Source organism: Thunnus maccoyii, chromosome 16 (assembly GCF_910596095.1).
Source record: "Thunnus maccoyii chromosome 16, fThuMac1.1, whole genome shotgun sequence".
NCBI classification, from domain to species: domain Eukaryota; kingdom Metazoa; phylum Chordata; class Actinopteri; order Scombriformes; family Scombridae; genus Thunnus; species Thunnus maccoyii.
This window is the reverse complement of record NC_056548.1, coordinates 22,424,320-22,712,677: the sequence shown is the minus strand read 5'-3', so window position 1 is coordinate 22,712,677 and position 288,358 is coordinate 22,424,320. Positions and strand designations below refer to the sequence as shown.

At 38.5% G+C, this 288,358-nt stretch overlaps 1 protein-coding gene and 4 long non-coding RNA genes across 11 annotated transcripts; 2 read left to right on the top strand and 3 right to left on the bottom strand.

Annotated features, from left to right (window-relative positions):
• The first annotated feature begins 25,008 nt into the window (after positions 1–25,008).
• Positions 25,009–26,088, top strand: LOC121880979. The gene is made up of 2 exons (XR_006091663.1): positions 25,009–25,237; positions 25,605–26,088. It is a non-coding gene; the product is annotated as an uncharacterized LOC121880979 (long non-coding RNA).
• Positions 26,089–68,060: 41,972 nt separating this feature from the next.
• lrfn5a (leucine rich repeat and fibronectin type III domain containing 5a) lies at positions 68,061–234,848 on the top strand. Of its 7 annotated transcripts, none has more exons than XM_042388543.1 (12): positions 68,061–68,989; positions 70,217–70,276; positions 134,023–134,078; positions 167,336–167,445; positions 210,617–210,840; positions 213,253–213,381; positions 213,517–213,697; positions 214,331–214,486; positions 214,727–214,986; positions 216,903–217,370; positions 232,072–232,345; positions 233,237–234,848. In XM_042388543.1, exons 5-12 carry the CDS (start codon positions 210,644–210,646, stop codon positions 234,188–234,190), a joined length of 2,619 nt encoding a protein of 872 aa, XP_042244477.1. In that variant the 5' UTR covers positions 68,061–68,989; positions 70,217–70,276; positions 134,023–134,078; positions 167,336–167,445; positions 210,617–210,643; the 3' UTR covers positions 234,191–234,848. The 7 variants fall into 7 exon arrangements, with proteins under 7 accessions (XP_042244477.1, XP_042244479.1, XP_042244476.1 ...); XM_042388545.1 differs by lacking the exons at positions 68,061–68,989; positions 70,217–70,276 and adding exons at positions 110,014–110,375; positions 129,110–129,184; XM_042388542.1 differs by lacking the exons at positions 68,061–68,989; positions 70,217–70,276 and adding an exon at positions 110,014–110,375.
• Positions 234,849–244,242: 9,394 nt separating this feature from the next.
• LOC121881395 lies at positions 244,243–252,046 on the bottom strand. The gene is made up of 3 exons (XR_006091776.1): positions 248,155–252,046; positions 247,740–247,798; positions 244,243–244,622 (listed from the first exon to the last, which is right to left on the bottom strand). It is a non-coding gene; the product is annotated as an uncharacterized LOC121881395 (long non-coding RNA).
• Positions 252,047–252,151: 105 nt separating this feature from the next.
• Positions 252,152–254,031, bottom strand: LOC121881397. Its single transcript, XR_006091778.1, has 3 exons — positions 253,906–254,031; positions 253,690–253,813; positions 252,152–253,513 (listed from the first exon to the last, which is right to left on the bottom strand). It is a non-coding gene; the product is annotated as an uncharacterized LOC121881397 (long non-coding RNA).
• Positions 254,032–261,269: 7,238 nt separating this feature from the next.
• LOC121881396 lies at positions 261,270–267,742 on the bottom strand. Its single transcript, XR_006091777.1, has 3 exons — positions 267,675–267,742; positions 264,319–264,446; positions 261,270–263,160 (listed from the first exon to the last, which is right to left on the bottom strand). It is a non-coding gene; the product is annotated as an uncharacterized LOC121881396 (long non-coding RNA).
• Between the last annotated feature and the right edge of the window lie 20,616 nt (positions 267,743–288,358).

Below are 288,358 nucleotides of genomic sequence, written 5' to 3'. Positions count from 1 at the left end.
AATAAACATACTACATACATACTACAGCAGTAATGTGATTATTCTGAGGTGTGCTATTATTTGAGATACTGTGAGTTAATAAGACTTGTCTTTTCAGTGTTACAATTGCCCCCAACCACTATTACAATTGCCAGGCAATTGTAACACTCTGACTTCTTGCATTAAATTTAATATTGTAGTCTTGTTCTTGTTAGTGAAAATATATATATCACTAACAAGATATCAATTGTATGATTAATTAATGCACATGTATCAAAAGATGACTAGTGTAATTCAAGTAGTCTGTGAGTTATGAATGAAAATGTAAAAAAGTTACAATTGCCCCTAGTCTCCCCCACTGTTTTGATATTTTAAAAAGTTAGCAAGGATGACGTCTTTTGCTGTTCAAAAATTTTGCTGCTCCAATAATGAAAAGTTAAATTTGCACAGTAATGTAGCTATTTTCATTAAATTTGAACTACAATAAAATGGTCTGGTTTCCTTGATACAGATGATTTTTGAAGTTCTTTTGAGTTGACTTCAAGCAAAACACAAATTACAATATTTGTTAGTGGCACAGTTTTGGTGAATCAAACGGGTGTGTTCTCCATCACCCTATTTTTGATCCATATGATTTTATAATTTCCTAAAACTTTTTTTGGTGTAATCCAGATGGTAGATTGGTTATGTACTGTATGTCTAATATCAATTGTCATATAATTATTTTGTAGCACACACTGAGTATACAGTTTTCAGTTACTCAGTAATATTTTTTGTGCCTCTTGGAAAGCAGCGACCTCCAAAATACTGAGTCCATTTGACCCCCTCATAGACAATCTTGGCTGAGTAGGGAAATGCTGTGTAAAGACTCAAATCATTTATATCTGATGGAAACAAAAATCCATAAATGTACAATTATGTTCTTGTAAAATAATCAAGAAACATACTTTTATTAGACACTTAATTAAAAGAAATTAGACACATCAATACTTTCTTCTTTTAATGATGTTTATTGAGGCAGATTATAAACTAAGACAACCACATATTTGTTTATTTTGGTGGTTAAATGGGTCTTAAATATCTTTCCAAATAGCATCACCAAGATCACAGAAAGTTTTTCCAAAAAGCCTTTCTAAAACCATCTGATTACCCTGACACTGAGAAATATAAATAGAAAGAAATATAGTTAAAAAAGCTGAAGAACACAGCCATTCTAATATGCTCCCCAAGCAGCAGTAGTGGGGTATCTGCATGTGTCCTCGGGTGTGAAATTCAGGTATAAATCTCCTCACTTATTCATGGAAAAGTGGGTTTTGATAGAGACCTGCTGATTGAAATTCAGGTCTGGCAGGAGGATTTTCACTGTTTTTATTTTCTCCCCCCTTTCACCGTTTCTTGCCATTCTGCTCTCATCATAGTGGAGTCAGCTTTAAAACTCACTGATTTATATTTCTGTTCAACAGGAGGACTCTTGTGTGTGGATTTGTTGTGCATAGCTCCTTTGTTTCCATTTAGTCCTTATTTCCTTCAAAGCTTCCACTCTGCTCTTCCTATACTTTAAGAAGTGCTTTAAAAAGTTTATCCTTCTATAGCAACTCGTGTTTTTGATGGTATTTAACTGAGGCATTTTTCTATGGTTTATAGGATGAATGCTAAAAGTCTATATTTTTAACTTTTCTGTGATGTGATCAGCTGCTTGACTCATGGAAGTGAGGTGGATTTTGTAGGTAGATACTACAGATATTTGACAGAGACTATTTTGTATTCACACTGGGACAAAGAACTGTATCTATTCTTCCAGCATGATTTAGGCTCCTTTATGTCCATGCCTAATTATATATGTGGGAAAAAGACTTCATGGATAAGACTTAACCTATATTACATTTGAAATAGATTTTTGAACAACTTAAAGACATTAGGATTGAAAAAGGTGGTGTTTTGGGGGGAGATTCGTGTCTCCCACTGGCTTAAATGAGGATTTCTACCTTACACAATGTCTCCAGTTGTTTTTCTAATTAATTAACTCAAGGCGATTTTATATTTAAGATAACTTTAGCTGAGCTGGTGGAGACTACATATATATTGTGTATAGATTATACTACCTGTATGAGTCCAATTGGCTCCAAGGGCTCTACTTTTCTTTCTTTCTTCTTTCTGTGATTGAACTGATGAACTGAATACACCTGTGGGAGGATATACATGCTGAGAATCCCATAGTGCCATACACAGATAAAGGACTGAAATGTATGAGCACTTATCCCCAGCTGCTATTAAGACAGAAGTAAAATAAAGTGAAGGACAGCAAGGTCCAGACCTTTATATTATTTTTCTAAGTAGATATTGAAAATAATTGTAATTATATTTATCATATGTTGAGTACCCTGGACGTTTGTACTATTCAAACTGCTAGTTGTAGTACCTGTGTTGTAACTAGTACGTATCAGGGTTTGCTGCAGTGTTTAATAGTGGAAGTGCCCTGCCACGGCCCAAATAAAGAGCACCTCTACTAATGTCAGAAGAAATTATTACACTTTCATTAAATATAATAGGCTAATAAAGCTTTGGGAAAAGAGAGCAGTGGCACTACATCACATAGCAAAGGAAACATATTTAATGAGTAAGGTGATTATTTCAACTGTCATCTAGTGACTGATGATGAGATGAGACTTGTCAGGATTTGTCTGATCTGTCAATCACATCATATGTTCGTTAAACATTATTAATTAATTAAGCAATTAATCAAAGCAGCACATCACATTCATTTTTATCTCTATCATTTATTTTTAAAGAGAGTAAAAATGAAAGCTGAAGGCTGAATCGAATAGTATCGATTTGGCTTTGAATCACAGTGCATCTTATATGTATATATTATATGATGTACTGTGTATATTTTCTTTGCATCAGTTGCTCAGTGCACTCCAGTATACTCCCACATGTGAAATATGCCATGTGTATGGACATGAAAAGTGACTTTACAAACACTCAAATCCCTCACTTGCAGTATCATTACCTGTTTCTGTCGTTCTTTTCATTCTTGTTTTCTTCAATGCAGCCTTCCACATAACCTGTTGACACGATTAAACCAGAAGCACAGGTCTGGGAGATGGTGTTCAAGGTTAGAAACTTCATTTTCTTGCTATTGTAACAAATGTTACATTTGTACAATGTCTGCATTTAAGAGATTTATTTAATTCAAAGTGAATCATATATGTTTTGGAGCATGGGTCACATGCTGCTTTAATTTCATTTGAACAGAGTGGATTTGACCTTTCCCTCAGTTTTATAGATGGCACTGGCGGTAAGTATTGCGCGTATACAGTATAATATCTTACAATGTAATGTACAAGGTCACTTAACTAAGTAGAAATACACATTCATGAATGAAAAAGATGTTACATCAGCTGTTCCTGAAAGATCTGATGCTTATTGCATTGCCACTCTTTTGGACTGGAGGAAAAGTGGCAGATTTATCCTGACTGTAGCATACTATCTGTGTTTTTGTCTCTGCCTTTCTCTCCTCTCTGCATTCCTCCATCTCTTTATCTCTTCCCTCGACAGCCCAGATACCTGTTAAACACACACGTAAAGTAAGACATCAGCAGTGGTGATTGAAGCCCACGTAGTGGCCGTCTCCCTGCCTGTTCGCATTTGTTTGAGACTACTGCTGATTAGTGCTTCAGGGGTTTTGATGTCAGCAAGGATTCAGATGATATATCTCTAACTCTCCTGAAAATCTGCTTCAAACACACCTGGGGTGATGAAAGATATTTATACACACAGACAAGCGCACCCACGTGCACAGATGTGCATGCACAAATATGAACACATGTACAACCCACACAAGTCAGGACAATTACATGTACATGTACAGTATGTTCTCCTGCATTAAATATCAACTCACTGAAGCACACGTAACTGTACCAACAGTTCTATCTATCAGTTCACTTTTTGAAAACAGGCTTGTTTTCTTTTCAAGGTTGGTAATTATTTCATTTTTGTAAAAAACAAGGAAGAGGAAGAAAGAGATGAAAAATAAAAAAATCTGAAATTAATGTTTGGAAGATTTCCAGACTTTAAAACACATCTTTGTGACTGATATAATAGTGTGGCAGAACAGCATTTCCGTCACAAGAATCCATTTGTCATTTCCATACTGAGTGGAAGAGATCATTGGCAGTGGTGAACTTTGCCAAAGACTGTCCTCACTGGAAAAACAACAGCATTGGTTGAGACAGTAGTGTGTGTCCCATCTCTTATGGACAGTCAGTATTGGTTTACCATCAAGGTAATCTTTCTACAACCATACTCAATCCATTCTAGTTGTCTAAACATAATCATATAAGAGCTGCAGGTCACAAAATGCTCACGAGCAAGATGACCAATTCAAGTCACATCTATGCATCAAAGCTATTCGTTCACCAGTGTCTTTCAAATCCACCGGATGATTTGTTTTGGAAGGCAATGACAGACGAACATTTTTGTCATCAGTCAGTAGCACTCAGTGGGTATATCCACCGCTTCCATTTTTTTGTGGCACTTTTACACTTTGTTCTCCTTCAGAAAAACATAAATTACTTTTTACCAAATATGACAGAAGAAAAGTGAAGATAAAAGAAGGAACTGGAAATTAGATGAAAGGACTGTAAATGTTAGCGGGGACAAGGAGACTTACTTTGATACACATTTTTGTACTTCAAAAACAAAGGTACTCAGGAAACAATATTGCTATTACATTAATAATCTGGAGGGTGATATACCTGTTTTCTGCCTGTCATTAGAGAGATACCTGATGTTTCATCTTTAATGATTCGGTTTGATTTGATGTTCTGAATTTCAGTGTTTTCTATATTACATTTAGTAATGATGTGGTTTTGATCTGTTACTGACTAATAAATATGAAAGGAAATATTAACAATATCAACTATATAAATATATCTAAACACTAGCTGACAACTGATATAAATGACTTCCTTTGTGGCCCTGAGGTGGAATCAACACAGACACAGAGGAACATCAATATGTAATTAGTCGTCCAACACTTGGATTCAATTCAAGGCAGAAGGCGCCACTAAGGGCAACCGAGCCTGTGAGTAAAACCCAAAACAATATTATGATATTCAGCCTCAGCTCACCATATGCTCCACAAGGCTCCTTTCAAAAGGCTCAGATGGGTCCATGTTTTTAACGTGTACCATGTGCTGTGAAGCCTTTCTGCTGAGGCCAAATGCAACTTTCCATTTGATGAGGGCAGTTCATACCGAGCATCATCTGAGTGCTTTGAATCATGTGTTTAGTCCTTCAGTTTGGATTCTTTGAAAAGGTAAGTATGGCGCAATTTGAACTCAAGTGGCACAAAATGACTGCACTAACAAGCCTGAAAATACAACTATCCGTCCTTCTCCAGAGACAGTCAGTGAAAGCAGAGACAGGTCCTTCTAAATTAGGGGGACTGAAATCTGATTTTGTTTTGACATAAACACTACTCTTACTGCTGCTGCAAAATGTTACCTTGTGTTTTACAGATTATAAATATCCATTTTTGCATGAAGCAGTGTTGATTTGACAAAAGCAACATTTTAAAAATTGTGTTGTTGCAAACATGATTAAAGTGGGACTAATGGATTTGTTTTAACTTTTTAATTTAATGTGATTTTTTTCCCTTCACATCATCACCTTATAAAGTTGCCATGGTAACCATAGTAGCAGTAAGAGTTGCATATTAACACATCCTGCCAGGTGTATTTCTCTGCACTTCTTTTTGGTATCATGCTCATGTAAAGCACTTTGTGACGACTGTCTGTGAAAAGCGCTATATTAATACATTTAACTTACTTACTCTGTTCAGTTAGTGGCCAACTTTGTCTGTCTGTCGTTTGTTGCTGGACAGTTAGCATACAGTGGGTTTATTGGAGGTTTCCTGAGGAAAACAGCTTCCTGCTGCTGGATAAAGAAAAGCTTTGTAAGAGCAGTGAAATGGAACCAAGAGTAAAGCTGTGAGCCATTAAACCAAAATGAGCTGAAAGACACTAAAATGTTTCATAGAGCTGTGGCTGGTGATAATTATCTGAGTTTGTCACTGTATATGCTGCAAGAGAACATTATGTATGCCTACAACATAACTTCGACCTGGATGGGAACAAAGTATTCCTCACTCACTGATGGACTCTGTTGAGTATCTGCTTTAAAATCAATTAAAACTTGCTTTGACTGTTTAATTAAGCACAAATGGGATAGCCAACCATGCTCTTACTGTGAAAGAATAAAACTCATCAGTAAAGGTCAACAGCAAAAAACAGAGCCAAAGGTACAGCACCCTGCAGATTTCAGCCTCCGCAGCCTTCAGCAGCCACTGTGAAAGTTCCACACAGATTGTTGAGTAAGTTTAAAAACCTTTATGTTGGAAGTTTGGAAATTTGTCAAAGACTGATGGAATGATCACAAAACAGTGAAAAAAAATAAATCAGCAAAAGAACCAAGCTTACATGTGCAGAACTGCTGATGGATAAAGCTCAAAATATACCAAGAAAATCCCTTTAAAAATGTGTGGACTAACAAATGAAGTCACAATAGAGTAAATCACAAGAGCAGATGTTTTTCTTTCGTCATTCTACTGGGAATAAATGACAGCTATCAAGTGTCTGCCTTCATACCTGACAATCAAAATAGTTTGGCTTCACACATGTAGGAATATAAGATGATGAGGCTTATGGCAATGACTTTATCAAATGACAGAAAGGTAGAGACAGAAGAGAGTTGGTGGTACGCGGGTAGAAAACCAACACGTCTTGATGATCTGTAACCTGAGGGCATGGAGGTGTGTGTGAGGATGCTGGGAGAGAGAGTACAGAAAGATAAAAACTGATAAAGTGCATGCCAGATTTATGCTAATGTGTGTCCCCTTTTTCAGAGGAGTCGAGTGTTGTGTTGTTACAAATGGTTCAAATTCGAATGGGCATGGAGAGCGAGGGAGAGGCAGGCAAAGCCAGGGATGCTTAAGTGAAGTGCTGTCAAAGCTAGAATTGCGAGTAATGTTAGTCCACAGATGGGCCACAACAGTCAGTTAGCAGCGGCCAATTAAAGGCAGCCAATCAACCATCTGCCAGTTAACAGGCTGTCAGGTTTCAAGCAGCCATTTTACAGTTTGCCCATAAACATGCAGCAAGGTAAGAGTAAAGCAGAAAACAAAGTTGATGTATCAGGAGATTTACTAACTATAGATATTTTACTATTCCACTAGTTTAGTATCCATAATTTCATGTCTCAGTGTGTGTCAACATTTTTAAGTTACTTTAGAGATAAATTTGAATGCAGCACTTAGCCTCGCATTTCCAAACCCTTTTTTTTCTGCATGCTAGCTGGCTAACATGACACATGATTTTCCAGTGAGAAATGGCAGCTACCAGCAGTAATAACTCCAACATAATTCACAAAATTAGAGGTAATCAGAAACTAACTATGAGTGGGTCCCAGACCATCAGTGTGCATAGGTTAATAATAATACATTTTATTTGTATAGCACCTTTCATACATGAAATGCAGCTCAAAGTGCTTTACAACAAAAGAAATAAGATGCACCGAGTGCTTCACAAAGAGCACAGCAGCCCCCTCACACAAGCTGAAATGGCATTTTAGCATGTATCACCAAACTCAGATTCCTGCTGTATTTACAGGTAAACATTCCCTGCACATCTATTGGTGTTTTTTGTTGCTAATGCTGTGAGCCATTAACACACAGTAACGCATGTCTTACCTGAAAACTGGCATTTCTTGCTTATGAGTATCTGTGCAAAACTATCCGCCACTTTATTAAAATCCAGAGTTCTAACCAGGACCTCCTTTAATAACGATCGACCTTCCTAAGAGTGTTTCAGCAAACGCTCTTAAATTTTTACATAAGATTCCCAAAGCAGCACTCTGAGCCAGCACATGCACATGCTGTTAAGAGCTTCTTAATGTAGGTGTCCGTAGTGCTTAAATTGATGATGAATACATTTTAAAGTAACTTATTTAACTGTCTCTAGGCTGTGCTATATAATGAAAATAGCCTACACAAATCACAAAGTGTAAGTGTTGTAAACTACACAAATACATGTTTATACATGAAATTCAGTTTTCAGTATGAAAACGAAGCCTCATGTGCAGCAAACAGTCTACAGTCTTTATAATTCATGTTCCCGGGTGGAAGCCGTTTTGAAAACTGATTGATTTAGCTGCTGCTGGGGACAGATGTTACTCTGAAGATCATATTAAAAGTAAAACAAGGCAGTGGAGGTACCTATAAGTTTCATGAATATGCATCATTCTGTCATCATTTGTATTAGACTTGCTGTATGTAAGTGTGAGACAAACAACATACACACCACAAATAGAAAGAAAGAAAAGAGAAGATATGGAAACAGAAAATATACCACCAGGGAAGTGACATTTCAGCCAGAAGAGATGAAGATATGATAGAAATAGAAGATGGAGAAGACAATGACCACACAAACTGGCGGATCAGTTGTTGAATTCATTTTCGCATGGATTGTTCTAGTTTCAATCATTAAAACATCAACATCACTCATTTTACATCCAACGTCACTTAACAAAGAACATCAATGTTCATGAAAAAGTATGCACTGATAAACATACAAAAACATTGAAAACTTAAATAAAACATGTAGTTTTTGGTTCCTCCTGCAAGTTGCAGAGCTTCTTAAGATACTCTCAGCCTCCTACGAGTGGCCAGGAGTCACTTTTCAATCTATAATCATTTCTAATGGTGTCTTCAGTTACAATGCTTTTGGGAAACACCTCTTAAGCTTAAGGAGGTTCGTAAGATGGATTTTACGATCATCTTCGCCTTAAGATGCTTTTGGGAAACGAGGCCCAGATCTCTCTGTAAAAGCTAACTATGTACTTTGAGCTAACAGGGAGGTTTCCATCTTCTATTAAAATGACAATTTTAATAGTAATAGTAGTGCTACTTTTGCAATCTTTGCAGTTTCACACACAGAAACAAGTTCTCATGTTGATTTCCTCTTAAGCTCTCAGTCATTCTCCTTTATTTTTTACCCGCCACGTGCATGCACACCTCACAACGATGTTACTCGAAAATCTATCTATAGAATATTTTGTAAAAGGCCTCCATGTTACGTTAAAAGCCTCTGGCACATTTACCCTTGTGTTTAAATGTGGTCTGAACATGTGTCTGGATGAAATCTGCACAGAGTACATTGGCAGTTTCCAGCAAATTAGTTCTGATGACACCATCCTGTCTCTGCTACAGAGTCCATTGACTGTGGACTGTTGAGCGCAGGGCTCAGTGTTCTGCAGAGGGAAAAGATTCTCAGCCGTCCTGAGTGAATGTATTTTCTAAAGCTGTTTTTTCTTTTCTTTACTCTTTTGGGGGGTATTCAATCTTTTGATTTTAATCTTGCAGCTGATTTGAATGTGACCTCCAATGTGTTAGCAGTAATAAATGTGTCAGGTTTTGCATTTTGGGAAGAGATGGCTGCGGGAACACTGTGACATTTAGAAATCACATCATGCGTGATGAAAGGTTATTAAAAGGATTTTCTAATGTACTCAACACAGTCTGCATAAACACCATGGTGATCTTACCAAAGATGGAAGATGAATGTGTTGAGCAAAACACTCAGACCCTTTGTCTCTGTATAATAACCTGACTCGGGTAATTCTGGTAAAAGCAATTGTTCTTTATTGATTTCTCTTGTCCTGATCTGTTAAGATGTAAATAGACACTTGGAGGTTGATGACATCGATAGGATAGCCAAGAGATATGTGCTGTGTAAAGGTTGAGCACCTCAGTATAGGCAAGGCAAACATGTGATGAGCTCTTCTTTCTGTTCTTCTTGCCATCCACTTTCAGCTTTGTTACCAAAGGTGAGATTGTTGTTTTGACTCCTATGAAGCAAAAAGTGTCTGTTTGTGTGTGCATGGGTGTAAAATGTCAGTAAGGATATTATTTGAATGCTCTGTGATCCTGAGGTGTTAACATGACCATGGAAAAAGAAAAGAAATACACAAACATTTTCTCACAGTAGAATCTGGAAGGGGAAGAGAGAATGCTCAGATTCTATTAAATCAAAACTGAACAGTGAGAGTGAAATTGCTAAACAGAAAACGAGCACCACAAGTGTGATGGAAACTATGCATATGTAATGTCATGGATATATGATTTGACAGTAGAATTGTATTTACTGCATATACAGTACAATATGAAGCTGCCATTAAGCAGAGTAATTGTAACATCATTAAAGGATAGGTTCACAATTTCTGAAATCTGTCCTAAAACAACAGTCAGGTGCCCATATGAACACTGAAATGTTTTTCTTGCTGTAACCTTTCCCCCTGTTCATACTGGCCATCAAGAGATCTCTTCATAGTGTACATACAATGTAACCCCTTGGCTACACTGGGCACGTAATGTAAGCAGACCGCTTGCAGAGTGGATGCTGCAACCATATGCTTCCATTATGATCAATGGAAGTGGCTACACCAGGCACGAAAGCAGTGCGTAAGTCGTGTGTATGCGCCACAGAGTTCAGGCATACAAGCCTAAAAATAGATCCATCTTATAATTATATTTTTTACTTGAGCTATATGTGGCTATAATACACTATAAATGGTCTTTATTTTTAAATAATTAAACTAAACATGATAAATGACTCTAGCTTTTGACAGATTAGTTGTGAGATTTTCTATTATTTTTCCTGTTTTGTGATGTTTCATGTCCCTTGCTTTCTTTGAGAACAGTTGCCAACAGAGACTGAAATAGCAGACTGGCTGAAATGAAATAATAAAATTAAGAAAAGAATGAAAAGATGGGTGATCAAAGTTTATTGACATGACTCCTTGATGACTCTGGTTACCATGGAGATGAAAGATGTGTGGGTTCGGTCATAATTAATTTGCCAAATTCATCTTATATTTATGGTATAATGCCTTACAATCGAAACTGTCTTCTCTGTGGGATGTGTGGAGGAATTCTAAATGTAAGAAAACTATGCAGGCTGTAGATGTTGCTGCAGACGTAACTTATATTTACATTATATTTATAAATATAATACTATATATACATATATATATACATATATATATATATATATATGACCATCTATCTATCATCAATCTAGTAGCCTTGGCAAAAACTGTTTGGCCCCCATATACTCTAATTTATTCAGACCCACTCTGACTTGATATTAACTCAGTAATAGGTAGCTCCTGTAACGGTTTGCTTAGTGACATTTCATATGCTTGTTTATTTTCTCCTAATGAGGAAGAACAGTGTTTGGGGTTGAAAATGAAAAGAGTTTCTTTGGAAACAATTGAGAAGGCTTTAATATTTAAAAACATATTTCAGCAGACACATTGTTTGTTAGTGTTTCAGACTTTATAAATGTAAGCACAGGCTTATATTAAACTGCTACAAACTATTTATAAAACTATGAGTGCTTCTTATCATTAATAATTATTATATAATATCATTATTAAGACTTTTAATTAAGACTATTATTAAGCTATTTACACTTTGCAAAGTGACATACAGACATACATTCATACAACATTTGGCCCATATTTGATATTGGCAATACACTGGTGTCCATATGGCCATTATTCTGTCTTGCCATGAGACATTTCCTTCAGGAGAGTTGAAGAATTCACAGAACTCTCACACATCAAATGCCTCCCTGGATTCTTGGTTACCCCCCATGTTCCTCACATTTTGTAGCTGTCTCCCTATGTGCTCTCCTTCTTCAATGTCTCACCTCTGACTGCCTGCTGGGCTGAGGAGGTAATTATGAACGACAAATGCTGCCATCACTACTATATCTACATGACAGGGCAACATCCTAATCCTGGTGTAGAATACCCTCCACTATGCTGCAAGAATTTGAAGTGCACTTTTTAGCCATCCTTGCCCTTGACTACCAGTAATTGAAAATCTTCCTGGTTCTGGGTCTCATCAGGTACTATTTTAAAGGAAATGCAGCATCCCCCACCGTTGTGAATGGCATATCACCATGTTGGCCTGACTCAGGAAGAGGTCCATTCTCTGGTCCATGCAGTGTTTTGGCCTCTATCCTCCTCCCCAATGCTGAGTTTTCACACATGCCACCATCACTGGTTCAGCCAAAATCCCCAACTTGAACCACTCTGAAGCAGTAATCTGCATCAACAAGTGCTAACAAAAGAAGTGAAAATGTTTTTGTCTTCCTGAGTGACCTGCTGCTTGTATTGTGATATGTTGGCGTCGATGGCTCCAATGCAGATTGGAAAATTCCACTTTTCCCAAAAAACGTGCTGCTATCTCTCTCCATGCCTCCTCTGTTGGCTTTGGGATGCGTCTCCATCATGAGCCTCATAACTGCTCTACAAGTCATGTAAACCGAGTCTGCCACAGTTTTCCTTATGAGCTGAAAGGCAAAAGCCAGGATTCTGATGGACTTTCCAGATGGTCGGAACCTGTTGGAAAAAAATATAAATTGTTAACTGATATATACTGTACATGTAAGTGATTTGTGTTTATACTGATCTTTTTAAAAAAAAAATCTCAACAGCTCAGGACTGCCAAAAACACTGGAAATATTTAAGAGATCAGTTAGTGAGGAACAAAAAAACAAAACCAAAGAGTGGATCAGCAGGAGAATCCCAAAGGGAGTGGAAATACTCTCAAATAATGTCATTCCTGCTACCTTATCTACAGCTGGATAGGTTTGCAACATCAGGCAAAGTTGAGTTTGCCTGACCAAGACCTTACTGGTCAAAAAGTTGTACAAATACATACTGTAGGAACTTTGATTTTCAGTACGCGGACATTGTTCTCCTTCCATTAAGTTATGATTTCGTCCTGCACCTTTACCACATATGGGTTGGATGTGCACACTAATTTACATCTTATTAAAGTTCACAAATACTGAAATTATTCTAGTTTTTCATGTTTTACTTCTTGTGAATCAATGTACATTTCCATTGAATAAAATAGATTTATTGACCCAACATCTGCTTTTAAATTTAATTCACTGTATAATATTTATGTTATTGTTCTATTAACTCAAGACGCAGCCTAGATCCTGTCTGTGGCACAAATGACTCCTGGGAAGCTATGGATCTGAGTCGTGACATGGACTCAGAGGATGTAGGAGAGGGAACTTATTATATGTACACCCACATCACTCCCTTGGCATTTACAAGAGGACGTTCAGTATCAACAGTCCATACCTGGAACATCCTGCAGTGGGAGACATGGCCAGCAGAGACAGATCACTACCGGCTTTGAGGGACACGAACGCACCAATACAGCTAAAAGAGAGCCTTGGTCCACTATATGTGCCAGGGGGAGAGGATGAAATATACTACTTTGCCTCAGCCTGGAGCCTGCACTTAAAAAATTAAGTATGAGGGGAAAGATACGAGCAAGATATGCCTTGCTGGAAGCACTACAGAGTGTTTCAGATTAGGAACAAGTACATCCACAAACAACCTTCCTCAACTACTCAGAGCCAGGGTCCAATCAGCAGCAGTACCATCCACACCCGAGACTTTCAGCACATACATTAATCTCCATCCATCTGGTCTCAGTATATGCACAGAGCAAGAGGTGAGGAGCCTTGGGGGGAACATGGTGAGAGCACTCAGTTCTCAGCTGCTTCTCACTTCACTGACATGTAGAATACTTTGGATTTACTTTGTAAATTTAGATTTTATTTTGTTGTTGTTTATGGTTATTTATTAATTTACTTATTTTGTATGCCAAATATAAGATCCATTTTATCTAAAATACATATTACATCTTGTAGGCATAAACTACACATATTTGAAAAGCAAGTGAAATGAGTAAGTTACCTCAGTGCTAGAGAAAGCCGTTGTTTGTGTTCAGTGGATTCCCTGAAATTAGTGCTTTGCCTCTGAAGTTCAGTGCCTATAATTGAGAGGGCATGGTCCATTTACTCTGGTGTCGTCCAGAAGTATCTGTGGTGAAGATAAAAAGCACCTTGTTGTTTCCGGTGTTGGTTGATGTGGTGCACCCAAAATTCACCTCCTACTCCTGTTGATTTTCTGAAGTTAAAGAAGTAGGGTGAAAGCCTTCCTCCTAAAAACAATTTATATAGAAAGAAAATGCATAGGCTATATGAAATATGCATGTAACATTAGCCGAAATTCAGTTACCTCTGAATGATGGGAAACCAGTGGGAAACCAGTTTGTTTGCAACTGTGCTCAGGCTGTGCCTTGTTCCCTCAAGTATTAAGACCTACAAGTAATGAAATAAATTTAAATCCATATTCCAAGTCAATATCTTTCAAAGTTACTGTGTTTTTAGTGCCAAAGTCCCTCTTTTTGTTTTGATCTTTCCACTGCAATTAAACAGGAAAACACTGTCTGTCAAGACACAAAGAGGGACATTTTTACTAAAAAGACTGTAACTATGGAAGATATCCACTTTGTTTGACTAACTCAGACAGCTGAGGACGTCTGATAAACTTTTGAGTGCATTTTTGTTCAAAATGAGAACTGGATTTAATCCCCATCTCTTACACTGAAAGTGCATTTGAAGGGGATCTTCTAATGGTCGCTATGAACATGAGGAAGGATTACAGTGTGCAAAACCTCTTTCAGTGTTCATTTGGGTACCTGACTGTTATTTTAAGTATGACTTGATTTTTTTTTCCTGACAAAAGAAAAAAACACATATGCAATATATCTTACGGTAATTCATTGTTGTATGTGATTTGTGTCCGTTAGTTTTGATTGTTAAATGGTCAGTCTAATTCTAATGAAGTACATGAGTTACCTACTATCAGGCAATATATTGTCCACCTTACATGATACCTACTGACATTCTTGAGACATAAGAGGAGAGTGTTCCTTGTTTGAAAAAGCTCAAACTTTCAGCAGGATCCAGGCAGAGCCGGCCTTGACTAATTTGTAGCCCAAGGCAAGATTTTAGCTGGTGCCTTTGCATCGCAGCCAGTTCTACCACCAATGTTAATATACTCACACAGAAATTGCATAGCTTTATGTCTTTGAGATTTTCTTTATTTTAGAAACATAAAAAACCCACAAAATAAAAACTATTAAAGAATCTAATACTTCATCACCGGAAGGTGCTGAGGTGGAGAAGGTGTCTGCAGGTGACCCAGGAGTTGCAGGGGTGGGATCAAAATACTTCAAATGTGCATCTGAAGAGAGTAGAGGAGTATATGTAACCATTGGGTGCTACATTATATTAATAAAAAAGCTGTTGATGGTGAAACTAGGCCAATAATAGCTCCTAAGCCCCATTATAGCCCATATATTCTAAACACAAACAGCCAGAGTAGACCGGGGGGCAATTGCAACATCTCAAATTACACCAATCAGAAACAAGACAGAACCATGAAACTCATTATGCACATGGTCTGTGTTGATCCCTCTCTGCCTGCCAAAGGACAAACTGATGTCTCCAACTATATCTAAATATTGATGAAGGGAAAACTTGTTTTATTGTGTGATCCTGTTTCTGTTGCTCATTCATTAGAAACTGTTTTTATATTTGTATAATTTTGATTAATTATACTGCTTTAGTTAAGAAGTTAGAATTAACTGTTCAATGGATATTGAAGTGTTTTAACCATATCTATATTCTTGGAGTTTATTGTGGTCCTTGGTATTTATATGTAGGTATTATATGTGTTGTTACAGTTTCCTACGCATGCTGTTACAATTGCTGCTGCATGTGGGGGGCAGATGTAACATTTGACTTCTAGTGTTTAATCAATATTGTGACTCTAATATTGCTTGTAAAAACATTTGATGACTGTTAACCGGTCTCCCCTACACCAAGCATTCATGCACCAAACCATATATTCAATGAGCACTTCTCCCACATGATGCATGCTGTTTGCTATGCATATAAGACTAATCAATAATAATAATAAAAAAAAGACTTACAACTATTAATTAAAAAAGAGGATGGAAAAGTATGAAAACCTGGTTATGAAACTGCATGTAAATGCACTGGGTGAAACATGTAATATGTCTATTTAGCCATGCTTTAAGTGTTTAGAAGTTAAGATACTTTTCCCCATCAAGGCATCTTGTTACATTGGAAGTGGCATGGATTAAACTGTTCTTTAAAGCCATATTTCAGGGCAACAGAGGGCAGATGATGAATGACATCTATAAAAAACTTGTGCTGTCCAAATTCTCCATAGAAATGGACATGTAAATGTTACAGTGAGTTGGCACTTAAATCAACAATATGGTTCATTTGCATCACAATGTGTCCAATGTTTGATAATGGCACATAATTTTGAAAGACTTTTGCTCTCTGTTCAAGGCACAAGGCTGTTACCACTTTTATTTTCTGCTTTGATACACTTTATACACTAAACTTGATCCCACATCACTTTCAGTTCCAGTATAAATTTTACTTTCTGGACATATTATCAGAAACATGTGAGGCATTTGTCATAGAAACTCCAGTTCATACACACATTACTGACTATCAGTGACTAGGGGCAAACGTGTTTGTGTTAGGTCAGTGGAAAACTGGCCAGCGACACACAGAGAAGTGAGCAGGAGGGATCGAGATACAGAGAGATGGAGAGAGAGAGCTGTTACCATAGCAACTAAATGAGAGAGAAGGTATGCTAGACAGGATGCATGAGCTGTGGCGTTCAAAAGTGTTGGTGCATTTGTAGAGTTTAACACTCACTGAAAAATAATGTTACCACTTTTCATGGCACATTTATATATTTATTAACAGCAACTTTGTGTCACCATGTGTTGCTGCTTGCACGTGTCCTAATCTTCAGCTGTAATTCTGGATTTTGTGCTTTGATCTCAGCCACAACCAACTGTCCTGTTTTTTTTATGCATATAAATATATGCAAATGTATGCTTTTGTCAATTGTCACAATCAACCACTATCATTAGATGATGAATTTTGTAATTTTTTGACGATTTTTTCCAAGTGCTCCAGTTTCCTCTCAAAGTCCAAAGACAAGCAGGTCAGGTGGACTGAATACAATTAACTTCTAGTAGGGGTGACTGTGAGCATAAATGTGTTTGTCTATATAAATCAACCCTGTGATGGACTGGTGCAGTTGGCCTCTCGCCCACTAGAACCAACACATCTTGAATAGGATAACCATGTTAAAGCATGGATGAACGCAAGATGGAAATTTCATATCTCCTTCACACTAAAGGCCAGGATATCTTGAAACAAAATAGTTTGTACAGTGTGTCGTCTAACCAACTCTAAAGACAAAGGGTTGAATTCACAGAGAATGGATTGCGGCTGCTGACAGCACCATGGCTTGTGCATCATTTGCGACCGCTATCTGCCCTGTGATATCACAAAATATTTTACTTTAATGATATGCTGGCGCAAACACAACCATAAAGTTTTGCAGCTCAGTGCAATTTGCCCTTTGTTTTGCGTCTGTTTGAGTGAGCGGAGCAGTTTCCAGTGTCTTTAGACAGCAGAGGTGTACACACAGAGCTCTCCACAATAACAAACCAACCATGTATTTTGCTTCTTTTACTTCTCTAGTATATGTCCATCAAAATAGGCTGCAACTATTAATGTGACTCAGGCAGGTCTGAAACATGTTAGATTAATGTCTGAACCTACATTAATGTTGTTCAGGTGTCACTGAATGTATCTGGGATTTTGCAGAAACATCAGTACTGATGTTCTGTTTGTTGCCCACAGCTGGCTGCATGTCACAGCTGGCTGCAGCATCACACAACAGCTGAAACGATAAGTGCATCTCCAAACTGAGAAAGAGGCTGTGCGCATTTACGCACGTGGCACAGCAGCAGTAACTTCATTAACACCTGATCGGTCAGGATCTGACAGTAATTAATGTTCTGTGATCTGCTACAAATCCACACCATTGACTGTATATAAAGAGATCAGCTGGGACACACGGATTGGGGTTTAGATGGTGGAATTGTTTGTAATAAAGCAGCCGTTATGGATGAAACCTGAGCTCCATCAGCGCTGTCAGGACATTTATATCTTTAAGTAGCTGAAAGTCCGAGTCCACCACCCCATACCCACCTGACCCCCCCCCCTCTCCAATGTCTGACTGACAATATTGCCCTTGATATCATTCAATATCAATTCAATATCATTCAATGCCTCACAAGCTTGAAGATTTGAAGAGACAGAGAATGAGTGAGTGTACTTCAGTTACCACCAACTCTCTGAAGATGCAAATAATTTTCACTGTAGCTGCGTGTGGCTATTAGTGCTGGTCTTTGTGAATTGGACTGTTTTGCAATAAGGCTCATTTGCATAGAAAGGGGCCAGTTTTGTGCCAAATATATGCATACTATCTAATTTTGCGAGTGCTTTGTGAATTACACGATTTCTTTTTGTCTCGTTTGGGCAAGTTTAGTGGCTGCAAAAGCCGCACAATCCTTTTGTGAATTCACCCCAAAGTGTTTAGAGCTTTTCCAAACAGCCACACTTGAGGGAGAGGTTGCAATAATCAAATGTCAAATGGGGATGAGGGTACACACTTCCAGATTGTCACTCCTTGCACTTGTTTGTACAGAGAAGTGACAGAAGTAGTTTTGTGAAAAATGAAGAGAGCTTAGGATAGAATTTATACCCTGCATGCTTTTTCACCTCCTCACATCAGGTCAATAGTTCCATGAAGTGGGTGTGTGACTCCGACACAGATCAGGCCTGAATTGACAAATGGGGTTGAACACGGGTCTTTATTGCTGTAAAAGGTGTCACCTAACAGAATTATGTATTTATGTGTGGAGAATACCAACCCAGTTCAATGCACATGAATGTAGTCAAATACAGAACAGCAAATGTATTGAAAATGAGACAGTGTTTGAGCTCCTTTGCTTTAAGATTGGGGCAAATGATTTGCAGCACATTGGCAGTTTTCGGGCTTGTATTTGTCTCACACACACACACGCACACAAACACACACACACACGCACACACACACCAGATTGAAGCGATAAACAGCTAAGAGCTGCAGCAGCAGCAGCAGCAGCTGGTGTGGGTTTGGTTCGAGCTGTGGGACCTCCCTCCAGGCCCCTGACAGTCACTAATGCTGAACAAGCAGGGAGTGAGATGGAGGTGCGGTCATGCAGACACACACACACACACACACACATTAGAAAATGCACACACACTCCTGCACACATACACACAGAGTCAATGGAGTGTGTCTATAGTCAGTTTTAGCCTGATGAGATCCAGCACTTGTGAGATGCAGAGAGGTTTTGCTCGACTGACCAGGTGGGTGTGTTGTTTGTGTCCAATGGGTGTGAATGTAGCTTTCGCTGTGTGTGGGTGTGTGTGTGTTTGTCTATTCCCACAAGGTAGAAAACCAGTTTCTTTGTTGTCAGTTGCATTTAGCGCAACTGGCGGTGATCTCATTAGACGCCAGCTTACTAGCTGGGGGGCTGGCTAATAAAATCAATCTGAGGTCAAAGGGCAACTGCCGTTTTCATTGGGAGAACAAAAGCATCTGAGGGAGGGGAGGTAAAGAGAGGTTAACGAGAAAGTAGGAAAGACGGAAAGAGATTAGAGGGAGCTTTAGAATAAATGGTCAAATTGGGAAACTAAGTGCAATTTGCTGTTTTATTGTTATTATTTTTTCATCGTAAATGCCTTCGTAAAGAGATAAGAGGGAATATTAGGTTCTGATTATAGCTACTGGTAATTTATGGTGATAAATTTCATGCTGAAAAGTTAAAAAACATACAGTGTCATACAGTCTGTCATACAGTTTCAGAAGATTCAAACTGTATCACATCCATCATATCAGAGGTGGATGACTCTGATTGGTTAATGTAAGAACCACTTAAACAAACAGATTTGTTCTCATGTAGCACGTACGAGTTATTTGAGAGAATTTGTGGCATTCACCAGTTTTCATGTATTTCAAATTTTTGAAATTTACAAATGAACCAGGCCTGCCATGTGAGTCATGTACAGATAATCTGCCTGTCTCCACAGAGAGAAACACGCTTGTTTGACTCAATAATTGTAATGCCTTAATCTGAATTAATTTATAGTTATTCTGTGTATATAATGAATGTGTATGAAATCAACTAAAATAAAACGTAAAAAAAACTAAATTAATATTATAATATTAATATATTATTATAATATTATAACATTCTGTTAACAGTAACAGTGATGATCATTATGGCTTACCAATTCCCTGAGCAAATATATTTTTAAAAATGTTTTTGACATGACAACTTCTACATCTTCATCTACTATCTACATTTCTTTATATGTAAAAATTGTGACGCAACAATATATTCAGTACCTCATCTTGTTTCTGAGCGTAGCTGACAGAGAATTTATATTAGTATATGTTAGTGTTAATAACAAGCTAAAAGACATGATACACTTAAGAAATATGACAAAATTGAGGATTTTTTTCTCCCCTCTGTAACAAGCAGCCAATGAGGTGTGTCCAATGTTAGCTAAATTAATCTGAGTTTCTAGCGTCAAATTGATCTGCATTAACTATAGTCAGTAGTGATGTTGTCACTATGTTTGTGTTAAGAATGTCAGACATCAAAGTAACACCTATTGTAAGATTATATGTACACTAAGCATACATATTTCCTTTCTTCATATTTTATGATATGTTTGCCCAACAGGTGAATATGTGTATAAATACAGTGAATGGAGCAACATTTACATGAATTTTGCATGTTAACTGTTTACTAAATGCCTGTTTGCCTGTTATTACTGAAGCAATTATGTCTTCTATGGAGAGGTGGTAAGAGACAAATATGGAGGTGAGAGAAGCAGCCAGAGGAAGTGCATCTTTGTCAGCAGTATTAAACTGAGCTTGTGTGAGTGAGGATGTCAGTCAGAGGGCTACAGTAGGTAAGAGTCGGGCTGGTTAACATGTGAGAAGAATTTACTGAAATACACTTCATTTCTTTGCATGTATCATTAATTAACTGTCATGTAGCAGTGTTTGAACCAACCTCAGACATGGGTTTGTTTTAAATGTATACATTTTAATATCCCTTTAACAATGTTGCAAAAGTAGTCATTCCAGGCATATATTTATTTAGTTATTTGCAAAAATCAGCTTTTATGAATCTGGGCCCCTGCCACTCTAACATCCTCTGCACGTCCCTGGTGACATCACCTGTAATTGAATATACGCTTGTCATCTCTGTGATGTCATGGTTTACTTGACCGCCTCCCATCTTAACCAGGAACGCTTTGCTTTAACACGATGTATTTTGACTTCTAGTCATATCAGAATTTTCCTTGACACTGTAAAATGTGTCAGACTATATTTTGTCTACGTTTTTCTGTCAGCAGAAATTCAAGCTCCACACAGTGAAATTCTCCCATTTATTCTTTTACACTATGACATTTTTGTGAATGAAACATGTAAACCTGTTTTTTCTTTTTTTGTAATTTATGGGCATTGATTATACTAATCATCACATCCCATGAACCTACTCACTTACTCATGAACAGGTGGCATTCATCAAGTTGAAACTAGCAATTTACGCCAGGTTTGTGCAGTTAAACTTGCAGAGAGGGAAAGAGTTTCATAAATCCGACTTGCAGCACCTCAACTTGATGGAAAAAAAAATAGAGGAAGCCAGTTGTGTGTGTGTGTGTGTGTGTGTGTGTGTGTTTTCATAGAACCTGCTTGGCTCAGTATATTTTTTCTAATAACCAACCAACTTGCAAGACCCTTTCACAAATAATTCATGATAGCTTATAATTTCATCTGGGACTTGTTATAGTGATGCATTCATGCTAAAGTACTGTGGTTGAGAATGTCAGCTAATCAGCCTATAATGAAAATGATAGAGGACATATATGTACAGAGAGAGCGAGCGATGTGTCATTTATAATATGGGATTTACACCTGGACGTAAAGCTGTAGACAACAGGAGAGTGACAGAGGTTGCTTCAGATTTCCTGCAGAGTTTATGAGCTCAGATTAGAGACTCTGTGATGTGATCATAAATCTCTGCTGCTGCTGCTCAAAGTGATGGATGGATAGAGGTGTGAATGGACCATTGGGGCACATAGTTTTTTTTTGGAGACTGGATTTTGGCATGACACTGATGCTATAAATGGTGTAGAAGTATGAACGCATGGTATCCTGTTATCTCATGTTAGCTGTATGTCAATGTTATCTCCTCTGCTTTCATCCCACGGGCAAACACGTCTATATGATGGAAATGTCAGCTGACAAGAAAAGGTTTCTGCAGCATAGTCTTCACGTGTACAGACTTTGATTGGAATACATGTTCTTATCTTCAAGTAAATAAGACTTAATATTTAATTTATCTCCTATACTAGAGCTTTATTTTGTGGCCACAGGGAAAATCTGTTACCCAAGTACACCTCTCGTGGCTTGTAATGTTGATAATCCAGGAGCTAAATCTCACTTAAACGTCACTCTAACAACAAGAGCATCCGATTAATGTTTAAAATGTAAATGCAATGATTGACTGTAAGAATATGCGTGAGCACTTCTCCGCTGTCTGCTCCGTTGTTTATCCAATGGCGAGATAAGAGGGCTCTAATTATCTTGTCATGCGATGAGTGGTGTTTACTTCAGAGGTTAGATGTTTCTCAACACTTCTTGGATTGTTTGGCACCGAAGTATCAATGGGTGGTTTAAAGCCATATTAATAGAAAAATGTTTTTTCATGTCTTACAAAAACACTGTCATAATATGTGGAGGTTAGTCATGTTAGTTTCATCTTCATCACTTCTTTTTTTTAATTTTTTTTTTTATTCTTGCTTTGAAGGAAATGCAAAATGGAAATATTGTAGATGATAGTGAGAGCATTGTTTGTGATTAATAAGCTGTCAGCTATGTGATGGTAACTATTTATATCTAAATGTCTGAATTATAAGTGTTTTCGTGTTATTTTTATAAGCCACGCTAGCAGTGTGGCTTTAGGGATGGCGATGTTGGCCATCACTCTGTCCACCGCTTTGGTCCATACAGAAATATCTCAACAACTGCTGGATGGATTGCCATGAAATTTTGTACAGACATTCATGGTTCCCAGATAATAAAGCCTGCTGATTCTGGTGACGCTCAGATTTTCTCTCCAGTGTCACCATGAGTTTTGTTTTGTAATAAAATATTTGAACAACTATTGGATTGATTGTCATGAAATATGAGAGAGATGTTGAGGAAAAAAATGTAATGTGATCCCTTAACTTTCCATATAGAGAAATTTTCAGGTCAAAATGTTTATTTGTCCAACACTTTTGTTTATGACCTGCAAAACTAATAACATTTCCATTGGCCTGAGCTGTGCAGTACTGTGTGTTCAATGCTTATTAGAAAATGTTAGCATGTTAACATGCTAAACTAAGATGGTGCACATGGTAAATTTTCTATCTGACAAACATCACAGAGCTGCTTAGCTTGGCTGTAGACATTTGATCTTTTTTGTAGTTTAGTATAGATGCAAGCTGGGAGAAAGTATTGGCAGACAGTGCTTCAAACATTATTTTAAGCATATTTACAGAAAGTATGTATTTTTCTATGTAATCCCAAAAGCTGGAGCACAAAAAAAGTGAAAAAATACAAGAATAAACAAAAAACAGTGGACCAGGTATTTAACACTTCAAACCACAGCTAGAGGCAGAGTACATTAGTCTAATATTCATCCTAAAATCCCATTAGGGCATAATGAATGGGCCTGATATAATAAGAGTATGTGAGCTGAAAACTCACTCTGGTAGTAAAAGCTTGAGTATGACAAAATCATTAATGTTCCCCAAAAATGTGGAGAAAAGTATTTTTTCCCCTCAGACCTCCTCTGTGAAATGCAGAACATAAAGAATCTGAATCAGACCACATTCTGTCAGAGTCAAAGATATTCAAAACAGCAAAAAACAAACAAACAAACAAAAAACAATAGGAGTGGATATTCCAATACCTTTTTCATGCTATTTTTTTCTGTGTAATTTGTTGAAATTTCTATGAACAGATGATATCCTGGAGGTTAAATGGCACTGTCAATATGCACTTTCATATTCCGCTCAGCTTGCTGCATAGTATACTATTAGAAATCATCCTCTCCATTACAGTAATTAATGTGGGAAGACAACAACAACACCAACACATTCTGTATTGATGTTACACTGGATCAGGAAAGGGAGTTCTGGTTTGTCACACTTAAAGTTCACTGAAGAGCATCGAATTACTGAACACAATTAAATTACTGAAAACACCTGACTGAATCCGTAGGAATCAATATTGAATTTATTGTCAATACAGAATTCTTCACTATCCAGGAAGGCCAGAGGTTTACCATTGTGACTTAACCAACATTGTTTTGTTGTCTCTCCATTTAACCACTTTACTCTATTATCATAGCAACATAGTCATTTTTTCAGGATTGCATCTAAATATGAATTAAAGGAGTTATGAAGTTAGCTAATCTAACCTGGTTATTTCGTCATTTAGTCTAATGTTATTGGCAAAGTGTTTTGTAATTTGAGGTATATGTGTATTTTGAATGTAACCCCCCATAAATTTAACAGACTCTAAACTCTACTGTTTAACTCCACTTGTTTATAGTTATAGTGGCATAAGAAAGTTACATTTAAACCTTCATTGATTGTTGTATACACACTGATTCATATGTAACGTTAACCCTCATTTATCTAGATTTAACAGATATTCAGTCAAATTCAATGCTAGAGTTATTGTTGTAGTTTGACTAAAAGTCCAGAGGGTGGCGGTAAGCGCCTTCAGAATGAGCTGTTGTCAGTAACGACGCGCAAGAGAAAGAAGGTAGGGGAGGGGGAGTAAGAGAGGCAGAGAAAAAGCCAACGGAGTCTAGCGTGTGTCCAACATGGATGTATAATTAGAGCTGGATCGTGGATGTATAAAGAGAAAAAAAATCCATGACGTCATCGCAATGTAAAGTCTATGGGCCGAGCGGAGGACACACTACTGCGCACATTCAGTGGGCCGCACAACGCGGAAACAAACCCGGAAGCTAGAAACTTTTTTTTAGCGTATGCGCCAGGCGAGCAACTCCTATAGGACTGAATGGGCGCCATTTTTAGTCCGGTATCCAGCTCTTATAATACATCAGTGGTGTACAAGCGAGCGAGTAAAAGAGAGGAAAAGTTGTTTATATTTGTTGGAGTCAGTGTTAAAGTTGTCCAGAAGAGATTTACCTTGTTCCGAGATATTATTGATTAAGAGAGAATGAAGGAGGATCGCTATTAGACGTTTTTTTGATGTCAGTGCTCCGGTGAGTGTGTTTACCTTTCACTGCTAGCTTAAAAATCGATGTTAGCTCATGCTGACGTTATGACGGTGGATGAGAAAAACAATCGCAGAAACGTGTTGTTTGTAACTTAAACAGAAGCACTGTAAAAAAATGTGATGTGTGCATTTTCTGAGAAATGATGTGAGATATGAGATATCATTGCTGGCAGAAATTGTTGCCTTATGAATTTTATTTTCAATTTATGGGCATGTTTTATGTTCGTTTTGTAAACATTTAAGGCAGCAATAAGCTGATAAAAGGTTTGAAAATAACCGTAAGATCTTGATATTAATCTGCATACTAAAAAGAGAATTTGACATTAACTGAATTTAACTTGTACGGTATGCAGGTTGGTTTTTTTTACGATCGATTTTCTGAGAGAGGACTCCAGTGAGCGGGAGCTATATCAACGACCACTGCTGTCGCGTGAGGGAGTGTCAGAGCCAAGACGCTGCTGGATTTGGAGGATCCAGACCTCCGTCGGGAATACAGATAAGCTTAAATAAAATACCGAAAATAAATAAAAGGGGCCCCTGAACTTAACTGAACTGAACAAAACTTTCAAGGATCCTAAGCTATTCGCATCTGAGGAGGAAATAAAGAAGGACTATAAAATTGAACTGAATGTTGATACCACCTGGGTATTAACAAAAGGACTGAAGGGTGGACAATTTAATTTAATTAATTAATTAAATAATTTTTGATTTAATACTTGAACAGCTTTAAAAAAAAAATATTATTGGCCAAATCTAAGAAATATGTGAAAGGGTAAATCTTGGTTTGTATTTTTTTTTCCTTGTGTGGAATAAATTCCATCTTTCTATTGTCACTAAGTTGAATTTGTGTTTCACTTATCATCCTCCTTAAAGGGCCTATACATAAGATATTGGTGTGACTATTCATTTGGCTCTTAGCCCAATTCATAACAAGTAGTGGTTACAAAAAAAATGTAATTTCAAGTCTTCCTTGTTTAGATACGTTTTTAAAGAGCATTTTAATCAACCATATTCCATATTACTGCTTTTACTCTTCAGTCCAAACGGGACATATATTACCAAGCTAATGTTAGTTCTGTCAACTAGCAGCTAGTTAGTGTAAACTAGCTAATCTTATGTAAGAATTAGTTTGTGTGATGAAACTCATTTTGATTTAGTGATCAGCGAATTTACACTTAGTAGAAAATGTATGTATGAACTTAAGAGCAGCTGTTTTAGTCGGCTCCAGCAGGGACACAGATGGAGGGATGGTTTCTGTATTCTATGCTTTGGAATGAGTAAACTGTCCATACTTAAGATGTCTGAATTTGCTGTCATGCATGTCCCTTTAAGGGCCGATGTGATAAGAAATTCAGTTTATGCACAATATAACCCTTGACAATCTCAGTTTTATCTCTGTGTCTTGATAGACATGCTACTGTCTTAACACCACCATATTACAGACACTATAAGCTCTGCTTAAGGGCGTCTGTGTGTGCGCATGCTAAATTGATATCAGACTAAGGGTAGGAGGGATGTGTCATTAACGTAGGCCACATTATTGGCTGCTGTGGTAAAGCAGATTAAAGGTGACAGTCATCAGCCATCTATCAAGTCTTTTTACTGCTTTGTCGGTATAATGATGGCTTTAAACTGCTTTCTGTGATATTTCATGTCAACGTAGGAGGATAAGTACACGTGATTTTTCACATGTTCCGCTTAGAGAGAAACACACCAACATAACCAAGGTTTGAGGTTCAGTACCCTCTGGAGCACAGGGGGCACTTGCATCACCACAGTGCAGTCTGTTTCTCTCTGTGGCTGCACGCTAAAAATACACCATTATAACACTGCAAGGCATTGGAGATAGGTATCCACTTTATGGAATTTATTGATAGTGAAGTAATGATGTAGTTGACATAGAAGTAGAAGAAAAACTCACGATATTCCTCAGAAAAAATCTAAAATGTTTCATTTTTATGATCCTGTTTGGAGAGGCTCAGGTGATGCAACCTGAGTAAATTGACTGCAGTATTTTACATTGTCCAATAGTACTTTAAACACTGCCTTGTGCTCATTAAACAGCAACACATTCACACACCTCTAAAGCTAACATATAGTCCACTGACAGTGGGTACGTCCTTTCATCCATTAGTTTTTAGACAGAGTAGGAAGCCCGTTTCAGACTCCCATGGCAAATTGTCTCATTCTGGCAATAGAATAAATAAGCACAGTAAACACAACAAAACAGACAGTACCTGCAACCTGAAGGCAAAATCCTAGAAACTTGCTTCGCTCAAGCTCTGAAACTACACATTTATAAGGCCGAAAACATTAAAACAGATAAACCTGAATTTTGCTCTTCAAAGGAATAGCACACAGTTTTCTGAGTCTCTTTACCTCCAGGATATATTTATAAGATTTAGGGTATTTAGGTTTAAATGATTCATTTCCTCTCTCTGTAATCCAACACCGGATCACACTGCACATCACAGAGTATATTGAAGCTCTACTAAGGATCACATTACTGTTTGCAAACAATAAAATCTTAATTCTCAATCCCAGCCAAAGGGCTTTGGCAGCTGAGATATACATATTAATCTAACTTTTCATAATAGATAACGTGAACTTCATCATAAAGACCTTAAAGCACTTGATACCTCAGAGTAATAACAATCAGTCCAGAAAATGATGATACATAAATCACGTTTATATGCCTTCCGGTGTGATCTGATCTAATGCATCTAACCTCTCACTGTCTATTGTGTGTGAGATTAGTTTAAACACACCGTAAGCACTGAAGGAATAATTCACAGGTGTCACAGATAAAAACAGCTTTTAGCTGGTTACCTTTGCTTCATTTGCAAGTTTTTTTTTTTCTTCTCTCAAAATGACATATATGTATAAAAGATTTGTATACCTGAGGCGGTTTAGTGACAGCTAGGCTACATGGAAGAAGAATGGCATAACAATAAAACAGAAGAGGATGCCTGCTCATCATGCTTGACCCAAGCCTTGGCTCCCATTCCATTTATTTTTTGATGTCCCAGTGCAGACAGAGTGTGGGTGTTGTTATTGTAAGGGATATGCAAAATCATGCGGATAAACATGTCTGTAGCGGTCTCTTGATTCATTTAATAGCATTTGCTCATAGAGGAACATATATCTCAATTTAGCTGTTTGTGCTGTCAAGTGTATTTGATATTCAGGGCACAGTTTATGCGATTGCATGTGTACTGTATGTTAACAACATATTGCCAATGGCTGCTGTTCGTTTGAAGCTCTGCTTGTAATATTAGTCACATGGGTTTCCTAGTTTATACAAGGACGGACCGTGTTGACTCTGTAACAGTGACCATTCAAATTCTGCGGCTCTTACATTGCTCCTGTCTGTATTTGCAGTATACACTGTTGTTCTTATCTTATGATATGGGGGTTTTGAGTCTTTTGGAACACCTCTGTTTTTAAAAATGTGTCTTAAAGCATAAGGCTGTTTTTTTTTAAAGGCTGAATCATTTCATTCACTGTATTTTTTCCACCAGTGCTACTCAAACAGGACTAATCGGGGAATTGTCAGGGACTATTTTCACCCACGTTTGGTGCTCGAGTGAGTATCTGAATAACACTCAACCCTCGACGGACAGGAAAGGTGTCTCTGAAAAGTTTGTAGTTTGCTCCCTCGCTGAGGATGGCAGCTGTTGTCAGTTTAGATTCACAAGAGTTACAATGAATTCCAACAGTGACCCAGTTTTACAGCTAAGAAATGTCCATATAAACTTATCAAAGCAGTCCTGCAGTATAATTCACCTCTCATCTGATGATATACTACACGCTCAGCATATTTTAAACACCTATATTATGGACAAAATATGCATAAATATGACTAAATATACAGGTTCCTTTTTATAGCTGTGTAGCCAACACGAGAGGCGAGAGGCAGACAAAAACAACCAGCCATGCTAGTGAAAACAGAAGCTGTGTATTTACTTTGGTGAAAAGCATTTCCAAAGTATATAATTTTGATCTTGACTTTTATTTCCCCTTGAAATGTGAGTGTTTGGTTTCGGGTGGAATATTCCTTTCAGGTTTATGGACTTCGGTCATCATCATTGTGGAGACTTTTGTTGGTCACATTTCACTTGCTCCTCTATATGTGAAATATAACTTGTAACTGTAAACCTACCTATTAACAAGATTTAGATTTAGTGATCATCCTGCTTTTGTCAGGACATCTGGACCTCAAAGAGGTCAGCTAAAATCTAGCACACACACAAACACAGAGATATTCCATTCTGCGGATGACAATTAACTAACAATACCATGCTGTCCCAAAGCCCCAATTATTCCTAAAACTATTTTTCTCCCTGACAAAGGCCATAAATTGGTACTTCAAAGACACACACAGAGGGGTACTGTAGATGTGTGTGTGCGCTTTTGTGCATGTGTGTCTTTGTAAGCTGGTTGGTAACATAAACTGTTTGTGTAGAGCGCGGGTCATCAGTCTTCAAGGGGATTAAGGTTGCTGTCCCAATTATAACCTGCTACCACACACACACAAACACACACACACACACTAGACAAGCATACTAGCTGAAGCACATACATACACACACACACACACATACACACACACACACACAACCCCACAGTGCTGACAACCTTGGTCTTGGTCAGTACTGCTTCTCTAGCCTTGGGCTCTTTGAAATTATCCAAGCCTTAAACACTGAAACTGAGCTATGTGTGTACGAACATATATGTGTGTGTGTGTGTGTGTGTGTGTGTGTGTGTGTGTGTGTGTGTGTGTATGTATAGGGTGGTAAGTGACATACACCGTTTGTTTGCAGGATTAATGCTCTGTCTCCTTAGGTCACTATTCTTTTGCTCAGCCTGAGAGGTTTGTATATGTGTTCCAGCCCTTACATGTTTATATGTGCTTTCAAGGACATCTTTACTTAAACACATATAAACACACACCAGTTTCACCACAATTTTAAATTTTCAAATATAAGACACAATAAATACTTCTAATGTTGGACTTTTTGTTCCAAAAAGCCATTGAAGTGAGGTATTTTTCTGGTCATCATATACCTGGTATTATTCATTAACTGAATTTACACAGACACGAATTAAGACTGAAACTGTACTGTATGGCAGAGTGCAAATATAAGCAGAAAAAATTAAAGCACTGCATAACATACTGAATAATAGTGTTGAATAAATCAAAGCAGGGTTTTTTCTGCAAAGAGAGTTTTAATAGTTTTATATGTGGGGAAACAGGCTTATGTGCTTTCATGGCAAGAGTTAGATGAGAAGATTGCTACCACTTTCTTATCTGTCTATTAAATATGAAACTACATCCAGAAGCTGCTTAGCTTAGCATTATCACCGGAAACAGGGAAAGGTAAGGTAAAGTATAAAAACAACAATTTCATGTGTGTTTATGTGTGGGACTATTTCTTCAGTGATTTTTGTGGAGTCACTAGGTAAGGTAAGTCACAGCGCCCAGCCAAGAAACAGTCCAGCACATGTCACCCCGTAAAACAACAAATTGTCATTTTTACACTTCCGTTTTTGTACAGATTCAACAAACAAGATGAAATCATTTATTAGTGAGCTCAAGATGTGCTGGTAGTCAGATTTTGTTACCTTTGGACTAAGCCAGGCTAGCTGTTTCCAGGCTTTATGCTCTGCTAAGCTAATTGGTTGCTGGATTTAGCGTCATATTTAGCATGCAGACATGAGACTGGTATCAATCTTCTCATTTAACTCTGTGAAAGTGAAAAGCTTCTTTCACAAAATGTCGATTTCAAGGCAAAATAATCAAATAAAGATTGCAAGTGTGCTGCTAAGCAACCTCTACTGTAGAGTCACATATATGTTTCATCCTGAGAAACTTTCACAAGCACCCCAAATTTCCCTCTTTATTATCCTTGTCTAATAAAACAGTCCTCTAAATACATAACACCACAGTCCACCACTAGATTAAAAAAAATGCTATTTCCAAGTTTTCCAAACCATCAATCACTGCTTCATCTGCTGCTTTACAGTCACAGTGCCCTTGTGCTGTACAACCTCTGTAGTTGAAGTGTTGTCTCTGCATTCACAGTGAATTTATATTTTCACTGAGCTTCCCTGCTGCAGGCTGTGGATCAGTAAAATCAGAGCGTCTGTTTACCAAAGCAGTTACAGCTGACCGCAGACTCTCTGCATGCTTCTTTGCCCTGGAGGTTGTTCAAGGCTCTCAGTGGAAAGAAAATGAAACTCACTGGCTTTGTTTCTATTAAAGTGTCAAATTGTCATCATTTGGTATGATTCAGTTGAGTTCAAGCAAACATATCTGATATCCAACAGCTACTTTGTACCACTCTTTCATTGGCTATTCAAAAAATGTTTATTTGCTTGTTAAAGGTACAAAGAGTTATCTTGTATTTCTAACAGCCTGAGTGGACCAGGTAAAGTTGTATCATTACCTGTCTAACTGTAAGAAATGAAATGTCAGCCCATTTTTGCCAGCTGTAAAATGCTGTTTGCCTAAAGCATTATGTGATAGGATAGGCAGGAAAGACGGCATGACGCTCTGCCATTTTTATGGATCCATTCAGCAGGGTTTCCTGGGTCCTTCTAGAAATGAGCCCTAAATCATTCTCGCCCCAATAGGAGATCCAACTTCATGCGGCCACTTACCATCATTTTCCATAAAACAGGTATTTGAAAAAGTCATGGTGCTTAAGATGCATTTTGAGATCTGCCCAACGCCTATGGCAATGATTAACCTGCCCAGAGCCATGAAACATGCGAAAGGTGCTACACAGTACTGTCTTTATGTTATTCTAGTGTAAGGGTATACTTGCATGTGCAGATACATAGATCAAATGGTGGTGCGCCAGCAGGAGCCTGAAATCTTTATCACCACAGAGCTGGTTATGTTTGTAAGCATCACAAATCGGAATCATCTTATAAAGGTCAGATTGCTACTAAATCACAAGGCTGTAAAAATGGACATCTGTCATAATAAAAAACAAACAAACAAAAAAAAACTATCATATCAACAGTGTTTAATGCTACCGAACCATAAACAGAAAAGAAAAACAATTTGTTATCCTCTTAGCTGGCTTATGACTATCTCCCAAATCAGAGAATACTGTAAATTCACAAGTAGCGGCTGCTGATCTTATCTGTCTTTATTTCCCAGGGAGAAACGGGCCTTTTTGTGAAACAGTCTTATATAAGACACAAGCTTGTATTCCTCATTTCTCGTGTTGCCTGGTTAATACGAACTCAAATCCTACTCCATGTTTACCTGTTGTGTTGAGAAAATCACTATAATGTGCACTTTCACAATACCTTTTTCATCAATACAAAAGAGTCACATCACACTAAACACTGTGTTGCTCTCCTCACTAAAGGCCAGGTTACGCTAGAATGGAAAATGGCAAAATTTATCTGTGAAATCGGTTCATTCCAGTGGAATCACTGTAATTACCAGATTCACTCATTGCAATGAAATAAATCCCTGCAAATTTTTCATGTGGAGTTCCAGTTTGAACTTTGATCTGCAAATAAGCTATGCTAACCATACAGTTGCGAAGTGGGAGGGGTGCCGCTGGTTCTGGAAGTGTTTTTCCCCATTCTCTATTCCCATCTCAAAATTTTCTTTAAATGATCTTGTTACTGAACTTATCTCCTGGATAACGTAATGATCCTATAAAATTATATTATGACCACCAGTTTCAATTATTTCAACTTCATATCTGAGAACTCACGTTTTGTCTGTGATTTTGGCATGGTGGGTGGCTAAGAATACTACAATACTCATGAGCCTCAAAGCCATTGGTGCAAATGAGAGCATAATGAATTCAAAACGCTTTGTTGCTGATACTGTAAACAAAAGCCATATTTGCTCACTCAAAAGTGACCTAGAAAGTAACTGATTTACTCTGAAGGTTTTAAAATCAGTTTTCTCAATACCACTATCTTTACCTTCTGGCCACCATTAGCTGCGCACGTGACAGAATTTTAAGCTCAGTGATTGGCTATTTCTTGCTAAAATGCACCCTGAAAGTGCTCAAACTGTGATTAACATAATGTTGTCTATGGGAAAAATTAATGGGATTTTTCCAGAAACCAGGGGTGCCCAAAATAGCTCCTCCCACTTTGCAACTCTATTAGCAGGCTGTCTTTAGAGTGTTGACTTTTGAGGAAGCTATAGTCGCTTATTACCAGTGTTGCACCACTAAGCTATATTTACTGTATTCTGTCTGAGTATAAACTGCTCCACAAAAGAACAATGGTTTGCAGATAGTTATGAGTAATAATAATAATAATGGTATGATAATAATAGTAATAAACTGTATTAATGAACTTTCCCATTAGCGACGAGTTAAAGAGCTTGCTAACTGACTAGCAAGCTTGTTAGCTTTTATTTCATCTTTAGTAAAACTTGTTATTGAATGAAATGATGTATAATCCAGAGAATAAATGCCTGCAGGAGTAAACGGCATAGCACAGAGAAAAAAGAAAGAAGCTCAAGGAACTACTGTGTTCCTGGCTGGCTAGCATGTTAGCGGTTAGCTTGCCAGCTACAATAGTTCGCCAACTAGCCCTGGGAGTAGTCCTTTCCTTGCCTTTTGAAGAAAGAGCTAAAACAACAAATGTATTAGTTTTATAAGTTGATCAACAGAAAATTGATCTGCAATAAATTTGGTGATCAATTAAATGTTTAAGTCAAAAGCATTTTATTTCTCAGGTTTTAGCTTCTCTAATGGGGGGACTTACTGCCTTTCTCAATTTTATATAACTGTAAATTGAATATCTTATACTGGGCATTTTTAGCTTTTAACTAACTAATTAATAGTTCGTATGTAACTATTTTATGGGCTAAATGTTTAACTGCTTATAAAAAAAAAAGATTAATTGAGCATCTTTAGCATTCCTAACATAGTTAAATACTAGTTTATAAAGTACATTACAGTCCTGCACTACTCAGACATGCATTATGTTTTGAATAATTTCTGAAGGTCAGTGTGCTATCAAGCAATCAGCTAAAATGTCATCTCATGCCACAGTAAATTGTTCATACTTCCTGCTAATAAAGACTACTGTTTCAAAACATAAGCCATCTCCAGTGTGTTCAGAATTTCAAAGACAGCAGGGAAGCTTTACACAGGAGTTAGAATACAAATGATTACTGGCTATTTTTAGTGCTCTGTATCTCGCCACGTGCTAAAGCACCCAAATACATGCACATGACTGCACAAGCACACACACACTGTTACACACACACACACGCACAGACAGCACAATCTGGCATGCCCTAACAATGAGAAATGGCTACAAGGTCTGTGCGTGTGTGTGTGTGTGTGTGTGTGTGAGAGAGAGAGAAAGGATGCAGAGAACAAGAGCAAGGGAGGGAGAAGAGACGATCGAGCTGAAGAGAAAAGAATAGGGAGACCATGCAAGATGCAAAACATGTTGCTTGTAATTTGAATAGCAAAGGACCGCACATATTGACTTTGTAATAGAAATGTCATCTGTTGCTATTTGAAGTCAAGTCAAGTCAATTTTATTCATATAGCACCAAATCACAACAGAAGATTTCTCAGGGCACTTTTCATACAGAGCAGGTCTAGACCATACTCTTTAATTTATGGAGACCGAACATTCCCCCATGGGCAAGCACTTGGCAACAGCGGCAAGGAAAAGCTCCCTTTTAATGGGAAGAAACCTCGAACAAAACGGGGCTCTAGGTGGACTCGTTTGGTTGAGAGAAGAGAAGGGGGGGAAGGGGAGAGAGAAAGAGAACGAGAAAGACACGCAGATGCACAGCAACAACAACAATGATAATAACAATAGTAGAAATATGACTAAAAATAATAGTAGTAGCAGTGGGCGTCAAGCAGGACCATAGCTCCACAGACACCTGCAAGATGAGAAAGCACAAGACTACGAGGAAGATGCCAAGTTAGTGACATGCGTCACTGGGACATGAATCGGACATGAATCATGGGAACTCCCCCAGCAGACTAGACCTATAGCAGCATAACTAGGGGCTGGTCCAAGGCAAGCCTGGCCGTCACTAACTATAAGCTTTATCAAAAAGGAAAGTTTTAAGCCTACTTTTAAACGTAGAGAGGGAAGATGGTTCCACAGCAGAGGAACCTGATAGCTGAGGGCTCTGCCTCCCATTCTACTTGAAGACTCTAGGAACCACCAGTAAGCCTGCATTCTGGGAGCTCAGTGTTCTAGTGGGATAATACGGTACTATGAGCTCTTTAAAATATGATGGTGCCTGACCATTAAGGGCTTTGTTTGCTGTTTCGATTCAATGTTGTTTTAACGTGGAATGGGCAGCAACCCATGTTCAAATAAATTTACACTGGTTTCAATTTTGATGGCAAATATCAAGTAGAACAGTTAGATACTGTGTAAATGTCATTTGTCACTGGTGACTGATTGGAGCACCAACACAGAGTCTGCAGGTACTGCCTTCATTCCTCTCCTACTGTACAGAGAGATGGATAAAGCTGCTGCATAATTACAGACAATCATAAAGGAAAGCTCATCATTCTCTATATACATCTGGACACCAACACCCTAGTTGCAATTAAGGACAATTTCTTTAAATGTTATTTAGTATTCCCATGATATTGTTAGACTGCACACTGTGAAACTAATTCACGGGTGGTTTCATTTAATGTCAAAATCACTTAGTTTACTGGTGAACATTTGACACAAATTTGAGTAGTTGACCGTGCTGACATTTGAGAGAACAGAGAGCCAGAGTCCAAATTAGAGGATACTATATATTAGCTCTGTAACCCTATCCACTTTCAAATAACACTGATCTATATAGACCTCTCCAAAAAATAGGTATTTTCTTAAATAAATTAAGTTAACTTATTTTCTGGTGAGTACCCAAGCTATACCCAAGCAATATTGCTGAACATAGAAACTCTCCTGGACTCTCCCGTAATGATAATGTAATGATCGTTTAGGTTTTTGTTATGACAACCAGTTTAAATTATTTCAACTTCATTTCTGAGAAATCACATTTTGTCTGTGATTTTGGCATGGCAGACGACTAAGAATACCACAACACCCATGAGCCTTGGCTGCTGTTGCAATAGAGAAGAAGCCATGGACGTAAATCAGAGTGTAATGAATTCAAAACACTTTGTTGCTGAAGTTGTAAACAATAACTATAGTTGCTGAATTCATTTAAAAGTGACCCAGTAATTAAAAGTAAACTGATTCATGCTGCAGATTGTAAAATCAGTTTTCTCAACACCAGAAACTTTAGCATCTGCTCGCCGTTAGTGGGCAGAAGCTCAGCGATTGGCTGTGAGCTCAAACTGTGAGTTACGTTACATTGTCCATGAGAAAAATGAATCGGATTGTTTCTTCTGGAACCAGGGGCACCGGCTATAGCTCCTCCCACCTCACAACTATATTGTGTCTCACTAAAGCTAGTATTTTTTCTGGCTACATGTTTCAGTTAGCTCACCAGCTACAGTACTTTGTCAACTTACCCTGCAAATAGTCACTATTTCACCAAACTTATAGCCCCTCCTATTTTGTGAAGATGTACAAATGAATTTCATTAAGCCACTTTTTGTTGTGACTAGGTCTTTATTATATAACTGGAAGTTTTCCCTCTTCAGAGATCACACATTCCACTACATACTGGACCTGGATAAAGCCGGTCTGAATGCACATGGTGGCCATAGTTTGTATTAGCTATGTGGCTAATGAGCAGTGAACATGGGAAAAATGGAAACATCTAGTCCTCACACAAACTTTGGTCACTCTGTTTCATATTGATTTTTTTGTGAGGAATAAAATGCTTTTCATGCCACTCAAGATGGATTTGTGTAGGCTATACTGTCACTATTTCAATGTAAAATATATTACTAGATTGTGAATCACATAGAAGCACTGCCTGCAAACTGAAAGTTAACCAAGGCTTTCTTAAAGGCAGTTTGTGTGCATATACTTTTTTATACTTTGGTATTTCTGAGAAAAAGAGAGAGAAATTCCAGTATCTTATGTATTAATCATTGACCTACACTTATCTTATACTCGTGGGAAATAGCATCTTTAGCTGACACCAGAGTTGTGTTGTCAGACAGCTTTCTAAAAACAAGGTAACACTTCAGTTCATCTTTCCACAGAGTACAGTAATTAATTAAAGTCGTTCAGCCATGACCTTTCAGGTCTACGTCAAGATTTTTTATTTTCTTTTTTGATGATCAAGAGACTTATAGAGAATGAAAAGTACAGTATATTATGGCATATTCAAACAGAAATGGAGTATATCCAAGTTATGTAGTGATGATTTTGTATTCCCTTAAACATGTCATGATGCATGATTGCTGTCAGTAATGCACTGAAAGTGGAAAGAACACAGAATTATGATGATAATCAACTGATACAAATACCATATGAAAACACTGATGCCCTATTTTCTATTGTTGCGTTTCTGAAACGCTGCCTTAATATTTTACATTTGTTTATCTCAGTGTTCTATTAACACTTTCCATTGAACACTTACTATTAAATCAGTTTGCATTTTAAACAAAATTGATAACGATCCCATATTGTTCTTTTTAGATATGGTCACTGTAGATCCTATCCCTCCTAAAACTAAAGTGATCTTTCACAAACATCTCTGCCTTCACAACAAAAATACTTTTGAGCTAAAGCACACACATTAGCAGGCTGGTTAATGTTAAAAACTGAATGTTAGCAACATAATTCACCAATTTACCAATATCATATACTCAAAACACTGCTTACATCAAAGATACATCAGAGAAACAGTACCCAAAATTCAAGGTTCAGTACACACCTTGTACCAATCATGGTTTTGATACCTGATACCTAGGTTTAGTGGCCATGTTTTGGTACATTCTTTTTGATACGAAGAAAATAATGTTCTTGGTGGTGAGAGCAGCTGCTGGTGCTGCAGTGGATAATTTACACATATACATATCTACATCACAGCAGTTTATGCAAAGATGAAGAATCCAGGTGACCTGTCATGTGACGCCAGAGAAATACATTTGCATACAAAGAGGATTATAGGAGGGAGATTACCATTGCATCAGTGGCAAATGATTTAGATTAAAGATTCTTTTTTTTTTATCATAATACAACTTCATCTTCACTAATTACATATAAATCCTTGGGTCCAGTTGTGCTGTCTAAATTAGAAGCACCTCGTCATGCAGCTGTGTTAAAAAAATACATTTTACTGTGGTTTAATTTGCTTCAAGGCTGTTGAGGAAAAATACAAATACTGTAATAATCCTCTGGAAAATTGCATTACTGGATTCAGCCTCGCATTTCTAGTATTAATCAATACAATTGTGTTGACCTCTGTATGTGTATGCATGTGTGTTTCTGACCGTGAGCATATACATGTACTATATAATTCCATGTATACACTATGTGCAGCATGTGAATGTATCTGTGCTCCATCTTTTCCCAGGTATTTTATATCTAATCGCCATTTTCATTGTGAGTCTCAAAAGGGATTGTACTGTCTGCAGGTGTGTGTGTGTGTGTGTGTGTGTGTGTGTACAGAAATAGGTTGAAGAACAGTCAGAAGGAAGCTGATGTAACCCATCATGAATTCTTATGGTCCTGCCTGTATATTATTATAAGCTTAGTGTGTGAGTGCAGATACAGTGTGAATCCGTGTGAGAGAATGAGAAGAGGGAAAAAAAAAGATAAAGGAGGATCTTCTGTAACGGCGTGGAGACTGAGAGAACAAGAATTATACAGAGCATACATCTAAAGAGATAAAGTATGTTGAAGGTGGCTGATTTCATACCTTTATGTATATGTGGGTGAGTGCAAATATGACATCTTTAAGGTATTCACACTTTCTATCCCCTATTTTGCTACCATCAACCTTCACCTGATGGTGGCTCTAGATGAAACACTTGGGGAATACCAAAGTCATTAGAATTTATCTTCTAGGGACCTTGAATATATGTTGAAAATTTCATTGCAATCTATGCAGTAGTTAAAGTTTTCATCTAACAGCCATTGATGTTAAATCATCCACCAATCCATTCATCCATCAGTGCTTCCAACATGCTTCAAATACATCTGATGCCTCCTTTGCTTATGATTTCTTTACTTTGACAACGCTTTATGCAATGCTGATGAATACCAAAGCTTGGAACTCGTCTTTCAATACTATTTGTTCTATTGATGCTCTGTCTGCCTCTGCTATAGGCAATAGTTTTATGAGAGATAAGCCTTGTGGCTTCCACTGCAAGACGAAAGGAAATGAGGAGGAAATATCACATGGCTCCCAAGGGACCTGCTGTCCTCCCAAAAGACTGTGGAAATTGATGAAATTTAGCGTCAAAGAGCTGGAAGAACAGGCGATACATGTCTTACACAGTTTGACATGGAAGTAGATGATAATAGTGAGGTAGAGGGAGGAGGAGGAGGACAAAGAAAAGAAGAAGGAGACAGCAGAGGAAAACATGTTGAGGACACTATGTTATGTGGTTGAGCAGCAATGCCTGAAATTATAGTGAGGCTGTTTGGCTGAGGCTCCAGGAGCTCAGGGGATTTCTACACTGCACCTCCAGTGTTAAAACAATGCTGCCAGCAGCAGCAGCAGCACACAGATAAGTGATTCTCAGTGTTGTTGTTGTTTACTGGATGCTATGAGGATGGATAAACATTAAAATTCATAACAATATCACAAGGTGGAGGTGATGTATATGAGTGGGATTGTGTTTACAGAGCCACCATGCAGAACATAACCTAAACTCCCACAAAGGCGTTGGATTTATATTTAATGGAAGAGCAAAATCAGATTTCAGATGTGTGTGTGATGTTGTATCGACCAGAAAACTAGAAAAACTGGCTTTGAGGAATCCATGAAGAACGTGGGAATCATAGCTCTCTATATGTTTGTGTGTGTACGTGTGGAGTGGTGACATGGGTTTCTGGGTCCTGAAATCCTCCAGTTTCACAGGTTTCACTCCCATCTGGAGACATTTATTTTTTATTTATTTATTTTTTATATTTATTCACTAAACCCCTCCTGCAAAAAGTGATTATCCAGTCATAGATTAGCAACAGTAAGCAGGCATGGCAGGTCTTTCACACATGTTGGAGTGGAGCGTGCATGGGGCTCTAGGAGGACTTGGCATCTAAAGAGTTTGGAGTTACAACTTTGCAGAACCAAAACCAGATGGTAAAAGTGTAAGGAATGAATTAAACAGTGTGTTTATCTGCTGTAATGTAAGCTGAAATCGTTAGCATATCCAGCGAAGTAGCTTGTTCCTGCAGTAGAAACCAAGCTTTTCTTCCAAGGCCAAGGAACACATAATTAGTTCATTACATTAGCTGATGAGGTTACAGGTAAGAAAATGCCCCAGCAATGGAACATCCACTGCATATTTCCCCATTATGTGGTTGCTGGTCATGGACGCTATCAAAGTTTAGGTTAACTTTATGACCTGTGTCCTGAGATAGCGTTACGTTGGCCAAACAGTCCTTATCCTAAAAGTTTTTCTTTTTTTTGGTAACATTCAAAGGAAAAACATTGATTAACAATATGAATAAGTACGTTTATGTTAGTAAAGCAGCCAAAAAAGGTTGTAACGGTCATGTATTTTTCACCGTTTGATTATAAAATACAAGAGTTAACTAGCTCTACTCTGCAGTGCAAAAACAAAGCTGTCTCTTTATTTCCTTGTGTTCTACATGAATTATCCGCTGTATTTTAAACACTCATACAACACTCAACAAACTCATAGTTAATGTTAGCTTAGTTAGCTAGACAGTTGTAAGTAATAAAATCTATAGCAACAGCTATATAAAATAAAAATTTACAGTCACTGGCTAGAAATGAGAAGCCTAGTTTTGTCTGAAATGTGTTCTATACAAGCCAGAGGTCAGAAAGTAAGTAAGTAAACAATCTTCATTTTGAGAGTTTTACTCATTTAACACCATTCAAAACTTCTGTGATGTCAGAACATCTGCTTCTCGGTGAAGTCGAGGTTTCCTAGTCAGAACTCTGACTTCGAGAGCCATCTCATCATACTTTTTCATGTAGGAGGTTGGAAATTTTTGTGTCCCGAGTTGTCTGGAACACAGCATTACAGGCATAGCAAGAGTAACTATTAGGGGCGGGTCTTATGAATATCAATTGTAAGAAATGACTACACTGTACTGTAATCACATTAGTGTGATCCCATGATATGTAATCATTAAACCTGATCATTTAGTTAGATACACGATCCATCTTCTCTATCCTAACATTCATACATCTCTTAAACGTTCTTTATCCATCCTTCTATAATCCACCCGCGCCTTGTCGTCTATGTATCCTTTTATTTACCCACCGATCCTTTAATCCATCCACACACACACACACACACACACGCCCCTCCCTCCATCCTTTATGCAATCCCCTCTGTGCACATAGGCAGAAGTCCTGGGATCATCTCACATGAATACATCACCACATCGTGTTGGTACTTTCTTAAATGTATTTGTGCAAGTGTGTGCGCATGTGTTTGCGTGTGACAGAGAAAGAAACCGTGCATTTAGGTGCACATGGGAACGTTTGCTTGGTTATGCTTGGATGTACCACATGTACAGTATGTGCTCCAGAGAGAGAGAGAGAGAGAGAGAGAGAAAGAGAGAGAGGCAGGCATGTATGCGTAGGCGGAGGGCACAAACAGTTGAAGATTAATGAAAGAGAAAAAATAAAGTCTTTATCCCGGACAAATAAATAACTGTAAACAAACAAAGAATGATCATTTCCTGTAAGGCAGACATAAAATGGCCCTGGAGGACAGTAGCGCTGCTCTAGTAAACACGATAATCTGTTCTTTCTTTCTTAATGTTTTCTCTCCTGCTGTCCTCTCTTTGCTCATTCCCTGAACAAAGTCTCTGCATCTGAGCCGTTGCATTCATGTAAATCACTCAGGGTGTCATTTGATGCTGCTGAGGAAACCAGCGAAACCAGTGTGACGTTCTCAGCAGAGTTAAACAAACACAGAAAATGGAGACAGATCTAAGAAAAACACTTATATACTACGTATGATCATATATATGTGTGTTAATCTCTCACACAGACATGGTTGAGTATTTCCACATAGCATATTTTTCAGTTTCTGTCATCGGATCACACAAGTGTATTATAAGAATTTGATCAATGACCTCAGTTGTACCAGTCCAGGAATTACTGCAGCCTTAGTTCACAGTCAGCATTTATGACCCCTCCTCCATCAAATCACTATTTACTGCCTTTTATAGTTGCATGACAACAGCTAATATGTCCATGACAACACCTTTTAGAAAAACATATCAGAAATTTCGATCTGTCTTTCTGTCTATTCAACACAAATTGGTGGTGAGTTATGAACCTTTTTGTTGTTTACCAGCTGCGTTTAAGAGTAAGAGGAAGAACAGATTTAAGTGTTTGTGTTGGTGTACAGTGTAGACAGAATTCTGTGAGAAAAACATACCTAAAGGAGTGTTCAGGCCAGATCAGAAAGAGAATATCTAAAATAATACATTTGGATAAAATAAAAGAAAGAAAGCTGTCACTCAGTCTGTGTTCTGTGCAAAAACAGCTTGATTCCCTCTGTTTGCCGCACTGATCCTCTAAGGCACTCAGGATAAAAACAAAGGTCACACAAAACTGTTACACTTTATCTTCATTAAAACATTATCATGCAAGACTTCATGTGACATTTCCACACAGCGAGCAACACATTGTGCTTTGGGTATTTCAGATGTTCTTAAGTATCAACAGTTACACTGCAAAAGGCCCATTTCTGAGTTCTATATCCAGTATTTTATGTAGTTTGATTCTAATACTGATGCATTCATGTGAAAGTAGATTTTTATATCGTAGCCGGTTGAGCTGGAGATGATTATAGCTGCTTTAGACACCGTCGGATGTTTTAATCTATAATAATGCATCTGATTTTATAATATGATCATTTATTTTGAATGTGAAATCAGAATCTGCGTCACCAGTTACCATGACAACCCCTGTCTCTAATTTGCAAGTATGTTTTAAAAGGAACGTAACTCCAACCAGACATAATGATGATAATATTCATACTGAATTGTAAAAAAAAAAAAAAAAAAAAAAGATACAATTTGTCTTCCCTTCAATATCCACTTGTGGGAACTAATGCACTTAGGCATAGTGTTCAGACTGACTTCAGCCCTGCATGAAAAAAAAAAAAAGAAACAGCCCACTCATTTATTTGAATGGGGGCAGTGCTCCGGCACCCCCGCTGCGTCAATGCACTGCTCCAAATTCAAATGAGAGGGCCGTTTCTTTTTTTCTTTCTTTGTCAGAAGGCTCTGGCTAAACAACACAGGCTTGTCCAGCAAAAAAAAAGTCAATCCTGGTTCAACTTTTGCCGCAATGCAACGTGACATCATCCGGCAAGACGCTGCATTGGCCGGTCACATACATACAAGTGCGCGTTCTTGGTGGATTACTTTGTTATGTGAACGCTATGTTCCTGCTGATTGTAGCGACGTAAGATGAAACAGTCACTGCAAACTGCAATCTAGAATACTAAAATCCTGTCTGGGAGTATTACAAACTGCTGTGTAATGTTTTGGCGTCTGATAAGCCTTTAAACACATAGCTCCAAGTCCACTTCCTGTATCTTATTTAATTGTCTCACTGGTACCTTAATCAACACGCCCCCGCCAACACAGCCTCTTGCATTGTTTTAACACTGCTGAGGTTAGGGAGAGATTGTGGTCTTGCTTTAATATTGAAAAAGTAAACATTGACTTGAAACATTAGAAAGAACATGTTTACTTTTTCAGTATTTCACTGAAACCTTTCCCTGACCTTTTGGCAAAGTGTTTTGTTGTGTAAAATTAATCGCCAGTGCTCATAAAACAGCAATCAGGTTTAATTTGGATAAATTATTTAGCGGCATATAAACATAATTTTTTAGCTGAGAGGGTTGGAAATGTAGCACAGAGGAAGTTAAAAATAGTATAACAAGACAGGACAATTTGAAGTACTGTTGATGAAAGCCATGAGAGGTGGATGAAAGCCTTGAAAAATTTCCAGTAAGTGAATGTTGTGCTAATTATTTTTTTGTCAAACTCCTGTTTTCAACTAAACCCTCAAGCTTAAAGTACAATTACTTGGCATTTGTGCTTAAGCATAGAACATGAATAATTGACTTTGGTATGTGTTCTCTGTTGAGACGGTACAGTACATGTAGCAGTGTGGGTAGCAGTATGCAGCATGTGTAAAGCTCAGATCCAACTAAACAAAAAGACATCCGGATGTTGCTTTAGCCATGCTCTGGTTACTGTTTGCAGGATGAAATGGAACCTCTAACCAGAACAGAAATGTGTGGTTTTGTTTTTTCACACTCAGCGATGATTCTCTACACTCAGACGATGATGCAGGAATTTATGCTGGTATTCAACAATATCAAACAACGTTGGACTTGTGTATCCTGTACAACTTGCTTCTAAAACTGTGAAACAGACACTTTGGTAACCAACGATAAGCAATTATCTATCTGTGTTTAAAAACATGCTCTCTTTTTATATTTCTCTGGCTCGGTGTGTTCGGTGTGTGTTCAGGTCCCTCAAGCAGAAGATTAAAAAAATACAAACACAGCTTCTTCATTCATGCCTGTAAAGCCCTGTGTTCTTCTGTGAATAAACAAAACTCTGAAAACACACACACAGACCTCCCTGTCCTTAAAAGTTATCACTTTGTTGGATTTTCAGCTCCTGTTGGGTATACCACACACACACACACACACACACACACACACACACACACACACACACACACACACACACACACACACGCACACAGTGTCCTTTCCCTGGCTGTGTGACTGATTTGAGGACCACAGCATAAATAAGAAACCATTTCATTACACATGTATGAATGAGGGAAGCCTGCTGAGATCATGGAAGATTACTGCCTCATGAACAACACAGTAACATGAAAAGTTTATCGGGAAATAACTTTCATGCATTACTTTGTGTTCCATGCCAGTGCACATGACTTACAATGTGGGTCTAGTGACTTGTGCTTCCAAAAGATATTCTGCTTGAGTGGTGTGTGTGTGTGTGTGTGTGTGTGCTTCTGTTTGTCTTAACCTGAACTTTTTGTTTGAATGTTGTTGAGCTTCCCTGATGTAATTGTGCTTTATTTGTGCTTCTGTTTTGTATCCAATTTTGTTCCTCTGCTGGATCGCCTCTGTATGTGTATGTGTGTTTGTGTGTGTGTGTGTGTGTGTGTGTGCGTGCGGGTGTGTTTGCCTGAGCGCTCAGTGCCAGGACAAGCAGCGGAGTCCGCTCCCATGCTTCATATTCAATTCAACAACTTTTATGTAAAACGCTCATATGAAAGTCAAAATGTGGTGTTTATGTAAGAGTCAGCAAGCTCTAAGGGGCTACAGTGTGTTGTGGCGGGCACTGAGACATGGCACGGTTTGGCATTTGGCATTTCCTCGTGCTTTATGTGGTGATTTTGTTTGTTGTTTGTGTGCCTGAGACACCCTCTTTTCTTTGCTACTGTTTATTGTGCACGTCACTTCCTTTGTTGGGACCAAGCCAGGGCGATGATAGTAAATGGGAATATTTGCATTGATTTCAAATGCTGCTTTTTTGAAGGTTTTTGAGGTGTGGAATAAACACAAGCTCAGTATGTGAGCCTTAAAATTTGATTTAAGCTTTATTTTACCAGACTGAACAGGAGACCCAGTTGTACAAATACATCTGGAAACAAGGGAATAAACTGTATTAAAAAAAAAAAGTGAAATTCTGGAAGTGAAAACGCAGGTATTCCCACAAGTGAAAACAGAAACAAAAAAAATGTTGTTTTTTTTTTTCAAATTAACGTGAAAACAACAATATTAAAGTACCTAGTGGTGGGCTTTTAGTGCTGTGAATTTTCAAGCGGTGCCTGGCTTGTATCTGTTTTATCTTGGGAGGCTGTGGATCTGCAGGGAGTAATGGTAAGAGCAAACATCAGAGAGAAGGGTGTAATCAAAGAAGGAAAGTGTAAATAGCTAGAGAAAATCAATGAGGAGTGATGGAGGATTAGCGTGCCTTTACAACCGAACATTTTCTGAAAAGTCTAGCTCACTCGCTGGTGAACTAAAGTACAAAATTACCACACAAGCACTTCAGGGTTTAGAAAGTAGTAAGAAAGACAGTGCAACATAATCTCTGGTGACACTGTGGTAACTGTAGATAAATAGATGGAATAGCTTCTTCACTGAGAGTTGAAACAAAGCCCAGTTCATATAATACCAAGTAAGAAACATACATTAACAATTCCAATACAAACCTTTGTTCTATACTCAGCAGACAAATAAAACTCACAAAGTTGATCACATTATTGTATTAAATAATATTGCGTGTAAATGAGGGTAAAGTGGTGGTTTGATGAATTGGGATTGGGTACAGAGGGATGAGAGGTGGAGGTTTGGGATGAAACTTATGTTTACACACTGCACTATACACATTTCCTCTGGACAGACCACAAATCTGATTGCAATCTTTCTTGGTTTTCCTGAGATACATGGAAAATTAGGGTTGGACCTACACCAGTCCACAAGGTGGTGGTAATGCACCTTTGGTAACTGCCAAAAACAACAGAAGAAGAATTGTTTCTGCGCAGTTTGGTTTCAACAATAACAGTTTAGTAATCATCTAACAACTAAAAACTAACAACACAAAAGCCTCTCAAATACGTGTACACTTTTTTTTTTGAGTTTGGGTAGTTCAATCCACTCAAGATGCATTAAGTGTCTAAGTGTAGGCTAGACTTGATAGCTCCATCAGACTCCCTCTGGTTTTTATATTAAGAGAGATGGAGGCGGTGAATCTGACAAGAGGTTTGGAGTCAGGGCCATGAGAACTAAGACAAACTGGAGCAAAAGTGGTTAATAAGTGGTTAAACGTGGTTAAATGCAATAAAAAGTTAATAGTGAGGCGTGGTCTTCGTTATGTTGACTTCATTTTGAGATGTAAAGATATGCAGTGACAAACCATCATGAATGTGAGTTGCTGCTCCACCCTTCTACCTGACCAGAACCTTCACGATCCATCGCCAGAAGCACAGGTAACCTGCTCATTTAAAAGTAGAAAAGTGTAAAAAAAATAAATAAAAAACATGTACATTATGTATCAGATCTCTGGTAATACGCTCCAGGAGGTTCTTGTTGCTGTTCTCTTTCTTTTGTGGGCTGAACTTAAAACCAGGATAACAAGCAGTTCACAAACTGTACCCAAAGTTGCCCAAATCACAGGGATCATATTTTATTTAAAACCATTATCAGCTGCATTTTCTGTAGGATAATCAATTACTGATTAATAGCAATTCAACCTACAATTCATTCATATTTGCTGTTGTAAAGGACACGACGTTTGATGATCTTCCCTGGAAAACATCTTAAGCACTATGCATTTGTGGAAAAAACAAAGAAACTTAGGAGTGATTATGAATAAGTGCTTTACCCTGTTTTGTTTGGATTTTTTGATTCATCCTAACTTTGCCTGCTCAATCTTTTAAATGGCTGTGCTGTGTTTTGAAGTGATTCCACAATAGAAGACACAGTAAAAGGGGTAGCTGTGCTGTATCAGTTGTGCTGATGTGACCATTCTGCTTTCTTGACTGCACATATCGACCTCATGGGCAAAGAACAGATGCTCTGCTGGTCAATCTGACCTCTGCAGATGCAGAGCTGTTCCCCTCCAGGTTTAATAAAAGAGCAAGCTTGAAGAGTTCCGTTCCCAAACGGGATATCCACCAGATGAAAAACCCCTTAAGTTCTGCCTGCTGCTGGAAAATTTAACTCTCCGTGGGTTATAAGTTCCACCACAACATATGTACATAGCATTGAGTAAATTGTTGGAGTAATGTTTACCACTGCTTACAATCACCACTCTTGGTATATACACACAAATGTTGCATCTGGTCTTAAAAGGTTAAGTAAGATAATTAAAAAAAGATGCTCTTTTGTGTACCGATTCTCCAATAACATGCTCCACTGAGATCATTAGCAATCATTCCGCTTTCATGCCTGCTCTTATCGACCCACCAAACAAAGAATAAGTAGTTTAATTCTATTGAGAAAACAGTAAGCTGTGTGTGTGTTTGTGTGTTTTTCTGGGCTTGTGTGTGTCTCATATGGAGGGGAGTGACTTGTGACCGGGAGTGTTAGCCAGACCATCAGCCATGCATCAAACATCTCCATCAATATCTAATGAAGGCTCTGAATGGACAACACACACTGAATCAATACAGATGCATCAAAGTTTTTATTCTTAGCTCCAAAAAAACTTTTAAACATATTTTTTTAAAAGTATCAAGACTGACTTGTTGTTTGTTTTATATTTTTAGTTTCAAAACTGTAGAGCTATAGAGTATTACACAGCCAGCTCATAACACCCATTAAATATCTGTGGTGTCAAAACATTCATCATAGCCTATAACACAAATGTAACTTATAATACAGTCATTCTCTTCAATCTGCTTTGTGGGAACTCGCAGGCGGGGCCAGCGGGAGAAACACTACTGTGCATATTCAGTGGGCCACACAATGCAGAAGCAAATCCAGAAGCCAGAAACTTTTTTTGGTGTGTGCACCAGCCGAGCAAGTCTTATTGAACTGAATGGGCGCCATTTTCAGTCCAGTATCCAGCTCTTATAATACATGAAAATTAGCACTGAACGCAAAGTCCAGATTTGGCTGATGGGAATGTTTTGCAGGTATTTGATCATAAATCAAAGTATTGGACATGTTAGAATTTTGACCAGACCAGTACTAGTTTTTACAAGTGAAGGAATTACAATTTATATGAATGTACCAAGTTTAGCAGAAATCCATCCAATATCCATCAATACCATCATCAACATCCAATATTTCCAATATTTGAGATATTTCACTCAAAACCATAAATGTCAACTTCATGGTGGTGCTGAGGAAACCTCATTAGTCTTCGTCCTCTGGGGACCATGAATGTATGTACCAAAGTTCATGGCAATCCATCCATTAGGTGTTGAGACATCACCATTGCTATGGTGCTACAGTACTAGCATGCAAACTAAAAGGTAAAAAGTAAGGAGACTTTTTTTCAAAACCTAAATATAAGTAAACTCCAACATAGGTGATGTTGTAGTGCATGTTGTGTCTGCAAGTTGCAGTTTTCAACAGGTCAGTCAAAGTATTTAACTTTGACAGTTATATCAATTCATGAGCTCACACAAAATGTGAATTAACATCTTTGTAGATGGAAAAAAAAAAAGAAAAATTAAAAATTAATTGAAAAAAGGAGAGATGGAAAAACTCCAGTATTCAACTGCCAAATGGAAGATTAGTTCTTCATAATGTAAATTACTCTGGACAGATGATGACACATATTATTCACAAATAATCTAATACCTTGTTAGAGCAAGAAGGCAGCATTGTGATGGGTTAATGTTCAGCTGTCAGGGTATAATTAAAAAAGTAAGCCCTAACAGGTGAATCAAGACCCCATTCATATTGTTTTAATTACACAATTCCATCAACGGATTATTCCTGATGGTGAAGTGACATGACTACGAGAGAAACAGTTATTGAGAAGGAAGAAGCCTCAGAGTGCATTTACTGGCATCCGTCACTCATCAAAGCTGTCTAATAAGTTTGGTTATCACATAAGCACTATGTGTTATTGAGCATTTTCTTCTGGTTCATGTAATATTGTAAAATCATTCTATAGCTTTTTGTTTTTTTACCCTAAAGACATATACAATTCCAAATTTTGCAAGTCTGACAGTGGATGTATGTATGTGGTGTTGGAGGAGTTGTAAAAAAAAATCTCTTCTTGATGTTTTAGTGCCTTTTGTCAAATGAATCTTCTGGATATACAGCTCCCTTTACAAAAACAAAAGTTTATTGACACACTCACTTAATTTCAGTTACTTATTTATTTATTTTTATCACATATGGATAATTAGTTTGCCAAACCTGACTTGAGAAGATTTCTGTCGAAATATGTGAGATTGCTACAATTTCAAGCTTTCAGTTTTATTTTAAAACATAAACAGATAAAAATATTAGTATATATCAGTATTAAATATTAGTATATTTCTTGGTTTCAGTAGGCACAGTTCAGAGATGACAGAGAGGGGCATCTAGAGGGGTTGTCTACTATTCAACAAGTCCTCCAAATAAAACAACCAAATACGATTATAGTTATGGTTAAAAAAAAAAAACTCTCCCGACTCACAGTTGGAAACAGGAAATAAACAGCGGTCTTCTGTCGCAACGTCCACTGTTGGGTTATAGCGTCCCACCACCCATCCTTTTCTGAATGAGGAAATTTGTTGACTTTTATAACATCATATAATGTGACTGCTCCAGGTCATATTTACTATGGTCACTAGATGGCATCTGTCACTCAAACGTAACTACATGTCATTTTGGGTGTCTGACATTATGACCTATTGTGGGAAAAAAAAACATTGTGTCATTTTTCTTGGGAGGAGAGTCTCCTACTATTGTGATAGAAAACTGGTGCATAAACATCACTCTGTAAAACTGAAGCTGGGAGGAATTACAGAATACCGTTGTCAATTGTTAACCATGTAGGGTCCAAACTCTAAGCTTAAGAATGTTTGCTAATTAACTCTAATTATGTGGCTGTCATAGAACACATAGATCATGCATTTATCCATTATCTGTCCAAAGATGTTCAAAACTTGTTTAAAAAGGGATCAGAAAACATAAATTCAGATGAAAGCTGGAAGAAGTAACTTGCTTATGCCAAGTACAGATTAAAGGATCATTCCATTGTGTTATAACCAAATTCTTATTTTTGCAATTTTGGCCATCATTTATATTATTAAGATTAGATTGTACTCAACTAAGTAGTTGCTGTGATCTGGAGACATTGTGACATTGCTGCAAAAGTCTGACTTGGCGAAAAACAACAACAAACACTATCAGTCAGCTTTAAAACAAGCCAACAACTGAACAAGGACGTCGATCTGTAAATTGTAATGGATGGCATCTATTGGTCTTTTTTGCCCAGTCATACTTCTAATTAGTAAAACTGTTATACTTCAAGATCTCAGAAGTTAACTTTGTGAGTACAATGTTAGTCCTACCAATAGGGATGATTGCCAAAACTATAGAAATCCATTTTAAACTGAAATTGTTCTTTAGAGAATGTATCAAGTCACAGTGGCTTGGTTTTCCATCATCATCAGAACTGAACAGTCTTCTATTCTCCTTCTCAGGCATTAGGCGATCAAAACTAGACAGTTTGAAAGAGTGTGTATAACTCTGATAACCACTGTATGCGATGTTTTGAAGGAAGACGCCATCTTTAGCTGCGTGAAACTGCTCCTCAAATCTTCAGTGTGTCTCAAAAAAAGTCTTTATCTAGAGATATCCAAGTGTGCTCACCCATGCCTTTGTTCACAGATTACAAAGATGTCTCTCCTCTCAAGGATCATTCTGCATTTGTTTTCCCACACTTCTTAAAGCTAGGTCAACCACACACTGTGCCCTCTGTGTGTGCTGATTTTCAATGTTCTTTGAGTTCGTTTGATTTTTGCTTTGCTCAGACATGCCGTGCCTGCTCTGATGTCTAATAATCCTCCAGGGGTGACCTTTAAATTCAGATATAATAACACTGTTCTTTGTTTTATTTCACCCCTCCCACTCACTATCTCGAGAGGCCTTTCTGTCTTTTGTTGTGCTGTCATTGTCAATGAAGAATTTGTTTCCTCATTAATCGACTTATCTTGTTAATTGAATGCTTAATTAATAGGTCAAGTAAATAAATAATCAAAGGAATTTGTTTTTAACTGGTGAGCTGGTGCCTTTGTTTCTTAATCTGTTTAGTGAGTGACGTCTTAGCTGTCTACGAAAAAAGGAATCATGGATGAATAACTGTGTGATGGTGATGAGCAACACAGCCTTCATGTTCCAGTCAGTCAGACCTTTGCAGAATAAGAATGCGTCTCAGTTGTGTTTCCTCCACAGCTGGCAGAAGCTTATCAGGAATGTAGAAAAAGAAAAAAATTAACTTAATCATTACATTTTTACTTACACATAGACAGATAGACCCCGTGGTTCATACCTACCTGGTAGCTTGTTACAAGGGCTATCAAGTTACAAAATAATACAATTACTTTTTCTAGTACTATCACTGCTACTAATAGTTTAAACGTCCATTATGAAGAAGCAGGGTGTTCCCTTATAATCTGTGCTTATGTGTGTCCCAGTGTCTTAAATATTAATTAGAAGAAAGAAATACATGTCTTCTGTAGGCTCGTTCTACTATAGGTCATTAATATAGGCTATATTCTTTACTATCAGTGCATATAGCTTTCTAACATGCACACTGTAAATTTACATGTATAAACACGTCCAACCTTTTATGTGGAAACACATTTAGATACTCCCTCTGGAGCTTGAGAAGGCCATTTAGGATACCACTTATTCCTCCTCATGCCAGAGATTTTATCAAAATATTTCACTTATTTTCAATAACCAGGATCTTACCGGAGACACAATTCCCATCTAAAATGCCCTTTATTCCAATGAACATACTGAAAACATGTTTATCCTTTATTTCTTAGAATTCCTATGACACAGGAATTCAATAATCATGGAGACACTAAGAAAAAAAATGTAACCCTGAAATTAAATGGATGTTTTTCTGCCACAGATAAAATATCTCTCAAATCTGTGTCTATTTTTGTATGAAGGAAAAATGGAAGGACATTGGCACTTTGTACGCTTAAAAATGTACATGGAAATTGCTTGATGTATGGTTATTATGTTCTTCCTAGCTACCACATACCATTTTGGTCCTATGAAAATTACCAAAATTTGCTATCACACCTTGTTTTATTCATAATATCTTCATGTCCATTAGTGGTAGAGACCTCAAATATTAGCACAAAATTAATAAAAGATTGTAATGGCAGAAACCTAATGTTTCATATCGTATTGGTGCAAAAATGTGGGTTTGTAGCACCCTCAATATCACTCTTGTGTAGAATTTTTTCACTTTTTTCTAGGGCTTTATAAAAATAAAATGGTATGCAGTACAGGCTTTTAATTGTTTTGGTTGGTTTTGTCTTCCATCCTACAAAGTTTGGTGAGACTAGGAACAATACTTGTCAAGATATTAATGTCCAAACATGGCTTCCCAGATAAGTCGTTGAGTCTATAAAAATGAAATAACATTAAGGGCTGCAAAAATATGAAAACATCGTATTTGAACAGAAATATTTTACAGGCCTTGGTTTTGGGACCTATTTGGGACCCACTGAGATGGTGCTGCAGCAACCTTATCTGATTTGACACAGAATGACCAAATAGTTACATTATGTAGTTAAATTATGAAGTTAAGTTATATTGTTACATAAATAATAGGTACAGTTCAAACTATTTATAATTATGGTCAAAGAAAGCAAAAGAGGACAAAGTGCAATAGAAACAGACAGAATAAATCATGATGAACTGTACATGGAGCATATGATTTAAATGTCCACTGAAGGTTTGACCGGCACTTTTTTAATTACATCATGTTGTTGCACCAGCTTCTTCTACAACTGAAAAATTAGCACCACTAGCCGTTTATCTCAATGACCCAACACCTAATATTCACATAATGGTAATAGATGGAAATGCACATTAGTTATGTAGATTTTTCTGATAATTCTGTTCACAGTTGCAAACATTTGGATGGAAACCTAGCTATTGACTATCAATCTCTGGTAGGAAGTATGACCAAATTAATCACATGTGGGTGTGATGTCACCCTCTGCACCAAATACATTATGTGCTCTGCATACCAACACTCTCACCCACCTTCAACGCCATGGACAATGAATGGTTCCAGGTTTACTTTCATTCATTAAACTGTGAATATATGTGTAAACTTATAGTTGTGAATAACAGCAAGCTATAATTGTTTGGCGTCTACTGTCTACTCTGCCAAGAATTTATGACTCTATGATATAACAATATGGCACAGTGACCATCTCAAAAATAAAAAAAAATATTGTGTAGTCTGATCTCAGCATAGAGAAATTTTAGATTCAGATTTCCTTTTTTTTTGGCATGAGCTGACATATTTGACACCCTCTTCTACTCCCCACTCCAAACATTGAAATTCTATACTTCCCAGCAGGATAGGTAGATTTAATTTTGTTGAGTGCGTTGCCCTCTTCCTTCCAAGCTTCCTCTGACATACGGGCTGAATTAGCAACATGAACTGCCAACAATGAGCACACAACCACTACCTAGTGCTCTTTTAAAATAAATAAGTAATATGGCAGCTCTAACTTTTTATTGCTTTTAGGGTTTTTGAGGAAATATTGAGAGTTTTCTGGGACAGACAACAAATAAGAGACAGCCTTCCAGCCAGTAGAAACCTGGGAAAAACAAGAGGTATGCTGAATGAACATGTGTTCAAAGTGGTTCATTTGTAATATGATGATGAAACTTGTCTTTGATTAATGGTGCTTGGAAACGTATTCAGGGGTCAGAGGCTGTCTTCTTCTGTAGCATCGTGCATCAACACCCCACCCCATCTCTACCAGTATGGCCAGAGGCTCGAGTTCTCATTTGCTTGAATATAAGACACAGAGACACAAAGCATGACCTGAAGGACTAAAACATGAAAGAAGACACGCACTCTGTCTCTTGCATCTTATTTATTCCATTGTTCTATCACTTTATTATTGCTGCTTCTCTGTAAAATGCTGTGAAAAATGTCTTGCTCATCTCCTTCTTCATCCTCTCCTATCTCGTTAAATTTGTTTTCTTCCCTCATTTCTCCTTCATCCTTTTCTCCCGCTCTCCCTATCCCCTAATTTGTCCTCCTCTCTCCTTTCCATACACCCCTCTCCCTTCCTTCGTTCTCTCCGTCCTTCCTTCTTTACATCAGCGCCTCTGCTCTCATCTTCCCTCCAATCCTCTGCCCTGATCTCCCTCGCTCTCACCACCTCCCCTCTGCACTTTCTTTTTCTCCGCCTCCAAAGGCTTGTGGTCCTGCTTAATAATTGATTCTGGCTGTCACAGTGTGCTGACAAAGACAACAGTAGGGCCATTAAAAGTTCCTCGCCTGTTCTTTCTTCCTGTTTTTTTTTTTTTTTTCCTGTCTTCACTTTACAGACACAGACACACACACGCTCTCTCTCTCTCTATCTCTTGTCTCTCTCCCCCTTCTGTTTTCTCACTCCATTCAGCCCCCCTCCCTCCCCTCTTCCTCTCCGCCTCCTCGCCGCCTTTCCTTCTGTTCGTTCAAAACAGGCAAAGTTGACTTCTCCATCTGATTTTCCTTTTCTTCTTTACCTCTCTTGCCCCTTTTTCATCCCTCCCTTCTCATCTTCCTCCTCCCGCTGGTTATATATCCTTTGTGGTCTTCACTCATGTTTTCAATCTCATCTGAGTGACACTTGATGTGCACTGTGATGCATTACAAGCAGATGATAATGTTAAGTCTGCAGAAAGATAGTCATTAATAAAGAATAGCATTAGTTTCATGTCATTATACATACAACTCCTCTAAACATTTTGTCGACAAATTAAGAGAAAAAACAACATTAAGTGTCTTGGTGATGTATTGGTTCCCCATGAGCCTCCAAAGCAGATTCAGTCCTCCTTGGTAAAGATTACCCCAAGTCTCTGGAGGGATGAACACAATTCCTCCAAAAGATATTCCCTCCTTTGTTGTTTTGATGATGGTGGTTGGGTGTATCCAAATTTATTTTCTCTACTTATTCATTCTTTTTTTCTGTCATTTCTCACAAAAATGATATAATTGGATAAACTTTTCCTAGTGAGAAAGTTTGATTTAACTATTACCTGTACTTGGATCTGAATAAACAAGATTAATAGTCTACAACCATGCTAGCTGATCTGTGACTTTTGGCACAGTGGTGCTTTGAGATAAATGCTATCATCCATAAGCTCACAATGACTGTGCTAATATACTGATGTTCAGCAAGTGTAGTGTTTACCATGTTTACCATATTAGTAAGCATGTTAAAATTAGCTAATTAGCACTAAGCATAAAGTGCATCTAAGGCTGATGTGAATGTCATTTCTGTTGCAGGCATTTGGTCATAAACCAAAGTATTGGACAAAGAGAAAATTTGATCTAATGATGGCGTTAGATGAAGAGTGATTAGATAACCAAAATTATTACAATTCATCCTGAGGGGAACATGATTGCCACTTAATGCAATAGTCATTTTAGTCTGGACCAAAGTGGTGGACGGACCAAAAGTCAGACCAACATGCTAGCTGCGTGGCTAAAAAATCTAAATCATACAGCTGAAAATATGTTGATCCAGTTGGTTCTGACTACCTTGGTCATAGCACAGGAAAAACTCTGATCGACACAGCAAATTGTTGGAGTGAGGGTGTTTTCACAGGTTCTTTCTACATATTTTCTTACTTAATCTTTAACGATGCTTCACCTGGTGACTTTGGCAGAGCCAAGAGATTCCAACACTTCACAAAGGTTCAACATCCCATAAAAAACACATCGTCATCTTTTCAAATCACAATGAAGAAGACACGTGATTTTATTTGGCAGAACAAACATGTAGAAAACGAAGAACGTGAAAAAACAACAGACAGGAAGCCTGTCGCAGTAAGAGATTGTTGATAAGTCATCAATCATGTAGAAAACAAATGTTGTGATCATTTAACAAAGCACTTTGCACCTGAAGAAGAATGTTGCTAATACCTGGTTTTTGGCAGTCATGCAAATACTCATGGATTCACAGTTTGCTTATTATGCACTTTAAGTGGGGGGGATCCATAGATTTAGTATTGTCTTCTCATAATATTTTGGGATGTTGGGGTACTTGTGAGAGACAGATTTTAAAAGAACGCTTAAAATCTAAGACGCAGAGATATCCTAAAGTCTCTAGTATGGGTCAAGCTCAAAAATCCCTAGATCCTACACTTCCCACAATGCAATCCACAAGATGAGTAGTACCTACCATGACCAGTAAACTGAACCTAGAGTTAAATTGGTATTTTCAAGAATTTCTAAGTTTTAGTTTTACAAAAATAACTTGAGCTTGAATGGAAACATACTCCTCCTGCTTTCCACTGTTGCTGTCACAGTCCTCCTTTCTCTTTTCTTTGTTGAGTTCAATTCTCTCGCTCATCTTCCTGCACTTCCTTCCCCCTCCCTGCCTTTTGTTCTTCTGCGTTCCCTCCTCCCCTAGTCTTCATTCCCTCCCCGTTGTTTTCCACATGTCAGAGCAGCACCATACGAGTGTACGAGTGTATACACACACACACACACACACACAAAAATGCACACATCAATAACCTTTCACATTGACATGCAGTCTAAGCACATGTACACATACCTGCAACATGTACTGGATTACACACACACGCACACGTCTCTCTTTTGCTGTCTCTTTCTCATCACCCCCGCATACCCTCCCCACACACACACAAACACACACATAGACAAATACTGTAATGCAGACACCGATACACAGACTACCATTTATACACACTCCCCCCACAGTTCAGGGAGAGACATAACAGCACTAATCTGTCACGCTCTGTCTCTCCCATTCATTACCCACACTATAATCCAGCACACCTTCGATGTGATCAGCCTCTAATTAGAAATCCATCAAGCCCAAGGTGCGTTTAATTGCCTTGTCGGAGCCGCACTTCCCAAGCCGACACCTTTCTCCCTCCCAACTCTTTGCTTCACCTCACTCTGTGGTGTACTCCTCTCCGGCAACAGGATGTAATTTCACATCGACACTGCCACGCTACTACTGACAATGCTGTTTATCCGTCAAATGTTTGTACTAACAGATTCGATATGGTGTTCCTCGCAGATGAGCTCATTGATTGAGGTAGTGCTGCACAGTAGTGTCATTTACTCTACAGCTGTCTGTCGATGTTTCAAAGCTAATATGAGCAACGTTTATGTCCCCTAAAAATGACAAGGAAGTATAAAACATTGCTGTACAATGTTTTGAAATTTGACCTGATATACAGTAGAGGTCTTATTGAGGTGATGTTGTTCTCTCATTGCCATGCAGAATACTGGACCAAATTCCTTATAAACCCATCTGCTTTCTGTCACGGGTGGGTTGTTCTGTTGCAGAGTAAGAACATAAATTGTTAAAGGCATGCTACTGTAAGAGGATGCGCTAAGCTAAAGTAAACTACACAGTTTGAAATATTGGGCCTGAGATTAAAAGGTACTGTTTGGAGTTTTTGGTCACTTATAGCGATATGGAGCAATGTTTTTATGTTGAATGTTTAAGCTCCTGCCTCAGGTTTCATGCCATTGCACTGATCAACATCTGCCAACAAAACGCAGCACTGGAAATAAACAAACGTGGATGTAAAAAAGGCAGAATTCAATATATTTTTAAAAAAAAAAGTTCTGTAGATGTTTTATGAGTAGGGAAATATGTTCTATATCCATTTCCTTTTTGTGCTGTAAAGCAAAAGCAGATTTCCTGACAATTCTGAACTCACTGGACAACAATGTGAAATGCAATTCAAAAGTGGTTATTATAGTATAGTATAGTTTAAATAAGCCATTCTATGGATGCTTTTATTCCTGGATCTATTAGTGCCCTAGTCTGCCCATTGTGCTATAGTAGCATATTTTAAATATAATAAATGAGTAAATCTATATTATACATTTGAGTATATTTTACATTTGAGTGTATGAGGAAACCAAAACATGGCTATCCATTCATTCCGATGAAAGCTGCTCATGCTCTGCAAAAGAAAAAAAAAGATTTAAGTATGTTCTGTATTGGACTCATGGCTCAAAGTATAATAATTCAAGAAGCAATTTTTGAATGTGGCACTCTTTTGCAATGGATGTGTATGGCCAAAAAAAACCCCAACATAATGTGCAATTTCAGCTGTGGCCACGGCAATGAAAAACCTCAGTACAGCAGAACTCCTGACAGGCTGAATGTGCCTAATCTAATCTCTAACCGTTTATCTGTTTGCTCTCTGCTGTGCTAATTCAGCTGTTAGAAAATGACAGTGCAGATGTCATGTTTAACTCTACTTTGAGTCTAAATGCATCTGTGAGATTGACAATCACATTACTATAACACTACCAGCTTGCAATGTACACAACAGTGTTGCTTTATGCTCTGTGAGATAAAGATACAGAGTTTCAGTCTAAACTAAAACAGTATTGACACAGTTAAAAATTGACTGTTGGCATGACTAAAGCATACTGTGCAATACTGAGGAATCTGCTCACAAAATACATACTGTTCTAATGATATTAGGGACAGAACAATGTTGCTGAAACCTTGCCTCTCAGATATCAGGACATGTCCATAATTTATGATTTTTATTTCTCTTGTGTTGCCTGTTCTGAGAACAGTTTCATCATGATGAATTAAAGTTGGTGAGTGGTATTTGACATGTGAAACACATAAACTGTGACAAATAGAAGTGTATCTGCTAGATGACTATGCCTGATTCCCACCATACCTGTCCACATTTACACTTGTTAACAAAGAAATCTGTCAGGTAGCCAGAATTTTGCCCTACCTTGATGGAGCAGCTTTCCAATCTTCCAGCCCTGTTATGATCATGGACAGTTCAGTCAATAGAAAAACATGAACAAGACATTCCCAAAGCTAGAAAACCCTTAATCTGCTCTAACATCAAACAATACGTTTTCTGCTCCATTGACAATGTACAGGAGGGTGAATTTATGGACTCATAAAATGTTTGCTTGAGGTTGTACACCCGAAGGAGCTTTAGATCACAGTAGCACTAACGGCTATGGTCTAGAAAATGTGCCTATATCCCCAGAAAATAACTCCAGTACAGTGTCCAGAGTTGTAGCTCCAGAAAGCATTGCTTGATTATATAACAGAGCCTCAATTTTTCATTTTTTTATCTTTAGTTTCCCCTTGTAGATGGTGCTTTAGAAGCTGTAAGCATATAACACTGACACACAGTACAAAACAGTAGTTCACCAACTGTGCAAGAGGTCACTTAAGCTTTCTGTAGTGATTTGTCTGTGTAATTAGCATAATTAATTCAAATACAATAGCATCAAGCATATACATCCCGTGATGGGCCTTTATAAAATGATCACTTTGATTAACTGTGTATTATCTCAAACACAGGAACAATACAAAAATTATGTACTGTATATCCAAGATTTTAACAAAAGTAGTTAAAGGGGTGTGACTCTCATTTAGTGAAAAAAAATACTTGGCAACATGGACAACAACATGTTACATGGTAAAAACAAGCATAGAAATAAGAATAGCATTTAAGATCCAAATAGATTTTAAAAACCGCTACTAAAATCTCAAATCTACATGAGAGTGCTTTACATAAAACATAAAAGGCATTAAGAAAATAATTACAATTCAATATAAAAGGATTATGTAAAAAAGACAGAAACATGGGATTTAAAGGGAGTAAAATAAAAAAGAAGATTGGAAGTTTGGATTGGATTGGAAGACTGGATTAGAAGTTGAGTCAGAACAGACTTCAAGTTTCTGGGAGTTTGTTCCAGATATGTGGTGGATAAAAACTGTTTTTCCGAAAGCATAGAGGTCTTTATAACATAGCAGCAGATCAACATTTTGCAGCTGTTGTTTGCAGATTTTCAGTCACTGAAAATGTGTTCTTATTATGTTGATTAAAAAATGTCATATGGGTGGCATTACATCTTTTACAAAACCTATTAGCTGTAGAATAATTAGTAGTATATAAATGTAATTTATAGAAGACAGGGTTGCAAGACTGAAGAGATAAGTCTATTATGGAATGTTAAGCCACCAAAATTGTCTGATTACTATTTTATGTCCTCTTTTAATGGAGCTCCTGTGTTCTATGGCTTTTATACTGTACGTGACTGTACTGTACATGACAGTGACACCAGGGAGCTGTTTAACAAAGGGCTTGATGTGAAAAGCCTGACCTGAGTTAACCCAACAAATGGAACCGAAATGTCACGTAATCAAACCCACTCTGAACAATCGTGATGAACTACGAGTTCCTGGTTTCAAATACACACCCAAGATGTCAAGCATGGATCACACAAACTGAGAGAGCAGTCATATTACGTGACCACAGGACAGCAGATACCCATCAGGCTGTATGGTGACTGAAAAAACTACAGAAAGGTTACTGCTGCACCACTTTGAAAAGCACAGAGAAAAATGTGCTGCTGTCAGTCTGTGGAGTGGAGTGCACTGACTGACAGCAGCAGGGATAAAATGCCCCGAGGGGAAACACCTATTGGCTCAGCTGGCTAAAGTGTTTTCTGTTATTCCAACATTTTGGCGGGAGTTGTATTGGGATTGAGCCAAATACTCGATTGAAATGAGTATCTACTAAAATCTACCAAAGACCAATCGGCTGTGTGATCACTGAGTCTAACCTCCATCTATGGTCTTCTCATTAGCTCAGGTAGTCTTGCTTTTAATTTGAAAAGTTTACATTATTAATTTCTAATTGACATTGTGGGTGTATGTGATGTGCTGTTGTGTGTAGCTTGGTATTTTGTATGGTGTGTTCTGTGTGTGTTTTTTTTTTTTTTGCTTTGTACTGTTTGTTGTTGTGCTGTTGTATGTTTTGATTGTGGGGGACTAGGGATGCAAATTAGCTTCGAGCTAACTCCATTGCAGTGCATCTTTAATGTTTAAAACTGCACACTGTCCCAATCAATAAATCAAATCTACAAATCTGGTATGGATAATGTACTTTTTACAAGCATGAGTATCATCCGAGTAAAATGTATCAATATCTGTACTCATGATGAAGGAAAATCCTTATTGGGCAGCTGTGTCCACATCATTTTGTGATAGGCCAGCCATACACAGAGCTCCTCCCCTACACAGAGTCTATACAAAATTTACTGCTGCTATACTACACAACAAAATCTTGCCATTGACACAGCCACAACTTCTGTTAGGCTCCACCCACTTCTGCTTTAAGCCCCGCCCATTCCAAGTACAGATACAGATCATTTATTTGTTGGTTGAACAGATACAGATACAGATAATGGTGTACTAGCTCACCTCTACTTTGTATCTAGTTCTGAAAGCTGAATCATCTCTTACCACTGTCTTCTGAGTCTTTTACTCTGACCTATCTAATAAAACAGCAATGTCTGAGATTAATCTTTTAATAGCCACTTAGTTTCCGCTAAATTATATTAACATCTAGTTTAAACATCACAGGTTTAAAATGGAACACAATATATTTCACAACTTTAAAGCATTTCACATCATCAGATATATATCATGGTCTTGGCGAGACAATGGAAGTAGGATGACAGAGGAGAAGACCAGGTGCACAGTCCAGTTAAATCCATTACTGGAAGTGTAATACCTACTGGTCGAGCCCCAGTCAATCCTGTAATGGCTCCTTTAAGACACAATAAGCTCATTAGCGCTTAAAGCCTTAGTAATCTTGACACATTCTGGCTTTTAAGCACTGTACTAAAGCTCAGGAAATCATATACTGCATGTCTTTCCTTGGACTTGCAAGAACACAAACCCGTCTGCTTTGATTCACACAATAAAACAAAGCTCTTTATCGATGGGGAATTTCACCCTAGCATGAACAGCACATTCATACCTGACATTCATTCCTACTTCTTTCAAGGACAGTTTGTTGTTAATTAATGGGAAACAAAAGAACACCTTGCTTGTTTATGGCATCTTATCTTGTCAAAAGAAAAAGATAGTCAGACAGCATGAAGCCATTAATAAAGTATTGCTTATCAACTACATATCAAAACATTGACCCATATTGTTTTCCATGAATAGAAAAATGGTGAAAGAAATATCTTAAATCCATAAAGGAATTGAAAGAAAATGACTCAGTGACTGTGAGGCCTTTTCATAAAAATATACCAATACTGTCTTTAAAGTCAGCCTTGAGCATTCTTACTATATGAATACAAATACAATATTCAGATATCTCAGTCTCACTGAAACACCACACACACACACTGCTGCAACCAGTCCACTCTTTACTGTGGTGGCAGGATATCTGATGTCCATCAAAGGAAAACATCCATAAATCCTTCAGATCCTAGCTCATACTTATCAGATTCAGTCTGTTTAGTATTAACAGTAATCCAGGTCACTGCTGTCTGTACAGAGTAAACGGGAACAGCTAGAAGCCATGCTGTGAAACAGATCTTCAAAAACTGTAAACAAATAGGCTACAGATCATTGGAAGCCTGTGCTACATAGCAGGATTTGGGGTTAGCGAGGTAACTTCAGGTTTAACTCTGGGTATTCAGTCCTATGACGGTGGTTCACTTCTTACTGGGGTATATCGCCATTGTAACTTATGTTGAACAGCTAACCTGCTCTGAAGCAGGTTAACTTCAGAGGATAGGATCACAACCTGTCAACACCCCGACCACTGACCAATCAGATCACTGGGAAAAAAAGTGACAAGTAAAAAAGAGCAATATATGTTTTTATAGGTCAGTGGAAAAAATGTATTGTTCCAGGCTTTCTATTTACACTCTGGTTTTAAAACAGGGCTTCTAACAAACAGAGAGATTGTTTACTAAAGACAAAATGATGATTTTAGCTGCATTTTAATTGTACAAAGCTGATTTTATCCTCTGAGTGACAGCTGACAGTATGGATGATTTTACACTCTGATTCACTGAATCACTGCAGAATAACATGAGACATCTGTGTGATGATAACTGGAAATAAAAACGAAAGATTTTATTAGAAAAATAATCAACACACTGTTAATTGGCTCCCATGATTATAAATGCAACATTTCAGTCAGATAGATCTCATCAGTCATTAACTACTTTTCCACTCTGCTTGGGTAGCAGAAACAGTCTGACATTACTTTATTTTTTTATGTGACATATTCAGAATGGTTTATCATCCAACTAAATAACATAAAATTCTCACTCTGTACTTTAGTCATATAATAATTCCTACATGTATCTTAAACCTTTGCCTACTTTTAATACTTGGAAATTATTTCTAGTGTGTCTGCATCTTCTTATCCTGTTGTATGATTACAGGCTGTCATTTACATCTCACTTAGCTGAATATGACTTTTTGCTGTCCCTAAAGAATTGTTCCTCAGTTACTTTTCATCCCATATGATATGAAGTACTTCATTCATGGTTCTGATGATGTCGCTTGTAATTAACAACCCCTTGTAACTGGAAAAGCCAGAGTTGGCTGAGCTAGCTGATGGCCAGCTTCATAGTAGTGGTTATCTGGACGGCAAATGTTAGGCTCGGTGAAGCCAGATAATGAAAAGATATCTGGGGTATGTTGAACTTGCTTCATAGTACAAACCCCAGATTTGTTTGGCAGTGCAAGATTAAGCTTGATTAAAGTTACTCAGGTGTTGTTTTTACCTCATGATGTCACATGTAGCAGAGCAGGTGGACCCAAATGCAGAGACTGAGGCAAAATTACTGATTTAAGATCTTTACTTTGAGTTCAGCAGTCAGGTAACATAAGGCACAGATAACAGGCTGTCATGAAATAAGAACACTGGCAGCAATCTGATAAACAACTAAGAGAACAGACAGGTATATATACACAGGGGATTAATCACAAAACAAGGCACAGCTGGGGTTAGTAGGGACCAGATTATGGAGGGAACATGATGATTGGGTAACATGGTGATTAGGAGGGTGTGGCAGGCAAAACACAGGATAAGGCTGACAAGGCTAACACAGGACAGGTGAGCAGGGGAAAGCAGGCTGAGCAGGGCTACAGGAAAACATAGGAATAAAAGCTTAGAAACTGTCAAGAATAAAACTAAAGCAAGGCAGAGATAAAACTAAAGAAAACACATGACTTAGAGGAAAAAACAATACGAAGCTCAGGCACTACACATAGAATCACAACTGGTGGATGCAGTTATCACAAACAATTTGTAACCCAGAGCACATTCAAAACACACACAATCCTCTTTATCACTGAGACAGATTATGTGCTGTGCGAGTTCAGATCGGAATGAAAACAAAGACGGACCAACCAATATACGCAACCCAAATGATCACCATGCAAGATAGTCTTGTAAAGACACAACTCAAATCAGCTTTCTCTCACTTGGTACAGTCCAAACAAAAATGGAGAAAAGTCTGACGGCCTCTGGAGGACCGGTGGAGAATAGCAGCTAGAAACATAGAGTCAGACTGCGAACAGAACCATAACATATGATCCAATATTGAAGCTTGGCACCTTGAAAACCTTAGACGGAAAACTGACAAGATGATGTAAGGGACCATCTTAAAGGTTCATGCTTTGCCACTGGCCAAGAAAGATTTCAGATTTTCGTCTATAACTTTCTCACTTTTGAATCATAGATGCTTCAGACTAAGATCCATGTGAGCCCTCCCGGTTATATGCACAACTTCCCATTTTTAAGGACAAATCATGTAATATTGTTCAATTAGCTATTCTGACTTTTAATTTCTATTGTTAAAACCTCTCGTTCTATTCATTTCCTCCCAGACCATTAACAGTTACACAACACAGACTCAGTTTAGACATACCTTCTTTGTTTTTAAGTAGGGTTCACATACAAATCATCAAGGATAAGGCTGGTGATTTTCTATATTATAGTCAACAAATCTCATGTGCAAACCAATAAGGAACTTATCCTACTTACAAGCATTGTGTGTGTATCCAAAGCCTGATATGACTTTGTACTACATTGTAAATTTCTCAAGGATCTTCAGCACAAAGTCAACAAGTTGTGTTATGTAGCACAACAAGCTATGGAACTGTGTTCCCACGCATTCTCAGTGGTGTCTGCCTCACACAGAACTGCTCCCCGTAGACTGAAAACATAATCGCTGTCATTAGTCTTTGGATCTTTGGTGTGACTGAAATCTTCGGGGCTAAAGGAACATGTCACCCAGTGTAGCTGTGTGGTTCACTGATGTGTTTTTAATAGTTTTGGGACAACAACAGAGATCTACGACACAGAGGTATAAGATATATCAGGCTTTGGATACACACACAGTACTTGTCAATAGGATTACTTCATTTTTGGTTGAAATTCTCTGACAATAAGAAAAATACAGAAAATCACCAACCATATCCTTTAGTACATACAGTATGATGTTATTTTGTAAGCAGCTAAACAAACACATGTGTTTCTGAGGAGTAAAAATGGCAACAGAAAACAATAAAGCAGTCTTGATTACTTCTAGTGTAAACCCCTTCCACGGATATATTGTATATATTTTTTGTGAAATAATCAGATACAGATAGTTATTTACTTTGCATCACACTTCTAGCTCTCACATTTGTGTCGGTGGGGAGAGCTGCACACGAGAGCTCCCTGGCTGTTTAAATCCAATATTGCAAACAAAGACGTTGAGAAGAAAAGCAAAGGATACACAAAACAATCTCATTCAAAGCTGAACTGCTTTCAGAACCAAGGACACTTCTTTGTTACCTTTACTCTGCCTAGCAGCAGTGACGGCCTCCATTAGATTTGTATTTTTTGCTTCCTTTTGATTTTATGGTGAATGTCAGTATTTTAGCAATTTGGGTGTAAGACTAAAGAAGGACTTCCAACATATTTCACATATGGAAAGGTGAGCTTTTAAAACCTAACAATGAGGGGAAAAAAGGTGACTGGCTTTATTGACATATCCATTCAAAACACCAAAGGTTAAGCAATCAAAACCTCTGTCAACATCCAAGAATGATGTGTACACATGGCAGAGAGAACAGGGTCGTTCTGTTCTGCTTACCTCACCGTGGCATAAACTAGGAAGAAATAGATGGAAAAAAATCACAATATGTGTCAATCAAATTCTCAGCGAGACTTCTCCAGAGGTATTGAGAGGGATGAGAGAAAAAGGAGCTGGAGAGCAGACTAGAGGGACAGAAGGTGTAGGAGAGTGAAATCATAATTCTGCATTGTGTTCCAAAGAAATTTGTTGGAGATGGATCCTTCAGTTATGGGTCCTGACATCCCACTGGTTCTCTGTGGGATGCCAAATGCTAATCTAGGAAGTGCTGGAAGTAACTGAGGTAGAAGTACACATGGTTTTGGATGATAGATACACATGGATACAGTAGCAACAAAATTACACAAAAGAATCTAATAATCATTGCAATCAAAGAGAGCTGATATACATTTAGTAGCCAGTTTATTAAGTACTGTAATGAGGTACAGACGGTGTCAAAAAATTCAACTAATATTTAACATAACTTTAGAAGAGACAAGATGAGTAATTTAAGCAGTTTTGAACATGGTAGAAGTGTTGGTGGCAGAATAATTAGATTAGGTTAGAAACATCTGCCCAGTCTTCAGAATTTGCATATTTGCTCAAGCTAATGGGAAGGGCATAATGCACAAATAACAGCTCAGTGGGGATTCTCAAAGAGTACAGCCTCAACTGCGCTGGTTTGGTAGCTTAGTGCTCCACAGGGGGAGGAGAGGTGCAGTAGAGGGTGTGGAAATGCAAATACAGTAGCTCATTGCAATCTTGGTGCCAAGAAAGAGTGTGCCTTGCACCTTCTGCTGCTCACCTGCTCAGAGCAGGTCAAAGTATAATGTTCCATAACATTTTGTCATTTTATTTGGTCAGAGCAAATTCATATAAACCTCTTAAATCACACAAACCCCTTTATTCATTTTACTTGTCTTTCTACTTTCTTTCTTTGTTTTCTCAACTAGTTGACACAAGATCACACTATCTGATTATGGCATTAATGCTTGTGAGACTGAATAAAGATTAATGACTGACTCTAACCAGCATCTGTCATCCACAACAGCTAGTCTTCTGTACTGATGGCCTTCCTTTACTCTGGTGAATGCAATGATGTTGTACACTGTGAAAGCACAAATATACATGGCTGTTTCACTGGTTAAATTTTTCCGCAGAATGTTGCAAAATAACCACAGAAACCTCTGTGGCTTATGTGCACATGAAACTTGTCGGTTTTGATTTTCTGTACAGTTTCTTATGCAAATCAACTCTATATTTGTGAACCAAGCACTGCAGCGCAGATCACAGACCACGATCACAGTATTTTCATGTCCAGGTGCACCTGTGGTGCACTTGTGACGCACCTGGATACGGGATGCAATCAGAGAGAATACATTATCATACATTAGGGGTGGGCATGTTAGAAGCTGTGAGCATCAGGGCTAATCACATTCACTACTTTCATCCCCTTTAAACACAGGGCTGTCCCCGCCAGGACACACTGACAGTTTGAATCCTGCAGAGAATTTTCCTCACATAAATACAGCAGCTTAAATATACCACCAATGATGTCTCTTAAGTTGAATTCCCTTTTCTGGACATGATGAATATCTGACAGTCACAATGTTTTCAGTGCATAATAGTTCACGATTTAACTTGGCATCATAATGATCCATACATTAAGCATCTGCGGTTAAATACAGACAGGGAGAGGATGAGTAACTCCTGAGGGAGCTATTAGTGGAGAGAAAAAGTTCTAATTGGTCTGTGATTTTTTTTTTTTTTGAACACAAGCGTTCAACCTGCACTGAGCAGGCAGGTAACGGACCGGGCTCAAGATTTCAGTGCACTACTGGATTGGCAACAGCACACCTTCTACCACTCCTCCTTCCCCACTGGGACGCATGGCTTGTCACTAAGATACCAACCAGTGCAGGCAAAGAAATAACCTCAGTGTGCCCTAGAAAAATGCCAGCGATGTGAGCGCAACCAAGAAAGAGCCCTTTAGGTGAGTACAGAAAAACTTCCCCCTTTCAGCAGATGAATACAAAAACAGCCTTCAAACTTTGCACATACAAATGCTGCATCATTGTGAACACTGAAGAGAAAGTCAAACATCCAAGTGAAGTATAATTTAGCAAAACCCTTTCATGAGTGAAAGGAGACATTAAGTTAATTTCTGCACACTTTCCAGACTGCAGCCCTGTGAATGAGAGAACCAGATCACAGAAGAAATGCATCATTGAAACATCTGACTATAGAATTCTGTCAATTCAAAAGAGAGTATAGTGTATACCTTTTGTTTCCTTATGTGCTGCAGTTCTTCTGAGTTTTTCCTTGCTGTCTTGGAAGTCTTGGCCAGTTAAGCCTGATGTGTTTTTTGGATGACTATACAATTAAACTTGACTTGACATGTAATCTCAAGACAAAAAAGTCCCTAAATTGAAAGATAACCCACAGTTTAGCTTTCCGTTTATTCGCTTTATCATTTAACAGCATGGTTTGATAGATCTCTGCATGCATCTCATCAATGGCTAATCCAGTTAAATTTGATTAATTTACATTTTCATGATGTGCTGTGAGGAAACTGGCTTCCAACGGCCAAAGAGAATAAGATACTGTACAAGAGATAAAAGATACATAAGAGACTATTGGAAATGATAAAAAAATAATCACCACCAGTTATTAAATTCAACAATTCATTCAGTTGGAAATAGCAATACCAACTTGCTGTGTTTTAAAGTACATAATACACAACATTTAGAACCAAGGACATGTCAACATCACATAGGAGCTCTTTAATGTAAGATCCAATCACACAATGTGGCACAAGGCCATGTTCATTCAAAAACAAGAAAGATCTAGCAGAAAGTTTTCTTCTATACTGAAAACATAAAGGGGAAAAAAAAGATTGGATGTTTGTTGAATGCGCAAATATGCCCATTCCAGTCAGTGAATAGAGCAGGTAGTAAAAGCCGGATCAACACTGGTTTGTGATACCTGGCAACATCTTCATGCACAATTTTCACTTGCCGTATTTTCACATCCAAGTAAGATCTGGGTCACAGTCAAGACATTCATGCTGTCAAGCTAGAGAAAGGAGGCCTTCAGATGCAAAACCTTGTAGCCTTCACTGCTTTTCTTTCAGTTTTTTCCTCTCAGTGTCTCCTGTTTGCATTCTCCTCTTCTTTCAATTGCTTTTCACTTCTATGATTTTTCATTTTGTCATCTACAGTGAGAAAAAAGTGGAACACTGAGAAGCCGGTGTCCATGTCTTACAACAGGCGTTTTGAATGTGAGTGATGTGAATTTGATATGCAGACGTGTAGTATGTGACAGCTACCTATAAATATGCCTTAACATTTGCAGCAATTACTCTGACACATATGTTCGAAAGGACAGAATGTGTGTTGGAAGGACGGCAATAAAGCACATACAAAATAACCATTACCTGTATGTGCACTGCAGTATGTAACAAGCTCTACTATTACTTGTATATATATCTCTGAGAGAGCAGCTGTAATGTATTATATACCTCAGTAATTACACTAAATAACCCTCAGGTCATTAACATTGATATTCTTATTACACCTATTATTAGCTGGAGTGGTCGGCAATAGCAGTAGTTTTATTGTCCATGCTGAGCTGTTAGTCTAGTCATGGAGCTGGCTGGAGAGATTTGTACTCCTGAGACTCTCCTTGTCCTCTTTAAAATAACAATCTCGCCTAAGCATTAGCTAAAGAGACTAATTTTCCTATTTCCACAAAGAGTCTGAAACCAAAAGACCTGAATGTATTATATTTCTACCGTAAGGACTCTTCTATAGTTATGCCGCCCTGGTCTTCACTTCAATAAAATAGACAGAGTGATTATGTGAGACTGAACTGGGTTAATTGCTGGTGAATTGAATCAGAGTTAAATATAGTACCAGTCGAAAGTTTGGACACACAAATATATTCTTCATTTTGCTGCAGACCCACTCAAAGACCCTGGAGAGTTCCCAAACTCCAATTAGAGCAACACTAATCTACACAGAACACAACTGGTAATTTCAACACTGAAACATTGTATGGTTTGTACAACATACTTTTGAAAGAAGAAATCACACATTATTTATCTTACAAATGAACATTTGGAATTCATAAGCAATAAACACACCATCTGGTATGACCAGTTATTGGTGAAAATGTTTGCTACTTTCAGCAAATTTCAAATAGATATTGCTGCATAACAGATGTCACTGAGTTGGTTTAGTTTGGTTTAGTATCATTTAGCTGTAATTGTCACTGACATAACTACATAGTCTACATGAGTATACATACCAATATGCATTACAACCATACATAGAAAAATGCCAGATATATACAATAAGAAAATATATCACACATCTGGAATAGGTCAATATATACACACACACACACACACATATATATATATATATATATATATATATATATATATATATATATATATATATATATGTGTGTGTGTGTGTGTGTGTTACAGTTTGGCAAAAATGATCCACTTGCCAGCTCTTTTCAGAGCTTTCATCATCCATTCTAGCCTCCTTGATCTCACTCCGGACACTATATATAATATATTATACTTTTCTCTAAATGATTTTAAATGCACTGTGCAAACCCAGCTTTTTGGGTTAATAAAGTTTGATTAAAAGGAACGAAAGTCTACCATCACACCAGCTGCTCTGTGAAGCTGTGCTTAGATAAAGTGGTGCTTAGAGCCAAATGTCAGTGTCAGCAGATTAACATGCTAACATACAGATGTTTAGCAGGTATAATGATTACCCTGTTCACCGTCTCAGTTTAGCTTGTTAGCATGTTGACATCTCTTAATTACACTAAATACAAAATGCAGCTGAGGCTAATGGAAATGTCAAAGATTTTTCAGGTATTTGGTCATAAACCAAAATATTGGACACATTTAAATTTTGACCTCTGGCAGCACCAAAGTGATTACAATTCATCCTGACGGGGATATGGATATCTGCCAATCCAACCAGTAGTTGTTGAGAAATGTCACACAAAACCACAAATGTCAACCTCATGATGGCACTCCAGGAAAAGTCAGGGGATCACCAAAGTCATTGGAGACTGTCACGTGACTGTACAAAATTATGAGAGTCCATCCAAATACTCATTGATATATTTCAGTCAGTATTAACTAGGTTCTGCACTTGTAGATCATCAAAGGGAATGCAACTACTACTATAGACACAAACCACAGAAGACTTATTATATACTAATACATCTCTTAAAAATCTCTTTAAAATCCCTGGTCTAGAATATAAATTACGATTTATATTCTAGTTACTGTAATGTACAAAATGAATTTTCCCAACAGAGACTTGTAAGATGAAGGAAGATGAGAAAAGCTTTTCTACAACCGAATCTTTTGAGTTTCAAACACTAATCCACTGAATGCTTGCATGGTGGCAGTTCAAGGTTAGTATTTGGCATCTTCACAGAAAACAGCAGCTGTGGTCAGCTTGAAGTCTGCAAAGGATTGTAATGGTCACTAGTTTTTCATAGCAGAAATATGGCAACACTCCTTTACTATCCAGTTGCTGAGTATGTTGCACTACATCATTTTTTGTCATGATATGGATGCTGTGTCTTCAGTTGTATTTCAGTTTAACAATAACTGCTTTCATTTCTTCTGCCTTGATAACTTATTAATAGAGAATCAATGGCAACCATCCAATCCTAATTCAACTGTAGGTAGAGTATCACTTTAAGGTGGGTTACCCCTTGCTAACACCTTTTAATTACCAATACTGATTATTTCTGGGTTGATGGCACGTGCAGTGGTAAAGAAAGCCACGCATGCTAAATGCTGAACACAGATGGGAAACGGCTACCAGTTTTCTCACATGATGGCAAGTTGATCAAAAATCTGATTTGCTTAAATGTTGGTGTGTTCCTTCAAGTCTGCATCTCAAAGTTTTCTCTCTGTGCCACCTCACAGTTGGGCTGAGTGAAGCGGAACAGAAGCTAATTGACTTGTAGTTGTGTTGTAGCTCTCGGTGTGGAGACGGCTGATTGAGATGAGCTGTAAAGGCCTCCTGTGGCTGCACACAAACAAACACACACACACACACATACAGGCATACACAGAGATACAGGCAATTACACACGCTTAGAAAATCATGAGGTTTTAATTGTCTGGTGTGCGTGTGTGCATGCATGTATGTGTGATATTTTTTTCTTGCTTCAAGATCCTTGTATGCCAACACAGTCGCACCTGCCTCTATGGCTATACATGCATACATGCAGCTGCTCTCATTAGCAATCCAAACACAGATTAAAGCATGTAGACGTGCTGCAAATGAGTGTACATACACACCCACACACACCTGCACCATGTATTCAAACCTACCAGTGTTTCTATCAGCCAGTAATGAAAAATGACAGTGATTAGCCACCAGGGGATTAATCAGTCCTATTTCTTCAAACACAATATACATGATAATAACTATACTTCTGTGTTTAAATGTTGATGGTTCAGCGTAAAATAAAAGATGACATGTCTACATGGAGGGTTGGAGAGAGAATGTCAAAAATTACAACTCACACCACTTCTTAACCCTCTATTTCACTAACATGGTCAATGCATGTAGCGATTAGTTAGCCTAACCTAAGCTCGTCATTAGGTTCTTACAACCAACTGAATGCTTATTTGGGAAATTTAACTACTACTGAACACAAAGTGTTGGAAGTTAAATACCATCACATTTATAGAGCTGAAATATTTACTATGAAAACTATCTGAATTTTTCTGTTTGAAGTCCCTTCTAAGAGATTTCCAGCAGGTACTTTCAAGTCGTGCAAGTTTAAAAACATAACAATTTTTGGTTTGTTTGTTTGATTGATTTTAGGGTTTGCAAATTCAGAAAATTCAAGTGCCAAATAGTCAATAAAAAATATATTAAGGTTGTTCAAATTCAATTTGTCGAATTCTAATCTAAAAACATCTAGTCATGTTAAAAAGTTTGCTCAAAATTGGATCCAAAACACCATAAAATAAACAAAATTTAAGAACATCCTGGCTACCAATCAATTGAATCTGAAAAGAAGAAAGTGTCCTCCCCAGAAAAATGACAATCATAATTGCCATTGGCCCAAAATGACCTATATTTACATCAGTGGCCGTTGTAATTATAACTGGAACAAAGGAGGAAATCTGATGACTTGAATATATAGTGACAAAGTCAGCATAGGGAGGAGGTAGAGGTGGAAGGATGGGTCAACAAACAGGAGATCATCATTTGTTTCCCTTCTCCAACCACCAGTCAAGACTGTTTTTTAAAAACTGCAAGTACTATCATCTCCTAACCACATGGTTATTATTGTAACCATGACCTTAAGGAAGTAATGTTAACCATGTTTCCCTTACCTTAACACATTGATCATTTTACCACAACCCATGATCTTTTTCTAAATCTAATCAAGAGGTTTTTGTACCTAAACCTAACCAGATCTTAACCACAGTGTTGTCACATCATAAAACATTTTATTTTTCGATAGTGATTTGTAATGGTTTTGGAAGGCATAGATAAATGATGTCATCCTGCAGATTTAACATCTGTCCTATCAGATGATCCAGACCTCTAATCAGTCTAAAATACAAGAGGTAGAAGTTTTCTTGGTAGCTTGATGTTCAAGATTTTTAGATCAGAAATGGATTAATATTCATTTGTTAACTGAATGTTTTACTCTTGAATTCTATATCTGAGTCAGTGAAAACAATGTTCAAAGTCAAATTTTTGAAATTGTACTATTTAAAATGATGTACTGAGAATTCAATTCAAACATAAATTCAAATAGATGCTTTTCAAAGCAAAATATTGCAATGCAATAAATTCAATGTTATATATATTTCAACGTTAAGTATTCAGTAGTGGTCACATTTCACAATTAGTTATTCAGTTACTAATTAAATTCAAATTTTTACCACTATTATTTGATTCCACTTAAACCTTTTTATACGGTTTTGCTTGTTCCTCTTATGTTAATTGATGGAAGTTACACTCAATGACACTCAATCTCATGTCAATGTAATCAAGTTATTTTGTTTGTCTTTATATGTACAGAATGATGTTACATATAGAGGGATATGTCATGATTAAAGGCAAGCATGGATTTCTCTTATTCTTAACAGTAAATTGTAAGAATCTCATTTACAACATTTCACATTTCTTGTTTGGAAAGGCATTAGTAATAGTTTTTCAACAACTGACAGGTACAAGATAAAATTTCAGGTAAAATGTTAAAAATTAGTTTTTCTGATTTGTATTTTGCATTTCACAAAAAAGCTCCTCACATTTTCCATGCATGCTGTGACTTGAGATTTTGGGATGATGGGCAACATTAGAATCAGTAGATTTACCAACATCAGTGGTAAATCTAATGATGGTACAAAACAGCCAGCACCATTAATATTGATCAGACCAACCTTGTCTGTGGGTAGATGCAGGCACACATGTGGTTGACTCTGTTTTAGCCAATTGGACCTGAGAGGAATATGCTCCTAATTATTAGACACCACTTACCTGGCAGAGATTAAAGTGGTTTTAATTACATTTAAAAATCAGTACACTAATGCGGACACAGACAAAAACACACACTCACTCTGCTCCACATACAAATGCATCAGACCAGGTTTAATTTGACTTAAGGGCCTGAGGGAATAATTTAGAGTCAGGTTATTCAGCACACATCGCCTTTCATGTGTTCAAAATAATGAAGCTGATAATCTAAAACGAAATTCTTCTTTCTGCCCAGTGGTTATGAAAGGTTGTGTATGTATGACTTTCTGTGTTAGAGTTTGTATATGTGGAAGGGGTTGGAGATGGAGAGGGAAAAAACAAGATAATATTTCTTTCCCCAGATGCTCATTTATATACAGCATAGAAGCAGCTCGCATGCTGAGATACAGGTATTCGGGTAAACCCTGCATCTGTGAGTATCTTATAAAAATCTTACCATGTCCTGAGGGCAAAACAAGCCCGACAGAGGATCTCTGCCTACCTGACGACAATGTCAAAACACATGCATGCAAGCACAGTGCATTACCACTGTGCAACTATCTGTTAGTCTATGTTATCCAAAGGGAGACTTACAGTAAATCTTCCTACAGCAGTATAAACAGCTTTCATAAGCATTAATTGCTATGTAGCGATGCACTGCTACTTATACTTCAGGAGAACAGCTCCTGTAGTCCACCTGCTCATTGCCATGGTGATATTATGCATGGGAAAGCTCATGGGAGAGTCAAACCTTCACCACACATATCATTTGGTGGATGCTTTCAGCCAGTGGGCCTAATCCTAACACATGGTTTTGGATCTGTGTAGTGTAAGATGCAAAGTGGTTCTTTGGATCATAACTTTCTTTATGGAGCTGTAAACATTTTAGGAAACCACTTCACCATGGTCAAGTAGTTCCACACAGAACCTTTATGGTGCTGTAAAGACACAGATGTTTCACAATGAGATCTATATGAAGTTACTTAACCTTCTCTTTTTGAGATCCCATTAAGCCTTCTTCACTTTGATGTTTTCTCGGAGACCAATCAAACTATGTTGGAGATACTTTTTTTTAAATTTTACTGGTGCTCTTTTCTTTATTTGAAAAAAAACAAAAAACACTCATGTCATTGATGTACTCAGTATTTTGGAAAATATGCTAATTTGTCTTATTTCCAAGAGTTAGATGATGTAACCAATACCACTCTCATGCCAGTATGTTAAGTTTTGAGCTGGAGCCAGGAGACAGTTAGCCTAGCTTAGCATAAAGACTGGAAGCAGGGTGAAACAGCCAGCCTGGCTCTGTCCAAAGTTTAAAAAAAACATTTTCTAACAGTTCTAAAGCCCAGTGATCAACATGTTGTATCTTGTTTGTTTATTCTGGACATGAACCAAAACATTAAAATGTCATTTTATGTTTTTAGGTGCTTTGTTATGTGCTATAACAATTTCTTGGTGGAAGCCAGACATAAGCTGTAAATAAGCAAACTGGCAGCTGGCTGTGGCTTCATATTTTCCAAAATGTCAAACTATTCCTTTAACACAGAGAGATGGGAGAGGAGTTGATCTTTTTTATCTAACTCTTGTTAACAAAAGGGGAAAAACAGCATTTCCCAGAATCTTGAACTTCATGTTGACTGTGTGTACACATGAATGTCACAAAAACAATTAAGTGATTCTGTTGTACAAGACATTTGAATTTATATGGTGTGTAACACAAAGACTTATTTCAGATTGTTTGTGAAGTCATTTTGTTTATCTGAAAAAGCTTTGGGATAGTGGGTGTCATGTGACGTGCATTTCCAACTGTGGCCACCTTGCCAAAATCACTGTACAGCCCAGCTATGGGAGCATGACTCATGCTAACTGTCATCTTCTATTTTTTCTAAACAAATGAATAAGACAAAGTGCTTCCTGTGCACCAGAGGAGCCTCCCCAACAAAGTCCTCACATACACTGGGTGTTTATATGCACATCAGATAACTACCCTGAGAAGCCTTGAAATTCACTACTTGTCATCCCTCATCCGTCCTTCCAGGCTTTTTCCTCTACTTTTCCATGCTTGGTTTTCTGTTTCTCATATCTTTATTTTCCACATCCCCGTTCTTCTGTTTTCTCTCACCTCCATTTTTTTCCATCTGCATGGACAAACCAAGCCTGGAGAGTTATGCAAGCATGAATAATCTAGCGCAAGAGTGTTTTTGTCTTCTGTGTGCAGACACCTGCAGCTTCTAATCTGCACCCAAACACACACATACACACACATTCGCAAAATGGCCCCTGGAGCTAATACACACAATTATCAAGAGACAATGGAAACAAAGTCTTGAGCTGATTTATAAGCAGCTTTATTTGACAGGGACACATCTTTCTCTATACTTCCCCCTATTCTCCCCCCCTCTCTCCTGTCCTGGTTCATCCTCCAGAGACAGGGAGCTGGCTTTGAGTTGAAGTTGAGACAAAAAGAAAGAGAGAGAGATAGGAGACAAGAAAGGAGAGCTCGGGAGGGAAACCTGAGAAAGAGATAAGCAGAGACTCAAATATCTGGCTCTCCCTGTCTCTCTTCCCATGCAGTCTGTTGCAACATCTTGCAGTGGAGTCTATTATGATCCATTCATTTGAGCTATTTGGCACACCGATGCTAATTGCAGCACTGAATTCATTTACTTTTAGTTGGCACATAATTCTGCTTCTGCTTTGCCTCATCAGATCATATCACATCACAATGCTAAATTTGGGCAAAAAGAATCCTTTGCTTCTAAATTGAGTATTTATTCATGTTCCTAATAGGCTTCTTTAGTGTCACATGGGGGAGTGAGTTTACCTCAGCATTGAGCAGGATACAGTGAGACCCTATACACAGGTTGCCAGTCTAATTTTCTTAATCCCAAGGTGCTGAAACACATGCCAGTGGCTCTGTAGATGGCAATGTTGGTCTGTCAGTCGGTAAGTCCACTACTTTGGTCCAAACTAAAATATCTGAACAGTCACTGGATGGATGGTCATTGAAAATGAAGTGTTGCTGGAGTTATGATGTGAAACCAGAAATCCCTACATCCACCCCTATATCCCCTTTGCTATTATAACTTATTGAAGCAAATTATTGTTAATTTACAACACTTGTTTTGTAATTCAGGCAAACAAGAGGAACTGGCATCGATTTAGGTATGGAGTAGGTATGTAAAACAGGTCACACATTTCCAGTGCACTGTTGTTTCTCACATGTTGACAGGGAAATCTTTAAAACCGTTGGGTTTTTTTTTATTTTTTTTACAAATTTCCACTTGAAAATTTACAGATTATTTTAGAAGGAGCCACATTTCATGTAAAAAAAAAAATTAAAAAAAGGTTTCTGTTTCATGCTGAATGAGGCCAATGTTCATTATCACGTACAAAAAATGAGGCGATAAGCACAGCTCATAAATGGCTTTTAATGATAAGATAGGAAGATGTGTTTATTGTGTTTGACTCCCTAAAACAACAATGAAAAAAGAAAAAATTGCTCTGTAAATGGTATTTTTTAAATCCAATTTCAAACATTTTCTTGCACTGTTTGTTTTAAATCCAATTTTCACCTCTTTTATTTATTCAACAAATAGAAAAAAAGTTATTCACACAGACCAACCGTCATCCTCAGTTTGTGAATGTGTTTGAGCCTTAGCGAACTTTCAAACCTGAAAGTGCATGTTGAGCTTCAAAAACTCCCCATGTGGCCTCACTTTTTTTTTTTTCTTTCTCTTTACATTCTCAACAAAGCTGTAAACCCTGAAGTGAAAAGAGGAAAATGTATCACACAAGACTCAGTTGTCAAAGATCATACAATTTTTCTTGGTTTGGAGCATTCTCTTTTTTTTCTTTGGTCTCAAAATGAGACATCCGCTGTCTGAGACACCCGCCATTATGTTAAATTGACTGACAGCACAGAATGAAACTAGAGCAGTTTCATTTAAGGACGCTATGAAGTCAGAGAAGGTACTTTTTACCCACGATGTATCAAACAGTATCCATATAGTGTTCATATACACCCAAAGCAGGTTATTCATTTAAAGAGATATCACTAGAGTAACTATATTTATTTTGTGTTATTTAAGCTTTCTTTAACATTCAGCAGTCCACTGATTGAAGAAACTGTTTCCAACTGAAACAGGATTCTCTGCACATCTTCCAGCAAAATGCAGCTGAATCAGATCTGACTCTGATGAAGACACAGTAGTGTTGAAACATTAGTCTGTTTGCACAATTAAAGGCTGTGAATTAATCAGTGTGCTCCAGTCCCTTTTATTCTCTGAAGAAACTGTTGCTCTGTGTCTGAGAAACAAGTACAAGTAGAATAAGGAAGACAAGTCATTGTATCAGACACAGACAGACCTTGTCGTTGGCCTCAATAATTTGTGTGAAGTTTATTTCAGTGATCATTAAGCATTACCAAAGTAGGACAGTCATTCACCGAGATGGCATTGCTATTTTTGACGCCAATTCTACAAAAGCTCTGCCTTTCCACACAACTGGCAGTTTATATCGACAAGAAAGGTGGAGGAGAATGACATACATGGTATAATACAAATTTGTGTTGCCAATCCTTGGTTACATGACCTTAACATGGTGTGTCTCCTTGACACATTTAATCTAAATGTAACATGCTTTATGTTTGCTTAGTAAGGTTATATCAGAAAGAGGGAATGAACAGTGTGAAATTGGTTTAGTGATGATGGTATTTTGTTAAAATGTCAATCAAGGCAAAAAGTTGCATACTGTAGGTTTAGAAATAGCATTACAGAGTTGGTGAAAGGAGTGATTGCTGCATTGACCTGCCCAAGCCAGCTGCTTATAGCTCAGAGCCTGGAAGAGTCATTTGGGCTGAATTGATGACTGGCCCCTGGAATAGTAAAGATGAATCAGGTCGTGCCCACATCCTCCACAACTGTGGTCTACATGGCATATTTATTGGTTTTAAAGGTGGACCAAGGACATGGGAGTCCACTCTGTGACTCCTTCAACTCAGACTGGACAGAGGCTTCTCATTTTCTACCTCAGCTATCTCTTCTTGTAATGTGGGTCTCCTGAAAGAGAACAGTCCTCATCATCTCTACCTGTGTCAAATGATTACGATGAAGTAATGCGTGCAGTTGCCAATCAGTGGAAATTGGTGGTTCATGGGGCACTATCCAAGGTTCCCTTCCAAACCATCAACCGAATCTATCTCAGGATGTTGTTTATTGAGACAATTCAGGTGCTTGTCTTAAGATTGGCCAAGAAGGATGAGTGAGCTTTGCGCTCTCTCAGTCTGTTAAAGCTTCATGTTCATCAGAAGATTGAAGGTTTTAATACTGAGGCAGAACCTGTTCATTTTACCTAAGAGAATTGGGAGTTCTTTCACGTCCGGCACAGACCACGTGGATGCTTATAATCCTCCACCTCTCTGGGGAAAAAACACATTTGAGAAAGAGAGATACAAGTGTAAGCATGCATATTATTTCTTTCTTCCTTTATTTTATTGTTGAATAAAGAACACAACAGGAATGTCAATCTTAAATCCAGTCCCGCTGTGGAAAGCCCGAAGTGTTACAGCTCAATCGAAGATATTATGTACAATAGTCGAGGAAAAAAGAAATTGGTAGGGGGGCATAAGAGGAGGAAGGAACAGTGAAATCGAGATGAAAAGAGGAGAGAGACAGAACAGAGGGAAACTGAAAATCAGAAACAGGAGGACAAGCAGAGTGATGGAGTGAGTGGTTTGAAATGTGCCCCATGCAGAGTTTGTGATGGACTGTTACTGCATGGAGCACAGCGTATGCAGCAGGAGGACACTGAATCAAATCCTAAAAGCAATGCTTCGGGTTGTGGCTTCCACATCGCTGATGCTGTCTTTATCAACACGTTGATTTTTTCAAATCAGTGACCGACTTGAAAATGATTATTATTGGTAGTGATAGTATTCCTGAAATGTGTTTTCTTTTTCATCGCAATCAAGTAAATGAGTTAAGTGATAGAAGGTTAACCGAAACCCCACCATGACATTCCTAAAAACTGCCATTGTTTATGAGCCTTTAAAATTTGGTTTTGCATTTAATGTATCTAAAAGTTAGTAGTGTTGTAGGCATTAAGAATATTCACAGGTATTTAAAATATTTCATCACAACTTTACATTTGAGCTGGATCAAGTCCTGGCTGGCTTTGTAGGGGTCTTATTGGTGGATTTATGTGTGTCACTGATAGAATCAAAATTTAACCATGAAGAGAAAGAGAATTTCACCTTCCACAGTTTTCAACTGGAGATAGTGCCTGTTTCTTTACTCATTGCCCTCTTAATTAGTGACTGCAACATGTATTCCTGCTGACTTGACACTGCTGAAATGTGGGAAATGTTGAGAGATCTTTACTTAAAGGATAAGGCTGGTGATTTTCTGTATTTTTCAGATTGTACTACATTATACATTACATTATGAATAAATTTAGTATAAAGTCAAGAGGTTGTAATACTTAGAACAACAAGCTAGGGAAGCTGTAGACTGAAATCGTGGCTGTTATTAGTCTTTGGAGCTGTTTCTTAACAACCTGTCAGCCAGTGCAGCGGTGTGGCTCATTGATGTTTTTTTAATAGTTTTTGGACAACAACAAGTCTACAGCACAGATGAAGAAGATATATCAGGCTTTGGATACACACACAATACTTGTAAGCAGGATCAATTCTTTGTTGGTTTGGCTCTGCACATGAGATTTGCTGACAACAAGAAATATATAGAAAAGCCAGCCATACCCTTTAAATAGAAATGCATTAGGTAGGTTGAGAGCATGGATATACCAAAGGAATTCCACCATATGACAATCACAAAATAACTTTCGGAGTACACTTAATATTATACACTTATTTAAGTCTTTAACAGTGTGAAAATATAAGGCTTTTCCTTGTCTTGAAAGGGGTAATCAACAGTACATACTTGAGACACGATATGAGTTCCTCTACAGTACCAATTACTTGCTAACCTTTTTGAATAGTCCACAGCAATTCTCCACTTTATACTTGCACATGTAATCCTCTATACAGAGGTAACAAATCATGTGTTATTAACATGTATGCTATAATCTATTAAAACCAAAAATGCATATTTTTTAGCTTTGTTTGTGTTTTTTCAATAGCAAGGTGAAAATAAATTGTAAGGGTGTCTGCATGGTGTTGATTTTCTGTCATCACAATAATTCATGTTCACTTGCCAACTGACAGAAAGTTTTCTACTGTTTTTTTTTTTTCATTTTTATTTCATTTTCAGCAAAATGTTGCTGAAAATGAAACTACAAAGTCTGAGTTGAGCTTCTTATTCCAATAATTTAGACTTCTGACTGATCCCCCTGCTGTGTGGGACTGCACAGATCAGTAAGCTATTTTTTAATAATCCTGGTAGTGGAAGCTAGGGGGGCATGTATCAGTGTCATTGTAATAACATTGTGGTCTTATTAGCTGAAGTTGTGTGTGACAATGGGAGACATGGATTCATTTACATTTCGGCCCACTAACTTATTTAGTCTGAAACTTCTGTTCCGAGAATTCAAAAATGCCAAATTAAAGTAAAATTTCCTGTGAGTCCACATCAGTACACAAAATGTTGCCAACAGCTACAAAAGCTGCTTCAGCATCAATGTCAGAAGAATGAGCAAGAATCAAGTCAACTTTTTTGAATAGTACAATATCACATGCAGACATACAGCATCTCAATAGGCTTGTCAACAACAGTTCCAGACCTGACCCAAGTTCTCTAAGAATGGACTGTGTATATACTGTATTGGACTTCTCAATAGGACAAAGTGTTTTGCAATGTCTCTTTTTTATCCGTTCACATGCATTCTTTGGGTTTCAGCATCTTACTCAAGGACATTTGCTCAATCTTGCTTTTCTTCTTCAAGCTGAAGAAGAAAAGGGAAAAACTGAGGACAAAGTTCAGGGAAACACACAAAAAGTTTTAAAGTTAAACAGAAATACTTCATACAATGAAGTTATATCTTAACAATATGATTATGTTACTTCTATTGAAGTCAGTGCGAGGTCAGCAAATAAACACCACTTTCTTGCTTTTCAAGTGATGGATAATTCAGTTCATAACAACCCCCTTATATCCTCAGGATAAGGACTCACTCAAAAACAGACACTCTTGGAGCTGATATTATTTTTAATGATGTGTAGAACACCCTTGTTTAGGTAGAGTACCTCCCTCTTTTTCACTTATTTTCTGGCCTACTTTACTGTAAGTCACGACATGATGAAAGCTTTTCTCAGAAACACATGAATGAATGGTGAAAAGGGCAGAAAATTAGATGATGCATCGCACAATGTCAGAACTCCAATAATGACCCATTATTATAACAGAAAATCTGGTTGTCGGGGAGGCCTCATATTGAAATCTTTGGCTATCTTGGAGAACATTCTACACTGATTTACAGAATCAGTGTCTGGATTATGAAAGATCAATACATTGATATTTTTTAAAGTGACATCATTTGGAACTTTGAAAGCTGTTAGACTTTGTAGGTTGAAAGATGATTGTAGTGCCAAGCCAATGTGAGCAATCAATATGCAGGCTGCTTATAGAGATGAGCTGACCTTTACTGAGAAAAGGGTGAAGCCTGACAGCCTGTGATGACAGTGAAGGGTAGTAGAGGTAAAGAAAAGAAAGACGAATGTATCAAATGTATTCAAATAAACATTCTTTTCTCATTTTGGTTTGTTGTTTTGACATAACTGTATAATATCACATTCAATCTGTGGTTACTGTTGCTCTATCTATCCTGGCATTGCTAGGTTGTCCATGCAGATAATACTCATTTAGGATGTTTTTTAAGGTAAGATGCTTTTGCTGGTGCTTTATCTCTTGTTGGTATTAATTGCTTAATTAATCATTAATTAATTGACATTAATTATTGCTGTTGCTCATTGTAATACAGTTGTCAATAATGATACTGGTGTTGATTTTATGGTTGTTTTCTTTCGTCCGTATCCATGTGAAGTTGAATTTATGGTCCGCTAAGCCCCTCCCCCGAACAGTGATCTTCCAATCATAGCTTAGCAACCGTAACTGGGCACGGCAGACCTGTTAAGGTCTGGATGTCTCCGCATGCTGAAGTAGTGTCCTTGTGCCTGTTGTAGAAGAATAACACTCAGCATTTTCATGCAAATTTGACTGGACTGTTTGAGTAGACTCTATTTATTCACCCCATACCAGCCAATTTACCAATGTTCCCTGTTTGTATGTGTTTTTATGTTGGTTAGGCGACTGATCTCAGAACTCATCTGAAAATCCAGTTCTTACTGTTTTCTGTACTTCCTCATGTCTTTCTCCTTTCTCCTGTTTTCTCTACATCTGTATGAAACCAGTCTTACTTGGGGTTTGTGATTTGACAACATTTTCAACTTGCATGTTTGCGTCTTCGCCTCAATTCATGCTGCCCTGGATGAATTCACATCCACTCGCGTCTTTCCATTTTTCTTACAACCTTTATTTAGTCAGGGAAGATGTCTTTTGCATTCCTGTAAAAGAGAACTTCCCTGAATACACAGTCTAAAATTTGCTTTTGCATTCTGTCTGAACACACAGTAACGAATGAATTAAACTGTATGTTTAACAGCTCTAACATAAGCTGCAATCGATGGCATGTCAGGCTAAGCATAGCTTACTACCTACAATAGTAACAGTTACTTCAGAGGCGGAGGAGCACATCCTCAACTAACTAGCATACATTAGTTAGTGAGTTTGCCTTTTCTCTGATAAAAGTAAAAACATTCTGTTTGAAAATATGTAAAGATAAGCAGCTAAACAGGATTATGTTAGAATGAAACAACAATGTGCTCTTAGCTTTAGCCTCAGTGTTTCAGCACATCACATATGTAGCCATCAAGTACATATTTAAGACCCCTTTTACAAGATTCTGTTAAAAAAAAAGTCAGCCAGATTGCTTTAGCTTAATTAGCTAGCTAGCTGCCGCTAATAGAATTGAAAACTTGACAGCAACAGTAACAAAGGGGGGCAGGGCTTAGCGAACAGTTGATAATGTTGCAGGTTATGTTGTTAGATTAGCCATTAGTGTTGTTTCTGTGTGAAACGATACTAGCGGCACTGGTGAAACATCACATTAGTCATGTTGTTGTTGCTGACAGTTATGTATTGAAGCTTAAGGTGTTACACTTAGTGCTGTCATGGCTGATAATCCAGTTGTTGATGCGGATATCTGTCAATTATATTTTTATTAGCAGGTTTGTTGTTGTATCTGCACTCATGAGAATTTTTTCTTTGTCCTGTATTTGTCATTATCTCTTATTATTTTTCTTGTCATTTATTATTGCTTGACAATACTGATGTTGCTTGGGTTTTCACTGTTTTGCTGTTTCATGTGTGGTTGTGGTTATGTGAGTAAATATACTGCATCAAAATGGTGTTTGGATCAAAGATAATTGAAATTCGAAGAGCACATGGTGTGTGGGGGGGATTGCTGGCTCTATCAGTGTATCTCATTGTGCAGTCTGTAGCAGCATCTTGCAATGGAGTCTATTAGGAGTCATTTATTTGAGCTGTATGGCAGATTGATGTTAATTGTAGCTCTGAATCCATTTACTGTCAGAGAGAAAGACAGACAGAGAGAGACTGTGGGTGAGAGAGACTCTCCAATATCAACTTTTCAGGAAAAGCAGCCTCTTTTTTAGTGCTTATAATGTTTTCATTTTGGATTTTTTTCTGTGTTTGTCCCAAAAGGTGTAAATGTAATCTGTGTAAACCCCTTTCATATGCCATAATACTTGCATTCTGGAGTTTTCACCACATTTTTAACGGAGTAAACTTCGACAACTTCTTTTAACTCACATTACAACAGCATCTGAAAGCAATATGAAGGACATCAAAGATGCCAGGTTACATCCTGCCAATGCAAACCATTTTGTACAAAGGATTCCCTTTTAAACCTTTTCCTATTTGACCTTTAACAGCAGTGTAGCAAAGACAGTTGGGGCCAGGAGAGACTTTGTGAGTCATCGAACAAAATGGCATAACCCTAATATGTACTATCTCGCATGAAAAAAAAAGATGAAGAAAACAAGCTGATTTCATGGTTGTAGGGTATTAAAATACAAAAAGGTTTTGTATTGTGGTTGTTTATTGTAGTGTAATCAAGCTCACTGAAATGCAAAATTGCAGACAGACAGAAGACTAGAACAGACAGAGAAACTATTCTATCAGATTTGCATTTGAATAAGTACCGATGGTATTATTAGATGTCTGAACAGTGATTTATTCCCCCAAATATTTGCTATCAGTGAAAACTATAAAGGCCATGATGTGCTCCAAAATAGACACAGATGTGGACAGCTGACACCTGTGTGATTCTAAGATATTGGCACAACATGTTCACACGTGCAGTCAACACATATGGTCTGTGCATAGCATACATACTTGGTTGTTTGTATGATCCATGCATAGACTGAAGACTCACACGGACATAGGGAGATGACAGAATGTACATCACACAAACCATTTCAGCTATGCAGACACAAAGTATTTTAGCTGAGGGCATCCTTTTTCATTTACACTTGCATTTTCATGTACACACACTTACATCAAATATTCTCTGCTAGCCAGATCACACATCTGATTGCCATTCATCTTGGTTTTCTTGGGCTACTCACTATTCCAGTTGCTGCTGAAGCTGACTGGCAAAACTACCAGAGGGCATACGCAGTTTAGTTCCAACAATAACACTTAGCAAGCTAGCTGTCTCTAAAGTAGTACAAACACATGGAATAAGACAAACATTTTATTGTTTTCATGGGCTCTCACTCACACAGATCATCCAATGGTCAAACAGATGCGATTCAGCTGCCTTTATCACAGGCGATGCAGACCTCTTACTGATGTAGTTACTCTTCGGGGGAGTAAAGTTTACATAGGCGTCTCGGAGAGACAAATGCATTTACACCTTTTCAACATCTGACTAGAATGGAAACAATCTGTCTAGAATGTTTCTTGGATGTGCTTATAGTTTTTTGATTGTCTTATTATAAATGGATACTGTTTTCAGTTTTTAGTTACTATTATTTGCAAATACAAAATAGCATGTTTGTAATGCCAAAGGCATGGTCAGCTACAGGGTGCTGACTGAATGACCGATAAAATGACAGCATGGTAGCACCAAGGGATCACCCGTCTTCCCAAATTATGTGTGTAACATGACTGACAGCTGTCAGTAAAGCTGTGCTGCCTCTGGGGTTTGAAGGGCTTGCTGTCATTACTGGTGACCATCAGTGATAAAAGGGTTTATTCCAGTCACATACAATTCCCGTCATTTACAGTTGTTACTGAAGTCATCATATCAGTGTGTTTCATGGTACAGTTAATGCCTCTGGGAAATCCAAATTTTCTATCCAAACAGCAAGTGCATGATCTGATTGAAGACTATGTTTCTAGCATTCTATCAGTATTGTTGCAGTCTTTGGGAGTCATGTTCAGGTGCTAACACAAGACTATTCAGGTGCAGTCATGTTCAGGTGCAATCAAAACATTTCACAGTATCTGGCTCAGCTAACAATCACTGTCATGTAAACACACATGAGCTAACATGATAGTACAGTAGTTAGCCAAACGTGTAGCTATACTATAGAAGTTCTTTGGCTTTACCTCAGTTCAGTCTATGAGAGATGGCTTATACATACAGAGGTTCTTCTGAGAGTAGAGGTAGCCATGTTGATACAATCTGAGAAACAAACATCTGTTTTCCAAAATTGAAAAAAAAAAAAAGAAATATCTTTCTAACAAACTGAGTTGAAGCTTTATTGACATGAAAATTACATTTCTTTGGCCCCGGTTTTGTTTCTTCACTTTCCTGACACCTATGGACACCTGTAATAATGTAGAACAAGCACTTTGAACTGTACCTGCTTCAGCAGCCATTGGCGGATGGCATAGATCTGCGAATCAGTGTGCAGATGCATCAAATCATCAAAATGCTTGAGGCAAGAGTTTCCAAAAATGTGCTGGCAATGGAGATAAATGGTTCTTCTGACCTCTCCAAATCGCATCTCCCAGTTAAGGATTCGTCCCTAAAGTCGAGTATGTACACTGAGAGTCCATCCCTCTCCTGCAAAAAGGCACTCATGGGGTTCTAGTTGTAAGTGTGCATAAGTGTGCTCCTCCCGCTGTGCAGACATACTGTATGATGAGCACCTGTATGGAAACATGTGTGACAATCACTTCAAGTTTATCACATCCTTTATGCTACTTTATCCTAACCTGCCATCTCCCCTATTCATCCCCTAGTAACAGAGAGAGTGCGGGGGCAGAGTGGTTGTTTAGTTGAACATGTTAGTCTAGTCTGCCCGACTCATTGATCCTTTATCTGACTGAGGCTTATGCAAGTTAGAATCTATTTAGTGTCCCTGTTAAAAATTAACGAATCACCTACTGTATGTACCTGTAGTCACAGTGAAGGCTGACAGCTTCATCATGGGGACATGTGCTTTATCATTTCTCGGCAGGGGGGGATATTGTCAACACTGGTTTCACCTTGTTGTCAAGCGTGTGCTTTCATCATTTTCAGGCCAGCTGATAATTATTTTTAGAATCTCTACGTTGTCAACATCGCTGTCCTTGCCTAAATATCTTCTTATTTACAGTGATGGATAGGATGGGGCTGATTTTCAATATGTTTACACAATGCACAATTAGGCATTACTATTAATCTTTGCAAGGTTGTGGGAGGTTGTGAGGTCAGTAGCTTCACACTAGCTCACATGTTTAGCTTATATGTTTATGTGTAGATATATATATATATATATATATATATATATATACATTATAAAAAAAGTTACAGTGATAATTTACTGTTGAGATCTGCGCAAATAATTTGAAGCGAGGAGAAAATACTTTGGAAAACAAGCAACCATTGGAAAGGTGAAGGCTTAGATGGATCAGGGAATGAGGCTAATTTTATTAACAAGAAGTGAACCAATATATTTAACATTTATTTGCCTTTCAGTTTATAATTAACATGGCTGATAGACACAGGTACTACAGACCATTCAGTAATGCCCTGCAGTAATGTTCACTCTAGTTGTGGAGCAGGCTTTTCAAGTGGTTTTTGTTTATTTAGCTAATGCAGCAGAGTATGATTATTAGTATTTTGTCTGCAAAAGTGGTAAAATAAAATTAGTTTGAAGAGACCTCAAAAACATAGATTGGAGTGAACTGTATTTGGATTCTGTGTTGTTTACTGACCACTGCTGCAAATCAGGGGCGGTTCTACGTTTGGTGTATATCTGGGGCTTGCCCATAAACCTGTACTGAGAAGTTACATAGAAAGACTGGGAATGTTTTCTTTTTCTACACAAAAGTTAAGCATTTGATATTGATCTCAGAGAATGCTTAATATGAATGTCAAACTGTATCCGATTGACCTAAATATGAGTTACTAAATGTAACACTTTTCAAGATCTTTCTATCATTATTCTTTATGTACAAATGTCCCTAAGCCAGTCAGGTGATCCTTGTTTGCAATGCACACTGACATCATTTGTAATTCAATTAATAAAATGTATTTTCATAAGCTGAACTCTGAATGATCCACATCAGACATAAAAGGCAATGTTCCTTGACTGATGAACAAATGATCACACCTGATCTGAAACAGGCCATCAAAGTGACATTTAATGGTTATGCCAAACACAATGATAAGTTAGAGTTCAGGAACATAAAGACAGATGAATAAGATAATGATGGAAGATGAAAAGTCCTTCTCCTTTCTTCGCTGGCTCTCTGTCACATCATATTGCTGCGCATGTCAATGTCACATGTCTTTATCTCTGACTTTGCTTTCCTGTATCTGCTTTGATTATATGTCCACACTCTTGTTCTCTTACAGTGAAACCAGATTAATAGTTCTGTCTGAGGCATTGTTGTGACAGACATTTCTATCTTCCACACACAGTTATCAGTCATAGCATCCTTTGGTTCATTTCACATAAATAAAACAAGTTAAAACACAGCTTTAAAAAACAATACACTGTGTACGCAAGTCACTCTGGCTCCAAAGTCTCTACATCATCTGTATCCAACCAATCTGTCACTGTGTGGTTAGCTAGACTGCTGTTGCTGAACTACTGTACACTGACTGGTGATCTGTTTTAACAAAGTCTTGCCAGAGGCAAACTTTTCACACTTTTAGGTTTTTGTTTTCAAACAAAGAAGCAGAGGTACAGTGAAAATTTCTGCTACACGAATAATAAAAATAGTTTTTCTAAATAACTTGTGTCTGAGCTGGTCAGAAAGAGGAAGACAAACAACAAGCTATAGCTTAAATCATAACTTGATGTGTAACAGGCTTTGTTCCTCATGGCTTCATTAGCACAAAAGTCCAATTAGCACTTTCTACAACTTACTGAGACCTTGAAAGCATTAGAATATAGTATATTTTACATGCTAGAGAAAGAAGACAGAGAAGCTGTCATGGGTAGCTACTTTTACCTGTCTCTCTGCTCACTGCTCAGCTGCTGCTCTGCAATTGACAAGACAAGGTGCTCTGTCAGAGCAAACAACTGTAGACTAGTGGCTTTCTCTGCTTCCGCAATACTATAAATCTCTGACATCATTTTCTTCCAAAGCTGAGAATTGGGAGTATGTCATGAGTGCCTGTGATTAGAGCTCTTTGTGTGAGTCTTACACTCATTGCATAAAAGTTGGCAGCGCAGGAAATAAGACATTATAAGTGATGAACAGATAGTTATTAAAAAAGAAAATTCAAGATTTAAGCCCTGTAAGCCCAGCAGTGCCGTTACAAGTGGTGCAAATTTACAGGACTTTTCAATTTTAATGATAATAACAATGCCACTTCCTGAAGATCAGTGTGTGCCACAGTTATTGTTACAGATCTGACCAGGCCACAGCAAAACCTCACCTAGCCCTGCAGTGAAAATAAGTCTGCCCAACAGGCTTTCTCGACAATCAATCAATCAGCTTTTTGACACTGTGCCAGCCGGTCATGCAAAGTAATCACCTCTCCAACACTGTGAGCATAAGACAGAAAGAAGATGAAGACTAAGGGGAGGTAGGCTAACCCCTCCCTTCACTTCAGAGAAAAAAAAAAAGAGAGGAAAAGAAAATTTAAGAAAAAAATGTGAGCAAAAAAGAGATTAGAAGTACCTCTGGTTTAAATTACTATCTCCCCTCTCCTGTAATGACCCTGCTGTCAGTTCAGTTATAAATATAGACAGACCCTTAATCACTTCCATATGTGTTAAACAGCAGATAATATTCATCCACCTAGTGTAGTGTGAACAGTAGCAGAGGCTCTCACAAAAGACATTTATAACCTAAATGGTAATTTACACATTTACAGTGCAGTTTTGGTGTTTTTTTAGCACCCTATAGCATGGGCCTGGGTTTGAATCCCAGATGTGTGTGATGTTTTTTGTCTGTTTATATTTCAGCCTTGTGATGAGCTGGCAACATTTTGCCCAGTGCATGCTGGCATAAACTGTGACCTGTTTTCCAAAATGTGTGAATTGTACAGTTTCACTTTTGTGCACAAAACATCTTTAAAGCATTAATTTTCTAAAAAAAAAAAAAAGAAAACCCACACATTATTTACATTTAGAGATTATTCATTCTCCACTTTCTTAACACTCAAGATCCACTCATTCAATCTGGAATAATATGACATTATATTGATTTGGCAACCAAAGTCACCAAAGTACAATAAGTTCATTCAAACTCAAATGCACAAGAGATACATCTCATCAAAAATTGAAAATGCAACATGCTAAAAGCATGACAGAAAGCTACTAAGTGCTCAGTGCAGTATGAAAAGATGGCAGTGATTCTGTTGTTCAGACTTCAGTGGGAGGTTCCACCACTGTGAGGCCACAACAAAAAAGAGCCTTGACCGAGAAGAGCGGCCACAAGGTCCTTGAAGTGATGGGGAAGCCATTTGTCAAGAGTCGCAGAGCACAATGGTAACGCCAGAGTGTAAGATTTAACTGTGGCTTTGAGGTGGATCCCTGCAACAGGGAGCCAGTGTAGTGAATGGAGAGGAGTGATGGAGGAAAACCTTGAGAGTTTAAGAGCAGGCAGGCAGCAGCATTCTGAACTAACTGTGGAGGTCTGGTGGAAAACGCAGGGGCTCCAGGAATGAGGGAGTTGAACTAGTCCAGACGGGAGATAACAAGCGCCTGGTTGAGAACCCTTCTGCCCCTTCCTTCTGATGTTGTACAGGCACAGCCTGCCCTGACCAATTTCGTGCCCTAGGCAATGTTCATACACTCACACAGAAACTGCATAGCTTTATGTCTTTAGGTTTTTCTTTATTTTAGAAACAAAACAAAAAAACCTCACAAAATAAAAACAGTATTAAAGAACCTGATGCTGCATCACTGGGCTTGTCTGAGGTGGAGGGTACAGGAGAGCTTGATGCTGCATCGCTGGAAGGTGCTGAGGTGGAGAAGGTGTCTGCAGGTGACCAAGGAGTTGCAAGGGTGGGATTAAAATATTTCAAAAGTGCATCTGAAGAGAGAAGAGGAATATATGTAACCATTGGGTGCTACATTGTATTAATAAAAAAGCTGCTGATGGTGAAACTCGGCCAATAATAGCTCCTAAGCCCCATTATAGCCTATAACATTCTAAACAGCCAGAGTAGACCGGGGGGCAATTGTAACATCTCAAATTACACCAATCAGAAACAAGACAGAACCATGAAACTCATTATGCACACGGTCTGTGTTGATCCCTCTCTGCCTGCCAAAGAACAAACTGATGTCTCTAACTATATCTAAATGTTGATGAAGAGAAACCCTGTTTTATTGTGTGATCCTGTTTCTGTTGCTTATTCATTAGAAATTGTTCTTATATTTGTATAATTATGATTAATTATACTGTTTTAGTTTAACTGGCATTAATTGTTCAGTAGATATTAGTAGGTTAAATGGTTAAAACACTATCTACTAGTAGATAGTGTTTTAACCATATCTATATTCTTGGGCGTCTATTGTGGCCCTTGGTATTTATATGAAGGTATTATGTGTGTTGTTAAAATTGCCCCCATATGCTGTTTCAATTGCCCCTGCAGGTGGCTGGCTGATGTAACATTTGATTTCTAGTGCTTCAGTTAATATTGTGACTCTAACATTGCTTGTAAAAACATTTGATGACTGTTAACAAGTAGAACACAGATACAAGTTACCTACATAAAAATTGTATCCAAATAGTTCAAGAGGTTTTTGAGGATTGACATCAAAACCAAACATTGTTACAACTATTACTTCTACTTGTTACTACTACAAGCAGATCTAACATTGGCTAACTAGACTAAGATTTCAATAAAAATGTCTGCCTGGTTTCTTGAGGCAGACAGTGGATGGTTAGTGCAGCAGCAGCACAAAATTATTTCTCAAAATTATGTTGTAGGTTATTCACCAAATACCTGAATAGTCTCTCCAACTTTTCCTTATTAATTTAAGGTGGGAGTAACTGATGTTAACTCTAGCTATTTAATAAATTAGTGAACATTACCATTGTCCAAAGTAAGCTAGTAACACTTGCACTGGGCACTAGAGGGCTTTCGTCTTTTTGACATGATATATATATACATTTGAATTAAGCTACTGATGTTAATCATATCATGTTTCACAGTCGGTGTCACTCACTAGCTTGTGGAACAAAGCCTATTAAATAACGTCTATTTAATAGGCTATGCTATGTAGTTATGCTGTTGTGTTTTGTTTTTTTGGTATTATTTCAAAATAATAGTATTAAAATAGTATTAGTAAAAAATAGTTTCTCTTCTCTCATTCTAGCATTCGCCTATACCACCTGTGCCATGGGCCTGGTCTGTGTGCAGGAGGAAACTACAGGAGTGGGCTACTGCTGCAATATTTGGTTAGATTGACAGTTTGTCATCCAGAGTCACATTCTGGCTCTTTGTTGTCCAAGTTGGCACCACCACAGTATTGTCAGTGGTAATGGACAGGTTTTGACACAGGCATCCTTTCCCATGTCGAGACAAAAGCTTAGTCTTGTCCAGGTTGAGCTTAACATCCACTCTGTGATATCTGCCAGGCAAGAAGTGATGTGTGCCTCCACTTGAATGCCATAAGGAGGGAAAGAGATGAATAGCTGGGTGTCGTCAGCATAGTGATAGGGGAAGGAATGCAAGTCAACCCATGTAAGTCTATGACTGCACCTGCCTTATCTGCTACCATAAATGAGTACAAACTAAAAGAAATATTCTAAATGTTACCCTGTGAATTTTGATTTTTTTTTCTCTTCTATGACAACAAAAAGCCATGTCAAAAAACAGAAGCAACACTGGTCCACCCACTCTTCATTTGTAATTACGTGATAGTAACTGCACAGATTTTAACATGAAGTAAACCATCGAAACCATGACAAAGAGCATACTGAACCTTGTGACTACGTTTGCTCCTTTGTTTCAATAAAGAATGTTGTTTTCTTGGAGAGAAAAGAGCAAACTCAGAAGTCTCAGTGTCTGGTGAAGAATACACCGACTATACCTCAAAATGTCAACATATCCCTCTGCTGATATAGTCCTACATGCAAAGTGCCTTACCACTTTGAGTGGAATACATTACCAGTGTAAGTGGTAGTTCAGAAGGAGACAGAGATTAGATGAGAAATAAAAGGAGAACGAGGCAAAGAGAAATTGCTATCCACATCTTTGTCGTTAGCACTTATATGTTGCTGTGCACATGATTATTGCTGCTGCTATATGTCTGCTTCAGAAAGCAGAAATGTATTGAATTCTACAGAATGGAAATGATTTGAGATGAAGTGGGCAGCGACTAAAGCTGAGAGAAAACACACAGAGAGACAGTATTTTCCTTTGAAAGCGTATAGAGTTCTCATCATGCCAAAAAGACAAAATTTGCATATGCAATTATTATGTGCTTTACAATACTTCTCTTGCAAGTGCAGTGAAGTGCTTTGAAAATGTATACAATAAAAACATTCACTCTCAGTTATTGGTTTTATCGGAGAAGTACAGTATGATGTTTATTCTCTTTACAGCCATTCGGCAATTGTGGTGTACCCAACTTCATTTTGGAATAAAGAAATATTTTCTTGAAATGACTATATTTCTATGTTGTGCATTTTCTTTCCATTTATGCTTTTGCCTGTGCTCTCTCTTGCCCATGGCGACTGAAAAGCAGAGTAACACCCATTCTAACTCAATTACTGAAACAAGAGAACTCTCCCTGGGATTATTACCCTAGCCTGTCAAACAGATCTTAATATTATCTGCAAGGTTCTTGTTTTGCTGATTGTAACAGCAGCTTTGGACTAAAGACATCAGCGCGCTTTGGTAGCCCAAAGTATTGTAATGATAAAAATGCTCAGTGACACGGTGGCTCCTTGTATTTCTTTTACCTTTTCAGTATTCAGTCCAGACAAGTAGTGTTTTGGATTAGAACACTAAAATATAAAAGCTCTTATGAACTGACTCTAAAATGTGATGCCAAACAGCTAGAAAGAGTGGCAGAGAGAATGTATGAAAAAAGCAATAGAATTAGAAGTCATGCCTGGAACTGTCTTCAATGAAAAATCACAAATGAATGTATTCATATACAATAGAACTTGGTTTAGATTTGATTCAGTGTTTCTTATAGGTTTTGCTATACAACAGTCCACCATCTCAAACTGAAGCATAGTGAGCTGACTCACTGCATCCTGCTCTTCTCCCACTCGCTGCCTCCTCTGACTCTCTGACTGTCTCTGACTTTCTTTTCCTATGATGTCTAGTGAAGACATAGCAAACCAATGCCAAGATTGAAGCTTTCTGCAGAATCGTGATCACCATGCTTGGTTCCTTACCTTTTATTCCGCACTTAGTTAGTGATAACTTTAAGTATGTGCATGCCACCTGAACATAGTAGAAGTGAGGGACAAATTAACGTTTTCCTACCTCAGCAAGCCTCATCTGGTGCTGAAGGTCTCACACAGCAAGCACTTTACCACCAATACATAGCGCGCCGGAAAAGTTTAGACAAGTTGAACTTTTGCCGGATTGCATTGCAGGGGCATCAGGTAGTGAATCACCAATCGAGTTTGAAAATCAGCTGAAAAACATGCTGGATTTACAGAAATGTCACTCTACTGGGCTGAAAATCAGACACATTCCCAATGATGCAGACTTTCCATACAAATCTCAATTTCAGAACCCCATGAGCCATCAAAACATCTCCATTCATCTAATTTATTGGATTGCCAATGCAGTGCCAATAAATGTTTAAAGTATAAGACTGGCATTACTCTATATTACAGCACATTTGTACCTACTGAAGATGTAGATCTTTAAAAACAGGTAACAAACTCATAGTTCTATTTTTAAAAAGGCTTAGAAATTTACAAATATAACTGACCACCATGGTTCTTAGCCAACATTACTCATACATTTGTCGGGGAGTATTTTCAGCTGTGAATACACATTTGATGTGTATTCTGTTGATGAATACACATTTGGTTCATTAGTAGTGTTGACGGCAGCAGGACGGTGTGTGTGTGATGGACTCAAAATAAACTACCACCAGTTCTCATGGTAATGAAGGAACATGTGACTCTGTTTTACAGTGTGGCTCATTAATATGCTTTTGGACAACAACAGAGATCTATGGCAGTGAGGAATAAACAATTCAGGCTTTGACTAAGCAGGCAATACTTGTTAATAGGACCAATTCATTGTTGGTTTACATGTTGTCATTATATTAATTACTGGCTATTAAAAAATAAAGAACACCCAGCTTCATTTTTAAATGTGTTAGTGGTCATTTGACCCTTCTTTCAAACCAATTTTGCAAAGGCAACTATCATTTTACAATTTAGAAAGTGTTTCTTCTCAGGCAGCATGCATCGTGGCATTGAGTCATTGTTTGTAATGTGTAGGCATCAATAAAAGAGCTAAGTGACTCTCAGTTGTCAGACAATTTGGCAATTGATTCAAAATGAGAACCAGTTTTTGATTACCACCACTAATCACCGACCTCATTTTGGCAAATACAAAGTGTGATTCATCTTGTCGCTGTTTGCTTTTTTAAAATGACTCTAACTGACTTGATAAAAATGCAAACATTTAAAGAAACATACAGTATTATCTCATGCAATCTTGATGAAATGTAAAGTAATGACACATCTTGACCCAAGAGACATCTGCATTAGTGACAGTGCACACTATCTTTGCTTTGTTTCCATGTAGTATTTATTTGAAATGATTTAATGGTGTGTTACAATTTGTCTTTACGTTCTACAGGCCATGTTTTGCACAGTAATGGTCTATCACCCACCCTGCAAGGGGTCCTTTAGAGACTCAAACCAAATCTTTTTCTCTCTTTCTTTTACCTTTTCTCTCTTACCCTTGTTTCTCTCTTGCAATGTGAATGTTTTGGGGCTTACAATACATCTGCCTTGCCCATATGAGCCTTTTAGAAACTCTAAATTTGTTGCTCATATCAGAGTGTAGACGCTGAGTTTATTAGTAATGCCAGCCTTGTTGTTGTTCGGCTCTGAACAAATAAGAGGCTTGCAGGGGAGGCTTATCTGTCAGGGTGCACACACACACACACACGCACACACACACACACACAAAGCCATGTGAGCATGCATGTAACCCCAGATAGTAACACATCTTTTGACACACACATAACATGCATTAATGAAGGCAAACTCACAAACACATTCACACACAAACTCTCTTTGGCCATGCTGAAGTGCAAATAAGTAAAAGACGGTCTCAGAGTGATTGTGGCCTTGTCTTGTTAGGTGCTGCGTGAATAAGAGGCTTCCAAGGAAGGCTTATCTGTTTGGCAGTACACACACTCTCTTGCTCACACACACACACACACACACACATCTACACACTTTTAGAAGCCTTATCTGAGTCAGGGTAGATAACATTGCGAGGCAGAGAGTAAGGAGCAGATCTCACCATGAATGGAACATGTACCTGGCTTAGGAAAGTAGTCACACAGTCAAACACACACACATGCACGGTTCCCTAGGTTACGGAGCAGATGTTGTGACCTGAAGCACAGTCGCCCGACAAGGCGAACATGACTAACAACACTGTTTGCTTGGTGATATATATGCACCAAGAAAGGCATATGGCAGAGCTTGCTGATAACGAGACTAATGTTTGGGGAGAAATGCATCACGCTCAGATGATAGCAGTCTGTTGACAAAACAGTTAGAGCTCAATCTGTCAACTGCAATTGGTTAATATAAAAAAATAAAGTAGAATGATATTGATTAGTATCTAGGTTTGCTACATTTTGATAGTCAAAGTTGAACTGAAATTAACATTCTTTTTTTTTTGCTAAGAAAGAGTATCCTTGGTGTTTGTTTTGACTTGTGTACTTATGTCAAAGTTGTAATTACCAAAAAGACAGTCAGTACAGGCAATTCCAGTGGTGCTATATCTGTTCAAAATAAAAAATATTACTTCCAACAGCCAAACAGGATGTTAACTTACTGGAGAGCAGGCATCTTGAGCTGTTACTTAGTCCCATCTGTGATTTGAGCACTCCTTATTTTACTTCATGTCATGATTTAATACATGGTATAACATACTGGGTGCTAAGGTTACAGAACTATCTGTTTCAGGGACTTTTCAAAGTCTGGTAAAAGAGATGTTAATGCTAGCTAGACCTCCTCTTTTCTATAATACAAACACAACACTGAGTGTGCAGCAGCTGGCAACTTAGCAGGTCTTGACATGAGTGAAAGGTAATGTCAAGTGGTAACAGGTGTTAACATTAGCAGGCTAGGCTAAGCAGCTTCCATTCAGAGAGTGGACGATAGCTACAATGTAGTAAAGGAACACATGGCTTTCATCACTAAGAATGCATAACCTACACTATGTGGACTTGGAAAAAGGGCCGAAGACATTTTATGTTTCAGTAACAAGGAAATCTCCATTTCTGTAATTTTGTTTTTTAACTTCCCGTCTACACCGCAGGTGGGGATATGTTACATTGTGTACATTGACATCTGGTGCTTTTGATCACCTTGCACCTGCATTTTAGCAAATATCGGACAGTTTTTCACCATAGAAATAGTTACAGCCACACAAAGTAATGTAGACATGTGTTCCCAACTTTGAGATAATGTATTGTAGGCTGTGTGAACTGATCAGGACTAGAACTTTTTACTGTAGCCAGCAATAGCAACCAGAAGTTAAGAGAGAAAACAGACTGGAAAATGGGCAGGCTGCAAAAGGTCAATACATCATGACGTTCTCTAGTAAGTAGTGCACCACGGAAGTTTTCAGCTCATCTACTAGCAATGCTGGCCCTTAGATATCAGTCAACTGCTGTCAATGAGAAACACCCTCTCAGAGGCTTGAAGCTTAGTGACTGTTTCCACAAATACTTCAAAAAATGGTTTTATCGCCTTTTGAAAATTAAAAGGATATGCAAAATAACTGCAGTATCAGTGAGTGAAAGTGAGTGTTGCATGATGCAGGATTTTAGCTCTACTGTGCTGTTGCAAAGACAACTGCAAAGTTCTGCCTTATTCTCTCTCCCTCTCCCTCTGTGTGTGTGTGTACGTATGTGTCTGTGTGTGCGCACGCGCTTTAGTATGGAGAGAAAGTGTTTCTTAGCCTTATTATTCTAGAACAGAGCTGACTGTGTCAGAGCTGTCAGAACTTTGGCTGCAAATGAACCTCATACTTTAACTGTAGATGCTTCATGCACTATAGATGACTCAACCACATAAAAGGCCAACTTTAGTGTTAAGTGCTTCACCAGTGGAGGTATTTTTTTCATGTGGTTGCAGTTTAACAGATGATAGTTTTATTTTAATCCCTACAGTTGGAACATACTGATGTCTTTGCTATAGTCAGAAGTTCATACTGTCTGTTCTAAAGTAGGTTTTAACCTGCCTAAGTCGCTGGCTCCAACTGTCCAGACATCCATAAAAACAGCTTTAAGACACATACTGTTGTACCGACTAATACACCCAAGGTTTCAGAGGAATTATCAGCATTATAACTGCATATAATCTAAATCATTTACCATTTAGTTTTAGGGCTGTAACAAATATCTCTTTTTGTCCCTTTTGTAGTGAAACTAGTTCCCTATAACTCAACATATTGTCAGCAAAAATGTTATCTTAGAGCAACAGAGCAAATGGTCTACTGAGCACACAGTAGACTCATGTTAACAGTAAAGCAAGATACCTTTCCTGGACAGCTGTAGGGTCCAATTCAGTGCTACATCAATCATACTGGAGTGTCTAGGACTCCAGTGCCAGCTAAATAGGTGGCTGATCATTTGCAAACAAATCACACAATCTTTCCTTTAGGGTTCAAATAAGAGTTATATCATGAAATAAAATATTGTGTTCAAACAGATTACCTCTTAAAATAAACTAGGAATCTAAAGCACCCACTTTAGGTCTAGTTTTAATCAGTTAGTTTCAGTGTAGTACTAGTCTGGTTCATTTAATTATTTCTTGATCAGCACCAATGCAGTGTTCATGTGACTGCAGCGCTGTCTATGGTGCTGAAGTGCTGTTCACTGATCATCTAGCATACTAGATATTTTAACTGCAGATGTAAAACCTCACTCACTCTTTACACAGTAGGTCTGTCTGTCTGTGGTGGCAGCCTGTCCAAGATGCTTAAATTACCTCTAGTTTTAGCTGCTATGCTGAATTTAATGAGGGTGAACACTCATTAACTTGAGTTCCACAACAGGATCAAATGAGGCCAATGAGGGATTACTCATTAGTCTGGCTTCCGTGTTAATGATATTCACTTTTGCCTAAAAACATTGAAGTGTATTACTTTAGTATGTTGTCAGTTATTTGAATATGCAATAATGCAACAATTGCAAAAGGCTATTCCTAGTGGGATGAAAACATCATGGTTACAGATTAGAGTCAAATAATGTGGTCAGAAATACCCTAAAGAGAAACTTCTGAATAAAATCCTTGAATTGCAATGTTTCTTTTTCCATTTTCTCTCACCTTATACTGAGTCATTTGCTTGAAATGATATAATTACAATCCTATATATGTGGCCTGTAGTTATGAAAGTAATTAGGCACCTTCAAGTCTTGTAATTATATGTAACCTTGAGTCAATTTGGTGATATTCACGGGGCTACATTCACTTGATTAACTGTAGGTTATTGGTTATAGGCACAGTAATTGTTTAGTAAATGTTAATGTAACATTGGATGAAAAATAAATGACCTGACTTGGCCAGCATTTCTATTACTAAACTTGACTTTGACCAGACAAATCAACATTATGCATAATATAACATACTGTTGTTCACTAAAGAGAAGCGCTTTCACCTTTGTGTTCTTAGTATTTGAGACACAATGATGCTTTCAGTTGATGCAAATGGGTTACAATTAATAAATTTAATCTGTATTTCTTCAAGTTTCTTCAAGGTCTCTCTTTTGGCATTGTTTGCCACAAGCTTGTGTCTAATAAAAAAATGATGATAGGATGACATACCCAATAGACATATATATATACATATACCAATACCAATACCACCAATTTCACACATGAAGTTCAGTTTACTTGTCATACTATTCAGCCTGTAAAAATAAACCTAATGATGTCATCAGGGTTACAAATTGGGGGTGCGGGGTTTGAAAGATATGGGCAAACAGTATAGCCAGGCAGGCGAAGTCTAACAAAAGATCCTATTCTGTTAAATTATGGGAAATGTAAGATCCAGCATTTCATTTAGAGCTTGACCCATACTTAGGACTAAAAGCCAAGATATCATTTTTAAAATCTGACTCTCATGACTCCCTCTTTCATGGTTCTGTCCTAGTCTGGCTCTATGTCTCTCCACCAGTCCACCAGATGCCTTCAGAATTTTTCCAAATGTAAGGAGAAGGACGGATAAGATATGTTGCAGATAATATTAAAGGACCACTTGAAATATTGTTGCTTTTTGCATTGAACCTTTGTTCAGACATTTTACTGCCTAGTTCGTCATACATGTGCTCAATTGGAAGAGCATACAGAACTGAAGTGAAATCTGAAATACTTTTGCCTTCACCCGGTTAAGAATGGTTTGTTTTATGACCAATTGTTGTGAGAATGTATTTCAGGATGCTTTCTCTGAGCTGCTAAGTTTTGTGCTTATCATGCAATTCACACTCCAAGTGGTGATGTATCATTTTTTGGGTAATGGAACAGATCTATGTTTTGGACTTCTAGGGTTGCATGTCTCTCAGATTATCTTGCAACCCACTTAGCTCTGTAGCACAGAGTGTTTTTTGTTTGCATTTGGCCTTCTGGCATTTTAGGCCTTCTAGAGCCTACTTACTGTGTTTTTCTGGGTTTTTAGTTTCAGTTTGCCTTGTGTTTTTCCTCCTGTGTCCCCAGCCTGCTTTTCCCTCTACACTTCCCTCCACACCTGCCAAGCATCAGTCTTGTTAGCCCTGCCCTGCTCCCTGTGTCTTCCCCAGCTCCTTTCCTGTTTTTGTGTTCCACCTGCGCCTCATCCCTTCATCAGTTCAGTTTTTGTTGGATCCTTTGTTCTGCTCTGTTTGTTCTGTATAGTTCTGTTTCTGGTTTGCTCGGTACTGCCAGCTTTACTTTGCCTGCACAAACCGAGAATAAAAGTTATTCCCCAGCCTTCCTCTGCCTGCAGTCTCCGGCATTTGGGCCCACCTAATCCACTATTCCTAACACCCCCAACTTCATGGAGGTGCTGCAGTCAAAGTTTACTCTCTTAAACTTACAGTTTTTTCACCAGTAACATGACTTGTGTGTTTTGATTAACAAACAATAATATCAAGTATAAGTGAAAGAATAACATACAGTATGTGTTGCAGTCCAAAACAACAGTTGATCTCCACTGGCGTTTATTGGGTGAAGTGTTTAGCTCACTGATAGCTGGATGTAGCCATCTAGTGAGGCCATCAGCACTTCTGTGAACATATCAGAACAATTACGTGGTGTAAATGTTATTCCTGAGGCCATTACACCCCACTAAAGGAAAATGAATGCCTATTTGAACCACAGGTAAGAGATGCAATTGAACAATTCGGGTGAAGCTTTAAGACATTGCTGAGTGTGTACTTTCCTGACCACTCATGTGTGTGCAAAAGGATTTCAGCCAATATGACCTGCTGCTGTCTGCAATAGCCATAACAGCTAATCAATAGCTTGATCCATACTGACAGAAGGCTAAAGCTTCAGCAGCTTATGTTGATACTGACAGTACTTTTGTGCTCCCATCCACAGCTTTTGCCTCAATGGATAGAGTATGACACAAACACTACCAGGGTTGGGGATTTTATAGCTTTAGGGGCAGTCAATGATAAAAAAAAAAAAAAAAAAAATACTGCCTGACCAATCCAATTTTGGCTGGTAAAGGGAATTTAAAAGATAAGCTCTGAGGATTTCAGGCTGACGACTAGAAATAAATGGAAAACAATAATTAAATAACATGTACAGTCATTATCAGTAAAGCTGTATAAGATTCATCATAGTGTTAGGACAGGTTAAGAATATATTAGAAGGCTAATATGTTAAAGCAAATGTTTTGAAATGATAATAAAAACATCACAAGAATGTAGCTATCTTACACAACCTTACAGTACATCAGACCTTATCTTGAATTACTACATGTCTACCTTTCTGATCGCTGATCCAAGTCTCACTGAAGGGATTTCTATCCAGCCATCCAATTATTTCAGTCTTACCACTGTTACCAACATGGTCCCCAGATGATCAGACAATCAATGCACTGATCAGCACCACTGGAAGCCTACAGTTTTAGTGGTTTACGGTGTCAAGAGCATTGGCCAGTGACCAGTTGTGACACTGTGCTTGTTAAGAAAAGCCCTTGTTATACATTTTACAAACTGTGGGTTAGAATGATTTTTTTAGGGTTTATAAGGAATGAGGCTTTACTAGTGAGCTCTAGTAAATCTAATACCACAACACCACACCACCGAAATATAGGGCAAATTTTAGAAAGTGAAAGGGTTTGGGGCATTAAGTATGTGCTGAGTCTCTACTTTGAATTTAGTAATTATCTGCAGAGCAATCCTGTAAGCCAATAAGTCTATCCCATATAGTCCCCTATAAGATAACCTCCATATGTGTGAGCAGAATCCAAAGGGATAAGCTACTTCTGTATATTTTCCACAGATCTAGACTTATTCAATGCGGCTTTTAGAAGTACCATATGTTGTCTGATGGATTTTGTTTTACCTATCATCTTTAACTTGACTGACAACAGCCTCCAATATGAATAAATTAATGTACCAAAATGCGTGCTAATTCTTCAAGTAGATGTTCAGATATTTTACTAAAAACATTTGACTTGCATGTAGAGATAAAGCCAGGGGATGTCTTTTTTTGTTTGTTTTTTTTTTGATACAGGGAGGTGGAGCTAAACTGGCTAGCTCATTTGATCCTTTGCTATTAACCATCATGGAAACAGATGGAGCATCGTATTTTTGTGTTTGTGTGTTCTTCATTTATCCATCCAAAAGAAAACAATGCATTAACTGCCTTTTAAAATTGTTAAATTGTTTTCTGTCTTTAAATAATATTTGATAATCTTTTATTTTTTTTAATTTGCCGTTGGAATGCTAAGGTTTTGTTTTAAACCAAAATAGACAATTTCACTTGCAATAAACTTAACAGCTTTTTCATCTGTGTAATCTATTAAAGTTGGATACCTTAATATTTCAGTCCTTGTTGATGATTTGGCACTACCCATGGTTACCATGGTAACTGTGAATGCGTTTCATAGTATATCACTTGTTGAGCAGCCACTTTGTCAGAAATACAACTGGTGTATCTGTTAACAATGCAACCAAACAACCTCATGTTGTCTCAGTGAAGTTGGTCAAAAATAATTGCAACCACAATCTCATTTCATGCTCCACATGGCATCGGCGGTTTACCACACAACAGCAGGACACAGTAAAGTTGGTCGCCTTTCTGAGAAGTTGGAGGTGTGCAGCCTGTCGCCTGCTATACTTCATCTAACAGCTCACTGTGGCTGCTGCTTCTTTTTCCATTACCCCCTTACCTTTTTGATCAACAATAATGGTCAGCGCTAATTGCTGTTTCCTGTGGCTGCTCCACAATTAAAACCACCATGTGGTTCACCAGTTGAACACTTTTAAAGTGAAGCAGCAGCAGCAGCAGCTTGATGTTCCATGCCTGGTTTGCATTAGCAGTAACTTAATACTATTGAAACTGTGTAAAGAGAGCGAACAGTAGACAGTGAGGCAGATAGCAATTGCGCTGGATTACATTCGTGCTTTGTTTTCCTGTGAATCCCTTGTGCTTAGGTAGGCAATCTGAACACAATTCAAAAAGTGAGTTTGACTTCATCGCAAGGATTATAACTTTGAGATTGTTTTTATTCTAAGTAATTTATCATATTTTAACTGTGTGCAGATGAATGTAATACATTTTCACCACAAATTTGTTGAAAAACTGTATTCAGTGGACATTTTTTGTGGTCAGTAAAACCATAAAAAACTGCATTCATTGTGATCATAAAGCGTCTCTTAACTTTAACAAAGTGGTATTCCAGAACTGATTATATGACTGAATGGAGACGCAACTTGGAAAAAAATTAGGCTTTAAATGGTTAACCAATTGTTGATTGCCCACATTAATGAGAAATGAATAGTGATTTCAGTAGGGAGCTCTCCAATCAGCCGCCTGACAAAGTCTCAATGACTTGAACAGCTGTTAAGAGCTAATCAATAAACTGATTGACAGCAGCAGTTGCCTGGAGGTTAGATTATGCTGGTTTATTGTCATGACCAATCATTCTGTGGTGGTGAGGTAACACTGATCATATATTACAGGATTTCCAGCTGTGTTTTGTTCAAATAAGCCCACATTGCAGAGAGAAATGATAAAATAATAAATTAAGTCTAAGTTGCTGATCTAACTGACTACACCTATTTTTATAGTCCCCCATGTGGCACGCAAAGACCAAGAATCAAGGTTGAATGTAGCATGCATATGTCATTTGTGTTTCTGTGGAATATTTGCTCTCATTAAACACAAATCAAAATGAATCAAAACTAATCAAAATACCACTTATCACAACTTTAGGTCATGGGCTTCTGTAGAATAATAGATGTGTTTTATTATTATAGTTAGTTCTGAGTCACAGCAGAGGAATTTTGCAATTTAGCACCAGAAACTGTCCAACACATTTTATCCCATATGTGATACACAATTAAACTCCAATTCTTTTGTCCAACATGGATTCATCAAATCACTATGTGTAGGCCCAGCATTGTCCAACACAAATCTAACTTGGCTGTTATTAAAGAATGGCATGCAGTACATTTATGCCACTTGTTAGATTCCCTTTAGTCTTTTAAGGTATTTGAACCATCAAACCGCTAATGATTTATACAGTATCATCCAAACCCAATTTCTGAATTCATACATGATACTGCACATCATCTGTAACTTCAAATCATATGATGTCAAATTTTGCTTTCACATATATTGATTAACTGGTGATGAAGAGGCCTTACCGACACTTTAAAGGTTAACGCCAACAAGATGATGGAATTCACTGGTCAGTGATCCCCTGCAATTGACAAAAGAAAGGTTGACAGAAATATATTCTACTTATATGATTTTATCCCACTATGAGGGTTAGGGTTCGAGATTAGGGTGATTAGGGTGATACATAATACTAATACTTAGTAATAAGTGTTAGTATTGAAAAAAACATGCTCTTTGCACTTTGAGCATTGGTATTATATTTTCCTTGCTGGGAAATGGAAGGAGGGACATTTTTTGTTCACTTCTCCCTCCTTCCATATTCCCATCTGGTCCAGAGACCAGATGCAAACTGTTGACCTTTCAGTCTCTGCTTCAACAGACCACCACCAAGCTTATCAGTGCCCAGCAGAAACCCCATATCTCCAATTTTGTCTTTTATGGCACTGATAGTCACCCAGATGTTATGGCAGAGGCATCGGCTCAGTAAACCCTTGTGGACTCCTGCATCTGATGTCAGTTGCCACCTAAACTTAGAAAAAAAAATGCAAAGATGTGGATACAATGTGAAACAATGGGTGATGAGAGGCAGAATATTCATAGGTTATCAAAACTCTTGAAGGCATATTGATATATTGTTCCGTTCCCACACAGAATCAATCATCCATTTCTCCCAAAATCTAAATTCTCACACTGCATAGTTGTATTTCTTCCTCCCCACCTCTCTCACGTCTACCTTATATCATCCCCAACATATATTCTACGTGAGAGACAGATAAAGGGAGAGAGAGACAATAGCCCATACCACTCTCTCATCCTTTAGGACTTCATCCTCATTCCCACAGAGAAACGCCTTCTCAGGGAAGAGGACAGATGGTTGAGAGAATGTATTTTAGGAGGTGATATATACATCTGGTGTTACGGTATTATTTAGTTCCAGATGGGCCAGAAAAGAATGGCAATCGCACTTTCTCCTCAATTTCTTGCACGGTCTGGTTTTATCTGCGTCGCGCGGAATGATTGATGAGCAGGGATGGCGAGATGGACATTCAGAACACACAATCTGACAAATGATGGGATAATCAATATCTAAGAAATGATGTGTGTAAATCTAACGTGAGCCCATGTACCGTCCAGCTGAACACGCAGGGTGTCGGCCACTACAGTGCGCCATACAGGGAATAAAAGGGTTTTCACCAACTTCAACGCAGCAGGCTTTCTTAAACTGCATCAAGCAAGACAGGGTTATCAAGGCGTACTCCGGAAATCAGGCGATTATTACTTCAAAATAAAAGCATCTGTATTTTTCGAGTTTGTTAAAGTGATGATGCAGGTTTGGCTTTGGGGCGAGGTGGGGCAGAGCCACAACGCCAACCTACATCTTGCTCTTGTTTGTGTGTGTCTCTCTCTTCTTTTTATAGACTAGATAGGCCTATAGCAATAGACATGGAGTAGATAATGTAGTTTCACTTCTCACAAATTATCCCTGTAGTTGACTGTTACATATACTGCAGTCGCTTAAGCCTCAAAGTCATTGGCGGTTCATATCAACAGGCAAATTTGTTTTTTAGTCATTTTGATGTCATGACTACAAGATAGCCTACATGAACTATGACTTAGTTGTTCAGTTGTTTTATTTTATCCATTTAGTTTTTTCAGTTTTCTTTTCTTGAATTGCATCTGATGCACAATATAACCGTAAATGTTAAAAGGCTTAAAACTCATTTTTGACATTAGACTCTTGTGTGAGAGATGGTAGGTACTAAGATACAGTAAAAACGCAGGGTATGCTCCTTTGAGTTTCAGTTGATATTGCAATTTAGCAATGCATATTCCTAAACATATTCACAAGAGGTTTTACTGGAGGTGGGGCAGTTGATCACTTCACCCGCATGGTAATCCAGCCATGGCTAAATGTGGATCCTGTGATGTGTACATAGCTTACTTTCTGAGAAGCAAGGGTAAATCAAAAATGAGCACCCATAATGTCTGCACTAGTGTAAATTTTGGGGTTTGGTTCATTTGTTTAGCCCAACGGTCACACCACAACTGACCATACAGGAACTCAAGCAAACCAGAGCAGCATTTTGAAACTATTTGGGCTAGCTGATCCAGACAGATGCAGGGGGACTTGAGCCATTCACATACTACTCTGATTGGAAATGAGGCAAAAATAAAACACAGATCCATGTTTTTCCATGTTTTATTTTTCCCTAATTTCCCACCATAATCTATATATCAATTTACAGATTATGATTTAGGGCCTGATACAAGAGTCTTATTTTGAAAAGAGCACCAGGAAGTGATGTTCCTTTAAGGTTTCAAACTTGACTGTTGTCATAATCGCTGCGCTATCTGGATTAACTGCGCAGGAGAAGCGACCGGCGAGGAGGACCGAGGATCAGCGGGACTGTACCGTTAAGCTTTCGGTGTGAGTGACCGGACAGACAGTTAACTCGTCTTTATCTTATTATTTTTTAATTCTAATTTAGTCTATTCTACTTTCGACTGCAGAGGAGACGCACATAGTCGAATAAACAGAGGGTGAGCGACATAAAGACTCAGAGACAGAAAGAGAGAGAGAGAGAGAGAGAGAGAGAGAGAGAGAGAGAGAGCCAGAAGCTCGCGACTGTGAAGTGAAGATCCAAAAATCCGTTATTGAAAATGTTGGAAATTAATGGTCTCTATCAAACCAGGAAAACTATTATTTTTGAATTTTAGGAGTGTTCAATAACCAACAAACTCCACCTAACCCATGGGTAATTTTTAATGGAATAATTAAGACTTTTCCGCCCTTTTGCCTGGGATTTTTTTTTTTTCTTGTAGTGGAATTCTTCCTCTTTCACCTGCGCGAGGACAGCGACCGGCGGGAAAGAAAGAGGGAAGGAGGCACTGCTGGGAAGAAGAGGAGAAAAAGAGAAGAAAAAGAAGCGGTTGAAGGGGAGGGGGTTGGAAGGGGGGGGATCATTTCAGTTTCTCTCGGATGGGATTCTTCCCTTACCCCGCGGATGGAGGGATGAAACCGGGAGAAAAAGACAGGGAGAGAGAAAGAGAGAGGAGGGAGAAGAAGAGGATGTAGTCGTCGGGCGCTGTGAGAATGCAAAACGGACGCACCCCTCTGGAAGACAGGATTGAACTATAAACCTATACGGAATTTACAGCCACCCAAAGGATATCACACATATTTACCTCGATATATACACATATGGGGCATATACTACTATTTGGAGCCTATTTGTGTGGAGTTACAACTGTAATCACATTCTAATTATGGGATTTGGAAAGATACTAATTGCGCCCTGACACTCGGTGATCGAAGGAACCATAACCCCCGGAAAGAGGTAAAGTTTTAACTGTTATATTTCTTTTATACGTGCAAAATGACGGCTCAGTTCTTTCCTTCCCTTGTCTATCTGTTTCTACTTGTTCTTTCTTTCTGGCTGCGTCTGTTTGAGCAGAGGAATGGTGGTTGTTCAGGGGTGAAAACGGGGCAGTGGTAGAGTTATTTCTACATTTTCTTGTATAGACGTTTAGTCTGGATCCTGAAATGGGGCGGGAGGCAGGCAGTGAGGGTGTACTTGAATAGCGGAGTGGGCTGAGGTAGAGAGAAGGAAGGAAAACCAGCACTGAGTACATTGCAAGGTCAAGAAATGAGTCCGGTACAAGTTATATAGAGGCTCTGTGTGTGTATGTGTGTGTGTGCGCGCGTGTGCGCGCGTGTGCGTGTGTGGGCACCCTCGCACCGGAGACCGAGGTCGGTGGACCCAGACGTAGGCTAGTTTCAGTAGGCTAAATTTCAGCAGCTCTGCACCCAGCTGAGTACTGTGAATAAACGCTTGTGTGTGAGTGTGTGTCTGTGTATGTGTGTACGAGCGCGCACGCAGAAGCGCGAGGGAGCGCTGCCAGAGAGAAAGAGAACTTGTGTGTGTGTGTGTGTGTGTGTGTGTGTGTGCGCGCGCGCGTGTTGTGTGTCAGCAAGGCCCTTATATGTTCATGTAGGCTACAGGATAATTTGAGAAGCCTGGGAGGACAATTAGGGCTCAAACGCAGAAAGCACTGCGCCTCTGCCCTTTTCTGCGCGCCACTACTGCACCTGTGTGAAAAGAGAGAGAGAGAGACAGTGTTCTGTGTTTGTGTGTAAGTGTGTTGGTTATGTGATGAGGTTATACAGCCTACTTTACCTATGCTGCTGTGAAATTTAAAATAAAAAAAAACAGCACCAACAGTATAATATATGGATAGAAGATGCATGTGTTCGTGCGTTGTGTGTGCGCGTGCGCAACTGAACCCCAGCCCTATACCTTGTTGGAACAAAGCTAGATTATGATTGCTCGCGCATTGTCCGCCGTGTGTGCGTGTGTGTGTGTTTGTGTGTGTGTGTGTGTATGTATGTATGTGTACGCGCGCTCGTGTGTGTGTGCTTGACCGCATGTATAGTATCACGCCTCACTGGTCAGTTTCAAATGAAGATAGGTGTGTATGTATGCGTGCACGCGCGTGTCCTGACTGACAATACTGGATATGTGACACTAGTGATGGAATAGGAGAGAATCACACAATTGTTAAAGTCCAACACATTGCAGTTCATTTGGGTTCCACTTTAAACAAAACAAAACAAAATATGGCGCTTTCTTTCAGTCGATATTAGGCATTCAAGGTTCTCCTATGAACTGATCTTGAATAAATGTAAGGTAATAATATGTTTTATACTAACATGCTATAGTGAATTTATATTTAGAGCTCATCATGTTTTGTTAGCAGAAGCATTTTTTGAGCTGTTCTTGCAATAAGAGGTCTTTTAAACATGTCCTCTTGGAGCAGGAAACATGACAAATTTGGGATCTGGGAAAACACATCTAGGAGAATGACACCCATGTCTATAATACTTTAAGTAAAGTAATGACATTTCTGAGGTATAGGCAGATATAATACATTACAAGCTGCTTATAGGTCACGATAAGTGGTCATTGTTTGTTTTAAGTAAAGTGAAAAAAAACAAAACTGTGCAAGAACAGCACAAAACACTGTAAAATTAATTGATTTGTTTAACAGGTCATAACAGACAACGAACTGAGTGATGAATTGAATGATGGACATTTACATTTCACTAATGCAATGTTTCTAAACACTCAATTGACTCAATTTATAGATAATACCTGAGACAATTTCTACTTTACCTGTAGCTGTATATTTTACTTTTATGTAAACATTTGATCAACAAAAATGACTCCTTAAAAACAACTTGGTAAAAAAACAAAACTTGGAAAGTGATAAGTGATTATAAGGCATTATAAAATGATTAGAATGTATCATAAGTATGGGAATTATAACACACTATGATCCTTTCAAAGAATTGTCAGCAAATGACCATCAATTATGAAGTATTATGATACTTGACCTTACAAATCAATATAAAATTCTCTATAATGTGTTATGATTATTGTTATGAAGCATTATGGATATTTATGAGTAGAGTATATATGAGTATGAGTATAACACATTATAAGTATGTTTATAATGCATTATAGACGTGGGCGTCATAGAAAGTGTTACAAGAAAATCAATTGAAACTACTCTGTTCTTCGTCAACAATCTAAGTATTTTATGGGTGAAAATTGGTTTAAAAAAAAAAGAAAAAACACACTAAAATGAAGAGACTTACACATATTTAAACATGCCGCATGAACATTTGTTTGTTATTGTGCTGTTTCTTTGCTCTGACCTGCCAAAGGACCATAGATGTGAATTAGTTTGAAGCTATAATCTGTTTGAGCTGTACACTGCCCCTTTTAAATAAAATAAATAAACATTTGCATTGATGTATCGCTTATTTTATATGTTTTTCTCAATATTAGAGTTTGTACAGCCCACACAAATCATTTGAAGCCTTTCAGAAACACAGAAAATCATTGAATCCTTATTTGATATATTTGCATTTTGGGTCTAGAATCTTGCTTGGTCCTTTGACTTCGACTTCCTCTTGATGTGAATACTTGAAATATAGGAATTACTTAAGGAATGACTTAGGACACATGGCAGCATTAACACTTGCCCCAACTGAATGTTGCCGGCACCAACCAGGCTGAAACTGAAAGACTCATAAAAAAATAGTGAAATGAAAGCAACTGGCTATGCGAAGTCTCTTCAAGTTCCATAAGCATGATGTACATGACTTGAAATGGCATTTGGACATTAGCAACAATTGTATGCATTATTGTGGTCTTCTACCAAAGCTAATACCACCTGAAAACATGTTTTCCTGAACTGCACTTGCACTGAAAACAATATCCACTTTTTTTTTTTTTTACCACTGAATATCAGAGTGGGCTTTTTTGACACTGAAATCCTTGCAGAGGGTACTTTGGGGTCATCACCAAATGAGAAGTTATTTAATTTACTGTGATTATAATGTACGATGAGAATCACTAAAAATGATCTAAAATTACCATTTTAATCAAACATTTTCCCGTTGAGGCTCTGTGGAGTTTAATGTGTCTCTAATTTAGAGAGACTTTGACATGTCAGCGTTTGAAAATTGCCCTTTTTATTCTCTTTGCCATCCAACTTTTGCTGGATTGGAGTTTCACTGGTTTGTACCGGTACAGTAGCTTGCATTGATTGATCAAGGCAATAAATTTATGCACACGAGCCACTCATGCTGGTGCTAATGGCCCGTGGATATGGAGGCATTATGCAAATGCTTCTCTGGTTCTAGAAAAAGAGTGTGGGTGAATGAACGAGGGAGAGAAACTGGTGATTTTCTGTCCATTTTAGTTGTGTTTAGTCTCCTATTTACGTCTAAAAGGAATGGTTTGCCATTCCATTAGCTTCAGGATGAATGGCAATGCATTTGTGTTACAGATTGTGTTTTGAGTTTTTAGCGGGAAATGTAAGACAAGAAAGGAAGAGGTTGTAACTTAAAGCTACTTCTGACTGTCACTTCATTTATGAAAGTGAATTTCCTTTACTGGTTAGTGCCAAATAAATAACATATGAAGTTGTATGGAACTTAAGGATAAACATCAGGTGCACTTGTATGACTTGTTGTGTGCGTTGCCATGTTTATAATGAAAGATCTTGTCATATACAAATATATTCCACAATGGCAAGTATAGGGCAGGCTGAGGTGAGGCAGAAGCAACATATCTCTTATCCTCTACATCCCCCCTCTCATTATTTTTGTCTCTATTTCACCCTCACACCACCCAAAGAAAAGGAAAAATGTGTTGACTCTTGTCAGACTGTAGTAGAGGCGAGTAAAGAGGCTGTAAGGACTGTTCTTTATTCTTTATAGGGGCAAGGGGGGATTTTTACAATGCCCGTCTTTCTTCCTGCCCTCTGTTTATCTCTCTGCAGCTCTCTCTCTCTCTCTCTCTCTCTCTCTCTCTCTCTCTCTCTCTCTCTCTTTCTCTCTCTCTCTGTTTAGCTATCTGACAGAGGGCTGCAGGATCCTGTGGAGTGGGTGGTGGAGCTCTAATTCAATTTATTCTACTGCTCAGAGAAAGACAGAGAAAGCAGGAGAGAGAGAGAGAGAGAGAGAAAGAGGCAGTGAGAGAGAGATAGGGAGAGGGATAGAGACCACAGATGTTAGGGAACATTTCCTATTAGCAGTGGAGAGGCAGGCCTTATAAGAAGCTGGCTTGACGTTGTGACATCTGGATTGATTCTGCAGGTGACCGAAATGATGTGCGTGTGGCCATTACAGAAACAATGAAACAATATGTGTTTAAAAATGCCAGCAGTAAGTCTGAAGGTAGAAAACAAAGCCAGACCCTGTTTTATTTCTTCATTACTCACCTAACTATCAGCTGAAATACAGATGATTGACAGCTATTATTATGTTCACTCAACATGCAAAAGTAGTGATGAAAAGATCAGATATTGGTTGCTTACATTATCGTCATTGATTTTTTTTTTTTCCAAGCTACCATTCCTTTCCAAGGATTTAGAAAAAAAGATTGCATGAAAAAAAAACTTATGTGACTTTAACTGACAGTTTGATACCTGACAATCTGGTCACAAATAATATTTCATTAACAGTAGATGCAGGCAACACTTCAGTGATTCTTAGTGGGCTGGCATCTCTAAGTAGTGGATGGCACAAAAAGCTTTTTGCAACTGAATGAAATCGAGTCCAAAGTTGTTCTCATTGTTCCTCCTGAAGCTGAATTCCAGGAAGAACTCGGTGGGCTGCCATTGAATTTGAAGCCTTACACAGAATCATGGTGCTCTTTTTGATGTTAGTAGTGGTGGGTCAGGTAAAAGTGTTATCAATGATTTTTGTCAGCACTGTCTCATTCTCTTTTGTATCATCTGATATCCAGAATCAAATCTTTCTTATTCTCTTACACACCTAGCACAGGTCTGTTTTTATTTCACTTCATCTCTCAAAATGCAGCAGCCAGGCTTCTAAGTGCAGAGGAAAGGAGCTGTACTACCTCTATTTCAGCTTCCTTGCAGTGGTTTCCGTTTGAATTCAGTTAAACTTTACTTCATATCTTCAAGATCTGTGTTGAAATTCACATTATCTTGATACACTGAATAAATAAATATTCTGCCAAATCATACACAGAACAGTGATGAAAATATTTGCACATCCTTAAACACATTTACACCCTTAAATTCTAAAAAAAAAGTAACAGTAAGACGTTGCTTTGTTGACATACAGGAGTTAGTGTTACGTTGGCACCGTTGTTAAAACACAGTGACTCTAAATAAATAGCATGTCTTTGCCAAGGCAGGATTAGTCTTTGCAGGCTGGTAGCTGTAGTTAAGTTCCTGCTTAAAATCCATTACATAGTCTTAAGTACATTAGAATAGATGTGTATGTTGTTGTTGATGTTGTTGTTGTTAATGTTCAGTGTCATTTTCTTAGAAATTTAGCTCATCTGCTGTGTCTTTGTACCAACTGCGACAAGTCATCTTTGTTGTCGATTTTATGTGGTAAATGCTATTTGGGTGCTTTGAGTTTCTCAGTTGTAGACAGTCTACATCAATAAACTTTCTTTCTGTCTTTCTTGCTTTGCTATGTCAATTAAATTACTCTTTCACCCACATGACCCAACACCCACCCACCCACCTGCCCACCACCACCCCTTTCTCTTCACACAACTGCTGCTTCAAAACCACCTGTGACGTGTATGACACTGGATCTTACTTTAGGAGAGCAGTGGGAAGGATGTGTGTATGATAGAGTGAGGGTGAGGATTGGGTGACATGACAGATGTGAAACATGTTGGGTGATAATGAGCTGTTTTCAGGACAGATGACTGGGTAAATGTGGTACAATATAGACAGACTACTGGCTTAGTGCCTACGATTGAGTCATCGATCAAATAAAATATATTCAGATATATTCATAGCTGATAAACTAGAAATTCATGTTAACATCTGTCTCATGAACAATAAATAGGAAACAAAAAAAGGGAAAAACTTTATTTGTAGCACAAACAGCAGCTCCCAAACTTTTTGGCTTGTGACCCTTAAAAATGAAGCCACCATATGTCTGCTTGCTTGTGATCTTTCTTAACATGTTACATTATGTCTATTGATTTCAAAGGGTGCTTCTCAGATTGTTAAATTTCTTTAGAGGCAAAAGAACACAGTCATAAACAAGAAAAAAATCTACGATTAGAGGAAAGTCTGAAAAAATAAACCTAAGTTTATGTAGCAAAATTTGTTTTTTTCTACTTTTCTATCTGTTTATCCTCTTAATACCGCCTAGATTTATTTTTATTTATAACCAGGTTGGGAACCATTGCTTTAAATCATCGTACATACAGTATGTGTCTGTACAGTTAAGAATTCTAAATTTAAACTCAGGCAAATGGGAAAAAATGGTATTACTCTTTCTTCCTTGGCTCTTTATAAAACTCAGAATAACTGACTGTACTGTTTTATATATTCTGTCTAGAGAAAGGCTGTGGATGTCTCTGCACTCAGTAGGCTCAATAGAGTTTGTTGCACTTACTAAACATACCACAGACCGAGGAGTGGTTGCATCAAGTCATCGGCAATTTCACTGTATATGGGGTATGTCATAATGATTTGGTCCTTTCATGGTCAGCTGATGTTTATGTAACATGTTTACATTGGCATTCAGCCCTATGTTTGTATGTAACCAGAACAGCTACAACATGTTGCCTGTATAAACTCTATGTGTATCAACAGTGTTAGAGATACATTAGCCAATTTAAAATCTTGACTAATGAGTTGCACACACTTTGCATAAATTTACTTATTAACATAAGTCATCTTATATTAATAAGTAGTGCCAGAAAACAGATTACATTTAGAGGAACTTGGAATTTTTCACGTGTACAGTCTTTTAAGCCTACACGGGACCCAAATTCACTGTCATCATAAGACTAATTATACATATTATACACATTTCAACACCGAGGGATTCCATCAGATGTGGTACTCAATGTATGAAACTGGCCCACACTTCATATAAACACTGTTTTAAATGGCACCATCCAACAGTACAGTAGCTCTTCTGAAAAAATCCCAAGGGTGAAACATGTGAAAAATCAGTTCTGTGGAAAGCTTTTTATAAATTGAGAGGGATGCTTTGTAGTATTGCCATTTGAAAAAAGAAGTAAAATTCACTTTATAGACAGCCATAGCAAGATCAGACCAGGGCACGCGCATTAAAATACTCTCCTCTTACACATCTATGATAACATTATCTGAACTAGAGTGCATTGAATTATTGTTTATCTTCCTTGTGTAAATGCATTCAGATATTACCTGCACTCCATGGCCTCCCATTTACAGTTACCACTACTTAACATTTACAGTATGCACCCTTACCTTTCTACCGCCTACAAAACAGCTGACAGACTTGCTGAGTTTGTGCAACTCTAGATGCCTGTAAGTCCTCAGCCTCCGGTAGCAAAGCATGCTGACAATGTGTGTGGTCTGTGTTTTTTGCAGAACTGCATTTGTATGTTGTACCAAACCAACACGTTATGTCCTGTGTGAATGGTTTTTATTTCAGTGTCTTGCAAAAAAAAAAATCCCTTGAATGTTGTCACAATTTTATCTTTGAACTTGCTGTTAATTGCTTTATTACTCTAGGATGGCACTAAACCAGAGTATGCATCCAAAACACAGATCAGGGTGATAAGAAAATTTCTAAGCACCCGTATGGTTTTGTCTTTTGATTCCAGGCTTCTACACTACACCAACAAATTGCGTTGAACATCATTATTTGTGTGCTGTGCTGAATTAACTCTTAACTGCAAAGAATGTATTTCTTGATACAAAGTCATGAGAAAAATGAGCTATGAGGAGAAACAAACAACAACAAATACTTGGCAATTATAAAGCACCCCAATCCACTGCCAAACATTGCTGGAGAGCACTTAAATACAATGTGTTGAAAGATTTGGATAGAATACCTAAAAACAGTTAATTACTCTCCCTTCTGTTTTTTGTTGTCTTTTTGACAACATAGACTCCTAGAAGCTAACTCTTTAAAAAGCACCCAGTAAATATGACTATTGTACATATTAACCAATATTACATACACCGTACAACACTGCACTGATGGGCCAACTCTAGGTGCGATTTTACATATATGTGTGTTTGTCTCCTCTAGAAAGTAATCCCCTAGGCCCTTTCCATAAATAACATTGCATTCTGAGTCAACTTGTCAGGTTAAATAAGGGTTAAAAACAATCAAGACCACCCCTGCCCTCTAAAGACTTAGTCATAATAGTTGGAGCATTAAGATAATGAATAAAGGGTTCTTTTAAGACATCAATGAGATTCAGTTTATTCACTACACACAATACATGTGGGATTATCATGGTGAAGTTGGTGTAGATGTAAGACTTAAATCACAGTTTTGTGAAAGACATTGAGATTATGGACGGGGATTTGACTTCTTACATATTTGACTTCTTATATATTGAATTGTACTCTATATATTAATGTTTTAACTTAGATATGTGTAATGTAGACTTTTGATTTATGGAGCCACTGTAGAAGACTGCATAAGTAAACTATGTTTTGACACTTTATTAGTGGAAGTGGTCCCACATGATTGGCCTTTTAGGCATTAAAGACAGTAAGTCTATAGAGAAACTCTTGCATGCAGTAGAGCTCAACACAAATATTACTAACATGAGACTCGGGGCCCCATGTGATGTATTGCAACAGCATGTGATAGTCTCCTGATTGCACCTAACACATCTTCTTTTGTGTTAACTGCTATTCTGGATGTGACATCAGGTATAAATGGAAATGCTTGACTCTGCTCATTGTCCATTAGTCTACACAGACTTTTTGGCCCACTTATAAGTGAGAATAAAACTCCGAAAGACAGTTTCCATCTGTGAATCCATTACTATCACAGAATTTCAATGACACTCCCATTGGGAAAAAAATGGGTCACTGCAGTAGCAGCAGCAGCAGCAGAGAAGAACCTATAGATAAGCATAGCACAAATACAGTGAAGAAATGTTACAATAGATAAAGTAAGATAAAACATCTATTGTCATTAAATATCAATGAAACAATACATTTTCTTTGTAGTCTATCACTCTGCTGCTGCTTGCAGGAGACATTTAAGGACCATGGAGAGCTCTATGTATCCACTGTTTGTGTTGCAGAGTAAATCAGCACCATGGACAGCTCAGTCTGCAGCAGTTCAGTATCACATACAGTTCCACGTGATCATTGACTGACAAAATCTCAAATTCAAAACATCAGCAATAATAGATTATGATGGATTGTGCACTTTACTTTGTCCATCCAGTTAATATATATGTCATTTTTCATTTTCCCAGCTATCTTAAGTATATTTGCAATGTTGATCTTTTTGAGAAGTGATGCATTGTTTTTGCAGTGAAAGTTGGTGCTTCCATTTCCTTCTTGTCAGTCAAGTTGCCAACTGATTGAGCATGTAACAACATTTTGTATTTTGTGTTGACTATTTAATCTAAGTCTCTGAAGTTAATACACATTTGAAATTGAAATTAAAACCATTATAATGAAAGGTAACTCCTTGTTGTATTGGAAATGTATGAAGTTGTGACACCACTCTTGAAGATCAAATCGTGAATTTCACCTACTGATGCATGTCACTCAAGTACCATTATACCACATTTGGTTGATGCTATGTTGTGAAATTAGTTGCTGTATATGGCTGGAATGGCAGGCTGCATACATGTTTCATCATTCAAATGGTTGAAAAGCCCTGAGGAGGTCAGATCTGGTCTACCCTGGACATGTTGGCACTATGTTGATGCAAATGTGAAAGTACAGTCAGTCAGTGAGTGCCATGGCTCTGTTGTCTGCAAGTTCAGTCCAAGCAACTAGTCTTGGTATTGGACACCTCAAGATACATGCATCTCTGACTCCTGACTCACCATAGGCTCTATGAACTTCTGTATAAACATCTATACAAAGTATGTATCCTTGTTTTATGCACCTGCATATCCTCAATTATTGGTCCATTAATATCACCATGAATAGCACTGTCTAACCGAAGCTGTTGTAATCACAACAATATGGATTTGCCATCTTCATTGGCTTGGAACTAACAGTGTTGACAGTAGAGTGAAATGTGAAAGAAATAATTATATTTAGTTGATAGTTATCAGAAACAGCATGCTCATTGGTCATGCTGATCATCATTGCTTAAAAACACTGCCTGTATATGGAAGGCTTTATGACATTCTAATTACTTCAGTTAGGCCTGGAATTTCATCATCCTAGGGGCAAGGCCATTTGGCCTTTGTTGTTGTCAACTTTTTGAGGACACAATGGCCAAATGCCAGGGCAGCAAGACCATCAAATAAAACAATGATTTTAAGTCCATGGAAAATGAATTTAACTTGAGGGTTAAGGATGATTTTACTTTTAATACATAGTATAACTATCAGTGAAATAAATTAATAAAAAAGCTGTTTCTTTCACAAAATAATTTATTGGTATTTACAAATTACCAATATTTGTGCGATCTCTCTAAAATGATACAGTAAAAATGCTTGATTTTGGGTTAGTGTGTAGTCAGGGTTGTCCTGAACTCAAATATATCATTGTTTTTTTTTTTTTCTTGCAACCCAAAAATAAAGAATAGTCCCTCACAATTTAGTGGGATGTTTTAATTTATGAGGGACACAGATAACATGTTTTATGCTTCCTGTGAGTATAATTAAATTAATCTAATTTCCATATGTGTTTTTTGTATATACCCTGAGTTAACATCGTATTTTGAAAACCAGACATAGTCACATGTGTATCCATGTGCTAAGTGCGACACACTTTGATGAATTGTATTGTATTTGGTGTGCTCGAGTAGAATAAAGATGTCATAGCCTCTCTTTACGCAAGTTTCATACTGCAACACTTGTCTTTGTAAAGTGAGAAATTTGACAGAATAAAATCGGTGACTCTCCCTGTCAGCTCGCTCTGGGCCCTTTCAGTGCATTTGCTATAAAGGTGGGAATACATGTGCACTCCAAATTTAGGGGCAGCTGGTTTGACCATGGAGTTGCAACTTATGGCTAGCTGGACTGCAGTGGTTTTCCAGTGGTTCGTACCAGGCTTTAAGTCAAACCCACCACTGGTAATGTTGCCCAAGAAAAAAATCAGAATCACATCAAAAGACAGTGGTTTCTAAAAACCGTATTGACAGGAAAGAAGCAGAGGAGAAAACGATGAAATCAACTATGCCCACATATCAGTTTTGAGGGGCATAAGGCCAAACTGAGGGGCATGGGGACCATGGCCATCATAGGCCCATGAAATTCCTGCCCACTTCAATAGTGCAATGTTCCAACCACCAGCACGAGGAGGTCATCAGTGATGAACAGTGTTGTTTTTTGGAGCAGCAGAGGGGCTGAAAACTGAGTAGATTAAATGGTGCATTTAATTAAGAGGCTTGGGATCAGGAAGTCAGAGATCAGTCTTGGCCCATGCCAACGGGAGCTACATTTAGCCTAGCTTGTTAGCGCATGCCATCTGTTCACACACAGATTAACGCTACACTGCAGGCGCTAACTACGGGTACAGTTTCTGGTTCAACACAGTAGGCTACTATTCAGTAGACCTTATTCCCTCAGAAAGTCTTTGGGTCCTGTGATCCAAAATGAAGAGGTTACATTGGTGGTGTGTGGGTTTCTGTTTTTGGGTTTCATTAAGTTTGGAATTAAATTAGACCCACAATGCAGAGTATGACTCTTTGTGGTATGGGAAACCTTTTATTTCACCTCCATTTGCACTGCCTCTACCTTCCATATGCATAAGATACTGTGTATCTCATTAAACTCACCATCTGTAACAAAAAATTGTCAGTCATATAAGCAGCTCAGATAGTATGTTAAGACAATGAAAATCTATCCTAGAACAGAATTCTTGTTCTTCACATGACTCTCAGTATGTGTGAAGCAAAATAAGTTGCTGCGAAAGAAAAAAAAAGGAAAAAAAACAGTCTCTTTAGGACATGACAGATCAGGGTGTTTGATCTGTTATCATCTGTGAACCTTTGGGGTATAACTGTTCAGCAGTACAAATATTGATCAAACCCCGATCATTATATTGATAACAGCTTTTAGGTAGATTTGTTTTCTTTTCCTTGGTAAGATTCTCTACATTATTTTTTTTCTTCTCTGTAGTGTTCAATGTCAACAAAGTCATGATGCTATCCATGTGCTTACATTTACAATAAAATGCAATGAAATCCAGTTACCCAAATTTCTTACTTACATTTTTTAAATTGGTTGGTTATGATGATTTACATCCATGGATCTTGATGATACACTTTTGTGGTTTTGTTTCCTACTAGAAACCTATTTTAATGTCACACATCATATCAATAACACGTTTAAGTGTCTCTTTGCTTTTACATCAAAGCTAGTTTGATAGCTCTGGCTAGTTAAAGTTTATCCCATCTGCTTTACAAGCAGGGATGACTTCCAAATCACTGCATCCCACTTAGCTTTTACACCAAATACTATAAATAGCATCCAGCTAATCCTAGCTGTTGGCTGGTTTTATTTATTTTTTATTCTTTCTGTTTGGCACTAACCTGAGCTAAGCAAGCTGCTACTCACCAACAAACAATCCAAAATCTGATGGCTTGATATTTTTGGCTGATTGATATGGTTTGAGGCAGTTGCCAGGGAATTAAGTGGATATTGTTATATTATTGAATGACCCAATTCATTATTTCTGAGTAAGAACAACCCACTGCTGGGGTACAGAACAGCAAGACTAGAACAGAAGTGAATGGAGGTGAGATTGAGCTGCATGTTTGAGGATGCAAGATCAGAAATAATAACTATTGCTTTGGAAATCCTGTTTTTAGTGGTGCTGTTGTTGTTAGGCCCATAGGCGATTTATAACCTACCTATCAAACCCCCGATGCACACAATTCATCAAGGTATCATGACGCCTTCTTTGTTGTGACATCTTTAAAGATGTTTTAAGAATGAATTTAACCTTTGACACTCCAACAAGAAATATTAACAGTGATATAACACATCCTGACCCCTTAGTAGTCCATCCATGGTTCGGTCCTTTGTCCTTGATGACGAGATAGCACCATATATGTGCTTACGGCTTCTTGTGGTATACAGTTGAGAGTTTGGCCTTTAACCAGTTTTAGATTAGACTAAATTAATCCTTTGAATTCATGTAAGTTGATAATTATTGTTTGAAGTTGTTTCCTGTACAGATAAAATAAATTATATATTTTCCTAAGTACTGTGTGCAGTAATATTAAAGATTAAGAATTAAAAGTACCCTGTGGCATTTTTCTGTGGCAAGTTATATTTACATCCAGTGTTTCTTACCAAACACGTTGAATGCATTTCCCTTCTCACAAAACACTTGAAAGGCTGCTTTTATTATTTTGCTAACTTGAAATCTTCTTTTTCCTTGTATGTTACTACCACCAACTGTCAATCAGCAGAAGAGAATACAACCATCAGCAGCACTGTTTATCATGTCTCCCAAATGCATGTGCTTGTGCATGAACATCTTCATGCATGTACTAACAAAACCAGACCCACTCTAAAAAACATTGTTCCATAGTGCTACTAGTGAAAACCTCTGCAGGGTACCTTTGATATATGGACTGATCTAATGTATGGAGATGGCCTGAGATAACTCTTTTGAGCAAGTGGCTGTTAGATTGAGTAGATAAAGATAGGATGGATGCCAATAAGATAGTCTTTTGGCTTGAGCCCTTATAAAATGTATTTTTTAAAAGTATACCAACAATGGAAGTAATATACAAGGACCAAATAGAATTGATCTATTATTATTGAAGTTAGTTCTATTAACTCTATTCTAAATTGAGGTGCATATTGCCATGTCAACAAGTTACTGTGACAAATTGTTAACTTATTGATTGCATTTTATGAAATATTTCCAGAAAAACTGTGTTGACTTCCACATTTCAAGAAGCTAAAATAGCTCTGGGTGTAGATCAAATTAATACAAAACACCAGATTTTCTCTGTTCAATCCTCTTCTGTAATTCATTGGGATAAGCTAATGGAACTGTGTGTGTGTGTGTGTGTGTGTGTGTGTGTGTGTGTCTCCATACCCTTGGGGGCTGTTTGTCCCTGATAATGAGCTGTCATTTTGAAAGTCAGGATGGCTTGATCTCTCTGCCACCCTGCTGACACACACGGAGATACACATACAAACTTCTGACTGCACATACACTGCAGTGCCAGAGTATTACGGGCTGCCAGACAAAACAGAAATGGGTCTGCCTTTAGAATCCTTCAACCTCTACAGCCTCATCTACGGCAGCACTGTTACTGTAAAACACACCTTAACACACAAATACCTTTATTAAACAAACACATGAAACTATGGTTGATGCCTCAGATTTTGCTTTTTGTATTTGCTAGTTTGCTTCATCCCCCAGAGGATTTAACACATCAGGGTTTGGGTTGTTCAAGGTTTCAGAAGCTGCAAGGGACCAATAATTTTAGACCACAGAGGACCCATTTAATCAGTTAATTAATTAACTTATGAATGAAAAATGACTAAAACTGCTACTCTCAATTTATTTCTGAACTTACAATCTGTTTTTCATGTTCTTATTATATTGAAAGGATAAGGACTCAATGAAATAATGATGCTTAAGAAATACACAACAACAGAGGAGACACACAAATGTGTTTAAAATATGTGTATCTAAAGTGGCTTAATATGACAGACTGTCAATCAAAAAGATACCAAAGATCAAATCCAATTTTACCAGATGAAATTGTTGCTATATTACTAATTTCATTTAAAGCTATTTTAAGTTTTCCACTTCAATAATTTTGATATTTTTTGCTAAGGGGTGGATTTGAGCGACAAAAATTAAGTAAATGCAGAGTGTAGTTCAGGCGAGTAGAAAGAGAAGCAGTGGCAGTGAGCTGAGATACAGTTTTCCACGTCTTCCTCACATTAGAACAATAGGGTTCATGATATCATGACTTACAATCTACTTATCTAACAGTATCAACAGTGTATGTTGTTGTGCAGGAAGAGATGGATGAGACACATAGCACAGTACCTCGTGGATTCATAAAACACAAACATAAACTCTTAAACGCACTACAAGACTTCCCTGCAAGCTCTCACAGACTGCGGATACAAAGTACTGCAGGCACACAAAACATCCACTCATGTAGGCAAGAATCTGCATACACACACACACACACACACACACGCAGCAAGTGGGCCGATAAAAGGATGTACAACATTACCACAGCTGCCCTCTGGGAACTAAAGCAAAAGCATGACTCAACCATTTACCAGCACCACACAGTGAGTCAGCACATTTGCAAGAGATGGACTAGGCTTAGTGAGACATCCACTGTACAACACCTGTACACACATATTGGACATGTAGTTTCTACATAGCAGTTTCTAGGATATGGTCGATGATGTGTCAGATTATTGTTTTATTGTAAGGCTGTGACAAGAGGACTGCCATTGATTAACTCTTGTGTCTGGGCTCCAGACTACATACCTGTTAACTTTATTAGAGAAGAACTCTGCTAGATCCTGTATGAGGGACAAGCTTTGAATGCAACATTATTTGCCTGGGTGCATTTACACTTTAAAGGGGACCTGCTATGTTTTTCCTTATTTTCAGTCATAAATATAATGTTACAGTGTAGGATGTTCATATCTCTGTCAGATTCTCTAACATATCATGTAGCCTCCTACGTCTCCACTGTATTCCCGTATATCACACAGTATTTGTGCAAGCACATAAGACTACCATATATGACAGTTGTGGTTGATATTTTTAAGAAAAATGTAATGATGAATGTAATGAGCTCAACCCCACGGTATTGCGGTAATACGGTTATCATCACAGCCCTAGTGGTCAGAGGTGTAGTAGACAAACAGTCCTTTTAAACCTGGTGTTGAAGGAGAGGTCCATGTGAACATTTAACATTTTCAGCAGTCTGAGTTAGTCAAATAAAGTGAGTATCTTCCACTGTAGCTCAGCATGGAGACAGCGGGAATTTTAAAGTAGAAAAATTAACTTTGAAGAAATACCAACTTGATTTGACTTACTCGGGCTGATGAAGCCTCATATTAGCTTCAGCTAAATTCAACAATGCATTTTTGCATAGAATGAGGACTGGATTTTGTCTCCCATCTTTTACATTTGAATTGCATTAGGAAGGGATCTCTTCACAGCCAATATGGACAGGAGGAACCATTACAGCAACCAGTAGCTCTGTTAATGTTCAACTTCAAGGATAAACTGCTATGGACTTGCTTTCAGCCCAAAATGTTGGAATAATTTAATTTTTAATTAGTTCGTTAACCTATCACTGTGCTAAACATTTAAAAAGAAAATAGTGAATGTCTCATACATATTGAAAGTTTATATCAGCGCTCCGAAACCATCTGCAGTGAAGTGAAGTAATGCCTGAGAGAGAAATGCAAAACATCTCAAATCCTGCTGGAATCGTCCTTTAAGTGACGTGTCTATGATGCTGTTATCTTAATTCACAGTGTAACGTTATTATACTGAGCCTGTTTATGTGTATTTGTATTGTTCTAAACTGAGTTAGGACCACAGTCTATCACTGGCCTGTCGTCAGCGAGTTCCCACTTTTAACCATTATTATACCCACATTGAATTCAAACTGGAAAGTCATGTCATCCCTCGAAGAAAATTCAGTCCATAAAAGGCTACACTGTACAGAAACCACCAGCATTAACTTAAAGACAGGCATTGCATTTTTTTTGCTCTATATATTGAGTCAACACATCAACAGTTGCAATTTTAAAGAAATTGCTTGGCAGTAATAGATGCGCAGCAGCCCAGGTCAGTGAGAGCTCTATGCTGATGCCTCTTTGTGAGGTGGGGGTTTTACTGAGTCCAGGTATATTGCAACATACAGTGAGTCACAGCCTGTGACCCAGTTGAGCTTTGTCGCTCAGCATGACCTCATTCTGACTGCACAGTAAAACAAATCTGATGCTACTGCAGATGTTTTCGTCAGACGTGGGACAGAAGAATGCAAAACTTACTTGAGCATTTCAGATGATTTCTGCTTGATTTAAATCCAATTTCACTGATTTTCATTGTGCTATTAAAACTAAGCAGCGGCTGTCAAGGCTGTTTAGCAATGTGTATCATTTAAGGACCAGCGTGTAGAACTCCTAATAACTGACAGTGAAACAGCAAAGAATTTTCCTTTGTGTGTGTGTGTGTGTGTGTGTATTTGTACGTGTGTGTATGTGATCTCAGGTGATGTCGAGCTTGCAGACAACAAGCTAGTTGGCCTTAATCCTGCATCAGAACACAAGTACAGTTGTGTGTGTGTGTGTGTGTGTGTGTGTGTGTGTGTGTGTGTGTGTGTGTGTGCATGTGGTCGTATTAGATGTGTCGTATGTAGCACGTTAACAAGTGCTCACAAGACCGCACGCACACACACAGTACGCGGCAAGATAAGCTTGTTAGTGAGGCTTTGGCTCAAAGGAAGTATCTGATTGTGCTAACAGTATCTAGGCAGCATTCTTCTTTGTGTGTGGCTGGGATGAAGGTGTGTGAGGGGAGGAATGGGTGTGTATGAACATCAGCATCAGGTAGAAAGGAAAAGAAAATCCTCAAATAATGTCTGGTTTCAACTTCAAAAAGAAGTCGGTCAGGCAACAAAGCAGTGAAAAATTAAAGAAGAAGTAAATATAGAATAAATGAATGGATAAACAAATGGAGATGCTTCCATTCAGGGCATGATGATTCACTTATGGGTTCATTAGTATGAAAATAATTTATATGCTATAGTTTTCACAATCATTACATCTCAACCCGGTTTAACACCTCTCCACCACCATCATCAAAACAATAAATGAGTCAATATGTATATAATATAATACAATATAATATTTGGCACATTTTTGATGATTGCCTGACTTTTCCTCTAGCGCCACCATGAGGTTTACATTGGTTTAAAGAGTTAAATGTCTCAACAAGTATTGGATAAAGTGCCATAAAATTTAGTATACATGTTCATGTTGCCTTCAAGATGAATTCTTTTCATCCATCACCATGTCAGGTCAACATTTGTCCAAATACCTGCAAAACAAGTGAAATTCCCATCATCCTCAGCTGTACTTAGTACTGACTAGCAAATGTTAGCATGCTAAAATGCTAAACTAAGTTGATAATGATAAACATTATACCTGCTAAACATCAGCATGTTCGTATTGTTATTGTGAGCGTGTTACCATGCTAACATTAGCATTTAGCTCAAAGCACTGCTGTGTGTAAGTACAGCCTCACAGAGTTGCGAGTGTGGCTGTCGACTCTTCATCTTGTTACTTTATGTTGTTTAGCTTATTGTGGTCGACCTTCCCCATATTTTCCAATGTAAATGGGTAATTAGGCATAAAGAAACAAAAAACAAGCTAGGACGTTAGTGTGTTATATATGTGTCAGCATTCTTTTAGATCACTGTTAAGTATTATTGTAGTTAAATGTTGTGTCCCATCTCAAACTGGTTCAAAAGTATTCTTGAAACAACACTATCATTAATCTATCCTAATATGGAAGTAACCTACTACAATCTTATCGTTTCTATTAGCCTACAATGTTCCCGGGAAAGATTTTGGGAACATAACACAGCCAGCAATCCTTGAGGACCAGCTTTAATCTTACAGTAAGCCTCAGACTTTATTAAACACATATAGATTATATTTAGAACTATTTATTTACCCTAATTTCTTTCCTTTCCTGGCTTATCAACATGTTTGTTTATCATTGTAGTGGGGTATCGTGTTGATATCATATCCCCACTTAAGTTTTTTGGCAGTTAAATTCTGCACCCAATTTTAACCCCCTCTCCTGTCTCCACTATGTCTTTCTGATGCTTGAGACACTTTAGAAAGAAAGACATCACAGTGTGTGTGCGCTTGTTTCCCTATGAGTATGTTTGTGCATGCATGTGTGTGTGTGATCATTATGTCGTGATCTGAAGCCATCTGGGTTGGCTGGCTCATTTGCATATCTGGTGTTAAGCGTTATAAATATTCATGACCAGGGTCTAAACTGGTATGAATATTCATTTTGCCTCCGGGCCGTAGACGGGTGGAGTGGCTGTGATTCCAATCAGCAGAACAGAAATTAACTCAACCTTTTGTGTGGTGGACGAGAACACTTGATTGCCGTGGGCCCCTCGGTATGCTCGGCGAGCTCCATATGTATGTGGGTTATTACATTTTCTTTAATCGCATGGCGAACATATTTGATGCACATCATACTTGGGAAACAGTGCCTGGAAGACAGAGGCAGATGGCAGCACAAACAAACTCAACTCATCTTGGACTAAAACATTTAAAGACACTGAAATTACTCTTTAAAATGGGTGAGGAGCTGCAGGGCAAACTATCCACCAAAGTCCCACTCAGAGGCGGCAGCAACAGGATTCAGAGACATAATGATGATGTTGAACCACAGTGTTGGCTAATGTGTGAAACTGTCAAACCAACTAGGCTGGATACTTAATTTCTTTCTTAACACCATTAATTGATAGTTTGACAGTTTACTCGCTAAAGCTACTGTTAGTTCATCTGAGCTGTTAGAGCTGTTACTACAGCTGCTAGCTGCTATTGATCCAAACTGATCAAGTTGGTTAAGAAATAAATTTAACATTAGCATAGAGACATTTAGAGTTGATGTTATGTTCATCCTCTTGGCCTTTGATTCATTTGGACCTTGACCAGCGCTGATCATCATGACAATACATCAAAGTAAAATTTGGGTCTATATTTAATTTATTCAATTTAGTTTGATTTTAATCAAATATGGCTGATGTGATTCTGTCTTTGATGTGTTGACTCTGCTCTCTTATGACTTTGGATCTGTCTCAGTGCTGCCTTTCTGTTCGCCTTTGGTGAAGTAGGAAATGACAAACATGATGATGATGATGATGATTATGATAATAAATGTGTGAAAATGGTAACAAGCAATGCTGGCTGGGTAGATATGACTCAGACACACGTATCATTAATTAGCAATAAAAAAATATGATGTGGTTTTGCAACCACCCCCTCTAAATATCACTTTGAAGTTGACTGAACCTGCGCCCTCAGATATCATAACTCTGCAGGTCCCAGGAGAACCTACTCCCATAAAACCATGTCTTCAGTAATGTAAAATAAAACAAAGACACAGTGTGAGATATATCAAAATGAAATGGATTGCCACCATCTTACCACATGCTAATTTGGTCAAATGGGAGGAATCTGTGATGAATGTTAAATGTGAAGAGCACCATGGCTGACTCTGATTGGCTGACACACCTGTCAATCAAGCAATCAAGCACACTCAATAACATCTCTGTCAAAGACCAGTTATTTTGACAATCACCACCAAGATGCACACAATGTTATTTTGGGGAAACTGATACCAGTAACAAGCCTCCTTTCTCTCACTCCGGTTGACGTATTGAATGTAAAGGTGTGTGTGTGCATGTGTGTGTTGGTGTGTGAGAGAGAAAAAGAGTACATCAACATGCAGGACAGAAGGTTTAGGAAGTGCCAAACTATAATGATCTCTCATCTTCAATAATACACACACATGGCATTGTTTTCAAGTGTTATGGTGAATACTGATAAAAATGGTAATGTGAGGCATACACAGGGATACACACATTCACTCAAACACACAGCACACTCTAGACATGCTGTACAGAATTCAAATAAATACAATGAATTCTACTTTTATCCTTTCACACTCCTAGTTTTTTTGGATTCAACACAATATATGCAAATACACAACACGGGCGAGCACATTCACAACACACACACATATTTACTAGCTTGCAGAACTCGCTCTCGATTTGCAGAACTCTTGATTTTCCTCTCGTCTGGCAAAAACATTGGTACACAAAGAACAAAAAATGTGTGCGCTAATGTGTGTGAATAGAGTGAAAGTAGAAGAATCTGGGATGAGTTTAACTTCATTCAACCACACAAACACTGCATATATATACACACACACACACACACACACTATCCCAAGTGCTTTAAAAGAAAACACTAGGGGGGAGAACAAAGAGCCTCCTTGAAGAATAGACATGAATTATTCACTCCATCAGATAAGAGGACAGAGAGGGAACGAGAGAGAGAGAGACACAGAGGGAGAAATGAAGAGAGAGAAGGAGATGGAAGTGTGGGTGATACAAAGACAGAGACAGAGCCGGATTGACAAGGACGGTAGGGTATTATATTGTATTAGCAGTAACGTTGACAGAGACATTGAGAGGGTCCGCAAGAGATTTTAGATAAAAGAGCACAGCTTGCCATCAAGCACTAAACTATATCTGAAAATCCACAGGGTGTAAAAAATATTAAACAGACTGAAATAAATAAATAAAAGAACTCCTTCACCATCAAAATAAATGGCATTACTTATCTGTAGAAAGCAGTTACTTTGGAAATCAGGATCCTTCTCTGACTGAAGGGCTGTTTTTTCTACCTGAAGGAAAGAGTTTATCCTGTGAAAATCCACAGCCAGCAGCTTAGCTACAGCATCTGTGCTGCTTTCCACCCAGTTACATTTATCAGAAAGACACATGGAACCTCTTTTGTTTTCTACTAGTAATGCAGTGATGCTGTAGTACTTCAGGAGCAGCAGACAATGCAGGTGCTTTATTTAATATGAGGAAATATGATATTAGAAGTACTTTGCAAACAAATGCTTTATCAGCTGAAACAGTTATGTAACTCTGTACTGTACTGCTGCAGTGATAGAGGAGCCACTGTAGTACATCTAGTGGCAGGAATTATTCATTATTAATTAAGTACATTTACTGAACTACAAGTGTGTTTTTGCTACAGTGGTCTTCTACCACTGCAGTGTTCCCACTATAACTGCAAAGGAGAACAAGAACCCCCGCCAGGCCAAAAAAATATATTTTTTAATGCCAAAAATAACACCATTTATCCATTCATTCAGAAATCAATAGAATTTGGGAGCCTCTGTGCAGCGCTTTTCCAAAATGTGAGTCAACCTGTGTGTCATTGCCTGGGAAACTCTTGATAGCGTAGCTCCTTTAATAGGGCAGTGCATAATGTGTGTGCGTAGTAAGTGAGTGGTTGAGTGAAAGAGCGAGTGGCAGAAAAGTGACGGTGAATGCAGGTGGACCAGAGGAAAAGGTTAGCAGCAAGTTGTCAGTCTGTCAGTAAATGTACAGTATAGACTACAATATTTCAGTTCATAAATGTTGCAGCTTCACTAGACCAAGAAAAGCCTAACCTGAAGACGCTAAACAGAGAAACAGAGCTGCTTGTTAAACCACAATGTCTTGTTTTATTTTAATATGTCTAAAAGCAGAAGATATGACGTGTGGGTGTGGAGTCTGTAGTTGTTTAAAAGCCTCTTTTACAGAGTTGAGCTACCGAAATAATGCAAAGAATGATATAGCTAATTACTTTTGCTACTGAGTAATGAGAAAGGCGACGTTGTCAGTGAGTAATATGTAATGAACCCCATTGTACCCTGCCTGCAGTATGTACTTTGTCAGATACAAAAAAATAATGTTTGAGTTGCTGTTTTTTGAGAGTCTGTTTTTTTTCCAGACACAATGTTTTTGCTGCCTTCATTGCTGTTACTTGACCTTGCCTTTTCATAACTTACATAACTAAACACTTTTGAACAGAGCTGTAGCTTTGCGACTATAGCAGTACCACACATAAGTGATGCTGAACTGTAAAATGTAAACAGTCCCTTTTTGGAGACAGACTGAGGGTGTATGATCACTTTAAGTACTTTATTTATGTTGCACCTTTGTTCGAATAAAGATGGAGTGTTTTACCCAGACTATGAAAGATTTCAGCAAAGAAACACTAGTAGTCTTGTAGCAATTATCAAGAGGAAGCCAGACACATGAATGTAAATGGGCTGCATTTATATACACCACTCAAAGCACTTTACACTACATGTTAACATTCACCTATTCACACACTGATGGCAGAGGCTGCCATGCAAGGCGCCAACCTGCTCATCAGGAGTTCTAACACTCATTCACACACACACACACACAGCCTTCAGGAGCAATTTAGGGTTCAATATTTTGCCCAAGGACACTTCGACATGTGGCCTGGAGGAGCCAGGGATTGAACCACCGATCTTCCGATTAGTGGACGACCCGGTCTACCTCTGAGCCACAGCCGCCCCAATGAGATAAAAGAGAGGATTACAGGACAGACAATCACAAGGAAAACTTTGCAATCTCATCCTTTATTCAATTTCAGAGATAAGAATAAGAGACAGTAACACAGGCCAAAAAAGGAAGGGAAACAAAATACTGGAGTGATTGCAGAGCCAGATTGAATTTCATTATTTATTCAGTAGCCAGGGAAAAGGAGAGAGACAGGGCAGGGAGGGAATGTGAGAGAAAGAGTGAAAGGGCTTAAGAGGCTTTAAAAGACCCTGTAAGAAGTTTAATATCAGGTTTCCTAATCTTCTTTCTCCATTTCATCCCTCAACCATCAGCTCCACAGCTGGCAGACAGTCACTTGGGAAGGCGGGCCCTACAGTACTACAATGAGGTAATTTGCATTCACTTATGCCTTTTCTGTCCCTAGTTACACTTAAATTAATTCTTGCTGGGAGGACACAAAACGGCCAAACTCACAAAGGAACTCTGGCATCAAGAAACATAAAGAGATTTATATTTATTGTCAGTATAGGTTTTGCAGTAAATGATGATGGATGGGGAAACGTCACATGTAGAGTGATAAGTTCAGTCTCTAATGAGACCCATGAAGGGCACAAACCCAAATAGGTTACATTCAACATAAGCTTTTTAATTCATCAACACAGCTGCAGGATTAATACACACGTGGTATGCTACTATAGCAACTATTTACGGAAGCAGGGCAGTGAAAGTGGGAGTGACCCAAAATAAACTGCAGTTGCTGGATGTTGCTGTTTCTAACTGCAACTAACAATGGTTTTATTTATTCATTTCACTGTCACTTTTCAATTCATCAGTTAATTGTTTGGTTTTAAAATGTCAGCAGTCCAAAACCCCAAGATTGTCAGTTTACAGTCACATTTAAAACTGCAAGTTGCCACAGTTGAGAAACTACTTCGCTTAAAAAGTGACTTAAACAAGGTCTGTATTAAAACAATGGTCAGGAGCCCAAATGACCATTGAAATTGTTCTTTCTTGCCGTAATCATTCCTCCTGTTCATATTGACCATTAGAAGATCCCTTCATAATGCACTTACAATGTAAGTGATGGGGGCCAAAATCCACAGTCCTCCCTCTGTGCAAAAATGTATTTAAAAGTTTATCTGAAGCCAATATGAAGCTTCAGTCATCCAAACGAATCAAATCAAGTAGATATCTTTCAATGTTACAGTCTTTTTAGTGCCAAAGTCCCTCTTTTTGTTACTGTACTTCCACCACAGCTCAACAGGGAAACACTGTCCGAGGAAACACTAAGAAGGAATATTATGTATATATATATATATATATATATATATATATATATATATATATATATATACTGTATAATATATCAGCCATTAGCGGCTTTAATCCAGAAGATGTTGGAAACCAAAACTCTGAATTGACTGAAGTGCATGGCTGTTTGATGATCTATATGTTTGCTGTACTTTGTCAAGTAGCTGATTGGATAAGATGTGGCCATTTGTTTTAGTTATAGCCCAGGGTGACACAGGAAAAGTCCTGACTGAATAATGTGACTGCATTTCTAATTTGTCTCCAAACCTGCGGGGAAGCCAGCTACTTGTTATCTGTTAGCAGCTGTTCCATTCAGAATGACAAGAACCCAGCGCAACACAGCCTACACACCTGGTCACCTAAACACACACACACACACACACTGGACCAGGTTGCCAGATGCTGTCCAGACAAGGTAATTGAGAGGAGGAATGGACAGACAAAAAGAGAGAGAACAACAAGGGGAATCGAGAGAATAGAAAGTGTGACAGAGAGAGAAAGACGCTCGGAAAGTCACAAGGGAGAAATGGAGGGAGGTGCGAATGTTAAGAGGAGAGGAAACAGGTAACATAAGAAAGTCATATCGGAAAAGTGTGAAAGGATGCAAAAAGGGGGATGTCGTGACAGAGGAGAGGAAGTGGTGGGATAGTCATAAGGAATGTGGAGGATGGATGGAGAGGTGGAGGAGCTGCACGACAGAGGTAGAATTAGAAACTGTAATGGTGTGCATCACATCACTCTGGAGGAGCAGGGAGAGGACAAATAGAGACAGGGAGGAGGGGAGAGAGGTGGACAGAAAAAAGCGAGGAGAAGAGGGGATGAGGCGAAAAGTGGACAGGCAGGGAGGAGAGGAGAGGGGGCACAAAAATATGTAAAACTTTTGTTAAAAGTACATTTACCATCAAAGAAGAAAAACCATTTTCACTTAAAGGATATTAAAGTTGAATGTTTTGGGAAATAAGCTTAACTTACCGAGAGTTAAATGAGGAGATTGATACGACTCTCATGTCTGTGCACAGGAGAGGATTTAGCCTGATAATTAGAATGAATTGCCATTTCGTTCAATGTTTTTCACATTAGTCAAAGAAATATGTTGATTTAAGAGTTATCATTCCTGTATGAAGACTTACAACAACTTGTAGAGTTGTGTCAATCTCATCTTCGATTGTCACTATTTTTCTGCTAGGCAGCTAGCTATGTAGGAAGATACCTCTCCAAAAGCCATAATGAGCACAAAACCATACCTATATGAATCACTGAGCAAATCCAAGATGTGGGCAGTGACTAGCAGTCTGGAACCAGGTTAGATGTGATTAGCTTAGTTCAGCCTGGAATCAGAGAGAAACAGTTGGTTGGAGTCTGTTAAAACAATCAGGATACAACATGTTAATTTGTGAGCTTTGGAGGTGCTATTACTGTAGGTGGATTTTTGAACTTAGAACATAGTAACGCTAGCTTTATCAGCTTCAAGTCTTTGTGCTAAGCTAAGCTAATCACCCCCTGGATCTAGTTAAACTTTTCACAGACATGACTTTCATATCTATCTTCTCATCTTACTCTTTGCAAAGTGTATTTTGCAAAATCTTCCTTTAATTTGAGAAGTGCATAAATTAGTTCACAGTTAGAGAAAGGATAAAAGCAGGAAAACACCTAAATGGCTTTCAAACATTTAAAAACAACAACAACTACAACAAAAAAAAAAACCCTCTACTCCTCGTGTCATCCTGTTTTTTCTTTGGTACTTTGTGGTTGACTGCATTTATTCTAAATGAGTTGAAATCAAACAATTATTTGATGTTTTGCTCTGATTTTTTAAAGGATAGCATTAGTATCATTACTGCTTCTTTGCCAGCCTGGCATGACAACGCAAGTTTTGTTCTGCTGCTTGATCTTAGTAATTACAAGAACTTTTTTTTTTTTTTTAATTGGCCCCTTCTAAGAAGCTGTTTGATTGCTGCATTTGTCTTTGCCAAACCCATGTTTCTTATCCCTGCTTTTCTTTCTTTCCAATCATTTTCTCTATTTCTCTGCCTTAAAGGACCAGTGTTTAGGATTTTCAGGTGATTATGCACTAATGAAAAGATATTTATGAATATTATAATCCATTTCTGCCAATAGAGTCCCCTAAATTTTACACACTGGTCTTTTACTAATGTCCTCTCTCTCTTTATCATCTCTCTCAACCCTCAGCCCTATCTCTTTCTTTTGCTCTCTCTCTCATCTCCTTCACACTTGAATCTTCAACACTCAACACTATAACATCATATTTGTCTCAATTCCAAAACACGCACACACGCACACACACACACACACACAGACACACACATACATTAGCCTGACCGTTTAAATGCTGTTTGTACAGCTCAATTCAGTTCACAGTGGGCAAGCTGGGAGCAGCTTCACAGCCAATTCTCGAAATACCCCTACTGTGTGTGAGTGTGTCTGTGTATGTCTGTTTGCTGATGGGAATATGGTAGTTGGTTAACTTTGCCAGAAAGCCTGTTCGTTTGGGTTATAATTACGTCAGTAGAGAGACAGACAGGAAGACACACAGAGTCGTGCTTTTTAGAAAAGATCTTTTACTCAGATGGGAGTGAGAGAGCATCAGAAATACCGGAAAAGAGAGAGTTATTCTTATTTATTTGGTTTAAAAAGTAGAAACCTTGACTTTAGTTCGGTTATAAAATCCAAACGCACCAAGGAGCATCTCTCCTGCCAGTTGGTATGCGTCTGTTCAAACAGGAGTTTAGCCAACTTCACTGCATTTAACACCACAGCTGAGAGCATCAGAGCTTGGAGCAGGAAACACAGTCACTCTGCGTCGCACTGCTTGCTTTCCTCTGCTTCCATCATCTCACACCGATTCATTTTGAAAGAGCAACGGTCAATGGGGAAACTCCAAGTACTCCAGCACTCAGCCAACTGACCAATGGTGTTACTTCATCACTTACTCACTCACTCACACACATACGACCATGGTTATAGTGCTGGACGGTGGCCTGTCCAGCCAAAAAGGGGAAACATCACATCTGGTTAAAAATGAAAAAAGACATAATTTCCACTGATAAAACTATTCTTTTATGTGCAAATTATATTCCCCCAATAGAATCTCCATATTTCAATGATGAGATTTCCTCCACCATAGGGAGAAGAGATCAGTCATTTCCAGGCCCAGGGATCTGTGCTGATCACTGGAGATTTAAATGCCAGAACTGGTGAGGAGCTAGACTTTACTGGTACTGAAGATAACAGTTACATCACTGGAACTAACCATAACTTCCCTATCCTTCCCAACAGTAATAATTATGACAGAAACATACACATTGTCAATGGAAGGCTGCGGGGGGGGGGGGACTCCTTTGGATGTTATATGTATTGTTCAAACCTTGGCAGCAGACTGCTGATTATGCTTTAACAGATTTAGACCAAACCTCTTTGAGAGCCTGCATGGTGAGAGAACAAACACCTCTATCAGATCATTCTCAGATCACTTCGTATCTGAAAAGAGCAGACGCAGGTAACATATGTTCTCAGTCCTGTAAGCTGTATAAAATAAAGAAGCAATACAGATGGACACAAAACAGCCTGGAACAGTACTAGGAAGCAATGGCCAGTGAAGAAATGCAGTGTCTTATAGACTCTTGGCCCTTTACTACAAAATGATTGGGCAAAATGGGACAAAAATCCAATTGAAACCTTGCATGCAGAGTTCTACAAAAAAGTATCCTCCAGGTACAAAGAAAAACCTCAAACTCTGCATGCAGGGCTGAATTAGGCCAATATCCTTTACTTCTAAGTATTCAAAAAAGATCTATCAAATTCTGGAGCCAACCCTGCCTGTTACCATTATGAAGCCCTCGCCTGCCAAGAGTTGAACAGAGTTGAAAGGAGTCCCCTCAGCCAACTGGTCCTTAGGCTGGCTGACCTTTCACTTCTGACACCACAAACCCCTGCCAGCCCCAGAGCAGGTTCACTCAGAAGATTAGATCTAACCCAATTATAACTAAAGAAAAATATATCACTTATTGGAATGATATTACACACTCATAACACAGACTAGAAACACATTTGGCCCTAAACAGACAATGTACTGTGGCAGACTACCTAACTACAGTAAATGATAAGAACCTGAGAAAGACATTGACAATGTACAGACTGAGTGACTATAGTCTGGCAATAGAGAAGGGCAGACACAGGCGGATCTTGCTGTCCAGAGAGGACAGGCTGTGCTGTCATTGTGATGAAGGAGCTGTAGAGATAGAATTACACTTTCTAACAGAATTTCAAAACTACAAAAATATTAGGGAGGTGTTCTTTCCAAAATTTGAAAACAATTGCCCCAAATTCCGAAGTCTGACGGAATGGGAGAAATTACCCCTCACTCTGGAGGAAAAGAAAGAATGTTCAGTGTCGGCTGCTAAATATGTTACTTCTTGCCAAAATAAAAGAGACAACCAGCAGGACATAGACATATAGACAGAGAGACATTTATACAGATACTTATACTTACCATATTCCACTCACTGCCACCATCTCCTTTTGTTTTTCTTTTTTTTGTATTTATGTTGTTATTTATAGACTAATGGCTGTCTTGTATTAACCCTACTATTGACATCTCTTTATTTTATTTTATTATTAGTAGATTTTCTTTTGTTACCTATAGAATGATAGATATCTTTATCCCTACTAACATCTCTTTTATTATCAGTAGATTAACACTTGCATTGGGTTTGTTTGTCTTGCATTGTTACACACACACACACACACACACACACACACACACACATATATATATATATATATATATATATATATATATATAATTTTTGTTAATTTCATTCCGAAACATTGTCTTTCATAATTATAATCATGCTTTGGCAACACATGTCAAATGTCATGACAGTAAAGCCCATTGAACTAAATTGATTTGAAATGAGTGGGTGATGCCAATGAATGCCTGAGGCCTGACTGAAGTAGCCTAGCCATTCATACTTCCAACACACATATACTTACATAAGCACACAACACATGAAGCATTGCAAGCACAAGGAAATTTGTTTCCTCCTTGTTAGAATGAATTATTAAATATGCCCCTGCCTGTTAATTTCATTATGATTTTGGGGAAAATCTGATAGAAAACAACAAATTGCCTCCTGCTATTCCCATAGTTAAGTCTGAATAAATTTCCCACTGGGTGCATGCACACACACACACACACAAACACACACACACTCTCTCTCAAATGCATTGGATAGGTCTCAGTCTTGGCAGTGAGCCATGCCTCTGTGCTCCCTGACAAACTAGGGGCATAATGGATCCCACATAACACACACACAAAAACACAGGGGAAAACATACAATGAGGAGGCATAATTGAGATGTTTCAACATGAGACAGAGGAAATCAACGCACAGTGGAAAGCACATATGCAAAGCCAACAAACAAATCACAAACACACACACACTACACACCCAGACACAGAACGCAAAGCTATATAAGCCCAACCATTAGTCTCCTCAATGATGAGATGGAGGCTTAATTTACTGAGGCTTTTAGTGACTATAACCATAGGAAATTTTCCTGTGGAGCTCTAAAAATGTGTGTAGATTGTATAAATGTTTATCAACATGTATTGAACCATTGCAAATACTTTATGGCAGTGTTCATTTTCTTTTCTGTTTAATAAATGTTATATGCTTTTGCTTCCCTGAATCCTGGTAGACTTACACACTCAAAGAATTAAGGTCAGAATGTCTCTTTCTGTAGTGTATAGATGGAAATGGAGGAGAGCACAACTGGAGAAGTGGAAAAGAGCAGCATCCTAATGAAGTATGTCCATGTTGGACAATTTTGTACCTCATGATTTATGTCCATTGCCAATGTTTAATGCAGCAAGTGGTGTCAGTCAGTCAGTCAATTTTTATTTGTATAGCCCAATATCACAAATCACAAATTTGCCTCAGTCTGTTGTGACCTACAAAAGTATGCAATTAGGTGAAAAGTTTGGATGTGGACGTCTGGGTAGTGGATCTGACTTTCATGCAGGAGACTGGCATTCGCCTCCTGCTACATACCTGCAATTATTCACTTTTTAGTAACTGTAACCATGATTTCTTCTACCCTTATCCAAGTGATTTAGTTCCCTAACCCTAATCATACCTTAAATTTAATTTATTTGCCATGATGATGATCTTTCCTAAACCTTAAAGAGGTACTGCAGTGATTAAGAATTGTACTCAAACAACGTTTGGGCACATGTGAAAGGAAAGATTTAAAAAAGAATGGTCAGTCAACATTAACTTGTATTCCCTCGGCAGACTAAAGCTTAAAAAACACTGAAACCTACAATTCCCATCATTCAACTTGATAGTGTCTTTCATTAGACCTCCCTGTCTGGTAAACAACCATATATTTCAAACTCTACACCCCTACTTTGGAATGCAGACTATCCCTTAAAGATTTGTTGCCTCTGAGCCCAAGTGAGATAACCCTGGTAATGTTAGCAAGGTTATTTTTTTCAGAAATCACCTCAAGAGCTACAGAGGATATTACAGCCTACAGCTGATTTTATCAGCTGGATTGTACTCCCCATGACGCACAAACTGATCTTTATGCTTAAAATCGGTGAAATGCCCCTTTAATCATGCAATAGTTGTGAATTTCCCATCTAGGGATCAATAAAGTTTTATCTTAGTTGCCATACACAGGTAATGTGTAAATGTTTAAAGAATGTAGCCACTATATGATTAGACTAACTGAAATATATTAACATTGGCTGCATTTATAACAAGGTTTCAATTCATACTCATCATTCCTAATAAATAATAATAATAACCCAATAATTAACCTAAATCTGTCACCTACCTCCATGCTTCTTCACTCTCCCCTCATTTCTCACCATCATTGATTTGTAGTAATAACAACAAATAGTGTTTTACAAATACTGTGTATGTCTTGGAGGCGATGATATGCAACAGTACATTTTGTAATTTGTTTTTCTCGTGTATACCATTACCAAATTTAATGTCCAATTATAAAGGAGTGCAAACATGTCATAGCACACATATGAGAGGAAATAAAGCTATTCTTTCTCTGTAGCCATTTTGCATTTATTCCATTGTTGACCCAATATACGCATCCACAACCTGATCATACCTCAGTGATCAGTAGAAGGCGGATTTCACACAAGATACCAGCTGAATTATACCATGTCTTTCCCAGCCTTCACTTCTCTGTGGACTGCAACATTAGCTGCCAGTTTTTCTGTCATTTGTCCAAGAAAGGTGTTTGCTGAGCACTGTGTTCTTTTCCAGCAAAGTCGTGCCTCACATTCATTCACAGTTACACACATTCACCGAGCAGGCTTTTACTGTCAGCCATACTGGGGGCTTCCCAGTACAACCAGACTTCTACACTAATGATCTACCAATTGAGTAGCATCACATCAATTTGTCAAAACATCTTTCTTCAGGGCTTCTTAACAATACATTTTTTCTACCATTTAACACTTTTGAGAATTTTTAAGTGTTTTCATTCCCTAAATAGACCCATCTCTCTCTTAAAAATCAATCTCTTGGAATTCTCTAATAGGTATAATGTCTTGTAAATTAAGCAGTAGTGAAAGCAATCTCTTCTTCATTTTGCTAGAGACTCTCTGGACCCTCTTCATGGACCCTTGGGTGGCCCCAGTCCCTTATTTTCAATTCTGCTGATTTAGGTCATCACTCCCCACAGATAAGGATGAGATAAATGGAGAGAAAGGAGAGCTGTAACACGGTGTGTATGTAAAGTTGACAGGTGTTAGAGTTACAGGGTCATTACCACCGTAATCACCTAGTAATGACACACTGGGTGAAATGGGAACAAAACACTTCCCTCTCTCTTTCTCTCTGTTTGTCTCTACCTCTCTTCATCTCTCCGTGTGACCTTGCAGCAATCAATCAGTATGCAGCAGATTCCTCACTGATTGCAAACTGTCTGTGCAAGACTTTGTGTAAAATCTTTTTGGAAACTTGGAAACTGTGTTTGGCGGTCCTGATTTTGAGCTTTGTGTGAGTGTCTGTGTCATAACATCATTGTGTGTGTGAGAGAGAGAACGCGACTGTGCGACTTGATCTGTGCATGATGAGTCAAGAGGAAAGTGGTTGTGACATGTGACATGCTTGGTGGGCAGCAGCGTGACAGTATGTTGCAGGGAAGCAGAGCACACACACACACACAGAAACGCGCTGAACAACCTGTCACCATTGCATTAGAAGCTTTTAGCACTTTTTAGCAAAAGCGGTCTTCCTTGAAACTGTGAAAATACACATCCCCCAAAAAAGGAAAAGAAAACCAGCACAAACATTCATCCAGCATTTCTCTCACACTGTGGGGAATAGAAGAGGATTTGCAGTTGGAAAACATGTTTATGATCAGATCAAAAAGGTTTCTGGTTTGAGTATCTGGACTGCATTTGGGAACATGGTGACAGAACCCTTTCTTCAGATAAAAATGGTCTTTCAGCAAATTAAACTTCATTTCATGTCACATACAGCTGCCAGATGATTCCTCTGAACTTCTTGCTAAGAGCTTCCTCTGGTGGTTTTCCATAATCCACATAAGGCTTTGATGGTACCCTCAGTAACAAGGAGGTTAGGAAACAGAGTTCTTCAACCTGATGTTGGATTTACTATAAATATGTTTTTGGTTGGTTGCAACATTGTGCTGCATTACAGAAAATACTCTCTTGTAAACAGTCTTATTCCTCCTTACAACTGACCTATTGACACAATGTTCTGCATACAGATACCCAGACTCTTTGCAGTGCTTGGGCAAAGGATTCTGTTATATATACTTTTAAATATATTTAATCTTTATTCAACTGGAAGTCTCTTGACATACAATATCTCTTACAAGAGAGAACTGCCCAAAATAGAAGCATGGACTGGTTAACACAGTCACATAAAAGCATACAGTATATAGTTAATTTACATCATACACATACGACACAATAAAATAGGACTTGAGAGACATGGAAGAGAGTTAGAGTCCTCATGAAACATGTTTTGATGAGACTGATATCAGTGGTGGACTCAGGCTGTCTGAGGGGCAGGGGCACAAAAATATAAAGGGCACCTGATACATTCAATGGGCCCCCATCAGCAGAGAAGAACAATGCGTATTTGGTAAAAAGACTATACCCTCAATTAAGATTAACATTTTATAAAGTGATTCAGAATATAACACCTAACAACTCCTCTATATTAGATTTACATTTTAAAAAATTGTTTTAAAAAGTCATAGAATTGGCAAACATCCTTGAAAAACAGCGCAGCTCTATCATATGTCATGCATGTCCAGTTACTTGGGGTGGTAAGGCCCAGACATAAAGCACTATAGAAGTGCACTAGCCCTCTTGCCTTTGTCATGTATGTATTCCAAATTTCATAACAGTTTCATGATAGGATACATTTTTAAAACATTTTAACATGCCTAGGCAGAGGTTTAGGTTCTACTAGGCATCTCTTTAATTGCTAATGGTTAATGTAGACGTTCTTTTATCTCTCTTATCTCCTCCCTTGCTGTCTCTCTCTTTACAAGTGCAAGTTAATCCAAGCCAAAGGGTTGTAAAGGCATTTTGGGAAAAGTTCCTTAAAGATTTTACTGCACAACAATGTTGTTTCCAGTTTGTACCAAATATTTAGTATATAGATGGCTAAGTATGTATCTAGCTGGCTAGCTACTATCCATCTAGCATATTTTTAGCATGTTAGAGCTTTGGACAGGCCTACATGTAAAACCAACTCAGAAAATACAGTCTACATACATTTGAAATGCATCCCTAATAAAATTTAATCCATACAGCTGTTTTAATTGCAAAAATGTAAATTAAATTTCAATTCAATTCAATTTTATTTATTTAGCACCAAATCACACAACAGAAATGATCTCAGGGCACTTTTCACATAGAGCAGGTCTAGACTCTTTATTTTACAGAGACCCAACATTTCCCCATGAGCAAGCACTTGGCGGCAGCAGCAAGAAAAAACTCCCCTTTAAATGAGGCCCACCTCACAAATTGTAGTATGATCAAGGTTGCAGTTTGACTTACCTGACCCAAAGATGATAGAACAATCTAAAGGGGGTGTGACTGAACAAACTAGTGAGCAGTACTGTACCAAAATCAATCAAATCAATCAATTAATTTCTACCTTAAATGGCCAGTTTTCTCCATTGTAAGGACATATTATAGGGCAAAGTAGCTCATGTTCTTCAAAACCATACATCCTCTGAATGCCTTGTTTCTCTAGTTTGTGGTTGTAAAGTTTCAGGAGGCTGTGATTATCCTAGAGGTCACAATAGGTAATTTTATACAGTGAAGTCAAGTTTCAAAAAATGGTCTCACTACAATGAAATGGCTACTATGGGGACTAACATCATCAGACATGAATAAGATTGGGCTCATTGAATCCACAAGAGTCTCAGCTTTCCAGTCAGATCCAATTTTTGCAATTCCAAGACTGTTTAGGGACCCCAGTATGCAGAAATATTCAAATACACCATTTTTAGAATAGGTGAAAAGAAGACATTTATACTGCATGCAAAAAATGCATGGTCTTTGCCCAAAACTGCTTGGGATTAGCATTAAGTGGGCATGTCTGTAAAGGGAAGACTCATGGGTACCCATAGAACCCATTTTCATTTAGATTCCTTGAGGCGAGAGGTTAAGGGACCCCTTTGAAAATGGCCATGCCAGTTTTTCCCTTGCCAAAATTTAGCCTAACCTTGGAGCGCTATTTAGCCCCCTTCCCATCAAGCTATCATGACATGGTTGGTACCAATTGATTCCTTAGGTCATCTAGTTTCATATGATACCAGAATCAACATTCTACAGCCTCTGAAAGACAGTAATGTCAGCCAAGGACACCATTGTCCTTGGAGAGTTTAAGAGGTTAAACACTTAAGGAGAGGATTTGAATGGCTATTTTTATTTTCAATTCTTATCATTTTGGTTCTGGGGATTTTCCTTTGATGCTGGCTAAGACCTCTTTTTCCTCTATGCAGGAAAAACTCTGCCATCCATCTAGGGTGCTAGTGTGCAGACTTACAGCTCTCTGGATGGACTGAATTTATGGTTTAGACAGAGACAGTTGCTACGTTTATGTTGGCTAAATTGTGAACAAGAAAATTGCATGCGATTACGAGCGTACATTAACCAAAAGGGGTGAGGAATAGCGCTAGCCTGAAGGATGATCAGATCACCACTGAAGTCAGGAAAGTCGCCCCATTACAGAACAGATCACAACTCTGGTGAATTCTAGCTGTGGGCTTTTCTGAATGTGTGTGTATGTGTAAAATCAGGATTGTGTGGGTGTGTGCATAAATGTTTTTCCATGTGGGAGAATGCTTGTCAGCAATGAGCGATTGTCTTTTTGCCTTTGTAAGAAAAAAGGGGCAAGACTGAGGAACCTGGTATGTGTGTGTGCGCACCCAGTTATTCAACATGGAGCTGCCCTCCAGGGCTAAAGCACAGAGACACTGTTTCATGTGCCATTTTGACAGAAAGACAGTGGTTAGTTAAGAATCTGCAGAGCGACAAGGGTATTGTAGAGTCTTTGTTGTGTTGTTCTGAGAAAAAGAATATTTCTGAGACATGAACAAAATCACTGCATGCTGTATGCTTGTGTGTGTGGTGGTACGTGCTCATTTTTGTGTTCATGCATGTGTGCACTCCATAATTGCTGAAGTAATTGTCAAATGATTATTAAATCATATGTAATTATGCTGCAAATATTTTTACTCAATATAGTTCAAAATTAGCCTAAACTATGAGTTTGTATTGGACCCACTGGGTTGAAGGTACAAAGCGACTGGAAATGTGTGTATGTGTGTGTGTGTGTGTGTATTTGTTTGTGCAGAGTGTAAGAGCCTGCACAAAATAGTAATTAGTTGTACAGCATAACGTGCATGAACTGTACTCTCAATTGTAAGTTGTTCACTTCAGTTATTATTCCAATAACATTTACTGCAGGTGCAAGCACAGTGTGTGTAGTTGTGTACAGTATATGTGTAAGTGTGTGTGTGTGTGTTTGTGACTGGTGTATGTGTGCTTTTATTCGTGTGTGTGCAGGTTTTTGCCTTTGTAGTTCTCATATATCATCTGTGGGCTGACATTGGTAAAGATACTGCTCTGATTAATCACCTACACACACAGACACATATACAAACATAAACGCACACACACACATCACAATGTAATTCAAGGTTACGGTCCAGATGTTTTTGCCTCTGAGTACATCAGAAGGTGACTTTGTTTTGGCAGAGCAAGGGAGTTGATGTTGTGTGTGTGTGTGTGTGTGTGGGTAGGTGAGCGTGTGCTTACTGTATATCCTGTGGGCAAAAAATCCTCACTGGGTATTAAAAGATAAAGAAAAGCCTAAGAGTAAAAGCCATTTATAAGTATTATTTTTATTTATTCATGTAGTTTCAAATAAAAGTTGTAGAGAACTCTCAACTAAATAGGTTTGTGTGAATGCATGGTGAGAGGAGAAAGGTGCAGAAAGGTCAGAAGAGCAAGTGAGCACAACTGTTATATCTTGCTAAACAGACTCAAGTTGAATACTTAAAAGCATGCAGAGAAGAAGAGAAGGATGATGAGTTTTCAGTGAAGAACCCTTAAGTGCTGTAGAGAGAGAAACAGGGACATGTTGACCTATTTTAAAAAGAAAGCATTCTCTCACTTGTGTATGATTTTTGCTGCTTAACAACAGGCAGGCAGCTTCCATTGAAGCTACTTTGACAAATCACAGTAAAGTGGAGGAGGCAATGATAACAAATGACCAAAATAGGATTTCAAAATCCTAATGATCAAAAAGAAAAAAAACAAAAAACAAAAAAAATGCTGCTCTGAAGGATGTCGCAGTGGCTTAAGCCTTTGAATGTTACTCCGAGATAACCTTGTTGAGAATACCATTGGTATTTTAAATGTTTCAACTCTGAATGCAAGGTTTTCCAGAGGAGTGCTTGAGTGTCAGGCTAAAAATGCAGTCACACATCAGAAAAGGACAAATTTCAATGCATGTTTCACTAATCAGCTCTGAATCACTAGCCTCTCAATGAGCACCTTGTATCAACCCTGTCTCTACATATGCTAACACTTTCCAACATCATAAGGGCCACTAACAATGACTTACATGTCTTTTTTGCATAAGAGATTTTGACATGTCACAGTAGGAAAAGCGCAGGTGTAAAAATAAATGATTGATAGCTGAATTCCACTTTAGCTGCTCCGGTTTCACGGTCATGGTATTGTACATGCTTTCTCACTGTCATACTGTCATGGCTTACTGGAACACTTAAACAAAGCTATCGTTAATGTGATTAGTAACACCTGTGCTTTTCCAATGGCAAGTCAAAATATCTGCTCTGAAAAATATCTATTTCTTTGCCAGGTTTTCAGGCCAGGCAGAGCACACACAAAAACTGTTGCAATTTTTAGACCTACGATATAAAAATGAATTTAGGTCTCATCTTATGGACAACATTGAGTAGTTTTCAAGGACATTTGGAGCTTTAAATATGTGTTAAAGCTGCTAGTAGAAACATTTTTAAAAGCATTTTTAGCTCATGGTTTTGGTTTTACTTTACCATTTTGGTTCAGTCTCGCCACTCTCATTTGCATCTTTTCAGCCACAGCATGCAGCTGTTTACAGCCGAAAAGCTTTAAAAATCCACTGTAAGTTACCTACCTAGCACTAAACCATAGATGTACAAAGTTAGTGACTAGCTGGTGAACATGGTGGAGCATTTAGCAACTAAAGAACCAGTATTTTACTCAGGAGTTGGTGGAGACCAAAATAGAGCAGAAAGCAGAGTGAATAATGGACTAACATTTGTTCGGTGGACAGAAACATGATTCCAAATAAATGCTAATGTTACTCAGTGTCTGCCCAATGAGTAGATAAGCTACTGTTTTCTAAGGATTTACAACTTTAAGTGGATAGTATGTCATTGTTGTGTTCTCCAAGGGTTATAGTTAGGCTTAAAGGACCAGTGTGAAGGATTTAGTGGCATCTAGCAGTGAGGTTGCAGATTACAACCTGCTGAATACCCTTCCCTTCACCCTCCCCCTCCAAGCGTGTAGGAGAACCTATGATGGCCGCAAAACTTGTTGAAAAAGAGAAAGGCACTCTCTAGAGCCAGTGTTTCGTTTGTCCATTCTTGGCTACTGTAGAAACATGGCGGTGCAACATGGTGGGCTCCTTGGAAGAAACCTGCTCCCTATGTAGATATAAAGGGCTCATTCTAGGGAAAACACAACAATTCTTATATACAATTGATTATACACTAATTAAAACATACTTATGAATATTATATTCTATTTCTGCTAATATTTCTGCCAGTGGATCCCCCTAAATCTTACACACTGGTCCTTTAACTGGCAAATTCTCCAGGATGTTTCCTGACCTTTTGCCTGGTATGCAGTATTCTTGGATAGGCTCCAGCTCAACCATCAATCAAGACAATGGATGAAAAAATTCTAGACATTTTAAGATACATGTATATCCAGGAATTCTAGACACTATAGATTTAGCCAGATTCACACCAGTTCTTACAATATGTCTTCAGATTTTACAATGAAATTTTCTTCTCTTTCTTGTTTCTTTGTTTCACTGTATTCCCTTCTGTTGGATTTCTTCCAAAATGCACGTTCCTGTACACATGATACTGACTTGAAACACATCATCCCACTTGCTCCAAAAATATCTGCTCATCATTCATTCTTTTTTTCCTTTTTTGACCTAGTACAGTGTGTGACTCTCTGAACTGCTTGTTTCCTGGTTCTGTTACTGTGCCTTATTTTTCTTTGTTTATAGGCCTGTGCCCAAAGGTTTATTTCTGTTTTTGTGTTTTCGCTATAAGTTAAATAAGACAGACTGCTTTTACAGTACATTGGTGGGCCAGTCATGTCTCTACTTAATTGGCTTATTGGCTGCAGTTACAGTTGGAGTTTTTTTTGTTTTGTTTCAGAAAAAAAATGAAGAGAAAAGTTATTGAAATGTTGCTTTGTAGAGAGGTGGAAAACAAACTGACGGCAGTGACGAAAGATGGAGGCAATTTTAATGTCAGTGAGACAAAGAGATACACAGATAGTGAGGACAGCAGTAAAAGTTACAAGTCAAATGGCTTTTAAACAGAAGCACAGTCACTGTCACCCTCGCAAGCCTTCAGTGTCCAATGACAGAGCGAGACTGAGAGAGCGAGAGAGAGAGAGCAAAGTAGAGCAAGTGTAATGTCATCTCCGAAAGTGAGAGAGGTAAAGGCTATGACCTGTGTATAGCTCACAGTGCCTGACACAATGACTGTTAACAATGTAATTACATCACTGTCTGGCAGGCAGCCCAGCCTTGCCTAACCCAATATAATACAACCAGCTTGGTCGGAATAAAGTCTTACAAGAGAAAGACAGAAAAGACACTGTCAGAAATCCCAGCACTGCCTAAACTAATACAGAACGAGACATTCTGCTGTTCTATGGGGCCCTGGATTTTGTTTTATTGTGTATAGTGTACACTGGTTTATTACCTGGTTCTTGGGTGAACTGCAGTAAGATAAAAAAAATAGATGTTTTTTGGTGAGTTATACTATTTTCAACTCAAAGCTAGGCTCCAGAGCTAGAAATTATTTTAGTCTCGCTAGCAGGTATTTTTTAGCAAACTGTGTGGAAAAGAGCACTCCTAAATTAACAGCATTCAAAATCATGTAAAACCCAATATTCATCTCCAAAATACATTCTAAACATTCACCATAAACAGTGTAGTTGGGTTGTCTTCCCCTGGCTGAAACAAGAAATAACACAATCTTCCTCTCACAAATGAAAAGTTTAAATCATAAGTGATCAATTCACCCTCACTGAGTTCAGTACACTCTGGGCTTTTTGTGGCTACAAACCTTAATTGGTTTGGTATGACCATAGGTTATAGCTAACATAAGCTAATGTTAGCAGCCTTTAGATGGATGTTGCAGTGGTTACATTACTGAGTCAGTTTGCTGACTTTATGATTCTTTTCTACTTGTGTCACTGTTTTTTTTTTTTAGCACATAAGAGATTAACACTGCAAAGATTTGATCACAAAAGTTGCTGTTTGACTTCCTGTTGGCTTCCTGTGCACATGAATGGAATAAAATTATTCAATCATATGACCCCTCTAAAGTTTCTGAGTGTTATTGGACCAAATGGATCAAATTCTGATTGTACAAAGAATCATTTCAGTCTTTTCAGGGGGTTTGTAATGTGCCACTTGTCTTCTAATGTATAGGAGAAATGCTTTTTGGGTGTGTCACGTAATGCTACTGCAACACATACATACATTTATTTAGGCTCCATGTATATTTTGAAACAGGGCCCACAATTCAGATAGACAATTGCAGTTCAATAAGTAAGTTGTGTACATATAAACAAGTACGCTAGATTGTTGTGTTGTATTGCATGCATTAGCGTGACTGAAAAAATTGGATATTATTCATAGTGTCATGGCAACCAGATGGTGGGTGTTGATCTTATGTAATACACATATAGGTAGAGTAGGCTTGCATTATTATGCAATATTAGTACAAGGATTATAGAGTAATCTCTAAGAGAATGTGTCATACTGAGGGGCAGAGTGGAGGGCTTAAAGGTGGGTCATGGGCTAGATGAAGGCATATCAGATCAGACGAATGGTATCAACTGTTAGTTATGGACACAATCAGCTTTTAAAGCAGCTTAGTGCTGGAGTATTATCCATTTACCTAAGAGACAAGACAATATTGGTAGTAGCTCCCGTGCAATTCAGCTGAATGGATGGTGTAATGTTCACGAGAGACACAGATGTTGTTTTTAATGTTCGAAAGAGACACAGATGTTGTTTTTAACACTGAGCATATTAAAGCTTTTATATTATGCAGCGGCACCGGTCTGTAACTTCAGCATTTGTGCAATTTTGGCCACACATGATATACATGAATTATATACGTGAGCTGGAATTCTAAGCTGTACATACTGTATATAAGCATGTGTGTATTGGTCTATCAGTGTCTGTGCTTGTGTGTTCAACTGTGTGTGTGTCTGTATACATAATGTATAAATAGACGTACTATATGCAGTTCGTGGCGCGGGGCAGGGCAGAGCACCAATGCTGCCAGTTCAGTGGATTTAGATCCACTGGGGCCAGCAGCACTGGAAAATATGCACAGGACCCAGTGAACCTTAAGAGACTCTAGACAAAAAAAAAAAAAATCTGATGCATAAGCTTTGTATTGGGTAATTGTTTTTTATAGCACACTACTACTGTGGTGCATGAAATAAACAAAACTTTGAATGCAACTCAAACTGTTTTACGGAGATGCAATGACTCAGAACTAACTAACTATAGCCATACTGTTTGTGTTTACCCCCATAGGCTTGCACTGAGCATATAACTACACATATGAGTAACGTATGGATATTAATTTATTCGGAAGCCATCCACTCAGGCTGAACGGGCTACTGATTTCACACCATATAGGACTGGAAACAAACAGGAAATTCCACCTCGAAGCAGAATTCCATTTGCTACTCTAGAAAAAAAAATCTAGCATCGGTTTGTAAACATAAACAAATTGACCCCTCCTTACACAAATGTTCACAAATCTCGATCCAATTTTACTGAGATGATTAATGATTAAATGAGCAAATTCTGGGGTGTATTTTTCCCTGGGAGTGTTTTAATATGCATGGGCCTGATTTATCAGGCGAGGTGCAAATGTGTGTGGAAAAGCAGTCAGAAGCACTTTAACTGCTAATGAGACTTGTGAGTGCTGATAGACATCTTAAATGTTTGGAATGGATTTTGGCCCTATAGTTAAGCATTTTCCGAAGCTCTGGGTGTAGAAAAAACATTTCTAACTAATGTCCAATAACCCACAGATCTGATTGGCTGCTTCTGAATTGCAGAACTGAGTTAAGATGGAAGTAATGAGACAGTATGTGAGGAATATAGTCCTCAGCTGTTGAATCACATCCGCAATCAAAAACACATTATTTAAAGATATTGTTTTTTATTGTGCTGTTGTTGTTTTCTGTCTGTGTGTGTGGTGCTTGCTATTTTTTTTTTTTTTTTGCTTATTTTCTCGATTATTTTAATTTTTACTTATGTTTGGAACTATTTTGCCAAGTCAATGAATGGTAACCAACAAGGAATAATGCACAAATTAATACAGAAGATAAAATACTTGGTTTGAAAAAGTTCTACAAAATTGCACAGTACATTGACATCATTGTGTGTGTGTGTGTGCGCGTGTGTGTTCTGTTTCCATTTTTTTTTTTTATCTCCCTCTACTCTCTGTGTTGTTGGACCATCCATCTCTCCATCCTCAAAAAAGGCATTTGTGTATCTGAGAACTTCTTTTACTCTTTGGTGAAAGATGCAAACTTGGCAAGAATACAGACACTACATCTGTTCTAGATAACACACACACACACATACACATGCACACGCACACACATTCATGTAGACACACACTCAAAACACACTGCTGCAGAATATATTCTGGCCTGTTTCTCAAAATAATGGGATATGCAGTGTGTGTGTCTCTGTACTTGTCTGATGTCCTTTGAAGTCCACTGACATTTTGTAGAGAGATACATAATTATGCACACACATACATGCACCGTGTGTGTGTGTGTGTGTTTATGTGTAGGCTGGCCAGTTTCATGGGGCTGCAGATCAAAGGCGTTTGTGTCTCTACGGTGGACCAGCTTCTCCCTCTTCCCTCCAACTATTTGCCGTTTTTCAAGGTTTGCAGAAGTTATTTTTGGTGAAATCCAGCGCTGTCTGAGGAGCTGCATGGGATGAGGGATATCACATCACCTAAAACTGATATTAACTAAAAATTCAAATCTTTATTGTTGTTCTGTTGGTTCAGATCAAATGCTCCTTCAATTGAGAGTTCGGTATGGTTACTTGTATAGATGTGATCCCAAAAAGCAACAACAAAAACCCCAAAAACCCACCACAGAACAGTGGTTTCTACCCAAGATTAAGCACAATTTTCTTGGTTATCTTGTTCAGTTGCAAAAGCCAACTGCTCTACACACTGGAAGGCGAATAACACAATTGGGTGAATATATCAGCATTACCGTCACCCATTCACATGATGTATGTTCTGAAAACACACCTTGCAGTGTGAAGTGAAGGTTAATTTTCTGCAGTGGCGTCAATGCATGCGTGTAAAACACAGCACAAAAAGCACGTCTGGGGAATGCTACAGTTAGACTTGGACGTGGTCTGTCGTTCATCTCAAAATGGTGACAAGCTCCCAATGATTTTCCTCTCAAATGTGAAACCTAACTGCTCCACACATTGCACATTGGAAGTTAAACCATGGTGAATAACATTGGTTGAAGGTATAACATATTGAACTATATGAATGCAATGAGATTACCTTCATTCTAAAAATTCAGCAGCTTAACCCATCAAAGCTTTTTTGGCCACAACACATAAACATACTATCATGTATTTCATCACCTCTTCAGTAGATATGGTGAACTTATCAAACAGTTGCTTATTGACACATTCAGTAGACACAGAGCAACATTAGCGTTCATTTGAAGTCGTGTCTCTGGCCACCTGATGAACTTTAGCTCTGTTTTGGTCTCTTATTCCTGATGGAAACTGGGCTGGTCAGGTAGTGTACAGTGTGTTTTTACTCACTGAAAATAGCTGTGGCTGGAAACTTAAATGTTGCAAAAGTAGGTAAATCTCTTCAGTTGAAAGATGCTGTAAATCTCCACAGAGCTGAGGGGAAATACAGAGGTGGGTGATTTTCTGCTATGAATTGTATAAGTTGTCAAATGATCCATTATTAATATAAAAATATTGATTGTAGCTGTTTTAATGTTTATAACAATGACAAATGCACCTCATTTATTCCGTGCAATAGTCCTAGGATACAACTAGCAACAGCTTTAGAATAATGACAGAGGAGTGTTTACAGAAGTAGTGCATGTAATGGATGTGATGTAGACAGTGTACAGTGTTGGCAGGGATGTGTTTTGTAAAGACAGTTTGCCATTTGGAAAAGATTTTTCAGTAACGATGCCCCCATCTTTAAAGAATGAAGGAACAAATCCACGTCCACACTTGGACAAATTTTAAAAAGTTCTCAAATTAAGATCTCTCCTCTTCCTTGGATAAACTTTGTCAACCAGAAAACGTCTATCGGTTTCTGTATGCAAACATCTGTAAACTGCTTGAAAAACCGCTCTACATATGTACTTAACACCATCATTCAGCTTCTTTCTTGTTCTCATCCCCGTCTTTTTATGTGGACAAAACATCTGCTTTCCCGGCCTGTGAAAATGCATTCAGCTTTACATATCACCGAAAGGCAGCTCAATGGACTTAACAGTCTGGAACAAATAACACTATTATTCTGAGTGGATTACACTTACGCATGCTCGGGCCACCTGTTTCATGAAATCAAAATGGCATAAATCCCAAAATGAAATAAATAAGTTCAAATGAAATAAATAAATAAAACTTTATTCCAACGCAGGAGATTAAGCCTTTGTTGACTCAGTGAGTGAACTGACAGAAAATACTAAACAGCTGTCTGGCATTGCTGTTTCAAAGAAGGGGATGTTCCTGTCATGATAACCTCTTCAGAGTCTGAATTGCTGGTAAATCCTCAGACTACCTGGTAAAAGACTGTGGTTGCTACCAGGATAAAATTGCCGGCTGCAATTGCTGCTCTGATTCATCCATGCCTCAAATGAGTCTGCAGCAATTTGAAGACCAGCGATAAGTCACCGGGTGAAAGAGATATAAAAGAGGCTGTGTAGCCAAGTTGTTCTGTAGGGAAATGATCCTGCTAGATTAAAGTCAGATTTAAAGTGCTTTTGTTTTACTGGGACGAGATTCTTTGACTGTAATTACCTAATGTGGACGTTTCCTCCATGATGAATCTGCTATACCTGACAGTTTTACACAGTTCTCCACTTTGGTGCAAACTTTCCTCAGTTTCCACCTGCTGGCTGGGATTAAAAAAAAAAATTAAAAAAAACAGCCATTGCTTGAGCTGTCATCTAATCCAAATGCATTTTACTACACACACACTTGACTGGGAGACCTACTTAATGCTGAAACAATTAGATGATTCACTGAAAAGTCGATGAGAAAATCAGTCATCAGCAATTGTAATAATTGTTTAATCAGGCAAAAACACTAGCCGGTTCCAGCTTCTCAAATGCAAGTATTTATTAATTATCTGTGTTGTATATCATTTAAGCTTAATTTAAATTGAGTTCTTTATGTAGACTGAACTTCATAGACTGAATGATTAATTGATGAATAGGAAAAAACAAGTCGATAGATGAATGCGTAATGAAAACAACCATTAACTGCAGTGCTACACCTGCTCTACTACACTTCACCTTTGCTTTGTTGTACAAAGCACATTGCAGTAAAATCAGCAATGTCAGACTGACTGATAGAGGAAGTTGATAAAAGATGAGGCGAGATATCAGGTTTATTAACAGATCTCAGTCTTTTTTTTTTGTCTTTTTGTCAACACCACACCTCTTTCTGAGGTGGTGAATCTGGAGTTGACAGCAGCTCCAACTGAGGTATTGTTTGCACGCTTGATGAGATGTGTGTCCTTGGCTCTCTGTTGCTGAATGGGATGTTTATCTGAGATTGTTTGCACCTTTCTTACCGCATATGGAAATCCACAGCAAGTATGAAATCGACACATGTGCAAACAATCTGCACAGGTGTTTGTGTGAGGTGTGAAAAAGGCTCAAAGCTAGGCAGCTAATTAAAGCAGAGATCCAGGGATTTGGAGTGTCTTGTAATTCTGCTGAGTGGAAAGTTATTGTTCCAAAACAGTGAATGTGTATTGGAGAATGAGTTTTGAAAACCAGACATCTCAGCACTTGGCTAAAAAATTGTTGAGTCACCGGTATTGATCAACAATCTACCACACTCCCACATATTCTTGTGGTCATTTAGTGTTATTAGTTCGCAAAGGGAATCTCAGATTTTCAGAACACATGTAAGATACCAAAATATAGTCTCACGAAGAATTAAACTCAGGAGATTTGTTATTTTGTTACTTTAGCGTAAAGATAAAAAATCCATATGATTAATTCTGCTGGTGATGGAAACCTCCAACATGACAGGATTTCTCTTTTTTTCTCCAGCGCCAATTAGTCAGTAGCTAATAAATAATAGAAGAAATATCAATCTGAGCTCTAGCAGGAAATCAGAGATTTATTATTTACTTTGAATTTCTTTGAAATTACCCACATAACACATACAAACTACATCACTGAACCTTTCCAGTGTAATGAATGCCATGTTGAGGGTATATACAATATGCAGTATACTGTATATGCAGTAATGACCTCCATACCGTCATTCAATGAAGTTGTCTGATAGTGATTTACCAGTTCCTTAGCAACAGCTGTGTTATGTTAATAACGCGCTGCCACCAAATATAAAAGGCTGAACTCTGCTCTGATCCACGGTAATCACAATCCATGGACCTGCGTAACTTAACTCTGGTAAACTCATGTTCACTTAAACCGATGAGTCCGTCTGTGCTCTGTGTTGATTACAGCCCAAGCAGAGATATAGAAACAGAGGCTGGCATACTTTGTGACATTAGGTGTGATTTGTGACAGAAGGTGCTTAAAATGTTGCTTTAGCATTTCTCTTTTGTTAAAGAAGAGGCAACACATGCATGCAAATGAGGCAAAAAAAGAAAGCAAAATGTCTTCCTTGTGGGTCGAGAGTATCTACTGTATCTGTCAAAATGAGAAAAACAAGCTGCGTGAAGGGTGCGTTCTTGATTTCGCACAATAGCTTGTTATTGACATTTGCAGGCACTCTGTGTCACAAATCCTCTTCGATACACAGAGGAACATGTATGCGCTCAATTCAATTGAAGTAGACACATCAAAACCAGTTTTAACTTTGAAAGCAGCACTTCAAATCCAATATTCCAGGTTTTAGACTGACATGTGTAGCAGCATTTTGTTATGTTCAGAGGTTTTTTTCATTGGGACACTGTGAAAGGCTCTAGAACCAGAAAGGTGGCCTTTTGCAGTGTGTCTTTTTTTTTTGCTGCCATTTGCTGCTTCTGTTAGTGTGAAAAGAGCTTAAGTGGAGCTAAGTCGCTACCAATGGGATTTTAGAGGAAGCCCCGCTTGCACTGAATGCAACTTTACTAGTGTGTCGGTGCTGAATGTGCATCTGTGTAGGAGTGATGCTGAAGTTTTAAAGAGTTGGGATCCCACGTTCTTTGCCTCGCTTCTGTTTTCTTTCAGTTTTGACATTCTCAGCCTCTGTTTTTGTCTTTTTTGATGAAGCCATTAGTGGAAGGTGGTTTAATGAAAGTAGATTCGATGTAGCTTGAATGCCCCTTTTGTCATTCAGCTGGAGTTGAGGGCCCGCCAGTTAGTGCAGTTAAGTGCCTTCATAAGAGGAGAAGCATGTATGGCCACAGGGCTCTGAATCTCCAGGTAGAGGATAACCTTACTCACCGTTGTGTTTCTCATATTGCATATAACATAGGATTATACGCTTAAGGGGGCACTGGGAGTTCAGAGCTTATTTGTCTGATAGTGGAGTGGAGCAATAAGCCTCTGCATACATGATCACATACTTTATATGTTCACTGCCCTGTAGAGCCAAAACACTGTAGCCAGACTGAAATCTGGCTGTTTTGGCGTCTGTTTCAGTATATGAACGTTTTTTACCATAGATATGTAAATATTCCATAAAGACAGCATGTAAAATTTGCAGTAACTACAAAACAGACAAAAAAACAACAATTAAACTGTAGTTATTGGATTCTGTATTCTTGCTTTGCATTGCTGCACTCTCTGACATAGACAACACAACACCTAAAGAAAGAGCGATAGATCAAGGAAAAGATAGCTGGTTGGATAGCTATGGCTAGCCTTAGCGATAGACTTTAAACCCCTTTTTCTCTGTTTCTGTAATTACTGTTTTCTCTCTCTCTCTGTCACCTAACTTCACATAATCTAATTCTTTCACCCTGCTTTACTATGTGGATTTGTGTGCGAGTTTGACATCTGGACAGACAGACAGACAGCAGAGACAGTATTTCTTTTCATGCACACACACACTCGCTCACCAGTCTGTTTTTTTCTTTTTTTTTTTACCTCCCTGCACTCTCCATTTGTATCATTCTCCTTCTGTCTTGCTCATCTCCCTCATCCATCCCTCTTTGCTGCAGCTAAATGACAAGTAGGATGCATTCGCAGAATAACTTGGGCATTTACATCCTAATTAAATACTATAACTCAAGTGTAAATGTGATTTAGCATTTGGAAACAGTGGCATCCTTGTAAAATATGTCGACGAGAGCTGAGTTTGTTCAGGATGAGTGTGAAAATAAAGCCCATAACTGCTAGTTAGATTTGTAACTGCGGTTTTAAATCTTGACACATGAAATACAAAGAGGGGTTTGATTCTGCTCTTCTCCTCTGAGGCAGATGGGGTCCCCACCATGACGGCGCAGCGCAGTGGGTGGGTAGAGCCAGATGTACAGAGGGATGATGGGAAGGGGAAGGGAGTTGGGTGGGCAGAGATGGATGGAAAGATGGATAGGTGGAGAGAGAGAGAGGAGGGGTGGGCAGCAGTCACAGACACGGAGGAATGAGGTGAAAAAGAATGACAGATGCAGAGATGAAAGATAGTCCAGCTGGAGAGACCCCCCCACCCCCACAACATACACACACACACATGCTATGTTGTCATCTGGTGTTGACATTTTTGCAATGAGCTATGTAATATCAAATAAAAGCGCAACGTAAGGCTGTAAATAATGGGGAGTGAGACACAGATTGCGGCCTTCTGTCACTGCTTTTACCTTTTTACCCCCTCATTTTATGGTAAGAGATGAGTGTCAGACATTTTCCCTTATCGAGTGGCACAAAATGTTGTACAGTGATTCATGGTCCCCACAGGATGATGCCTACTGACTTTTCATCTAGCGACATTTGCAGGTCGACATTTGTGGTTTGAGTGAAGTGTCTTGACAGCTGATGTATGGATTACCGTGCAATTTGGTGCCACCATTCAAGGTCTCTGTGAACTATGGTGCTCCCTTAACTTTTCATCTAGCACCATCATCATCAGGTTAGACTTTCAATTTGTCCAATACTGCGGTTTATCTATAGAAGTGTTTTCTTGAGCATCGCGGTCTCATTAAGCCGCTAGTGTGGCTGTAGAGTCTGAGTTAACTGAAGGTCAGACAAGCAATTTGATTGGTTATGTATTAAAAACTGTGTTGAAATGAAGAAGTCATTGCAATGTGGTTCGGTGGGAAAAGCATTTAAAGAAAATAATGAAGTCTTGCCAATTTTTTTGGTTTGTCTCCAATGCAGTTTTTAAAACACTGCAAAGCCAGAGATAATATCTATCGCCTTGTCCGAGTCAGTTTGTTTCTGTTTTCAAAATCCAAAGCACACACTTGTACTCTAACAATATGTAAATCAGCACTTAGCCAGTCACTGCATAACTGAATTGCATTTGAACATAGCCACAGCTAGTGTTTGATGTGCTTTCTACAGTAATGCCATTGTTTTTGGCGAGAGTGTGTATGTGTGTGTGTGTGTGTGTGTGTGTGTGTGTGTGTGTGTGTGTGAGGCATGGGGTTTATTTGCATTGACTTAACTTTCACAGTTGGTGAAAGTTGAGGCTTCACAGCAGTGAGCCACTTTTCCTTTCTAAAATTTAGAATGCCTTCTCTCATATACACACACACACAAACGCACAAAGTTGTGTAACCACCAGTGATTGACCACACCTCAGTTACATAACTGCTCTCTGTAGAACACTACCAGCTCTGTGCTGTTTCAGAGCCACTGCATGAGTTAATATGAGTAAATGTGTGGGAGCATCCATATTGCGCTTTATTACAACAGAGTGGGTTTGACTGGAAGATACCGCTGATCTCATTAGACTTACTCATCGCTTCAGTTCACTATATACACTCATCTATACCTAAGCTGAGGCAGTATAATCTTTATTATCACTGAGGGGGCATGGGGGTGGCAGCGACAAAGAGAACAGGTGTAAATTGGAGAATGAAAAATATATAAAATACGGTTAGAAAGCGTTTAAATGCATATAAAACAATCAGCATCTTTATGGTGTGAATAAAATGACGGCCTCCGGGCTGAGAGTAGATGCAATTGCACATTTCTTCAGTCAAGAAAGATGCATCCAAATTATGCAAACTCCGCTCCATAAAAATGATATCCTAACCATCGTGAAATGGGGTTGTGATACTGTTTCACTCTCCAAAGTATGTAGAATTTCCTGCAGAGGAATCACACAGCTGTTCATCTGTAGATAAAGCTGAAAAATATTTGTTTTTCATGAAATAGTTAGATGTGCGCTGACTTTCCTGAACCCCTCGCTCTAATGTATGCACGACAGTTGCATTATGTCATGTGTATCTAGGAAAGATATGTGGAGTGTCATGATTTAGTGATTTATTGATTTATTTAGGCATACTGTCACTGGTGTGTAGCGTAGATCAGAACAGAACAGAGAAAGTAAAAGCAGATCTTTTACTTTATATGCTATCTCAAATCTCATTTGGCTCAAAACTCTGAGGATTAGTTCAATGCTTCACAACCTCAAAAAAATCTGATTTGTGCAGTTCACCAGATATCTTAATTATTGTTTGATTTGTTAGTGTACTGTTGCACTACTTAACAAATATTATTTATCTTAAAAAACATTGCTCTACAGTAATTGTTCTGTGTCTCATTTGATGATTGAACACCTGAGTGGATCCAAGCAAAAATCAAAATAGAACAGCTTGTATTAAAAGAACATTATTCCTTTTTTCTTTTTTTCCCAGGCACCGTTGAACAGATGCACTGTTTGTGCATCTGTTCCATTGGTTGGTAAATATTACAGCAGCACAGATCAGAGGCTCCGTCTACCTTTCTTTATATTTATCTCATCTAGGAACATCGGTTAGCCTCGGTGACTCTGCAACACTATTTATTGTATCTGCTGCTATTGTTAGGAGGAAAAAACAGAACAGGAAGAAGATATTAAAATGTTCTGATTCTTCCTGCAAATTCAAGGGAGCGTTTGAAGAAATGGCGAAATACAAAGAAAATCTGTCAACTGAAATACTTAATGTTTCAAAAAGTGTGCTTTTTAATTAGCACTTTTTAAACCAGTCCAAGTCATGATTTTATTGCTGTTAATTGGTGTAAAGTATGTTTTTCATGAAATATGAGCAGTGTTATCTAACTATATTAACTGTGACCAATACTATTTAACAGCAAAGACCTTGCACAATAGTAATCAGTTCATTAAAGGCTCCTTTGATTGTGCTCGTCTGATAGATTTCCATGTTCAGGAAACCACCCAGCTGATCGAAACACACCTCGCAAGACTTTGAACAAATCTATTTATGATCTTGGGTACAGCCATTAATTCCCCCTATGCAGTGCTGGCTTGAACAGAAAGCTTAAGATGTGAAGCTGCAGTGCAGTGCTGTACACACAGTCAGACAGTTGTAAACACACACACACACACACAGACGCTGTTTTCCTGCTTACTGACCTGTTTCAATAATTCAGACGAGTGACTTGCTGGCTGGCTGGCTGGCAATGGTTCTCTATGTATGGACTCGGTCAACTGTTACGCAAATATGTACACACACACACACTCACATAAACATGGTGTTTCTTATGCTTAGCAGCTTTACAAACATGCAAATGTACACCAAACCAGCTTTAGAGATTTGAATCCATAAGGACATCACATGTTTGGCATCCATATAGCGTACGTATGCATGTGTGCTGGTGTGTCTTGGTGGTGTAGGTTGGCATGTGTAATTTATATATCAAATACTGAATGCAAAATGTCTGCTTATCTCCTGCATGTATGATGTATTCCACTCCCATAATGCCGTGTAAAAACATGGCAGCTAATGGTTGTAGTGAATGGCAGCTATTTTCTTTGTTTTATGGACACGACTGCATTTCTATTTGTGTCTCCAGGAGGATTTAAATATGTGTATGTTCATGTGTTAATCTTTGTGTGTGTGTTCCAGGTGTGCAGGTATACGGCAGGTTTTTCTGTTTGATGACTGAAGGGAAATATCACCCGAGGGAACTCATAGACTTAAAACAATGCTTTTCCTCTTTTTTAAAAATAGAAGACAGTAAAGTACTGTTCAAGTAGCATATTGTAGTAACTAAGTCCTTTTGAAAGTAATGGATAGAGAGAAACCTCCAAACCTTTACAAACATATTTTATTGTGACAACAAAGGATTTTCTAGTCTTTGAAGTCTAAGCTGTGAAAAATGTTGGACCAATGGCCATAACTGTCTACAGCAGGCATCAAAGAAAGCATTTCTGTGCAAATCTAGATCCTTCTTTAATCCAGGGTTTCCACCAGTGTATTGCAAGCCCGGTGGCCTGCCAAAGTTGACCCCCTGCTGGGCCTAAGCATCGGGGAATTTTTAAAAAAATGTATTTTAAGATGTTTTCTGAACTAAAATGTGTTTTACAAATAGCTCAGTGCAGTCGAGAGAGAGAGAGAGAGAGAGCATGTGTGTGACACTGGTCACACACATGGTCTGCGGCACACACAGATGTGGGGATGACAGATGCCAGAGCACAACCATGTTCACTAATACGAAAGAGTTTCTCTACATCAAAAATCCATGATTCACATCAAGCAAAAAGATCAACTCCTCATGTCTACTTGCTGTAGATTTGCATTCTTTTGTCATATTTTGTGATGTTACGTTGGGATTTGTGGTCTCACTGGAAGTAGAGCTGCAACAATTAGTTGATAAGTCGATTGACAGAAGATTAATTGCCAACCATTTTGACAATTGATTTTTAAGTATTTTTTTTTAAGAGAAAATGCTAAAATTCTCTGGTTCCAGTTTCTTAAATGTGAAAATGTTCTGGTTTCTTTAGTTCTCTGTGACAGTAATATGAATATCTTTGGGTTGTAGACTGTTGGTCAGGACAAACCAACACATTTTGGGTTCCATCTTGGGAAACAGTGATCAACATTTTTCACAATTTCTCGACATTTTATACACCAAAAAATCACTCAATTAACTGAGAAAATAATCATTTTACTTTATAGTCTTCTCAAGCAGAATAAAGGGCTATTTTCTTTTTGTTAAATATGGTTCCATTTGGGAAAATCTGTGCGACCATGCACCTTTTGTTACACTGTGAATAATATCATGTTGTGACGACTGGCAAACTTCCTCTTTTTGACTATGAGAAACATCTGTAGAGTCTGTACACATTGTCCATGCTGTGAACTCTAAAATAAAGAATAAACAAGCTGTAATTCAGCAGGATTCCTGTGGCTATGCAGCCTAGTTACGGCTTTCCATAGTTTGGAGTTACATAAGATACTGAATAATTGAAAACAGTCATTCTTTTTAGGAGACTTTTTTTCTGTGGACAGAATAGAGAGTCTTATTTCATGTGGGGATTCTTCGAAGCTTTCGTCATCATCAGGAACCCGTGTTGAGAAATGTTACTATGGCATTTCACCCCAGGATACATGTACTCTTACAAAGTCCACACCAAAACTGAGTAAATGTAGTCGCACCATGGAGATGCAATCCTGCACCAGTTGTCTTTTCACATACTGTACGGAATCTACAAGAAACCAACCACTGACCCGCAGTTTATGTAACGCTGTTGTCTGGTGCAACTTTAATGACTTTTGTGCTGTTGTGGATTTCAACAAATTTTAATGCTGCTGTTGACTTAGTAGACATAAAATCTTTATATTTCAAGCACATATAGACAGTGAGGTGGGATAAATAGACGAAATGTGATTAGATTGATGACTTTTCTACTTTTATTTGTCTGTCTGTTGGTGTCTGTAAATAGCCGCTGCAACAAATGTATGGTCTGGAGTTACATAACAGGCTTGGAACAAAAATGGAACACTTTCTCATTTTGTAGTCCTAAACCCTACTCACACAGGACTAGTATTACCTGGGGACCTCTAGTAATTTGGAATAATTGCAGGGGTCATCTGGTATTGTAATCCCATGCAAATCTGCCACCATATTTCGTCAAACACAGAGGTCATGTGATAATATTAGTCCAGGGCGAATTGGCATCTTGTTGATTTGGGGTTGTATTATTATTATTATTATTATTATTATTATTATTTTATTTTAGCAAGATTATTTGTTTCTCTCTGTGCCTTTTTTCTGCTTTTTTCCTGGTCGATAATAATGTGTGCTGCAGTGTAAATTATAAATGAAAGTATTGATGGCATTTTGGGTGCTAATTCAGGAGGCTCATCTTGCTACACAGCATGGAGATCCATTCACAGAAAGAGTCAAGCTCAAATCCATCAGAAGAACGAAATCTCAAAAAATGATGAGATTGATGATATGCATGGCAGCATGAAAAAGTAAAATAGTGTACAGGAAGCTGATGTTACACAGAGCCTTGACATTTTTAATCATATCCAGGGGGATAATGTGAGTAAATCCGAGTAAAGTACAGACTTTGCTTATCCCATGCAAATGCACAGACGTGGAGGGGTAATTTCTAAATCACATGAAGTCCCCAGGTAATACTAGTCCTGTGCGAGTAAGGCTTTAGTTGTGTTCTCTTTTGGGGTCAAATTCAGGGTGGAACAAAAAATGTTAAAATGTAGAAGAAGTTCATAAATAAAGCAATATTTAGAGAAGGTACCAAACAAGATTTTTTTTCATTAAATCAGTCATTCAATAATTTGCATCATTTGGAGGCAACGCATGTTCCTAAAAGCTAAACTAACATCGTTAGGCAGCTGAATATACAGTATATGCTGAATGTCTTTTTCCTGCAGTGCCCGCTGGACATAAAGCTCATGCCCTTTCATGCAGTACAGGCTGTGGTCCTGCATATTAACACCAGTCAATCACTTTTGCTGCCCCTGACGGATTTGCTGACAAAGAGACTCCTTTTTTACCATCATATATTTTAGTAATGGCTTCTCAGTTATGTCCAAGGTCATATTGAGAGTGAGGAATTAATAAATAACAACCCTTATCCATCTATCTATTTAGAGTAGAGTCTGATATGTAGAAGCTTTTCACTAACTTTTTACACCAATGCTGTGATGTCTTTAAGATCACGATAATAAATAAATGAATATCCTGTGTATAGACAGTGACATGTGACAGCAACCCATTGGGCAGATTTAGGAAAGGTAGATACTCTGCATGTGATAAAATGGAGTGCATGTGTTTGTGCTGCTCTAGGCAGATTCATTATTGGCTGACTGTGATAACTCTTAGTGTGTGTGTGTGTGTTATGGTGCTGATACCAGACACCAAGTAGCCCTTACTATTGATGTGAGAGCAATCTCTAACTCTCCTCTGCATCTATCTTTTCACTTTCACATTCGTCCACTTTTCCCTTTTTTTCTGCCTCTGCCTCTGCCTCTTTTTTTTCCGGTAACATCCCTCTCCATCTTCAGGTTCTCCTTCTCTCGCTTTCGCCATCCCCATGCTCCCTCTTCACTTTTTTAGTTCTGTCCTACTCACCCTCCCTTCCACCTTACTCTTTGCCCTCATTCTTTTCCTCCTTGCCTCATTTTGATCCTTCCCTCTCTCTCTCCATCCTGCTGGCTCAGCTGGTATAGAAGCATCCTTTGTTTCAGCTGTGTCCTCTATCCTTTGAAGGAGGAAAGCTGAAAGCGGAGGGAGGGAGGGAGGGAGGGAGGGAGGGAGGGAGGGTTGGAGGAAAGAAGTGATCCATGGACAGGAGAGGAGAAAAAAACAAGGAGAGGAGAAAAAAAATCCAAGTGGGAAAATGGGATAAAAAGCAAAGAAGGGTGGAAGGATGAAGGGAAGGGAGGAAGGAAGGAAGGAAGGGGGATATATTTGGATCAATGGCCAGGGTTGTTCAAGTCATTGATATCCAGTAGCAACAGCATGTGAGGGCAGATTTCCTGTGTGGGGAGATCAGTCTGTAGGATGTGTGCTGTCAACTTAGCACACTTCCACTTGGTTCAGTGGTGCACACTTGCAGCTCTTTAGCTTTCAGTTAAAGGCCAACCAAGCAGTTTATTGATAATTAAGCTGTCTGCAATGCCAGAGAACCATGAACACCTTTACTGTGCTGTAATGTAGGCCAATGAAGATGAAAAAATACAAAGGTATCCAAGAGCCATTTATATGGTCTAAAATACTGTGTTCTTCTCTTTCTTTGTTGAATTTGTTGATTGATTGAGAGACATAAGTATTGAATATCTATTCCTCTATGTTTCTCTTGTTTCTTAGAGAGGGAGAACTGACAGAAGATTTTGGACTGCACCCTCATCCATGATGTTATCGCCACGGTAACATGTGATTCCTGAAGCAGAGTGTTATCCGCTTTTACATCTCAGAAGGTAAGATTTTTATTTTTATTTTATTTTATTTTATTTTTAATGGTTTTGCTTAATTATTACGAATTGGAGGCTTGTAATAAAAAGGTTTTGTTTTTCTTGCAACTGCTTACTAAAACTTCTTACTTCTTACTAAACAGAGTCAAATACCAAACTTACAATAAAAATGTTCAGCAGCGTTTGTTTGAATTTCCTCATGGTGTGCAGTGTTCTTACACATGACTATTTTATCAGTGTTTCACTGATTCTTGTATTAGTCTGGTAAATAAGAACAGGCTGGATCTGGTCAGAGGTGGCCAGCAAGGTGATTGGGTTGCAACAGCCTCAAGACATTTATTGTAGCGGATCATCAGTAAAAGTGATTCTTGCACTAACTTTTCAGATCATCCACTTCATAAGGAGTTTGAGCACCTATCCTCAGGCCACTTTAAACTAAATTTTCTTGGAGATTATATAAAGTTGAAGTTAGCCTGCTGCAAGTCTACCTTAGCTTGGTCTTGTGGTCGAAATGGAGATGTTCTAGAAACTATATTAGCGTTAGTTTTGGCTTAATCCCAGGATCCATGCTAACTTTGTTTGACCTTGTAGTGGATCCCAAGCGTGGTCTTTTTAGTTCTCTTTGCCATGGAAATTAGTTAGGTCCTGTTTGGCCTGGTAGTGGGAACCAGGGGGTCTTGTTTTAACTCAGTGTGAATGTACCATGGAAGACAGCTTGGCCCAATTTGACTGTTTAATTAGGCTCTACTATGGAAATCAAGCTAGCCCCATTTGGCAGTTCCAGTAAGAATCAGCAGAGCCTTTGGTCTTAACCAGTGGTTACATTGTTCTCCTTTTTTGTTAATAAATCCCTGCATGTGTTTCATTCTCACCCACTTTTCCTTTCTCATCATCTCTTTTCTTTCTGATAATGTTTCCAGGCTGAGATATGGCAGCTTGTCATCTTCATATAGGCTTTTCTCTGTAAGAAATCCACCTCTAACCTCCCTACCCCCTGACACTGTGCTGCTGATTCCCTCTCCCCCATGCCCTCTCTCTCTTTTCCCCTCTTCAGCTGGCTGTTAGATCTTCTAACCTCGATACGTCCCTCTGGGATGTGGCTGACTGCTGAACTCAGCTAGAAAGAGGCAAGAGGAAGGGAAAGAGGGAGAAAGTAGGGAGAAGAAAGAAAGGGGGAATTGGAAGGCGGAAGGTGGGCGAATGAAGAGTCAAGAAACAATCTATCAGTATATATGTGAAAGATGTAATTTACAGCTAAAATCAATTTTAACCTTGATGCTATGTTCTCAAAAACCCTACTGGAACAATCAAAGTGACGATGGAAGATAAGATACAGATTGTGTGTGTGAAAGCAATACACTCATAAGCCTTAGGCGGAAGTGAAATCTGTTTTGACCGTAACAAATGTCACACACATGCATATAAAGAGTGTTTGCTGAGATATAATCATAGCTTCAGGTAGAAGATGTTCACAGCACATTATCCACTAATTTTACTCTAAAAAAAACTTTTTAAAAAGTATACCACACGTCCTTGTCTCCTTTAATTGACTTCTCTTGACAAAAGGATCCCTTTAACCTCTCTCAACTCTATTTCTCATATACAGTTATTCTTGTCACAGGAATATCAGGAACTCAACACTGACAATTGACCTTGAGCTAACGGATTACTGTAAAACACAAATGTGAATTTTTTAATGGTTCTCATGGTGTCTGTAGGTTGTAAATCACTCTATAGTCCTCCACAGATGTCACCCTTTCAGCTCTCCTACTGGGTGTTTTTGCTTAGTTTTTACTCTTCTCATTCAGAGGCTTATGTTATTTTCACAAATGTCTTCGCAAGGCATGTTATATATTGTTATATTAAGAATAAGTTAGACTACTCAGAAATGTTTACATATGGCATGTCAGTGGTACTACACATGTTTTAGGACATTTTTTGGAAAAACACGAAGTTTGTAACAATTTATTTTACAAGTCTAATTTGGGACTATATAATTTGGCATACAATTATATAAATATAGACTATGTTTAATTGATAGGCAATTGTTATAATGGAGTCAGTAAGCAAGTGGTGGGCTCTAACTGAGCCCCATTTTTTACCCTAAAGTTTCATATATTATATTATATAGATATAAAATCATGGAAAATCTGCATATAGAAGACCAAGCTGTATTAGCTGCTAGTGTGCACTGTAGCTATAGAGGTGCAGACAATAAATTGATTACTTATAATAACAACAATAATAATTAAAAAAAAGTCAAATTAGATGTTTATGAGGAAAGAAATTAATATGGGGCATTTTTAAAAATAAAAATGAATTTCATTCTGTAATAAAACAAGTTTTAATGAACTTGAGTGAGTGGCACAGATGAAAAATAGCTGCTTAAATTAGTCGTGACATTAAACACAAAGGAGAACAAATAGGCAGGCTTACATAGAAAATATATTCGGCATGTATGACTCGTCACGGGTGTGCGCGTGTGTTTATGTGAGTTTCAGTTCACCTGGTTCATCTTTCTTTTCACTACCTGTCAATCAATCTCTCTAGTGAATGTGGAGACACACCGAGGGTGAAAGCGAGAGAAGTCGCGAGATAGAGCATGTTTTTTTTTGTTTTTTTTTTAAGGTACCGTCATCGCTTCAGGGAGTGAGAGTGAGATGCAGACGCAGACAGGGAGAGACTGAGAGAGATCAAACACCAGCCTCTGTTTGTTTTATCTTTTTAATGAACAAAGTGCCACACATTTCACTGCTTTGGAGTTCACTCAGAGGCCTGTACGCCGATGGGGGAATTCAACCCGCAACCCTTGAGCTTCTGAGAGCGATTTCAACTAATGCTCTCTTTAGAGCTGGATCACACTTGTGTGTGTGTGTGTGTGTGTGTGTGTGTGTGTGTGTGTGTGTGTGTGTGTGTGTGTGTGTGTGTGTGTGTGTTTGTGCCCTCAACCGCTCAGCAAAACAGATCAAAGTCAAAGTCAAGTCTCCCTCTGTCCCCTACTCACTTTGATGAATGGAGGCCTGGAAGGATGGATTGATGGATGGATGGAGGGAAGGAGGGATGGATAAAAAGGGAGGAGATGGAGAGAGGGATGAATGAATGACTGAAAGTACAAGGAGTTCAGAATGGATTGACGGATGGTGGGGGTGGAGAGAGGACGTGAGCTGGAAGTAGATGGATGACTGGGTGGACGGATGGGTTTGACCTTTTCATCACCCTCTTCAGAAATGCCCTGTAAGGTACAGATGTAGTCCCATTTTCTCTCCCTCTTTTTTCTCTTTTGATCTCCATTTTTTGTCCCTTCTTCACTTTGTTTTTCTGTAATGGACTTGCCCTGGTTCCCCCATCTGCTTCTCCTGTTTCTCCTTTCCTTTTACCTTCCTTTTCTCTGTATGTGTACACTCCTTTTCTTTCTTTATTTCACTTGCCATTTTTCATTTCTTTTTCATCCCATATTCCCTTTCCCTTCATTTTCCTATTTTTCTTCTTCAATCACATGCCATTTTTACTCTCCTTTGCACTCCTCTCATCTCCCTCTTTCCTCCGTTAACCTCCCCCTTACCTCCTTCTCTGGCAGCTTGTGAGTGTGTGCATGTGTGTGTGTGTGTGTGATAATCTCACTGGGTTGTGTGTGTGTGCGTCTCTGCATGTGTGTATGTGTGTTCTCTCTCCCAGAGAGTTGAAAGACTGCCTTGATCCCTGGGGGGAGTTTGGCAGCCGAGACCTGCCGATGGCCAGCAGGGCCTGGGTCACCAAGCTAACCTCTTCCCCCTGCTTCGCCTCTGGCCCTCTGGGATAATAGGTGTGGGGAGGAGGAGAGGAGAGGAGAGGAGAAGAGAGGAGAGGAGGAGAATGTGTAGATAAACTGGAAGAAGAGAAAGCAGAGGGGAGGGGGTCGTTTATACATAAGGGGGAATGAAAATACATAAGGCACGTACCCTGAGGTATTTAGTTAGTCATGCTTTAAACTCTCTCTCTCTTTCTTTTTGTGTTTGTGTGCAGTTGTTCATCATTCTGAACACTTCCAAAGTGGTCGATGCTTTATTTTTGTTTTCCCTTGGTCAGCAGAGAACACACACTCTCAGCTTGCCACAGATAACCAACGTAAGATGTAAACAGATGCAGCTTAACATGATATTTGATATGTTTGCTTTAAAAAATACTTTGAAAAAAGAAACAGAAAGAGGGCTTGAATCAAGGTTTGTTCTTGAAAGAAACCAAAAGTTCTTTAAAGCAATGTACCAATTATTTTTTTTGTTTGTTTTACAGCAGTGAAGTTGGGGAAACATAGTTATAGTGCAGACAGATTTGTAAAAACTGTAGAAAAAAAACAAAAAAACAAACCTCCAAGAGACCTCCAAGATGGAAAAACCTGAAAAAATGAGAAAGAGGGAAAAATATGTTATCTCTGTTCTGTACGGCCTCCTTTTCTCAATAGTTTAATATGATAATTTAATAATCAACAAACATTGCTAAACATTATAAAAAGGCTACTTTTATCAAGAAATGCTCAAAGTAGTTTTTTTCCCTGAAAGGGGAGCTCCACTTATTTTACACATCAAAGTCTGTTTACAGGTCTAGAGGAGTACTACTATACTGTATGTGTAAAAAAGAAAATGTATAATGCCTGCCTTTGTGGCTCCAGAGGGAGCTGTGCAAAGTCTGATAAACTGCCTCAAGTGCGTTTGGGCTACAAGTTTGAAAATGAAAAAAAGCGGGTGGTGTGTAGTTAGAAATTAGGAAAGAAATTAGGTCATCAGACCTCTGTAGCTCACTCTTCATATCTGCTTGAGGCTACATCAACTGCCATTACCATAACATACCCAAATCTCTAACTGAACTGTCTGTGGTCAGGTTGAATTGTGAGTGATGTAGGCACCAGGTTTTGACAGGGAAGAAGAGTGCAAGGAGGGAAAAAAAATATATATCTCTGATTTTGCTGCATCCATTGTGAGTACATCAGTGTTGAATGAATGCAATGCTAATACTACTACAAATACCACTACACTCCACTGGAATACCTCCATATAAACAATCTGACCATAAGTAGCATATTTCAAAATGTGTGTGTTTCTACCAAACACTGACCCACAAACACTGTCAGTGCAGTAAGACTTAAATAGAAAACAGTATAAATAACCATACATATCAATAACAGTCTTTAAAGCGCACATGGGTAAAAGAAAAAAAAAAATATATAAGCAAAAGTCTGGACCATGGAGGAGATTTTTTTCTCTATTTGAATGTACTGCAAGAAAGCATGTACTACTTCCTATGGTTTGATCTTCCTTCCAAACAAAGGAAGATTTACTGATCCTAACACAGTAATAAGTTACAAACATGAAGTTATATATTAAACAGACAAAGCTTCTCCATGTTCCTGCTCTATTAGGACCATTTCTTCTTGTTATGCGATCTTACAAAGAATGCCTCTCAGGATTGAGTTATGTTTTGTTTAGGAAGTGAATATCTATCTCTATCTACCTCACCACAGTACACATACTCATATTATTTCTCACTTCCTCTCTAAAAATTCTTGGGTGTTCTCTCCGTCTCTGTGTTGTTCTCTCACCGTAGGCAGCAGTAGGAAATGGAGTGTGTGAAACAGGATGTGAGGGTAGCCATACTTGTTTTTTTATACTGAGACCCCTACAGCCTGGCTAGAAACCACTGATGGATGACAAAAATGGACAGAGACAGTGACGTTAGGGACACAGACAGAGGCTGGTTTTCCCTCTCTGCATTCCTTTATGCCAGTGATGACATTTCAGATTACAGAAGATTAAAGACAATTGAAAATATTGATCAGTGCTTCCCAAATATGCTGGCAAAAGGTTTGGAGAAATCAGTAAGGAGAAACAAATTTGTGAAGTGTAAACAGGCTGCAGATTAATTAAGATGTGTGTCCTGCTGCCTTCAGATGGCTGCAGAGATTAAATGACCTTAAGGAGAAGCTTTTCATACAGCATAAAGCAGCTGTGGACATCAGATACCATCAGAATCAATCATATTCATTTATAAATCAATGCAGACTACTGCTTGAACCACATCAAACTTTATATTTTTGTGCCGATTTAAATGCATCTATTGGCTGGGGAGTGTTTGATTAAATATACTTTATTCATATTTTAAGCATTATTCCATTATTTCTGTGCTTTTGCTAAAAGAATTTAGTTTGCTCTTGTTGATAAAATCTGAGTGACATGGCTTCAGAAACAGACATCTATTCTCAGCACAGCAATACCAGCAACTCGCTTTGCACTGCTTCATCTGAATAAACCCCCTACCTGTTTTTTCCTCTCCTCCCACCTCTGAACCGTGTGTGCTGCGCTTGGCACCAAAATACACAGGCAAAACAAATTCAGGAATCGTTTGGAGCACTACTTGCGTTGGTCGTTATAATCAGTAACTAGAGACGTCTCTCCCACTGGGTCTCTCAGCTGTCTCTCTTACTTGCTTGCTCTCTCTCACCAAAATAACCTGTTAGCTATTGCATCCAAATAACAATCAGCAAGCCAAGTAATTCACAAAAAGCTTCAGCATAATATTTCCATGGTCATTCTGAGGAGGCTTAGCCTCACCTAGCCTCTTATTAGTGACTCTCACTCAGTGTGAGTTCATTTACAGAGTACTGTAGATACAAAGAATATGTTACTGGTAATATGCAGTATTCTCAAAATACATTCAAGGATGTCTGATAAGTAGGGATTGGTATTGTTAGGATTTTATTTATACTGATATCGATACCGATACTGCTTATCAATACCAATACTTGATACGGTACTCTGATACTACTCTCCGTAATTTGGTCCAAAAATTAAAGACATGACTTGAAAAAATGTGAAAAGATTCAATAGTTATTTATTTATGAACATAACAGCTAATTCGAAGTGCTTAAAACCAATACTGTGTCGTGAGGGAATAACTACAGACTTATTTTTAAAACAATTAGAGCTGTAGTCAACCAAAGAAAATCTTGGTTGACTGAAATTTTACCTACTCTTCAATCAATGGATTGGTCGATGGGGAAAAAAAGCAACGTTCACGTAATATAGTTAACAAGCCAAGTTAGCCCTCTGAGCTTAATAGGTGAAATCATGGTGATATCTAGTGTCGGCAACATTTTTTACCAACACTAGATATCAAGCAAAAGCCAGAGACTATATTGTTTTAAGTTGCTGTGAGCTGTAAATTCACCACTTTTAAGCAGAAGGCAGAAGATAACGTTATCTTGGAGCCTGACTCTCTCTTCCTTTGGGCAGCTCTGTCTCAGACTCACCCTAGTCAGTCACCGAGGAGACACCTGCAGCTGTACCTTCTTTCTTCTATTTTATGACAGGTGGCAACCAGCATTAAGGTGCATTACTGCCACCTACACCATCTGTGTTAGAATGAATTAATGTTACATATATACCAATAGCAGTATAGTTTGTCCAGTGGCTCATCAGTATTTCCAAACTGACCAGTCAGGAACCGGAACCAATTTAGTACTGGTTCTTGATACCTATCCCTACTAACGAGTAAAACATTCTTTCCAAAATTTATGTTGTAGGCTGAGGCACTATTGATATCCAGCATTAACTACTTTACTCCAGCCCATCAGAAAGCCTTTACATAAACAGTATCTGTATGTATTTTAGAAATATAATACAAACAGAACTCAATATAGTGAACTTTTATTTGTAGTATTAAGGACACAGTTCCCCCACACACTCAGTGAGGTGTATAGCGATTACATGTTGAACTCTTTACAGCCTAGGACATTTCAAACAAGGATTTCGTCAGTTTTTTCTCTTTCCCTAGTCACCTCTCTTCCCTCCAACTCTGCCTCTTTTTCCACCTCCCTGTCCCCAGCCTCTGTCTCTTTTTCTATTTTAGTCATTCCAACTTTATCTCCCTCTGCCTCTCTCTGTCATATCTATCACTTTGTCTTCTCTGTTGTCTCCACCTGTCTGACAGTGTGAGTATATCTATATTCATCTATATCACTATTGCAACCTTAAGTAACTTTACAGTTAGAACACACCAATGTATCTGTATGAGTATTCCAGGTGTGTGTTACCTTTTGCTATTGATTGACAATGCTTATGGTGAAACTGTAAACTTCAGATGCTAGCATTTTCACAGCAATAAACTACTAGTTATTCACAGCAATAAACTACTTCAAAGACCTCATGTTATCCAGTGTTCTATGAGTATTAAAGAACCATACCATCAGCAGGTACCCCACATTAATAAGGTGATGGGAAGTTGTTGTTTCTTCCAATCAATTTGTCAAATGTACTGTGGGATAGTGTTGATGGCCAGCAAACTGGCCTTTTTAAGTACACATAACTTTTTCTCACAGCACAGTAAAGACCTGCATTCTCAAAACACAGTTAAAATTGGTATATAGTTTGGGATTGGGACACCAGCCACAGTTTTCAGAACTGTGGCTGCTACCTATTTATAACCACATATTACTTATGTCAATCAACATTCAAGTCTCCTTCCATATTGGGATAAATTTAAACCAGTGACTGCCTGGAGCAAAGGAAATCAATTTAACCTGTTGTATGCTTTGCAAAATGGTTAGAAGTGTGGTGAAATTCACTCCCCCCACCTTATCCTATGTAAAACAATAATCACATTTTGCACTAAAAACTATTCATTTGCAATAACACTTCAATACTAAATCAGCTTACAGTAAATGTGTGTACTAATGTAACACATTTTGCAGTGCCATGTAATATGGCAGACTACTTATACTTTTTATTTTATTTATTTATTTGACAGTGACAATGTTCATTAATCATCAGAAGAAAGAACCTTAAATTAGCCAGAGTTAGTCTAGAAGGCTAATATCCATCTGTTGTCCCTGGCCAGATGTTGAATAAGCAACCTAAAATTAGGATAAAATGACACAAAAATTCATGGTACACAACATAATAAACACAGACTAAAAACAGTACACATCCACCAATAAAACAATGTCATACACAATATAAGTAACGACAATAGACACTAAGTTAAAGAAAAAAACAAACAAACAAAAAGAAAACTCAATATACACTCAATATATTCACATAAAAACCACATCACCTTTTTTCCAGAGTCAGAGTTCTGGTATGTGTCAGCATACTTGGTCAGTAAAATTGATTCTTAATACACAGAATCAGGTAAGCTACTGACTGTTTTTGCTTTGAAAGCACTTTGTTTAGGATATTGCTTTGGGTGAATTTGTTTTTTGCTTATGTAGCCAGAAGAGGAATGTGTTTTATTTTAAATGTATTAGACATATTCCCTGTTGTGCTTTTTAATTTAGCTGTTTCATTAATGCATGTCATCCTCTCATCGTTTGTGTTCCCTAAGATGCCTCCATTTCCCTTCTAAAAGCAATGTGTTTAGTTAGACAGCTTGCAGATGCTATCCTTCCCTCCTTAAAGCTAAATATGTCTCTACCAACATGCCTAGCACTTTTTCATAGCTCTGGTCTCTGCTGTGCACACTTCTACTCTCAGATTTCTCTTTCTCTTTTTTTCTGTGCTGGATAGACCGTATCTCTTTTCATTGTCTCTCAACCTGTGGTCAGTTACCAGTCGTCATCTCCATTCCTCTTTCTTTCTGCCTCATTACTTATTGAGCACCTTGGTTCAATGTATTAAGGTTTCATTCTGTTTCTTTCTTTCTTTACCTTTTTCTTTCTTTCTTTCTTTCTTTCTTTCTTTCTTTCTTTCTTTCTTTCTTTCTTCATCTTAGTCTGTCTCTGCCTTTTGTGTCTTGACTTGCTTGTCGATGTGAGTCTGAATACCTTCCCTCTCTTTCTGTACCCCTTTGTGTATACCTTCACCTCCCATTTCTTTCCGATGTTAAAAATAGATACTCCAGCACATCCTGAATTCTTAACAGAAAGTGTGTGTTGTGCTTGTTTTCCATATTTTTTGGTGGAGAAGTGTTCTCTTGCAGTGATCAAAGGATAACACAGGTACTTTTTAGGGTTATTTTGCGGTCATTTTGCTCTAATTAAAGCTGTAATGTTTTGCTTATTGGTTATTGTTACTTGTTTAAGGTTTTTACTGAGAGTTGCAGTGCCCCAAAATGGTGGAAAAACTATTCCAGAGGCTTTTCAACATTGCAAATGTGTGAAATGTAGGCCTGAGCTAAGTAGATAATACTTGTGCCTATGTCTGTATCCATGTCCAGAGGTCACCCTACATAGGTACATGATTGCACAAAGCTCTGTAAAAATGAAAATAAATAAAATATCAGAAAATGAAGAGGGTGCTTCTGTGCAGATTTATACACCAGAGTACTGTCCATAAATAAAATTGTCCAATCATTGCTCAGCAACTGAACAACAGGCCTGTCAAGCTTGGGATTTTTCAACATGCTCAAACAGCGTGCAGTGGGATGTAGAAAAGGGGATGGACTACTTGGCATTTCAAGAGGGTAGAGGGCCATGTATTTTTTAAGCCTTTGGAAAACTAAAAGCATAAGAGAGAAAGTATATGGAAGGGATTCATCAGTTTGTTTATCTGTTCTAATGTAAGCTGCAAATGTTAGCATGCCTGGCTAACTAGTTATCAACAGTAGTAATCCAGTGTTGCTTCCAAAGCCAAGAGGGAGCATCCTAAAGACCAACAGACTTAATATTGGTCAGAAAACTAACGACAGCTAATAAAATCTGCCAGCTGCAGTCATCATTTCAGTTGACAAAATCATTGGTCACTGACTAAAAATGAGAAGCTCAGTTTTGTTTACTACTGTCTGAAGTCAAGGACTCGTTGTTTCAAAAATTACTAAGGATTTTGAGAGTTAAATTTGCTCCAGTTATCATTGTAAACTGCATACATGCTGTGCTAGATTGGTGTAGGTGTAGCAACAGTAACAGTAACTTATAGTTGTGGGTGACTTTGTGGAGAGCATTTGTGAACTTTGTTCTGAATGTGTTGGAGATCCTTTATCAGTAGGCAGAGGTTTAAAGATTTTGTCAGTGTGCATGTGATGTGGCAATGTATCTCACAACAAGCATTAGTTATGCTATGTGAGATACTTGGCCACTTTGTCTGATGTAGCATAGCTTAGTGTTTCCAGTCAGTTCCCTGGGTACTTCATCATAATGGATAGACTGACACAGCAGCAGACTAGACTGTGTTCTCATTACACTGAAAGCATTTTTAACCCTTTGAATTTGAATGTTCGTGTACTCTGTGGAAGTATGGTAGACATTTTGAGGGGTTTTGGTGGCTTCAGTCTTCAGGTCAGGTTTGGGCCATGCTCTAGATAAACAAATTAATAAACACACAAACACAGAGATGTACATTTTGAAAAATGGGATTGAGTGGGTTTATGCACCACTGCATCATTCTCTCTCTTTCTTTTTCTCTCCATCCATCTGTCCCATGATGCCTTTGTTAACTGCTGATGTATGTGGAACACTTAGTCAGGAAGTGCACTGCGGTTATCCAAATATGGACGTAGATGACTGTACCCATTGGAGAAATATGTTGTCAACTCCCTCAACAGGAAATGTGCTGCCTACACCTTTTAAATAACTTATTTGTGTGAGTGTGGGTCTGTTCTGTAAAAAAAACATTCTAGTTTACAAACAGATCTGTAAGTTCAGGCTATGAAATACAACATACAGACAGTTTGAATAATGGCTGGTGAATGTCAATCCACATAAAAGGCTAAAGAGGATTAATTAATTTACTGTTCATAATGGTGTACTGTCAACTGTGGTGTAATTCTTAATGTCAAAGAGGAAAATATTACAACATTTTCTCACACTGTTTCCAGTTGGACTGTCTCATCTGGTAGACAAACAAGACTGATGTAGTGGGTGGTGAGACTGCCCTGTGTCAGGTTTCTATTGGTAATTAGAGGTAATATCACACTATTTTGTTTTGAAACTGCATATGTTGCCCAGGATTAATAATGAGGAAAAAAGGAATGAAAGTCTATAGGCATTGCTGTGGGTGTTTTGTTACCTGGTGCCCTTTTCTGGAACATTGCTTGCTTTACAGTTTGATGGAGCAAATTGTAAAGCAAACAGACCAGCTTTTGGATTTAATCTACTATGCCAGCCGCTCCAAGAGAAAGGAGAAATTCTGTGGCTGAGAGAGGCGAAGGGAACCTAGACCACCCAGCTTGTTAATGTAAGATGTTGCAACCGCATTGTCCATCCTTAGCAGTATGTGTCGGTATTGAAGCTATGGAAGTAAATGACAGAAGGAGAGCAGTATTTCCTATAGCTCCAGGACACTGATATGCTGGTCTACCCATGGGTCAGGTTTACCATGTGCTTTGTGCACTGTGCACACCCCGTCAGGGAGGGATCTTCCACCACAAATTCAAGATGCATACTGGCTCCAGTGAACTTCCATTGCCAATTTTGTCTTTGCTCTGCCACCTGCATAGGACTAACCATAACCTCCTGAAGGCAACCACCATGGCCTTTAGGGGACGGCTCAAGCTCTGGCAGCTCACGTGCAACAACCTGATTCCCTAATTGTTCTCAATCTCCTAGGAGCCCTAGCATTCATGGCACAGTGTAGGAATTCACCACCACCAGGCCCAAGAACTGAGAAGTCTGGAGCCTGGTCTTAGCCTAGGCGAGGTGCATGTCTAAGTGCTCCAGAGGTTGAATTTGTCAACTTCCCTTCAAAGCTAAACCTGAGCAACCATCAGCGCCCTTTCCAGACTAGAATCTGAAAAATAGCCATCCTCTATGTTCACAATAACTTACTCACAATGATTTTGCAGGATAGCAGCCGTGGATATGTTGAGCCTCAATGAATGTGAAGGAGAAGATTCCCATCCTTGTTTGAGATGTGAAAGGGCCTTGCAGGGCCTGGGTCTTGGCCCCTAACAAGACCATTGACATCCTGGAAGCTGGTAATTGGACATAGTCCAAAAAAAAAAAAAGTAAAAGAAAAACACAGGGGCATGCTGGGTAAGCACTCACTTGCCCAGCAATGTAAATAATTAAGTGCTTGGAAACAAACTGAATGTGGAATATGCTTAGCAAATGGTGGGCATCTTCTACTGCTGTCATGTTCACAACTTACCAAGAGAGAATCCACCACCTCTAGAGGCAACTTGCTGTTGTGCAATCAAAATAATCACTAAGGGTTTCTGTAGACACAGCTGCTTTTATATGCTGCAACCTCACAGATGGTTTGTCTTAAAGGCAATCATCCTGTCATCTCTGGGTCAGTCCCTGTACAAATAGATAATGACACTGGGTGGAGAGATGGTCTCACCTTGTTCTTCTGTATTTGATTGAATGGAAAAAAATAGTGATGCAGTCTGACATCCCAAAGCTAAGCATTAGCTGTATATCAGCACCATGGAGAGCTCTTCCCTGCTACTAAATAGTGTAAGCAGTCTGTTCAGCTTCATTTATGGCAGCTATGTGGCTCTTCAAACAGCAATTTAGAATTTGGAAACTGTTTCTTCCCAAAGCTGGTTATACCAGTACTATACCAATTATCATAAATGTAAGCACCATAAAAATAACTGCTATCATTATACAATACTCACATTTTTATAAAGCACTGCAGTGTTTTAGCTCCTTTGTAGGGCAGGTGAATCCATTTAGCAGCTTTCAGAGACACGGTGTGTCAGTAATTGCGGCCTCTTGAGGTTAACAGATTGAGTTTGAAGCTCCAGTTGTAGAGCGAGATACACACAGTATTCTACACTACATTGGTAATTCAAATGTGATCCACTCTCCACCATTCTTATCTCTGGGGGACCAGCCTCATGTCAGTACAGTTGATATTGAACGTGGCTTTCCTTATTGAACCAAAACAAAATGACTACTAATGAGGTCATCATTTTGAAGAAAATAACTCACAGTTAATGGGGTTTGATTGCAAATGATTTACAAAAGAACCACTCAGCTGTGTTACTATTTTAGGGGTGGACACACTGGAAGAGCTGCTGTTGTTTCTTAATTCTGTTATTCAGTCCGAAAGCCTTTTAAAAACGTATTTCAATGTAAACACAATTTGAACAAAGCTTTAAAGTGCCACTAGTGGTCAAAAACTCCTCCTTATTAACTATGTGGATGTAAGCTGATGCTGAAATGGCTACTTATTCTCATTAACAGGTGTGACACATTTAACAAGGTATTTATAGATGACAATGTAACGATTCAGGGAAAACGCAGGGTGAGTGAACGCAGCTTTTTCTGTCTTACACACACACACACACACACACACACACACACACACACACACACACACACACACACACACACACACACACACACACACACACACACACACACACAGACTTATCATCTTTCACAGTAGCCAGTGAATGATTCTATGACTGTGAGGTGACAAGTAGCTTTTGATGGATAAATTTAGATTAGTCACACTCCCAAGTATTATGAGGTGATCACACACAGTGGCATGCAGGTATTTTTAAGCAAGGGCTAATCACACACACACACACGCACACACACACACACACACGCAAGCTGTATTTAGCCTAGTTATTGTGTTGGTTATTTGTGTATCTTTGTTTGTGTACTGTACACCCATGCAAACAAGTACATACACAGTGGTGATCTGTATTTAACCTAGATATTGTAGTGATTAACCAGTAGCTATTGATAAGTCTCTTGCACATTAAAGGCAACATAGCACAAGCATATACACACACACGCACACACACAAACACATACACACACACACAGAATGAGGATGACATAAGACATGGCTCAAAGACATTTGTAAATTACCTTCCATATGTGTGAGGTTCACTGCACTAGCATCAGGTATCAAATTGCACCTAATTAACTGAATACACTAATTTGTATCAGTTTCTCATTTTCACAGTACCAGGTATTAGTCTATGATGAAACTGCAGGTTTGAATCCTCCCTCCACTTTCACTGTTATGGTTCTGTTCACAGTCTGACTCTGTGTCTCTAGCTGCTATTCTCCACTGGTCCTCCAGAGGCCCTCAGACTGTTCTCCCTTTTTGTTTGGACTGAACTAAATGGGAGAAAGCTGATTTGAGCTATGTCTATAATGTCTTGCATGATGATTATTTGGGTTGCCTATATTGGTTTGTCTGTCTTTGTTTTCACTCCAGTCTGAACTCGCACAGCATACTCTGTCTCAGTGATAAAAAATAAAGAAGGTATTCTTCAGCCTTGCTTTGCTCTCCTGAATTTGGGGTCCACCTGCTCCATTCTACCTAACATTCACGTTTTACAAAAGAGCTTTTTGAGTTCATTAAAAATGATTTTAATCTGAAAAGGTCCAGCCAATTAACAGAAGAGATCAAGACAAGTCTAAGACACCATTAGAGTGGTTTTGACACTGGTGCTGTGCGCCAGTCTTGCTTAGCTGTCATGATTTACACATTTTGTGTTCTGTATGAGATTCAAAATGCTCTAATCCATTTACAAAAGCAAACTAAATCCAGAGATAACCGCTGGTTGACCCATCCATCTTGTACATCTACAATGAGAACCTCTAAAAGAACATCTATGGTACAATCTGTATGATTGTCGCAAGTCAGAATGCTACAATTACACTTTCTAGGCAACACAAGATATAACCTTTTACTAATGAAATCACTTCATGTGCATAATATGCAAGACATAGGAGTAGCATTCAGAAAAGACAATAAGAGGAATTTGAATTTGACAGTGTGTCAAGTAGTCCACTGTCTCTGTAAACATCTGGTAAATTAATAAGTACAGTTGATTCCTTCAAAACACATTATATTATATACTGCATTAGACCTGGTAGATTTTAGGAATAGCCAGTCTAAGAAGTAAACCTTTAGTGAATGATAATTATGATTTTCTTTTGTATTCTCTCTTGCACTAAATGCAGCTATAGTTAATATTTTTATAATCACAATTTATGAAATGACAGTGTGTAATGTGAGAGGCATTGCTTGTAGTGACAAATCTACAGAGAATTATCACCTGACTCTGCAGCTCCCATCGGTTTTACAAAGCTTTACAGCAAGTTTCAGCTCAGTGGTTAGCTGTCCAGCTGCAACTTGACTGTTTTGGTTCACTGTTACCACTCTCATCTGTTGTCAGCTTAAAAGCTCTAAAAACTCACTCCACACTACCTGCTCAGCACCAAATGCCAAACAGACACAGTCTGTGACTAGCAGGTGAACATAGTGGAGCATTTAGCAGCTAAAGAGCCAAATATTTTTCTCTCTATGTAGCCAAAAAATCAGTTATTGCAGCTTTAAACTATACTGCATGTCTTGCTTTACATTGATTCAACTCACACACTGACACCTGGGAGCTGCCTAAAACTGCAGTCTGCTACTTTAAAGTGGCAATCTGGAAGATCTCTGTTTCATTGTCTTTGGCAGCACCATATGGCGTTAAGCAGTGATTGCAGGTGTGTTTTTGGACCTGACTCAACCTCACTCCCTGAGATCCAAACTGTCGCTTCATGACATCATGCAAGCATAAGCAAATTGAAGAGTGAATCTTTTGCATTAGGTCCGCAGAGCCTCTCTGGTGGATCAACCACTGGGTGATGGAAAATGCATCACTAACCCTGCCGCTTGTGATTTGAATTCATGGCGGTAAAGTAGCCACCAACACTTGATTTGTAATAATCATAACACTGCAAATGCAAGAGCTTTCATCAGCGGGCCATAGGCTTATAACCATTGTGTTACCTCATTTGGTGATAGATAGTGACTTGAGAGACATTTATTTAAATGAAAATCTTCGAGATTATAACTTTAAGCCACTGGTCTGCTTCAGTGGAGCAGGCAGGACAGCTCAAGAATCTTGCTCAAGGGCAACTTGTCTGTAGCTTTGTATGTAGGACAATATAGTAGATGTTCATTTGCAAGGCTAAATAAATCCCTGAAATGTGTATTTAAAAGCCCATGTACCATGGGCTTCTGGGAAAAAAGTACTGGAAAACAGCAGCTGACCTGACTACAACCCCCCTCTGTTCACTTTGAACACTTTGAAGTACTCTGACTATTTTTATTGCTATGACACAATGGGACACCAAGGAGCAAGGGAAACACTGAGAGAAAGGTTTATGGAAGTTTAGTATTTTCCCCACATAGCTGCTATATATTTACTATCCATGTCTCTCGCTGTGATTCACCTTTACTTCTTTTCTTCCTTGTTCTTTTCTCTCTGCTGCTTTGTGTCTCGGAATATCTTAAAAATTAATGGTAATTCTTTTTGACTGACTTTTTCAATACTGAATACATTACATTTGGCATTTGTGTGTGTGTGTGTGTGTGTGTGTGTGTGATTGTGTGTTAAATGCGGTGCGTGTAAATAATGAAAGAGTGTGCTCATGTTTGGATCACTGTAAATTATTTAACCAAGCCCACACACACACACACACACACACACACACACACACAAATACACAATCCCCGGCGACATTCTGCTTGCACGCCACAGTTCTACCTGTCTCTTTCTGTCGGTCTGTCCTCCCCTCTCGCTCTCTGTATCTCATTTCTTATTGAGCACCTCGGTTGAAAATTACAAGGTCAAGACAGCTTTTTTCAGGAAGTAAACATCTCAGTGGGCTGGCATAGGACCAGCAGTTGCCATAGTCTGTTTCAAACTTGACCGTGTCTGAAGTACTTCCTTGAGGTGGACTCACAAGGGGGAAAAAGATATAAAAAGTCTTTATTTAGAAACCTTGATAACAACAGGATGGTGGATGCGTTAGGAACAGGTCCCATGGAGGAGTCCACAGGGCTCTGCATTTTCATTTATATTTTAACCATTCAGTTGGCAGTCTTACCCGGGGTAACTTTTATTCTTTTTCTTTCTTACTAACAAAAACAGTTTTTAGATTTCTTTGTACTGTGTTATTCTAGGAACATACAAGTAAACAATAGTTGTAAAGAAAGCACCATTGTTGCACATTTTGGCAACATTTGAAATCGTGAAGAACTCACTTGTACTATATGAACACTAGCCCAAACCTCAATATGAGCATCACTGCAGACCTTTACTTATTTTTCTATAAAATGATCCATGTCAGCTATGTTGCTCTGAGGCTGTACTTTTTTTTTTGATGACACTGTAAAGAAAGTCTGAGGTTCACCAAAGTCAGGTTTCAAAGTAGGTTTCATCCTCTGGGGACCATGAATGTTTGTACAAAATGTCACAGCAGTCAAGATATTTCAGTCTAGATGAAAGCAGTGAACCAGTCATTGACTGGCAAACCATAAAGGAACACCACTAGCGATGCAGGACATCAAGACAAAGTAAAGTGTCAAAAGTTGAGATGTCTGATAATGGTCATGTGACCGAAATGTAGCTTTTGAAAAAGGTATTGGGGAATTTATGCACACTGTCAACACTAAAAACTGCTGGCGACAAGACATTAACATCCATCTGCTCTAGGATTATTAAAGAATAGAGGAGCGTTGTTATACATGGTTTGAGGGAGTCAGTTTATCTTGAGGCAATGGCAGACAGTAGTCTTATATTCTTAGTCAAACATGCCTTTCAGAAAAAAAAAAAAAAAAAAAAAAAATATATATATATATATATATATTGGACTGACCAAAATAATGACACATTTTATTTTTAAAAAGTCCTTTTTCTACAATCCTAGCTGTCCCTTGTACCCATTTCTAGGGCCTCACTGAGATTAATTTGGAGTTCCAGGTGCAATATTCTCAACAGTGCCAACAAACGCAGGAGTGAGAGTAAGGTTTCCAAAATTACAATATACCACTGGAGATGTGCTACACTATGTAGCTGCTTATAATGGAACAAGCACATAATGAGCTATGTGTATTGCCTTCAGAGCTTTTCTCTGTCAAAGTAAATGGCAGGGCAAAAATAAGATTTTTTATAATTAGGAAGATTTTTTTTTCATGTCAAGTAGAGTGGGTAGAGTAAAGGTATTATTCTTTGGTAAGAAGGGTGAAATGAAATACTTCTTAACCAGACATCTTTCTTCTTGATGGCTGTCAATGCTGAGCTCTGGCTATTGATGAAACTGCCAATACGGTGTTCTGACTGACTTTCCCTGGAGACTGAAGGTAAATTACTGTCAGTTAATTACAAAGTAATGACCGTAAATTAAAAGATAATGGTGGTAATTATTGAGTCATGTGCAAATGAGAAGAAGGCACTCTTTACCAGAAACCTTACTGCAGTTTAAAAAACAAGGCAATATGTAAATGTGACCATCAGTGATTACATTGTAATGACTGGAAAGGTTATGGCATTTTAATCTTAGGAGATGTAAGATTTTTAATTTAATGTTTAGCGTAAAGGCCACAATACACCATGAGGGAAAGTTACCGAAATTACCACACAATGCCATGCATAAAATACACTGTAAAAATATAAAAACACAACCTAACATACTAGTTTCAGTCTGTGTTCTGTTAGTGGTTGTCCAGTACTCCCATAATGGTGTAGCAGAGTAATTCCACATTAACAAGTGAGTGCTAATTAGCCAGTAAAAAGTTGTTACCATTAGTCCATAGCTGTGAAAAATAGCATGAAATAACAGTCTTGAAGTTCACATGTAACTAACCTGTCCATCACCTGTAAATTACAATCAGTGCAGTATGGATGAAATAATGGTGCACTTTGCAAAAGGCAAGTTAATGAGAGAAATAGCATCGTTCATTCATTCTGATTGGCTAAAGGGGTTGTTGTCTCATTACATCTGACACCTCCAACTGAGGCTTCTAATCAATATTGTAACGTTAAATGAAAGCAAAGGAATTAACAGTCCTCTCCAGCAAGATAGAGACAGGCACTATGAATGAGTGACACAGTTAGTGATGAAGGCTCATGAAAATAATGTAGTTGGTGCAACACTGTAAGCAGCTAATATTACATATTCCCAGATGTACCTGTGCTGCTTGGGGGAAAGTTAACTCAGGACATGTTTTGAAATCTATGTCAGGATGATTGCAGCTAATTTGTTTTATTTCATAAAGTAAATTTAGAATTAAATATGCATTAGTTATCAGATTTTGTACAGTCTCAAATATCCCAATCATTGCCCTCATCTGTGCAAATTTAATGTTTGGTTGGATCGTCTTTCAAGAGGAAATCTAGTTAGACCAAGAAAACAAGAACATTTAAGCAATTCATATTCAAGGTAACGTTCAGAGCTACAGGAGCTGTTGGGGATTGTCTTGTATGCGTGTTAGAGACTGTAGCCGTTTGATTGCTTCTGTACCAACACAGAAAAAAAGTCAATAGTTGAGATGTGAGGGGCAAGCAGCGGGATGGGGAAATATTTGGGATGGGCTCTAAGCTCCCACAAACCTCCGAGCGGAAGAAAAAAAAACTGCTCCTCCTGTAAGAATTATCCTTTCAGTGATATTTGCCATGCTCCGGTTTCCCAGGGAGAATTCAGATGTTTTATTTTTAATTGTTTGGAAGATAAAAGATGGCTGCCTCTTGGTTGTCATTTTACTGTAACCACTATCTCTCCCTTCCTCTCTCACACACACACACACACACACACACTTACTGCTATCTCTGCTGTTAAAGCCGCCAGTGCACTACAGTAGAAAATAAGATGCGAGATAGACAGGAACAGAGATGAGAGAGACAGAGATTTATGCTTCCACATTCCCCGTTGTTCTGTCACACGAGCTATTTTCAGACACCACACTCACACACGTAAACCAACAATGTGTCATTACAAGCTAATGCCATAATATGTTTGCCATGTCCTCCCACAATGCTTTGCTCCGCAGGCCAATGCCATTTACTGAACTGCATATAAACAAACAAAAACAAGGTCTTTGTGTATGTGTGTGTGCATATGTGTGATGGGTTTTGTGTGTGTATTCTTATGTAAACACACAGCCTCCTCTTGCCTCGAGGATGATGATGGAAACAGTTTGTCATCCTCCCACTTCTCTGTGTCTCTCTCACCTGCTCTCTTTCTACCATTCAACCATTCAAATCAAATATGCCTTATTAGCATACCAGAAACATATCCGGGGTAACAAAACTGTGCAGACATACACAAATGACTAATTAATTACCAATCTCAAACGCATATCAACAATGATGTTTGTTACTTGAGCTGTTGTCACACACTGTCAGATGTTAAGCCCCCCACACACTTCTGCAGGATTGCAGAGTAGAGGTGAGTGGATGATCCTACAGTCTTTTGTAGACACTGCCATAGCTCCAAACAGCCACTAGGAGAGAAAGAGGTGAAGTGTGAGTGAATGAATGTCTATGTGTGAGTTGCCTGGATCACTCAGCTGCTTTAAAAGAAATAATACGTTACTCAAAAGAAGTGCAAAAAAGTACAATAATGTCACGCTGTCAAAGTTACCCTTTTATAAATAAGGGACCACCCCACCTTTTTTGGTTTTAGTGTAATTTTTCCCAAACCGACCAATTGGAGATGAGCACATATCTTTTTGGGGCTTACTGTTAAAATTCCAGCTAAAAACATACTATGTTTTTGAAAGTAAAAATGTATTAATCTCCATTGGTATTAGCTAATAGTACTAGCCTACTATTTTAATAGTTCCCATAGTAAACCTACTAGGTTGAACTATTCATGTCTTCTAACACTATGTTGTATGTATTAGTGGAAGTTGCACTGCTTAATATTTTTATATTAACATCTTTATAAGGAGATAATACAGCAGTAGTTTTATGGCTTGTTTTCGCTGCCCCAAGCTGCAAAAAAAAAAAAAAATATGGTTACTGTTTTAATATATTAAAATATGAAAACATATACTGAGAAAGACATATTTGGCAAATTCTTTATGTTAGCAGTGTGCACTAGCTGATGCACTTGAATGGAAACAGTGTCTTCTCTCGTTTCGGGTCTCTTTTTCTGTCTCTTTCTTTCTTCTGAGATCTCGCCTTCTCTACTACTGTAATTCAGTCCATTACTGTCAGTCTGTCTCTTGTGTATTTTCATATAAAACAGCCTGAGCTAAATTTAGGCTGCTTAAATAAAATATTCAGTGTCCCTTCATGTTTAATACTTTTTTCTCACCCTTGTGAGCCCATTATGAAAATAAACCATTTCTGTGTAACGCCCCCCCTACCCACCACACTTTTTAGCCATTTAGTATTTTCTCTGATTTTTTTTTGAGTCATCTCAGTTTGACTGAGTTCCCTTCACATCAGCATCTTTTATTTTGTCACATTTTTATGAATTCACATTTCGTCAACTTCAGTCTCCTTGCTTGAGAACTACAGCACCCTGTGATTATAAAATATTCATACTGATATTCACAGTGTCATCCCTTCTGGTGATGCTTAGTTTGTTCATAATTGCACACTCACTTTGTTCCCTGATGGACCACAGCCATGTCATTCTTGAACACACACATACTTATACAGAATTTATAGCAAATGCCTTTTATAGCAAAAGTCCAAGGTCGTCCAACATATTTATTTACTACAAATTATACTATTTTCTAATGCATACCATGTTTATGTACAGTAAACCTATCCAAAATAAATGTTTAATTCTCTTAAAATGAAATTTAATCGCATACTGAAATGAAAGAAGGTCTGACATCAACTTAAATACATGAAAAATGGTGGAAACCAATGTGTACAATTTTGTAGTAATGATGTCAAACATTCCAAAAAGGTGTTAAGACCTCTAAAAATAGCATACATCTTTCACATCAGTACTTTGTTGACACCACACACAAGCATACGGTGAGTTATCCTGTCTAAATAGCCTGTTCAGAATCCCCGGTGATGTAGTCTACAGAAAGTTAAAATATCTTGCTATTTTGTAGGGGTGCGCATGTGTGGGTGCATGCGGGCGTCTGCTTGTGTGCGGGTGAATGAGAGAGGAAGATGCAGTGCTGTGAATCAAAGTATATTTGGCAGATTTAATCTCAGCAGGGACACAGAACGCTATCCATTAGAATTAGGCCTGATTGTTTAAAGCAAAACGTGTGCATGTCATGTTCCCATCTGTATACTGTATATGTAAGTATATTTAGAACACCAAGGCTTCTCAGTGCTTCCCCAAGTGTAAACGTATAATATAAAGTGAATGAAGTGTATTTGTAATGACAGGTAAGCTTAATAGGATTTTTTTTGTACAAAAATGGAACATATCTCACCCTGTTCTTTATGCTTTTGGCAGGGGAGTGTATCCATGCATTGTGGCAGTTTGGATGACAGAGTGAAATAAATGGTGTCATTTTATCAACATCAAACAGTTCCATACCACAGAGAGAATGAGAATACAGCAAAGAAAATCAGGACTTGTAAATCTAAGAAGGCTCTCATTGTGTTTCACATTTTGAGACGCTGCATCCTTTGGCAGATGTGAGTAGGAAAAAAAAAATACAAGAAAGCATCTGTTCGTTCAGCTTCCTGTGCCTTTCAGTGTGGTAGTGTTATGGAAGACATTGTTGTACTGTACAACCAACACCTCTTAAGACATTTTCACACTTATTTGGTTTGCAGCAGTCATTTTTAACCCTGGAGTGCTTTGTTTTGGTGTATGAGAGCACTGTAATCACAGAGAGACCCTGCTGAGAGGCTGGTTTGTCAGTACATTTCCAAACAAACCTCGGAGCTTTGTTTGGAGCGTGATCCTCTGCAGCTGCAGAAATCACTGAGCATTATGGGTTAAATAAACTGTGAAGTATTAGTTAATGACACACTCCCTGATTTTGTTATAGTGCCTAATAGTGCCTGTAAATCCCAGTATCTCTGCCCAGCTCACTGAGGATTCTGATTCTCATCTCTCTATGTTCTGGCAAATTTGACTACTGGAGTGGTTTTTGCTGTCTGCGTTTTTTACCCACAGAGACAATAGACATGTTCCGCTCACAGTACAGAGGCTTGGTTTAGTTGCCTGTGTGTCTGGAGTGCACCGGGGTATACGTGTATGGCAGACTGATTTCAGAATTTAGCAGGTAATTCTTCACATCTTCTTTTTGGTTGTCTCACAGGAGCAAACACAGGATAACCTCACATCTTTTCGCTCAAGATACACCTTTTTCAATTCAAGCGCACCCTGTGACCCTGAACAGGATAAGCACGTATCAAACGTAGATGAATAAAATTGGAGTGGAGCTGTCTTCACTGCAATCCACATCTTCCCATTGACCTTATATGCACTCACACCACCTCTATGTTTTGCTTTGCTTTCTATCTGAGAGCACCTTTCATAGTCTTCAGTTGCTTCTTGTTTGCGTGCCGCTTTGAGCACTCAGTGTGCTTTTCAAGCAAATGCTAAATGCCAAAATCCAAATCAGCTTTTATCAAAAGAATGCTGCATTTCAAAAGGGATTCAGTAGTCTCATACTGTACTGTAGCAAAGGCAAGACCTGCAACAGATGCTTCTTTTACGCATCTTTTTTATGCAACCATCTAAAACACAGATGCCCAGCAGACACAAAGCCTGTTAACCTAAAGAGAGCATTGCAAAGGATCAGTGCACTGCCCTAGAGCTGCACTTATGGCTTTAAACAATGCGTATTTCTAACGAGCTATACACTAAACACGCTACAGCTTTATGCATTCAAGCATTGTAACATATGGCATTACTAGCTGCATTGATCTGGTCTACCATGAGAAAATTGAGAAAGTTTCCCTTTTTTCTTTTTTTGAGGTAAGCCTATATGTCTCCATCATGAAGTCTGAAGAAATTACTGTGCAAGAATAATAGCATTCAAAAATCTGAGAACAATACTAAATGTTGACTATATAGAAATTCACCACTGTGTAGTCACTGACTAAAAAGGCTAATGTCAGCATGCTAACATGTTCACAACAATGTTAGCCTGCTGGTGTTTTGCAAATATAATGTTAACCTTTGTCACAATCTTAGTTAACGGTGGTATCATGCTAACATTTTATATTTATCACTGCAGTTATCACTATCACTACGTATCACTATGGCACGAGAGGGAAAGTCATAGGATCATCAAAGTGATTACAATTCATCCTGAGTCAGACTTTAATGTCTGCACCAAACTTCACTACAACCCATCCAACGGTGGTCGAGACATTTCACTCTGAACCAAATGCTGCTAGCGTGGCTAAAAAGTATTTTGCATTAGTTATTACCCTGCACTCCATGACATATGCTCTTCTGTCTGAATTGTAGCTGTTTGAGTGTAGCTTACAAGGCATAATGCTACTGAAACAGCTTAGTGCTCTAGATTTTATCCTGGGCCCATGATGTATGGACTGCTTTACGTTCTAAAAGATAGGTCACATGTCTTAATGGCACCACCAGTCCTTGATCTCTCATAAAACAATGAGCTGAGAAACCATTTCACATCAGATACTCTTCAGCATCACTGATATATGCGCTCGCATGCGTTTTGAGGGATAGTGATAGTAATGTTATGGCATAGAAATTGTCTTGTAAACACGATATCATCTGATAGCTGTTGATGGATGCACTGCGGTCTGTTCTGAAAAATAGTTCTGTGATGTAATGGTGTGGAAATAGCATTATAGACCAGATATTACACAGCACCATCATGAATCAGGCCCTTAAAGTACCACTTTTAGATGCCTACCACCAAGATCTCCTATTACACATCTTCCTCTCTCTTTTTTTCTTTCACTGCTTCCCTTTACTTCCCAGTTATAAAATGGGATCTAAAATCAATACTCAAGTAGTCCATGTGTGTCTGGATATACATCTAGTGTGTACTTCTGTGTGCGCATCAACATTTACATTGTGTGTAAGTGCTTAAGCATGCTCACATGTGTGTTCTCTCATTGCACTGCTATCCGACTGACCTTGGCGGTGATCGTCTTGTATTCCTGGCAGCTCATGCACTCCTATAAATCATCCAGCTGGCTGTATGTGGCTTTGATTGGTTTGATTTCACCTATTAAATGCAATTTAGTCAGGAGATATGGGCAGGTTATAGAAGGATTTCTAAGCCTCAACACAATGAAAACATGCATGGTGCAAAATGACTTGCAAGTCAATATGAGGAAAGTGGATGGATTGGAATTGACTGTTCGCTACACCCCTCCCCCAAACTGTGATTGTACAATCATAGTCTTAGCCACCATACCTCGGCAAGGCAGGCCGGTCAAGCTTTGCATTTCCCCACATGCCAAAGTGGTGTGCATGGGGCTCTAGTAGGAGCAATATTCTGCATTTTAAGACAGTTTGGAGGGTGGTGTCTACTTTTCCTATCTTTTCCAAAAACAAAAAAAAAAACACAAAAAGCCCATTCACTTCTAGCATATAAACCACCCTGTATTTTACAACTGCAGCTCTGTGCTCTTTATTGCATTTGGGGAGTTTAGTTTACACTCCAGCAACACCAGCCAACATTACCCAAGATAGCATTAGTATGTTACTTCAGCATTATACATCTGTTAGTCCTTATTCTAAAAGTATTTTCTCTTGGAACATTAAAAGTGAAAATACAATTAGAAAATACAAACAAAGTATGCAAGCCTGTCTGATTTTAGTGGTGAAGATGCTGATTTTTTGCCTGAGACATTTAGCTTTAGGCTCAGTCTTTTAGCACAATGCCATTTACTTCTAATGCATATTTAAGACCTCTTTTACAAGATTCTCATTTTAAAACCAGTCAACAGAAAAACATTTGCCATTTTCAACCAAATTATAGAGCTAATGCCACATTCACACTATGTTGGATGGATAGGAAGAATCAGAAGGGTTCCCTTGTTGAGGGCTTGGAAGTTGGTTGTGTACATGTTCATATAGGCAAGTTCAGCATTTCTTGAGCTTGACAGAGTGTGTGTGTGTGTGTGTGTGTGTGTGTGTGTGTGTGTGTGTGTGTGTGTGCGTGTGTTTGGTCTTGCTCAGTGCAGCAGTCTCAAAGTGCACTAATTGAATAAAGAGTAATTGTGATGTATTCAGGCACCTGCTGTCCCCCGTTGTTCAAGTGGGTAAAGCCATTATCTTAACTAGGGATGAGAGAGTACACCATTATCTGTATCTGTATCTGTTCAATCAACTGAATTATCTGTATCTGTATCCGCACTTGGAATGGGTGTGGCCTAAGCGGAAGTTGATATTATAAGTCTGAAATGCATATGGGTTGATCAGAAGTTGTGTTTTTGATCACAAGAGTAAGAGAATTATTTATTCATTCAAGTTTTTTATAAACTTGAATGAATAAACTTCAGTGAATCAATGGACACAACACTTGCAGTATTAAGAAGTGTTGCGGGTTTGACACTTAAACGAAGCAGGGTGCCAGTCAGAGTCATATCTGACAAATAATGGTTATAAAATAGAAAGAAAATAGCTCCATCAGACGGCACAAAACAATAAAGCAAATAACAAGTAGAAATGTAATATACGTCACCAAAAACCAGCACTGTAAAAATAGATAGACCACAACACAATTCAGATATCAATAGGTGTATTAAATCAAGAAAGCAAAGCAATATCGGTATGTGTGAGTGTGTGTGTTAGTGTGTGCGTATCAAAGACTCGTTCCACAGTCTCATAGTTTAATCCAATTGGTGAAGAGTCCATTTTGTTTTCCCTACAACCCCAAATCAGTTTAGTTCATTCTAGTTCACAACCACAAAAAGAAAGAATACACAAAAGTCTGCTCCAGGTTTTACCTGTTTTACCTTTTAACTCTGACAAGGAAATACACACGTCCAATGGATTATTCCTCCTCCTGACACAGACTCCAGAGATAAGGCTTATGTTTTACCACGAGTTGGTTACAATGACACGAACATTACAACGCTATTATCACTAATAGATTTCCCGTTGGTTGGTTTCACACTGAGCAGGTTTTTTGAGGGGTTGTGATTGGATTACTGGATGATTGTGGATGTTAACTGTGGGAAAAATGAATGAACTCTTGACAGGTGGGCGGTGATGTAATTCTGACGGCTGGTCGCTACAGAAGTATGACGTAAAATACATCAGTAACCGATGTAGAAGCAGTGAGAGTCGCGAGCTGTTAATCCCTGTGGACAGAGCGGCTGTGATGATGGCAAGATTGTGTTGTGTGGCGCAGCAGCAGTGAACTCTGTATAGGCTCTATGTAGGGGAGGAGCTCTGTGTGGCTGCCTGGACTATCATAAGTATGGATATTGACACATTTTACTCTGATGATACTCATGCTCGTACATTAAAGTACATTATCCAAACTGGATACTTGTTTCATCCAAGTATTTGGCTCAACCCTAATCCTAACCATAAGGTCAACTCCAGTGGACACACAGAAAAACAAAGTCAAGGAGTGGAAGCGAGAGAATAGGAAGGCAGCTTGGGCATTGGTGCTTTTTTGTTATGCATTAGATGCTGGTACAAACAACCAAGGTACATGCTTGAAGGCACAGAAGACCATGTAAACTATTAATTCACTTGAGAGAAAACAGGAGCTAAAAAGGTTTTCCAGCAGCAAGAGCAATATACTATAATCCATGGGTGTAGATTTGGGTATGGACCCTACCAATATTTTTACCAATCTCAAACAATCTAACTGCTTTAAATCTACATAACGTTAATGGTAAGATCTCTGCAGAGTTGCCAGGTTTGTATGTTTCCTGCAAAAAAAGTATGCTATTATGATAAAGAGTGAAAGAGCAGGATATGGAGGATATCCAACTTGATGATGTGGCAACACTCAACTTCAAGCTGTACGCATTGTTGACTAGCAGCAGCAGCAGTAGTGGAGTCGGTGAGGTGGAGAATCTGAAGCGAGGTTAGTATTTATAGTTTAAATGTTCCAAATTTCACAGAATTTCACAGATCATTTGATATTATATTTAATTTCAGGCGTTGATGTCAGCTAATTTGTGGTTGTTGCTCAGACATGCTGTTTAATTGAATAACTTTATTACTGTTGATGGAAATTCCTCCCAGAAGCAAATTAAGACATCTGGTCCTTTTTAAGAAGAACCAAAGTGTCAATAACAGTTGAGCTTAGTTAGTAATAATGTTCTACAATCAATCAAAACATTAATCTTTTAAATTAGTGGGAGGAATACTTACTATTTAATGCCATCTCTCCCCTTTTCCATGAGTGGATGAGGAGCAGAGTTATTAATGCATATACATCACTAAGACATGAACATTATTCAGAAGCTAAATTAGCCATAGCTTGTCCAACTGTTTTGTTTGACTGTCAGGCATCATTTAATTATGAATATCCTGTCTGCAGCAGCCTGAGCAGCACAGAGACACACAGACAGGTGAGCTCTGACAGCATAGTCAAAGACCTAGTCATAAGTTCAGGAGTTAAATGAAAAATAATACAAAAAGAAGTTTTTGAGATGATTTAAACTGTGACTCTGTCATGAAACTCTTGAGTTGTGTCGCCCAAATCTACAAACTGAAAGAAGAACAGAATCTCAGGTGAGGTTTAAAAACCTTACAGCAGCACATCACCTACAGGTTTCTATACATTTATTGTAACGTTTATTGTGTACTTAACCACATTAAAAATAAACACAGTATAAAATTTAAAGACCCCATCACCATGTTTGACCTTACATAACACAGATAGTTTGTGTATAAAAGACCTTTCAATCAAAGGTTCAAAGATCATTCTTAACATTGGAAATGGAAGTTAAGAAAATGATCTCACCATAGCTGTTTTAGAGCTTCCTGTCATATGATCTTCATCAGCAGATGGAGTTGTCACAGAGCTTTAGATGTTCAAATTTCTATTTTTCTGAGCACTTAAAAAGGCTACTTTAATAGCTACTAAATCTACTGTGTGGTGAGATTGTTTTCTTAACTTCTGTTTCCAAGGTCAAGAGTAGACCTAGAAACTCAGCTTTTAAGCCAAACTGAACAAAAAGTCCTTTAAGTGTTCAGGAAAAAAATGTAAATTGGAACATCTACAATTCATGACAACTGGACATCGTCATCGACTGAAGGAGGTTGTGTGATATGATCACAAGCTCTGGAAGAATTAGTGAATGGAGGTCATAAGACTGTTTTTTCACCTTTCAAACAGTTCGGGAGTTTAAATCATTTTAAAAGGTTGGTTCACTCATTTTCTCATTGGCCTTAAGCAGTATCTACAGTAGCTGTCAACAGTTTTAACTGATCAATTATTAAAGAGATATTGCTGTTAAATGCTTTAAATATAATTTTCCAATGTTGTTAGCACCACAAATGAAATTTCATTAATTTTATAGGGGGTGGAGGCACAAATCTCTGCATTACTATATACTGCACAGGAGTTAAGAGACAATTTGTCATTGAGATTAACCGACCTTTTGCATTTTGATGGTGGGGCTACACTGTTGTTTATCACTGGATCACAGATCACAGATGCATTTACTGTAACTTTTTTTGGTCAGATTAAGTAAATGCAATGCTGATACGCAATGTGTGACTGTATATGATAAATAAAATGAGAGCACGTGCACATGTATCCTCAACAATACATATACAATCAGTGATCCTATATATTATAATGTCAAAGTTCATACATTATCTTAATCTTTGCATGCTATGTTCCATAATGGCTGATTGAAATACAACGGAGCAAATGCTCCATGCCAAATGAAATGAGATATGCATTAGAATAATCTGATATCACTCTGTTCTGCTGCAGCCAGCAGGAATCTGACAAATGAAGGAAAAATCTGCATAAGCTTCTCTTTTTGAACCACCATCCTAATATCTGTACAGTAATCTAAAAAGAAAGAGACTGTTATGAAATCTAGTCTGTGTTATGGTCTAATTTTGTATTACACTTAAAATCTTTTGAGCTCGTTGGTCTGCGTGGAATTGGTGCTGTTTGAATAGTAGTATGTTGCAGTAAACAATGTTGCTCTCCTCAACAAGAGCCTGGCGCTTTGAGACTGTTGGAGAACACTTCAACATATGAAGTGTTTTCCTAACTCTGACATGACTAATCTATTTTAACACCACAAGTACCATAGCAAACTACCTGACACTCCTCAACAAAGAGCCCTGCAAACCACCAGATGACACTTTAGGATGTCAGAGTAGTTTCCTACCTCTAATGTCATATCCACGTCCTGTGGTAAAGATAGTGGTTACGGGCTCTCTACTGAAAAAGTCAGTCAGCCAGAGATACAGTAAATGCCAATATAAAGGTGCTGTTCAAATAATTTTTTATCTCAGCTGTCACCAAGGTAACAACTTCACATCCAGTGTTAACATTGAATCATCCTCTTCCACACTATGTGACAGTATACATTCGGTCTTGACTTGTTCCACCTCTTCATTGAAGCAATACGATATTTACACTGAGTGAAATGTTAAAACCCAGGAAGTCATGTTTTTTATGGCTGTATTATACCATCAAATGGCTTGTTGGAACGAGAGAGAGATGAGCTTTTGCCCCACACAGCACTGACTCCATCTTGGCTCCTTACATAGTCGAGTGTCATCAGAAATGAGTAAATCACCTGCAGATGTCAGTAGTAGGCGGACCAATCACCTGCGCAGTCTGGTGAACACCTATTTGCAAACATTATTACTCACTCAAAACCTGTCAAACAGATATAAAGAACACATACTGACAGCAGTCCAAAATACCACCTCATTCGTAACACCTCCATTCCCAATCAATCAACCAGTCAATCTCATTTATTTGTATAGCTCCTTTCATACAGGTTAATGCGGTTCAAAGAGCTTCACAGATGACTGAAAAGGTAATAATAAGACAGAACAAGGGAAGTCTGTAAAAACAACAAAAAAGGAAGAAAAAAAAAGCAAAACAATTTGAGACCAATGAATGCAAGAAAATACAAATGATGAAAATGTAATAAAGTAGATTTAAAAGCTAAAATAACAGTAATAGTAGTACAATAGAGTTAAATAAAAACTAGATAAAATTGATTAAAAAGACAAAAAATGATGGCAATGACACACAATAAAATTGATTTAAAAGTTTTAAATAACGATAATAATAATGAAATATCTTATTATCAACATCTGTGGTGGACTGAGGGCTGTTTGAGGGCCAGGGGACGAAAAAATATAAAGGGCACCAGATACATTCAATGGCCCCCATCTGCAGAAAAGAACGACGCATGTTTGCTTAAAAGGTTAAATCCTCAATTAACACTTTATAAGGTGATTCAGAATATAAGGAAAACAACACCTCTGTATTAAAAAGCATTTACTTTTGAAACATTTATTTTGCAAACAACTCTGTAATCCAACACAGGGAATGGGTAATGTTTTAAATGTTTATTTCGTAAGCACATCTGTAGTAAAAACATGGAACTATTAACATTTTGAGAATTAGCTGTTTTGAGCATGTCAAGGAAGTGAGAAGCAAGATTGTGAAATAAAAGGAGAGTTCTTTTGGCCATGACTTTGTGAATGTTAATGACCTTGTAATGGTCAAATGTGATGTCCGTTAGTGGACAAAATCTGAGAGCCTTCTCTCTCCACATCTGTTTCTAAGCTGGGTCTTGATCAGCTTCAATTTGGAGAACGATCGCTTAACTGATGCAGTTGTCACTTGCAATGTAGCATTTATTTTGAGGGGTTTTGTCAGCTTTGGGAAGACTGTGTCCACATCATTTTCTTTAAGGCACGTCAGCATAGCTTGAACATTGCTGGTAGAAGGAGCATAGGAAGAGTGGAACACTTTAGGTTCAGTGACAATACTGTCTTCCTCCATGTCATAGAATTGGCAAACATCCTTGAAAGACTGGGCAGCTCTGTCATTCATCATGCCTTTCCAGTTACTTGGGGTGGTAAGGCCGTGACAAACGGCACTAGAAGTGCACTAGCCCTCTTGCCTTTGTCATGTGTGTTTTTACCCCTACCAAGGAAGTTGTGTTTTCCCTCCTCTCCATTTGTATGGCTGTTAGCAGGGTTCCTCAAAAGGTTCTCTTCCAGATTTAATAACATGACAAGATACATTTTTAAAACATTTTAACATGCCTGGTCAGAGGTTTAAGTTCTACTAGAGATCTCTTTAGTTGCTAATGGTTAATATAAACGTTCTTTTATCTCTCTCATCTCCTCCCTTGCTGTCTCTAGCTGCATTTTGCAGACCCCTTCGTATTGTTTTCAATTTTCTGTCTCTTCTTGGCATTCTGTAATTATAGGGAAAACAGGATATTAGTATACTGTCTGTGAGGGCATGCATCTGCCTCTTCCTTGACACTGATAATTCGTCATGGAGCTGTCCATAACTGTGTTCGACCTTCATCAATGAGAGCTGCTGCTAAAGATGGGTCGGGGCTTTCCACAGAACAATATAGGCCTATGTCTCTCAATGAACTGAACAAGAAGAGGATCTTTGTTTAAGATATGACATATGATCTTCACATGAATAGCCACTATTGTAAAGATGGCATTTTGATTTTATTCTCATTTTAGCTTCTTATATCATCATTACACATACTTTTGAATATAAAAATGTATGCATGTTTTACATAACCAATGAAATGCTTTTAAACAATATATGATATGTGCAGATAGCTGATAGGACAATCTTAGTAAGACCTCCTCTTTGTCCTGGAGTATTACAGGATGTGTATTCTTTGGGAAGAAGGGTTGGCAGACAGCTTTTGAGTTTCCAGTGGCAGTTGGCAGATTTTTTTAAAACTATTTTTGCATGCTCTCTTTTTTTGTATTTTTTTGTATTTTTTACTTGCTTTTGTGCAAAAAAATCCAAGTAGATCATCTTGATCTTCTGAAAGGCAGAAAATTCTCCTCTTTTTTGGACTGCTAAACTTTACTCATCCAAGGCTTCTTCAACTACATTTCGGTAAGGTACCTTGCATATTAACTATTCTCTAATGTGTTAATAGTACTAATTTGGATCTCTCAAAATAGGGACCAGCATTAGAAGTGTTAGGACAGGAGCCACAGTATTGGGGTAAAGCCTAGAATGAGGGGTGTAGCTGCCCTGGTGCTGGGGCTCTCTGTCAGATACTAACATACTTCTAGGAGGAGAAGAGACCTCTTTAACACATACTGATATCGCTAATAATAATAATTTACTCTGTTATTGTAATTATCTTATCCCCTGATTAGAGACACTGGAAGTTGGATGGAATAATGTCAGCTACAACAACTTCAACATGTTTTTAAAGGTGCTTTTTTTTCCTAATGGTCAGCCTACATAAAGGATACATTAATTTCTACCATAATGGCCAGTTTACTCCATTGTAGGAGCATCTCATTGGGCAAAGTATCTCATGTTCTTCACTGGAAGGGCACTTCACCATGTTCTTCTCTCATACAGTGCACCCTATTGGGCACTTTTTTTCATTGAAAGGGCACCCAATTCTGCTCTTCAGTATGTTAGATTTAGGGGAACCCTAAATTGCACTTTTTCTTTTTTTTGTCCACTAAGGGAACCCATACAGAAACTCCAGCTCACCACATTATGGCAACTCATAGGGCGTTGCATTACATCCTCTTCATTGATAGGGCACATGTTTTCTCAATTCCTGGGGTACTATCACATTTTATCATACTGTGGGGGCACCTTAGAGGGAATTTTATCATTCTGTGGGAGCACTTTAGAAGACACTTTATCATACTGTGGGGACACCTCAGAGGGAATTTTATCATTCTGTGGGAGCACTTTAGAAGACACTTTATCATACTGTGGGGGCACCTTAAAGGGCACTTTCGTTGTATTCTTTTTATATAAAATATATATAATAATTTTAATCGCATATGATTGATGTTTTTATCAGCAGTTTCAGAGGTTGTGTTTTGATGTATACAAGATTGGTCATGACAGTGTAGATAGAATCACAGATGATCAGCATCGCCACTGCAGGGGTTCCAAGGCTGGAGTTTCTGCTTAGGAGGGAGAGATGACTCCAACCTGCTCAACAGAGTGGTGGTGGTTACCCACCTGAAGGGACAAGACCCAGGGAAGGCACCTCAGCTGTCAGGTCCAGGGTGCAGCAACAAACACTGCATGCATGGAGTAGAGCAACCATCTGGGGAGAGCGTTTCTACTCCAGTACCAGGACACCTGCCGTTTGAAGCCAGTGGGGGCAAGCAACCAGTGGGCACAGCACCATCCCTTTCCTGATGCACAGAAACCGGTCTCCCTGACTCCTCCAGCACAGCAAACCGGTTGTCAAGCTGAATCGGAGAAGCTGATTTGCCTAACTCCTCTGAAGCAGCCGACTTGCTAGCTGGGTGCAGTGGCGAACGGGAAAAGTGTTTACCCTGCTGGTGTTTGTGCTTCACTGAGACCCATGCCTCCTGTGTGTGTGGAGAAGAGCAGGCCTGGGCAAGTGTAGGCCATTGGTCGTCTGACAGAAGCAGAGGTTATAGAGCTGGACCACGGCAGTGTGACATCAAAGTCCTGAGCCACAGAGAGGTGCTTTGGTCCATACAGCCAGATTCACCCAAAGAAGAAATATGCTTCTGGGCAGTTGCAACAGTAGAAAATGCCAACATAAGTTCATCCTTTTTTCTCAGTTCATTTTCTAAGCGTTGAATGTTCTGTTGTAGCTTTGTGTAGACATGTTTACAATTTACACATACTGCTATTGACAGGTAGATAAAAAGCCTATAAAAATTTAGACAATGAATAAATAAATATACAAAATTAAAGGTGGATAAATAATAAGATACAATCAAACCCAATGGCTATCTGTCCGAAGATGATTTAGCCACTGGGGGCAACGGCCAATAATTTGGGGGTTCGGGGGTAGCCAGCAGATATTTGGGTAACAGATAATGGATATTTGGGCCAAGACTTCCTCTTTCGTGCAACTTCCCAGAATTCTTCAGGTCTCACACCTATACTTGAACTCCGACCATGGATCCAACAACCAGCTGCCGTAAGTCATTTTGGTCTATGATCTGTGATGTCATCCTGCCAACAAAAGCCCAGCTGGCCTCTGTTCTAACTCTTCTCTTCACCGCTGCTGCAGGTGCCTCTCCCTCCGAGCTCCGCCCTCATGTGTAGTCTGCTTGAAGTAGATGCACAGAACTGTTTTCTTCACAGCAGTGGCACAAGGGCAAACCTGATCCAAGTTATTTAGCGCTAGTGGCTACAACACAGAAGCCGCACAGCGAGCACAGCTGATCTTCTGCTCACAGTCTGCCAGCTAACAGGAACAACTGGTTTCCCTCCAACCCGCACGACCGGACCACTGACTGCACAGAAGACTGCACGTCAGCACTGGAACCAAAACTCTTCCCAGCCTGGCTCCTCCACAACCGACAGATCGCCAGCTAACAAAGCAGCGCGCCAAAGCAGCACGCCAAAGCAGCAGGCCAAGGCAGCACGCCGAAGCACCCTTCTCCCTCCATGGATTGGTATCAAACAAACTGCGCAACAGAGCATAGTACAGCATGGGTGTATTGATGTATTGATTTAGTTTAGTGTTACTCACTGAGCTTTATTGTTATGATGTCTTTTCATTGTCAGGTTATTGGATAGCCACACCGCTAAGTTGATTTTACTATGCCTGCACACATATTCATAGCATGGGAGTTACATCCACCGACTACTAGGCCTTGCATGCAACTAACTAACCTCTCTTTTAACCTGGCACCTTTATCCTACACAAATTGGCCTTAAACATAGATTCGCAGAAACTCAAAGCACACACATGCGGAGGCAGAGCAAAGAAACATGCACACTCTCTCCCTCACAGGCCATGCAGTCCGGGTGGCCATCTTTGATTCTGCCATCTTGTTTGTAGTTTTCCTTTGTCTGCCATCTTGTTTTCCTTTATGTACCTCTCACACACACTATGGGATCTCAGCTGCCATTTTGAGTCAACCATATTGTTTTTGTCTGTTTTCCTACACACATGAACAAGCATACACACACACACCGAATAAAGTACCATTAGTTAGATTATATATTGTGTATTTTTAATCCTGTTATCTGTTAAAATAACTGCTTTTGGATATACCTGCTGGTCTATTTAATCAGCACAAGAATCAGTGTTGCCAACCTCTACTCTGCAGAACTCCAAAACCCTTCAACCTTTACTAGTTATTGATATGATCATTTTGGTTGTAGTTAATCAGAGTTCCAAACTGATAATTAGTATATTTTATGAGACTGAATCAGTGAATTAGCTATCCTTTCCCTTTTAAAGGGTGGTGCCCAGAGGTGGATATAATGTAAATTAAATCGTATTACTTAATGTAATTATTAATTATTTCTGATAGCCAAAAATGGATAAGCTGTCACACCTTCAAAATGCCCTACATTGTCCTATCATTTACCTTCTAGTTGCAGATTAGAGTATTAGTTATTACCACAGAATAAATTATCAGTCATCTACTAATCTAAATAATATTGTAGAACGTTGTTTCCCTATAATAACTGTCTCCTTACAAGCTGCTGCAGTTCCAATTATCCTGTCTTACATTAAAATTATAGTGGGAATACAATACATCTACAGTATAATTTGTTCAAACTTCACCTGTGGTTTAGTATAAACCCAGTTCCTGTCTCCTGTAGAAATCACTTAAATGCCACTAGAATTCATTGCATCTGAGGTTTAAGGTCATGAATGTCATTTCTTCAGCTCAGAACATTTTACTAATTTCTTAATGGTAAAATTTTTCACCATGTATGATTTTACAGAGGCAGCACTATTAGATGTGTCAAACAAAATGTGTTTGCTACATTTAAAAGGTGTTGAATCTGCCTCAATTTATTTGGATCCATGGAAGAGGGTTACTGATTATCTGACAAACTAAAGAGATCTATGTATGAGCAAAGTCTAGTTTTTCAGGAATGCAGACAGGAGATGTCTACATTCTCCTCAAAGTGTTTTTCAATGCATTTAGTCACAGTAGCTCTCAATGGCATACACGGGCTCAAGGTACAAATATCAATAATTATATGAATATAAAGGGACCCTGATTATAAGACAACCCCTCCCCTTTTCCAACAGCTGTTTTTGGAAAAATAGTTAGAATATAGAATATAACTTACATCATAGTATAGTTACATACTCACATACTCTCCTAGCAGGCTCTTGGAAGCATTAAAAAATGATTTTCTCTGGCAGATAGCATTTATAAGACTGCCTGTTTGTCTATTTGAGCTTCTTATCATCTGTGACAGTGGTATTTGGCAGCTTGACATATTCCGTTTCTGCAGTAGAGACGTCAGAAAACACTTTGGACTCGTTTTCCTTCGTCATGAATTTATTTTCTCTGTGGCAGAAAAACATGTTAAACGAGCCTTCAGAAACTCCTGCAGGTTGAACTGGACTAACGTAACACTTTTAGTGCTGACTGACTCTCACACTCACTACAAACAGACTTTAAGACACTTTCTAGCCTAATAACATTTATGCTACAGACAACCCATAATGAAAAAAAAGAATATCTGATGTTGTGAACACATAATTGTCTAGCCAGTAGCAGAGTGTGTATGCAAATCAACCTATAGACTGACATGCGTATTTAGTAAAAAATATTAGAGGTTAACCAATAAACGGTTAACTGTTGACATCCGTAGTTTAAACCACAGCTTCAGAGGACCCAACAACAGGGTTTAAAAGACCACGTTTTTGTTTTATACACCAACAGCTAAGCTAATGACATAACAACAGCTCCCATTAGATTTAGATAGGCAGAGAAACCCCTTACCTCAGCTTTCAGATTCAATTAATACACGGAAAATGAGGGTTGGAACTTGCTGGCTTTTTTATTTGCTCTTAATACTTCAGTGTATGGTTTGCTGCAAAACACATGACCTCAAATGCATCACTCGCTAATTGGATGTGCATTAAGTGTAAAAAAGCTGATCAGGAGCAACAAAAGTCTACAGAAATCTTCAATCATGCTTTTCTTGGCAGCTTCAAAAGAGTTTGAATGTGTGAATACTTCCAAGCCGTCGCTTTTAACTGCCAAGTCGTTCCGCTGGTTATCCCTGTGAGATTTGAATACAGCCTAAGATCAGTTTCAGTATATGGAGTGTGTGGAGAATCCATTTGAGCTGTCCGGGAAGCCAGTTGTTCATCAGTGAGCAAGCCAGGGGGGAAACTGGCTCTACGGAGGACCTTCAGGGAACTGGGGTGTCACTGTGGAAGGGTTTCAAAGAAGTAGATAAAGCAGCCTGCACACATATGTGAAACAGAATCGTATTTTACACACAACTACAAACAGAGCTTAATTTGTCTCCCTTACCCATAATCCCTTTGGTTAATTCACCATTCCATTTGATCCTAGTGGTCCTACATGTCACCCTTAAGCTATACTGAGTCAGTAAGTTGAGTGTGTGTGATGTGTTTGTGGTGAGGACTGAAATTGAGCTTCATGCTGATGTATTTTTTTTTTCTATGACATATAGCCTATACATCCTCTCCCATATAGTGAATGTTGTATATGGTTTGTGTGTCATGTGTAACCGTGACAGCATGACGGCAGCATCAGCTATCCCACCTCGTCTCCTCTTGCTAAATGAAATTCGTCCCTCTCCCCGTTTTCCTTTCACACCTCAGCACTCATTTTAATTAGCTCGCTCTCTGATCTCTCTTTTTTTTCTCTCCCTCTCTGATAATTCTCCCCCGTTTCCTTTGCATTTCTCTGTCTCTCTCACTCATTCACTCTCATTACAGCCATTTCTCAGTGTAATTAATGAGCTGATATCTGCTTTCGTGTCACAAGGGTCATGAGCTCCCTCTCTTTTTCTCTCTGTGTAGCGCAAGTGCATATGAGTCATCCGGTGCTCTATTTAGCTGCCGCTCTGTCTTTCTGCTCTTCTTTTCCTACACTCAAATAGAGAGAGAAAGAAAAACAGGGATTCTATGACCTCCAAATTCGCAGCAGATTTCAGCTCAGTAATTACACTGAGAAATTAAAGAGATATATAGAAAGTGGACCACACAACTAGACAGATAAAGGTGAATGGCTTCTTAGTCAGACTAGTGATTTCATACAATATGAATATGCAGCATTTGCATTAACCTGCAGCAGGGGTTTATCACACAGACACTATCAGGAAAAGTGTCAAATTACTGAAGCAGATACTAAATAGATTTCCAAACACTATTCTCTGATCGTCCTTCTAGCAGTCAAAGTACTGTCCCATGCTGCAAAGCCCAGTCATTTGACTCCCATCACAACATTAAACCACGACAGCTGCTGTATTTGCCCAGATCAGGTTTGCTGGTGTACAGTTTCAGAGCCACACATTAAAGGAAAGGCTGCAAATATTCTATATTTTTCATAAGAACTGGACCTAAAACGGCCTGTTTCAGACCAGTATAAGTTTTTTTTAAAACTGTAAATCATGCAAAGATATTCCAGTAGAGCCCCAGAACATAAATATAGACCTGGAAATGTGTATGATATGTCCCCTTTAAACAAGGATAAAGAATATATTACCTAGAATGGCTTCATGTTTTAATGCTAATGAATGACATTGTCATTTTGGCAACATCAAGTGAAAAATTAATTGAAAAAGTTGAATACCTTGAAGCTTATTGGAGTTAATATGGCACGGTTGTAAATGAGAACAAAACTAAGTTTATGGTGATAATTGGCTCTGATTAGGGTCGACACTAAATCAACCTTGGTTCTTTTACAGTCAGGCATTGTGATAGATCCAGTTATCATGAACCTGCATGTAGAGGAAAAAATAAAACACACAAATTATGATGCCCCATTTAGCATGAAAAAGAAAGTGTTTGAAGCTGCCCTCTCTTCTGCTGTTTTGTGTGGATGTGAGGATTGGCTTAAAGTGTTTCTAAAACTCCATTGAGACCCCATACATGGCTGCGGCGAAAGCCTCATTTTGAGTGTGGACCTCCACACCCAGCTTAACCTGTTTATTAGAGGCAAGACTTCTCATCAGTACAGGCTCTAGTGAGAGAAAAACAGTTCTCAAGTTCCTACATAAGATGAAGCATCGGCTTCATATGCATGAGGATCCTTTGGGTTATGATCTCAGATTGACTCGATATAAGGATCATGTCATGAAGTCTCATATTGTACAAGAGATGTAAGTGAAAAATTATATCAGAACTGACAGAGCTGTCTGATGTTTGGTCATAACTCAGAGAGTCACATTCATGTTGCTTACTTGCCTGAAAACACTGGAAAGTGACCAGGTTGTTGGGTGAGTTTACTTTTCAATTTGAGCCAATCCCACATACACCATCCTGCCGCAGTAAACACACATTTGCACACCAAATGTGTATAACCTGCAGCTTACAATAGTCCCCAGCGAATGCACCATTCACTCCTCCAACATGCCACACTTTATTGCCCATTAGGGTTGTATCTGAGGTTGTTTTTTTTATGTGGTTCATCATTTAGTGATGTGACTTGCAACCACCTTTTCCAAAATAACTTTTATAATATTTGGGGTGAAACTATGGCTAAATTATATATTTGTGAGCCGTTTTCATAGATTTACATCCTAAATATGATGCATGGGCTTGGAGCTGAGTGCCACAGAGCAGGAAAGTCAGAGAGTATTGAGAGACGGGCTGCTGCATGATAAGTAATCTGTGGCTGTGATTTAATTGAATATAACTTATAACTCTTTTTTGGCAAATTACTGTGATGTACATTTCTTCACACCTAATGTCTGGTACTGTCGTTATCTTGAAGTAAATGTCCACTGACAAACAGGTGGTCAGGTTTATGTTTCTAGTTTGGAATAGATAAATGTACTGCAGGGTTAGCGCGAGCTGTGACAGCCAACAGTTCTGGCTGCACAGTTTGACTGACAGGCTATCTCTGGGAAGTGCAGCACAGAAACACCACAGTGATTAATTCACACCACAGATGGAGGCAAAATAGAGCAAAAAACATTTTGATTGTAATATCTCAACATCTTGACTTAGAGAGAGAAATTACAGCTCTCTGATGGGAACTGGATGTAATGGGCTTTTAGAGCCATTCAGTTACTATGTGATTACACTACTGAGACAATTAATGATATGAATAACAGATAATGTACATATTGATTAAATTAACCTGCTTTGTCACTACTTAGCAAGCTAAAATTGTTCTTATTGATATATTATAACTGTAAAGAAGCATTATTAAATGAATTATTAACATGAATAAAGCCATTCGTTACAACTCATACACTCTTACTAAATGCTGACTCATTAGAAAGTGGTACCTGAAGTGTATTACTCATTGGTTTGATTATTAATGCCAATACTCTTGAAGATACTTTAAAAAGAAAATATTATTTTTACTAACACAATTAGTCACTGTATTTCCATGCAAATTACCCTGCAGCTCACCAGGTTTTCTTCCAATAATATGATATGTGAGAAAAAGATTCATTGAGACAAAACCTGAACTGTTGTTTCACCCTCACCAGACCTGTGTTGGGTTTGTGTATCATGTGTACATATATATGCCAGTGCCTATATGTGAGAGTGTGTGTGTGTGTATGTTTGCACTGTGATCCCTTTAATCCTGATTCTCCCATGTCCTTCAAACCCCAATCAAGGTTGTCATTAATGAGCATTCTCTCTCCCTCGCCCTTCTCTCCCTCTTTCTCTAAACCTTTTCCTAATTAACTACAAGCACCACTGCTTACTAATGATGACTGGAAATGTGTGTGCACGCATGCACATGCACGCACAGCAACACTGTTGGGCAATAAATGACTAATAAACATCTTCTCTGGTTTGATTAGCAATGCCTAAAAGTTGTTGGTGATTCAACTCAGAAGCCTTTGGGTCCATCTCGTCATTAAAATTTTTAACTTCATCAAAATCAGATTCACTCCAGTTGCCAACTGTAAAAAATGTTTAGAGGTTATTCATTGATCCGCGCAAATACTGAAAGTAATTCACAATGCATACATAACACAGTGCAATAGCAACAAGCCCCTGTACAGTGCAAGTCCAGCACATACTGCACTTACCATCCTACCTACAAAATACACTACACACTCAGCTTCCACTACATGCACTTTAGTTGATATAGAAGGAAGTGCAGTGGGTGATAAGTAGTCTATTAGTCCAGCATACCATGAAAAAGTTATACTCAATAGACTGAACACTGTTGAGCAAAGTGTCATTGTGCACAGTGTGAAGCACACAGGTTTTTCCTTGCATTTATACTCCAAAACTTAGCAAAAAACCCCACTAATATTAAAACCATGTCAATAAATGGATAATAATTACCAATAATTTGTTTGAGAGAAGAAATGCCTTTCAATTTCTTGCTTTTTTCTAGTATTTTATTTCAAATATTTATTTCTAGTATATCATATATGCCCAATTTTAATATGCATTTCATAGTCAGAGAAAAAGTCCAATGTCAGTAACGTCTCCATTTCTCTCTCTCTTTGTCTCTCTCCGTCTCCTTTTTCAGGTGTCGAGTCCAGGTGGGGTGGTAACCATGGAGAGACTGTTGCTGTGTGTGATGCTGGTAGTTGCCATAGCAGTGCGGGCACAGATCTGCCCGAAGCGCTGCGTATGTCAGATCCTGTCACCCAACCTGGCAACCCTCTGTGCCAAGAAAGGTCTACTGTTTGTACCACCAAACATTGATAGGCATACAGTGGAGCTACGGCTGGCTGACAACTTTGTCACAAGGTAACCGTCACACATCACACAACCACCAATCTGATATGTTTTTAACCTAGCAACTAGCCAAGGTAAGATCCTGATAAGGGACACATGGGTATTTGTTCATAGATTTAGTGGTACATGATTTTGAGAATATACATGAGTCTACTGTTTTTTTTACAATTATATTTTATTTTATTTAGGACCTGATAGTTTCCTACTGATATAAGCCTTGAAACTCACGATTGCATTACTGGAAAAGGCCTTTTAAATGCAGGGCTATTTTTAGTCTGACCACCCTATGCCACCACTACACTGTTACCTCCAATAGGCCTGCTGCTTGTTACTGGTGTGACAGTTACTTCTGTTGGAACTACCAGTGTTGTTGTTAATGATAAAGTTACAAGTAAATCTTTTGCTAATTCTACTGCTACCGCTACAACAGCTGCTTCTGTTTATGCTGTTAGCCTGCTGCCATTAGGCTATTACAGTAGCTACTACAGCCAAAAAACTGCTAATCTATTAATACTCAAACTGCTGGCACTTAACCTCTTAACATCCACTGGGTCGCCGACAACCCGCTTAAGCTAGTTGTAAGTGGTAGAATAACACAGTAATGAGTAAAAGCAATTGGCACAATTTGGCCAATCGGAGATAACTGGAGAGGTTCGGGGACACCGGTGACACCACAAAACTAAAAAACTCCCTAGCTCCCATAAGGTTAGCCCTAGAGGTCTGGAATTTTATACAGGTTGACAAGATGTAGAGGGTATGTGGTGATTTGCATGGTTCTGGCATAAAGCATGTCCTAATTATACTTGGAGTAGTGATATTTTATAAGCCTCTATTTAAGTACGTTTCTGGTGCTGTAGATCCTCCAAATTGATGATATCATCCTGTCCTCTGAAAATCTGAAAAAATCCTGACACAGTAAGCTGCACTTTGACAGCTGTGGGAATAACCTCAAAAAATAGAGCTCATCTTTAATATTTGTGTTACAAATTTACCAGACAAATTAAAGTTCAATCAGGAGAGACAAGTAAATGAAGCAAAGATAATTGTTTATTGTACAGACGATACTGATAATTAGTCTTGTCAAAAGTCTTTGGACTTAGACTCCACAGGGAGATTTTGTAATCGAGGGACATCAATCGTGAGCAGCAGCAAGATAAATCCCACCATGGAGTCCAGACGCTGGTGGTGGTGGTGGCTGATGACTTCCGCTGAGACTGATAAGGCTGTTGAGGTTGATGAAGTGATGAAGTGATGAATCTGTTAAGACTGGGCGGTGATGGGGAGGCAGTGGGGCATACATAATGGCAGCATGAAAGCACTAAAAGCAGAGAGGAAGAAAAACATATTTAAAAAGACAGCTACAAGATGATAGTGACAATGGAGGTGTGTTGATGTACTATTGGATGGATTTTACCAGCTGATGTAATAGCTGATAGCTCAATTGACAGCCCCAGATAATGACAGCAAAGGAAATTATGAGTGAGCATGCGTGAGAGATGTGAAAGGCATGATGGTATGAGAAATATAACTACAGGCTTATGTATGCAAAGATAGTCTTCCTGACTGAACTTTTGCATAGCTCCATTAGTCAGAAAATCTCCAACAAGACTCATTAAACCACTCCCATTGTATGTGGAAAATGAAAAGTTATCATGATATATAATTTATGTTTTATGATATTACTACTTCATTGACACTGAATTATTAACAACCAATATCTAATACTCTGGTGCGACTTGGAGATCTAGTAATACTTCTCCTTGGAAAGTTTGGTCTTAATCTGTGAGGAGGCAGAGACACTGATCTATGATGTCATCAGGCAACAAAGCCTGGAGCTTCTCCGGTGAAGACGATGAATAAGACGCTTAATTTTTAGGATAGAGCAGCAACACCCAGGGTGCTTTTTATGGGGATATGAGTGCATTATCTGCTGGCACTAGAATGAAATAAAACTCATTTGGGTGTTAAAAAAGCACATTCTTCAAGGCCCCAAAGTCATAGTCGGTTCATAGTCAGTGGAGCAGCTCAAGGCTGTCTCCTGATGGCATTGCAGTTTAAAGCCTCAGTTCTCTAGTTTGTAGCCTTTGGAGAGAGTTGTTCACGCTCATGAATATTGAATGAGCTGCACAGGATAAAAGGAATTCCACATGTGAATCCTGTTTTAGCGTGAATTCTGCTTCTAAAAATTGAAAGTTTTCCCATAAAATGTCTCTTTCAAGTCTACCATGCATTGGAACACTTAAAAGACAAACATGCAGCGACACCTTTGAAAGGAATGCTCTGTAGTAATAATCTGCAGCTTCACTCTGACAGCTTCACTTCTAAAAATTTGGTGTTGTTGGAGTTTTTTGGTAGGATGATTAGAAAAAGAGTATATATATCTTTGTCTCTATCTATTTTAACTATGCACACCTCCGTCTACAGTGTGAAGAGAAAAGATTTTGCAAACATGACACGACTGGTGGACCTAACGTTATCCAGAAACACCATCTCCTACATCACACCTCATGCCTTCACCGATCTGGAGAACCTCAGAGCTCTACATCTCAACAGGTAACATACGTACTGTAGACTGATATGTGTTTGTGATAGATGAGTAGGCTGTAGTACAAAATCCTTTCACTCTACATGGAAGGCTGCAAAGTACTGTATGTGGACAAAGATTTCTATTTCCTCAATCTCTCTCAGTAACCGGCTGACGAGGATAGGCAATGATACATTCAGTGGGATGTCGAAACTCCACCACCTGATTCTGAACAACAACCAGCTGGTGCTGATCCACCAGGGAGCATTCAACGACCTGCTGGCACTGGAAGAATTGGACCTCAGTTACAATAACCTGGACTCAATTCCATGGGAGGCCATCCAGGTCAGGATCTCTTTAAACTGCAGCAGCCTTTCAAACCTGTTTGGCTGGAGGCCCTTAAAAACATCTGAAGCACAATGAAAGTGTCTTTGAAATTAAAATAAGAGGTCTTAGGGGCTTTTGGATGGAACAGAGACCATTTCATTAAGACCATATACAGTCACTGAAGACAATTTTTTAATATTTAAGCATTTTTATTTGCTCACAGTTACAATTTTACTAATGCTTTTTGTCAGTTAGCTAGCATTTTTTATGTATTATAAATGTCAGGGTCTCTGTGGATCAGCTTATAAAAACATTTGGGACAGAGATGTCTAAGTAGTTACTATACAACTTCCAGTTTTTGACTATGCTGTTTTTAGTTCAACTGTACATTTCTTTTACCAGGGGAGATTAAAATGACATATTGTGATAATGATGTGTCATAATGTGATAATTTCCAGGATGCACCCTGGAAAGCCTTAAGAAATTAAATTAAAATTGCTCTTTCTCTACATTCCTACACCCCTAACCTAACCGTGTTACACCTTTGTAAAGACTTAAAGAGAAAACAAATGAAGAGAAAATATTCAACTATAATTCTTAGGAAAAAGGAGCAAAAAGATAACAAAGCTCTCTGTTTTTCTCTTCCTACAGAAAATGACCAGCCTCCATACATTGAGTTTAGACCACAACATGTTGGACTTTATTCCAGAGGGAACCTTTTCCCTGCTACAGAAGCTCAACCGGCTGGACGTCACCTCCAATAAACTCCAAAAGTTGCCACCAGACCCTCTTTTTCAGCGAGCACAGGTATTCCAAGAGTTTGTTTTTTCCCCCCACTGCAAGTCTAAAAAAAAATGCCTAAAACACAGCAATTAGGCATTTCATACTGAATGATTTTGCATTTGTTGTGTATAGAGGGCAACAAAGTACATACTCAGCTATTCAGGTGGAAACTGGTTGAATTACACAGCTCATTGAGAATATGTGGAACTGGGATTTGCTAGACTAATTAAGTTTTTAAAAAACACTATGGTTTCACCCCGTCAGGTTCTGGCCACATCAGGGGTCTTGACCTCCTCGTCTTTTGCGCTGTCATTCGGTGGAAACCCTCTCCACTGTAACTGCGAGTTACTCTGGCTGCGAAGGCTGAACAGAGAGGACGACCTGGAGACATGCGCCTCACCCCAGCACCTCTCTGGCCGCTACTTCTGGTCCATTCCTGAGGAGGAGTTCCTCTGTGAACCCCCGCTCATCACCAGATACTCCCATGAGATGAGGGTCCTCGAAGGCCAGAGAGTTGCACTCAGGTATCTGTGTCAGTTCTTCTCTGAAAAACATGAAAATAGGGAACACACAATCAGTTAAAGTTTTTATTCTATTCTACACTTTCCTCATTATTCCTTAACTACTCTGCAGTCTTCTCCATTTCCCCCTCACACACAAACACACATAGGCATACTCTCTTTTAATTCCTGCAGTTGTGCATTATGTTTACAAGCTGCTCAGGAATACATGAAATGCCCTACTGTTCAATGAAGCACAAGACAGGGAAGTCACACTAAAAATTTTAAGGGGGACAAAACTAAATCAAGACAACAATAGGTCTGAGAGACGATGATTACTTAATTTGCATATATATTGGTCACACACTTCCAATCATGATAGATGTTATGTTTTCAAGTATGGAAATACGATGAAACCGGGAAGAAGGAGCAAAGGAAATCAATGAGGGGCTATTATTCTTTTTCCTTTATTGTGTCCCATCTGCGGCTCCATGTATAAGGGATAAGTAGAGATTAGCAAAGGGTTAAATGTTTTAATGTATGAAAATACATAATGCCGGGAAAGAGTGGTGGTACTGTATATTATGGAGGCACATATTTAAAATGATAATGTAAACTTGAAAATGAAAATATAACTCCACAATAGCATTATAATTTTCCACATATGTATGTTGTTAATTGACTAAAAATTAAGATGAAAATGCAGTAATCCAATTTGCATTTGCAAAATGAAATTGTGCCAAACTATTGTGGAATTACATTTTCATTTTCAAGTTTACATTATCATTTTAATAAAGTCCCCTATGGGCTTCCATATCACATGAATAGGTGTTTGATAATAGATTTTTTGTATTTTCTGGTAATAACTGATAATTGTTTACCCAGTTTTCATTTTCCATTTCATAAATATGTATAAGGTAATGCTTCTGAACTGTACAGCTGTATGTTGCTTTCACTAGCCCCCTATCTTCTTCTTCATGCGATTTGGAGCTCACTTTATGAGAATGTATTGAGAATGTGAAGTGTGATCCTGCAGCCAAGTCCACCAAAGAATTACCACACACCTCTAATTCTATTATTTTTCACAGCCCTTTACAGGAATAGAGAAAGGTCACATTGACCTTGCCATTTGCACTCTATATGTTTGACTGCTTATAATTTTGATGACATAAAAGGTCTCTATTATTGCATCCACTTCAAATTAGTCATATGTTCAATTAGATGAAAAATCATTGTAAGAAATCCAGAAGTATATTTGTTAGGCAAAATTTTCAAAATATGTGACATGTACCTTTTTGCACAATACATGTTTCAGTTGTCAAAAGGCTTAAAAATCAGCCATTAACCTGTTTTCTGCCCTGCTTTTGCATCCCCCACTTCATGACAGAACTAAATTAACAGGTCAAATCATTGGGATTGTAGCTTGTATGGCCTCAGATGGTTATTGTTATTTACAGAAATTTACAGAAAATTATGTATACTTATAAATGAGTCAAAGCTTCATAGCCCCAAACTATAACTGTACCCTGTGAATATTTAATAGACACCTGATAGATGAAAAAAATATACTTAGTCTGAGTGTCTTCGGTGCAAAATTGTTGCTCCATTACTCCTTAACTTGTCTTTATTTCTTATACCTACTTTTCTGTTCCACTGGGTAGCTGTAAGTAGTTCTTTGGTATCCAATATGTATGTACAGCAAGATTACACTGTAATTTGCGGGCTGTAATGTAACCCAGTAGGTACCCAATATTCTAACTTTAAATAAATGAACTCTGTCTAAAATGTAGATAATGTTCAGGCTCTTTTTCCCTCCCATTTTGGTCCCAGAGGGAAAGTGGAGAACCACCATCCAGCATTGATATGCTTTTACTGTACAGTCGACCCCATTCTGTCTTGTTTCTAATATGTTCCACTCCACTGGTTTTCACTCCTTAAAGGTGTAAGGCAAGAGGTGACCCAGAGCCAGCCATCCACTGGATCTCTCCTGAGGGCAAACTGGTATCGAACTCCTCCAGAACATTGGTCTACACCAACGGTACTCTGGATATCCTCATCAGTACTGTGAAAGACACTGGCTCCTTCACCTGCATCTCCTCCAACCCTGCCGGTGAAGCCCACCAAACTGTAGACCTGGCTATAATAAAACTCCCACATATCTCCAACAACACCAACAACATCCAGGAGCCTGATCCAGGATCATCTGATATTTCCACGTCAACCCGCGGCGGGGCCAATGGGAGTAACGTGACGGGCGACGTGAAGGGCGGGGTGGATAAGAGGGTGGTGACAGCCGAGGCCACGTCATCAACGGCACTAATCAAGTTCAACTTCCAGAGGAATATTCCGGGCATTCGCATGTTCCAGATACAGTACAATGGGAGCCAGGATGACTCACTGGTGTATAGGTAAGACTGACAGAATCACTGCGTCACCATGAAGAGTCAGACAGCATGACAGACAGCACACCATGGAAACAGAACAATGACACGGCCAATGTGGAGGGAGAGAATTACATGTCTCAGCTGTATAGGTTAGATTACATTAGATTAGATGCAACTTTAATGATCATGGTGGAAATAGAGACACAGACAGACAAAAGTGGATGGAATTAAGAATATAAGGCAAACAGGATGAGGGCACTACAATGTTACAATCGTGTGAATGAAATATAGGCTACGGATAAACAAGGGCAGGCAGCATATATGTACTATGTAGGAAATAACACTCAAGATATCAAAAAAAGGCAATTAAAATATATAAGAAGCTATTTAAAAATCAAAAATGTGAATTAACCAGGATGAGTTAAATTTGTTGTTGTCAAAAGCAGAAATCATTGTAATGTGAAAGACTCTATGATCATTGTTTTTCTTAGAGCATATGTCATTGTCACAGTTAATAACATTGCAGAACAGACAGATAGTAAAATGAAAATGACATGGAGATAGAACAGGGATGGAGAGCGAACATGGCAGACAAACCTGAGACATGAGAAACTTCATGATCTACCATCAAACCTGGCAGAGCAAGGGAGCACATTCCAGCCTGCTGACTCACCAGGGCGGCCTTGACAGGGAGAGCTCTCTGCTTGCTGTTCTTGACTTTTGCCGTTTGCTCAGGATTACGCAGATTAGATCGATCTCGCTGGGAATGATTGTTATTTGAGCTAAATATTTACTCCAGTGAAATGGGGGTGAGGGAATTAACAAACACAGAAAGCATTTGTAGGGAAATCGTCCAGTATTATCTTCCTTTCATATCATTGCTAATCCCCATACATACTTCATCAGTACACATCATCATCAAGAGATGCGGGAGCGTTAGGATTGACCGTCTGAGTCACAATGATGACAAAGCCCTAGGTTGTTATGAAATTCATCTCTGAAGACAGACTTTTTTTTTTTTACTATGAGCTATGAATTTGTGATGTTGATCTTTTACAGTATTTATCTGTCTATACTAACATACAATAACAGACACTGATCATTCATAGAAGAATCTGGTATTATCTGCCTTGCATATTATTCCTAATCTCTCTACATAATTCATCAGCACTTATCCCTATTCAGAGGATGCATCATCAAGAGATGGCACCGATGGGATTTATAGCGGTCTGTCTTGTAAAATATAACATCATAGCCTTTCACTTCAAGATCGCTGCAGAAACTGTTGCAAAGAAAAGCTTCTTTTCTTCTCTGTCTCTCTTTTTCTGTTACTCTGCCTGTCTTTCAGCAAATGCACACCAAAGCCTTTGTGCATTTGTAGGATTTTTATCCTACAAAAGGCAGCATTTATACTTTTAGCCAGAGACTTGTTGAAAAGTATGAGATTGGAGAGTATGATGGACACAAAAACAAACAGCTTCCTGTGGGGGCACGGTGGATGAGTGATTAGACAGCCTTTCACCACCCACCCTGATACTTGCTCGCTCTGCCACGTCACTCAGAGTCTGCCTTTCCTCCTCTCTTCTTTTCAGCAACCCCTTCCTCCTTTTTTTTTTCCAATATGAAGAGCTGAAGTCATTTGCGTTTCTCTGTGTTATTTTGCAGCTCTCTTGTCTTTAGATAGCGGATTGATTTCCATTCAGTGCCTCTGCTGGCACAAAGCAGCAACACCATTGATTCTGCTTTTTCATTACCCTAACACAGAGAAAAGGGACAGGGAGGGGACAGGCAGAATAGAAGAGAGGGAGAAAGGCAAAAGATGAGTGAAAAATGTAGGGAAACAACAGAGGGGAGAGAGGGCTAAGGAGGGGAAAGAGAATGACTCAGACAGTATGCTTACTTTTCAGGTTCAATGAGAGCTTATTGATTTGCCACACATTGACATTTCTGCGCTTTACTCCCTTCCAGTTCAACATAATGCTCTTGGGTGTGGTGTGTTTCTGTATGTTTCTTTCATACTGTGGATGCAACTCTCTTTGTAAACAGGTGCAGATGTGTGTGACAGTTTAAAGCTTTTACAGGCATATTGTCCTAGTTATGATAACTTCCTGGACATGCAATATCTGAAATGTAATAGTTGTAATACTTGATTCCAAATTGATCCCTACAGGAAACCCCCCACCCACTGCTCCTCTCAGTAGGAGGTCAGGGTCAGCTGCAGAACAGCACTCCTGGAGCTGACAGGGATTCAGTGTCTTGCTGAAGGACACTTGAGACAGGCAGATGTTTATTGATACAGTACTGTTGTTCTAACACCAGTCCTCCCGCTTAAGTATTGTGTTTCTGTTCCGGAGGCAGGCCTGTTGCCCAGTTGTGTCACAATAATAAACCCACAGTAAACAGCAAACTATCTCAGATTAGTGTCAGGTCATTTCTTGATATAATGATGGGTTTTGTCCTTATGGTCACGATCAACTAGAGTAAAAAGTAGTGCTGAAAAATTCAAATCAAATCCATCAGTTATTTTTTATATCAAAATCTATTTGTTAGAGTGCATGTGAGTCTCATCATAGCTTTAAATTAACAGTGAAAGTTTTTGCCCATGACTGTTGACCTCACTGGATTTAATGAAAACTGTCATATAAATTTACTCAGCTGTAGAGATTAACTCAGCTGTGGAAAATTAACATTAACTGCATGAGTTGGTGAAACAACCAAAACCTGTTACCTAGTTAACATGCTCTCTGCATGCCGGAGTCTGAACTATTTCCAGTCTTTTTGCTGTTCATAAAAAACTCACTGATTGGTAAATCCCCTTCTAGATAAACATCAGTGATGGCATCAGTGCAGTTGTTGTCAAGTGTATGACAGACAGCTGCTGAACAGAGTTGTAAGCAAAGCTTGTTTTAAACACATTATATCCCCTTTTGAAGATGAATTTGGACCTCTGATATAGGGACTTTGAAGTAGTTTCACTGTCTCTGTGAAACTGACATTAGGCCAAGCAGCTACAGTGTAGAACTGTAAACTGTTGTGTTAACTTATTGCTGTAATTAGATGTTACAGTCAGATATCAAACCATTGTCAAACATCACTTACCAGCAGTTTGTCATTCTAACCATAACTAGCCAACAGCTGTTATATAAATACACCAGTTTTGAACATCTTTATTTACTGTAAATATTACTGAGCTATGTAAAGTACACCACATCAGATATTAACCTGAAATGTGAGCTAAATTCATAGATTTTCTGCAGAAGCTGACTTTTGTTTGACTTACTGGTTTGAACCCTGGTGTACTGCAATATTTCATATGATTCTATTCATGTCATAACAAAACAAATATGCGTGATACAAACATATCTTCTTTAAAACTATGTAGAGCACAAATACAGGCCTGTAGTTTAATTTTAGTCAAGAAAAATTTAAAGCAGTTTTCAGATGTTTGGATCTCTCAAGATCACCTTTCTATCAAACCAAAACTAAGAATGACGCTAATGTTGTAGTGTCTTCAAGGTAATATTCCAAAGAACTACAATATTTCATTCAGTAGGGATTTGAAGAGGCTTTAGCAAGCTGTATATATATATATAGCTTTTATCACACAGCTACCAAAAGGTTTTTTTTCCCTAATGCTACTCAAACATGAGCAACTCTAAAACCTTGAATATTTTCTCTCTTCCCTTTGACGCCTCTTAAATGGAAACTAAGGTATGAAATTGAGTCATCCACACAGCCCTTATCTAAGCCTCAGCTGTTAACCCCTTATTTCAGGGTCAGGTCAAGGGAAAGCTGATGTTGATGAAATAATGTGGTGACCTTTTACACATGACCTGTCTCGGCAGAGGCAGCACATGCAGTCTTTGGCCTTTACACCTCGCTGGTTTTATTGAACAGTTCACAGCCATGTTGATGATAATAGTAAAACACTCAGCCCGCATCGACAGCGACAACAATAAAATGGCCACAAAGTAGAATGTGCTCTTGTTCAGACGTAGAGCCAATTATCGCCCTTAATTAAGGGTTTTGATGAATGCAAGCCAATCTGAGATGATAGAAAGAATGAATTCACAAATTGTAAGATGAATAGATGTATTGTTTAGTCGATGAATAGATGAATGATGAATGATGGTGGTAAAAAGATGTGTCTCTTGAACAGAGACAGAAAAGAACAAAGAAAGAAAGAAAGAAAGATACATAGATAATGATTCCTAATAAGGTTAACTTAATAAAACAGTTTAAAGGTTGTTACTAATGTCTTCATTAATGGCTAATAAATTGTGTGTTAATGCTTTATGGATCAGTAATACACCATTAATAAGGTTAAGGTTAGTAAACATTAACAATATTTGAGCTGACAGGTTTTTAAAAAAAATCCTTTTCTACAGGATTATAAATGCACTAAAAATAAAAAAAAAAATAAATGCAGTACAGGAGTAAAACAGATAGACATAAAATAAGACAAACAATAAAATAAGAAAAAGATGAATAAATAAAACAACTCTTAACAGTAAGAGAATACAACATCCATAAAGATCAAGGCAGTAATATGAAATCACTAAAGCTTGTCTAAATGCAGTAGCTGACAATCAATGTTTCACTGACACCTCTGGTTGACAGTTTAAAGTCTGTTTCTTCTCTGACTGTTGGCTGTGGTCAGAAATGTGCTGTACCACACCCAGCAGTGATGTCATGGGGTCCTGAAGTACATCTATATGTCACTGCAGCCAGGTGACAACCACTGGTGGTCAAAACAAGATTTCCAGGAGGTGTTAAGTTACTCTTTAATTGCAGCAACTGAAAATTCAGTAATGGTGTCAGTACACATGTTAACATGCAGCTACCTATGACAGTGATTTGTGTGAGATAGTGTACCTGTGACTGGCAGAGAGTTACAGTTTGTTGCTTTTCTTGCTAGTTTGTGGAGAGGGAGATGTGTCTATATGTGGAGCCCAAGGCCCAAGGAAGAGGCTGGTTCAGAGCTTTCAGTGATAGCTACAACCATGGCTAAGATATGTTTTCCCAAGGTCTCGAAACCCCATTAAACAATGAAAAAGTCCATTTTGGTGTTCATACAAAACAAGCAGGTCGGCAGTATAGGAGCTAAACCAAACTGAAAAATACTGAAAATTAATCTCCAAATTTTTGAAATGCTGTTTTCCATGCATATATCCATGAACACAAGCCCTACACAAATGGTTCATTTAATGCTTAAGTAGGTAGAATAGTTCCTTCACTGTACCACAGACATTTAACCATCAAAACACAGTATGCTGCTAAATCTACAGCTAAATTGTCTTTGATAGGACACAAACTCTACTTTGACATTCACTAAGTCACTTAAAAGCACACACCAAACCTATTCTCCCTCTATCCTAGTCCTCATCTGCTCTGCCCATTGTTTTTTTTTCCCTCTATGCTCTTTCAGCAGTTGTTTTCCACTCCAGCAGACCCATTGAGCTACAGGGGCTGGTTGCCATTTGCCAAAAAAACTACACATCAAGCAAATTGTGTGGCAAGCTTTTTTATGAGGCTACACAACAGGGGGTGGGGGGTGAATCCAGGCTCTTAAAAGGCATACCCTCTCTCTCTCCCTCACTCTCTCACACTAGCAGGAAGTACTTTATCCTTGCCAATGGTCCCTGCGGCCCAGGTATAACACCTCGCTCAGCTGTGCTTAAGGCGTGAAAAAACATCCGCCTTTATCCTGCCGTAATGTTCCAATTCTTATTTTATAGCACCATAAACATATCGCAGGCCTAACGTAACAGTGTTGTTGTTGTAAGTAGTCTATGGGGTTTTAAACATGGACAAGTAGTAAAGAGGGAACAGCAGTCAGGGTGATTCTGCTGGACTGGAGAGAAAGGACCAAAAAAGTGCAAAGGTAGTAAGTAGTAGTTTTAGAAGACAGGATATTAAAGAAAGAAAAGGATGTAATGAAGGGTAATTACAACAGGAGGGAGGGTTAAAGAAAGATGAAAGGGATCAAATTGAAAGAAAAAGGCAAAGGAGAAGGAAAGGGGGAAAGAAGGAAGGGTTTTGGGTAGGAATGACAGGACAAAAAGAGGATGGTCCAGATGCATAAAAATAGAGGGAGAAGGAATGAAGGATGTAAGAAAGGGAAAGAACAGGAAAAAAAAGGGATGAAAAGAGGAAAGATGAAATAGAAGTTGGACAGAAGTGGGAGAAATTACATGAATGTATGGGGAATCAAAAGGACAAAATTAAAAGTAAGCATGCATATGGAAAGAAACAGCAATGTGGAGGAGGAAGTAAGGGAGGAGCCAACCATAGCATTAAGCAGCAGTGTGGATGACTCAGCTGAACTGGAGGAATGGAGCTGAGCTGAGCTGGGCAGGTGGAGGTCTACAGCCAGATACAGATAGTGCTGAAATGTCTTCCCTGCATCTAGGACAGCTTTGGTTGCGTGGAACTACTCTGCTGTGCTTGTTTGCGCTGAGCTCAGCAGTAATGAGCTCTTGCTAAGTGTGGATCCTTCCTACTTTTGTTTTGGAATTAGAAAATTACAAAAGTGGCAACTAGGCCCTGTGCTTATTGTTTTCATTCAAGAGAAGATCCCAGAGTCTTCCCATCTGACATAGTATATAATATACTTATGTGTTTTGATTCATTTCATGCATTCATTTCATGCATCCCTCACCATAGTGGTCAATAAATATATATTTTCAAGCTGTTGTCACTGTTTTGGCATAAAATGGAGGCAGCAGTGTTGTCCTGTCTTTCATGCCCATCACTTTATGTTTTAAATTACTGGGCAATGGTGAGAGTGAATCAAAACACTGAAAACCAAAACAATGAGCTTAAAGACACTGAAATGCTCCATAGAGCTGAGTGGGACTGCAGAGTAAGATGAAAATTCAGTGTACGTCCATCACTATTAGTAGCTTCTTTCATATTTCACATAGTCATTTCATCCATTGCTAATATAAAAAGATATTGACTAGTGTAGCTTTAACCTTGGAAGTTAAAGGTCTTTTGACTACAGATTTTATTTGCTAAAGCTCTTTTTGAACAGCAGTCGTAGGCATGTTACTCCCTAACAGTAAAATCTTATTCATGGAAATAATTTAATTATAATTTGTTTCATTTCATCTTTTATTACTATATCCCAGCATTAATGACCTTGTAAAGTCCTAATATTAACTGATAGGGGAGAACAGATAGCACTGATGTGTGATGTCTGTGGCATCTTTTTGCTTGATAAGAGGAGTTTTTATGTCAAATACTTCCACAAAGAGGAGCTAAACTTTTGCGCAATGTTTAATCTCAGCAATTTTAGTGTGTGAGAGTGATTATGAGGAAATTAAACCAAAGGGTGGGGATATTTATAGTTTTTGGATAATACTGCAACAGTCTGGTATTAAATGAGGTGGCAACGTGTTTTATTGGAAGCTATAATATTATGACAGTAATTAAAACAGTAATTGTTAGACTCTTCATTACTGAAAGAAAAAATATTCTAACCCTTTGAGTAAATTGCTACCACCAGTGTGAACTGTTATACTTACACTGGAAATGTTGCTAGACCAATAGCTAGTGGCTACTATTGACTTTTTCAGCAAGTGCATGACTGTTCTCTTCAAGTCTGACTTTGAACAGGGTTTAATGAATAAAAATGGATGGGGAGGTGTTAGCAAAGCCCACCTGGTCTGGGCTTAAAATCCCTGTTCCACCTCTGACTACAAGCTGTGTGGTTGCTTGTTAACCATTAGATCTGGCATCAGGGGCATTATGCATGGTAAAACAGAGATAAAAAGCTAGGTTCTGCAATGTTTTCTGTCTGCCTGAGAGACTCAGACCTATTAGCATGGCTTTATGCCATCTGCTGTGTAAGCCACATTAGCTTTGAGGTCAGCAGTAATGGGGCAGTAGTTGAACTACCATTAATACTCTTCACTTTGTGCTTAGAAACCAGTGATTCTTAACTGGTTTGATTGTATTCACCAACCATACAGTGGGCTGGGATGTCATGTAAGAGTGTCTGTTTAATTGAGATATTTAATTAAATGATATTCAGTATCAAAGAAACAAATTGTGCAACTGTCATGGTATCGTTTAGTGGATGCATTGTATAATAATGTGAGAATATGAAGATATCACATGTTTAAAAAGTGCAGTGTAAAGAAAAGTTTTTTAAACCCATAACTGCTTTTGCATGCTATTTTGTTGGCTTATCTGACAAGGTTTTCCATGTTTCAGGCTATTTAATTTAGACTAGCTTGCATTACGGTAGCATGGGAGGCTTTAGCCAGAAGCACTGAATACAATTTTCTAAAATAATTGGACTGCCTACTTTTAGATATGTATCTGTGACCCATATTTGGGTCCTATCCTCTTTGAGCAACACTGCTGTGCAATTTTACATTGTTTTTTTGTTTAAACACTTCTAATGAGAGTGGATAGTGGTAATATAATGTAGTAACCTACTGATATATGCACCAATTTACTTGCTGCTTTTACTTTTACCAAGTCAATTAAAAGATGCAAATAGCTTTATTATCAGGATTTTGGTGTGTAATGTGATAAAAGTAAATGAGAATTGAATGACAATGTTTTTTTGCACAAATTAATTTATCACCAAAACAGTAGCTCTTTTGGTGCTTTTGATGATACCACAGAATCTCCCTCAGCAGATCAGGTTTAGTCAGTATAGAAATGTAGATGCTTCTTACCCATGTTGGCTTAAAGGTTCAGGTTCAAAGATCGTCCCTGAACTTGAAAACAGCGGCAGATAAAAAAATCACCACAAGTTCCATTTAGTAGATGTTCTTGAGCTTTTGATCATATCACATTATGTTCATCACCATGTAATTGTAGATCTTTGGGATGATGATTGAAATTTTGCTTCCAAAAACAACAAAACATTGTTTATCCATAGACATAACATCAAATTAATGACACATTTCTTACTCACTTTTGTTTTACTCTTAAGATGTAACATGCAACATCTAAATATAATAGAAATCCAACTGTCAATTGTACATTTTTTTGAGTAATTTTCATCAATATTTAACAGTTCATTTTTAGGACATTTTACAAAAAATTTGGTGCAATTTGATACAAATTACAAGGAAAATGAGGGAAAAAATGTTAATATTGTATATTAATAGTGATATCTAGTGGGTAAGTACTCACTTAATATATTAAGCTTCATATTTAGTTCTTAATTTGCAAAAAAATTAAATGAATTATATTCTTAACAATTCTTTAACAAACAGAAGATAACTTACTTTTCAGTGTGTCATTTTGTGTATACCAAATTGCACAACCCTCTCTGTAAAATGTCCTAAACTTAATAATTAATTAATAATTACTCACAAAATTTCCAGGAAATTTGTAAAACATTAAAGGACCTGTACAATAAAGCATTTTAACTTCATTCTTAAAGGAATAGTTCAATATTCTGGGAAATACACTAATTCATTTTCATGCCCTTTAGCTTAGCTTAGTACAAAACCTGGAAACAGGGGGAAACAGCCTGCCTGTCTCTTGCCAAAAATTGCAAAATCCATCTAGCAGCACCTCTAAATCTCACTAACTAAGTCATTATAGCTTGTTTGTTTAATCTGTACAAAAAAAGACTCCAGGAAGTACAAGAAATTCAAATCACCGCTATCAGGAACTGGAGAACTTTCACTTGCAAAAAAACAATATTACCTTGAAGCTACACGAAACTACTAAAGAGCTAGCCCAGAGTAGTGAATATCATTTAAAAACATTGGAAGTTGTTCACCCAGTGTATCACACATGGTCTGACAGGGCTCTGCTGCTAGCGGAGCCGCTGAGTGAAGACTGCAGCTGAGTTATTAAGAGCCCTGGCCCCTTATCGCGCGGCTCCAGCTCGACCTGGAAGCCCTGGTCTTGTGTGTTGAATCATTGCCATGAATGCCCTTTTTCCCCAGGAATAATGCATGTTTGTGGCCTGAAGGCTTTGTCCAATATTTAATCAAGTGAAATGGCCTGAAATAGAACAATCTGGTATCATAGTTCACTGTTCTGTGCATGGAGGCAATCATTTGTCTTGAGACAAAAAGCTGAGAGCAACTAATGGAGATCACATTGGCCTCCTGGCTTTGTCCTCGACCGGAGCGAGGAAAGCTAGAGTTGATTAACACGCACACAAACTCCTGTGCACTCACATCCGTGTGTACACGCGTACACAATAAGGGTTTGGGGTGCACCAGCATGTACTGCTGTATCAGTGATGAATGTTGGCAGAAAGCCAGACACAGTGACAGCCACTGGGAAGAGGAGGGTGCCATGGGAGGAGAAGATTACTGTAATGGAACTCAAACACATGCACAAACACACACACACACATATTTATACAGTATACTGCAGACACATATAGACATGAGTACACGAATGCATACTCATAGAGCAGCATGCACACAGACCCTTTCCCTCGCTCACACTATTCATGTAATGAAAGTGTAATGAAACCCAGAAACACACACACATACACACACAGGCGCCCTGGGCTGAGGGCTTGGCAGAGCAGAGTAGATAGATTAGTGTAATTGTCTCGGCCAAGGAAATCATCTGCCCACTGTAGGGCTTCAAATACTGGCAGCGAGATCCAGCTCAGACACAAAGAAATTAGCTACAATGAATGAGTCAGTTTGGAAGAGTTCACAATGCTAACAGCTCACACAGTAAAGAAATAATCGTATGCGAGACAAAAAATCCACTGATTTGCATGGAAATGTATTTTGTAGGGTCAGCATGCAGCGGAACAGAGTCCAACATATGCCAAACACATTCTCAATATCTTGATTGTTCCTTGTATCTATGAATTATAAATGATGACAGCTTGGCTTACATGATGATTGTCATGTTGACAATGAAAACTAACTATGCAACGCGAGTGTCATTGGCTGGAGCATCCGGTTGGATGGATTTTGTTTAGGAACATTCTAATTTGGTGTGTGTCCAGGGGGAGTCATGTAGCTAATGGTTTCTGGGAAGTAAAGGTTTCTGAGGTGGGGAAAAGAGAGAATGTCACATATTCATGTGGATACAGGGCGAAACAGCAAACAAACCCTCAAACAAGACACATAATAACTGCCCATTCACAGATTTTCAAAACACATCCAGTAGTTATCCAAATAAATAGTTTAATATTTATCAAACATTGTATTATTCTGATAATGTAGCTATAACACGTTGACAGAGATAGAAAATAGACAGCATGGTTTGAAGCAGATGTGAGGGGCAGGGGATGTGTATTTCGTTGATTTACAAAAACAGCAGAGACAAGTCAACTTTAGTAATAGAACCGAAAACTACAACTTTGCCTCATAGGGCTTTACAAGGTGCACAGCATACAACACCCTCTATCTAGACCCTCCATATGGATATGGAAAAACTCCACAAAGAGCCTGAAAACCTGGAAAAAAGGGAGAAACCTCAGGAAGAGCAAAAGTCCAATAATATCTGTCTTCCAGGACAGACACAGATGCAATGGATATTGTATAAAGAGCGAAATAAGAATCGTGAAAGAAAAATATAGAGAAACAGAATGATAAGTATAACTATTAAAAGTACAGACTGTGACAAAAGAAAACTCTGAATAAATGAATGGTGTATGGCTACATAAACTATGCCACGCTATAGCCCTCACCCTCCCCCTTTTGGGAGATTTTAGAGCAATGTCATTGACACAACATGAGGGAATATCTTTTGGAAGAATGGTGTTTGTCTGTCCACAGAGTTGCACAGCTTTGATCATTAATTTGGCACTTCTACTCTGTCTTATTGACAATGCTGATGAATGATGACAACAATTTCTTGCTACATGGAGACGTTTATACTTAACACATTAAATGATATTTAAAGACTTTCACCCAGAATGAGATTTGACTCCTTTATAGATTCCTTTATTGTAGCTTATTGTCCAGTTTACAATAAACAGAGTGCCCTGTAGTGGCAGACCAACAAATATCATATAAATCAGTGTGTATGTCTGCCAATGAGAAACATAAAGAACAACTTTAAAATAATATGTCATTGTTAAAAATCCACTACCAGCCAGGCACTTTATTAATGTTATTGTGAAAAACTAGCAGTACTAAAACTGTGACTGTCACGTCTCCATGTCATGGATATAAATCATATACTAATCAGACTACAGGCACTTACACCAAGGATACATTAATATTTAAGAGGCTCAGCCATGTGTGTGTGTTCTATCACTTTTAAGCATGATTATATTAACTCTTATGTGTGTGTGCATGCATGTACCATCTGCCTATGTGAGTGACTAAGGGCACTCACACTGTCCAAATCATCAAAGAATCACAGGGTGCCAGCTTTCAGGGTCAAGAAATGTTCCAACAATCCAATAAATATTCATAACTGTTTACTCTGTCTCTCTATTATATGCACACACACACACACACACACATATATATATATATGTATATATCAGAGACATACTGTATTAATGAGTTAACGAACAGCAGCCTCTGTTTGAGAATATGACAGTGTTTAAGCCTGCAAGAAAAAGATGAACCCAGAATGTGCCGGCAATAGACTAATAATAAAACAAACTTCCTTTTTTTTCACAAAGATATTAATGCTTTGCTGACTAACGCACAGCCACACACACATTTATAAACAGAAATGAAGCCCAAGGCCGCAGCAATAATATGGAGATTAATTTCTGTCTGTGTATGTATGTGTATACAAATGTGGCTGCTTGTATCTGAGCTTGTAGGAGCAGGTGACATTCGCTCCTGTCATTAACCTGCACACTTCAATGTCACTTTATGTGTCCCAGCACAGAAATAATGGCATTGTGTGTGCGTGGGTGCATGTGTGTGTGTGACTTTGGCGGCCAAGGTTCGCCTCCTTAGTGATGAAAACATCAAGAGAAGCAAAAGGGGAGAACACTCATGGTCAGCCAGCGTTCAAATGGTCCTATTAGTATTCATGGGGTCATATAGATGCTCACACACACACACACACACATTCTTACAGCGTTGTACTGTTATTCCACTGAGGGCACTCTAATGACCTACCTGTACATCCATTCCCTGGCTCTTAATACCAACCATTAAACCTGAACATGTCTTCTAACCTTCACTTAACTCTAACTCTAAACCAGATGCTTAACCTGGCCAAAACAGCCCTCTGCTCCACTCAGTGCACACCAGGCCACGGGCTGTGAACTAGCCGCCCTCACTGGTTTTAATGAGGAATTCCATTAGCATTTTAATGAGGAAATCCAGGAAAGCTGACAAACCATTTTAGGGAAACTGAAGGGCAGATGTGCAAATTCCCTGGTCAACGTGACAAGTCTACAGTGAAGAATAACAAACTGAAACACAAGTGGCAAAGAACCTTTGTATTTGTCTAAATGAATATCCGGATTGATTCACTGTGAGCTGAAAACAAATTTTATGTTTCATTGTGAAACCTGAAGACAAAACACAAAATATTTTGTAATAAAGAACACCTGTACTTGGGTGCAACTCTCCAGTTTGTACACAGAGGAAGGGAGTCTGCCTGAAATGTCCGTGCAATAATACATCATTTAATTGGAGTGCTGTCCTGCTGCTGTCTTCTGGGTTTTTGTTTTTGAGGATTCAGCACCCAGCTATACACAATGGAGCTGAGCTTGTTGATTCTTTATCATTTCAATCCTTACATATTGTAGGAGAGTAGAAAGAATTGTAGTAGAAAGAAAGCACAGGGTTAATGTAGTATTTATAATGTGCAGAAAGCATATGTATTTGCTATTATCACACACTAGACTCCTTTGCCTTTGCCTGAGGACATGTCCACCTACTGTTATACAAAGGAATATAGCTAACATTTTACCCAAGTCATATGACAATGAGTGAGTACGGACGGTAGAGTTCTGTACAACAGCAATAATCACTATTTTTATATTAACCAAGTATCAAATGACTATTTGTATGTAAAACGGGTCGTGCATAGTGATGAACCTACAGAGAATGATCAACCAATTTAGCGCTTTAGTGTCTTTTAACTCATTGTTTGGTTTTACGGGCCACAACTTGACTGTTTTGGTTCACTCACACAGCTCTCATCAGTTTTGTTTCCAGACGCAGCAGGCAGCTGTTTTCAGCGCCAAATATTTCCCTTAGGAGTTAGTGGAGAGGAAAACAGAGCTAAAAGGAGAGTGAATATTTGACTTAAATTTATCAGGTTTACACAAACATGACTCCAAATAAATGCGAATGTTGCTCCGTTACTGTGGGATGTGTAAATAGACAACTGTTTGTCTACAACTGTTTCAACTTAAAAAGTGATTATATGTCAATGTTGTGTTTGCGGATTTTATTTTATTATTTTTTAAAAATACATTTTATTTACTTTTTTGCTGCCCCCAAGTGGCCAGAACATCTGTTATTGCAGGTGTAACATTTGCACTGAGGGCAGATTATAATGAATGAGCAGGTAGGGCTTCAGAGTTGTTGATGAACATCAAATTGGCTGTTCTTGTGATTTCAATATGACTAATACGCCTTATTTCAGACCATATAAATGACAACTATACAGTAGTTTGAGGAAATTTACAATGATGTGAGTGTATATATTGTTCCAACATGATTGGTCCCAATGGGAATCCAAACCCTAACTTTCCAGTGCATTCCTCTACTTATTGCGCATTTACATTGTTCGTCTAGTTGTTGATGTTCACAAAGATTTAATATTTTGTATTTCCTGTCCACAGAATGATCCCCCCATCGAGCAAGAACTTCCTGGTCAACAACCTAGCAGCAGGGACCCAGTACGACCTCTGCGTGCTGGCCATCTATGACGATGTCATCACCTCGCTGACAGCAACCCGTGTGGTCGGCTGTGTGCAATTCACCACTGAGTCAGAGTACATGAGGTGTCATTTTATGCAGTCTCAGTTCCTCGGTGGGACTATGATCATCATCATCGGAGGGATAATAGTGGCCTCTGTGCTCGTGTTCATCATCATTCTGATGATACGGTACAAGGTGGGTCTCTGTCTCTCTTAATGCACTCTGGCCAGAAAGTAGAGAGAAGAAGAGGAGAAGAGTTTTCATTATGCATGTGAATTGGCATTATTGGCATGGCAGCCATGTATATGCCTGGTCTAATTCTGATTAACTGGCACACCCATGATTTTTAGTGCTGTTAGTGCTTTCATGCTAGGTTTTCGCTACAGTAGACAGACACTCACAAGCCATTTTCGACCATTTAAGATATAACAAACACCCAACCAAATTCCATCGAGTTTCTTTGTTTCTACATGATGATTATCTCCCATTTCCTTTTTTTATGGCAGGCCATTTCTGCCAAGAAAAAAAACAGATGAAAAGTTTGGAGAGATATTTATTTATTTTTGCATTCTGCCTTCATTGCATCATGATAGTGTTTAGGGTATTTTTTTAACATTTTTTAAAAAAAAAAACCATAACGTTGTGGTGTTTACTGTTGCCATGACAACAAAGGTTGTATAACTTTAAGGAAGTATAGACCACATATATTCAAGTGATCATTTTAACCCAAATCATGATCTTTCCCTAAACCTAACCAGACCTTAACCAAAGTTGTTTTTTTAACAGTGATTTCTAACAGTTTTTGGAAAGCCAGAGTCCATTACTATGGCTGCTAGATGCCGCAAACGTAACTATAGGTTGTTTTTGCCAGCCGGAATTTTAGACTTATACTGTTGTTGTTTTTTATGAGGATGTGTTGTCTTACAGTCATAATTTTGACTCTATATCATCATTTTATTTGTCCTAAAATACAGCTAAAAAAGTGATGTAGTTTTTCACTTGCATACTCGAAAGGGTTAATACGCAAACAAATCAGTACAAGAAAAACACTCAAAACCTCCTTGTTTCCTTCTGTGTTTTTCTCAGGTGTGTAACCCCGGTGAGGGTGGTAAAGGCGTTTCAATGTCGATGACCAACGTTCACTCACAGACCAATGGGCAGCAGTCGCAGGGATGCACTGTGACTCCTAGCGCCTCTAAACACGGCTCAATCGGATTAGAAGACCACTCAGGAGTCACAAAGAAAAGAAGCGGCGGAGCAGGAGGAGGGGGCAAGGATACGATGACTCAGTCGTCCGACTCTTCCCTGCCTGACTGCTCCACAGCCACATCGGTACTCAGTCAGACTTGGACAGCCAGAAGCCCGACAGGTGGAGCCGAGGAGCGAGAGAAAGCAGGTGAGGAGAGAGGATCTTTGGCCTCGGAGAGAGCTCAAGCTGGCGTCTTGTCACCCACCGCCTCCGGTTCACTGACCAAGCCAAAGCGCAAGCCTGCTCCGAGTAAGCCAGGCTCGAACGCCTCAGCCACCCCTGAAAATCTCCCCTCTTCCTCCCCTCGCCCTCCGTCCTCCTCCTCCTCCACCACCTCTTCTGCTCTCCTCACGTCCTCCACCCCTCTGGAGAACCTCAACACCAACCGCAACAACTCCACGTCTCTCAACCAAACCCCACCTCCTTTCACCCCTCCCCCTTTCTCCAGCCCTTTCGCCACCCCGAGCCCTGTCCCCTCCATCCGATTCAGAGAGACGCCCATCCTGCGCCGGGCTCCTCGCGCTTCTTCCTCCTCCTCCACCAAGTACCAGACTCTCCCTGTGGAGGAGGGAGGGAGGAGCAGGGCAAGGAGGAGGTACTCCCTCAGTGAAGGAGGCTCAAAGACTCACTTGTCCCATCAAGGAGGAGGAGGAGGAGCTCCCAAATTAGGGCGCATAATGCGAAACAAAAGGAGCCAATCAATGAGCGGGATGCTACTCCCCAAAGAAGGGGATGGAGACTCGGACAAAGGGCGGTGTGACTCTGACTGGATCTTAGAAAGCACGGTTTAAACTGGAACGAGACAGAGACCATAAAATAAACTTTGGTTTATCCGTTATTGTTTATCCTCTATGAGTGTGTGTCTGAGGTTGTGTGTGTATGTTCGTTTAAATTTGTTTATAAGTGTATGAATGAAGGTAAAAGTGTGTTTGTGACATATGAAACAGAGCGTGTGTCGTTACTGTTTAGAGTGTGCGTTTTCGGTGTGTATGTGTGTGTTCATGTTTGCACTTTTGTTTATAGGTGTGTGAGAGGATGATTGTGTGTTTCTGTGTGAGAGTGTGACTTTTTCTTTTTCAACCAGTTTTTTTTTTCTTTTTTTTTTATTGTCATAACTTTTTGCAACAATTCTTTGTATTCAGTTTACAGTTTTTTCCACTTTGACAGTTTCCTATCTGTTTCGCAGTCGGTCATTCAGCGAGTGGATAACTTGCCTTGTCACGTTGCGTCCTCGAGTTGTCTCGTTGGTTCCACTTTATAGCACAAAAGAAAATAAGACAATGGGCTCGCCACGTCATTTCCCAACTCACACTCACCTTATCTGAAAATACAACAAAAAGGGAATTATTGCAGGAAAAAAAGGAATTAAGAAAAAAAAACAATACAAGAACTGAAAAGCACACCATTCTACGTTCACACGCCCACAGAAAGTGTGTGTCCATACCGTGGCAAGAGAATAGCAGTCGGTGCCTTCTTTTGCACAGACCCTCTGACAGATGATATAACCGGATTTAGGACTCCACCATGCTCCGCGAACAAGGGATTAGGACGGAGGGGACAAAGGAAGAGAGAGATTTCACACATAGCCTTTCTTACCTACTGAGGAAAACAGACGTTTCTTGACATATACACAGACACAAACTGAGACATAACGTAACAAACAGATGAAGACTTTAACAGACCTCTTATGAAATTGATATTTTTTAAAGGGAAGAATAAAAAAAAGAACATAAAAACCTTGTGAGCTTTTGACTGATATTGGTATACTACAGCCTGTGTTGGTCACGAGCTCCCGGAAAACTTCTGTACAGAAAAAGACAACATGTACTGTGTTGTTATGTTGTGTAAAATAAAAAGGGATAAAATGAAAACTGGAAATGTGACAAGTGTGTTTTATGTTTAGAGTTGACTTAAATCCATGGTTATATAATTAATGGAACTAAATCTATTAAATTTGTTATAAATCAGTTTTTAAGTGCACACATGTCTAAAAGATATTTTGGCATACAGAATAAGTGAACATTTGAATTTTTGTTCTTGTTGTGATTTGATGTATTGATGATAAGCTAAAAACCCTGAACCTAAACCCACAAACACATTATCTGGCTGTTTATTCACAATTCTTCCACTTTTCCCTGACTGCAAATGCATTCATAGGAGTGTAACACTTCAGAAAAAAAATGCTGCCATGAGGCTTTGACAGTGTGCCAATGACTAAGACTCATGGGATTTGTTGTTGTTGAATGCTAACAAAAATAATCATTGTTTTATCTTTGTTAAAATGCTGATGAATTTACAGTAAATGTTATTATCTAGTGCAGCAGTAGACTGTTTAGCAGCTTTTTAGAGGCATCAGTAAATAAAAAAGCTGCTTTGGGAAAACCAGTGGAGCAGCACATGCTTGTGGAATGGAAAGTAGACTAGAGATGAGCAGGACTTTGGCTCTCAGCAACTACATGAGGAACTTAATAGGAGTAGCTAGATATAATGGTTTTATTGCTAAGGTTGCTTTTACACCTGTTCTGTTGGTCCACACTAACATAAACAATGACACAGTACATTGTTACCTTTTATTTCTGGTCCATTTCATGCTCACACTGACCTATACAAACAGAACAAGACATGTAAAGAAGGCTTTACATGGACTGCCAGGTAACTCATTAACTGGACAGTTCTGTTAAACTGGATCATCATCATGGATCCACATGGGGAAATCAAATTCTGGTGGCTGATAGCAGGTCAAGCTGCATTTTACCACACCATGTGTGTTAATTCATCTTTCTTGGTGGTCCAAAAAGCTCAAGAAATAACTTTTTTTTTAATTGTAAGTTATGTTGCAAAAGAGGATGGACAGATGAGGTACAAAAGGGGCAAAAAGAGGCGTTTGTACTGTTACATTAAGAGTAAGGGTTAGTTACATTTCACTTACTTTTTATCAAGAAACTGCTCAAATCTAGTACAAAACAAGCAAAACACACTGCTGTTTTACCTCCTTTTCAGAGGTCAGAGAAAATACCAACACTGGTAGATACTTGTTGCCATGGTTTACGGATCATTTTTTCATAAATATATACAGTTTGCTAAGAAAAGCAATTCCTTCACAGCTCCCACGATCAGCAGATAGGCTAAATAGCAGCTTATCTTTTGAATTGCTGCTAAATTTACATCCTTCACAAAATACTTGAGTTGGTCTTTTTTTCTTTCAATCAATCAATCAATCAAACTTTATTTACATAGCACCTTTCAAACAAATCAAACACAATTCAACGTGCTTTACAAGTGATTGGAAAAATGTAGGATGTTGAAAATGGATTTAGAGACTAATGTAAACCAAAACAACCAAATAACCATTAAATAAAACCACACAATTATAAAACACTTCATGAAAGACAAAAATATCAATATTTTCCGCTCCTCTCAGATCCTCCTGAAGGCTGTTCCAGTGGCTCGGAGCGTAACGGCTGAAAGTAGTTTCACCAAATGTTTTTGTTCTGCTTTGTGGAACAGCTAAAAGAGAAGAGCTAGAGGATCTGAGGGGCCTTCCTGGTTCATAAACCAAAAGCATTTCTGAGAGGTAGCTTGGTGCAAGGCCATGTAGTGCCTTATAAAGCAACAAAAGAATTTTAAAATCAATACAAAAACTAACAGGTAGCCAGTATAAAGACATAAATAATTGTAATGTGTGCTCTCCTTTTGGTCTCAGTCAGCATCCGTACAGCAGAATTTTTTATTAAGTTACTTTACCTGATTTATTGCATTCTTTGTAGACCAGAAAGGAGAGAGTTACAATACCATATTTTCTCTAATAGTGGCCGGTATTCAATTAAAAACCAGGTTTCCAATAATGGCCGGGGGTGTGGTCGACATGAAAAAATAAAGGCCGGCCCCAAATACAGGCCGGGGAGGGAAAAAACAAGGATATATTGAGGCTGTATTCAGACCAAATCAGGTGTTGCTGCGCACCGCTAAAGGGTTGTACGGTGGTGTGCGGGGGTTTGTGTGTGTTTATTTGTGCTCTATTGATCTGATTCACTGCTTTCTTACCAGCTCCATCTCTTCATTCACTCTCTAGCCCCCTCTCCCTCCTTTTCTCTTGTCTTTTTTAAAAATGAGTTGGGAAACCGACAGCAAAGCCTAACTTTACTTTATATGTTATCAAATGAAAAGAAATGTCTGCCCCTCACCTCTTGGTACCTGTTATAATGTGACTGAGGTTTGTAGTAATATACAAGTGCCACAAGATGGCGGTAGCTATAACTGAAGTACCATATAAGACCTGTGCAAGTGTCAGTGACTAGATTTTCCATAACACCAATGCCACAACACTGTAGAGAGCGAACATGGCACCCATCAGACGGAAGTTTGACGTCAAATTCAAAGAGAGAGTTTTGCAAAATGCGGAGGAAAATTAAGGAGCGAAAACTGCAAGACCTTTTGACACTAACCCGAAAAGAATCAGATACTCGAAAAGACAGAAACGTGAGCTGCTGTTAGCTGACAAGAGGAGAGCACGGCTAGCTGGAGGAAGAAAGTTAGCTTGGAGCTAGAGAGACAGCTGATTGATGTTTGATATTTGACTGTGCTGTTAACTGGCTATTAATGTTTATATCCAGCGTAATGTTACCTCAGATTTGTTTAGTTTTTAACTGACACTGGCCATATTTCGCCTCCTGTACTTGACCGGTCATACTTCACACAAGTTATATTGAAATGTTTGCATAATGTTTCACAATAAAAGTCAGGAAATTAAGGCTTTTATTTTATTAATAGAATAATGCAGTAACAAAAATTTAACAGAGCAAACGGAAGCAGATCAGAAAACAGGGAGGCTTCATACTAAAATATGAGCAAATATACTTATCAAACAGAGGGAATTAGGAATAAAGGCCTCTCTCTAATATAAGCCTGCTTCCAATAAAGGCCTGGTACCCTCTGCAGTTGAGGTAAATAAAGGCCCCGGCCACTATTAGAGAAAATACGGTGGTCTAGCCTACCAGTTATAAAAGCATGCATCAGTCTCTTTGTGTTGCTCAGAGAGAGAAATGGCCTCACTTTGGAGACATTCTTCAAATGATAAAATGCTGTTTTTGTGACACCCCACACATGAGCCTTGAAATTAAAATCAAACAAAAATCACTCCTAGATTTCGTCCTTCTTGGCTTGGTTTGGGCCCCAGTATATTCAGTTTGGAGGCTTACTTCGCTCTCTGAGCTTCTGAACCAATGATCAGTACTTCTGTTTTATCCTGGTTGAGCTGCAAAAAATTCTGTGACATCCAGGCCTGTATGTCTAAAATACAGTTAAAAAGTGAGTCAATCGGCCCAGTGTTATCAGGAGACACAGCCACATAGAGCATTATCAGCATAGCTGTGGAAAGAGATGCCTCCTGATGGCTCTGCCCATAGGTAAAATGTACAAATTAAAAAGTAACAGTCCTAAAATTGATCCTTGTGGTACCCCACAGGTAACCTCATAGTGTTTGGAGGAGTGGTCATAGATACCATTTTTTTCCCCCTCAAAGATAGGAGGTAAACCAGTTAAAAACAATCCCAGACAGGCCAACATGCTCACTTAATCTATCTAAAAGAATCTGGTGGTCAAGGCAAAGGTCAAAGGCAGCACTCAGGTCAAGTAGCACCAGAACTGAAGGCTTGTTGCTGTCAAGATTTGTTCTAATATTGTTCACTACTTTTAGCAGGGCTGTCTCTGTGCCATGATGTGTCCTAAAACCTGACCATTTCTAATTTAGTGTTTGAGTTTAAAAGGGTATTTAGCTGATTAAAACTAGTTTCTCTAAAATTTGCTTAAAAATGGGAGATCTGAAATCAGTCTAAAATTGCTGGGTGTTAAAATATCCAGACTCTACACCAAGCTGTATGGTGTGATTTACTAGGGCAAGGATGCCTTCAGATACATAATTAAAAATAGTTTTAAAAAGGGAGGCAGGAATTGGGTCAAGTGAACACGTGGAGGGCTTTAGTTCTGTTACTATTTTCAGCATCAACCAGGTCAAAACGTTCCAACTTGATATCACTCTGTATGCAGGATATAGGTAAAATGCAGTGTGCTTGTTCTGCTGGCAGATCCTAGATATTGATTATTTTCTCCCTAAAGTAGCCAGCAAACTCTTCACATTTAGAACCTGGAAGCTTAATACTGTAGTTAGTTGTTGGATTTACCAGAGAATCTACTGTACCAATGAGCAGTCTGGGATTGTGAATGTTTATGTTTATCAGGTTTGAGAAGTATGCTTGCCATGATTTTTGAATTGCCTTGTTGTAAGTTTCAAGTTTTTCGGTGAGTATATTGTGATGTATTACTAATTTTGTTTTTCACCATCTGCGCTCAGCAATTCTGCAGTCTCTTTTTAGTTCCATGATTTGACTATTTTTCCATGGGGCAACCTTTTTTGTAGTTATTTTGTGGTTTTAATTGGCACAACTGTGTCAAGCACTGTTTTCATTTTATGCTTAAAATCATTAACTAAGTCTTCACAGGATGGCAGTAAGATTTTTTTGTAGGCTGTAATATGTGATGTGAGAGTTGTGGCTACTTCAGGGGTAATGCAGCATTTTTGGACGATATGTTCTGTGGTACTCGGCAGAGAATGAACAAAAAAGTTAAAAAAGACAGTGGTGGTGCTAGACAGCCAGATCAGTGACAGAAGATATAGTGATAATAGGACCATATGATATAATTAAATCCAAGGTGTGTCCATGTTTCTGAGTTGGCAATGTTACTATGCTGTTTAAAAACCATACATTCCAACAATTCTTAAAACTCTTCGGCTCTGGTATCTGCCAGATACATGTATGTTAAAATCACCAATTAAAATGCAGGTATCATAGCTTGTGTGAATGACAGACAGTAAGTGTGAGAATTACGTTTAAAAAGAGGGGATGAGGCTGAGAATTTTAAAAAATGGTGTTATATTAAAAGGCATGAAATGTGCCTAGAAATGTGTCCTTCATTGTCTCTGTGTAGACTGCAGCTGCCCCTCCACCCTTCTTTCCCTCTGGACGAATAGAAAAAGGTGTAGCTGGGTGGACAGGCTTCAGTCAGTGTGGCAGGTGCATCTGTGCCCAACCAGGTCTCAGTAAGAATATATTAAAAAGAGCCAGTGCAGTGTTGATTTCTGTCCGTTTTGCAGACAAAAATGAGTTCCTATTCATGGGAACTATAACCAAACCATTTATACTGATAGCTCTGTTGGCAGTGTTGTGTTGAGTTTTAGCTGATTAAAAACTAGTTTCTCTAAATCTTAAAGTTTCAAACTCATGGTGAGTGTGTTGTTGCTGCCAATGAGTGCCACCACAGTACTCAGCGTGTTTTCCAAGCATGGCTGGAAGCTGTGCTTTGAGGTCTAGCACACAGGCTCCGGGGAAACAGTGGACTGCTGCAGCGGTTCCATGAGAGAGGAGCGAGAGCCTCCAAACAATGGGATCACCAATCACCACGGTGGAAGCAAGAAATGGTGGAGGGGCGGGTGCAGCGGAGGGATGGCGGTCAAGGGACGAGTCTGGGCTCAGTGCCATAAAATGTCTTTCCAGCCTCAGCTCTGGACAAGAAGGTAGGGAGCAGAGGATTTCCCTCTGTCTTCCCCGCCTGCCTCTGTCACCCACCTGTTTTGACTGATGTTCCCTCAGGCATGGTGTGGAGCAGGAGCCCGTTGAGCGTGCCACAGCTGCAGCTGCCACGTTGGTGGTCAGTGGTGGAAATTGCTCCTCGGCCAGTGTTTCCACACATGGCTCTTGAACCGGGAGAGTTGATGCAAGGAGCGCCAAATTTTGTGCTCCCATGCCAGCTGATCCAATTAAAATCGTGGAGTTAAAAGTGTCTTGAAGTTTCAATGTCTCTTTTAAAACAGTGCTTAGTTCTGTCATTTAATGAGTTTCATGAGTTTCATGTGCAAATCAATCAGCTTCTCTTGCAGTTATTTTATTTTATTGCATTTGGTGCAGATAAAAGTCCTCCATGCTGATGATGAAAAACACATAAGAGAGTTTGCATTTTTGAGCCCTCTTGCTCTCAGCCATAGTTGGTCCTTGGTCCTTCCCAAATAAATTCTGGAGTGGTTAGTTTGTGGTGGGAACGTGATAGCCAGGTGGATAGCCCATAGCCAGGTGTGCTTTGCATACTGGTATGCATGTGAGCAAAACAGTTGCTAGCAGCTAGCTGGAGAGATCCAACCTGGACTAGTACAACAAAGTATGTTGCATCTGGCTGGAAGACCTTCTTAAGGACCTTCTTACTCTGTTCAAGTTTTTGCTCCCTCCCCAGACACAGCTAACCAGTGAACAGAGTGAACATTCTCATGTTGCTTTTTTGGGTGTTTTCAAACCTATAGTTTGTTTGCTCAGGTCCGAATCAGTGGATGAGAAATTTGATGCATTTTTCCCTTGGTTTGGTTTCTTTGCAAACAGGGAAAAATCCAGGTTAATCAAAATGCATCACAACAAGCACGAGACCACTCACTGCACTCATTGGTCAGATCTGGGGTAGGAACAAAAGCGTAGGGTCTTGGAGAAGGTCCTATCTGCCAAATATCAAAAATACAATGTACTTTGTTGTGCTAGTCCATGTCAGACCTCAGTTCATTCTCAGACTAGTTGCTAGCAACTGTTGATTTTGCTCATCCGCACCCCAGTATGCAAAGCACACCTGGCTACAGGAGCCATTTCGCTTAAACTTGTAGAGTACACCTAGTAGTTGGGTTGGATCACATTCCCAAACAAAGTGCTCCAGAGTTCGTTTGGGATTGGACCAAGACCGCATCCTCAAAGGGTCTCAGTATGGTTGTTTTGGTCTGAACCAGAGTATGATTGCTCTGTTCAGACCTGCCCAAACGAATTGCACCAAGGGGGAAAATCCAATCCAAGTCCGATTCAACCTGACTAAAAAGTGCAGGTCTGAAAACGCCCTTAGTGATGTTTTTTGGTTCGCTTTAATTTTTTCTGTGAAAAGAAACCAAATCTAGGGGAAAACACAACAAGTATACCAACTCTGACACTGATTCAGACCAGAGTAAACAAATTATATGTTAGAGAATACCCTTAGTCTGCACCCAATTACATGTTCAGATCTGCCCGAACAAATTTTACCAAGGGGGAAGACAAATCAGAATTTGATTTAACCAGACTAAACATCACAGGTTTGAAAAAAGTGACAAAAATGTCTGAAATTGGAACTCAGATCTCAAACTCCTCCATAAACAAATCCTGCTCTAAACACTACTTTAAGAATATATTACTGACACATCATGGAGCAGCACATACAGTAACAAGGTGACCTGGGGGCCACAGCCAGTATATGGTGAAGTCACTATCAGTTAACATCAAAGCAGGAAATTGATTCATGTTGCAATTAAATTACTGAAAAGTGTTTGACATGACACAGTTCTGACAGACAATTACAAATGGATGTTCTCACTTCAATTATCAGACATTGCTGTTTTAATAAAGTAAATTGAATTGACTGAGCTGATGGTGAATCATTACTGACTTTTGTTTAGAATATTTATTCTGTGTTTTTAAAATGTGGAAGGCTCCCTCTGGATTATTAGTATTGTTAATAATGAAAGAATAATACCTTCCATATGTCCCATCACTGAGAGAGACATGCTTCATCCTGACAAAGTTATTTAATTTAAGAGAGTGAAGCGCTAGCAGCACTAAAACCCAGACTCCTGTGGGATTAAAACCAAAATTACCCCCAACCACCACCACCACTATCGTATCCCTGTCCCATTCGAGTTCTCTCCCTGGTTTTACATTTCAATAGTCGATGACGGCAAAAGACATCAGGTGAATGTTTAAACAGGAACCTGAGTCACTGGAGAGTCATACGAGAAGATGAGAGGGAAAACAAATTATCTTCCCACAATTCTCCTTGTTTAATTTGTGTAAAAAGCCCTTTGCCTCTGCTGTACAGCTGTCCCATACAGCCACAGAAGGGAGCTCCCACACACACACAAGCCTCCTCTCTTTAAAAGTGTGTCAGTTACGTCCTGGTTCACGCCTCCTTGACTGACCTTCCTATGCCTTTCTTAAGCTGTAAATGCTTAATGGTAAGAGGCTTTAGAAGAGAATATCCCTCTCTATATCCTTCCTAGTTTTCTCTCCCTTTTAGCCCCTCTCTCCCTCCTTCCCTCCATCCCTCAGTTTCTCTCATTTATGATTTTATATTTTACAGATTTAGCAGCTGCTTTTGTAGAGATAGTTTGTGCAACAGCGGAAGAAGCTTAAGGTAATAATCTATGACATTTACACTGCATTACAGCTAATAAAGGCTCCATCACATTCTCAATTAGATGTTAAACTAATGAATGAAATTTTGGTGAAAATTCAAGAGTTACATGATCCATGACTGGGGAGCAGAACTTGGCAGAGAGTTCTAATGGAGCACATCTGATCAAACCCCAGCAGGAGTTTGAGTCAGCTGGTGGAAGCAGGAGCTGAGTAGCAGAGGTTCCTGTGAGACAACATACTGAAACTGAGGAAAATGAGTAGACATTACAAGACTGTGCACATACAGTATGTAGGAATTTGTGCACTGCTTTATTATTTTATGGGGGAATTATGTATTATTATTGTGCACAACTCAAACATAAAATTATTCGTCTAACGACATAACTCATATCAGAATAGGTATAATATCAAGTAAATAGTCCTCCTTGTTGGCCAAACAAGAGAGGTCAATTAGAATTATGATTATTATAAATCTTAATTATGTTTTTGCAAGGATATAGGTCTTTTAAGGTTAAGTGACTGAGATGCAAGCACAAGAAAACACTAACAAGTTCACTTTAGTTACATACACATTTATTACTAATACTACACCTACAATTACTAAACACTACAACATTTTACAAGCAAGACACAAGAGGGAAAAGGAAACTGGTACACAAATCAATGGCCAGTGAATGATTTGAATGCATGATGCAGAGTTATCTATTTTGCAGTTGGTATGAGAGACCTGATAAACAGATGAGATGACTGATGTTACTTGGGAAGCAGTGAGTCAAATCAATGGTTCAACAGCTAAATTGTGAAGTGCCAGTTGAAGTTACAAATTATGAAAGCACCAAGGTTTAAGCCAGTTGATGAAGGTTTTGTAGGAATACTTGCTTGCTCCCTGGGGTGGCTTCTCGCAGAGAATGGGGTTCGGTGTGCTGGGGTGAGAAGCTGGAGTCTGGATCTTGTAATGATGAGTAAGTCGGCCGGTCTGGACAACACACATATGATTTACACGCATATATCAACATGAAGTGTTAATTGTCCATAGACATGTCTACATATGTAAGAGTTTGTGTGTTTGTGTGTGTCCATCCACGTTTGGTGTGGATTGTTGTGGTAAATGTCTGTGAGTGTCTGTATGTCACTGATAATGATATGTTGTGCTGCAAGTTCTGCTTGTTTTTGGTGGTGATGACTTGCAGGCTGTCTGGTGCTCTTATGCTGGTTTACCTAGTGATCAGTGCTTGGGTTGGTTAATCAAGTCCTGAAAATCAGTTCACAGTGGGATTAAAGTTAGTGCCAGCTCATCTCTGTGTGTGACTGGCTGTTAGAGGTGAGTTATAATAACAAATGGTGGAGGTTGTTTATCCAAGTGGTTCTATCAATTCACACTGGGGTGTGAATTGGTCTTCCATCTTGCTGGCTCTTGACCATGCAGGAGATGGGGGTTTCCTTATCTGATCCTTTCTGTTGGCAGGATGTTGTTTAGATGGTCTGGTCATGTTATGTGTTATTGGCCAACATTCCTGGGGGGTTGAAGAAAGAGCTGGTCTGTTGTTTGATGCTTGTACTGTCTTCCTTTGAAACATGCAGGGGCTTTACCCTACAAGTATATGTAGCAGGTGGGCATATAATGTAATTCGCTTCAAACTTTTCAAGATTTAGATATTTGACACATCATGCAAAAACTTTTTTTTTTAATTGAATTAATTAGATATATTGCCCAGCCCTAGAGCTATCATTTATTTAACCTCCTACTTTTTAAGTATGAACTGCTCCACAAAAGAGGAATGGTTTTCAGACAGTTATGAGACAGAAATTGATGGTACAAGTATGTCTTTTGAATTAACTGTGTGAACTTGCTGTCCTGTTAGTGACCAAACTAACACACTTGCTAAAGTGACACTAAATAACTGACATTTAGATTTTTTTTTCACTCTTCAATAACTTCACTGAATGACATGCTATACATCCCGAGTACAAAATACCTGGATGGAATAAAAGGCACAGTACAGAGAGAGAGAGTAGTAGTGAGTGTGTAGTTGAGCAAGTGGCAGAAAAGTGACTGTGAATGCGAGCGCAGCAGAGGAAAGGTTAGCAGTAAGTTGTCAATCTGACAGTAAATGTACAGTAGGTTACAATGTGTCAGTTAATAAATGCTGCAGCATCTCAAGACCAAGAAAAGACTCATCTATTGAAGGGCGTTAGCCCCGAAGTTAGCGACAATGCATTAGCCTAACCTGACCAGGCTCACTTCAGGTGGACTAACGTTTAAGGTGGACCAGCTATTCTCATTTTAGTGTCAATCTCAGCCACTCTTAAACAGAGAACGGAACAGGCACACCATGACACTATTTGCTCAGCAGCGCAGTTTGAGGTGCATTTATTTTTGTCTCATTTGCACAGTTGCACAATCCTTTTGTGGATTTGGCCCAAAGTGTTTAAAACAATGCTCCAGTTTACACATGATGTGCCTCCTGTTATCTTGTTATTGTATCAACGACAAGAAACCAACAAGGAACCCATCAATCAAAACTCAAATTGGTGAAAAATCCAAAGAAGACAAAGCAGTCCCCTCCACAATCTCTGACTGTCAGCTAATCTCAAAGAAATGCAGCACAAAACCATCACAGCAGAGTCCAGCACCAGCAATAATCTGAAGGTAAGAAATAAGAAAAACTGCTAATTACACTGAATGCAAAAGTAGAGTAAGCAGCCAAGGCCAGAGTGACAATATCATTTTCAGTCATTTAAAAGAGAAGTGAGCTGCATCCCTCATTTCCAACCTCCAGGTTAAGGCTAAAGACTCTAAGGGGGGCTGAGCTTGTGTTTCTTTAGTCATCCATCCATTGAGACATGTCCACTAGAGCTGCAACTAATGATTATTTCCATTATCGTTTAATTTGCCTAATATTTATTTGGCTACAAAATGTCAGAATAGAATGAAAATGTCACTTATACAGCCTCCTACAGCCCAAGTTGATGTCTTCAAATGTCTCTAAGGGGGCCGAGAGAGGGGCTGTTGGTTTGTTTCCCAGGAGAAGGTTTGGTGTGTTGAGTCTGCTGGGAGCTGAGTTGTCTTCACATTTTGCCATATTTTGTGTTTTATATTTTTTAGACTTTTAATTGAAACCGCAGTGTCTGGTTGGTGTCCATGAATGATATTTTTTTTTTAACCTGACTGCAAACCAAATTTTCTAGCAAAGACAGTAACAACTGATCGAGAGAGAGAGAGAGAGAGAGACAGAGAGAGAGAGAGAGACAGAGAGACAGAGAGGGAGAGAGAAATCTGAGCTGGTGCTTATTGAATTCCTCCACCACAGTATCAGATAGTCTTCTCATTGCCAGCTTCCTTCCACCTTCTTACACCATCCATATGGTTATATGAGCATGTGAGCAGGTGTATCATGTAGTGTGGAGACACGTGCACACACACACACACAATTCTGTGGGTTTGCAGTAGATTTCCCATTTTGAATTATCTCTGCCTTTAGGGACTGTGGTGTTGTATAATGAACTGAACACTAATTATTCTGCTGTATGTGTGTGTGTGCGTGTGTGTTTGTCCATCTACAGTAATAGTCTGTACTTTACTTCTGCAGGATCAAATGTCAAATTGAAGGATTAAAAGAGGTTAAAATTAGAGATGTAATGTAAGTAAATGGATTGTTCTCCAGAGTAGAATAACACAAATGTGTGTGTGTGTGTATGTTTGTGTGTTAGAGTGAAATTATTCTGCCTCTCTTCCTTTGCTCACAAAGCCAGAAAGAATGCTTAATGAGTGTGTCAGCATGTGCTGACCAACTGTGGTGATGTGTTTGTGTATGGGAGAAATAGGGCGTCAGCATGTACGAGAAGCAAGTAAGTGTGTATTTTTGATTTGGTTTGTACATTTGTGAATGTGTGTGTGTAGAAAGAGTGAGTGAACATCACCTCATCATCAGCTCAAAGGAAAATAATGAGTTTCATTTTTGAATGGTATCCTATTAAATAAGTGCAAAGTGTCAAGTTTGGAGCATCATTTAGTATCAAGTAAATGGACTGCACAAGGAACAAATGAGGCTCTACCTATTTCCCTCTGAGCAGGCGTTTGAAAATTACTCACTGAGGGCATGGAGTTCAGACTGCACAGCAAAACAGGAAAACAGTTAATCAAATTATCATCTAAGAAAGAAAAAAATAGGGAAAGAGTCATTGAACTTTAAGAAATAGGGTAAATCATCTGCAGAAACCTTGCAGTGTCTTCTGTTTATCCCTAAAAAAGACATTCTTGGCATGATATTACTTATACATCTCCAAATGCATTACTTGACAGAGAGGCGAAACGACCACTAAATCGTCCTCAGAATAAATAAAAAGGTCCTTGAAATAACAAGGACTTACATAAATGGTTGTGTTAGTGGATCAGGCATCATTTATCAAGGACTTTTCAACAATGTGTAGCTTTGTGTGATTTCTGCCTGACAAGAGCAAAGCCTTCACATATTTGTTTTAGGCAATTTTAAGTATTTCTTCCTTACCAGGTGAAGGGAACACTGGGGTTCTATATGGAGAGAAGAAAATGCAAGAAATTAAATGAAGGGAAATCACCAGTTTATACCTGGTAGAAAAAACAACAACAACTGTATTACAGGAAAGAGGTTGTGATGGTACAAATAGGGAACAGAATCATATTTGGAACTCAGGTTCATCTGGCCTTGAGTATTCATACCGTGTGTTATTTTGAACGTCCTCTTCGTTTGTGGGTGGTTTTATTTTCATTATGTGAAAAAACTCAAGGCAATATAAAAAATGACTTACTGAAACAACTGAGGAAGGCGAGGTAGTTTACTATGCCGCCTCTGATGTTAAAATTACAATCTCTGTCGAAACAAGGACAGTGACATTTACATCAAGCTACCAACACACACCGCAGTATTTCAGAGAGGGTGCGAAGTGACATGTATTATGAATCCAAATAGCCAAAAGGCTTATTGTTATTGTCTGGATCCATGAGGTGTGTGTTACACGTAACACACTGTTACCACCCATCAAATATCTCTTAATGGAACTGAATCCTTTATTTGCTGAAAATATATCACAATTTTAGGGTTTAGGGTTAGTTTGGGTTTGACTTCACCTTTAAATAATCATTCTTGATAATCCAACTGTTTGCTGAATTCCATTTTTACTTTTTTAAATTTTGCATTCATTCTTGTGGTAAGTCAAGCTTGTGTTTCTTCAGTCAGTCATCCATCTATTGTGACATGTCCACTGGAACTGGCTGGAGGGAAATCGCCAGGGAGCTGGAAGTTTCTGGTTAAGCTCCTGTTTGCTACGTTAGATGTCATTTCCACTAAAGAAACATCTAAATATCACCATACAAAACATGTGTTTTCTATTTAAAAAGTAGAAATGTAGGACAGCAAGTACTCACCCATCTTTTACTTGAGTGGTTACGTCTCCAGTCTGATCTTCAGTGCACAGCTGATAGGTGCATGGTTTTTTTTACATGACGTAACAGAAATGCATATTTAATAGTTTCAGTGTGGACAGAGAGCATCCGATGTTATGTGATGTGACCTGATAGTCAGACGATTACTTGCTGCCAGGACACAGTGTAACTTCTTTTTCCTTGCTGTCACAAAGAGCTCATGAAGTTCAAATTAGCTTGATACAAATGGCTGTATTGGACTTTATCTGCCATTATTATGACTGACTAATTAAGAGGAAGAAGTTAGGTGAAAGATGTAATCAATTACATATTACTCACTGAAAAAGTATTTACCTCACTAAAGCTCCATCAAAGATGGATAGCTCAAACAGCTCTGGAGCCTTCAACCCCACATATCACATCAGTAACACCGAAATAAAAAATTAACACAGCAAGTCTAGCCCCCCCCACCCCCCCACCTGGTGCTGCTGTGGATCCACAGTGAGACCATAGCTACAAGCTCAGCTCATGCAGCTCAGAAATAAACAAACAATACTGTTGTCGCACTCATGATGTCAAACTGCTGCACCTGGATAGAGCCACGAGTGTGGACTAGAGCCAAACATGGCTTTACCAGGTGGGAGATGTGGACTTTTTTCACAGTTTCAGAGGAAGACAACACGATTGCAATTTGTAATACATGCTGTGCAAAGGTTTCTGAGAGGAGGGAAAAAGTCTGCGAGTTTTAATACAACAAATCTTTTAAGTCACCTGAAAAGCTGTCATCACAAAAAAGATGTATTGAGGGAATATGAAGCACGAGCAGTCAGTGTTGGCGAAAAAAAAAAAAAAAGAAGCGATTTCAAAACTGCAGGAAGTTTACTAGAGACAGCCTAAAGGCTAAAGCAATTAATGACAAAATCATAGAATTTATGGTACTTGATGACCAGCCTTTTTCTGTAGTAGAAGACCAAGGATTTTGTCAGCTACTGACGCATTTGGAACCCCGGTGACCTCTCACAAGCTGCCACTACTTTGCAGACTTGTCCCTACCTGCCCTGTATGATGTGGTCGCCACACACATTCATAGTGTGATTGATACCAACGTAAGCGACATAGGTTTTACCATGGACTTCTTACGTTAGTCCAGTGAGTATACTTAGTTTGACAGCCCCGTGGCTGGATGAGGACTTTAACATGAAAAGGACATTATTATTTGTAAAGGAGTGCTCCAGTTCATGTACAGCACAGCGATCTGCGAAGCTTTTGAAATCATGTTTGGGCAGTGGAACATTACAAAGGAGAGGGTGCACATTGTGTTTAGGGACAATGCACACAAATGGCCAAAGCTATGGAGAAATGTGGGGTTGCAAGGTTGGGCTGTATGGAACACACTTTACAGCTTCTTGTGAACAAGGCTGAGCCAAAGAAGTATATCTGACTGTGTTTCAATCAGGAGGAAGATTGCAGGGCATTTTAAGCACTCCCAACTTCCCCCCTCCCGTCTGAAAGATTTACAGACACAACTGGGCATGAAAACCTCACGGCTCCAACAACATGTAGCCAAGCGATGGAATAGCACGTTTTATATGCTGAGGAGTTTGTTGGAGCAGAAGCAAACGCTCGCAGCATATGGAGTAGATCATGCATTACCTGCATCTCTAAGGGTATACCAATCGGTGCTAATTGAAAACATGATGACCATTCTCGATACGTGTGAACAGCTGACTAGAGATATTAGCTCAGCTACAGCCACAGCAGCAGATGTGATCCTCTCCAGTGAAGCCTTAAAAAGTCCGTTAAACGAGACCATTGCAACAGACCAGGGAGTGAAAACTTCCAAAAGCACCCTGTTACAAGCAGTAGACCAGAGATTCAGTCACATCCATGCCTCAGTATTATCTCACAACAATCTTGCACCCTAGATGTAAGGCCAGTGCCTGTTTAGTTAATATGTATATAAAAAACTTTAAAAATAGAGAAGTTGGTAGGACATCTAGTGGGCTTGAGGAGAGTTTCATTTTTCCTATAAAGGCTCTTCATCTATAGAGACAGGACAAAAGGGATCCAAAACTTTAAACTCAGAATTCTGACTTCTGACTTCTGACTCACATGTGGCCCTAATCCTCTTCCATACACAGAGTCTTCATGGTTCAAAATTGGTATATATGAGTCATTTAGCTTTGCTATCAAGCTAAAAACAAGCCTGACAAATCAAGTAGCCAGAACAGTAGGCAAAGTGTAACGCAGCTGAATTTCTTCAGATAAGATATAGAGTGTTCTACAGTCAGATTCTCTTGTGTTGTCACAGCTATGAATAGTTCTTGAAACAACTTAAAATCCACATCTGATGACTAAAATCCTTTATCCAGTTAAAAGATACAGTTCCAAACGACTAAGTATAATAAAAAAAGTTGCAAAAATGTGGCCCAAATCTGGATAAAAAGTCAATTTCTGACAGAGCATCTGTCGGGCAAAGCACAAACGCCAACATATGCATAGTCTGTCTGTGAAACTTGGCAAAGAAAAGATTAAAGTACTTAAAAGTTTAACACTAAGCTACAATTGTTTGCAGTTACAAGCAGTAAACAAACCCAAATATATGTATTTTTAGATTTCATTTATTTTGCTCCCTGTAACTGGTAGCCAACTCCTCCTCCTTACTTTTCCTCCAACTCCTAAGCAATCTGACTAAAAAGCTCTGTGAGTGTGTTGAAACACTCTAGCCAACAACAGCATGACAGCATAAAGAGACTGGCTCAGTTGCAAATCGTGTTTTTTTGAAGCTGTGTCCCTGAAAACAAAATACACACTGTTGCTCTGCATTGCTGTTACCCCTTGAATTTGACTTGCCAACCAATTAGTCACACAGCTCAAGCCTTAAACAGAGTATGAATGGGTGAAATGAGAGAACAAACACCTACCTGCACTAGCACCATGCTGTGCGGAGGATGTCTGGCTTGCTCATGCGCCACGAAATGTTAAGAAACGGAGACAGAGCTCAGCGCCAAATACACTTGAGAGGCTTTTTGGGGGGGGGGGGGTTGAGGGACTCAACAGAGGGATGAAAGGACGAGGGAGGTGTTCTTACAACCCCTGCTCCTCTCTTTCATCCATTTCTCCAACCTACCTCCCAAAGCACCTTAAGTGTACACTCTCCTGCAGCACTCATCTGGGAGCACAGACTGATTTGAATACTCCATGCTGTCTGACTTTTCATATACTTCCTCCCCCTCTTTTTCATTTCAAGGAGGAAGAAGGTGAGAAAGGGGTGGTGGCATGGTGGAGGAGGGAGAAAGGGATGATGGCAGGGCAGAAGGGGAAGTGGAATGAAGGAGGATATAAGGAGGTTTGGATCCATATTTATTAACTGGTGGAATGAATAGTTCAGTGGAAGAAAGTGTGCACTGCTCAAAAGGTATAATTTTCAACACATCTGTGGTAAACATAGTGGTGTAAACACAGTGTGTGCCATAGATGTAGCATTACCAATGCCTACAAACTAAACATGGTTTGCTTCTCATCATACACGTTGAGAGAAGTAAAGTTTCCAAAATCCTCCAAGACCCCCTTAAGACATCAAACTAAAGTAATCATCATAGTGAGAAAAGACATGTTTGAAAAATGTTTTGGGTAATTAGCAAAATTAAACAGTAAAACTGTATGGACTATTAAGTTAAAAAAACTAGAGATGTCCCAATCAGATTGGACAAATTGGAGCCGATCACAAATTTTAATTGATCGGTAGCGGCTATATTAAGCTCAATCAAATTCCAATCCTTTTTTTGTCACAAAGTAAATGAAAACCATTAAGGGAAAGGTGTGATGTAGGCTATTTTTTTCTTTAAGAGGTTATTCAATTACCAAGTATATCTTACCTGCATCAGACTGATTTTAAGTCAGGGGCAAAAAAAAAAAAACCTTGATCAGGACATCCCTCAAAAAAAACCTATTTTAAAATCATTGTTTTAGATAAATGACTAGTTTGAGTCAAAAAGGACCCATTCCAGAGTTTAACATAAATAAAACACCCATAAACATTTTCTCAGCATGAAAATCCTCGACATCCTCAACCAACATCCTTGGGATATGAACATGTAAAACTGAAAAATTACCAATTTCATGGGTCAAATTTGACTCTGTGGTTCAGAATGGTAATTGAAAATGAAACAAAGTTCAGGAACAGAATGCAGATCAAGCCAGTAAAAGTGATACATTTGCACCCCACAGCTATAATGGGGAAAAAAATCAATACGCTGCCAAATAATGTGTTTTGTACTGAAAACGATTGTTGTATCACACAGTAAAAAATATGAACTATTAAGAACAAAAAACTATTTAAAATCATCATTTTGAGTGCTTAGTTTTTTGAGTGGGGGTAAAATAGCCCGCCTGTTGTCACACACCACACACACACACACATGCTTCCCTCTCCTTTCTCTCTGTTCCAGATGCTAGTTCTGTGGCTGTAAAGCAAAAACAAAATATTACTATTAATACAAACTAACATTACTCTTCCATCTGTGGTTGTTTTTGTGTGTCAGAGATGCAACGAGAGAGAGAGTTGGAAAGATAGAGGTGAGGAGAAAGATATCGACCGAGGGAAAGACCGTGTGAGTAACAAAGGAGACTGTGTAATGACCTTTAAATCTTCCAAGGATTCTGGAAGTCACTCAGGTCTGACAGGAATTGAAGCAGTTTTGGTGGAATGTTGTACTGTTTTGTGCCCTTTTTTCTGCTCTTCTTCATTTATACCCAGCAGGCTCCTGTGGCAAACACAAAAAAAATGTATCATGTCACTTCGCATTGCAAAGTGAAATACACTATAAAATGGACAGAGAACATTGTCAAAACATACAGTACATCTGTATGAACTCCAGAGTGAGGGATGCTCCCTTTTGGTACATGATGTTCAGTACATAGAAGAAAGCTGACAGCAACCACAGGACAGCTAAGGTGGTTTACAGTGACTTTGTCCACTGATATTTTGTATCTTCCTTCATCTGCAAAACATGTAAATAATGACAATATACCTTTCAATCAATTGAAAAATACACAGCACTTGCCATTATTTAACATAATAAATAAATAGCGTTAAGTTTTGAGCCAAGAAAATCACAGAACTTTGTTGTCGTGCATCAGTCTGATTCGGTCAATCTGATGAGTGTTCAAGATGGTTTTAAAGGTCACATATTATGCAAAATGCACTTTTTCTGCTGTAGTGGCCCACTGTGGCAGGGTGTGTAAAATCAAGCCGAGGCTAATACATTGGTTCTGATCCACAGATACACTTAGTGTTACTGTAATACTAGTATTAGTGACACTACTGCAGCTCCACGTTGCAGTTCCAGTATGAATATGAATACTATCAACTGCCCTCGGTCTCCCCTGTTGAGGTCATATAATCTTGCATTGTATCACAGCTGGAAAGCCACAACCAGTTCCAGAGTGTTGCGCGGGGAACAGCAGCTCATTTGCATAGACACAGAAACAGCCCATCCTGAACAGTACAGAAACAGAGGGGTATAGAGACATGCTAGAATGTATAATCTCAGGGGTATTGTCAGCAAAAAACTTCAAAGACCTCAGGACCTCAGAGACTATATTAATTTGTCGAAAAGGAGTATAATATGTCAGCTTTAAACACTACACTAGGCTATATTGGCCATTAGCCTATGGATTATATTAATTTCAATCTAAAATAGTAAAACAAAAGTATTTAAACGTGTAGGGTAACCTAGTTATTGATAGATTAACAACTGAGTCAGACATAAACAGTAGACTCAAAGCTCGGAACTAATTGGAATCCATTATAATAAAAAAATCTTAAAAAAATAAAAAAAGTGTTTGCTCACAACAAGTCATCTAAGTCCATTTAAAATGTTAAACGGTTCACTGATGACTGTAAAGATAGATTTTCATTTTTGGTGCTTAATCTGTCTAATTACAGTGTTTTAGGTTTATTTTGTAAGTTAGTTTCTGAAAAAATTTATTTTTTCATGCTCCTGACAAAATGGATTTTTGGAGATACACAGTTTTCATTGGACAGCAACGATATATAGTGTATGTATACATATACATATGGTAGAAATGTGTGAACAAAATAAAAAGACAAACACCTCTCAGTATAACCCAGCACAATTCACCAACACACTCTACAGCATCCAAAACGACCATTAAGTTTATTCAACACCTCTCTAAAACAGCTTTAGGTGCATCTAATAAACTGGCAAGTGAGTATATAAGTGGATGCTTGGTTATCACAAAACTCTTTTCTACATTCACATGTAGACTGTATAATAAACTTGAAATGTTGTTTACCCATTGCAATATCCTAGGTGTACATTCAATTTCCAGTCGATCGTTGTACATTTTACTCCTGTAAAATGTATTTGTAATATTGCATTGTGAATTATTGATATTTTGACTGTGTTTATATTGCATGAATACACATGTTCAAAATGGATTTTTGAATAGAAAAAGTAGTAATAACTAGAAGTATCTGTATTTGTTGATATACCCTCTCGAAAGCTTGTTTAGAACTTGGAGATGCTGTTCAAAAATTTGGTAAACACTAAAATTCGGATGGTTTGGGTTCTCTCAGAGACTGACTAAATCAAATTCAACATTTTACAACAACTTTCAAAAACCATACCAGGCTGGTTTTGTGGCCCTGCAGCTGAACTATGTGTAGTGTGGATCAGTTAGTTGTTGGCTGAAAGTTATCACCTCCACCCTCACACCCTGAGCTTGCTTGTTTACCTCCCCCGTGTTGTAGATGGCTGTGATGGATGTAAATGTGTAAACACATACACCTTTTGGAAGGAAAAGTAAGAGAGGGGATAATGTAGAGAAGGAAAAAAAGAGGAAAGATATATTTTCCTTAAAGCCTGGTAAAAAAAAACAAAAAAAACAAAAGTCTAGCATTGGTGTATGGAGATAATTCCTCTTCTTTCCAATGCTGTTTCATATGTCAGTGCTTATTAGAATCAAGCCTCAAAACAAGGCAAAGAAAAGCATCAAGAGGTTTAAGAAAATTATCCCACAACACTGGCAGATTGGCAGGTTTTTGCCACATTTATATTCAGACCTCACAGGGAATTAGTGGAAGAGTGAGTTTGACAGATGAAGAACGAGTGCGTGGAAGAGGTAGAGGGAGGAAACATGGGTAAACAAACTGGACTGTGGGCTAAATATACCGTGAATGAGGGAGAGAAATCGATGCCAAGGCAGCGATGGAGGAATAAAAAAAAAACGTGGAAAAGGTAAACAGAGCCCTCTCTCCCTTTCCATTCCGAAAGCGCTCCATTCTCCTTTAATTTCCTTCCCTTTTCTCCCCGCCCAGTCCCTCTTTTCACCCATTCCCTCCATCCCAGTAGTGCGGGCAGTGCTTTCCAATTTACTCCACTCTGCACTGTGACCATGCTCTTCAGTCCCTCTCTGTGGATGGATGAATGAATGGTAAGTGGAAAGATGCTTAAATAGAGAGAGGGCACAGGGAGGGGAGGGTGGATGCACTGATAGATTGACAGGAGGAAGAGGTGAAAAGATGCATGAATACATGTTTTTAAGTAGAAGGGAGTGTTGAGCAGGGAGTGGTATATGGGAGAAGGGAAAGATAAAAGGAGGAATACATGTTTTTTTTAACTTGGTGAACGCTCAGCATGAGAAATAGAGGGAACAGATATGTGGAGAAAGCGTAAAAAGAAAAAAAGGGGGCAGAATTGCTCTTCTGGGGCTTTAGGTAACAGACAGCCTGAGAAACTAACTGCTCCACAGTGATTTTTAGCTCTGGACCTGACAAGAAGTGAATTGGGCTACGTGGCTAAAATGGCAATTTATACACTCTTACAGTATTTATCAGCTAACTTTTCCAATAAAGCTATGGTTTGCACAATCATTGGTTGTTATTTCATCCAGACACATCCTCACTAACACAGTAGATAACATGTTCTTATTAGCCAGACAATCTCATGATCATCAACCTTCATGCTACATAGTTTAGCTAATGCTATTAAGATAAACATAACATTAATCTTAGTACAAATTACTGTTTCAATCTTGATATTTGAAATGCTCAGTAGGTAAATTAGTTCTGATATCTGGAAACAAAAAAAAGCAGGCTAAAGCTGTGGATGCAGCAAATGTTTCCACTGGCTCCCGATGGCGGCTCGCATCAAGTTCAAAGCTTCGATGCTTCCCTTCAAGTTGACCAATGGAATTGCACCATCATACACAGAGTTACTCATCAGGAACTATGTCCTCTCCTGTCCACTCCAGTCTGCAACTAAAACACATCTGGTAATACCATCACTGCCTGGTACAATCATGATCCAGACTTGTTTGTGGTCCCATGATGGCGGAATAAGCTACCAGCCCCACACGTTTTGCTGACTCTTTTGGTGCATGCAAGAAACAGAAAACTCAGCTCTTCTGTGAACACCTAAATACTTGAGTCCCTTTAACCTTTCAGTACTTTGTTGATTGTTGCACTACTTTCTTTTTGTTTATGGTATTTTTTTTACTCTCAGTCGTTACTTTAATTATATATATATTTATAAAATGAAACTTCTGTCTAGCACTCTAATTTGCACTTGTACCTAGTGAGCTACTTGAGAATTTGTACCGCAGCTCTTTTGAGTCACCGTTCTCTAATGTTTGATTGTCTTACCTCACTTGTAAGTCGCTTTGGATAAAAGCGTCTGCTGAATGACAAAATGTAAATGTAGGGGACAGTGGAAGGCTGAGCACTACCTATCAGCTTAGAGTAGAAAACAGACAAGAATAATTGTCTACCTCCAAACGACAACTTTTTTTTAAAGGCTTGGTTAAGTTTAGGCACAAACTTGGTCAAAGTGAACGATTATGGTCATGGTTAAAGGGAAACAACATAGAATAGGGATGCACGATATTGGATTTTTTGCCGATATCCGATATTTCCAACTCATTGTGGCCGATTGCCAATGCTGATACCGATATATGCACATATTTTTTTTCCAGCTGGCTGAGGAGACTATTACACATGCAAGCATAGATTGTACTAAGTATGATCAAGAAAGACAATATATGAAGGAAGAACTTAGGAAGACTGGAGTTCAGGAGCTCAGCATCAAAAATTTTCTTTGAGTTTATTAGACAGACAGGATTAATGTGTTGGATTTAATCTCTGGTCCACACTCCGAAGCAGAAGGTGGTGGTAATGCACCTAATACTCTGGTTGCCAACCGCCATTATAAACCAAAAAGAAGATTTTTTTTTCCCAAACCTATACATCCATGTTCCAAACAGAGTGGTACATCCTGTCGGCCGAGGTGTTTCCTATCTGTGCAGCCGGACATAGCAGCTCCTCCGCGGACTATTTTACCCTGACGGTCCCGGTGCTTCCTCCAAAGGCTCCACTTTACTTAAGCTGCCTGTATCATCAGCTCCTTCTTCCCACTTTAACCTGAATAACAAACCGGGGCTCGGTGCTCCGGTTGGATCCAGACTGAGAGCCGGGGATAACGTTAGCTGAGAGGCTAGTGGAGCGTTAGCAGCAGCATGACCGGAGGGAAGCACAGCCAGCTAGCCTCAGTCCGTGGAGGGAAGCACAGTCAGGTGGCGGAGGAGACGGCAACAAATCGGCCTCTCATAATCAGCAGAAAATGTTCATCCAGGCCGATGCCGATATTTCATTTTAACGCTTATATCGGCCGATACCGATGTCGTGCCGATAATGCATCCCTAACATAGACTGTAGATAAGTGACTCTTACGTCGAAATCACACACTTTGTTGACCCAAACTCATCTCCAAGAAACTCTATATCAAAGTCATGCTACTGCTGCCTTTAGGCAGTGTTCAGACTGACATTAGTTCTGTGTGGGAAAAAAATGCCAATGCAGAGAGCTCCAGCAAAACAACATAGGGTTATCTGGCAAAAAAGTTGAACCTGGTTTACTTTTTGCTGTAAGGCAACATCATCCGACAAGATGCTGCGTTGGCCAATCATATACCTGCAAGCACACATTCCTGGTGGATTACTTTGTAATGTGAACGCCATGTTTGTGCTGTTTACCTCGTGGTCATTGTGATGAAGGATAAAATAGTTGCTGTCCCGTTAACTCTCTAGAGTTGTAAAATCCTGTCTGTGAGTATTACAAACCACTGCACAGTGTTTTGGCATCTGATAAGTCTTTAAATGCATTAATCTGTAGCTCCAACTAGACTTCCTGGATCATATTTCATTGTCTCATCGGAACCTTAAACAACATGCTCCCATCAATGCAGCCTTTTGCATTGTTTTAACACAAGGCTGTTTTCAGTCTGAATGCAGCCTTAATCATTAATTAATCACTGGTGTTAAACTGCTTGATCTGAAAGGGAGTAAAGGCTTGAGTCATTTTAGAGCATTTTAAGTACCAACATCAAGGTCTAACAGGGTGAAAAATTATTGTATCTCTCATGCCAACAAACTGCTAAATGCTCATGAGTCAGCTGATGATGAGTCTCTCATATAAAAATGAGTGGGTAATGACCATGATGTTGTTTTAACCATTGATAATTGGGTTGGATGATAATGACTGCACGCTCTACTTGTTTTATAATATCCTGTCACTTCATGTATATGTCTGTATGTGTTCTGTGTTTTACCTGGCTGCAAGATGAATTTCCCTTTAGAAACAGTCAAAGTTGAAAGACAACAGTTCAAATTTGCAGAGCCACAAGATGTCCTTGTCATGAAATCTTAAATACAGATCATTTTTTAGGTGAGGATAGTCTCCTATTAAATAATTTCTGATGAAATTTTTTTAAAAACTGGTGTTATATGGAAAAACGGGATGGAAAATATGTGTGTATTGCATTTAGTGTCTTCATGCAACTGATGCAACTACAGGTCATATTTTACCAGCAGTGAACACCTTCTTGAGGAGATGTGGAAGGGAACAATGAAGAAATGAGAGCAAACTCAAGTTCTCCTCAGGAGTAGTGAGAGGAAGCAAAGGGAAAGCATGCTGGTAGAGCAGCTGGGAGGAAATGTAAAGGAATGGATGGGAAGAGAATGGGGTGGGGGGGTATGAGAAAGATTTTCGGCAGAGAGAGAAAGTAGGAAGGGAGATGGACCAGAGTAGTTACAAAGATCAAAGAGTGTTGAGTTGGCTATTTATTTTATCAATCCATATTTCCTGGTACAGGGCAAGAGGGAGTGGTGGAGGGAAGGAGGAAGAGAGGAAATTCACAGGATCAAAGCATGGTGGGTTGTTTACCATGTTTTGCCGGGTATGTGTGTGCTCTGTGTGTGTGTGTGTGTTTGAAGTGTGTATTAGTGCCTGTAATGGTAACTAATGTGTTATAGACTGAAATGGGGCAAAAAGAAACCTCACTAAGTGGTTGTATCGCACTTCTCTGTGTGTTAGTGTTTACTTTTATAGGAGAATATTGCTGCAGATGATTGTTTAACTGCAGTAATAACTCTGTGGAGATTTGTTCTCTTTTTTAATATGCATACCTGTATTGAGAATTCTTTTGAATTTATATATACTGCTTTCACAAGTTTTAGAATTCATCTTCATGTAACTATCATAAAGTCAAACATACAGTAATTTACCCACCTAGACTTGCTACATGCTGAACTTGAAACCTAGGTATAGCATTTCTTCCAGTGTGAGTGCCCAAATTTCTCTAGCCTCTTATTTTGCTTAACCCAAAGCTTCACAAATCAATATTTTCATATTAACAATGGATCTAATGACTACGTGCAATGTGAAAGTGGTCAGTTGTAGTGAGAAACCCACAGAGAATATCACTCACCTGCAGTTCAACTTGGCTCTAAATTGCATTTTAGCATCTTTTAGCCCATTGTTTTGGTTCTACAGCCCATAACTATATTGTTTTGGTTAGATCTCACCCCATTTGGCTGCTGTTGTCAGAGAAAAGGCCCTGAGAAACACACTGTACACTACATGCACAGCACCAAATGGCAGACAGATAATGTTTAGCTAGCCGCTGAACATAGTGTAGCATTTAGCAGTTTAAGAGCCAGATATTTCTCTCAGAAGTTAGTGGATACCAAAAATGGTGCTGAAATTAGAGTTAATATTGGACTTACCTGTATATTCATGAAGGGAAAAAATGTAATACTAATGTTGCTTTTTGTCTGCTAGATGTGTAAACAGAATAGGTAATTGTTTGCTAACATGTTCACCATAATAAAGGTGATATGTCAGTGATGTGTTTACAGCTTTTTACGCTGCCCCCAAGTGGCAAACAACAAAAAACAAATAACACATAACCTGGTGCTAGATTTACAGAACTCAGCAAAGTCATTCATAAAAAAGGCTGCCTTCTTCAAATGAAGTTTTTTGTTGCAGTAATGTTGTTTAACAACCCCATAACTACTTCAAAAATTGAAAAAACAGTTACACATTATCCAATGTCTAGAAAAAATGGCATATCTGTAATTAAAATATGATCCACTACAAAGTTTCTATGTGTGCCTATTCCACAGAAAATGAAAATCTTTCAAGTAGCAAATGAAAAAAAAAATCTACCGGCAGACATTTTTTCCCAGTGACTATCATAAAGGTTTGCTCAGACACAGAGGCTGTAGCTATGGCAATAATGGCTTAAATATCTTAGAACTCAAAGGGTCAATATCTTGAAGGGCAACACTAGTGTATATTTGTATTCTTCTATCGCTGTTAATGTCCATGATTTTTTTCAGAAAGTCTATTTGGAACCACTCAGCGACATTCAGTTCAGCTTCCTTGACAAACATAATCCATCACTGTAAATCAGATAACTCTGACAACTTCTTTGTCTTATTGCTTCTTAACGCCACAGTTACAGTCGTTGAAGTTTTTTTATTTGACTAGAAATAAATGTAAAGAAATCACTTAGTGTCTCCAGCTATAACACTATTCTCCATTCTTCTTTCAATGTCATTGTTATCAGGCATATGAAGCTGTAGTTTGAAATGAGAAAAAACTAAAAAGTGTTTCACTCAGAACAAAAAGTATGAGTGAGTCTACGTTAGGAAAGCTGTAATGCACACACTGTCCAACATGATTTGTTATGTTAGGACACTGCAACACTCTGTCTGAGCTGTTTTAGGGATTTTTGAAAATAATGGGAGCCTATGATGTCTGTGAGGTAAGTTAATCCTACAGCAGCAGACAACAGGAGCTTTATGACAAATCCAGCAGGGTTTAACTCTTCATAGGCTTTATTTGCTACATGAAAAAAGAAAGGTATACAGAGTATGATGCTTTTAATCAGGTCATCTACATAGCTGCGTTTGTTCATTTGTGTGTGACAGTGATGTAATCACTGCTGTTGGCAAATGTACAGATTCAGACAAAAAGCCAGAACAGATAGAATTGCACACAACACACACACAGAAGAAAGCAGAAGAAAGCAAAAGCCTATTTTGGCAGAGAAACCATCACTAATACTCAGTAAATACACCAGACTTTCCATCCAAAGCAACACCAAGTGACCCAACACTGAACCCATGGTTTCTGCATATCTTTATGTTGTCATTTTTATGCATGTGTGTGGTCTCTTCTTTAAGCACAGAGTCCAGATTCATTGAATTTTCATTACCCTAGAGAATACAATATACAGCATGTAATACATATTTATATCTTTGTATCCAAAATCTACTTACATTTGGCTTTGTTACATCACATAAAGGGAGAATCACATATTTTTAAGACATAAAAATATATGCACAAAAGTAAATATTTCAGTATGTCCTGAAGGTGCCACAGTGTTTTGTAATTTGGGATCACAACATTCACAGTTCGGTATGCACCTCGGTTTTGGGGTCAGGGTTTGGTACTTCTTTGCACAGCAGAAAAAAAAGGTAGAAAATAATATTTTGGTCCTTATTTTGAAAAATGTAAACATCCAACAATGGCTCATTGCCCGTAACTATTACTGAAATGGTTTAGTTCTTCCGCAGTAGAAAAGGAAAACAAACCTTCTGTTTCCTACAAGGAGTCAGGACACTTGCTGACAGCTGTTTTATGATGATTTATGGCCGCTCAGAACTGGTTCTTACGATGTAATGTCCAACAATGTCGGAAATCAAATGTGTTTATAGCTGCTCCGAAAGGCTTAATCAAAGGCAACTGTCAGAGAGGGGAGGGGGACAAGGAGATGTGCTATCGTTTAAATATGGAGATAACAGTACGTATTTTAATAATAATGACGGCAGCGACACTACATGAGCATGGGTAATGAGGGTTACTTGGCTAACCCGGCAAGCATACATCGTGGATGTATACATCCGTGGCATACAACCATGAGCATGCCACTTGCATGCTACTTGCTACCAAACATCCTGTAGGACACTGAATGGTTCAGGACAAATACACGAACTGATACACCCCTGGTGTGTACAGCCCACATAAGTGCAGCCTGTTCTCATTCCCAGGGCATCAAATAGTGCCACTTTGTCACACCCCTCTGAGTCACTTTTTAACATACTGTGTACCCCCTAGCATCATCTTTCAAAATGCAGAGCAGTCTGATAGACGTCTATAGAACTCCTACAATGTCTGATGACGTCTCATGACCTCTATATAAGGTGACAAATGTCCTTATTTGGAGGTGGAGGGTTGGGGGGATGGCGAGATAAATAGATGGCAAAAAGTTGGACTGATGCAGGGGACCACTGTTTGCTTGGCTGTGATCATTTTAACCCAAAAGTGATCATTTTAACCCAAACCATGATCTTTCCCTAAACCTAATCAAGTGGTTTTTGTGCCTAAATCTAAACAAGACTTTAACCACAGCGTTGTCACACCATATAACATAATTATTCTTTAACAGTGATTTGTAACGGTTGGAAAATGATGCAGATGGGTTTATATTGGACTAAGTCGAGAGCCTGGTGCGTCTCAAACCAGTGCTAAAGTATGCCTTGTGTGTCAGTATCAGATGCCAAGGGGTGTGACAAAGTAGCACTATTTGACGCCCTGGGAATGAAAACGGGTTGGTAAGTGTGTGTGACATTTTTTTATTACTTTCAAGTTTGCCTCTATTTGTTTTGAGAGGTGTAAATAAAATGCTTGTCCTGCCTATTTGTGTGTGCAGTCTGCCCTCATTCCTACACTTATACTTTTCAGATGGCATCATAAATGTGACTGAGAGCAGTGTTAGGGATTAGAGGATTGAAGTGGGGGATTACAGTAATGCTGATTATTATGTGGATTATGAAAAAAATTACCTGTTTTCAATATAAAAGACATAGGTTCTTGTGTGCCCAATTAAGAACAGTTACTTACCACTGGTAATTCAGGTAGGTAGATATAAGGTTATTCCAGAGGAGCAGTCTGATTTGTGTAATGTGAGTGTTGTAGAGGATGATTTCATTTAGTGTTTCACTGCCCCATGTGCTACCCTAAGGAGGCACCTGTTTGAAAAAAAAAACAGTTAAAGGAATGGGTCAACATTTTGAGAGAGATTGATATCTCATACTGTATTTAGCTGTTCAATATTAAGCTTTAGCAGCGAGCCAACAATGCAGCCCTCATAAAACTGTGACTTGTGAGGTATACATTTCTGTTTTTCAGAGATTTGTACTTTTGTACTGTTATTCATTGTTAAAAAGGAAATATGATTAAAAATGTTTGTATAATGCCAAATTTGTCAGATTTATTTTTTTGTGTGTTTGCTACTGATGGACAAGGGAAAGTAAAGGTGACTTACAACTAAAAAAGAATTGTTAAGTGGTGAGAGCTATTCAGACAATTGTACATGACTCACAGTCAGCCACAGCTTGGATGGGCATGAAACTCTTCTGGTTAAATCATCAGTCGAAAGATTAGCAACTAGGTTAGATAATATCTAGTTCTTTGCTAACAGCTCCTGAGGTGTGTTTCAGCTAGAAATATCCAACCACCGAACTTAAATTCTGTTATGTGCACCACTAAAGGCAGGCAGAAGCTAAATATTACGCTGTCAAGACAACTAAAAACACAATCTGCAACTTAAAGCAGTTCAGTTTTTCATTTTTTACAGCACTGATTATGTAGTTTAATTGATGTCCATCAGTGAACGTCTTATATTATTTCCTATTAGTACAAACCTAGACATTCATTTTGTGTATCTTAATGGCAAAACAGTATATAGTACACGCTGTATCCTATTATGGTGCATTACGAAATTGAGATAAAGGTCAGAAAAAAGTAGAGAGTAGATAACAGCCACAGGCCTTTCATTAGAGTCTTTCAGTCAGTCACATTTGGCAGTCTTGCATCTATTAACTCCATGCAACTGGGTGAATGAATCATGACTGACTTGGGTTCAAACTGCATCAAAACACACCCACTGAAATGCTGTGGTGAAGCTGGCAGTGCTTGATGTTAGGAACTTAGCCAGTGATCCCATTATCAAAAATCAACCTAGTTTTCCTTGCAGACACATGGCTAGATCAAACAGGGGCAAGTGCCTGAAGCCTCACCTCACTTGAGCCCCCCCCCCCTTCCTTTTTTTCCTTTTTCTACAGGAAATTATTTTTTGCTACCTTGCAGTACTTTCCCTTGGCTGAGGTGGTCAAGTTTACCCCAGGCAAAGCCTCTATTATTTTCCCCACCCCAAATAGTTAGTATGGAATTACAGCCATTTTCTTACTGTGGAATTAGATTAGTTCAAAGGCCTTTAGTAATCTTAATATTGGCATGACAGCAACTGAAGGGATGTAATTCAGTATGTGTAAATCTTACCACTCATGAAGTACAGGTTTCCCATTACTGTCAAAGTCACTGTTTTTGATAAAGACTGTCTGGGGGGTTTAAACTATTCACTTCCACTGTGCACCAACTTTTATAGGAATAGATGACTATTTCTACCACATCTGCTGTTCTTATAAAGGCTGTGCCTCCACTAAAGATATTCAATCTTTCATTAATTAAATTTTTAATATAATACATGCAATATATTGATAGTTCACTTGTCAAAGTCCATCAAGTCCATGATTACTGTTTATGGATGTGTTGTCACAAAATCCTAATGCATTATGCCAGGTTGTCATTCAAAGTTATTGTTATGGTCAAGTCATTCCAAATTAATGTTATGGTCATTGACTTGTTATTTTTCTCAGATCACCATCACTATTTCGCTATATCTTCTCAAAACAGTTTGCATGTTTTGTATTCCCAGGATTCTGATTCTGCTGCACAAGAAAAGGCCTACTAAAACCTCAAAATTTTAGAAATGCAGACTTCTACCAAACATTGTGCACCATGTGCCATCCCCTAGGGCTATGTTTTGCTTCTGCAACCTGACTGACTGAAAACAAGCTGGACAGAGAAGCCTGAAGAAAGATTTGCATTAAAAATTGCCACTTGTATAGACAATATAGTTTTTTCTACTCTATTGTATCCTGATATGATGGTAATAACTTATGAGTTTGTTTTTGTACTTTCCCTGTAAGAAATGTGAATGTAATACTATGTATTTATGCATGAGCGCGGTTTCGTCCTACAGAGGTGGGCGTGGTTTCTTCTAAACTGGGTGCAGAGTGAATGCACATCTGATGTGTCAAGGACCCCACATATGAACATTTAAATTGGTGAAATTAAGCTGAAAAATAGATTAATTTCAATGGAATCACTGCAGACTGTGGATTCGCTCGAGAAGGTGAAGTAAACCTGTGCAAATCTGTCATGTTTCAACTTCAACATGATAATTTTTTAGCAAACTATCTGGACAGTGCTGACCTTGAAGGAAACAGGGAGCCAGAGGGTCTGAAATTGAGGAAGCTATTTTAGCTCATTAGCTGTATTGCACCATCCACCGAAGTTAATTGTGTAACAATATGTCTTTTGAATAAACTGTTCTTATTGTTCCATTAGCAACCAAGCTAACAAGCTTGCCTGGCAAGCTTTCTAGCTTTGAGAGCTTTTTTTCCCCCACTTCAATAACTCTTTATTGATTGCAATTATGCACAATCCTGAGAATGTAAATCCAGGGGGAAAACAACACAATACAGAGAAAACAGAAAGAAGCTAATGTGACTGTCTAGCAATGGTAATGTGTTGGCCATGAGCTCACCAGCTATAGTAGTTCACCAACTACAGTAACACTGCTTATTTTGGGAAGACATGTGGATGAATTTTGCAGATTAGTTAATTATTAGTCTTTACAGAATGGAAGAGCATTTCACAAGCACAAGAAAGTTAGACCCATGGTTCAGATGTATAATTCAGTCATGCAAGTGCGTTTACATCTCATGCACAACACTCTGCCCTCCACATGAAGAAAGGCTTGTCCACACAGATTGATGCTTGTATTTCTGCATGCACAAGCATCAGCTACACCACAGACATTTAGTTAAAGCAGTCCATAGTGCTTCATCACCCTTTAACTTCATCAGAACGCAGTGACTGGCCAAATGTTAGGCTGAAGGAATCAATACTCGTCACACATCACTCTCTTTTTTCTTTCTCTCTGTCTCTGGCCTTGACTAGTGTCAGCATAGCACCATTCCACTTCCTCTAAATTACAGTGTGGCAGCCAATCAAACACAAGCAGTGACCCTGGAAAGGCAGCGATAACAAATCAGCTTCAGAGAGGAAGTGTGAGTGTGTGTGTATGTGTCAGTGCCACGGTTGGGTGATATGCAGTATTGGACACTCACATCCTCATGTCTTGTTGAGCAGAGACCTTTGACTTGAGGCTGTCCGATCTATTTTTCATACTTCTGATGGCTCACAGCCTCTTCTATATTCTCCTCTCCTTCTTCTTCACCTCCTCTTGTCCTTGTCCCTTTTACACCATCTGGTAACATTTTTCAGACTATCTCTTTGGCTCTGCTTAGGTTTTGGGATACCTCTTACTTTTAGATGTATAGTGTACTTCATGTTTCTGAACCTGTACTTTAGAACATACCAGCTCAAACACATTCTACCACCTGTCTCAAGGACAACTACAATATTTGGTAGTTCCCTCTATCTCTCACAGCAATGAATGCTATAATGATATTCTCGCTTTTTATCAAGGCACACACATAGTTGCGCCGTGAGGGTCATTGTTCACATACTTGCCTGGAGAGTTGTGTGAACTTAAAGAATTTTAAGTATATTCACAGGGCAGCAATTCAGGGATGAATCATCACTGGCCTACACTGAAATATATTCCTTAAGAGCATTGTATTTTGCACAAGCTAAACATAATAGCAACACTCGAGGAAGTAATTGTAATAATGTTGAGACCATGGCATATACAATGCCACAAATACTGTTGGTTTCTATTCATAACTTTGCTATTGTTGCTGTTGTTTGTTCAGATTCTGCTGCTGTCTGTAGTTCATATCCTGATACTGCCTCCTTCATTCATGAACAGGTAGCTAACCCTTTTTCAAAGTGTCTCAAAACGCAGCTGAATTTCTAGAAATGGAGTTACTATTATAACAAAGCTTCAGGAACAAGACCACGCCCCTCTCTCTCACTAATTCAATCACCCATGCATACCTATATAAGCGTGTCTAATCCCTTTCTCTCCCGTTTGTCTCAGTTCTCACGCGACCTACGCTTGCATTGCAAACGTTTGCCTCCCGCCCGTGCTCCGTGATCCACGTTCCTCGGCAACATACCGCCCACGACTAGATCCAGCAGTACCAACGAAATATCTCCTTCACCACCACACCCACATGGAACCCTTCTCCTCCAGACGCCGCGCTTCTGATCAGCTGGGATCCAGATGCTCCACACACATCCACGCAATGGTATGCATCTATGCAGACTCTATTTCCATCAACCCTCTTGCCGTCAGCTTAAATCCTCCCTCTCTTCCGGTTTCATTGTCCGCCGCCGGGCCAACGCACGCCACACACCGATGATGTCACAATGCCGCCTTCTACAACAGAGCCCAGGCTTCTTCAGCCCCGGCTGAAGGCCAGGCTGAACTCCGGATACAGATCCCGTTTCGCCGAACTGACAACAAAGCCAGGTTCTTCCTGCTCCTCTCTGCCTCCACCTCCACCACTGCTCTGGACGGCCGCTCACTTCCAAGTGTACGCCGCACGTCGATGACGTCACAACGCAGCCAACTGCTTCAGCCCTCTTGCAGGGCCAGGTCATATATTCCCCTGTGCCTGCTCCCTCCCTGTCTGATCTGTCTCAGGTTTTTCGTCTTTTCTCTCATCCCCGTGTCCGCAGGCTGCACAATCAATCCCCGCACATAGATCCCCTCATCCTTTACTCTTGCAGCTACCTCTACGCTTTCAGCTCCACCCGCTCCAGAAGCTCCTTCTTTTATGTTTCTTTCCTCAGCCACCTCCGGTCCTGCCATTACAATAGCAACAGTTGCACCGAGCCACAGTGCTCCCTCTGATGGACCCACTCAATTTCATACTGTTCTATCCCTGTTCCCCTCCCTTCCCCATCACCCAAATGTTTTTTCTGTGTCTCCAGCACCCCCCGTCACCGATCCCCTCGCTCCAGCCGTCATTAACACTGTGCCTGCAAGCACTTTCACTCTAGCCTCCGCCACTCTGCCCCTCAACGGCCTACAAAGCCACCCTCTTCATCCCTCACCCCTCAACCCTCATCTCTTCATCCCTCACCCTTCAACCCTCGATTCTCATCCCTTCATCCCTCACCCCTTGGCCCTCATCCAGCCCACCATACACTATCCTCATCCAATCCTGAACCCTCTTGACAATCCAAATAATTTTATACCATTCAAATGGCGTGGTCTTTGTTAGTGAATGAAACCAACATTAAGGTAGCTTTACAGCCATGTCTGACAGTGAAGTTTTGGTGAGGAGTTCACTTTGATGAGAAGATTGATATTAATGCATTGCCTATGCACTAACTATGGAGCGAACCAGGACCTGGTTAGCTCAGCTTAGCATAAAGACTTGAAACAGGGCAAAACAGTTACCCCGGCTTCTCTCCAGATATCAAAATTGTGTCTACCAACACCACTAAAGCTCAATAATAAACACATTGTGTTGTGTTTGTTCTATCCATACACAGGATATCAATGTGCACAACCACCAGAAAGAAATAGCCTGGTTAGAGCACATAACTCCTCATAGAAAAACATTCTTTTTTACATTTCATTTTTGTACAGATTAAACACACAAGATATATGTTTTTTAGTGAACTTTAGAGGTGCTGGTAATTTGTAATTTTGAACTTTGGACAACTCCAGGCTGGCTGATATCAATCTTGTCATCCAACTTTCACCCAATTTCTCAAAACGTCAAACTATTTTTTTTAAAAGCAAGTATCAGCTCTCTTAGTCTTTTGAACTCTAAATTCAGTCTAAGAGGTAGAACATTGTGAGGTCAAGTTTGTTGCCTGAAATTACATAATCACCATCATTAAACAGCAGGACCTACCTGGCTCTCACTACCAGAGATGGATGCTGTTTTCCGGGAGGCAGAGTGCTGAAGAGTCGGTAAGGAGGACTGACCGGGTTGCAGTGACTTTTCCCCATATAAATTCTGTGATTTTTTTTTTCCATTAAAGTTTGACAACTGTTGTTGTCTGCTCTTATAACATTACTGTGTGGGTTGAAGTGTGGGACGTTTTATCTTGTTATTTTGAAAGCCGAGCATTATCTAGTGAAGGATCTGTTTTGTTGTTAGACTCTGAATGTTGACTCAGGAAGCAGACGGAGAGAAATGTTGTGGTTCACATATTTGTTATAAAATTGACCTGAGGTTACTTTCTCTTCTTTTAGTTAGACTCAGATGCATTTCTCAGTGAATGCTTTGATTGTTTGGCATACTTATATATTGATTTCATGTACACCTAAGTAAAGAAAAAGTGCAATTATAGGCTATTATTTGTTGACAGTAGGAAGCAGATGGAGAGAAATGTTGTTGATGACCTGGAGTTACTTTAACGTCTTTTAGAATCCATTGCATCTCTCATTGAATATTTTGATTGTTTGGCATCATTACATTTATTCATTTCATATTATGTACACCTAAGTAAAAATAAATGGGATGTCACTAAAGGCTATTATTTGCTGATATTGAGATTTTACTTTTCATAACTGCGTGTACAGTTTGTAATTATGATAATTAAGTTTCTTCCAAAGGAAAAAAAAAATGCTGTGTGTGCGTGAGGAAGATAAGATAAATTGTGAAGAAATATTGTCAACAACTTTTGATTGTCAATTTCTTTCTTTTCTTCTTTCTCCTCTTTTTGTTTTTGAGATAACACTGTTTGTTTGGATTGAGTAGGAAAATGCTCATTTAAGTGAAGGTTCTCAGTGAACTGCAGCAACTTTCTAGAATTCTGTTGGGGTCTAAAGGGTTTTAAACCAGAGAGTGTGTCCTTGTATTACACTAATAGGAGTTCCTTGTTTGTCTGTCTGCCTGACTTCCTCTCTTTGGCTTCAATACTGCTCACTGTCTGAATATCTCACTCTCTGTCTCTGTTTACCAGTTTGTCATATTTTAGCCATTTTTGGATCTCTCTCTGTCCCATCTCTACACTTTATCCCCTTATGGCTAACGACAGCTATCCTGCTGGGAATTGATAGCTCTCTCTTTCTCTCTGCATATATTATTTTCTCTGCATGTCAGTGTGTGTTTGAGTGTGTTGAGGACTGCATGCATGGTGTTTTTTGGAGCTGTAACCTGAAGTGGAAGCTTGAAAAACCAAAATGTATCAGTGTGACGCTAAAAAAGCGCAATTAGAGTGTGCTGGGTAATTGTGTTGTGATGATGGTACTGTTGAGCTTTTGTTGGAGTAGGTTAATGTAGATTGGCACCTGGTTGTTCTATCTGCTATCTGTTTGTCTTCCTCAGCTCACCTTCTCTTTCTTTTCTTGTTCACCTCCATTTCTTTACTCATTGCTATTATACTCTCCTTTCTTCCATTCTCCATGGTGTCATTTATTTTCCCAGATCTTTTTTTTTTTTTTTTTTTTTTTTACCAAGAGAGTTTCAGTCTGATCACATGTTTAACAAATCCCAGCATTCAGTGTCACCACTAACTATCTTGAACTGGAGTGAAATTGTTTGTCTCATTGTCTAAATCGGTGGTTCCTAGCCTATTTTGGGTGAACACACCCTAAAATCAGATTGAAACTGCTTGCCACCCATTCATTTATTGGGAATACCATTTGTTATGAGTGGCACTTATTGTCAAATAATATACATGTCCCTACAATTAAAACCTGCATTGTAAAAATCACATCACATATCACACATATCACATAGACAATACTGAAGAGTTCCTTTGAAATGTATATTTTCGATATAAAAAAGTGATATAGTTTAAGAATAAACATAAATATATAAAAGTTTGCATTACATTTTGAACAAATATAACAATTGAAAATAATACTTTAAACTTTAAACAACTAATCAATGCCTGCCAACATTAATATTACCCAGAGGAAAGTCTTTAGTGTGTATGCTCATCAGTGGGAGCCCTGTGCCTGGTGATCTGCTGTTAATTTCTTTATGGATGGACAGAGGGATTTTAATTTGAGTCTGAGTGCACCTGAGGCTATCAGATTAGCGATGCAAAGATAATCCACGCTTTACTGGCGTCACTTTTTCTTCATCTGCGCCATTATTTTCTAGCCAGGCTTTCACAGGCACAAAACCACTTAACACACACCTGCGCTTCATCAGTGCCAACCATTAGCATCCAAACACCGCTGCCAGACGTCCACCACCCCCCTGGACACCCAGTGAGGGGTTCTACCGCCCCCACTGAGAATCACTGGTCTAAATGAACAAAAGTTTGCTGTTTGCCATCACACTGACCTAAGATGGTGTGATACTTGTTTTATGCATACCATGATTGTGTATTGGGCTCTGAGCGCCTCCAAAACACGGGTGACCTACATTCAACATTGTGCCTGAACGCCTCCTGACATAAACAGGGCTAACATGCTGCTTGCATTATGCCTCCTGTGGACACATGGTGTTAGTCTTGTTGCTGACATTGTGTCAGAGAAGTTTTGATTCAAACCCTTTTTTGAGGCTGTAGTTAGAGCTTTTGTTTTATTGGACTGGATTATTTTGAAAGATGTTTCTAACACCTACGCCAACATCAACTATCATCTTATGACTATGACCAGAGGTGTAAAAGTGGCATAATATACCACATATTCCATGAAACACATATAAAATCATATAAAGTTGTATCTCTCTTGCTGTATTAGACCATTAGCATTAATTTCACTGCTCTTTATTGCTCTACCACTCCCTTTCTTCCTCCATTTCCTAAATGTTTTTCATACTAGAAGCTCATCAAATGTTGTTTATCTGTCCGGCTTTCGTCTTTGCATTTCGATTGATCTGTGTATCATTTCCATCAAGTCATTAGCTTGCTCCTGCATTTGTTTAATTGGTTCATTCTCTCTCTCTGCTCCCTCTCTCTATGTTCCTAAACATTTTATGAGTATTGCATCAGTACACTCTGTGTAATGAGGGAAGAGGTTAGCATTTTACATACTGGAGTTTGTTTTGCACAGTGCTTATGTTTAGTGTTCTTTCTGCCCTTCATCTATGGACTCACTGAAATATATTTATACACTTTTTACACAGTGCAGTTTTTAAAGGTCTGTCTGTATTTTTAGCAACTGATGCGTTTGGGGAGAAATTGGTGATTACTTAATGGATCCATCCAACTGCTGACAGAAGAAAACCTCTCAAATGCTGCATATTTTTTCTGCTAGATGTTTTGTATTCTGGATCAAATTCTACATTTTTTACCACTTACTTTTTTCATTTCTTCATTGATCTGAAGCGTTTGACCAGTTGATTGTTAAGTCAAGCTTGGTTTTATTGGGTTCTTTTGACATTCAGTTTTATTTTGTTGTTTCTTTTTTATGTATAATGAGGAGCAAAGTAATCTTTTCTTTGTAAGACAAAACAATATCAACAGCCGCAAACTCTCAAAGAGGAAACAACAAAAATGGTACAGATGGAAAATGAAAAGCCAAAGACAGAGGAAGGAGGGGGAATGCAGTAAATAAATGTAAATACAACTGCTTGTTCAAACACAATTTCATCCCATTCATATCCTCCTGAGATCATTTGACTACTGCTACTACTAAGATGTTCTTATTGTGGCTGTTATTCTATGTATTGAGCTATGAGGAAAAAGTTCCTCAATCAAATATCAGCATGCTGATATAAAACAATTTTCTGCTGCTCAGTGCAATCCAAGTTACTGGATGTTAGTTATATATTTTTGGTATACCCATTACCCATTTTCAAACTGCCTCATTATGTGAGTTGTGATTTCGTATAAGAATCATTTTTATAAACCATCAGAGTTGGTTTGTTTCTGTCTAGCCCAAATTAGTGGGGCTGAACTTTTATTTTTCACCTGTGTTATATTTTAGTCGCAGGAAATGACAAGAAGAATAACTGAGTTCCATCTCATTCTTCCTGGTCATCAGAGGTGATGCTTTAGTTCAGGATTTTCATCTTTCACATGCTCACAGTTCAAGACATTGCACCAAATAAGTCTCCTGTGACCTGGGCTGATGTAGGGCAAACACACACAGGATAAACTCCTTCATCATCCTGTCATCTGGTCTTGTGAGGTTTCGGGATGCAACTGCCCGTACCTCAAATGTTTTCTCTCAGCAGACTGAAGCAGGTTTGATAAGTGACTCTTGGCCCACAGTGAAACCTGCCTTACAATACGACTGCATGAAGCTCCTGCTTCAACTACACCCACCAGTGTTTCTAATTCCTTAACCCTTATGACCTTATGTTAATATTGCAATGACTTCATTTGTTTGTCACCAGTGTATCTGCTGTTGTATTTACTTTAAATGTACTTTTCATATGTCTCTCTCCTCTGTGATGACTCACTCCCTGTACAACGCCAAAACCTTAAACTGAGTTAGAAAACTTGTAAAATAAAAATCAATACAGCAGATGAAACTCTAAACCCTCACTATCATTAAAGGGCTTCGATATTTTGGGAAGTCTGTAATTTAGGTTTTGACATTCAGTCAAATATCACAGTTTGCAAAAAAGAAGTGTTATTGCCTGCCATTTTTATCAAAAAAAAATATCAAGATCTAAAATAAGTTCTTTTATAATGCAATAAAACTTACATTTATATAAGACAAAGTTCAAAAAGTAATTATTGCTATTTTATCTACCAGTTTATCTTTAATTATTTCCTGCCTACTCCGTTATTAATTATTCATCTTTAATTTGACTGTTAAGGACATAGCAGGTATCAAGACATTTTTTAAAACATTTTTAAGTGCTTTTTTGAGAAATTAGTCATTCATTCCCTCAAATTATTAACTACTACCTGCAAATTATTTAATTGATTTCCTCAAAATTAATAATATGTCCCCTTTGAATGACTAAATTGTGCCCTCAAGTTACACTTAATTAGCTCAAATTAATTTTGTCTAATTATTGTAGTGGGAATTGAAGTTACAGGGTGTAGTGCAGTTATTTAGGGAGGAGGCTGCACCTGTTAGGCAGACTAACAGGTGTGTTTTAATATGAATTTAGTAGAAGGTGCCAACAATTTGCCTCATTTCTTTAAATTAATATGAAGTTAACAAATTCATTCCATTTTTTTCTCATTCCATTCTTTTTAACTCCTTACTGGACAGCTATGCAAATTCAACACAACATATTCAACGACATATGTCACCTTTTTATGTAGTTAGTACAAACAGAAAGATAGAGTTCAAATTCTGCTCACTGGAACTAACACAGACTCTAACTTTTTTTGGGTTTTCAAGGCTTTGCAGGATTTCAGAGCACTAAGTAACACCATATATTATAGGTTTTGTTTTTGCACTTGTGTGCCTTGCAGTTGTCACAATGGATGATTGATCTTTGGTGCAAGGTTTTCTGCTTTCAGATTTGAGATAATTAAATCCTATTTCTGCAGTGCAGATCTGGTCCATGTTTAGTTGCTGTTTTTCTTGTAGTTCTCATCTTCTCAGACAGCTTACACTGCAATAAGTTCGATCATTACTGCCCAATGGCTACAAAGTTACCATAGGTTTGTTGAACAACGGCAATGGTTTGCCAATAACTGGAATACCAAACACAAAAACACTTGGATTTTCTGCTCACCCATGTTGGATTTCTAATTACTGCTGCTCAGTCACATTATAATTAACTGTACTTATTTATTTCAAGCCACTGCAAGCTATGCTGTTAGAATTTCTTGGTCAAGGACAGAGCTTAGTTAAACCCACACTTCTTCATAACCTTTCAGAGTAGTCTTTATTATCTCCCATACCAGAGCAATAGAACAAGATGCTGTGAACACGAGAGGTGAAAAAAGATGAAAGCAACGTGAGAGGGAAAAGTGAGCCGAAGCAGAAGAAAACAAGCGAGGAAGAAGAGAAACAGTGACTTCTAATTCAGCTCATCCTGTGCCTCGTCAACAACAGAGATGTGTAGAGGTGAGCTGAGAGAGAAGAAAAATGCACTTCAGCGTAGCATGTGTGGCTTGAAAACAGAAGAGAAGAGGCAACAAAAGAGAGGCCTGAGAGAGGAATGTGTTCTCAGTAAAGATAGGACATTATGTTCCTGAAAGAAGAGGAGAGAAGCATATTCTGGCTTGTGAGCTCTGAATATGTTGGATATTTAAGGGAAAAGAAGTGGCAACAGGACAAGGTAAGACAAGAGAGGACAAATTAAGAGGAAAAGACAGTTCCAGTATTCCAGTCCATTGACCACAACTGACAAGGTCCTCCATCAGTTGGGTAATATGCTGATCCAGCCCTCCGTGCTGGGATTTGTTCAAATGATTTTTAACCCTATAAAGGAGGAAAAAGAGAGAAAAAGAGATTTAAGGGCAGTCACAGCTTGGAGAAGAAAATGCAAGGTTGAGAAATAACATCACACAGAGGAAAAATTGCATTTATTTACAGAAAGATGACACTGGAGGTGTATTTTCCTGACTGCACTTTATACGCTTGATATAGTAATCGGATCTATATCTCCTTGAAAAAAAGAACATACAAATATAAACTGCAAATACACACAGCATGTTCTGCGATAGGAATGTGATGTGATTTGGGAAACTTGAGCAGGAGATTGCATCTCACACAGATGTTGAGGCAGTCGGTACAGTACAGTATGTTTTCACTAGCGAATGTCATCACCGTGGGTACAAATGTCATTGCCATGAGTAGGAACATTGTGGCTGGTAGAAGCGTCATTGCTATGGTTACAAACATTGTCATCGCATATAGAAAAAGCTTAACAGCTGGTGTAATTGTCATCATATATATATAGCATCTGCTCATGACCAGCCTGCATAGTGCATGTGAAAAATACAACCCGTCTCTTACAAATTCTATTGATGTACGACAAATTACTGTAATGGGAGCTCCTTACCATACCCACAGAAAGTCAAACTGAAATTTGAATTCTCCTCACATCAGCTGTAATCATACTGCAGCTATTGTGTAAAAGGATAGGGAGATAAAACACTTTGGATGAATTTGTGAGTGAGCGTTTTTTATGACAGAGGTTAACTGACATTTGAGAGCAGGTGTTGCTAGGAGACTTCTATGGTGTGCTACTGACTGGAGCATGTCATAGGCTACTGTATATCCAATGAACAGTGATGCAAAACATTTTTCTTTTTTCATTTTAACAAGTCCACATGGTGTTGGTTATCAACTTTGAGTGATTTTAACCCTCTTTAAGCTCTTTACAACCCTCAAGATTTTGGAGAACCCATCGTGCTGTTAAGGTTGTGTTCTGCTGGGACAGTGGAAACTAGTTTGCATTGCTTGCTAACGTTAGCACTGTTTCCCACCAAACATAACTTATCACCTTAGTCATGCCTTTGTTGCCACTGCCCTACAGCAATGTAGGGAAACACTTGGATGGACATTTTGCAGGCACTTTCAATGTGAACATTTAGTTGTTATGGATTTTTCAAAATGTAATCTGTTTGATTATTCAGTGTTCTGGTACTTTGTAGGAGAAAATGGTTATGCAGCCACAATGCAGACAGAGTGCAGACAGCAAGACATTTCAAGTCAGGTGTAAATGTAAGGGTGTGATTGCATTACTGATTATCCACAGAGCATATCCACATGCAGATCACATTTTAATACCAGGTGTAAATTAAGTCTGTCTCCCTCCCTCTCCTCTATCTTTGCCTCCCCTGCGACTGGATTAGCGCTGAAGTGGACTGCTCGTCTAAAGCTGCTATTGCACCTCTGCATTAGCCGTGGCATTTTCATTCAACTGGGTGATATTAATATGTCTTTGGATTATTTAAAGGTGATAGGGAAAAGAGGAGAAGAGGCAAAGCAGAGAGGCAAATCAAACACAGACAGAAAATGAGATAAGAAGATGAGAGAGGCCAGTTTCTCTCTCTCGCTCTTTCTGTCCCATGTGATTTCCACCCTGATTTGGATCTAAGGTGTATTGATCTACAAAGGTAAACATTATAACAGACATCTATTCAGTAAGGATAACCGAATAGCACGCTGTGTGACTATCCAACTCTATAATGTCTCTTATTAAATATTTATTGACAAAAGATTTGAGATGAAAGCAGCAAATTTAATTTAAAGTGTCTGAAAATTGAAAATAAATAATAATAATAATAATAATAATAATAATAATAATGCTTGTCAATAAGGAAATGACATGGAGACACTTATTGAAAAAATTAATTATTTAAGCTTGGCATGATCAACTCAGTGGATGATTTACATTGTTTGGGAAACAGTTTTTTTTAAAAGATACGATTCATCATCAATCATAGCTGTTGCTTGAGAATACATAAATATATGAGATAAAATATCACTGGACCTTTCACTTCCCCTCAACCATAGAGAGTCTTAGCATCTTTCAGCTCGTTGTTTTGGTTATACGAGCCGCAACTTTACTGTTTTGAAAGGTCTGATAAACCTACTGTATGCAACTTGCCCTGTACTAAACGGCAAACTGACGAAGAAGCAACTATAGCTGGTGAAGAAAATCAAACATTTAGCAGCTTAAGAGTCAGATATTTCTCTAAGCAGTTGGTGGAGACCAAAACAGAAACACAACTCAAATAATTGCTGATGTTGCTTTTTACGTTAGCCATATCAACTTTCATTTTCAGTGTGTTATGCTGCTCCAAAGTGGCCAAAAAATGATAAGTTAATGGAGGTTTAAAGCTGTATTCATCATTTTTATTCATTCATTCATTTTTATACATATATACATATATATATATACACACACACACACACACACACACACACATATATATATATATATATATATATATATATATATATACAAATATTTGCTAGCACATTAGACGAAACAGGTTTATTAAGTGATAACGTGTCAAAGCTGTGTGTCTGTTAGCTATTGTTGGTGTTTTTCTGCATCCTAGTGGCAAAAAATAATGAATGAAGACAACAGACGAGGTAGAGAAACTGAATAGTTGAGAATTAGCAGAAATGATATGAGATGGGTAAAGTCATACGCTATGCTTTGCCAATGGACTACATTGACCTCTGTCTCCGTCTCTCTCAGTCCCATGTGACTTTTATCTGGATTAGTGCCAAAGGTGATTGACAGGCCCGCTAATCCAACTAGGGGGTCGACAATCTGGGACTTAACACTCGATAATTGGCCTATCAGCCCAAAGCTTGAGCTGCTCGACTTAACTTAAGGAGGAAAAAAATCCACTGGTGACACATATAGCGACTGGGGGGGGAGAAAGGGGGGGGCGGCTGGGAAACTGTGTGTGTGTGTGTGTGTGTGTGTGTGTGTGTGTGTGTTGGAGGGGCATCAGTTGAGGTGTGTTCATTGGATGTGGAAAACATGTGATGTGTGTGTGGTCTCAGTGGGTAAAAAAAAAAAAAGATCCACTCATGACATCTACAGCAGCTGGGATGTTTGTGTGCAGGTCAAGCGTGTGTGTATGTGTGTGTGTGTGTGTGTGTGTGTGTGCATATGCATTTGTGTATCTTAGCGAGGCAAACTGATGACATGCAGTACTGAGTAAGACTTGTAGCACTATATGTGTACATTTGTGTGTGTGTGTGTGTGTGTGAGAGAAAGAGAGAGAGAGAGAGTGATCAAGTTCTTGGGCAGGCTTTTCGTTTAAGAGCTGTGGTGTGTGTGTGCACAAATGTGATAAATAAGGTGTTTGTGTGGGTGAGTAAGCATGCGGGTGGGCATTTACTTTGTGTGTGTACTGGTGCATGCAAGCATTTGTGCATATCCCTGTGTGAGTGTGTGTGTGTGGGAAATGGGCAATTTGTTGCATGACACCTGGGCATCAATCACTGTCACATCTCAGCCCAAATGAACCACCATCACCAGTGCCATGTGGTGGTCAGCAGGGGGCTTTTAATTTGCCAGCCCCATCACAATGACATGATGTGATTTTATTTTTAACATCTAGATATATCAGGCAAAGATGCTTTTCATTCTTGTCAATAAATGAACTGTCTGACATACTTAAATCAATGGGTGACATTTTCTCTTTGAGTCCAGAACATCAACGACAACTACTGAGTTTGAATAGTGTTGTGAATTTCACTGGTGAATATTTTAAAGACAGACAGACAATAAGATGACATCATGTTATTCATGCTGACATTTCACTAAAAAACAAGATTTTATTGATTTTTTTTCTTTAAACTACTGGCGTCCATCCATCTAAACCTGTTTATCCTGTGCTGGGTAAATGAATAGTAAACTCAATATTTGCCAAATGCTTCAGTCTGAACACAGTCTGGGCAAAAGTTGCACTGCCAACAGGTAACAGCGTGAGGGCATCAAGGTCAACAAAGGTTATTTTAGTTCAATTTGGCTTTGCTCAATCATTCTGAACAGTTTTAGCAAAATCACGTTGGATATACCTCACAGTCACTGTATTTTCATTGAAAAGTGATACTAATTATAAGTTTGAGAAATATACAATGGAATAACATTAGGTTTTTATTGACAACATTTCTTTATATGCAATGGGAAAAGTCAGTTTTTGTAAAAAAAATTAAAAAAATAAATTGAAATTAGCAATACTATCTTTGATATCACTGTACATGACTGTACAGTGACTGATTGGATGAGCAACTGTAGTACTACAAAGTCATCAGACTTTATTAGGGGTATTCATTTACATCATTCTGTACAGTAATGTTTCTAAACGAAACTTTAAAAATATGATTACCTATAAAAACTCTTACACTCATGTAAACATGTAGGCTTCCTTTAAAGAAACCAGGAAAAGGATTGGTTTTGAAAACCACAGTGCACCCTGGGGATTTATTGGGGGGCCTAATGTACATTACTTCAACCAAATGCTACTGATGGCTCATTCAGGTTAAGTGATATCACAATGATATTAATATATGATATCACAATTCAAAATATGTGCTATCAAACAGCTGAAAATGGCATTAAAGGGTAAAAGGAAAACAATAGAGAAGTTTCTTGGTAAGATGTTGTTGGGCAACCATGAGCCACCAGAACAGGTCAAGCGCTACAGGAAGTCTGTGAAACACTGTACTACAGAGATGAACATCACGCTTCCAAAAAATATTCCTATATTTAGTTTTGATGATGGTAGTAGAGAGCCCTGTCAAATCTCCCATTGGTGTTTAGTTATGGTTGAGATCTGGTGACTGAAGGCAAAGCATAAGAGTCACATCATATTCATTGAACTGTATTTATTCTCTGTTTTACTAAAGTTTTTCTTTTAATTTGTCACTTTGTCTTTATGTTATATGTACTTTCCCTGCACTGTACAGTATTTAGTTGTGCCCGACTATGTGCTGCTGCAACAGCCCAGTTTCAGCACAAAATAGACACAATTGAACAAATATATGATAGATGAATCCAAAAATGTTTTACATGAACCGAAAAACTGAGAAGATTAAGCTGATTTAACCTTAAATGTTATTCTGAAAGACTACACTGACATTTTGGGTGTTTGGCCCATTAGTTCCCTGTGATAAGAAGTGACTCCGAAATCACCTCCGTGTCTCAGCTAGATTCGTCTTTCTGGTTCACATGCTAATGATTTAGCATGCAGAATGTTAAAAGATATTTTCCCAGCCAGATTCCAACTATGATCAGTGATGTAGAGCAATGGTAGAGGAAGGTTTTGTCACTTGTGTCAGTGCACCAATCAGGATTTAACAATATTTGAATCAGGAAACTAACTTTGTTGCTTATAGAATCTATAATGTTGCTCAGAAATACTTGAGATTTGGAACCAAGTTTTCAGCGGCGGATACACAGGGAGCATTGCTGTATTTACAAAATGTGAAGAGTTTTGTCTGAAAGATGAAGAGGGTTGTATTTGTGAAAGGAGACTGACAGAGAAAAAGGTAAAGATAGATAAAGAGCTTAACAATGAATCTGTCTTTGCTCTATCTCTCTTTATCCAACTCCTGTCATCAATTGTCAACTTCTACTAAAATTATATTATCTAGGAGCAAAAGGAGTTTGTATCGTTTCAATCCAGTAAACAGCATATTTATGTATAATTCTCTCCAGTCTTTCACAATGTAATCTATAGCACCCAAACATGTGAAAAACAGGTACCATCTGTTGTTGATGGAGATGCTGTGGCTTTTTTTCAGATACCACACACTGCAGCACAGGTGTATGACATGCAAAGCCAAGCAGTAAAAGTTACTGGAGATGAGTGGGGGCTGGAAGGGAGAAGAAAAAGAGAAAGTGTCTTTAGCTGACAGTGCTGTCAGTAATCTGGATTTTCTTCAGCTTCTGCCAGTAATGCTGCACTACCTTGTGTATTTTTGTCAATACTGTACGGTCAATTTCACTGCAGCTGCTGCAGCTTTTGTGACACATTACAACACATTTTAAAATGAAGGGAATACAAACTATCAGCAAATGGTTGTTGTCAGTTTTCCTGTAAATAATGGCAAATGCTTAAAATTGTCACCTATTCTTGTTTGTGAACGACAGGCTTTAGTTCTTTTATGTCTGCCGTGCTGGAACTCACTTTCTATGATCTGACTCATCTTATGGCTCATGGGAAATAAAGTTTTCTCTCTCTATTCCAGGTCTGGCAGATGGTCAACTCTAATTTGTTTACTCCAACCCTTTCACCACACTTTCAACCTGTTCTGGTTACATTCACTCCCATAAACTCCCAGCCCAGAGACTCAACATTACAGATGTGTAACTCTTATAGTCAATGGAATGAAAATGACAGATGGTTAAATTTGTATTGAGAAACACATTTTGAATATTTTTACTCTACTAAATACATTGAATACAGTAATACTTCTACTGTAGACAAAAAGTTCCACTGGTATTCTAACAGAGAACACAAGAATGTAGTGGTAATTAATTTTTTCAATAGAATGCTCGTAAAGGATAGGTTCACAATTTTTCAAGCCTTATAACAATACAATAACAATTACAATTCAAATAAAAACAATAGTCAGGTGTCCAAAAAATCACTGAAACAGGTTTTTCTTGCTCTAGTCATTCCTCCTGTTCATACCAACCATTAGAGGATCCTTTCATAATGCACTTCCAATGTAAGTGATGGGGGACAAAATCTACAGCCATCCTTCAGTGCAAAAATGTATTTAATGATCCGAAACTTATATAAAGCTTCAGCCATCCAAATACGTCAAATCAAGTGGATATCTTTCAAAGTTACTGTCTTTTTACTGTCAGAGAACTCACAGAGAGAATTCTAATCTAAAAAAGAAGAGTCGGCCTTGGATGGAAAATGTAGCAATATGATATTATTCTTTCCCTTCTTTTGTTTCCCCGCAAGTGATTTAATGGCAATTTCTTTGTCAGTCCTGCAGTGACATGTACAGCACAGGTGTGAGTAAAACTTGTCTGTGGACATTGCAGTCAAATATCTACAAATGTATTTTTTGCTGGCATTAAGGTTTGGGTGGATTGGCTTGTGTTTTTCATGCAGTGTGCTTCTTTGCTTCATGGTATGGATACCTCATGGTATGGATAGTTAGCCATATGTATATATATATATATATATATATATATACACACACACACACAAATCTGCCTGTTCAGTTTAATCTGCAGTTGCTACTTGAAACTAGAAAATGAAATCACTTTATCTTATTGCACCTGCATATCAAAACATATTTTATGGTTTTATCATTATTGTCAGAGAATATAAAAATAGCTAAAAAAAAAAACCAAAACTCTGAGTATATTCTGTGCATTAGTGCTCCTACTGATCTGGTGGCTTCAATAAACTCTTAATCAGCTACTTCTTTAACTTCATAAAAAATACTCCAGCACAGCTTGACTCATCCTCTCTATCTAATTCATATACAGTATATTATTAATGTACAATGTGCCAGGATTTATTTTTAGCTTTGTTTGCCCAGTAGAAGGCCATATATAGAAAAAACAGTGAGGGAGAAGGAAAGAGGGAGCAGGAAATACAGTATGTCAAAGTGGAAAGGAGGAAGTCAATGATGGAAAGAAAGGACAGAGACAGATAGAGAGACAGATTGATGCGGTCAAGAAGCTAATACAAGTGACAGTATTTTGCTCTGTCTCCAAACAGAATTGGACTTCAACCCTGTGCAGTCTGTTCCCAGAGGAGGGAAATTAACAATCTGTCTGTTCATTTAGTGACTCTTCGTTTCCTGACGCCTCCGAGCGCCTGCTAGGAATCTTAACAAGGACCAGACATGGCAGCGAGAGACAGAGACGGAGAGTGACGAAGGACAGCGAAAGGAGAGAGATGGAGGGATATGCTGCATTCATTCCATACAGGAAAGCTGGTAGATATAAGTTTCCTCATTAAGATGCAGGTCAGCTTTTAGGTGTTGAATTGCCGAGAACTGGGGGTTTAGGATTTTAATGTCTCTGACTCCCTGAATACTAAAATTGCCAAAACGAAAACACCTTTTGTTGAGTGTAAGGGGATGATTAATTACAGGTAAAGAAATGGATAAAAATGGTAATCACTCAGCAGGAGAATGTATTTAAAAACTACACTGCAAAGGTTTTGCAGGCGTAGAGGGTGGGGTGGGGTTGGGAGTTGAGGGAGGTGTGTGTCTGTGTGTGTGTGTGTGTGGGGGGGGGTCATCCAGTGCACTTGAAAAAGAAGTTCCATGGTCAAAGCTCACTCACTTGTTTGAATGCTGAGTCTTAGTTAAGATGAATGGGACATTCTTCTTCTCCTCTGAGGAATGTTACAGTGACATTTTGACTGAAAAGACATAATATATAATGCAGTGTTATTGTATGTGCAGAAAAATTTCACACACGATGTCTCAAGAGCCTCAAATGAATTCAAATAAATGCACAAATGCCTCTAAGTTGTTGCTTTCAACCATCAACTCACAGACACTACTGTATATTGAAACAGAAAGCACAGTAAAGACAGATAAAGCACAATGACTGGCACCACTGTTTTTTTTAAGTCCATCAGATAAAAGTACAGCAGACTATATGAAAAAATTTGACTTTCCAATCCCAAAGTCATCTGTGAAAGGATAATTTTGACTGAAACTTGTATTAAGCTACTAATTTGAATCTTGATTTTTATCTTAAAATAAACAAGATGTCTACAAGCCATGCTTGCTGCTCTGTGAGGTTGTATGTGGGCACAGCAGTGCTTTGAGCTAAATGCTACCCTTCTCACAATGACAACATTAACATGCCGATATTTAGCAGATATGCATGCTAACAGTTGCTGAAGCTGATGGAAATGTGATTAGTTTTGCAGGTACTTTGTCATAAACCAAAGTATTGGACATATTGAGAATTTGACCCGGTGATGGTGCTAGATGAAAAGTCATGAGATCACTAAAGTTACACCAGTTCGTCCTGTGCGGAACACACACTCTGTACCAAACCTCATTACACAAAAAACCTTAAGCGCCAATCACATGGTGGCACTCCATCCCAGAGCCATGTCAGTAGCATGGCTAAAGACAACTAACATGAACTTTCAGAGTACAAGACCAGCACCATCAGTCATATCTAGAAGGATGCCTTTGTGGTCTTGTTACATTGCTTGACTGACAGTTGTTTTTATAAGTATACCATTGAGCTATATTTTGTTCAGTAGCTTCATTGTGAGATTAAAATCATAAATTGCCAGCAAGTAGGGTTAGGGTTAACACCCTTGGTCTTCATAGGCATCTATGTTATGCTCATTTATTTTATTAATAATCAAAGCCACTGTGTGTAGAATTTGAACATTACCTACACGGGCGCCCTCTTGTGGACGTATTAAAAGAGACACCATGGCAGACAGCAATGCACCTCTCAACCGTCCCCCAAACTGATCGGACCTGGGAAACACTGAGATGAATGAGTAAAAGCAACACATAGACTGCACCAATATATTATCCACCAGGATATTTTATTTTTTGTAAAAACAAAAACTTATGCCATCAACTTGAAAGACATTGTAATAACATAGCATACACATGGCTTCAATTCAACATGGTGCCAGCAACTTTTGACAGACTTGTAAAAAAACTGATTTCATGAAGCAAGAGAGCTTTTGCCTCTTTAGATTTAATATCTCTTCATGTCCCTTGGGACTTAATAATCATTCTCATAGCTGTACAGCAGATTCCTGTTAGTTCATATTCCTTTAGGTTTAATACCACCTTGCAGTAATGCTTTTTTTACAAGTCATATTTGAGTAAGCAGGGATGGGAATAAGAACAGCTTTACCCAAGAGCTGGGTGCAAGGGAAGAGTTCCAAATGAGGAGATCGATACATCTCTGCTACTCGCTGGTGATTTTCATGCCAGCTACTTGAGATTCAATATGCATTCATGTCATATTCATATACAAGATGAATTCCTGAGTGCTAAAACAGATCTGCACCAAGGGCAGACCTCTGGCCTGAATTAGTTATTCAGGACTCAGTGTGGTAATACAGATATAGTTCACATCTTCAAGAGTTAGGAATATTCTATGTCTACAAGGGGACATGTAAAATACAAACAAATCAGGGGTAAGCTAATTATAATTGGGGTATTCAGAGAAGAGTCCTAAATGGCACACATGCTGATCTGTGTGCTTGTTAGTCAGCTAGTCACTCACTTGAGGTGTGATTTATTCCTACTCACAATGACTTAAGCAGCTTCAAAGGTGGACACACTTTATCAGCAATATTGTACTGTAAAACAAGATTATGTTTGCATCATTTAAAACATATGCAGCTACAACTGGTTTTCTTGGACTGAACATAGGAGGAGGAAACACAAAATAAAATATAATCACATTGAATAAAAAGATCCATATATTTATGATGTTGTGGAGACAAAAATATGGAAAGAGAATTTGCAATTAGAGAGGTTTAGGAGAAAACATTGAAAGAGCATGTGAGTGTCTTATCGCAAATTCCCAGTGACACCTGGCCAGTGGAATGGAAGCAGTAGTAGTTACAGGATAGATAGGACACAGCCAACACACATACAGACACAGTCATGTTACAATACAGGAAACGTTTAAAAAAAAGTCTTCTTTGTTCAAATCAAAAACCCTCAATGGGGTAATTTCTTTGGTCTTTTTTGTTTTGATTTTTCACTGTTTTGTCAAACCCTCTGCGTGGCAGCTTCAATCTCATTTTGAATTCGAACATAGAGGAAAAAATCCAAGACTATGACTCTCAGGAATATATCATAACAGTCATTTTCATTTTGACAAAACAAGCTCTCAAGAGATGAGCAATAACTGATGTCTGTGTGCACACCAATTATTGCTTGTAGATGGGGGTGGCATACAAGATTAACTCAAAACTTAAGAACTTAAAAGGTTTTTTTGTTGTTTTTTTCTCTCTCTCTCTGTTGTACTGATACTTATCAGCAAGTTTGGGGACAGTTTTTCTTACTTTTGATAACTGTCTCAAAACTGTGTGGTAGCCACTTTTTTTTATCTGCTTTGTGCAGCTTTCTCAACAGACTTTTATCATTCTCCTTTTCCTTACTGAGAATGCACTAGAAAGAAACCCCCACTGAAATAAAATGTCAATAAGGTGACATGCAGAAATGGCTTAAATATCTGCTAAAATAAAATAAATCACCAAGATCATAAAACCTAACAACCTTATTCAAGTAGAATTTTTCCATAATTCGACTGCCTAATGATGTTTTTCTCATGTTTGAGTGGTAAAATATTCAGCCTGATTCAGTTCAGCTAATTAGAACTGAGACACTAATCACAAACACCAGACCCATACAGTATCAATACAGCAGCTATATATTTGAAAGCCACAGACAGTTCCTGCCTCTGCATGTGTAAATCTTTTATTCTACTGATGTCACGTCTGCAGTTCCAGCAGACTCCCCGCAATGACATTGATTCATCTTGAACCACACTAATCAACTAATCAAAGAGTCGCAGATTGGCTGACCAGTTTCATCGGGTGTGAC

Coding starts and splice junctions, on each gene's coding strand:
- lrfn5a (XM_042388543.1), top strand. CDS start 210,644: ATGGAGAGACTGTTGCTGTGTGTGATGCTGGTAGTTGCCATAGCAGTG. Junction 213,698..214,330: donor TTCCATGGGAGGCCATCCAG/GTCAGGATCTCT, acceptor CTCTTCCTACAG/AAAATGACCAGCCTCCATAC. Junction 214,987..216,902: donor GGCCAGAGAGTTGCACTCAG/GTATCTGTGTCA, acceptor CACTCCTTAAAG/GTGTAAGGCAAGAGGTGACC.